The 288,358-nt window shown below is 38.8% G+C and overlaps 11 protein-coding genes across 28 annotated transcripts in view; 4 read left to right on the top strand and 7 right to left on the bottom strand.

Annotated features, from left to right (window-relative positions):
• The window catches only part of nbeab (neurobeachin b), a gene marked incomplete at its 5' end in the record, with an annotated part of 258,401 nt that extends 212,339 nt beyond the window's left edge, over positions 1-46,062 (bottom strand). For both annotated transcript variants that reach the window (XM_079608909.1, XM_079608908.1), the window contains one exon: positions 45,790-46,062. In XM_079608909.1, coding sequence (XP_079465035.1) covers positions 45,790-46,062 — 273 coding nt within the window. The remainder of the gene's footprint in view (positions 1-45,789) is intronic.
• A 2,673-nt stretch (positions 46,063-48,735) lies between these two features.
• Positions 48,736-159,180, bottom strand: stard13b (StAR related lipid transfer domain containing 13b). Of its 4 annotated transcripts, XM_079609392.1 has the most exons (22): positions 159,007-159,180; positions 148,502-148,637; positions 138,369-138,486; positions 137,863-138,013; positions 137,264-137,509; positions 131,474-132,531; positions 126,066-126,233; positions 125,183-125,320; positions 113,238-113,268; positions 64,410-64,481; positions 62,478-62,559; positions 56,756-56,819; positions 54,855-56,203; positions 53,433-53,603; positions 52,946-53,105; positions 52,562-52,760; positions 52,239-52,449; positions 51,702-51,822; positions 51,376-51,612; positions 50,914-51,131; positions 49,828-50,004; positions 48,736-49,600 (listed from the first exon to the last, which is right to left on the bottom strand). In XM_079609392.1, exons 6-22 carry the CDS (start codon positions 132,395-132,397, stop codon positions 49,483-49,485), a joined length of 4,440 nt encoding a protein of 1,479 aa, XP_079465518.1. In that variant the 5' UTR covers positions 132,398-132,531; positions 137,264-137,509; positions 137,863-138,013; positions 138,369-138,486; positions 148,502-148,637; positions 159,007-159,180; the 3' UTR covers positions 48,736-49,482. The 4 variants fall into 4 exon arrangements, with proteins under 4 accessions (XP_079465518.1, XP_079465520.1, XP_079465519.1 ...); XM_079609394.1 differs by lacking the exons at positions 113,238-113,268; positions 125,183-125,320; positions 126,066-126,233; ... (4 more) ...; positions 148,502-148,637; positions 159,007-159,180 and adding an exon at positions 93,808-94,050; XM_079609393.1 differs by lacking the exons at positions 113,238-113,268; positions 125,183-125,320; positions 126,066-126,233; ... (4 more) ...; positions 148,502-148,637; positions 159,007-159,180 and adding an exon at positions 84,037-84,299.
• A 4,461-nt stretch (positions 159,181-163,641) lies between these two features.
• On the bottom strand, positions 163,642-168,516 carry LOC306997283 (ladderlectin-like). Its single transcript, XM_079610515.1, has 6 exons — positions 168,096-168,516; positions 167,895-167,962; positions 167,564-167,649; positions 164,370-164,495; positions 164,074-164,185; positions 163,642-163,895 (listed from the first exon to the last, which is right to left on the bottom strand). The coding sequence occupies exons 2-6, from the start codon at positions 167,953-167,955 to the stop codon at positions 163,828-163,830; spliced, it is 453 nt and encodes a 150-aa protein (XP_079466641.1). The 5' UTR covers positions 167,956-167,962; positions 168,096-168,516; the 3' UTR covers positions 163,642-163,827.
• Positions 168,517-174,175: 5,659 nt separating this feature from the next.
• On the top strand, positions 174,176-178,062 carry hdac12 (histone deacetylase 12). 3 transcript variants are annotated; one of them, XM_079609421.1, is made up of 8 exons: positions 174,176-174,628; positions 174,748-174,891; positions 174,986-175,145; positions 175,647-175,843; positions 176,535-176,685; positions 176,838-176,954; positions 177,063-177,205; positions 177,599-178,062. In XM_079609421.1, exons 1-8 carry the CDS (start codon positions 174,497-174,499, stop codon positions 177,620-177,622), a joined length of 1,068 nt encoding a protein of 355 aa, XP_079465547.1. In that variant the 5' UTR covers positions 174,176-174,496; the 3' UTR covers positions 177,623-178,062. The 3 variants fall into 3 exon arrangements, with proteins under 3 accessions (XP_079465547.1, XP_079465549.1, XP_079465548.1); XM_079609423.1 differs by having other exon boundaries at positions 174,177-174,280; positions 174,822-174,891; XM_079609422.1 differs by having other exon boundaries at positions 174,180-174,280.
• Positions 178,063-178,622: 560 nt separating this feature from the next.
• Positions 178,623-191,225, bottom strand: trmt9b (tRNA methyltransferase 9B). Of its 8 annotated transcripts, none has more exons than XM_079609414.1 (5): positions 190,601-190,826; positions 189,751-189,845; positions 183,016-183,206; positions 182,422-182,595; positions 178,623-180,305 (listed from the first exon to the last, which is right to left on the bottom strand). In XM_079609414.1, the coding sequence occupies exons 3-5, from the start codon at positions 183,167-183,169 to the stop codon at positions 179,347-179,349; spliced, it is 1,287 nt and encodes a 428-aa protein (XP_079465540.1). In that variant the 5' UTR covers positions 183,170-183,206; positions 189,751-189,845; positions 190,601-190,826; the 3' UTR covers positions 178,623-179,346. The 8 variants fall into 8 exon arrangements, with proteins under 8 accessions (XP_079465540.1, XP_079465541.1, XP_079465546.1 ...); XM_079609415.1 differs by having other exon boundaries at positions 183,016-183,256; positions 190,601-190,798; XM_079609420.1 differs by having other exon boundaries at positions 183,016-183,198; positions 190,601-190,774.
• A 1,787-nt stretch (positions 191,226-193,012) lies between these two features.
• Positions 193,013-240,201, bottom strand: pds5b (PDS5 cohesin associated factor B). 2 transcript variants are annotated; one of them, XM_079609586.1, is made up of 34 exons: positions 239,900-240,201; positions 221,467-221,593; positions 220,848-221,051; positions 220,354-220,440; positions 220,172-220,269; positions 217,818-217,944; positions 217,046-217,126; positions 216,289-216,429; positions 213,947-214,062; positions 213,739-213,833; positions 213,256-213,401; positions 210,511-210,662; positions 206,878-206,991; positions 206,515-206,596; positions 206,356-206,404; positions 206,091-206,230; positions 205,888-206,003; positions 205,698-205,803; positions 204,909-205,069; positions 204,519-204,642; positions 204,162-204,320; positions 202,972-203,040; positions 202,563-202,699; positions 201,513-201,636; positions 200,475-200,679; positions 199,492-199,606; positions 199,074-199,206; positions 198,728-198,847; positions 198,230-198,292; positions 198,003-198,145; positions 196,322-196,792; positions 194,438-194,536; positions 194,239-194,347; positions 193,013-193,823 (listed from the first exon to the last, which is right to left on the bottom strand). In XM_079609586.1, exons 2-34 carry the CDS (start codon positions 221,572-221,574, stop codon positions 193,788-193,790), a joined length of 4,230 nt encoding a protein of 1,409 aa, XP_079465712.1. In that variant the 5' UTR covers positions 221,575-221,593; positions 239,900-240,201; the 3' UTR covers positions 193,013-193,787. The 2 variants fall into 2 exon arrangements, with proteins under 2 accessions (XP_079465712.1, XP_079465713.1); XM_079609587.1 differs by lacking the exon at positions 239,900-240,201 and adding an exon at positions 239,805-239,876.
• Positions 240,202-240,983: 782 nt separating this feature from the next.
• n4bp2l2 (NEDD4 binding protein 2-like 2) lies at positions 240,984-249,860 on the bottom strand. Its single transcript, XM_079608977.1, has 6 exons — positions 249,735-249,860; positions 248,383-249,413; positions 248,046-248,170; positions 242,390-242,478; positions 242,079-242,155; positions 240,984-241,756 (listed from the first exon to the last, which is right to left on the bottom strand). Exons 2-6 carry the CDS (start codon positions 249,411-249,413, stop codon positions 241,633-241,635), a joined length of 1,446 nt encoding a protein of 481 aa, XP_079465103.1. The 5' UTR covers positions 249,735-249,860; the 3' UTR covers positions 240,984-241,632.
• Positions 249,861-252,595: 2,735 nt separating this feature from the next.
• mmp13b (matrix metallopeptidase 13b) lies at positions 252,596-256,004 on the bottom strand. Its single transcript, XM_079610689.1, has 10 exons — positions 255,735-256,004; positions 255,404-255,642; positions 255,164-255,312; positions 254,920-255,045; positions 254,421-254,576; positions 254,208-254,328; positions 253,944-254,077; positions 253,367-253,526; positions 253,078-253,181; positions 252,596-252,986 (listed from the first exon to the last, which is right to left on the bottom strand). The coding sequence occupies exons 1-10, from the start codon at positions 255,831-255,833 to the stop codon at positions 252,886-252,888; spliced, it is 1,389 nt and encodes a 462-aa protein (XP_079466815.1). The 5' UTR covers positions 255,834-256,004; the 3' UTR covers positions 252,596-252,885.
• A 4,670-nt stretch (positions 256,005-260,674) lies between these two features.
• inpp5ka (inositol polyphosphate-5-phosphatase Ka) lies at positions 260,675-272,071 on the top strand. Of its 2 annotated transcripts, XM_079608973.1 has the most exons (14): positions 260,739-260,876; positions 261,138-261,221; positions 262,955-263,059; positions 263,176-263,284; positions 264,608-264,724; positions 264,807-264,982; positions 265,182-265,293; positions 265,494-265,603; positions 265,859-265,885; positions 266,834-267,062; positions 267,141-267,278; positions 267,472-267,555; positions 267,659-267,763; positions 271,856-272,071. In XM_079608973.1, exons 2-14 carry the CDS (start codon positions 261,148-261,150, stop codon positions 271,934-271,936), a joined length of 1,467 nt encoding a protein of 488 aa, XP_079465099.1. In that variant the 5' UTR covers positions 260,739-260,876; positions 261,138-261,147; the 3' UTR covers positions 271,937-272,071. The 2 variants fall into 2 exon arrangements, with proteins under 2 accessions (XP_079465100.1, XP_079465099.1); XM_079608974.1 differs by lacking the exon at positions 265,859-265,885 and having other exon boundaries at positions 260,675-260,876.
• A 1,072-nt stretch (positions 272,072-273,143) lies between these two features.
• On the top strand, positions 273,144-278,266 carry tekt1 (tektin 1). The gene is made up of 8 exons (XM_079611021.1): positions 273,144-273,206; positions 273,799-273,992; positions 274,209-274,374; positions 274,934-275,062; positions 275,255-275,389; positions 275,941-276,166; positions 277,526-277,722; positions 277,908-278,266. The coding sequence occupies exons 2-8, from the start codon at positions 273,803-273,805 to the stop codon at positions 278,065-278,067; spliced, it is 1,203 nt and encodes a 400-aa protein (XP_079467147.1). The 5' UTR covers positions 273,144-273,206; positions 273,799-273,802; the 3' UTR covers positions 278,068-278,266.
• Positions 278,267-278,438: 172 nt separating this feature from the next.
• Positions 278,439-281,065, top strand: LOC306997662 (sialic acid-binding Ig-like lectin 14). 3 transcript variants are annotated; one of them, XM_079611024.1, is made up of 7 exons: positions 278,439-278,616; positions 278,824-278,890; positions 279,263-279,601; positions 279,691-279,981; positions 280,076-280,354; positions 280,489-280,579; positions 280,689-281,065. In XM_079611024.1, exons 2-7 carry the CDS (start codon positions 278,830-278,832, stop codon positions 280,798-280,800), a joined length of 1,173 nt encoding a protein of 390 aa, XP_079467150.1. In that variant the 5' UTR covers positions 278,439-278,616; positions 278,824-278,829; the 3' UTR covers positions 280,801-281,065. The 3 variants fall into 3 exon arrangements, with proteins under 3 accessions (XP_079467150.1, XP_079467149.1, XP_079467148.1); XM_079611023.1 differs by having other exon boundaries at positions 280,492-280,579; positions 280,689-280,966; XM_079611022.1 differs by lacking the exon at positions 278,439-278,616 and having other exon boundaries at positions 278,789-278,890; positions 280,689-281,061.
• Positions 281,066-288,358: the final 7,293 nt, after the last annotated feature.

Below are 288,358 nucleotides of genomic sequence, written 5' to 3'. Positions count from 1 at the left end.
ATAGGTAGGGATGGATGATGGATGGATGGATGTAGGGATGAATAGAGGGAGGGAGGGAGGGATGGATGATGAATAGTGAGAGGGATGGATGATAGAGGGATGGACGATGGATGGATGGATGTAGGGATGGATGGAAATAGGGATGAATAGAGGGAGGGATGGATGATGAATAGTGAGAGGGATGGATGGATAGAGGGATGGACGATGGATGGATGGATGGATGGATGGATGGATGGATGGATGGATAGAGGTAGGGACAGACAGATAGACAGACATTTAAATATTTTCATCTGAAGTTGACGTAGAGATGTAGAGATTTCATTTCTTCAACTGTGGTGATTTTTCCAGTCCTGTGTCTACTATTCCTTTCAATAATGGAAAGGCCAAAGAGAATAAATTACTGAAATCCAGTGATAATTCACTGTCAAGCCAGCAACAAGACCTACATCTGGAGAACACAACCTAGAAGCACCAGTACATTATAATCAAACACATCAGGACGAACCACAATCACCTCATTTATCGTATTTCATGAAACAATATTCGTACACCCACATTCTACCTCCCCTTATGTGCTTTGGGATTTCAATCCGCTCCATGAGTTTTCTATATTCCTCCGCTATCCGTCGAACTGCAATGAAGTGGCTCTCTCAGACGATTCCGACAGCGCAATTATTTTGATCAAACAGCAAATTATCTCATATGTGCCGAGCTCTCTGTGGCACCATGGGGCTGTTTCTGTTTTATCAGCGAGGAAGAGCAGGTACATGTCATGCTGTGAATACCAATGCAGGAGGAAGTAGAGGAAGGAAGGACGATTGGGGGGGAAAAAAGTTCCTGGCAGAGGAAGAGGAGGTGCTCTTCGTCAGCCTGAGAGGGGTGGAAAATGAGGTGAAACGTCAAGGTGAATTTGTGGGTGTGTGCTCTCACTTTTAGAGACGTGTAATTATCTGAAGAGTGGAATGACAAGGAGCTGACGGACACCTTCACAAAGGTCAAAGACATTTCATACTGAGAGACAAATGTGCGACCGAGGCCACGGAGGGAAAGTGTCACTGACATAAAAATGTCTCCACAAATCCAGAGCTTCCGGAATAAAAAAATAAAAATCAAGATTGGAACGGGATGGTCTGATTATGAATGATTTATGATGCAACGTAACTCTTTTCTGTCCGTCTATTTATCATGTCGAGCTCTGAACGGAAGCCAAGAAGCAAAATACGCAACATACATACAAACAATAAATAAATCAGCAGGTTGTATTTGACAAAGCATCGGCGCTAAGGTGCTCATTTGAGGTAAAACTGGAATGTAGCCTCAAATGCACCTCGAGAGAATATAGCCATGCTTTTCCATTTGATATGACTGATAAAAGAGAAGGCAGACACCTGGTGAGCTCTTCAGCACTACGGACAGCTCCCGAAAACTGCAGTCTACTTCAGAGCCGGCGGCGGCGAATCCCAGGCAAATCAATGCATCACATGTACTCTATTTACCCCGTTTGCGGTTTGCTGCTTGAATTTGCCCCTATCTGCTGTAGGACACTCACAGACCGCACAGGGACCTTCTGTAGACTCTGTAGGGCTAGTTTTTGGAATCATAATCACACTGAGAAAGGCAGAAAAAAAAAACATGATTGGTAGAGGTCTAAAGTCCCTTTCCATTGCCATCATTTTACGGGGCAACAAAAAGCCTTTTATCTTCATACACAGCCAAGTAAAAAATGCCTACAAAATTGAACGTGCTATGTACTGTAAATTCATATGAAATATATGTATATATTATAAAATAAATTGCATTACAAAAAAAGAAAACAGAAATTCTAAATTGTAGTAATATTTAACAACAGTAAGGTTATTACTGCAACATTTTTATCAAATAAATGTAATTTTTAAAAAAAGTCTGATAACATTATATACTGTATATATATTATATATAGTCTAATTGTATTATATACTGTATATATATATCAGTGGCGTGTGGTGACTTTTTAAATCGGGTATGCTGGGTGGAGCGTTGTCAAAAATGCACCTGGTGTACATTGGATGGGTTTATAGTAAGCGCGTTAGCGTTCGCTCTTAGACTATGGGCCCTATCATACACCCGGCACCAGGCGCGACGCAAGTGTTTTTTGCTAACTTCAGCCCTACGCAGTTATCATTTTCTAGTCCTGGCCATGTTGTTTAACTTGCAAATGCATTTGCGCCCATTTGTGTGCCCATGGTCTGAAAACGAGGTGTGTTCAGGAGCATTGCTGGCGCATTGCTGTTTTGAGGCAACTGAAGTAGACCGCGCCATTGACCAACTGAAACCTGGTCTAAAGTCAATGGCGCAATATTTCTTTGTTATTTAAAGGGTGCATTAGTAATGCGCGCCTATAGGGGGGTCCACAATGCACATACACTTTGTCCCGTAGATGCTTTGCTTGTGCATTTTAAGCAGATTTGTTTCCTCTCTAGAGAAGCGTTCAGTTTTTCGCTTGCAAATTCCGCCATGTAACTAGCAAATCTATATGATGCGAGCGCAACTGGCTTTTAAAGGGAATGGGAGATGAGACTCTGATTGGTTTATTGCAGGTTACGCCCAAAACACACCCATTACTCAATAAGAGAATAGGGACAACCCTATTAGATCATGTCCCGGGCGAGCCGACCATTTTTCCCGTCGTTAAACTAGCAAAAGTGGATTCGGACACGCCCTAACTGCACTTGCGCTTTAGACCATGTGCTTAGATCGGTAAAATAGGGCCCAGACTGTCTCATGACACATACCAACACAGCTAAAAGTTTCCATATTTCACCATTTATTGAAAGCAGCCTACATTTATCTGTTGATGCCTTCACAAGCACCCGTAAAAGCTGTTGAGTTGTGTTTGAGATAAGTTGCTGTGACGAGCGAAAGGGGGCGTTTGCAAAATATGCCATATTTTTGTAATTCCGCTAGATGGCACTAATATCCCAGAAACTACATGCTTCACCTTTAAACGGTATTGCACATCGGCTGAGGACACACTAATCTACATCAGAGGTGAGATGACTAAGAAACACCATGGAAGACAGGGCGGAGTGGCAATCGGGAGACTCGGGACTTTTCCCGGTGGGCCGGTAGTGTTTTGAGGCCGCGAGGGCCAGTCTTATAATAGTTATACATTCCAAGTTGTTATCAAAACCATCCGGCGGCCTGGTGTGTGGCCGCTGCACGCTGGTCAAACAGCGCAGCGTCTCTGCTCAACCCGTACAGCGGGCCGCAGCCTCTTATTTCAACAGACACACAGGCTAATCAGAAAGCACTAACGAAGTGCAGGTCCAACCATGTCTAGGATTTTCAAAAAATATAGGGGGATCAGTGAGCGGCCCCTCCCCAAATGGCATAGCCTGTCGGCCTATGACGTAAACCCATCGAATGCCTCTTTTTCCATAGCCACTGTGTATCCGCTTACCCGAAACCCTCCGTAACTGATTTGAATTTGCATTCACAGCTTATATAGGCTACTATAGACCCATTAAAATGCATGGGAAGCAAGCATTATTCTATTGTCTTTATGGAAATATGTGGGTACTGCATATAGGAAAATCTGTCAATACATTCTAGAGGCTGGAATCGTGGGAGGATTGTTTTATGAAAATGAATACCCTCTCTTTTAAATTTTCACAAAAACTGCTGACCACAAACTTTTCTTTCTATGGCACGTCTCCAGGTCTAGAATTCTGTGGCGAGAGAACAAGAGAGAGGTGCATGCTTCTGTTAAATGGATTTCAGACCAAGCTGAGCTTTACAGAATGAGTTTTTAGAGCTTGACATCTGTTGATGTCTTCTATTAATAACACCTGGTAAAATTGGGTTGCAAAGTGAAACAATGGCAAGCTGTCAGCGGGGAAGACGGACTACTCCCATTCAGCCAAAGCTTAAAGAAATAATGAACAAAAATATATATATATATATCTATAAATATATAATTATATACTGTTTTTTTTATTTTTATTTTAATATAAGCTGAATATATTATTACTTACATATACATTTTTTAATTTTTTTTATTATAATATACAACAAAAAAAAAAAAATATATATATATACACACACACACACATATAGTTCAGTAACTAACTTTAGCGTGTGTGTGTGTGTGGGAAGTAGGAAGTATGAGTATTATGGAAACCTCATTTGGAAATAGTCATTATTTCTGCAATCTCATTTGGTGCTGCAAAAAACCTAACCTCCCAAAAAAACTTTTAGTTGTATGAATTCGCTCATATCAAAAAGGTTTTTTTTGTGGCTGTAATGGAAAGGTTAAAGAGCTCTAAAGCCATCTGTGGAGATCAGAAAGGAACAGCTCCTGCGCAGCGGAAGAGAAGGGACATCTAAGAGGCACGTGAGAGGGGAAGCTGGCTGTGCGAGGAAATGAACGAGTGCTCCAATATGACACAGCTCCAGACATTAGCATATGTTCACCAAGAGGCAGTCAGTTTGACAAGAGATTGTGCGTGTGTGTGTGTGTGTGTGTGTGTGTGTGTGTGTGTGTGTGTGTGTGTGTAGAGAGTCTGTGAGAGAGAGAGAGAGAGAGAGAGAGAGAGAGAGAGAGAGAGAGAGAGAGAGAGAGAGAGAGAGAGAGAGAGAGAGAGAGAGAGAGAGAGAGAGAGAGAGAGAGAGTGAGAGAGAGAGAGAGAGAGAGAGAGAGAGAGAGAGAGAGAGAGACTGCTTTAGGCTAGGTCGGTCACATTCACTTTATCAGTATGGCTGATGACATGAAGGTAGCAGGCATTGTGCATTGCATTCTGGGACTGAACTGCATTATGGCATGTGCATTTATAGCTAAAAATAAAAAAAATAAAAAAACTGAAACAGGCAAACTGCTTATTTCTATTTACATTGGAATGTGATATAGGGAGATCATGCAACACACATTGTGTCTGTGCCCTGAATTTTATGCAGCTCTTTTCTTTGCGCTTACAGTTAAAATTGCAGATTGATCCGGGATCAAGATTCATCTGTTTTTTTTATGACGGATGTCAAATGCCTTTCAATTTCTAATGGCTAATTAAGTCTTTTCACAGTTGTCACAGTGCATTAACCTTATTAAGTTCTGAGGCCAATTAAATGAATCACAGGAGTGAGGAGCACATGGAGGACTGGCTTGTGGCCAAACTGAGAGGTTCTGAGGACAGATATGGGACACCGGGTCAACAGCAGCCGTAGTTCATCTAATGTCAGAGAACAGAGGGTCCTGCACTGAACAGCTCCAGTAGAGAGAGAGTGTTGCTGGATATTTGGTGCAAAACATATGATAATAATAAAAATAAAAAAATTCTGTCATCATGTTGACTCACTCCAAACCCATTATTTTATTTTCAAAAGCAAAATAAGTAAATAGTTTCAGCATTTTAGTAGTGTCAGTCATAAAGTACAAAATCTCAAGACTTTCATGGAATAATGAGGAAAAATACTAATTACAAAATTATAATAATAAATAATTAACTTTGGTAATAGCACTTGTGCAATAAATATTTTGATCAAAAGCAAAAACAATTCCTCTGAAAACACACACACACACACACACACATTAAATACATGCATAGCCTACATAAAATATTTTATAAATCAAATAAATAATAATTATAATGTTGAAATACTGCCTAATCTTTGGAAGTAAAATGTATGTATATTGTGGTAAACAAGAGCCATTTGTGAAACTCTATGCAGCGGCAGAATGGAAGAAGAAAGTAAGAGTATTGTTGAAAGCATTTTGGAAATATTCATTATTTCTACAATCCCATTTGGTGTTGCTGAAATAATACACTTCAACTTTAAGCATGCCTGTAAGATTAGTCTCTTAAACCCTTTCGTTTTATGAATTTGCAAGTCACATGGACTGCTTGGTACTTTAATGATTTTTTGAAGTCATTTTTTGGAGCTCAACAGCCCTCATTCATTTCCACTGTATTGAACAAAGAGCAGACAGGGAAAAAATACATCGCACAAAATAGCTCTTTTTGTGTTTCACATAAAAAAAGTAAGTCACACGGACATGGAATAACATGAGGGTGATTAAATGATGACAATTTGCATGTTATTCAGCTCTTTTCCATATAACAATTCATGGTAATCATGCTCCAAAAGGACAAAAAAACATATTTCTTCAAAATAACATTTTGTGTTTTACACAAAAAGGAAATAAACAAAAGAATACAGGATTGAGTAAGCAAAATGAGGGTGAGTAACCAATGACAGATTTCTCATTTTTGAGTGAACTATCCATTTTTTCTACTATGTTCTCGTTTAGCTAATGTTCTTATCAAAACCATCTTACACTTCTGAGGCCAATCCCAAAGGAGCAACCTGGGGTTTAGTGCTTTGCTCAGCGGTGATAGTTCATGGATCGCACCAGCTCTTTATAGTCTCCAGCTCACATAACAAATATGGGCTGCAATAGGTGGCTAAAAACCCCATGGGATTTACCAGAAGCCCACTGCAATGCAGACAAACACATTATGTGTGCGTGTGTGTGTGTGTGCGTGCGTGCGTGTGTAGTAATGGAGAGAGTAGAGGAAAGAAGGAAGAAACAGAACAACAGTGACTGAGTGAGTGTGTACGACTGGCTGGATTCAGAGTCCCTCAGTGCCACTGCGACACACTATATAGCAGGTACGAGGCGGCGTTAGTATGCAGGTCACACACGCTGGTGAAGTGGAGAGTGGCCCTGCAGTACACACACACACACACATACAACCTAGTTGTCTTTCAGCCCAGTCAGTATGGCCTTTACACACCTGTGTTTACGCGCTGCAAAGCCTCTACACTCAGAAATGAAGTTCATTACAGTTTCTGGCTGAGTGCTAAAAAAGGGAGATGGAACAGAATTACACCATATATCATTTTACCATGTCCTGAGCCATAAATGTCATGTGATTAATCACTCTAGATTTGCACTATATAATGACATCATGACAACTCTGATTGGCGGATGGCACCAGAGGAACACAACGCCTGACTATTCTGAGCTGAGACATCAAAGGCTCTGCAAAAATGTGAAAAATATTATAACATGTTAGCAATTTAAAAGATTTGCGGAATTAGACAAATATCCAGGACCAAGCTAACAAGTTAAACATTGACTCATTGTACAAAGCTATTTATTGTTTAATATGCATTGATGCATAATTATGCATTTTTTGAGAGAGAATTTTTTTTTAATAATAATAATAATATATATATATAGTTTTTAGGTTTATGCAAATATTTGTAACCGAATTTTTTTTTTTTATAAAAATAAATACAATAATTTAATAAAAAATTAAAGAAAATATAATAAGGTACAAACATTGCAAATGCTACCGAGAAAAACATTTTGAGCAAATTTTGAAAACCATTATGACGAAGATTATATGAAGGTCTTGTAGAAGGTGGTATGCTTCTTAATTAACAAACACAGACTAATAATAATTACACATATTGAAACGTACTGCCAAAGTGGGAAGCGTCTCAAAAAGCTCCAGCTAATTGTCTACAGACTGTTCAATTAAGACTACGTCATTAAATTCTTAAGCTAATCAAAAAGTAATCTACATAAGTATCAATTAGTTACTTTCACTAGCTGTTAACTCAGTAGTTTATTGACGCGGTCGAGGTCCGTTCAGCGCCTCAATGCAAGAACCTGGAGAGGATCTACGACATGGTCTATATAAAAGGTGTTTTAGAATAATGAATGCATCTTTACTGTCTATCCGTGAGGAATTTCGAGGAATCCCCTGCATCGGTGACAAACCTGGGAGAACATGTACCTGTAACTCACCAGCAGCGACCCCCAAACAGATTCGATCGAAACAAGGGTCAGTATCCGCGACAAGAGCAGTCACATCAGCATCACAGAGAATGTGTGTCGCTAGTATCAGCAAATCCCACTCTGCCTTAACAGCTAGTTTATCGAAGTCCTCAATCTAAACAAACAGCCTGAGCCAACATGGAGGATCCGGGTTTATATCCCAGATACCACTGAAAACCAAGAAGTAAATCTAAAAATGTATATTCGTCAAGCACATTCATAAAATTATTTCTTAATCATACACTCTAAAAATGCTGGGTTGTTTTAACCTAATTTTGGGTCAAACATGGACAAACCCAAACATTGGATAAAAAATGCAATTTAAAAATGTAACCCAACGGCTGGGTTTGTCCATATTTGACCCAAAGCATTTTTTAGAGTGTATGCAAATGTATTTTAATAATATTTTGACAACAACAGATCAGCTATGGTGACACAGCTGGAAAGAGAGGGAAGAGTATCTGTGATGTTTCTGAAACCAAGCTAGGCTGTGATGATGCTTTTTAATGGTCAATCCTGCAAAGTTTATAATAACACTATACTTTGTATATTACCTTTGCATCAAATTACAAGTAACTCACGCTGCTGTGAGGGTGTTTCTAATTCAGCGGCTGTGGGAGTGACAGTAAAAATGACATATTTCTCTCTTCTGACTGCCGTTATCAATCTCATTTTTTTCCCTCTTTTTGAAAGTTGTGAAAACACTGCTGTGGAGTTTTTCCTTTTGCTATTTCAGTTGTTTTCTCTTATTTACTGCGGCTTACCCAACTATGACGACTTTCGCTTCTGAGAAACCCTGAGAATCATCACCTGAGTTGATTATCGTCAACTAAAACTATTAAAAACATTTCTGTCAACAGAAATAATGGTGAAATAAAATAACATTTAAGTATTAGTTGCAAAACTAATAAAATATCATTTGAAAAAATGCAATAAACTGAAATACTATAGGTTTATGTTGAAGCACTAACAATTATTAACTGGAAATAAATAAAAACTAAAAAGATATTTCTAAAACTGAAATAAAAACAAATGTATAACGAAATACACATAACGAAATTTTAAAAAAACATTTGTGCTGTCAAATCGATTAATCGCATCTAACATGAAAGTGTATGTGTGTGTATATATATATATATACACACACACACATCTATTTACAAATATTTATGTTAGATGCGATTAATCGTGATTAATCGCTTTGACGGCGCTAAAAAATTTAATTAAAATGAAAACTAAAAATATAAAAACAAAAGATAATAAAAATAATAAAACTATAAAATACATTTTCAGCAAAATTCAGCTACTTTCACATTTCAGTTTCTCAGCTGTTACACACATGGGTGTTAGATCTTGGAAAATAAACCTTTTAGTAGAAGACTGCAGAACTATGGATTTTTGTGATTTTAGTGTCCCAACTAATGATAAAACTAAACCTATACACGCCTTTGATGCAGTGCCTTGATCCTTGCAATTCCAAGTTTTCGGCAGCTGCCAATTAGCAGACACTCTTATCCAAGTGACATACAAGCGCAGTGCCGTGGGAGCAGGTATTAAAGACACTCAACATGCCCAGGGGCATTGACTCATTCGGATTCAAACCAAGAACCCTTCGCTACCAAGTCAAGTATCCAAAACTGCTCAGTTACTCATACTCTACCCAAATGTTGCCCGTCCCCGCTGGGAGATCTGGCTGTCTCCTCCAAGCTTCCACTTCATCCTTCGCAGATCCAAAGCCAGTGGCGCGCAGTGCCGTAAAGCCAATATAATCCCACTTATCTTTGATGTCATCTCTACTTACAGGCCTCATCAAGAGCATTGCACTGCATGTTTCACCAACAGCAGGCGAACAGCAAGAGACGGGCCGGGATTATTCCAGTTTCTCACCGTCCTTAAGAGATATTCTTCAAGTTTCAGAAATAGGTTTTGATTTTGTTCTAGTCTGGAAGGATTTTGAAAGTCTTAAGCTCATAGCAAAAATGAATCCTTTATCAATAATTTAGGGTCACAATTTGGAAAATTCAGAGACAAACATCTATTGTGACAGCATGTATTTTAAAATAATGTGGAATCAATGATCTTTCATTTCTGTTAAAAAAGTACCACTATGAAAGTGAAAAATGATTCCACAGACGATTGACTCTAGTAAGTAATAAAGCGGTTCAAAGCGCTGAACAGAATCTTTTATTGTCACAATGGATGGTCTAATCAATACAACAAAAATTGAGATGCAGTCAGCGTTGAAACCAAACAAATGTCCAATTTGGAAATAATTTAAGGGGATTCTTTTACTTTAATATTATTTTATGCTTCCCAAATGGCATTTTTGAAAATGACCTGATATACTCTTAGTTATTCAGTCATTCACCCAAAAAACATTTGTTTCTTTTTCTTTAATAAAACAAAAAAGAGATGTTTTTTTTAGGGATGCACCAATATTAAAATGATGGCCGATAATGAGAAGCCGAGCATTATTTTTATGCATTGGCTGATATTATATGACTAAAAGTAAAAATTATAATGCTCTGTTGTAAACATATACTAAAGTTTGAGGTCAGTCAGATTTTTATTTAAAGGGATGGTTCGGAGCAATTTCAACCTAGGGTCTTTTGCACTATGACCTTGAGCCAAACACGGGGGGGAAAAAGCCAAATTGTGGCTATAAGTTACTGGCTGTACAGGTGAAAAGTCCTTCATAAAGGGTTAGTTCACCAAGAAAAGCCAGAACACAAAAGTTCTAAAGACAAAAGGTCAATACAATTACAATGAATGGGAACTCGGGCTGTTAAACTTCAAAAAGGACACAAAAGCCCCATTAAAGTATCATATTAGTTGTCGAAATGGCTTAGTGTGAGTAACAGACCATAAAAGGAAAGGAAATAAGGCTGGGTTTGGAATGACATTAGGGTGAGTAACTGTTATCATTTTTGGGTGAACTATACCTTTAAGAGCAGTCGCTCACTTCAGAGCAGTCTTATACCCTAAAATGCAGGGGGGAGGGGGGCATTAACGACCTCCACTGACTGAGACCACCCTATGAGAGATGCTCAGGCTCTGAACATCCATGTACTGCTGGTTCTCAGTGGGCGAAGACAGACGCCGCTTCCTGACATTCTTCTGCGCTTTCATCTCTCCATCCTGCTCGGCTGCATCTCATTTAAATGTCTGTCATGCTCCCTGTCAGTCGACAGAAAGAAATAATTATCTCCTTAAGCTCATTATACCAGGAACAGCTTTAGCACTTATAGCCTACTGAGCAGCTGTAAGCTAACACAAGGTGAAGCAAATCTAAAGCAGGAACCCATTATATGCTTTTCTTTGAGGGATGAATTTGACGGTTCATAATGTCAAACCTGTAAATGATTTATATATGTTTGTGTGTTTTCTTTAGTAAAAGAGCTGAATGTTAATGCGAAGCACTCAATGTGTGACTAGCCTGCTAATATAAAAGAGTGGTTCACCCTGAAATTACAAATTGTTTGAAAGCTATAGTGGAGGGGAATATTAACTTTTTATATTAACTATTATACAGCATTAGAATACAGACCTTCATACAAAATTAAATAAATAAATACAAATAATTATAATTAACTGGGTTAATTATTTCTTTAAACAATTAAAATGCTGAGTATTAACAACACTACTAATATTTGTTGAAAATAATGTTATAAAACATTGAGGTATTATACCACTGCATTGTTAATTGTGATCATCAGTATTCATCAACATCTGGTTTGTTTTATTAATTACAGTTTTGTTTGTTAAAGCATATTCAAAGGTTCCTCACTGTAGTTAATGGGAAAAAATCATTTAAATCAAATTTACTGGACCCTCGACATAAAACCCTCTTTACTCCATTATTCAATTTATGGCCACCCATTATTACAACAGACATTTATTGGCAATAAATAAGAAAAAAAAAAGCATTGCAACCTTCCCGTTGAGGTCTAAGCTCCATTTAGAAATCACGCACAAAAAAATATTCTTAGAATCTTAAAGCAACTGCTACTGTACCTCTGAAGCAAAACTGCAATTGAATACTACAATAAGTAGATTGAATATGTAACATGTATATGTTATGTAAATACAAATTAAATAAATAAATACAATTAAATAATTTACAACCCACACTTAAAAAATAAAGGTTATTTATTGGCATCTATGGTTCCATGAAGAAACTTTAACATCCATGGTGTGGATACGCATAAGTATAGTGGAAAAAGCTTCTTCAGATTGTTCAAATGTTCTTCACACTAGAGGGAGAAGAAAAAAATCACTGAGACATTCTGTGGTGAACTAAAAACGGTTATTCTACACTCTAAAAAAGTGGTTCTTCAGGGGTTCTTTGCAGTGCTTATGGTGCTATATAGCACCACTGCCATTTTAAGAACCTGTTAAGCCCAGTTTGGTTCTTCAGCAGTTCTTCAGCGGTTCTTTGGGGTGGTTAAGGTGCTCTTATGGTTCTACATAGCACCATTTGACAAAGGTGAGATGCTATATGGCACTTAAAGTGGTTCCCCTATGATTACAAGCCAATGAACAACATTTGGTGCTATTTAGCACCATTTTTGTTTAGAGTGTAGGCCTATGCTGCGAAAAAACCCTTTTGTAACCTTTATTTTGAAGAGTGGTCATTGTGGTGACGTTGCTTCAAAATGATATTACGATGCTTCTTGCACATTTCGAAATAAAAGTTGTTGTCGTTTTACTGCGTCGTGTTCATTACAGCTGGAAACTGCTGTGAATTGTATAGGTACTTGTTGGGAGTTTGGAGTTTTGCACTCTAGGTTGTTGTTTTTTTAGGGTGAACATGAAGATAAGTTTGTGTTTATACCATTTTGTAAAACATCATTTGACACAGGGCAATTTCAGCTAATGCTTCCCCCAGGACACACAACGCACACCTCAGGCCTTCTGTCCATCATCCCATCGTTCTGTCCGCTGTGACCTTGTCTGAGAAATTACCTCTGCCCCCTACCTGTTCAACCTGTCACATCACTCATCACGCAGGTACGGTACAAGAAACAGCTGCCATCACACACTTGAATGTGCTAAACACTCACACACTGCACTGTTTTAAAAGCTATGAGCCACATACAGATGGAACATTTAGGGGATTAAAGGTAAGACAAATTATAAGGCAACATATCCTTCTCACAGAAGGCAAAGCATCAAACTCACATATAACTTCAAACTCTACTTAAAACAACAGGGAGTCACATCTTCTGTGTGGAAAGCTATCTGTGTGACGCACAAGTCACCGAAGAGCATTTTAAATGAATCACTTTATGATGTACTAAAACACTCTATAAAAAATAAAGGTTGCAAAAGAGGGTTTTTTTTAACAGCATGGCCATATAAGAACCATTTTGGCTTACCCAAAGGACCTTTCAGTGAACAGTTCTTAAAGGGATAGTTCACCCAAAAATGAAAATTCTGTCATCATTTACAGAATTTCTTCTTGTTTTGGACTTAAACATGTGTTTTTGTTGCTAAGAGTGGTTACTAAGGGTGTTGTGTAGTGATACATAGAACCGTTGGGTGAAGCGGTCATAGCCGTGTTTTATCGTGAATTGACCAATCAGAATCAAGGATTAAAACTAACCATTTTATAAATTGACATATAAACATTAAAAATATGACACACCAGATATGGTAAATTGAAGCTCATTAATAATGTTCGCTTGACGTGAGAGACATTGAGGTTCATTCTCGTGTTACGCAGCACGTTTGAGCTTCAGCAAGAACCAATGAGGTTCATTCTCGTGTTACGCAGCACGTTTGAGCTTCAGCAAGAACCAATGAGGTTCATTCTCGTGTTACGCAGCACGTTTGAGCTTCAGCAAGAACCAATAAGATTCATTCTCGTGTTACGCAGCACGTTTGAGCTTCAGCAAGAACCAATGAGGTTCATTCTCGTGTTACGCAGCACGTTTGAGCTTCAGCAAGAACCAATGAGGTTCATTCTCGTGTTACGCAGCACGTTTGAGCTTCAGCAAGAACCAATGAGGTTCATTCTCGTGTTACGCAGCAGGTTTGAGCTTCAGCAAGAACCAATAAGATGCATTCTCATGTTACACAGCAGGTTTGAGCTTCAGCAAGAACCAATAAGATTCATTCTCGTGTTACGCAGCACGTTTGAGCTTCAGCAAGAACCAATGAGGTTCGTTCTCGTGTTTCGCAGCAGGTTTGAGCTTCAGCAAGAACCAATAAGATTCATTCTCGTGTTACGCAGCACGTTTGAGCTTCAGCAAGAACCAATAAGATTCATTCTTGTGTTTCGCAGCACGTTTGAGCTTCAGCAAGAACCAATGAGGTTCATTCTCGTGTTACGCAGCCAATTGAGCTTCAGCAAGAACCAATAAGATTCATTCTCGTGTTACGCAGCACATTTGAGCTTCAGCAAGAACCAATAAGATTCATTCTTGTGTTACACAGCACATTTGAGCTTCAGCAAGAAACAATGAGGTTCATTCTTGTGTTACACAGCACGTTTGAGGTTCAGCAAGAACCAACAATGTTAATTCTTGCGCGTCAAGCCTTATTGATGAGCTTCAGTTTATGTTCGCTGATCAATAATTATATGTGAATAAAAGCCTAATAAAATCTGTTCATCATATAAAGCGATCGTGTCTCTTCAGAAAATTTGGACTAAACCGCTCAATTAATATGGATTCGTTTTACGATATCTATATGAACTTTTTGAAGCGTCGTCAAAGTGGTAGTTGAGTACTGCAGCTGTCAATGGAGGGACATAAGTTTTGAAGAACGTTAAAAATAGAACCTAAACCTAGAACCTTTTCCACTATAAAGAATCTTTCGTGAAATGGAAAAGTTCCATGGATGTTAAAGTTTCTTCATGGAACCATCAATGGTTCTTCCTTTATTTGTAAGAGTGTTGAATCTTTCCATTGCACGAAAGGTTCTTTATAGTGGAAATGGAAAACGATTCATTAGATCATTAAAATGCAGTTAGAATGCTGCCTTAGAAAGTTGCTGTAGTGAGGCAGATTTTGGAACATAGTTCACTTGGAATCGTAATGCAATAGTTTGCAATGTTAATACTTGATTATGTAGATTTGCATGGAAATCTACTGAAAAAAAAGTATTTATTTATTTGCTTTTTTCCCCTTCAATTTCTCTTTGATTCTGACAGCATTGTAAAGTTAAGTTTTCTGTTGAAAAATAACAATACGTCGTTTTTTAGGATTGTGATGCTAGCACGGAATTCGAATCAAATTCTGTTATCCTTTGTAATGCCATCCTCCATCAATCAAGGACAACACACTAGACTAATGGAAAAGTAATCTCATTTAGAGATACAGGTAATGGAAGCTCTCTCCACATATGGTCTCTTCTCCTTCACAGTGGGTTGTCATGTCCCCACCAGAGAGCAAGTGAAAGACTTATGAAAAATTCACAGCCAGCTAAGGTTTTCTCAGGAACAGAGACATGCACCAACTGCCCACAAGACAATCTCACACAACCTTACCAGTGACAGGCCTCTGTCAAGATACATGTCAAAATGTATTTCCAATATGCACCATTGTTACAGCTGAGCAAAGTGTTAAAAAATATATATGATGGGTTTTATAAAAGATCAAACATTTAAAAAAATTACGCCAGAGCAAATCAGCCGGAGTAGGATCTGAAAATATCTGTGAAATGATAGAGTAACAAGCACAATTCATCAAAAGTGAGCTCTTGAATTTAAGACAGCTGAACTGTCTGGAAATGACACACTTCCTGAGAACGTGATTGATGGCTCTATTACTGGTTTATTTGATCAACGGTGTAATTACTTGCATCAACAAATCTTGTCAGTCCTAATCTAGAAAACTTGTCAAGGTTCTCCTCTTTCTAGTTACCTGAACATGCCACACACAAAGAAAACTCAAATGGATGTTCAACTTCATCGCAATGCACAAGGCTTATTTTTAAAATGAATATCTTAATGCACAGAGCATTAGTACGGTGATAGTTGAGTGCTTCCTAAAGTATATGCAAAATTGCTGCAATTTACAGCTCCTAGTCTTCTATTTGAGAAGCAGGTTTCTCGCATGTGTTACAGGCCAGAGGAAAGATTGGTTCCATCTAAAACCCATTTCAATTTCAAGAAATGGAAAATGCTCTTTTGAGACTTTCCTATTTTCTATTTAAATTCAGCTTGAACCTGGACTCAAAAAAAAAAAAAAAAATTAGGCCAGTGGGTTTATTTCCCCAAAGAAATCGATCCTGCAATGTTAGAATTTCCATTTATGTTCTGCAAATGTGGATTTAAAAGGACTGAATAGTAAACAAAAAAATAAAAATCATTCAAAGAAAAAATAAAATTCTGTCCTGACCATTTAAATTTTTTGTTGCGCTGTATCGTCAAGCATATTATATTTTTTGAAGCCATTTGCATGCCACTGATTGATGCATTCAGATTTAAAAAGAAAATGCAAAGAGGCCATACAAGCACATTAAAATAGTACAGTAACCCAGACCGTCAGATGTAACAAAAGAAATGAGACATTGAATATGTGCTTTCAAAAGTGGTTATCAGCTCCACTAACAAAACAGCAAACCTTCACGTTCTTCAAAGAATATAATGAGGGTCAACTTTTTTCATTCTGAGACAAAAAAAGGGCACAGCAGCTTTCTGATAATGCTCTGAGAACCCCAATTATGGTGGAAGATAATTATATGGCTTCACACAATCAGACAGAACATGATCCCACAAACACTTTGTCTGACTGATTCAGTGTTCTGATGACAAAATCTCATTATGATGCAAAATTACAAACTAAGAAAGTTCACATGAAAGCAGTTGCTGTGAAAACACCCCCATACATGAACCAAAAAAATTGCTCACATCATCTTAAACTTTTTTGGGGGAACTTTACTTATATCATAACAAGGATTAGATAACTAGAAAAATTTTGCCGCCATATATCCCTATATACTGTTTTTATATTAGACTTCTTTTCACGTTATTTCCTCTGGAGTCTAAACATCAGCTTGTTTACCGTACAGTTTAGACATGGGATCATAAAGTTAGTAAATAGAGCTTACCCGTGCTACTGGTACAGCAAAACTCTTTAAAATTAGGTTTTTTTCTTTTTCCTCCTTGAGGATGTAATCGTCTGACGTGAGCACTGCACACACGAAAATCCTTGATTCTGGATATTTTAGCTCCCGCAGAGTAGCCGATGGCAACCAGCCAAAGCTTTCTCATAGCTACAGCTGATCGGAACGTGCGCACTGTTGACGTTGACAGCAGCGAGGATTGATAGAAATGGAAAGAAAATAGTGCCGATTAAAACTGAGCTTCTGGAGTGTTTTTTGTGATGTAAATTAATCAAGCTTTGAAACGCAAATAAAAACCCACCGTTTTGTGGCCCCGGAAACTAACCAGGACTACTTTCTTGAAAAACTTCCAGCGGCCAGAACTCTGACCAGGGAGGTGACCACAGAGTGGGTCAGTGTGTATGCACTATAGTGCTGGTAAGGATTGCATACAACTTCATGTCTTAAATGGGCGAACTAACCCTTTAACATGGGAGGATTTGAACTTGAGAAACGGAGTGTACTGACGCCTTCCCGCGGTTAAAACAACATTCCTTCTTATGTTCATTCATGTTTATTTGATGCTATAAATGAACTAGAAGAAAGAGATGATCGGTTCACGGGCAGCTTTAACTGAGGCACTACAGCAGGGGTCACCAAACTCGGTCCTGGAGGGCCGCTGTCCTGTAGAGTTTAGCTCCAACCCCAATTAAACACACCTGAACCAGCTTATCAAGGTCTCACTAGACATACTATAAACTTTCAGGCAGGTGTGTTGGACACAACATGGCTCAACATGGACTACGTGTTCCCAGGGGCGGGCTTTATGTATATTTTAGGGTTGGTGATTTATTTTCTTCATTTGTAAGGTATAAACATGTCTGCTAAAGGAATACATTTATATCTAGTAGAATTGTGCAAAATGTATGGCTTTTAAAGTTTTCTTTTTATTTCTGTCTGTCGCTTCTTTATCAGTCTGAAACCAATTATGTCTTTCAAAAGGACCTGTTAGTTGCATGCTGGGAAAATGAATAGTCATAGTAACGCTCTCTGCATCTACACATTTTCAATCTCACTTTTCTTCTGTGTCAAAGTCATGGTAACCCGCTCAAATCAGGTCAGGATAAACCTAATACAGCAGTACCTGACTGAAGGAAAACAATAGCCAGAGGCTACGACATGTCGCCTACCCCATAGACAGAGATTACACAAGAGCGCAAGAGCTCCCTACACTGACGGGATGGATGGGATGATAATGCAAGAGAGGAGGGGACTAAAAAAGCAGGAGATCAGGAGACAGACTCACTTGGCTGTAATGGAGCTGCTGAGCTCTGGTCCCAGAGGACAAATGCGGGGCTCAATGTTTCACCAAATTATCTGCTTGAACTAATTGACGCAGCGTGTGTGTGATAATTGAGGTTGTGTTGAGGCTGTTTAGATCAGCTAACCCTATAGCTTTCCATCTAAGAGATCAGAACATCTACAGTATATGGACAAGCCATGCTCCATATGTTGGAATTTGGATGCTGGCGTACTCATCAGGCTGCTTAAATACAGTAAGTTACCAAAAAGACTTACATGGTCAGCTGGCTTTATCAGAAAGACTGTGCTCTGTGTTTTGCTGGTAAACAGCATTAGTGATTCAACAAGTACACTTGCACCACACTAGCTCATTAAAGACTGGACCAACATGCTGGTCTTTTTAGCAGGGTCAAATGGCAAATACACAAGAATATCAACATGAAATAATTATGCTCGTTCTTAATTATGCTATATGAGTCTAAAACTTATTAGTGAGCATTAGCAAGCTAGTAAGATCATTGGGCAAAAAACAACAACATGTGCCTACCTCATAGACAGAGTAGTACTCAATCAGATCTAGGACTATACTAATCTTCTCTATTTTGCATTTCAGAAGCATCTGTCTATATAGTGAAAAATTTCAATAGCTAGGACAAACACACAATTCTCAGTTCCTTTGGCAGAAATTATTTTATATATATACACACATTAAATATATTTAAATAACGCATGTCTATTGTCAACAAAATCCTTTGTTTGCTTTTGGCAGGTATTATTTTAAACAAGTTCCTGAGTAGAGTTTTTTTATATATATTAAATAACTCAAACTTCATCAAATAAACATATTGATAATTTAATATCACTTTATGATCTATAAAATTAATTTGTATGCCTATCTTGTATTTTTACCCATGTCTATTTATTTGTAATGTCCACTTATTGTATACATTTGTTAATTAATTTTTTAGGCCAGTGTCAAAAACAAATTTCCATTCTAATGGATAATAAATAGAATAAAATAGAATAGAATAAAACAGAGTAGAGTAGAGTAGAGTAGAGTAGAGTAGAGTAGAGTAGAAATTTAACAATGAAAAAAAATTATCAATTGAAATACATGCTTAGTTTTCCCACAGATACAGTAAAACCTGGAAATATAAGGGAACTTTGTTGTTTATAGAAATGGAAACGTCTATTTATAAATGTTTTCTACTTATGCTCAGCTGTAAAATATTTTAACTGCACTTTGGGAGTTTTTTCAGAAAAAATCATCAAGTCAAAAATGATGGGAACCCTGCATGTTGAAGAAGTGAAGGCCTTATCCAATAGACTTTATTCACAGCAGCGCCATCTTTGATTTTTAATGGGAATGAGAGCGTGGTTGTGAGAGGGATGGACATACATCTCTTCAGTCGGTTATACTGTTATTTAATGTTTTTTTGGATTGTTCTGCAGATGAAACACTGCAAAAATGTTTCAGCGTGAAACATTTCATACTGAGGTGTGGAAAATTATAAGTGATCTACAGCTTTTTACAGTGGATGCCATTGAAAACACGGTAAGTCTATCCCTCGGAGCCTCGCTTTCATGCCCGTCATGGCGCTTGTCTAAATAAGGTCTATATGCTGCTCTTGCTCTGTCATCAAGCTCTCTCAGTCTCAACCAGATCTATGCCATCGAAGAACGCAGTGTAGAAAAACCACAGAGGGATGCTTTCATGGTGTCTGCCGGGCTCAGATAACTCTCCACACATCTGCTCACAGCGACCGCTGTTGCCTTTCTCTGACTCTTCGCAACAGTCCTCACTGAGAGAGGACCATCCGCTGGCAGCACACACAGACAGACACGAAGAGCAAGACAAAAGACGGCCTGTGAGCAACTGCCTATTCCTGACAACTGGCTACTGCGATAACCCAGCAGGGCAAACAGCACATAAGGACTTAAAAAGCCTGGAACAGCACATGGACTGCAGAGAGCACTCGGGGACGTGGCGGTAAAAGCATTACAGACAAAGGGATAAGTTCAGAGGATGGCGGTCATACACAAATTTGGTTAGAAAAAGAAACAATTAGTGTGTGAGCACGATAGCAAGTGTGTTTTGAGCACAAAGCATTGTGCGTTGTCATCTCATTCTGAAAGCTAATACGCAATATTGACAAAAGAGAAAAGACCTCAAACTTTTCTGATGCTAAAAGCATGTTACATTATCATAATGAGTTACACAAGTCCCACAAGAATATGCACATCCCTTTCCCAACCACTTGGCCAACTTCCCATTGTTCAGAGACACGTCTGAGGAGAACACGATTGCCAGGACCTGTTGGAACAGAAGTACTCCGAATGCATTACACATCGAGCTTGGCTCTAAGCTCAGGCTGTTTGAACATGCTGCTCACTTACTCGTCTGTCAGGGTAGATATATCCCCACCGGTCCCTCGGCACAAGCACACAACAGTTATCTCTTTAAGATCCTGCACTGCAATTAACCGTACCCCATTCACCCAGGTGTTTAGGAAGGAAAAGGACCTGGAAATTAAAGAAACGCCTCTATACTTTCGACCAAATTAACTTGGCTTCTCATCAGCAGTTTGTTGATAACAATTTAGCTTGCCTAAACGCTGCTTCTGGAGGCTTTTTTTTTAAATAACACAGAGTCTATCCATACTGAACGTTAAAAACCATTAAGCGTTGTGATGTGAATCACGGCCAGTCAGAAGATATTTGATGATTAATGGACATTTGGCCTGCATCCGAATTCGCATACTTATTTGAATAAATAATTACTTTACGACCGCTAAAGCATGTTCTATATAGTATGAGTGTGTGTAGTATGAATGTAATCTGGACGTACTACGTTTGCCATGTTTTCATTATCATATGACCTAGCTTCGTCAGTTACGCCACTTCACTTCCATTCATAAATCCTATCCCGTGGCGGCGTGGCCTCATTGGACAGTTAAGTGTTCATCATATGCACACTTCAGAGTCTTGCAAGAAGTAGGAGGTCATACGGGTCGCATACTGCCTACTATATAGTAAAGCAATTTCGGATGCAGCCATGGACTTTAGATCAATAAGATTTGAGATGGGTAGGGCTAGCCAATGCAATGCTGCAGAAAATAAAAACCAAGTGACCGATAAAATGTCCCATTGCCGGTTGTGATTGGTTAGGAAAATGCTCACAAAACCAAGTTATGACTGTTAGGAGAGATACACTACTGTAATAAATGGAATAAATTAATACTTTTATTGTGCTAAGACACATTGAGTTGATCAAGATACAATGAGTTGGTGCTGCTGATGTCTGTATACAGTATATTAGTGACCGGCCGCAGATCGGTATCGGCCGATAATCACGTTCTATGACTCGATCGATAGTCACTAAAATTGGCCGATCTCACAAACCGATCCCAATTGACCGTTCGCAAAGACCCGCCCCCCTTAGTTACTGTCGCTATGTCCGACAAGCTACGCCACTCTCACGCAACACCATGTTCTCACTCAGTGAAAAATACATTGCGGAGCAGAGAGGAGACTGACAACACGCCGACAGACAGGACAGACCAGGTTACTTTTCGGTTACTTTTTAAATTAAACATATTAAACAAAGTCTCACCTTTCAAATTTGGTCAATTTTAAAAATAAATGTAAACAATAAATACAGTTTTGTGGCTGTTTAATGTGTCGTGACAGATCGCTGTAGAGCATCAGTTAAAGCTGCTCGTGAACCGATCATCTCTTCCTTCTAGTTCATTTATAGCATCAAATAAACATGAATAAACAAAAGAAGGAATGTTGTTTTAACTGTGGAAAGGCGTCAGTACACCGTTTTTCAAGTTCAAATCCTCCCATGTTAAGCTACTAACTCTCCTGACTGCTTTGTCGGACAAAATGGTGGATGGCGAAGCATGATTGGTCAGATCGCATGTCAATCAAGCTCCCTGCGAAGGGTCAATTGGATGACATAAAACATTAGCGCCGCGGTCACGTTTTAATACAATAAACCTGATTCGCTGCCTCTGTCATCCTTGTCAGTGTCATCTGGGGCTCAATCAGGCAGCTGCTCCACACACACACAACGACTGGGAACTGAGTTTGTGTGATTATCTTCGTCTGTCCTTCTTCAGGTCACGTCATATATTGGTGAAAAAATCAGTTTGCCATCAGTTGTCAGAAGATGAAAGCGATACCTTCGTCATATCCTTTCAACATTTCAGGAGATTTCCCATGACTGGCATCATCACTGTTGAATGCATTGATCTCTATGAAGTGAAATATCAGCTTCAGCATTACCTAGCTCCTATGGCAAGAAAGTTCAGGTGTGCTTGACTATTCCGTCATTTTTAGGGTCACATCTTGTGACATCACGTCCTGTTTTTGGTTTGTTTAGAAGTCTTTGGTTTTTGTTACATTCATATTTCAGTCGAACAACACCAGAGTTCGTTTGGAAGACGAAAGGAACCATCTTTCCAGGGGTCTCTGTCTACTTATTTGGTGAGCAACAAGGTTCGGATGGCAGCCTTCACACTTATTAAAATGATCTGCACTAACAAAGCATTCACACCAGAGTTCGTTTTACTCGAACCAAACCTGCCAAGTGTGAACACCCCTTAGAAAGCATTTTCTCAACCACAGATTCTCCTCAGTTGACCTTCAGGTTAGTACAACCAATGAAAGACAAAAACAGAAAAAGAAAAGGATGAAGCATTGGAAACAAAGAGCAATAGGGAAACTAGCATGTAGATTCAAGAACCAGCAGAACAGCTTGTTAAAGCCACATGTTAGTGCAAACTGGCGTGTAAGTGGTGCCAAGGCAACATGTGCATCTTGCATCCTTCAAGATTTTCTCACCTCAATGTTTAAAGCAGAAGGACTGAGAAAGACTCAAGAGAAAACATGATTTATAAAAAAGGATAGAATGCTTAGTAGCGGGGCAAAAAAGAGAAAATAGATTTTTAGAAGAGAACGTTTTACATTCACTGTGCTCCTGACAGTTATTTGTCTGGTGACCGAATCTAATGGCATCTGTCGTGCTTTTTTCGTAGGTCAATAGGTGACGTGTATCAGGACTGGTTGCCTGGACACTACTTCTAGAAAAAAGCTTTTTAGAAACAGATGAGGTACAAAATGAAGGTGGAGCACCAGGAAGCTTCAATAATTCACTTCCTGCTGTTGATTGTGCCTTTAACTATACCGGAGCACAGCTTTCTCCATTCATCAAAAGCACAGAACAGCCACTCTCCCACTGAGCAAATGCTTGCAGGGGTTTGCAATGGCCATTCCTGTAAACACCATTATTTGTTTTTCAATCAAGGTTCTGTAAAATAGGCCTACATATACATACATAAAATACATACATTATATGTGAGATTCTGCTCCACAAAATGTGTGCCCATATTAAAGGGATAGTTCACCCAAAAATGTAAATTCAGTCATCATTTACTCTCCCTCACGTCGATCCCCTTTCATCATCGGAACACAAATGAAGATCTTTTCGATGAATGAGACCCTCCATTGACAGCTACGCAACTACCACTTTAACGCTTCAAAAAGTTTATAAAGAAATCGTAAAACCAATTCATATGCATTGAGTGGTTTAAAAAAAACATTTCTGAAGAGACTCGATCACTTTATATGATGAACAGATTGAATTGAGGCTATTATTCACATAAACATTCATCAACTCAACACATCAGTTGTGGTAAACGAAAGCTCAAGCAGGTTTGCTTCAGACCAATAATATTTGAGGTGGTCAAAGCTAGCCAATGCATGTTTGACGTGCGAGAACCAATGAGGTTTGCGTCAAGCAGGTTCGGTTGAGCCTTTGTTTATGTTCGCTGATCAATGTTTGTAAATAATATACTAAATAAAAACTGTTCATCATATACGATCATGTCATAAAATGTTTACTAAATCAGAAATCGCTCAATTAATATGGACAAGTTTTACGATCTCTTTATAAAGTTTTTGATACGTCAAAGTGGTAGTTGCGTAGCTGTCAATGGAGGGACAGAAATCTCTCAGAATTCATCAAAACGATCTCCATTTGTGGTCCGAAGGTAAACGAAAGTTTTACGGGTTTTTGGGTGAACTATCCCTTTAAGTCTATGGGAGTTTTTCGCCCGCCGGTCTGAACATCGTATTTGTACACCTCTCCTCATTAAGCAGCACGATTTGACAACAAACAATAAATGAAAAGAAAGGAGAGAAGATCGGCCCCGCTGCCGTGTTGTGACACCAACACTGAATGGGAAGAGGTTTCTCCTGAAGAGCTGCTCGTTGATCAGTCACTCTCTGTAGAAATAGCAAACTGTACGACAAACTGTGCACAATGTGTTATGTGCCGAAGTTTTGTCCAGAAGATTAATAAGTATGCAAGAGAACAATATAGTGATGCTGTTACGATGCGGTTGAAAACAGGAGGAAGCAGAATCCACATGCAGCAGACAGACACAAAACTTGACAGACACAGACTAGGGAACAGTACTCAGGAAAAGAACAACCAACATACAGTACTACAACAAAATCAAGAACTCACAAAGACTGACCTAGACACAGGGCTTAAATACACAGGCAAACAAGCTTAACAAGATAACAAGGGGGCGTGGCTAATTAGAAACACCTGGGGAGACTAATAAACAAGAACAACTACAAAGGACTACAAAACATGGCACAGAACAGGAAATAACAAAAGTCCGCACAAGACAGGAATCATTACAGGTGCTTTGCAAGCACCACTAATAATGATAATTAAAAAAAAACTAAATATCCAAGAGTTAAGATGTTTTGAGGACATTTCTTTACTTTTGTTCAATACAAAATACTAAATCAGAACCAAAGAATTAGGCCTCAAAGAATCACATACTGTACCTGCATGTACTGTATGACTGTAACAAAATATAAAGCTGCCATTGCTTTACATGAAAAATGTGTTTATATACACAATGGAGACACACATACCACTCATTTTAGGAAAAATTATGGTGACAAAAATGAAGACATCAATCAAAAATAAAATAAAAAAATGTATCTGAATAGAATACAATTGAGTGTGCAGACCTGATCTTCAATGGGAGAACTCAAGCAGGACGGAAGCTCTGAAGTAAAGGGCAGACCGCAGACGGAATAAAACAGAAGCCTCAGAGTAATACAACATAATCTAATAGGACTCTGATAAAAGGAAAAAATATATAGGATTTATACAAAGTTCTGTCATGCAACTCTAGATGGTGCAGGCTGATAGGTTCTTAACTCAATCTGCTTGCGATCACATCATTCTCTATAGGGGCACAGGTGATTGGTTCCTGCTGTATCAGTAGCCAATGAGCTCGCTGCTCAACCTTCAAATACTTGGTAAGCATTTGCTATAGCAGTGCAGCGCTTTCAGAAAACGGTCTCCTTCCCCAGCTCCACCTGTATAGATCTGCTACGCGTGATTCATTCATGCGCCTTTCAGGCCCCGTTTACACGTACATGGTTATTTTGAAAAACGGAGACATTTCCCTTCGGTTGTGCCCCTCGTTTACACGCAAACGGAGAATTCTCCTCTGAAAACGATTCTTTCTAAAACACTGAGTTTTAGGCAGCGACGTCACAGTATGTGACTATTTTCGGGATTCTGGTTGGCTAACATGGGCTTGAGCTTCTCGTTACACTGCCACCTACAGGTTTGGCATGCTCTTGACGGCATATACACGGGTTCGTGTGCACAGGGTTATTTTTGAAAACAAAGAGGGGTGAAATGTCCGTTTATGAAAATAGACGTCCACGTGTAAACGTAGCCTTAATGTCATGCGATATATCGCCCAGCCCTAATTCATGTGTGTTATATTGTACAGCAGCAGCATGTCTTGCTTGCTCACAGCAGCGTGTCGTCGTGACTCATGTGTGTATTGGCAGTAGCAAGTCCCGCACTTACTCTGCAGCAACAGCAATAACCAACAGCAGCGGCAGCATAGCCGATCTATTCCAAACATATCAGCCTTATCTTGTTATATCCATTACCATGCCAAAGACTCATGGCAGAACTACGTTCTTCAACCATTCTGAATAGATTGAACTGATATTTCATTAAAAACAGACCAAAGGAGAAGCGCTTCAATAATGCAAAATTGGGGGTTAATTGAATTGTGGTTTAGCAATGAGCAGTCAGAGCATTACAAATGAAATTAGTCATTGGATGTTTTATCCTGCCGTTTCTCGCATATTGGAATAATGAGCCATAAACAGTAATGGCATCTTTAGTCACCTTTCTGATCTCTGAACAGTTGCTGAAATAAACCCCCTGCAGCTGCACTTATTTCCTTTCCTTCAGCCACATTAGGTCTGAGTCACTCTTATAAAATTCCGTGCCTCTGTATCTCTACAAAATTGATACATCCTGGCTGCACGGGGCCAATAAACATCATAAAAATTCACAGAACGGATTGCATTAACCTTTAGCAAAAGCTAACTTTAACAAAAACAGGCAGCAAAGAAGCCATACCCTCCACCGTATTTAGTTTATACGAGCACTAAACTTGGGGCCTTATTAAACTTATTTTCTATGCATATGGAATTCAAATGAGAAAATATGACAGGTAAATTGAGACTACAGCTTCCTGCTGACATGCTAATCACTTTCAACATTTGAATACATTTGCATCAAAGTGCATTCTCAAAGTGAAAAATACACATTATCAAACAAATGCAACATGCCCCTCAAAACAGGGGACTGCGAGTTGAGATCTAACACAGAGCCTCAAGCAAAAACCTACAATGAATCATATTAACAGGTTTATCTTTCATAGACAAAAAATGTCATGCTGTGTGACACTGTTAACAAAGATACTACAAAGTTACGCCACTACGTCGTGTAATTTGTAATCCGGACTACAATCTGCAAGTAATCAGCCAAGCACTGTATATGTAATTAATCATGCACTACATTTTTTAGCTATTATAAGTGATCCTTTAGAACAGAATGCTTTACAGACACACACACACACACACACTCACACACACACACACACACCAGTATATATATTAAATACTAACGTCTTACATTTAATTTTTTTTTCAAGTTCAGAGTTAACTGAATGCTAGCTAACTTGCTGTGCTAACAAGTGAAGTTACTTTTTCAGTAATGGATGTAATTTCCCTCACACACACACAATATTAAGAATCCACATCATGAACCCATTTTAAATCAACATTATATCCACTGAATTAAAGGAATAGTTCACTTTAAAATTAAAATTCTGTCATCATATAATCACCCTCAAGTTGTTTCAAACCTTTATGAATTTCTTTCCTCTGCTGAACACAAAGGAAGATATTTTGAAGAATGTCAGTAAGCAAACAGTTAACTGGTCCCATTTGACTTCCATAGTAGGCTATTTTTTTTCCTACTATGGAAGTCAATGGGGCCAGTTAACTGTTTGGTTACTGACATTCTTCAAAATATCTTCCTTTGTGTTCAGCAGAAGAAAGAAATTCATACAGGTTTGAAACAACTTGAGGGTGAGTATATGATGACAGAATTTTCATTTTAAAGTGAACAATCCCTTTAAGGCCATGACAGATCTTTATTGTAGGGCATGTGATAAATGCTTTAACATAGTTTGAAGTGGGGTTTTTTGTGTGTGCAAGATTTCAAAGTTGCCCTAAGATTCAGCCATATATAAAAGATCTGACACCTCTCAAAAAGAATGCTTTGTAAGAGTATTTTGGCAGACTTTGGACTACACAAGTATCACATTTCCCAGACTCTGTTGGACCAGCAGTGCACGCCAACACTTACTGAACGTTATAGCAGAAATTGAATTCCACCCAAGTCATAATTTCAATCTGCTTACTATGTATTACATTCCTCCCATAAAAGAATGAGACAATAACCTCATTTATCAGTGGGAAGTGAGATGGGTATTGAAAGTCCCCCTCAGTGCCAAATCTTCTTAACAGTGCACAAGCAACAACTTTGAACAAACAACTGAGTGGTTTCAATATAGTCGTACCGCTGAAGAACAACCCCCGACGGGACTTCACTGAATACTTCAGCCCGTTTCCCAACAATTACACCGAATTTAAAAGAGAACAACTCATGCTAATAAAGCAGATGGCAGTCTGGAGTTATCAGAGTCCCTCAGGTAGATATATGAATGTGATTACATATTACTTCTGATAAGAAACTGTGTCCTACAAAAAATGTTCAATTTGTTTTTATGTTGTGCAAAATCATTCTCGTGTGACCTAGCTACAAAGTTTTGCTGCCTGATTTCTTTAAAATTCAACTTCTTATAGACTTAGAAAGGATAAAATGACGGATGGCAACCTTTGCTAAGGTACTGTAGGATTGGTTTCAAAGAGGAATTGAATGTTTTTGAATGAAATTTATGTTTTCAAAGAGGACGCATTATGCTATTTTACATTTTCAACTTTCTTTGAAAAGTGTGTAATGTTTCTATTTGATCTTGAACAAGGCCTGCAAATTTACAAAGCCTTTAAAACCAGTAAGCACTGTTTGTAAACTCCCTAAAACGCCTCGATAGTCTTCTCGAGTTTTCTTCCGGAAACGTTCAAGTCGCAGTGTCGATCGCTTAAATAGGTTTCCGCAGAAAAGATCCCGGTTGAGTTGTGTTGATAGTGGGTTGAAACTTGCGGAAGGGGTGTGACATTTCAGAAACAAACGGTTGACCAATCACAGCACACTAGTCCAGCCGACCAATCAGAGCACTCTGCACTTTTCAAAAGGAGAGGCTTCATAGAGACAGGAAATAAACAGAAGGTTACTAACAGACTGGGAAGAGAGGTACTGAAATAATGTGAAAAGAGAATGTGTTTTTTGAACATTCAAGCATGAAGAACTTTTCAAGTATACCCCAAAAAAACAAAATCAAGCCTTTGTGCAACGGCCATATTATGACCCGTTTAAGGTGACGGGTCAATTCACGTTGTCAATTTTACGGCAGTTCGAAGATCCAATGTTTGCAATGTATAGCACATGGTGACTGGAGAGTACTTATAATGCAGAGCTATACATCACAAACAGACTACTGATCCCTGCTGCTGCTGCTGGAGACTAAAGAACATCATGATCACTCCAGACACATGAGCCGTGAGCGGCAGGGACAAAGACTCTGCAGACCACTCTACTGCAATCACAGAAAGACATGAATGAGGGTGTTGGATAGCCACCAGCTCTGGTTGTTTCTGTCAAGCATAGACTGAAAATACAGCTGAAAGCAGATACAGTCTTTGCTAGCCATAGATGTTGCTCACTCTGAACTACGGTAGCATCATTTATTTATTATATTATACACACATATACATGTTGTAAATGAACCTCACTGTGAAACCAGCTTTGAGACCTCTGAAAACCCCTTTCATGAGCCTTACACGCTCTGAATATACCTCTTCACTTTGCAGCGGTGTATGTATTTAATTAAATCACAGCCTTTGCTGTTTAATAATCACACTCAGCCATATTGCATATCTGAACACATTCTTCAACACCTATGTGTTGCAGCACAAGTGCAAGTGTCAAACTGAAAGCATGTCATCGACAGTACGTGCCGTCAAATATAATGAGGGCCACTTGCCACGAAGCCCATTACACACACGCTGACATCAAGTGCCATACGTGGAGCCATATGCGGACGTCTAAAGAAACGCACATGAGCGTGTGCATTTCTGGTGAAAAAACATGTGGGTCTCCATGGCGATGACCATCTGCACAGCTTCCAGGGGGCTGGTGGGGTGATGGACTCAAGCCCAGGCAAGGAAACAGTCCATTCATTCCCAGCTCTATAACGTGTGATGTCCTGAGAATGAGACTACTGACACCTATTCATGTGTCGCCCATAAACAAACTTACCAAAGATCACTTCAAGGTGCCTGTGATGACATGGAATGACTTTAAGGGAACGGTAAAAGTTGTGAATGTGATAAAAGGTAATGTTTAAATAATGTCATCTCCGTCAATGGGACAATGAGCATTCCAAAGAGTCACTTTATGAGGTTCTGTTTCAGATATTATGCTACTTTAGAAAACATTTGCATACTTATGCAACTCAGTAGGTTTTGGGGCAGATCTACAGTATGGTCAGATCTACGGTGTGGTCACAGACAATGTCTAAATTTCAACCAGCTAACCTTGAATGCAAAGCTTGGACCAAATGCGGGTAGTATTCAGCAGTCACTCCTTCTAGCCATTTTGACGGGTTGAATTTTATATATAATGTATACATTTTTCAATTGTCTTTCAAAAAAAGCCATCTGAGATAATAAACTAAGTGCAATGTGTTGTCAAAAATATAGATTTTTCTATACATATCGATACTGAAATATCTGAAACAATTCCAATTAGGGCTGCACGATATGAGGAAAAGCTGCGATGTGCGATAACATTGTTTAATATTGCGATGACGATATGACTTGCGATAAATGTGATTGTTAACTACTGTTCCCATGTCTTAGTGCTTTAATAGGTTCTTTGCGTGATAGGTCAAACGTTTATTACCTGCCTGGTTCAGAATACACGATTTTAGTGCGATTTTGGCACGATCCGTTTGACGTATGGGTGTCGTGGAGATTCGTAATAATGACAACGGGCGTCGGGACGCAAGATTCGATCGTTTCATCTCGTATAGTGTTTCATAGTGGGCGACAACCTACGTCGCGTCTGCAATGCTTCACGACAGAAAGACTATAGCATGTTTAATTCTTTAACGGTCCTCGACGACGGGTTGAATATGTGAGCGAGGCGAGACGTGAGTGAGTGCAACAGTGAGTGTGTGTGTGCGCCAGTGAGCGTGTGAGCGTATGTGTGTGTGCGTGCGTGCGTGAGTGAGCGAGTGAGTGAGTGAGCGAGGGACAGTGAGTATGTGTGTTTGTGTGTCTGTGCGTGCGAGTGAATGTTTGCGAGTGAATGTGTGTGTGACGGCACGCGATGACTGGTCGGAAAGCAACGTGTTGTCTGACATGTTTCTTGTCCACGACAAGATTTTAGGAGTCAAAAACGTGTAAGTTAGTGCTAATCTGAACCAGGCATTATTCATCGTGTCAGGCTGTCTGTTGCGATGTGTTCATCGCGGGAGTTCATATCGCGATGACGATGAAAATTCGATGTATCGTTCAGCCCTAATTCCAATACTTCATTTCTGCAGAATAGATACAAGATACCAGCTGCGCGTTCTCACTCTCATCTCTCCGACAGCGAGTTGACACACAAACCCGCCTCCCCTAACTCACTCCTTTAACAAGGCTTGAATTTCGCCGTGGGATTGCACGAATTGCACATCATTTTACTCATTCCCGCAGATTTTGAGCTCACACCCAAAGTGTGCACACAAAGCTGCCTTTCAGTACTAAATCAAAATCTTTTTTACTGCTTATTGCGCTTAAACAATCAATACCGGTCTTGACCAAACAGTTGAGAAAGAAAACGCATGTGTAACAGTTATAATGGATCCGTGTGTCAGGGTTTAAAGTGACAGCGGCCTAATATTATGCTAAATTATGAGATGTTTTTCCCTATGGTATCAATGTCAAAATTGTGTCCAGTGAACATGCTGAGTGGCTAGTAACTTTGTAAAACCACCAATACCACAAAAACACTAGTCACAGTGGCTGGTGAACAAAAAAGTTAATGTCAAGCCCTGGTTGCATGTGAAATAATGTGATGGTCAGACTTCTGTTAGGATACACAGCAGGGGAAACAAAATAGTGGGGATGGCTGGGTAAAAATATTGATTTATTTTATAATCATTCTCATTTTGATGAATCGATAACGATTCTTAAATCCCAAGAATTGATATTTTGGTCTATGCTGTTTTCAGTTGATGTATGAACGAAACTTTGATATGAAACTAGGACTCAGCTTTCACATTATGTCAATTTTAATACGATATTCAAGCAATAAATGGCGTTTTGGCACTTTTTCATATCGCTGTGCAGCTCAGTTCAAGCGGCACGTGAACTGATCATCTATTCTGCTTTATTACAGTAAGAACTAAACATGACTGGACATCAGATGCTATGTTGAAAGATACAGTACAACTGACCAATATCCATATGGTCTCATGTAATCACTAAATCAGTGTTTCAACCGCGCAAAGATGTCAATAAAACAGCTTGTAAACAAACACTTAAATGTTACATTTACCTCACATAAGCCATTCAATGTCCATAAACTTGTTAGTAAGCTAAATTAACTCAAGAGAAAAGCATTTTGCTAAATATGCACTGTGTTACATATTCATTGTATTTTTACTTATACAGTACTGTATGTTTGAATATCCGTCGTTTTCACGACAGCCACCTTTTAAATTAAATTGTTCACCCTTTATATTTTAAGAAACGAGTAGAAACAATTGTGTCATTAAAAAGCTATTATTATAACGTTGTTATTATAATAAACTTCCTTATGTATCATTTAAATGTAGCCTATACAAATCAGCTCATTTTAACCAATGGTTCGGACAAAACAAAAAATACAGTTATATTGTTTAATCCAATCTTATTATTCTTATTCCAATGTTCAATCTGAATTCATCATGATAGATTTTAATATCACTAAGATTTCAGAGAACATTTTGATTTCACTCTTTCATGTCAGAGTAAAGATACCATCTGAGGTTGGTTGTTCATAAAAAAAGATATAAAGGTCTAACTTGAAATCACATCTTGTAAAGGCTCTTTACATGCAACGAGCTAAGATTGAGCTACAAGTATAAAAAAGCTTAAAAACACTTTAGAAAAAAGGCAAAGGAAGCCGGGATACTGTCTGCTTGGATCATAAATGTACACAACATCACTTCTGTGGGCCCACATAGTTCAACAAGGGTGATGACTCACCAACATAAAAAAGCTTCAAAGGCACATAAATATAGCCAAGTACACATCAAATATAGTCGGTGTGGGCATGTGTGTCTTCTGAGCAGTCTAACAGATTGTGCGTTCGTCATGCAGGTAGCATCCAAATGATGCTCCTTTTTGCATTAGCCTTTGTCCACCGAGCTTCTGAGGAATTCAGACAGCCCTTTCGCAAAGGCAGACAGGAAGATAATGCACCATCACTTCCTCCCCCGGAGTCACAGAACATAAGAGAGACGGGAGAAAGAGAGAAGGGAGAAAGAGAAGAACGGGATGGCACCATGATATATTTATTAGGACTACCCAAAGTGTCTGTATTCAAAGATTGTGTGAATCCTGTGACTCAAGAGTTTGCAAACTTCTTAAAAGTCTATCCCCGAAATAGGAGCAGAAATATGACTTTGGAACTTTAAAAATAAGGCAATATGGCAGTGAGGTTTGTATCTTGCTGTGCTTAGACATTAAAATGCGGCCTGCATTTAAAATGTGACATAATAGACTTACAATAGACTAGCAAACAAAAACAAAGGATATTTTAAGGATTTTTTTTACACACTCTTCTCAAAAAGTTACTATGTATATAATTTAGGTAAAATGTATATATAATCAAGATAAAGGTAAAAAAAATATATATATTTTTAAATTTTCTTCACGGTTCACAAGTTTTTATATTTCATTGTTTCTCCAGCTTTATTGATGAACAAGTGTGCTAACCTGAAGAGAGAAAAAAACATTATTTGGGCAAAATAGATGCCACAAATGTAGGACAGGCATAATTTTAAAACATAATATATAACAAAAACACAAACAAGAGCACAAAGAAACAGCACTTTCTATAAGTAAATCTCACTGAATTCAGACGATTTTAATAACTCCACTTTGGGGGGTTGGGTTCTGTTTCATGTAGACTGATGATAGATTTTCATAATTTACAGCAGTTATTAAAAGAAATGCTTCTGCGTGTGGGTTCATTGTGAAACAGGTCTGTCAAGGAGAATCTGGTTATGAGCCCACGGGAGGAAACACCTCAAACACACACCATGTATCTTGTGAACTGCACTGTAAATAAAACGTTCAATGATTGGAGACATTGTGCCTCATTTCTGATGTGCCGTTTTTCGGCAAGAGGCAAAACTGGGGCAACATGAATTTTAAATGCTTCCTGTGAAGTACAAAAGCCGTGCGCACAAAACACGGAGAGTGAAATCTTCCCCTCAAGCCATCTTCAGAAAAAAATAAGACCCGTTTTTTGGTAATAAACGGATTCCAGTGCCTGCAACTGATATGGCCCTTCCGGAACAGCCCTATCTGTCAACCCGGCTGAGGAGAAACAGAGGGCTGAGGCAACGCAATGATCCCCGATTGTTCCAAAAATGTCAGCTTTTCATCATCACTAAATCCTCCGTCTTGCGGAGGGCATGGACGAGAGATAGGAGCACACATGCCCAGGGTCCTCCCAGAGGTCTGAGGCTTTACACGAGCTGCTCGCGCTCCGCTGCTCAATGCCTGCTGTTCTGTGACATCAGAGACGGAGTCGGTGGGGAGGAAAGCGGAAGACACGGAGCATTAACTTCCTTTAAGCTCTGGTCCCACACCATAAACATCTTCTCAGTTTTGGACTTTAGTTTAATGACAATCGGAGATTTATGAAGGACATTTCACCGCTTAAAATAAAATACATAGGCTATATATAAAGAATGACACTGCAATGTGACACCGTCTGTGCTGCATGAGGTACAATATTTTAGATATTATTGTTATGTTATTTATTTATAGGTGAAAAAACATAGATACAATGGATGTAGTATCTGTATTAAAATTTGTTGAAATTTTTCCTTTACAATAAAACTGCATGTAAAAAACACGGTAGTACTGTAGAATTATATAACAAATCAGTTTACAGCAACTTAATTAATTGAATACAAACACAAAAAAGCAAAAACACATCTGATGCACATTCTTTTTTAATAATTGTATAGAAGCAGTTGAAAACCTTGCTGTATTTGTCATATAATAAGTAAATCACCATCTTGATCAGCCCAAAGTGATACTAACACACCTGACGTCGCAATTACGTCACAAATACAAGCTTCCCACACCACATGAACCACTAAATGTATACCTATATACATCATTCAGAGTCAGTAAGTGTCATATGAGGTTCTCGCTGAATTTGAAAACCAATAATTTGTATTATGTCCCAAAATTATCTATTGACGACGTCAAGGCGGGGAAAAAATAATTAAACGGCACACTCACACTGGGGAGTAAAATCACTGAATATAGGGAACAATTTCAGATGTCACCAATAATTACTAATGTCATTTCAATGGCTTAGGCTTAGATTAGTGCTTCCAACACCCTTACAATTTGTCCTTTAAAAGAAAGATATTTTTATCTCATCATTTGTCTTTTTATTTTAAATGCACCCCAGTTACATCATGAATCACTATTGCAGCTATTTTTTAAATGTCCTTTAAAAAGAAGACCATCCAGTCAGGATAGCACTCAGGGGTGCAACAGATGAGGTTTGTATCTCGCTAATTCGTGATAAGCTTCATGTACGTGTTGCGATCAAAACGAGAATTTTCGGATTAGCTGTGTCATTTCCCGTTTTCTAAAGGCAAATATGTATTTGCTGAAGCAACAGTCCTGCGCGTACCATTCCAGAACTCTACACACAATGCCAGAGGACTGTGACTAATGCTTTGGACACAGTTACACTTTATCCCTGACGTTAACAGGACTCACTAGATATGCATGAAAAGCACAACTCTCACATTAACCATCAAATTTCACCATGAAATCAGCAGATTTAATTTATCTGAACAGCTGTTTCACTTCCAAACCCTAGGATAGCCATTATTTCCTTGACTGCTTCTCTAGTCTTGTATATCGACTGCCCATAGGTCACATTTGCATGATCTGCTATCCGCACTCGTTCATGACTGGAATAGTTTGGGATATAGCTTTGGAGAAGAGTTTAAAAGGTGAGCTCTTTATTTTGGGTCTTCCCAAAAGTTTGGTTTTAAATTAACCTATTATTAACGTTCATGGAAGACAGCACATGACTAGTTTAAGTAAATGTTAACGTTTTACTTCCTTGGCATATAGGTAATCGTTAATGGAATGATCAGAACATTCCCAATTATCTTTGTCAGGGAAAATCAATAATTAATTATTAGTCTGTGCTCTTTTCAGTATAAGGACAAAATATTTCCTCACACTTTAAAAACATCAAATAACTTATTTAACAGGTAGAAAGAAAGACAGACAGACAGATAAATAGAGATGTTTTATATTACTATTCCATAGAATACTTGGCTCTGATTGGTCAACCACAGCATTTACCGGTGAAATGTTATTTGTTGTATGGGACCGTGGACTTAAATTATTTTATGTTTTTGAAAGAAGTCTCTTGTGCTCAAAAATACAATAAAACAGTGATATTGTGAAACGTTATTTCAAATAATGGGTTTTAAAATGCAATTTATTCATGTGATGCAAAGCTGTATTTTCAGCATCATTACTTCAGTCTTCAGTGTCACATGATCCTTCAGAAAAAAATCTAATATGATGATTTGGAGCACAAGAAACATTTCCTATTAGTAGGCTACATGTTGAAAACAGATTTGCTGCTTAATATTTTTGTTAAACCATTGATGTTTGTCCTGATTTATTTGATGATTTGGAAGTTTTAAAAAAACGCCTTCATTTGAATCAGTCACACATCCGTTGTTGAAATATTAATTTATTTAAAACAAACTTACTTGGCCCTAAAATTTTCGATGGTAGTGTAAACATTGTACATAAGGAGGAATTGCAAAAATGAGGAATATTTTCAACAAGGTTCTACAGACAGGTAGTCTCACCCCCATACTACAGTACATGCATTGGTTGAGGGCACATTTAACCTACACCATTTTTAACTAAAGTCGGTAAACTTTTTTTTTATTTTGGCCGACAACGGCGTTTTGGCAGCCTGAAAAAGCACGATTTTAAAATCAGGTTTCAAAGTGCAAGTTTTAGAAAACGATTCAGTTATCGTGTCCTTGTAAACTACAAAAACGTGAGTTTGCGAAAACTGTGACGTCATGCGCATGCTTATTACGTATATAGGCGCGTAGTGTTTCTTTACAAAGTGACATCGCCAACTATATCGCTTTTAGTCGTTTTTGTGGATTCATTATTGTATGTGCGCGAAAAACCTTTCTGTTTTTAGTACATCGTTGGTGTGTAATGTAAATGTAAGCACCCTGAGTCAGTGTTGCTGTGTCGGGATGCGCTTTTTTGTGTGTTTCAGTCAAGTCAATCTGTGAATGGCTTATTTATCGTCTTTGCATATTAAACTGCCACTAGCGAAAGTATGTAACATAAGAAGAAAAAAAACACACTTCAGAGATTTAATATCATCTAACATTATGCTAATGAAATTAGCAACTAAAAACAGAAAACAAAAATTAAATCATTAACTGTGAGTCTGTGACATTAAGTTGAATACTGAAAAGCAAATAAAGTTGCATTCATGCTATTAGCACAGTCAGATAAACAGCTCTTTAAATCTTATGAAAGTCTGGTGACTATGTTTTGATGGAGGTTTTCATGCCTACACCAGGTATTCAGTCTTTATCGGCAGCCATGGGGAGCTGATAATCCAGGCAAGCACACAGCGCAGTGGGGCGACAGAAACACACCTAGAACCTCATTACCAGCGTTCTGGCAGTAAGCATGTCTGACCTCTGAAAAATTAGCTGCTCTAGCCAATTCTACACAGCCCACTTAAGAATTCGAGTTTTAAAACCAATATTTCATCTGGGACAGCGAGGAGAAATGGAGCAAATGCAGGTCAACACTTTATCAGAATTTGGTGGCTCTCAGCACTGCGAGAGGCAATATCAAGGACCAACATAACTTTATATTAGATAGCAGAAGAGAGAACGATTTGTCCCAATTGAGGCCCAAAGTCACAATGGCAGAAATAAGCCTAAGAGGGAATAGCTAAGCGGCTGCTTAGGTGCAACCCTCTATGTACACTCTGAAGCTCGAGTCGCCATTGGCTAGTCAATTTTACTCGCAGACTTTTTAGATGGAATGCAAAATAATATAGATGATGAAAATCTACATAAATAAAATCTAAATACAAAATCAAAATTTCAAACATTAAAGACAAGTAAACAGTCTGTAATAAAATAAGAACAAATAATCAAACTACAAGCAATACCACAAATAAACCCAATAGAACAAAGATACAAATTAACTAAACCGTGCTTTTCAGGTAGATCTAACATTAGTTAAGATATAGATTAGGTAGATTATGTACAGAAATTGAATAGTGATCAAATGTAAAATAACACAGCATAGTCTATTAAATATAGATTAATCCTTGTTAAAGTTACACAAGTTATTAAGTCAAGAGCAGTGTTTTTTTGCAGTGAGTCTGTTGCTTGATTAACATTAAAAACAGACAGCAGCAGGAATAGTAGGCTGCTGTCACTTTAAGATATGCGTTGTCTTTCACGAATGTTTATATTAATTTAAGGTATAACCGACTATGTTTACTAAGATACTTGCCAAGACACAGGCATGTTGACATAACTTTGTGTGAAATTGTCCATTCAAGTGCAAGAAGACATGCAAGAGAAATCAATCTCGTCTTTGCGTGCTGTCAGATGCGGCAAAACATGTGCAAATGATAAACAGTGACCATTCCGTCAACTCTTGGCCATCATCGGGCAGTGCTTCGTACATTTAGATCTACTCATCTCTCTCTCGCTCGCTCTCTCACGTTGAGTGCGCGTTTGAGAGAGAAAGCGACAGAGGGCGCTCTTGGTTCGTACAGATCAACAGGCAATTGTATCTGCGCTAAACGTATTTTTGCCAATGTACGATTTCACTCGCCTGTGATTCAGTTAATTTACTAGCCATTGGCTAATTAAATACATATTTAGTCACCTAGCAAAACATTTGGTCACATATTTGTTACTAGGGCATTGCTTGTTGGTTGCTTACTCGCCAAGGTAAAAAAAGCACAGGTCTCAAGGAAATGTTTGTCCCTAAATAATGCCCACAATCTTCCTTCAATGAGATTTTACCCCTGTTTTGTCTACTAAGTAAAAATGGCAAGTCAGATATTTTTTTAAAGTATTAAGATGTGGTCATTTACTGTTGTTTGGCAAATTTTTGTGGCCAAAATCCAGTCATTTCAATCGAAATCCACACAATCTGGAATGTATTGCCCAGAATCCTACTTCATTTCACCTCTGTATGTCTACTGAACGATTTGTTTTGTGCAAAATCCAGTCATTTTTTCAATGGGAATCTCCACAATCTTGATTTTCTCGTGAAGACGGATGATATCCCCGTGCCGTTTTCGCAAAGGGTTCAAGTGGTCACAAGAATTTGCCACGTTGACAACAGAACCTAACTTTGGACTGAAATTTCTCTAATGAAATCCATCCGTTAGCTGCAAAGTGTAAGGTATTATTCATGTGCATATAGTACAAATGGTGTGAGATACACATTGCAGTTTAATACTTATGGTCAAGCAATACCAATGAGAGAAAAACCACAATAGGGTTTGCAAACTTTGACCCAGCGCTGAGAGTAAGTCCTCATATATGGCATATTCCAAGATGGATGTCATCTCTTTCAACCCTTTGATTAATATGGCAGACGTGCAGCAAACAACCAGAACAGAACGGCATCAACGTGCCTTCTAAGATTGGAAACATCCTATGTGGGATATTACAAATGGAGAAGAAGAAAAAAAAATCACTGTGGTTTATCAAGTCAGCATTTAATTTTATGGCATTTATTTGTATTCCACTAACATATGACTCTTGACTAAAGTAAATCGGCATGGATATAAAACAGCAGTGATTGTTTAAGACAGCACGATTATACCACAAATAGATTTCTGTTCACATTAACCTAATTTAACAATTTTCAAGCAATAAAAGCTACAGGGTAAAACATTCTCACTTTATCAGTATAACAGCTTTCATTTTAGACTTCGCGGCAGAGGGAGATTAACAACATAGTCGTTCTTAATTAGTCCAGATAAGACACATTGTCAAGACTCAGTCTGGTAGCACATGACTGGGAACACGAGATCTCTCTCTCTCTCTCTCTCTCTCTCTCTCTCTCTACCGCTAAAGGGTCCTGTGTTCGCTTCTGCGGAAATTATGGATATTTGTTGTCGATTAGGCCTCTGAAAAGCTTTGTATAGGAATCAAACTGTTGAAGGGAATTAGAAGCAACAACATTAACCTCCAAGCTCATTATTTCACATTATTATCGTGAAAAAGTCGCTGAGATTAGGCAATCATTTGAGAGAGTTCATCATAGTACAACCAAAAAACTTCTATAAAATTTGTATACTGCTATAAAATCTGTAAAAACTGTAGAAAAATCTCCACACAATGACAGTTTATAGTGACCATGGGCTATCAAACTCCACAAAGGACAAAAAGGCGAAATAAAAACACCATAAAAGTAGTATTTCAAATCATTTCTCACACTTCGGATGAGGAAAAGACTGAAATTGGATGCCATGGGTTCTTGTCACCACGTCAAACCTGAGCCATTTAGGAGCCATTTTTATTTGAGAGCTGCATACTGAGTTGAATCATTCACTCTCAAATGATTAGAGTTAAAAAGCACTTCAGTTTCAGCTCGTGGTCACGAGAAATTGTTGATGAATGGAAGAAAGCCGTGTGAAGAGTTCCTTTGCATTTCACAGTAAGTAGGTTTGGAATGACATGAGGGCGAGTAAATAATGACAGTTTATATTTTTGGATGAACCATCTCTTCAACTAATGAACACAATCTTGTTCACTTTCAAACTTTTCAATGTTCGATTCAATGTTCATTGAAAGATTTCACCTCACAGTACAAGCATGTTCTTCAAATAACCCTTTGAGGAAAGACTTTTAACAGAATTTTTCTGTATTAACAGAAAAATGCTTCCGTTGACCATGTTCAATGGTCGAGCACCTAATCCTTATGCTCAACAATACTTCAACCTTGAGTTGGTAGACAAGTATAAAAGTGTATGTGTGTGTGTGGGGGGGGTTGTATTTTTTGTACAAAAAATAACAGCATAACGTAAGATGCTTTACTTTGTGCAAAGAAACAAAAAACATCCATGTCTCAATGCCTGAGCCTTCACTGTTAAAATGTTGTAGTTAAATTTAGTAGCAGTGCAAACATTTCAGAGATATTCTATTTCTAATACGTATTCTAAGGTTTATAGTGCTGTAACTGAATACAAAGAAAGCACAGGTTCAAAATACATCACAAATATAATCTACACATCAAAGACTGAATGCAGCTTCCAACTCAAAGAGGAAAAGATGACCTTCTGGAAATAGACAATGCTCTGTATACATATTTGTCTTTCTGCTCCATTTATTGTACAACTTTTTCTTAAGGGATATTTTCAAGACAAAAAAAAACAAAGGTTACACTGGACACAACGCATGAACCCAATGTTCCGATTCTTCATTGTCCATTTGCGCTTTGTACAGTGGAAAGTTAGTACAGTACCATCTATGAATAAACAAGCCCAATTATCAATGTAAACAGAATAGAACAAAACAGAGAATGTCTTTGTCCATACAATGAAAGTCAATGGGGTCCACTGTTTGGCTTTCTTCGTACATAAACAGCTTTTGGGACGACACGAGGGTGACTAAATGATGACAACATTTTGAAAACTACACTCAAAAGAGAAGATCAGAAGTATCATTTTCTAGACATATTTTTTTATTTCATTCAAACTCTTCATGAAACATGGAATCCTTCTGACTTGGTTCACGGAATCATACAAAATACATTTTTAGATCCAGCTTTGAAAAGATTCTCTTTTGCAGTTTGTTCAAATCCTTGGAAGAGCTTATTAATTGTTAATGTTCTCTGTATCCTACTAGTCACTGTTTCACCACCCACAGGTCTGAGTTTTAACTCAAAAGTGTAACAAACAGCAGCAAATAGGAAAGAAAAAATAGGGTTGGAATTTATATTGGCTTTGAATTTTACACTGGATGCCTAGTTTCCTTCAGCTAGATTGAGTCCGGCTTTGCTGGCTCTACCTACAGTAAGTGTCTTACCTGGCTGACTAATGGCCCTATTTCCTGTTCCTGCTCGAACACCTCATCCTGTCCAACACGAGGGATGCCTGTGACACATTGCACTTCCGGAACGACAGAGTTGCTTTGTCAAAGTCTCCCGGAGAATCAGACACACAAGATTTAAAGTGTGCTGAAAGTACAATGTGACAAACAAGGTGCGACTTCCCATCGTTTCATTCCTTTGGATCAGATTTAACGATACGATAAAGTCGAGTGAGAGTGCTGCCTCGGTCAAAAGAGCCAAAGTAAATCTAGCGGGATCAATTCCATTACACATCTCTGAGTCATTGCACACTAGAGACTCCAGCGATCAATTCTTAATCGAGACATCAAAGCAACCACACCACAGTACTGTTCTTCTCATATACTGTGTTTCTGAGGCGCTGACAACAAAAAAGCGGTGATGATAACACAATGGCGGTGGGATTGTAACTATTAATCACATTACAAAAAAAATGTGCACTTCTCAAAAATGTCTCTGGAACGACTCACTTTGACAGTCACATCGTGACTTGTGAATTCGCCTCTCTGGTGAGATTTGCCTGGGCGTGCTTGTTCTTCTCACTTCGGTTACTCAAGAGATGTCCGAGTTGCACTGAGAGTATCAAAAGTCAATTAGAGTCACAGGGATATGCCTTTGCCCTGACATGCCAATGCGGCAACACATTTGCCCGGTATGGTCTCATTGCACCCGTCTGTGACAGAACGGCTGGTAATTAAACTCTGCAGCAGGAACAATGAGATTGCAAATATCAAGGTTCAGATGTGTAGGGGTTAAAGCAGTGTGGCACATCGAAAAGAGCTGGGCCTGGATCGCTCGGGTGACATTTCTAACACGATAAACTAATGAAAAAGGAAAATCGATATTGGATTAAACAGAGGATCAGCTCTTCGTTATGCTGATCTAACAGTGAAAAGTATCAAATTGACACTACAATAAAAAAAAGACTTAACGGTACCAATCTTTCAGTGTGTTGCAGAAAAAGTTAAATGTTGACGTTAAAAAATGATATGTCCACCTGCCATTCACATGAGATCCCAGCAATAGCAAACAACCAACAATCCAATCAATTCCCAATGGACAAAATCAAGTCCTTCTCTAGTTCGAGAAGCTGTTTCTCTCATGTCACAATAGAGAAGAAAAGGCTTTCACAACTTCCGTGTAATGCCGACTGTAACCTTTGTTCACATAATAGAACATCAACTGTTGCATCAAAATGCCTGTCTTGGTGATGTAAACACTGTTGGTCGGTCTTAAAGGGATAGATCACACAAAAATGAAAATGTTGTCATAATTTACTCACTCACCCTCAAGTTGTTCCAAACTTGTATGAGTTATTTCTTCTGTTCAACACAAAGGAAGATATTTTGAAGAATGGTAACCAGACTTCCATGTTTCCTGGTTATCAACATTCTTTAAAATATCTTCTTTAGTGTTCATAGGGTGAGTAAATGATGACAGAAAGTTCATTTTTGGGTGAACTATCCCTCTTTTAACTGATAAACCTTTTTTTTCACCAGATAAAACAATAAAAAAGGCAATTGCAACTTTTTATCTCGCAATTTATATCTCTCAATTTTTAGTTAAAGTCAACATGAAACGGTAGTTGTGGTAGTCTTTTCTTCCCTATAACTTATATCCAAGTGAAATGGCTTCTGGAATGAGGGGAAAAGTAGGGTGGGACTGGATTTCGCCCTCTGGAACTGATTGGATGGTAGGAAGTTGGGTGTTGCCAACTAAATGGAGGCAGATCTGAATGCCAACTTGCAGTTAGCTGTGGAGGATTTTTAGTCCCACTCTCCACCAAGACATACGTCATGAAGAGAACTGACACCGTTTCGAGGGGGAGGGGAGGTTAACGTTTTTAATTGAAGATGCATATTCATAAAAAATAATTAAAAAAAATAAACGTTATGTGCACGGATAAATCATTTATAATAACCACTGCAACATTCGGTAAAAAAATTAATAGAATTTGTCTATTTTGATTTCATGGTGACTTTAACATCACTCAATTATGACTTTTTTCCTCAGTATTCTGAGTTTATATCTCTTTCCAGTGGTGCCTAGTCTACTTTCGTGAATGAAATGACCTGTCTGTATCACCAAAGGCATATTTTGTATTCATAATGCATGAAATCCCATACACCAAAAAGGTACACAAAACTCTCTCTCTCTCTCTCTCTCTCTCTCTCTCTCTCTCTCTCTCTCTCTCTCTCTCTCTCTCTCTCTCTCTCTCACTAAAACAACTGAAAACAACTGTCTGACTGATAAACACTGTTTATGAACATACAATTTGTGCATCGTGGCTGAAGAACCCTTGGCAAATGGTGTCTAAGGGAAGGGCAGTAATTATTCCCTCCACTGTCAAATAAGAAATGTACCCTGGCTTGCCGTAAACAGCAGCACCTGTGTGAGCTCAGGAACCGACCTGTTGTCTAAAATGCTGTCAGCATCGCCTCCTTGACTCACCATGAGCTGCTATTGTGTGAGACAGACAGCAGTCACAAAAGAAACACCTGATCCTGAGTTTTTCTATGCTGGATGTGCCCCTGGTTTCTTAAGCTTCATTCCTCAGTTCAATGCATCAAATTTTGTGAAGTCTGTGATTGTCAAATCAATCAAATTCTGAAAATCACACCCAGGCGGATGAATATCTTAACATGGTTAGTCTACTCCAGCAGGTCAGTGTTGTTTACCCGACAGCTCATTACTCAGGCTATTAACTAAGAATCACAGCGAGTACAAAAGTTTGTAATACCACAGTTAAAGAATAAGTAATGTTTGACCAAACACCCTGGTCCAGGTCTTCTGTGTTCCACGAAAATATTTTAACAAATACTCAGCAAATCGACTATTAACTTAAGACTAAAGTTCATTATAGCTAAGCATGCCATAAGCCTGCCTGTTTTTACACAGTCAAAGAACAAGCAAAATCAAATCTCTCTCTCTCTCTCTCTCTCTCTCTCTCTCTCTCTCTCTCTCTCTCTCTCTCTATATATATATATATATATATATATATATATATATATATATATATATATATAGCTATAGCATTATGTTTTTTTTTTTTTTTAAAAACATGTTAAACTTTCAAATTAGTTTTTTTTTTGTCAATATCAAGCATAGGCCTATATTAATACACTGCCAAACATTTATTATTGATAATAATGTCAATAATGTATTGATAATAGATGTCCAGTAAAACATGCAACAATTTAGCCTATTTTAGAAACAAACTTGTTTAAGACAAAATTTGTTTTCAGAAAATGCATTTTTAAGTTCCAGTTTCACATTTCCCAGTGTAGGATAGAAACATGGTGTCATGCTAACTACAGCAGGACACCTGTTTGGTTACTGTTAACAAGTATGACAGACACTTTGCCATATGTCAGTGACTGTAATGAGAACATAAGGGCACAAAATAAATGCTGCATCCGAACACTCACAATCTGTGATATAATGTCACAACATCATTCATTCATGGGGTTTATGACTCCCAAAGTCAGTCTCAAAACCTGAAAAGCTGCCTATAGTGCAGCTGGATCGTTTAAGGAGCCCCAACAAAAAATGCTGTTAGCCTACGTACGTTAGTGAATATGTTTTGAAACACAGCCACAAGAAGTAACACTTACCAGATTCAACACTGTTTCCACTATGTCTCTATTGCTGACCTCGCCGACTTGAATGAGACCGGAGAGCACTGCGAATTTCGTCTTGATATTCCGGATCGGAACCGTGGGGTTTATCACCCCGGCCGGTAGCACCACCGAGCCGGAGCAGGACATCATCATCATCATGTCACCGGTACTGGAGCCCGCGGTTGCGGCGGCGGCGGCTCCGTGATGCCTGTGGCCGGGATGAGGTGCTCTGTCGCCCGGCGTGGCCACCGGCTGAACGCTCGCCATATCCTGTCAGCCGCGACGTTTAAAAACAGCGCTGTATCATCAAGAACAGGAGGTGTTTTAGTCAAATCAAGTTCGATTATTTTGAGCCACTTTAAAAGAGGGAACAAAATCTCCGATAGTAATTAAATATCCACCGGCTGTGAGCCGAAACGCATGTGGCAGGTTCACAGTAGGCTATAGATACTCAGGTCTGGATGCTCCGCACTGTACTTGAGCTCGCTGGCTTTCCTCTCTGATTTGTGTTCAGTGGTTCAGTGATGTAGTATGTGGGTTTGCATTACCCAGCTGGGTGTACCGATCAAATGTTTCTCACGCTGGGAAAACGCCCTCTATGTGCAGTAGACTACCATAGGCTGCAGTGTGCGTCCTGTCTGCACCTACATGGGTCGAAGGGAAGATTATAGACTGATCCCCACCGATCAAACAGGTAGCCTGAACATGTGGTGCAGTGTAACATACACACAATCACTGTACATTTTTACATTATGGCGCAGCAGTCAACTTGTTTCTCTGTTTTCTCTAAGATGGATGGATGGATGGATGGATGGATGGATGGATGGATGGATGGATGGATGGATGGATGGATGGATGGATGGATGGATGGATGGATTCTCTGAAAAATAGTTGGATGAATGGATGGGTCGATTCTCTAGAATAGATAGATTGATAGGATTCTCTAAAACGGATGGATGGACCCTCTAAGATAGATAGATAGATAGATAGATAGATAGATAGATAGATAGATAGATAGATAGATAGATAGATAGATAGATAGATAGATGGATAAATGGATGGACGGATGGATAGATAGATAGATAGATAGATAGATAGATAGATAGATAGATAGATAGATAGATAGATAGATAGATAGATAGATAGATAGATAGATAGATAGATCGATAGTTAGATAGTTAGATAGATAGATGCATGGATGGATGGATGGATGGATAGATAGATAGATAGATAGATGTGGTAATTCGCCTATAATATAATTTATTAAATATTGTAAACTAAAACATGTTTATTATCCATGTCTGATCTAATGATGACCTGCTGACTGTATATTATGCCTTACATATCATGGGTTACTGGTGCAATCATCAGCAAATGTAATATCTGTAACATTTCAGCAAACCATACTGAACTTTAGAATTATTTGTGATGGCAACTCAAATTTCAAAGGTGTCTTTACTATTATTTGGTATTTATAAGTATTTGGACAGTCAGCAATAACATTCACAACCTCATGAGGCAAGGTTTCAATCGTTTATTAAGATGAAGCCAGTAAATGATCAGGAGACACAAAATGTCTGACTGCATTACAGTGACATTAATGATGTTATTAAGCTTTTAGAATGATTATTCCTGATCCATTCCCTGCTGAATGTACACACACACACACACACACACACACACACACACACACACACACACACACACACACACACACACAGTGTAGGCCACTGCATAATAAACATGAGGTGTAAACGGATGGGTCTTGTGACTAAAAGGAATGAATGTGAATCTCTTTGTGTATCTGTATCATTGAAAAAAAAACAAAAACGTTTGACTCACCGTGGTGAGAAGATATTATTCTGTCAGTCTGATGCTATATAAACCACACAGTTCACTATGACAGAGGCCATCTGATGGATTGATTCTTTGGCTGTCTGCTGGAAACCACACCATGAGGTTTGATGTCTATAGTGTGTGTGTGTGTGTGTGTGTGTGTGTGTGTGTGTGTGTGTGTGTGTGTGTGTGTGTGTGTGTGTGTGTGTGTGTGTGTGTGTGTGTGTGTGTGTGTGTTGAGTCTACATCCATCTGTAATGCTCTCACATGATTAAAAACCATGGAAATTTATTTACAGCAACAAAGTGTTATTCAAAGTTCATTTAGTGTAGTCAATGCACTCCATGATTGCATAAACATGCATTAAAAATTAATCCTTTTTTGTTTGTATCATTGTTGTCTCCCATTTTAACATCCAAAGAAATTATGATGAAGCAGTTTGATATCAAAACACAGTAAACAAGCTGAGATATTTGTAACTCTGCAGCTTTTGAAGCATTTTATGTAAATATATATATTTTCCAATAAAATCTGGCAGTCATTGACATGAAGGAAAGAATTGTCATAGATAAAAACTGACATCTAGTGGATAAGAGAAGTACTTCACCTTTAAGCAATAATATTTTGGGTTGTGTTTAGAAAAAGCTTGAGAAGAATTCATTCATTTTCATGAAGGAACCAGATCGTTCAAAAGTTTGGGGTCGATACGATTTTTTTTATTTTGAAATAAAACAAAAATGTGAAACAAATTTTCTGTTTTAGAAATTATATTTTTTAAAATGTCACTTGATCCTTCTGAAATCATCCTAATATGCTGATTTTGTGCTCAAGAATTTTTTTTTATTATTATGTTAAAAATCTATTTTTGTAGAAACGGTCAGATATTGTTTTCATGAAGTGATTAATAGAAACAGGATTTTTTTTTAAAACAATATTTACTAACATTATACTGTCACAGTTTAATACATCTTTTTTAAAAATCATAATAACCCTAAACTTTTGAACGATAGTCAAAATTTATGATTATGGTGTTATTGTTATGAAAAACTGTTATTATATCAATGATCATGTAGATGATAGGACAAAGAAAAGTACCACCAAAAAGACAGTAAACAAATTAATATTAATTTATTTACATAGTTTAATTAAAAATCGTTGTCTCTTTGTCATTAATGTAATCCAGTACTACAAAAGCAGGTCTGAAAAAATCAAACCCAAGTCATTTTGTCCATCCTTTAAAACAAGCAAGTTAAAATTCCATAATTACACCCATTCATGGACAAACATTAAAATAGAAACAGAGAAAGCAAAGTAAACCCAGCTTACAACTGAGTAACATTTTGTACCATATGAATTACACTGATATCTGTGCAAAAGGAGATATCAAAGACATAAATGCAAAATGTTCGTACTACATGAGCATTTAAATATATATATATATATGTATAGTCTATACAAGATGTGTGTTGATACACACATACACACAAATACCAACAAACACATACATGGACATGCGGTGCATGCATGTGCAAATATAGCTTTCTTTTTTTAATTAAATAACATATGCTTCCCAGAAGCACTTAAGAGCTTAGGTGTCCTATACATTGTATAAGATCATTTAAAAGAATAAAATAATTAATTATAATACAAATAACAATAGTTACAATAAGATAATATTAAAAATGGACAAGCTAAAGGTACATTGGTAAGTTGACGACATTCCTGTTTGGGTTTATTACCCCGACCAGGCAACTCTGCCCACTGTGCAAAAGGGCAAAGAGCTGCAGAACGTTTCTCAGGGTATTGAGAGTCACAGAAGTGAGATTTCAGGTTCCAGAATGATAGCACGGCTCAAATTTTTGTTTCTGGACCCTCAGTCTGGATCGGCTGAAAGGAATTGCGAATACGAGCGGCTTCGGCGGCGCAAAGGTGTCCGAATGCTTTGTTATACCACTCCGGACTTCTCCCCCTGAAAAGCAGAGCAGAAAAAGTGACCACACTGACATGCTTTCATTTCTACCAACAAAGCAGTTACAGTCGAAGAGTTCAATACTAGTGTGTGTGTGTGTGTGTGTGTGTGTGTGTGTGTGTGTGTGTGTGTGTGTGTGTGTGTGTGTGTGTGTGCGCGCGCGTGTGTGTGCGTGCGTGCGTGTGTGTGTGTGTGTGTGTGACTCAATCAGCTATATCTATACTCACTTCAGGTCCACTCTGCAGATGTGGGTGAGTCTGGACTTGCCAGAGCCACAAGGCTCCAGTAAGTAATTGGATTCCATCACTATAGCTCTGATGCCCCCTACAGGTATACAATCCTCATGCTCGATAGACACTGACACCAGAGAACACGTCCCCCGCGGCAGATCCGTCCTCCATGACCTGAAGACAAACATTCAAACTTCATATGCAATCATACAATCGATGCCGTAAACAAAAGTAATCTATTTGAAGTTGATCAAAACCTTTCATCGAAGTTATACATGAATTTTGAACAAGACCTGTTCTTGTCTTAGGACAACTTTGATGAACTTTATATATATATATATATATATATATATATATATATATATATATATATATTACATATGTACAGTATTCAGCAGCCAACAAATTCAGCAGTTACTCTTTATGTATAAGACACATATGTTGAACCCAAACATTTAAACAAGAGTAATTTCTCAACAATTAAAAGTGTTATATAGCGCATTGAATCATTCTCAGACTTAAAGCTGCCAACAATGGAACCACTTTGGAGAGAATTGTCAGAAGACTTATTTATTTGCATAAAAGAGGACAATGGTACAAGAGGATTACCAAAGCAACATTATAAGTGTGAAAAACAGCAAAAGTAACAGAGACTCAAAAACAATGGACTTGAAACAATCAGGCCTCCATTTTAAGCTTTCATTTTGTGATGAGTGATTTTTTTTCTAAGAAAAGAATAGGAGAAATGCCAAGTGTCTTGGAGCTAGTGAAAAATGTGAAAAGAGTGTTTCAGCCAATATAGACTTATGGGAATCCATACTCTGATCTCATGAGACCTAGTCAGTCATTTTGGATCTAACAACATCTGAAATGTATTTCATTGCAAGGGAGAGGAGTAGAGTGACACTTCTTCATCATGACAATCACTCTATACATTCTCTTATGGTGGACAACCATTATGGTTTCAACCGACCTGAACAGTACTAGGCACCTGTGAGGGATTTGGTATAGACAATGTGAGCAACACTCCTCCACGACTTGAGTATTTTACTAATTTGTGACATTCTCAGTTCTGGAACCCACCTGAGCACTACAACGTCTCTGCTGGGATGTGGGGGCATACAGTTGAGGACATACTGGAACACCTCCGTCTGCCTGTCCAGGACCTCACACACTTTCCAGTTCATCAGATCCACGTCCCACAGGTGGCGTTCCCGAAGAACACGGTTCAGAACCACAGACGGAGGAGCCTCCACCTCCACCGAAACCCGCCAGCGTCGCAAAGGGTTCCCATCACCCACCTGGAGTCAAACGAAAGCACTTTTTGAATTCACGAGTTCACATGGACATGAAATCAGATATAGTAAAGTATGCTTATGTGGGGGAGGGCTCCGAGCTCGGAATTTGGCCCAAACCCAGAGTACCCCCCCCCTCTTTGACTGGGATAGGAACCAGCCAAGATTGAGGCGATGGGGAGGTGGAGGGGTGCTGTGATGCTGTCACGCTATATATACTGCAAAAGCAGTACAAATTCTCTATTCATACCTTCTTATAGGACAGCTCGGTGTTGCCGGTGCTCTGGCAGGACACCCAACCTTTGGCCTTTTCCCGTGATTCTTTGAGGAGACCCTGCAGTCTGGCCTCCATGAACCCAGGCCAGGAGCCTTCATCTTCCCCCTCTTCCTCTTGATGTTGCCGCTTGCAGAGCTCCTCAATCGTGGGAGCCTGAAGCTCCGCCTCCACGTAAGAGTTCCGCGATTGTGTCACCATTTCATGTGGAATCTGAGGGACAATAATACAATTTGTATTCAACAGTAGGGATAATTGAAAAGGCCAACAACAACAAAAAATTGTGTGTGTATGGTTCTCACCTCAAACAAGCGGTTGCACTCTGTGATCATGTGTGCCAGGCCCTGAGTGGCAGCCAGGTTTTCATTCAGGTCCTTTTGGTCTGGCCTCCCGGTAGCATACTTTTTCTGCATCTGCAAAGCTCTGTTGACAGATCAGAAAATGCTTTAGTTAAGAAACTTTTATCAAATGTATTTAAATATTTATTTATTTTTGCAAAAAGTTGAATTTTTTTATTTTTTATAATACAATGTAAAATAATAATAATTAAAATAACAATATGATTAAAAAATGTAAAGTCATGTTATCCATAAACTCAGTTTTAATTATTGTGAAAATGCATCTTAATTTAGTGTAGCTTTATGGATGGATGGATGAACTTAATGGTATATATAATAGTAGATAAAATGGTATATAAAATAGTTGATATAATAGTGTGTGTGAATGTAGTGTTGAATTGTAATGTATAGTTGAAATAAAGGCAAATTAGTTTCTCCTTTATGAGGGTTAATAAAGATTTCTAACCTAACCTAACTATTGCTAGTAGATATATTTGCTACCTTGGTGCAAGATTGTCTTTCTTCAGGATGTTGAGATGAAAAAGCGAAGGTGCCAAACACACTGCGATGTTCATGGGTGTCATTTGATTCTCTTGCACGGAAGTGACATCGCTCAGGAAGCAGAGCAGTGTTTGCAATACATCCCTGTTTTCATCTGACATCAGCATGATGGCCGCCTGCACGGCCTGTAAGCGCTGCTCTTTGGGCACATCTAAAGAGGAAACGAGGATCAGATGAGTAAAGGAAGTATGTATTTCTTTTCCTGAATGCATGAGATGGATGTAGGAGAAGAGTTAGAGTTTTGGGGAGCGAGTGTTTCTTACATTGGTAAATGTGGAGGAAGGTTTCACCCAGTTTACTGGTCAGAAGTGGCTCGGGCAGATCCCTGAAGAACTGTTTGACCATGTCGGCCACATCATACGCAGACTGGTCTTCATAGTTGACATCATCTGGAGAACTCTCATTCATCTGTCTGAGAGCTTGGATACGAGACTTCACTCCCGACTTACGAAAAAGACCCACCTAGGAAACAGAGCATTTTAAATGTAAAGAAATGAAGTTGACTGACGAGAAAATGGACATTTTAACTGCACATACAGTATAATGTACATTTGCATTTAGAAGAATAATAACATTAACATTTAATGACTGTGTTTTCAGATTGCCATTAGATTTTGATATTTGATATTTTGATGAGCCTGACTGACCTGGTCAAGGCACTGGCTCCTGAGGTAGCGTAAAGCCTGCTGCACACCAAGAGGCAGAGGCTGGCCGAAGCGTTGAACATGCACAATAAGTGGAACCCCGAACACATTCTTATCCTTATAGTCTGGAACCTTCATCCTCTTCATGAACTTTGGCACAGACCTGAGAGACAAAGAATAATTGAGAGGTTTTTAAACCATATAACCTATTTCACAGTGGCATTTTTTAAATATTATGTTGTACGAGTAGTACATCAATACAAGTAAATGAAACAAGTTAAACAATAAAGCTTTGTGGAGTTATCACAGTTTCATCAACAGTAGGCTTCTGTAACAATAGTGACCAGTAGAGGGTGCATGGGTTAGGATTTACTGGCACTCCCTCTTGAGCTAATCATAACACAACCACTTAGAGACTGAAGCTTTAAACTACAGTAAAACAGTAACATAAATCCCATAGGATCTGATTATTTTTCTAACAGATTCTTACCAGGTCCAGCCATGTTTGTTTGACATGGAGTACTTCTCCATAATGGCAGTGAGACGGAGCAAGGAAAATTTCTGTAGCAGACTAAGCTGGGACGCAGATTGGCTGGAGATCTGGAGAGAGGCGACCGAATGGCTGAGGCGGTTGGAAATCTGGAAGCTCGGCCATCGCAAGCTAAACAAAGAGCAGGGAACCATGTTAGGGATTCAAACCTGAGGGTGAATGAATGGCTGACTTTGAGCACAACGACCCAAACCAGCATTTGGAAAATTCTAAAACTACAAGAGGTGCACCGATTGCAATTTTCTTGGCCGATACCGATATCCGATTTAATTTTTTGTTGGTGTGATTTGTGGATACCAATTTTTGCCGATTACGATTTTCTTTCTAAGAACTATAATTGACAGCATATACAAACAAAAAATACTTTTCTTCAATGCAACATTTTATTTTCATAAAAAAAACAGGTAAAAAGTCAGTAATAAAATAAGAACAAATAAACAAACTGCATAAATGAATACAACAGAATAAAGACAGATGTGAAATAAACATGGCTTTAATGTTTTTCAGTTGGGTTTACTGTAACAGTCAGTCAAAAATGAAAGTAAACAAATGTAAAATAACACTACGTAGTCTTCGTTGTATAAATTAAATACTGTTTAATCCTTGTTAAATTTACAAAAGTTATTCAGTCGAGAGCAGTGAGTGATTTTTTGCAGTGAGTCTGTTGATTGATTAACATTAAAACACAGACAGCAGCAGGAATATTAGGCTGCTGTCACTTTAAGAGTTTATGCACGGATCTAATAAACCGTTACAAAACACTTGTTTTCTAAAACTGACTGTTTAACTGAATGCTGGCCAAGACGGTCAGTGGTCCACACGCTTTTGGTGTGAGAACGAAACCTGCAGGAAAATTATGCGCAATACAAGCACTATTTAACCGGAGCAAATGAGAGGAGTGACAGTGCGAGTCCACTGGCGTGGAGCGAGTGGAGCAGAGCGAGGGTTTCCAATTCATTCCTATGGAAGTTGTGGTTTACGCTTATGCGTGAAGCTCAACATCCATTGGAATAAACTGAAAACACTCACTCTGCTCCTCTCCCTCCACGCCAGTGGATTCGCACCGAGAGGGAAGCGGGTGTATATTACTTGGCCGTCGGAAAGAAGAGAGCGAAAATGCGCAGTTGACATTATTGTCTGTGCCACTGGCACAAAAACGGAGCGCCTAGGAATTGGAAAGACGTAAGACTGAAGCATGCGGAAAATCGGCTGATTCGATCGGATTCGAAGGTTTTGTTTTACATACACATGCATACATACTAATTTTCAGACCAGTCAACTGATCATTATTTTCAATTAACTTCTACAGTTCTGAATGCAACACATACTGTATATTATAGCACTGTTAGCTCTGAATCTTACCGTCTTGGTCTGGTAAGCGAAGCCCCGACACCAGAGTCTCTCCTTTCCCTCATTCCTGTGGATTCTGTTTCATTAAGCGACACCCCATCCCTGTCTACATCACTGAGGGTAGCCTGACCCTCCAGAACTGATTGTCCCTCAAAGTCCAATGTGATCTGGCTGGATGACTTCAGGTCCCCTTGTCTCTCTCCATTACGATCAACTCGCTCCTTCCCTGCATTTTCACTATTGGGCAGTACATTCTTGGACCAGTGGTCCACGATCTGTTGCAGCCCATTAACATGTTGCAGAATATCGTCCAAATGTGGGAAAAGATCTTCCTTTTCCAAGTCTATGAGGTCGCCGGTGCTGGCATACAGGTGTGAGCCAGGTACGTTGTCATAAATGCTGATCCGACTGCCTCGTGTGCAGCACTGCGTGATGGGCCGAGGTTCTTTGATGCTGGGTGGACGTTTGACATCCGAGTCCATGCTTGCCGAGTGCCAGTTGATGGAGGTTGCCGTTGAGGGTGAAAGACTCTCAATGGACAGGGCTTTGGGAAAGGTTCCAGGTTTGTGATCTTTAGGAATATGCACCACCAGGTCCTCGTAGGAGCGGAACTCATTACGGCGGTTCTGCTCGGCCACGCGCTTACCCTGGATGAGACTGGAAAACACATCCAAGTCCTCCAGGTACATCCCGCTACGCTTGTGATTGGCCCGGTGGACATTGCGTTCCTTCAGGTTTGGCGTACTGACGGCACTCCCGCTGGACTGACTGCTGCTCCCTTCGCTGCTGGACTGGGATGGCAACCCCATGCCGGAAGGTTGCTCTACTAGACGCACGTCGCAACTGATAATATCCACACAATTGAGAGTTTTCACAGCCTGGGGTTCTTGTTGGAGAACCGGGGCACTTATAACAAGACTCCTGTTCCCACCTCCACCCATTGCTCCCCGTGACTGCAAAGCCTCCATGCGGCGTAAGAACTCCTTAGCTCGTGTCCGTCCTAGCTTGGCATGCTTTACAGGCAGCGAAACGTAGCCTAGTGATGTGTGGTCAGGCATGGCCGCAGAGTCCGAGCAGGTGCGGTGTGAGCTGTCCGAGTCTTCCGCGCTGTGCGCCGGAATAACGCCGCTTCCACCGCTGCTCTCGCTGTGGAGCGAGGAGACCTCTGGCTCGCTCAAATCTGTTAGAACACTCTCGCTGCTGGTTGTTGGCCTCAGGGCAGAGTTCTCCCCTGAATTCTTGTTTTCCACACCCCTCAGCAGGCAGTCAATGTCTTGGAGCCTGGACCAGCGGCGACTGCTCCATTCAAAGGTCCATTTGTCACTGATGGCAAAGAGGTCATCTTCATCTGAGTCTTCGCTCTGCAAATAAACAAGGGAATGAATAAATATGTCTTTCTTTGTATTGCCATACCTTTTCCTTTACTAGGTTAGCAATTCAACACTTGAATACCATCCCAATCCGTCAAGAAAACGGTTTCTTTCACTCTCTCTTTTTTTCTTTTTCCTTCTCCACAATCCAGAACCCCCAGAGGTAACAGTTTAGATTCACTCAAATGGCTTTTTCATGTTTTCAAAGGGCACATTCCTTCCTCTGTTAAATGATTATATAACCAGTGTGATATAACACAAAGTATCAGTTTCTATTCAACATCTTTAGGTGGTACAATAAGTGATACTATACTTTAGGAAAGAAAGCAGAAATATCAATTCACTCAAGACTATGGTAGTGGTCTTCTCATATATCAATCTTATTGTGATAAAAAAGGGTTGTAGTTGTTTTTAGAGTTAAAACACGAGGCGTTTTGTGCTAGATAACCCTCTTAATTCTAGCAACAAAACCACCATAACATGAATTCGCTAGAACAATGCACATACACTGCTAGTGTTAAATAGAAATTATGCAACACTTACTTTTTTCTTGGGAAGGTTTACGTCAAGTTTCATAGAGGCACACTTGTTCAGCGTATTCAGTCGCCTAAATAGGAAGAAAAAAAGATGGAGAGAAATTCAAAAAGCCTTTCCTACCAACTGGCTTTATTTTGCATTGCGTTTACAGCAGTGATGTGGACACAATATCAGAACAGCCTTCTGTGGCTGTTTCTAATATAATCAAGCTATAAGATCTATGTCCTTGCTATCCAACACTCAGTTCTGGTGAGCAGCAAACCTAATTAGGCACAATAATTGGCCAATGTCCTACTCTCTCTCATGTACACTTGCTTTTAATTGGCGAAAGCTTGCGAGCTGCAGTTGTCATGGTTTTCAATGGCCCTTAAGAGCAACTAATGTGGTGTTGATTCCAGCTGCCACATAGTCACTCTTCTAGGTCTGAGAGGCCTGTTTTTACCCTCAAATTCAAAACATCGAACAAAAACCATGAGAGCTTGCTTTCTTTGATGCCATTCCCAAAACCTCTTGAAAATAGGTCTTTCTTTTTTAGTCATTTGCGTGGTCCATCAAATATGAAAAACTCCTTTGGGATGAAAGTAAAGCAGCTTTCTGAGCTTTTGAAAAGTTGTGGGCTCAAGCTTCTCTTTGAACTTGAGTCTTTTTGAATAGCGGGGCATTTAAATTACAACCTTTCACAATAAAGGTCTTGAAGCAACACCGCAACGTGTCAATATTTCCAATAAAACGTAACAGAAATAAAGAAGTCTCCTCCTGGATCTGAAAGTGTGCAGGGAAGATTTATTTGAAGCTGTTAATGCTGTAAAGGGAAAGAAAAGAATAATGTGGAAAAGACGACAACACTTTGCGTGCCTCAAGCATGCATGGAAACCAAGCCGGTGTTTGTGATGTAATAATCATGCCATTTTATGACTCTTTATATTGTTCAGTGGTCTGTGTGAATGCCATGAAAGCAAAAAGACTTAAGATATAAAACATGAACTGCAGAACAGTCGGTGCATAATGAAACAAACAAGACATTGGCCATAGTCAATGGAGAGCAAAGATTAAACAATTCACTCAAGACACCTGTCCCACTAAGACTGTCACGGGTCTGGTGCGGATGAAGACAGGCAGAGGCACAAAGCTCCAATTCAAACTTTTACTAATAATAAATTTACACAAAAACTGGTACAGGCAGATGGGTAACACTCAATACAACGTAACAATCAAACATTGACCGACAACTGAAGGGAGAAAGACAGGAACTTAAATACACAGATGACAACGAGTGACGACAGGTGAAGACAATGAAGGGTGATTAACTGATTAACTAGACAGGTGATGAAAATGAACTAATGAAAATGACGACAGAGAGGAAGAAAAACACTGAATGAGAAAAAACAACCTAAAAGTCCATGGACACAACAGAAAACACATTAACAATGTGACAGAACCCCCCCCTCCCCCCAGGCGCGTCATCGCGCCGTAAAACATCCAAAGGGGTGGGAGGGTGGGCGCCCTGGAGGCTGATGGACAGGTGGCCGATCTGGAGCAGGAAGCCTCCAGGGCGGAGCAGGACGTGCAGGTGGCCAGGGCGGAGCAGGATGAGGGCGTGGCCATGGCGGAGCAGACGGACCCTCAGGCGTCCATGGCGGTGAGGACCCTTCGGGCGGCCATGGCGGTGAGTACCCTTCGGGCGGCCATGGCGGTGAGGACCCTTCGGGCGGCCATGGCGGTGAGGACCCTTCGGGCGGCCATGGCGGTGAGGACCCTTCGGGCGGCCATGGCGGTGAGGACCCTTCGGGCGGCCATGGCGGTGAGGACCCTTCGGGCGGCCATGGCGGTGAGGACCCTTCGGGCGGCCATGGCGGTGAGGACCCTTCGGGCGGCCATGGCGGTGAGGACCCTTCGGGCGGCCATGGCGGTGAGGACCCTTCGGGCGGCCATGGCGGTGAGGACCCTTCGGGCGGCCATGGCGGTGAGGACCCTTCGGGCGGCCATGGCGGTGAGGACCCTTCGGGCGACCATGGCGGTGAGGACCCTTCGGGCGGCCATGGCGACCGTGTCGGAAGGGCCTCCACGATCCCCTCAGAGGACTTATTGCCCCCCCCCAAAATTTTCTTGGGGAGGTCAGCACTGGACTGGACCAGCGGCGAAGAGGGTTCTGAGCTGACCGGGGCCAGCGGCGAAGGCGGTCCTGGGCTGGACGGGACCAGCGGCGAAGGCACTGGGCTGGACGGGACCGGCGGCGAAGGCTCTGGGCTGGACGGGACCAGCGGCGAAGGCTCTGGGCTGGACGGGACCAGCGGCGAAGGCTCTGGGCTGGACGGGACCAGCGGTGCAGGAAGCTCTGGGCTGGACGGGACCAGCGGTGCAGGAAGCTCTGGGCTGGACGGGACCAGCGGTGCAGGAAGCTCTGGGCTGGACGGGACCAGCGGTACAGGAAGCTCTGGGCTGGACGGGACCAGCGGTGCAGGAAGCTCTGGGCTGGACGGGACCAGCGGTACAGGAAGCTCTGGACTGGACGGAACCAGCGGTGCAGGAAGCTCAGGGCTGGACGGGACCAGCGGTGCAGGAAGCTCTGGGCTGGACGGGACCAGCGGCGAAGGCTCTGGGCTGGACGGGACCAGCGGTGCAGGAAGCTCTGGGCTGGACGGGACCAGCGGTGCAGGAAGCTCTGGGCTGGACGGGACCAGCGGTGCAGGAAGCTCTGGGCTGGACGGGACCAGCGGTGCAGGAAGCTCTGGGCTGGACGGGACCAGCGGTACAGGAAGCTCTGGGCTGGACGGGACCAGCGGTGCAGGAAGCTCTGGGCTGGACGGGACCAGCGGTACAGGAAGCTCTGGACTGGACGGAACCAGCGGTGCAGGAAGCTCAGGGCTGGACGGGACCAGCGGTGCAGGAAGCTCTGGGCTGGACGGGACCAGCGGCGAAGGCTCTGGGCTGGACGGGACCAGCGGTGCAGGAAGCTCTGGGCTGGACGGGACCAGCGGTGCAGGAAGCTCTGGGCTGGACGGGACCAGCGGTACAGGAAGCTCTGGACTGGACGGAACCAGCGGTGCAGGAAGCTCAGGGCTGGACGGGACCAGCGGTGCAGGAAGCTCTGGGCTGGACGGGACCAGCGGCGAAGGCTCTGGGCTGGACGGGACCAGCGGTGCAGGAAGCTCTGGGCTGGACGGGACCAGCGGTGCAGGAAGCTCTGGGCTGGACGGGACCAGCGGTGCAGGAAGCTCTGGGCTGGACGGGACCAGCGGTGCAGGAAGCTCTGTGCTGGGCAGCGATGAGGGCTCTGTGCTGGGCAGCGATGAGGGCTCTGTGCTGGGCAGCGATGAGGGCTCTGTGCTGGGCAGCGATGAGGGCTCTGTGCTGGGCAGCGATGAGGGCTCTGTGCTGGGCAGCGATGAGGGCTCTGTGCTGGGCAGCGATGAGGGCTCTGTGCTGGGCAGCGATGAGGGCTCTGTGCTGGGCAGCGATGAGGGCTCTGTGCTGGGCAGCGATGAGGGCTCTGTGCTGGGCAGCGATGAGGGCTCTGTGCTGGGCAGCGATGAGGGCTCTGTGCTGGGCAGCGATGAGGGCTCTGTGCTGGGCAGCGATGAGGGCTCTGTGCTGGGCAGCGATGAGGGCTCTGTGCTGGGCAGTGATGAGGGCTCTGTGCTGGGCAGCGATGAGGGCTCTGTGCTGGGCAGCGATGAGGGCTCTGTGCTGGGCAGTGATGAGGGCTCTGGCGCAGGATCAGCGGCCTCTGGCGCAGGATCAGCGGGCTCTGGCGCAGGATCAGCGGGCTCTGGCGCAGGATCAGCGGCCTCTGGCGCAGGATCAGCGGGCTCTGGCGCAGGAAGCTCTGGGCTGGACGGGACCAGCGGTGCAGGCGGCTTGGAGCTGGACGTCAACCGTCCAGGGTCGAAGAGGGACCCAAGCGGAGAATGGAGTCGGGGTCCATCTCGACCACCGCCTCTACTGCGGCCTCCACGGGTCCCGCGAAATCTGGCCAGACGGGTTCCCTCAAACGACCCTCCATGGGCAAAGGCTGGGAGATCTTGGCTCTCCTTGGCCAGGACGAAAATTTTTACCCATTCGTCCATTTTTAGGGGGGTCGGTCAATCTGTCACGGGTCTGGTGCGGATGAAGACAGGCAGAGGCACAAAGCTCCAATTCAAACTTTTACTAATAATAAATTTACACAAAAACTGGTACAGGCAGATGGGTAACACTCAATACAACGTAACAATCAAACATTGACCGACAACTGAAGGGAGAAAGACAGGAACTTAAATACACAGATGACAACGAGTGACGACAGGTGAAGACAATGAAGGGTGATTAACTGATTAACTAGACAGGTGATGAAAATGAACTAATGAAAATGACGACAGAGAGGAAGAAAAACACTGAATGAGAAAAAACAACCTAAAAGTCCATGGACACAACAGAAAACACATTAACAATGTGACAAAGACAAAGCATCACCATAAATGTTAACTTTGTTTTCATTTAATGTATTCATATTTGATAAAATATTAACATTGTTTTTATTGTGGTATCAAAATTTGTATTAAGAATTTCACTGGTATTGGTATTATTGACCATTGAATTATTGGTATCATGGACAACCCTACATTTGGCGAAAAATATGAAGAGTTAATAGGGCTACTTTGATGACTTCCTGATAATTAATTTATTAAACAAGCTAAGTTATTAGTCCACAAATCAAGCAGTCTTCATCTGCAAATTGTAGAGAGCAAAGTGTCAGAAAGGTTAAAGATGTTAACTTTTTCACTGGTGCTTGCAAACATCCACAGCTAACAAACTCCTCCTCAGCGCTCTTACTGGGCATGTCGTGCTAGAATTGTTTACCGGGTTGTTCCCCTCCGGGTGCTGTAGAAAAGTGAGAAGTCAGGGGGAGAGGTGGGAATGTCGGACATTGTTTCCCATACAACAGTAAACAGGTTTGGAATTTCGATGAGTTGCTTAGGGGTTGTTTAGAGTCACAGTAGACCAGCTTGAGTACGCCCCCTTTTGCCCCCAATGTTCTCCTACCAGGGTAGTCTCCAAGGCAACCAAAGTTACTGGAAGGCTCTTTTCATCTTAATTTGGGAACTCAAATTCAGCGACTAAACAAGAGGAAAAGCTAACTCATTGAGAACATGCTGTACTTTATTTCTGGGGAAACACAATGAGTGTATTTTACAAACTTTATTGAGTCAGTAGTTGCTTTGATCATGTCATTATTTACTTCTCCATTTCAAGAAGATTGACATGAGAAAAACTATTTTAAAACACACAATGACAGCAAAAAAAAATTGTCACTACTGATGACTAAGACCATTTAAAAGCCATTGATTTGCCATTGCAATGTCTGTGAAGGGTTACAACCCTCAACCACGACAAAATAGTAGATCTAAATGAAATCCTGTAATTGACGATTAGTTTAGCACCATAAAATTTCCTTTAGTCATCAGTAATGACAAGGTCCTAAGAGTCAAATTTGTTTGCCCAAGTCCAGTGTATATTCTCTCATGTCAACCTTTTTGAAATGCACAAGTAAATAATGTCATAATTATGTCATAAATAATGTCATAAAAGCAACAACTGGCTCAATAAAGTTTGTAAATTACACTCATTGTGTTTCCCAAGAAATACAGAAAACACAGAACGTTCTAAATGACTGAAATTGAGGTGTTCATTAGGTTCAGTGGTTTATGGACTATGGACTTTTATGGTTTAGGAAGTACACAGTCCTTACCGGCATAGAGGTTCCACAAGGTCTTTGTCCAAGAAGTCATGGTCTTTCTTCACAGGAGAGATGTCAATTGGAAACTGAGAATCTGTAAAGAAGCACAGGCATATCCCATTTCAACAATCAAGCTCATTATAGTCAAATGCTGGAAAAAAACAGATGTCTTTTAGGGACGTAATGATTTCCCTCTGATTCGTTAACAGGCCAATCTTGCATGTTCACAGTGAACACAGAGGAATTCAAGCGCCCACACTCTTAAAAAAAAAAAAAAAACTGACAACACATTCTTTCCAGAGCGATAGCCAAGGCAAAGAGAGTAGCTAACTTGTTTTAGACTTCCAGATGCTAATAAACTGAGACAGGGTTTGCCCCCCAAAAACTGAGCTTGGCTTTGAGAAGCCATTACGTCTTCCATTGAGTATGGTGTCCAACTTATGTAACAAGGTGACTGGATCCAGGCCCTGCAGAAGCTAACATTCCTCTGGTACAATTAAATGTTTCATTATATTGTTTTGTCTTTGCAGAATGACATAAGTAAAAACACAGATTCAGGGAGAGTCACTGGGTTCTGGCATTGAAATGCTGGATATTGCAAAACGACACTTTTTAAAGAGATGCATTGTGGTAAGATTCTATTATGCACTTTGATTCTGTGTCTTCTGAGATAACAATGTAGTAATATTAATAAAAAAGAATAACAAAATGTGGCTTGCATAATAGGACACAATTTTTCTTACATAATAAGTTGCAAATTAATTCAATTAAAAAATGTTTATTTAAAATCTAATATAAGTGCCCCTATTAGGCTTTTTCGATTATTACTTTTCATGCAGTGTGTAAAATAACTGTTTGTGAATGTAAAAGGTAGTCCAATCTCACTTCATGTTACATACCTATGTAACACTGCAACAACAGAGCTGAAATTCAGATACGTTAATAGGCATTTTGTTTCCAACACGCGCTGTAAGCGGTAGACCAATCACAACAGACTGGGCCGTCTGACCAATCAGAGCAGAATAGGCTATCAGAAAGGAGGCGTTAAGAGAGACAGAATCTTCTAATTGACCGGTTTCAGACTCTTTGAAGAATGAGGTGATGTGCAATGTACATTATGAGAAAATTAAAGTGTGTTTGACCTTGGATGCATGCAAATCTATTGTAGGACACCTCCAAAACGAATAAGAACCTTTAAAATAGCTTAATAGGGGCACTTTAATTATTGTTTATCTTGCTACAAAAACTGTGAGCCAATGTCTTATTTCCAGGTTTAAATAATAATATTTAATTTCATATCTATTTTATATGAAATATAAATGCACTAAAACTTCAAATGGATTCTAGTAAATATCCATTATACAAAAATATCCCACAACACTTGGGGTGCTGAAGAAATATAAAAAGAAAAGAAAAATCGAGTGTTCACATTATTGCATCCAAAGACTAACACTCCAACATCAAAAGCGTTCGCCAAGGGCGAGTGAAAAAGGCAGTGTTTTTGTGGCAAGGTTATTCCCATGACCTCTGTTTCCCTTTGAAGATGTCATACTCTAGTGTGTTCAAGTGGTACCTCTTAACTGGAACCAGTTTGACCAATGACCTGTACCTCTCAGCATTTCAGATGTAGGAGTTAAAAGAGACACATTTGAGGTGATATGAAAAAGATACACAGTCCACCACAGGGGAAATGAATGAGCTAAAACCAGCTTAACATCATCAGGTCTGGCAGCCGTTAACACGAGCCTGTCGCAACTACATCGCAAACTAAACCCCGCATTAAAAGCTTGTGTTTGCGCTAAATGATGCTGATGTCATACGGTTGTTTCGAAATCTGAATGTGAGTACCGGTCTCCCTCGATTCAGGTTTAACTACAAATTTACAGTTGGGTGTGATAACATTTGTGAGGCTTTATTAAAGTTTCTCGTGTGGTGAAGTGTTACCTTCGAAGAGCTGAGCGTACTGGGGGAATCCTGCCGCCCGTAGCCAATCACAAGCTTCCTTTGCCTCGATTTCTGCAACACAAAATATTTGTACATGTCAGACTCATAAAGCATCTTTATCTGTTCGATATATAAAGACAAAGAAGAAAAAAAGATTAGAGGGCCCAGTTTCATGGGTTGCCTCGAACTTTGAGATCATAATGACCACATAATAACAAAGTCAGGCATATTTCATATCTCTCTATAACAAAGCAAAAGTACAGCATATTCACATGGAATATATTTTGTATGCAATCCTGTGCATTTTATCATTTAAGATACTCTCAATATAGGGAAAATAAACTTCCGGTTGATTTACAATGAATTAACTACACTGAGTGGCAAAACTTTCACTCATTATATTTATTATATTGTAACACTGTGACTGCAACAAGTTGGCTGAATAGCTCCGCCCACCGTGAAATCTCATTGGTCCAAATTCCATCTCCACAACTGTTAAACATAAAATACGTGCCGATTGGTGATTGCGTTGCGCTATGCAGCAGTTGCACGTAAAGTGTACTGTCAAAAACATTTATCAGTATTTTTCTTTATTAATATATAGTATAAACACACGTGTGTACACACACACACTCACATATATACATATATATATATATACATGTATCCACACACACACAGACAGACAGGCAGGCAGACGGATGTTCAGATACATTTACTGGCAGTGTGTTTGTCAGTGGAAACTTGTTGCATCCTAGTGTGTACACAGTGTAAGGGAGATTAGGAGGACCACTAGCATATTGTTTCATAGACAGTTATCATCCAAACTATTTTTAGAAGAGCTTGTGTGCTCTTGGACAGGAAGAGAGGGAGGGAGCGAGAGAGAGAGAGAAAGAGTGAGGAGCTATTACATAACATAATCAGTTCTGTGTGATTTAATTATGTTTCTCTTCCTGCCACTGCATGAACAAGGTTATTCTTGTAGGTCAGGGACCAGCCAGGTTACAAGATAATCACACAGCCCTGCGAGCCTGTAAAGTCTGCTCGTAATCCTACATGATAAAACGAGGATAGCTCAAGATCTTCAGGATTAAGAGATCAGTTACATATTGGCATCATGATCCTGTTCATATAACCAAAGACTTTTACGTGACACAATAGACGTCACCTGACGCAAAGCTTCTGGAGGGTTAACATAATGTAGTAGAATGTCTGAAGTCTGTTTTTGATTTTTCCTCTTAAAAAAAAAAAGAAAGAGAAAGCTTTTAGTGGTCAGCTTTGGAATAACGCTAGGAAACTTTGTGATTAATATTATCTTCCAGAAGGCATGGAACATTCATAAATATATTGATTTGTGGGTCCACTGAACGAAAAAAAAAATGTTAGGGTTGACCAAAAAGGTAAAAAAGTGTAAAAAATAAAAACGGGAAGAAAAATCACAAATAAATAGCAGCAATGAGATAAATAAAGAGTAAATGGAGATCATTTTATCTTGAGAAAAAACACCCCAATGAACTGCATGCTCAGATCAGCCAATATACAGTAGCAAAGTCTGCAATAAAGAGATTTCAATATCAACTCACTCTTTTCTCATCAAAATCTTTCAATGCCACATTATATAATCTATACCATCTACATTAGTTTTACAGATCTATACTTTTACTGCATGTGTCAATAATTGTCTCATTTGTGCAATTTTTATTTTTATGTACGATTAGGAGAAATATCTGAGACAAAGATGACAACAGTCAGTGACATAAGCGGTTCATAAGCTGATCTCACAAAATATGCGTAAAATACACAACATTTAAGTCAGTGTTTGGGCTTGAAACAGCTAAATCCGATATTTACAAAACAATATAAGCACACACTTTCTTTTGTTTAAGGTTTCATCGTTTTTCAACCAGCTATCAAGTTACTCAAGTTCACTGTCAACAAATCATAATAAGAGACATCTACTACTGTACAACATACTTTAATACCATATAAGAATGACTGAAAGTCACATTCGGTTCAATTACAATGTATTTGTTTAGCGCTATTCACAATACAAAACACTGCCTTATAATCCACAGGGATCAAGCCAAAAAATCCCTAATATTTAGATAAGATGAGGAAGAAACCATGGGTGGAACCAAGACACAGACCGGCAAGTTTAAACAAATGCAGACTATATGCACAGACACCCATTGACAATATATAATGTAGGCAGAACCTGTTTAGTTCATTTGTCAATCAATAAAACTGTGATTAAATCATACATTGGATCAATAAATCCTCCAATGTATCGTAAAACCCTAGGATCAAACAGAAACTTTTCTACTGATTCTTGAATCTTAAACAAAGTCTCTTTAACAGCCATTCTCACCTGATGCAGCAGTATAGGAGTGACTCTATAAGGTGACCGTCACGTATACAACTCTCAACAGCTCAATTAAAAAAAATATGGCCTGAATCTCATGCCAACCCACTTGACAATCCAAATCACGCCCCAAAGGGTCTCCTGTGGGGGGGTGCAGCCCATATGCCCGCCCTCCAAGCTGCGTCAGAGAGTCAACCGCCTGGATTTCCATTCATCATATCGACAGTAACATGTATAACCGTGGTGAGAACTCCTGCGCTGCCTCCACCCCACTAAGATTACATTTCTTTTGTGTCACCTCATTTACCGAACAATACGGTTTGTTCACTTCGGCAGCTCCTGTGGGAAAGACTAAATGCTGCAGACGTCAACAGATATACGATTTTTCTTCGTAAGCATGTCACGAAACTCAGAGCCTATAGCTACTCAGCACAACTATAGCAGTAACCTCTGAGGGGTTTATCTGACTGAAGTAAACTGATGCATGTAACAAGCAAAGCTACTGGCAAATATTAGCAGATAAAATGTCCTTGAGGCTCAAAAGCCCACGATGAAACTACAAAAACATTTATTGTATACATGTATTTTCACAAGGTCCTCCCTAAATATTTCACAAAAAAAACACAGTTTAGTGGTTGACTTAATCTGTGGTAAAAGTACTTAGACAAGGTTGACCAATGAGGCCGATATTTTTTAAAAAGAAATATAAAATAATATAAAATCATTCTAATATGCTGATGTGCTGCTGAATAGGGAATAGGGAAACTTCTAACTTGGTACATTACAAAAAAAAACGTTAAAAAAATTAAGAACAGACCTCAAACTCCGCCATTCGTTTGCTATTTAACATCTATAATAATCATACCAACCAAACCTGCTCTGGATATCCCAAGTTAATTTAAATGACATTTCTTGTGTAAAACATTGGAGTATAGAAAGCCAGGTAACACTTAATTTTAGGGTTCAATTTTCACTATTAACTAGGTGCTTATTAGAATTCATATTACTAGGATATTGGCTGTTTATTAGTACTTATAAAGCACATATAATGCATTATTCTGCATGACCATATTCTACATCCCTTAATCAAACCCAATACCTAAACATAACCACTACTTTACTAACTAAAAAGCAGTAATAAGGAGTTTATTGAAGCAAAAGTCATAGTTAATAGTGAATGTGTTCCCGAAAAACAGTAACAAAATAAAAAAAGTATGTAACATTTAATGAACAAATTCCCTTGAAAGATTAAACAAAGTTTGTTCACAATAGTGGATGGAGCACAACATAATCCTCTCTAATAGAACATTTTGTATCTATTAAAAAACAAATATCACTGTTATATAACCCATCAACATGCCTGTAACTGAAAACCGAGCGCCATTCAATTGGTTCAACAGAAGGTGAGGAAACCTCCTTTGTGACGAAGCATGAATTCCCAGGAGTGCTGTGGGTGAAACATAGCACCTCCTGCACTGTACAGTAAGTGTAGCGGCATCCTTATCAACGTCCCACAGCTGCAGCCAATATGGTAACAGCCAGAAACCTAAGCCGGGAATTCCACGTCGCACAGTATTCCGTAACACTATCCCGAAAGCTACGATTTCTTTTCCGTCATTGTCTTTTCTCAGAGAATCGGAAGGATAAAGAGCTCAGCTACTGGCTCGTCACCAGCGGGGGAAGCTCTCGCTTTTAAATGCGACCAAACTACGTGCAGAGTACGATGACTGCCACAACAATACTTCGTAACACAGCACGCCACCGACACAATGCTAAGAGCAGAGTGCCGCTTAATATGTGCGTAACACAGACACCTTCCTTTCCTCGTTGAATAACCTTATGTAAAAGGAGGCGGGATACGGTGTTCACTCAAGGTCAGCCATGGCACACGCTGGCACTTTGGCAAGCTGTCACAAATCCCGGTAGGAATTTAATACACTAGAACAAGAATTTGGTGTAGGATTTTTTTCGGAACCATTTTCACTTGGAAATTACAAGTACAATTCACAAAGAATTACAAAGAAATGACAAGTAAAAAAATTAAAAATGAACTGTATAAGTAGAAAGACTGAAATTGTATTTTCTTCTCGTCAATAAAATGCCGTCCTCTGTCACAATGTTTAGCTTTACAGATCTGTGGATTCTGGGAGTTATTCAAATGCCATGCAACTTACAAAAATGTGAAATAAGCAATAAATAAATTAAACGCAGTGGAAGAACAGATCAATGAAATTTAATAAAGTTGTACATTTACTTACGAGAGACTTTCATCCTGTTAAAAAACCCCAGTCCTGTTTAAACTAGAATTGCTTCTTTCCCAAAACATCTTTTCTGTGCGCTCTTACTCTCTTCTCTTCTGCTTCTCTCTTCTGAGCTTTTGTGTTTCTCTCTTTCCCTCCCCTTTATTTTTCACTCCCTCTGTCTTCGATGTACTCTCATTGGTCCTCAAGTCCAAGCCCCCTTCCAGTACATCTACCCCCTCCATTCCTCTTCTCTTTTCCACTTCAACCATCACAACTCACTCCTTCTTCTCTTGGCACTACCCTTTCGGTCGCCCTCCAAGTGGCAGGACACTGGCAATGCGGGACTTTCTTTTCTTGCTGTCTTATGACGTAATCAACCCCCACTGATCCCATCGGTCTCCCAAACCTACAATCTAGCTCATGTAGTAAAGACTGCAGGATGTCTCACATCCCTTAACTTTGAGATTTATAGCTTGGAGGGGCGACTTTGATGTTGGCAAAATCTTCCAGTACAAGCAAGCAGGGTGAAGCAGTCGCCCTCTTCCCTCTTAAAAGGTTTAGAATCTACAGATTCAAGTAAAACCTTTCCAGATTTTTTAAATGTTCTTCACTCTAAGAAATGTTTCTTTTAAGAAATGTTTTTTGGGGAACCCAAAAATGGATCTTCAATGGCATCGCTCTCTTTTGGAACCTTCCCGTTGCTGGGAAAATGGGACAAACTGGGGGAAACCAAAATGATCCAAATTCCTGTAATGTCCCTCTGAATGGCGGAAAACCGAAAGAGAATGTGCAACATCAAAAGAAGCGAACATTAAAAGAGATTCACTGGGGAAAATATGGCACATTTCAACACGTTATCTAGTGTCAGCTGAGTGTTTGCTGCCCACCCATCGTTACATACATCAGAAATGTGACCCAAAGCATTATGGGAAGGCCCTTGTGGGCCGTAGCTACTGCAGTGGGATCAAACAATAAAGAAAGAAGACAAAAGACTGTCGCCAACAGAATGCCAGAAAGCATTCCAGCAAACTCAAAAGAACATCTTTGTTGTCTGACTGAGCTTTTTTAATAATGGTTTTGGGCCATATCATAGTTGCAATGCATTACAAACAAGTGTTGAAACAGTATTTATTTTGTTAAATGCATATAAAGTATGAGGTGCATATGATTATTATTATTGGTACCATAACGGTTATGTTGATAACCAATTTGGTACATTATATATTGTGTATCGATACTTTTAAATATATTAAACATACTAAAAACATTAAATAAATGTAAAGGTATACATTGTAAATAATGTTAACATGCTAAATAATTACATTTTAAATAAATTATTTCAAACAAATTATATATTTTATATATATATTTTATATATATTTTTCTTTTTTTTAAGGGTTAGGGTTATGACAACATATAATGTATAAAATAAACAATATATAAAATTGACATAATAAACCCTGTAGGATCTTATTTGGATATATAATCTTATCTCCATAACGTCAGTCTTCTGCAGAACAGGCTTCAGGCAACTCCAACATTAAACCCAGGAACAGCAATACAAGGAACGGCTGTGAAGAGTGAAACCCTTTTTCGACCACCTTACAAAAACACAACGTGCGTTATGAATCAGCCAGACGGGGCTGTGGAGTGACAGAAAACAGCCGTGATACAAGCTCGCAATCTCTTACAGTAAAGCTCGATGCTCTCATTGGAAAACACCTGGAGATCATTCATGGCACAGCATCAAAGTTCCACCGGCTGAGTCAGACGCCCCCGAGGGGACGCGGGACTGACAGACACCTCTTGGAACTCAAACACATGCTTTTTCGACTTCTGAATCCACTGTGTCAGGACAGACTAGCTTCCTTGTAAGAGGAAACTGTCTTACTTAAATGACAGACAAACATGAGACTGTTGTCTGTGGAAACCTCTGTGCTGGATGTGTCATGGTAAAACATCCGAACATCTGGTAAGACAATGGAAAAACTATGCATCAAAATCAGTGGGCCAAACATTTGAAGATATACACTGACCAATATATATATATATATCCTAAAAGAAAACTTCTTTGGCCACTATTACAGACAGGGCTTAGATTAAGCCATCAGGTTTAAGCCTTAGTTCAATCAGGACATGTACGTAGCTTTTATAAACGTGCCTTAGAAAAACACATCGCTGATGTGTATCTTGAGATAAAACAATGGCAGTGCCATATTTTAAGATATGTCAGTGCAAGTTGCTTTCAGTTAAAACACCTCAAACATGCATTTTAGTCTGGGACTAGACTTAAGCCTGAAACCGGGGGAAATGACACTTTATGCTCAAACATGAATAGGTTTTAAGCCTGTGTTCAATTTCCGAAAGCTTTTATCATCAGCGGTACTTCACTACCCCACATCCTGATCTAAAAGTAATGTCCTTGAGCAAGAGCTAAATATTTACACGTGGTAATGCGGCTCATGTGCACGAAAAGAGACGCGATGAGTATGGGGACATGCAGACGTACCCAAAATCTGTATACGCTCTGTCTGGCTAGTGATGTGGTGTGTCACGCCAAAACAGACATAAATCCGGCTAAGATTACCATCTCCCTATTGTTCGTATGGGGATTATATTACGACCACACAATGCGTATAGCGTAAAGGGCAGCAAATGTATAAACACGTCTGCGGTTGAGCGTAACGTGATTGATTGCCATGTACGGTCAAACAGTTTGGGACACTGGGTTTTTAAAACACCATTTCGCTGTGTGTGTCTACGTCAGATGAGTCTATAGACGTCAAAGAAGCGTTCATGCATCACCAAAACACATATAAACTGGTAATGATTCATCTCACCCAGCATCACAAACACATTTGACCAGGAGCGTCATGTACCTATTTTTCTGAGGACATGCCAGTGCTGGGCGAGATAAGACATGAGCAAAGAATTAAACCATTTGAACGGATGGTTGTGGTCCACTGCCATTTTCGACCATGCTTTTATCATTTATTTTTGGCTACTTTTCAAATGACTTTTATGGATAGATTTAGTTTAACCTTTGTCACAGAATCAGTCTTTCAATATTACAATATGGAAATCCAATTGAATTATCATGGTTTTAAAAATGCAATTATCGTATATGCACATTTCAAAGTATATTCAAATAGAAAACCATCCTTTTAAATAGTAATAATATTTCACTATATTACTGTATTTTTGATCAAATAAATTTGATGAGCATAAGAGACTTCTTCCAAAACCATTAAAAATAGCAATGTTTCCAAACTAAAAAATAAATAAATAAATAGATATATATATAAAGTTACTGTACTTGGTTACAAAGGAAACAATGAAAAGCATGCTTGGAATGAGATAGAAATTGTACAGATATTTTTCATATTAAAAAATTGATTTTTTTTCACGTACACAATCAAAGCTTTTATTACAATTCAAAATTAATTTTAATTTCCGTGTAAATATTTACTTTTGTGACTATATGATAAACAAAATTATAGCTATATTATTAGCCTAAAAAAGACAATAGTTTGTTAACAATAAAATGTAAATGATTTTTTTCACCATCATTTACCTGCCAGACTGCAATTAAATTGAACATATTTGAGATGCAGCAGAAATGTTAATTATTTTCAGAATTCTCCTGTGATGTCTGATAGTGTTAATGGTCTAGTGACAGCGTGAAAAGTGTGCAAACTGAAGAAACACTTATTTCATGAGTCCTGATCATTCAAATAGCTTAAAAAACATAAAAAAACTAAGTTTTATTAAAAATGCAGAATGTTTCCTGTGATGGGTAGCTTTAGAGATAGGGGCAGTGTAAGGGGATAGAATATGCAGTTTGTACAGTATAAAAAACATTACGCCTATGGAGAGTTCTCATAATGTAGTTGCACCAGTGTGTGTGTGTGTGTGTGTGTGTGTGTGTGTGTGTGTGTGTGTGTGTGTGTGTGTGTGTGTGTGTGTGTGTGTGTGTGTGTGTGTGTGTGTGTGTGTGTGTGTGTGTGATCAAATGAAACCTTGTTTATGCTCAGCTTGATGCTTGAAGACTTACAGACAGCGCCAACCGCTATTGAGAGCCCTATTCAATTCAGAGGTCGGAACTGCTGGCGAAGCAAAACGTGGCTTTACAAGGAAAAGCCCTGGGTCATGGTGGCAACGGTGTGGGAAAACTCCTCTATTATCTCACTGCCTAGGTTTTAATTAACACTAGCACCAGAGCTTCAGGAACCCCTGTTGGGCAACATCCTACATACAATAGTCAGGAATTAAAGAGAGGTGCCACTCTGTAATCTCACAACTTCACACGTCCACTCCTCTGTGGCAGGAGTTTTGCTGATAGAGGTTCACAGCTGGGCTGTGGGCCAAAGGAAATTACAATCGCTGGGAAGCAACGCACAAAAGCAGCCCTCCAGATAAGACGTAATAAATTCTTCTTTCTGACTAAACATTTGGAAGAACTGCTGCCTTCGTGGTTGGCAAAAACAACAAGGATTAGGTCAGTTGGGGTTTTTTGGGAGAACATCACGCTCGTAATACTCATTTCCCGACCATGTCGGGGGGGTTTAAACGAGTATAATTTTATGATGAAAACAGTAGGTACGTGTTAGCACCAAATCGGGGGTTAATAAAACAACTACATGTAAAGTCTCAGACAGTTAGTGTACTCGTGCTAGTTTTATGACTTTCCTCCATGGCATGATGTTGATGCAGCAAGTCTAAGCCACAAAGAGCCATTTCTGATTCTGATTTCCTAAGTATCCGCTCGGCTAACCCCTTTCGAAGAACCCGGTTTCATCAAGTGCAACATGTACATGGATCAACATCTTTGTTGATCCTGGAACAACATTCTAATCAACCAATCAGAGGGATACGTTTTTAGTTTATGTTAAGTTTAAGCTTAGAAACAGGGTTTGGTTGTTCTACATCAGTGTTATTCATCTCACCTATCATTTCCCTTTGATTTTTGGGATAGCTTATGGGTAGGGTTAGGTTTAGGGATAGGGATATGGTTAGGATTAAATTTTCAGACAGGAATGTTGTTCCAGGATCAGAAAACCATGTTGACCCAGGATTGCGTCTAACTGGGCAAAATCAGGACGTGCAACCCCTTTAGACGAAAAAAAAAAACAGGAGTGTGGGTCTACTTTCAAAGGCACACAGTGAGAGCTTATTGATTTTGAGAGTGAAAAACACTTGTTGACTGCTGATAAAGCTCATTGGGTCACACTTCGCTCTGTGTGTTTTTGTCCTGAAATGAATTCAAACAAGACTGGCGCAGCTGTGGTAACACACTCGCCTGATCCATTCAAGGACACCCACTGACTGTCTGCTTTCATCCACAAACCTCAGTCAGGGTAAGCCTGATTTGAGGTCAGTCACCATAAAAATATACCATCTTTTACTATAGTAAATCAATTCAATGTACCTAGCATACGGTTTGGTGTTATTTTTTCTTGCTTTGGTGCTTTTTTGTCATTTTTGAGGCTACAATATGTGGTTGTGTGTCTTTAATGGAAAGAACTGGGTGAAGATACTTCAAAATAACAGATTTTTTATGGTGAGTAAATGATGACAGAATCCCATTAGGATTAACACAACATAAAATAGATGAAGGCTATCAAAGAACTATCAACGTTTAATGATTTTTTTGCATGGTGTCCATTATTCATAATGATATTGTGAACACTGACATCAATGTGAACCGAAATGCAGTCAAGATTGTCTGAATCCTAACAAAGAATGACAGCTTAAAATGATATGTCCATTTCGGGAGTCCTGCACGTGGTGGAAGAGCCTCGTCTGGTAAATATTTGGATCGCTCTGACCACGGAAAATCGCTTTGGGTTGTTTGTCACACTGCACATTTGTGTAAAATATAATACACAACAGAACGTTCCTCCACAAAAGGAAAAAAAAAAAGGAAATATATGGGAGGATTAAAGTGTAGCCGTATACCAAATAAGCCCACGACGTCTCTGCATAACGGGTCTTAAATTCACCGGCCCCATAGCTGTAAATTGATAGTACATTTCTGACATTGCGGCTGCTGTGGACCGAGCCGAGAAGCTACTGCGATGAAGAATGCCAGGTCTTTACGGCAAAAACCGACGCTCCTCCAGTTTCAAGTAAAACCGAGACATTCATACTTTATCAACTTTCCTAACCGCAGAGCAGTGACTCTAAACTCCCCCAAAATAGAGGGCTAAATAAGGATTGGCGTGTAATATTCAATGCTCTGAATGTTACCAAACATCTGGGAAATGTAAAGCGTGACACTTCGTAAACAGGTTATGTTTTTTTTTGGGGGGGATTTTAACCAAAGTGAGGTGACATGAAAAGTGCAGCGAGGATTTTTACAGCCTTTCTTTTTCATCAAAAGCTTAGTTAATGTTTCTTGACAGTCAAAACATATTGAAATGTTAAAAAGAGGTACTGACCAAAACATTTTCTAAGCTGTGGCCAAAAGTGTTAAAAAAAAGCTATAATCCAGAGCCATAGAGCAGGTGTTCGCTTTCTGACCTCAGGGGTCAATATGTCTCTCCGCCACACATGTCTTCCATTAAAACCTCTCAAGTGAGCAGCTATACAAGGAAAGGCAGCTCAACCTGAACCACAAGAATACCTCAGGACCTTCCTTCCAGACACAAGATCCCCTAAACAAGACAAAAAAAATCAATCAGATGAGCTCCCTGAAAAAATACATCTAGCAGACCATCTCTGTGTGCCGGATAAACACTTCCAGGCGCTGGACTACAGCCATTTTCCCACATGCTAAAGTGTTTTGACAGCCATTTCAGGAGCTCTGCGGTTTTATTTCGTGTATATTTTCAGAGAATTAACAACATTAATGTGCATTTCAGCAGAATTTGTTCATCAAAGCTTGCCGCCGTCATCCACTCAGCGATACTCAAAAGACTTACAGGAAGATCTGTTGGGTGAACCTTCCAAAGACAAACAAATCATTCTTGAACCATCACAAGAGAGACGAACGAGTCTGGACGAGGGAGAAGAAAAATATGTATCTACCAGACAATATCAAAACAATCCACTCACGAAAAATAATAGTTCATACGAAACGAAAATCAGGTCAACGTTTACTCACCCTCATGTCGTTCCCAGCACATCCCACTTTCTTTTTGCCATGGAACATTAAGACAATTGAAGAGTGTACTGGTCTCAAAATCATTCTTTTGAGTCTGATCGTTTCAATGAATCATTTGATTCAGTTCAGATTCATTACTACTTCTATCTTGAACTCTCATGAACAGGGATCGTTCATCCGAAATAAAAATCAGGTCAACATTTACTCATGTAGTTCCACTTTCTTTTTGCCGTAGGACATAAAGACATTTTGAAGTCTCAAAAATCTTCTCAATTAATCATTTGATTCGGCTGATTCATTACTACATTTATTGTTTATCCTGACCTCTCATGAACAAGACACAGAATTAGGGCAGATATCAATATATTCAGAGAATATCTGAATACTGAATAGTATTTTTTTCTATTATATATATCTTTTATGGTGCTGTTTTTCACAATTTTGTCTATTATAATGTATGGAAGACAGAAAGTCATACAGGTTTGGAATAAAATAAATGAGGAAAAGATGGTGCTGCTTTTTGGGGAGTTTTTGTCATAACAGTTTATCCAAAATAAGTGGACTAAATATTTATCTGCTTCTCAGACACTTCCTCATAGTTCTTCCACGCCTCAGGACATGTGAGAATGTTTTTGAGCATACTTACACAAAGCACAATGACAGCCTGTACATACTGTACGTGTGAAAAACACCTCAGACACTGTTATAATGACATGTCAAATCTTAGCACCTAAAATACTGTTTCACAACTATTTTCCATGTCACGAGTACAGAGTGCATCCTGTAATTCACGTTGCTTTGTGATACAGTATAAACATTCTCACAACACTGCAATTTGGCTTTCCGTGCCAATGTCTCCCAGCTGTAGGATGTTGCAATTATCAGCACACATGTCTTGCTCTTGCTGCATAGCAGGTTTAAAAGAAACTACAATCTCTGTAATTTCACTCAAGAGTGGCTATATATATATATATATATATATATATATATATATATATATATATATATATATATATATATATATATCAAAGAAAAATGCTTCTTACAAAAATGTATGTGACGGTACCAGAAGGTAATGAATAGCATATTGAAGTAAAATAGTGTTTATGGCACTTTTAGGTATTTAAAAAATATATTACTGTGCTATCATGTTCACGTGGTATTGCCTTTGCACATGGTATTATTATACATTACGTATTATTATTAAAAAAAACACTTAAAAGTCAAACTATCCATTTTAAGCTTTCTAGCTCTGTATATATTAATTTGAGTTAAAATGGTTATTAAATAATAAAGCATTGAGGTCTGATACACTTGACTGCAAATTCACATTTGCATCAGCAGGGGTCTCTCTTCATCTAAAAACACTGTGCGACTGGAAAAAGAGTCTTAAAATATTTAAAAGAACATTTTCTCTAACAATAAGACAGAAGACAAGCTCTGTGATTCCATGACTTCTTGCCGTCTAACTTAATTGCCATCATATATTAAAACATGCCAGCAGAATATTTGAAAAAGCCAACAAAGCACTATTCACTGAAGGAAAAAAAAAAAAAACTAAATTACATTACTACATTCTTTATTCTATCCTTGAACAGCCACTGAAATAATTCACAGTCATTTGGTGATTTATTCATTTCTCTCAGACTTTGTCAGCGCCAGGGTTATATTTAGAAATGCAGACAAAGTCACGACCCACAGGTCTGTTAATATGTCACGTCATCCATGGTCACTGCATTGAGACTCTGGCACACATTAGTGAAGGTTGTTAATGATTTACCCTCGTGTGACACAGAAAACCCTTACCAGCTGTGCAGATACACATTCACGAGCTGGGTTTAACAACAGCAACACAAAGCATCCCTCATGTATGAAATACAGTAATGTAAAGTAAGGAGTTATAATAAAGCAGTTTAGGAGAGTTACGTAGACTGCTGAGAACTTCTTAAGTAATGGATAGGACTGGACTCACTTTCAGGATAAATGGGTTTACCATCACAGCCACTGGAAATATTTATGCATCCTCAGTACACACATTTTCACCATGCCTCGTCTCTAAATCTGAGGAACTCAATTCTGAAGGGAAACCCACCAGATTCCATCAACACTGGACCAAAGCCACGTCTCAAAACAAAACCTGAGGAGCCTGTTTACTTTACGAGCTTTTTTAAGTTCTCTGGGAATCATTTGTCCCCTGCACTAATGAGCACTCAGCCTGGAAATCAACACTCATTTTCTTGTGGTTTCTAAGGCCCCTTTTGGTTTTGAACTCTCCGGATATTACAATCTGACGACGTTCCAGATCAAATGTTCGAATCAGATCCCCTTGAGCAACGGACAAGCCACTGTCACTGTTGAATAAAACAGACTTCACCTCCCTACAAAGAATCCTTCATCCGAGAGAGCGTTGGGCCTGATGGGGCAGCATTGCAATTGAGCTCTTCAGAGAAGACCATTTCAACGAATCCGATATCTACCACTTAAACATGCCAGCATTTGGCCATCCTGAGTGGCACTACGCTTTCAAAGAACGGGATGTATCCAGTGAAGGAGCGAGAGAAAAGGAGAAGTGCTTTTGCTGCTTTTGACTTGAGTGGCTCGGGCCTCTCCCCCACTTATACTTCCAAAAGCAGACAACTGGGACATGGGGGTCCAGCGTCGTGCTTCTCAAAACCTTCCCATCATGCAGCTCTGGAAGTCCTCATCCCAAATGACCTGCTCACCCTCACAGCGCAGAACGTTCTAAACACAAATAACCATTATATGATCAAATTCCCATCGGATTTGTGGTTAGAAAAATAAAATCATCACCCGTAAACAACCAATTAAAAGTTGTCACCCGCTCTAGAGCCTTGCGACCCCTGACACAAAGATGTAATCGCTGAGCGCTCCCATTGCTCTGGGAGAGGATGGGAGGTGACAGCATTACAACAGTGTGTTAATGATCTTTACTGGGAGAGTCGTTACGAGCCGTGTGGGAGAGGTCGGGTACGACACAGCCCTCTGTCCTGACTCATGACCCCTGCACTGGATACTATAAATTAAGTATGACAACTAATGAGGCTTGGTTACAGTACACCTCTTAGATGACACATTGTTGCTTAGTGCCTCTCTCATTCCTGTTTGATGGCTTGAGACCAGATATTTATATTTAAATGGGCACCAGGTGATCACTTTGTATACTGTCAAATTGATCAAAATGACTCCGCTAAGTCTATTTCAATGTCATGAGAGTGATTTTTATTACTGTCAGCAGCCCTTGGCATTCTCATTAGCTATTGGCAAATCAAACATTTTTCCAAATTTTATTTCCTGGCATCTATAGTCAATCGAATTACATTCAAATAAAACTATTTTGGAAATATCTGCTAGCTCAACCCAAGGAGAAAAATCATTAGAATCTATCATTAAACATTTCTTCCAGAGATATGAATAGCTTATTGATTTTATGCTTTGACAAAATGTGCCTCTGTGTGTTTGTCTCCATGTATGAACGGGTGTTTATGTGTCAGGATGGGATTTTTTGAATATTGTGTGAGCAGCTGTAACAGATGTGCAGAGTGTCTGGTATCCAGATGGACATCTATAAGAGCTCAAAGCACCAGTGCACCACAGGAATCAAAGCAGCTCCATTACTATAAACATCACTAAAGTATCTAGAGCTTCATTTCAGAGCTACCTCAAACACCAAAAGGAAAATGAAACTCTTTATGGAGACTACCTCCATCAGAGTAGAGTCTTAAAGATAAGAAACTAGATAAGTTAAGGGTACTAATGGTGTCTTCTAGGATGGAATGCTATATCTGAGTGGGAGAAACTAGAGCTCAACTTCCTGTCTACGGTTGCCACAACAACAGAAATGCCTCATTTAATATATATATATATATACATATATCAGCCTTAAAAAAAATGTTGGAGGAATGCACTTTTAATGAAAAATGCATTTTTAAAAAGGCATAAAAAGCTCTAGGCTCATACCTGGCAATATATTGAACATGTATGATCTATTTAAAGATGATTTTGAACACAATCAAATAAAATCAACCAACATTGTGAAAACTGTAAGACAAATTTAATTTTATGAGTCAAATATAAAAAACAAACATCCTCATGTGGCATTACACATGCTTTAAACTGTTTTAATATAAATATGTATTATGTACATTCCTGAGTGATAATGCAAAAAAAAGGCGTTAATTTACTGAATAACAAGAAAACAAATTTGTGGAAATCAATCATACTTCAGAACTCCATCAGCATGTTTTCCACTGAGGTTTATTTCACAAATGAAATTAAAATATCTAACATAGCTGCTGCTATGTCAAAGAGACACTGTGTTTTCCAATACATTTCCAAAACTCATTTGTTTGACCTTCCTAAGGCTGATGAAATTTATTTTCACCGTTCCAGATTATAACCCAACGTTAATCTGTGTGCCGCACATTTTATGGAGAATCCGTGCTTGCAGAGTCTGTGCATGAAGTCCGTTCTGGACGATCCTATTGTTTGTTACCATTGTCAGGGTCTAAATCGGGCTTGAATTGGTTCGAAATTGATGCCATCCTCAATATTTACTCTAGAGAGGAACTCGCAGTTATGGAGGGGCGGGACATTTCCTGAACATGCGCTAAGCACTGCCAATCACAACACACTGGGCCCACTGACCAATCACAGCACATTTCGTATTGCGGAAGGCAGGGCTTCAAAGAAATATGAAATAATAATAGTAAGTAATAATAAAAATAATAATTTCTTGAGCATCAAATCAGCATATTAGAATGATTCTTGAGCAACTCTGCTTGTTTGCAATGCAAGGGTAAATAAAGAACTGGCTCTTTTCTTTGCTCAAGAAACACTAGTATATATACGTACATAAAGGCTAATGTTTTATATATTTTGAGGAGCAGAGAAGAGTGTCTTAGTCTAGCATTCGTCGTCGAGTCAGCCTGTGCGTAAGTTGATGAAAACGTAATGCGATGCACTTACTGCCAAAAGGACTAAACACATATGTCCGATATTCTCAGAAATGTGTTGGTCAAAAACATTGTAACTCTATTCTATTTGGGTAACATTTTAATAATATGATGACGCATACAAGTGTCTGACCACATATAAAGCCACAATATCAACTTTGACAATTCAGTTTAATTATATAAAATAAAATAAAACAGTGTTCTCTCCATTTCCTGAAAAGTAGCATTTTTGGAGACGATACACAAATACACAAATAAAGTAAACTTTGGGTATTTTTATCTTTCTTAGTTTGGCCCCCTCAGTGTCTATGTCAACAAAACAGAGTAGGTGGAATTGGAGCCTTTTGCCTCCTTTGAGCTTAGGTTGAACTCACACACTTCAGCACTATGCCAACATACGGGAAACATCCTTTAGGAGGGAAAAACATGTACTGTGTAAACAAACAATACATCAGATGTTTTACTGGTTGTACGTGACTGACATAAACAAGAACTTTCTACAATATATATAGGTTGATTGTCTATAAAACGTGTGCATGGAATTCCTGTTTGGAATGGATTTGTCCTTTAGCTTTTCCACAAGCATGCAGCAGATCCATCAGGATTTGACACCACCATAATACCACAAATAAGGAAGGTATTACAGCAGCTGTCTGTCTTGTGTTCCTCCTAAACTAGATACCCCTGATGACAAACCAGACACCACAAATTCAAGAGGACAAGACCCAACACGCCCTGCCGTAGCACCTTATCCCAGCCCATCAAGATCTAAACGTGAGACGTATACCTGCATTTCTGAGAACATCTCCATTCAGAGAACATTCTGCGTCAGGTAACCTGAGAACCTTCTAGGAAACAACTCTGGGGTCAGTTAAATAATGTCCACGCAAGTGACGTAAAAAAATGGGAAAGACAAATCACAAACGAGATCTCTTTAATGTCTCATTTGTTTCTCCTGGAAAGAAATGACATTAAAAAGAGAGTGAAGAGTTTCATCTAGAGTTTCAAAAGAGATCTCAAACAAGTCTGAAATTGTGGTCAGATGAGCCAAAACACCAAAGGCTGCCAATCAAAAATCTGACATTTCAATATGAACTCATATGTCAAATTATCTGAGCTATGGAATCAAATTCAATAACTCTAAACTCACAAGTGAGATTGCTTTAATACATCTATAAATCTATATATGTATATAATGTTTCTCCTTGAAAGCAATGAGGCTAAAAGGAGAGCGACTTTTGCTGAAGTGCTCTGCTCCAAACAATTTGTTCTAAAATAAATAACAAACACTGATAAACGTATGTCTCCTCTAGAGTTTCAAAGAAAAAAATGTTCTCATATTAGCCCAATTATCAAAAGCCGCTTTTCCTTCGTCAGGCCGAAAGGTTCTTAGAATGGTAAGAAACGGTTCCAGTTGTGTTTCCACTTGAGCCTGGTACGGCACGGCATGATTACAAACCGTTCCCGCCCTAGAATTCGCAGCACGGTTAGCTAAACCATGCCCAACCGTGCTGGTAGAATCCGTGAACAGACGTCGCCACTCAGGATTGGTCACTTGTCTGTTGCCTGGCTACCAGTTTCTCTGTAGATGGTTAAGCACGTTATTTGAGTGAAGTAAACAAAGCAATAATAAAATTAAAAGCAATAACTGATCATTCTCCTTAACGCGGTTGCCATTTAAATATCATATCATCAGTAAACCATCGCGTTACCAAGGCAACGACAGTGGAAAAGGAAACCGTAACCGTACCACCTGGCCCGGATCGGCACGGAATGGAACGGTTACGCTATGAGAACCGTTTGGCCCGACGGTGGAAAAGCGTCTAAATTATGAGATTTCAATATGAACTCTACATTTTCAACTGAAATCTCTTTAACATCTCAATTATTTATCCTAGAAGGTGATGATATCAAAAGGAGAGGGAACTGAGGTTTTGTAGAAGTGTTCTGCTTCTCAATTTTGTTTCCTACAAAAAAAGTATCCTCAAGCGTTTCAAAAGATATCTCTCAAAATGTGCTCAGATTAGCCAAGATACCAAACACTACAATCAAATGTCTGAGATTTCAGTATGAACTCACTTATTTCTCATCAAATTATTACAAAACCAAAACCACAATTTTAAAAAGCTCTAAACTATTCCTGTATGTTAATAATTATCCCATTTGTGTCTATTTTTATCTCTCCTGAGGAACTTTAGGAAAGACATAACAGCTGATGCTAAAATAAAACATAACTGAGAAGGTCATTAAGTCTCATACCGTTTTTCCACTTTGATGAAATGTACAAGTCCTGGTATAAAAAGAAAGAAACCGGTGTTATCTTCAAGAATATGTTAAATGAGGGCAGCTCTTCAAAAGAGTGAATAGTCTGTCAAAGTCTCAATCACCCTGTAATGTCTGGAGACGCCCTCAGGTAAACTCTTGCTGATGAACACAAAGCAAAGGGGAGGAGTTAAGATGTCAAATGCCTGAACGGCTCACCATTGTCTTCAGCTGAAAACAACCGCCGGAGGTGTGATGGCGACAAATAAAAGTGTCCCCACTAAATATACTTTCTTTTCTCCCTCAATATAATGCTGCAACATGAATAAAGTGCAATGAAGAAATGAACTACTTAAGGTTTTGAGTTAAATGAAGGTTCAAAGGTCAAGCTAAGGAATGTTACGTGTAACTAAGTTCATTAGTTTCTGAATGTTTAACTAGAGATAAATCAGTCACGGAAATGTGCGTGTCCTGACACTTTCCGACCCATAGTTTGAGACCTTTCCCAATTAAAAGTTCAAGTGAAAGACAAAGTAATGGATAGAATATCTCAACAAAGACTGGATATGTCTTTAGGTTTTCAAAAGGTTATCAAGCACGATGTAAAGATACACCTCAGAAACTCGACTTTGACTCATAAAATCTCATTTAACTTAAGCCATGTTGTTCCACCTGGTCGTACCTGCCGCTATCCTCTTCAGCAGCTGCTGGCGGGCAATGATCCTGCCCAGCCTGTACCCGGAGCGCCGTCTGAGGTGGTCCATCCTCAGGTAAATATCCTGCGTCTCTGGGGTCATGTTGCCCAGGCATTCGCTGCTCTCGGTGCGCGGCAACTGCCTGTACATGATCACACAATGTAAAGCGTCCGGCACCCCCGCCCTAAAAAACAAACACCTGAAACAGTCAACCAACTGTCCGTCTGTCTACCAACAAACCAGCACGTGTGAGATGCGAGTCCGTAGAGCACTAGAACCTGGGAGGAGAGCCAGCAGTCGGGCCTGCCCCCTGTTGGAGTCACATGGCTAGAGGTGAGCCAGTGAGAAGCTAGGACTGAGGGGGAAAGCCTTGTGACTGAGCTGAATTCAAGGTCTGTGCGAGCGCTGCTCGGTTCAGGAGGGAAATATAAATACCAGAGGAATGCCTGTGAACTGAGCGAGTGGAGAAAGCTGGAGAGCAGGGGGCCGTGGGAGGGGGAAAAGAAAAACAGCGTGGCTAAAAGAAACACCCAGACCAAAAAGAACAAGCCTGCTGCTGTGAAGCACCACTCAGGAGCCAAGTTTGCACAGGAGGAGTTTGTTAGTTGGGGAAAGAGAAAGGAAAAGTGGCAGAAAGAAAGAAAAGCTTGGTCTTATAGACCATTAACTTAAACATTTTGATTGCCTTTTCTTCCCTTTTGTGACGTATATCCATAAGAAACGGCTTCTCGAATAGGAATTCAAGAATATTTAGGACTTGATCTTGTCTATGAGGAATTGATTGGATCATTGTGGGTTACTATTGCAGTGAAGAGAATAGGTGGCACTGCAAGAAAGAGGGGAAGCTATTTTGATTAAAGATTACGAGGGGACATGAACTAAACGAAAATAATGATGTGCACAGAGAGTTTATCTTTTTTAATAAATTCTGCAATATTCAATAAAAAGACACAGAAGTGACTACTGACTAATTTGGCTATAGATAAAAATAAAGGTGTCTTGTTGGTAAACTCGATCCCCAACCCCCTATTTGCTCTGAGCACAGTGGGGCTTCACCTTGTAAAACAGCCATTCATGCTAAAAAGGCCATTTCACACATTAAAATCGGTTAAAAGGGAAACGTCTTAACTGTAGGACAAACACAAAGACCTTTCTTTGTGATGTAATAATGTGCACTTATCACCTGGCCTGAATTTCCTGCCGTATTTCTTAAAAAATTGTGCCAAATAAATGTGAGTCATTATTAATAACATGTTAACACACTTAGCTCTTAGCTCCACTTGCATTATTAAAATAAAAAATAAAAATAAAATAGAAATTGATTTATACAAATGATTTATTTATTAATAACAATAAATGTACATTAATGTATCGTATGACAATTACATAACTTTTTGTAATTTTATTTTCAATACTTTTAGTAATCATTGTGTCAAAAGTAGAAATAAATAAATATTTCATGAATGCTGATGCTTCAATGAAAATGAGATCTAGGCTAAATTAATTTTGTGCAATACAAATTTCCTTTCAATGTAGTTGCTTTATAACTACCAATAAAGCAAATAACAGCTTGCCATCTGTTAAACATGTCACATGTGTACATCAATCGAATGTACTTGAATATAAATGTAGTGTACCAAAATGTAATTCCTAAAAAAAAATGTTTAAGGCACTCACAGTTTAGCTATACTAAAGCATACTAAATAAATACAAATATGTGCAAATAAAAAACGAAATGAAAAATGTAATAATTCTTTGAATTATGAAAACGAATGAACGGAAGGTTTGCAAGAGCATCTGTTCCATTGCTGAATGGAACAACCAGAGTCTTCAGACTGAAAATAGACTCCACTTCAGACTGAAAATAGTTCCACCCTCTGTTGACTAAACTCCATCACTCTTAAGGCACTGGAGAACAGCATACAGTTACTGTAAGCATGCGTTATATGCCTCTCGCTCCTTGTCTATGTGTGAGCGAGCACATAAACAACTGAACAGGGTACGAATGGGCACGACACCAAGTTAAACACATTCTGTGCCCCCTCCCAGACTGGCACACACTAACCGTACTCGAAACCACACAAAGACCGCGATTCAACCAGCGCCTGCAATCCTGCAGTTATTTATACATAAACTACCCCTATCCCTCACTCCCAACGCCCCTCGCCACAGGAAAGTTTTCATGTTTTCTACCCTGTAGCGGTTTTAAGACGTTCTGCGCAGGTTGTGTCGCTACATTAAAGATGATCTCATGTGTTGACCCAAAGCTTGAGCTTATAAACAAGGTACAGTTCGCACTCTTGCTATCTAATAATGTACAAAGGTGCTCTTTTCACTACAGGTGTAACTCCCTGAGCAGGAGCTTGAGTGATGGACCAAGTCTAATGATGTGATTCGTTTTCCACACAGAACCACACATGATTAATGTTCTCCTGAATGTAACACTGCGTATACAGCACAATAAAAAATAACATATAATAAAAAAATCACAAATCACTTCAGGACAGTGTGAATGTATTAAGTTTTTGGCCACAGTATAAATGATTAACGGTTAACTGCTTCAAATATTTCATTGCTTGTGTTTAGTAATCCTTCATTCGGTGACAGCCTTCTCCAGTTTTGGCACGGGTTTGGTTTATTTGGAGGAAATGGGTGGTAACAAGTGTACTATGCACTTCACTGACCCCATTTTACAGCACAATGAGCACAAAATCATCCATTATGTCATCATATATCATAATTTCAGTCACTTTAATTGGTCTACATGTATATAGACATACAATGTCCTCCCGCATTTAATGGTTTTGCATGGAAATGGCTCACAAGTACTCAGTGATTGCTGAAGCACTCTGAAATAAAACTTTCAAAAAAACGATTTAAAAAAGCTACAACTGGTGTAGATCAGTCAATTAAATTATCAGCAGCTTATTTTTAGAGAGCGAGAACAAGGACTGGTTTGTGTAGGCTATACGTCTACTATTGAGTGATAAAAACAATCTAGACTTTATTCCTTTATTAACTACTGACCAAGATTGCCCTTTAGATGGTCTCTCCTGCAACATATTTCAGCTTCATGTAGAAGATGTGTTATTGAAAACAGATCAAACATCATTGTCATGCAGAACTGAGTGCTTTGCTTTGCCAGATTTAGCTCAATATTCAGAGCCAAACTTGCCACTGCCAAGTCTCTCATCATCTCTATACTGGAGCCAAGGATGAATGTCTGACAGCTCTCAGAATAAATGTATGCAAAAGTGGAGGAGAGAACAGACCCTCCTCACCACTCGCCAAAGAATGCACATTCCACAGGCTCTCTCTCTCTCTCTCTCTCTCTCTCTCTCTCTCTCTCTCTCTCTCTCTCTCTCTCTCTCTCTCTCTCTCTCTCTCTCTCTCTCTCATTTGAAGGGACACCTTAGAACTGTTGTAGTAAGTAAGGCTTATTAGGCCAACTATTATTTGTTTCAAATAAACAATTCTTAAACTACATATTCAGATTGTTTTAAAAGTAATATTTCTCTAGCAATTACTATAATAATTCGAATGCAAAACCGTTTTCAGTTATTGAATTTTGAGAATTAACTCTGTTCCTGCCATTGACGGAATTTTACGGCTTTCCATGTTTCCGCCGTTATATGGTAGAGGGGGTGCTATTTAGCATCTTCTGGAAGAGTATAGCCTGGATGCCAGCCGAACTTAGACCCGCCCACAACATTTGAGGTTGGGAAGTTCGATCTGGACTTGATCCGTTGTGGAGCAACTATGCTCGAACCAGAGCTGTTCGGACCAATCAAATTGTCAGGGCGGGCTTTTTACGATGATGGAGATGTGTAGATTCCGCCATTGCGTCTGTTATAGAAGATATCGACAGCGCATTCATTTTAAAAGAGGAACATAGAACCGACATACGTCACTTATTCCGTTGCCCTGATTGGTTGTAGGTCTATCCAATTGAGTGCAGAGACATTTTCTTTCCTGGTTCGGTTGAAACACACCCCATAATCACAGCCCAATGGAGCAGTATCAGACTCATATTCTGACTAGAATCTGAGTGTGACGACGTCAGGCTAGAAAGAGCACAGAATCTCAGAAAGAATCTTCACACAGGAGCGGAAACAAGCAATAAAAGCATTGCTTATGCACATGGTAGTCTTTTTCAAAAAAAAAAAATTTCTCAGCTTTTTTTAATGAAACTTAGCCACATTCAAATATTGATATAAAAGAGTGCATAGAAGCAATAATCACACTTATTGTTTTCTGTTCTTTCTTTTGTTATACAGTATTGCCTGGGGGGGGGGGGGGGGGGGGGGGGGGGGCATTACATTTTTGTAAAAATTATAAAGAACGCTGGCGGTGGCTGACAATTTTTTTTTTTAAGTGTTAAAGGAGTTATGGAAATTTAAGGTCTTTGTACCATTAAAACATCCTGCAAGTTTCATATATTTACAGTTGGATGTGGGATCTGTAGCGTCACATGGGCAAATGCATTTTCATATGACTGCCTCTAGACTAGAGCAAGACATCAACCAATAGTTAAACATTATCGTACCATAGGTTCCGTCCACTATCGTTCAGTTGCTTAAAACCCTTTATGACCTGCCATAGAACAATTACGCCCGAGTATTTTTACATGCTGTGCTGTCATTCTTTTGAGCATTTTCATATGCCATACATCAAAATAATCCTTACACCCCCAATTTGAAGGATATGTATGTAATAAATCAATAGTAAGTAGATAAATAGCTCAAAAGTGCAATGAACAAAACAAACAAAAATCGACGCTCCCATCGGTCTTAAAGGGATAAACGTTAACGTTTGGCTGACAGCAGCTGCATTGTAAACCGCATAAATAATTTAATAATGTATATTACGTTTTTTATAGATATAATGTTTTCAAAACACCTACTCACGTGCAGTAGCTAGGGGGCGTTAATTGTGAATCCTCTGTGATGATAGTGGTCTTGACAGAAATGAATAAGACAATGTTTTTTTTTTCTGATGACAACAATTCATTCATAAAAAAATTTAATGAAACAAAACCAAGTTCCTCAAGGCCAGCAGTTCAAAGCTTCCAGGTGGCCCTCAACTCTTGTACTCATGTGCAACATTATTCCTCAGCCAACATAGAAAGATAAGCCACTGCTCTATATTCAACCTAGGTGTCTTAACACGTTTTGAACTCAATGGCGACAGCATGAAAGAAATCTTAACCTCAGATCTTTTAACAGTGCGCTGGATGTTTCTTTGGATGTTATACAGAAAGCGCTACTTCACGGTCATCTTGGTGCTTAATTTGTGTATTATTCCACTAGCAAAGGCAGAAGCCAGAAGCATCTGCCAAGAAAGCGTAACTGTATTTGTACACCTTCATGAATTAATAGCTACATTTTGATGGAAACAAAAATAAACAGTTTTGTGGCTTCCACAATCAGGTCAGATGAGGATTATCCACAAGAGAGGCCTGTCAGAATGACTGTCCTGGCTGAGAAACTCCGGTCTGGGATGCTGACTCCGCAACTTAGGCATACAGAGAGCGAAGATATCAACACAGCCAGTGGAAAGAAAAGTTATCGGCATAATATTTACTCTGTGGGTTTCTGGGAAGGGCCGCTGAATGTGGGCGGTTGCCAGATAAAACCAGCAGGTGCTTGCGATTCGCTCCAGGCAGGGAGAGACGGCAGACAACGAAATGTTTCTGCTGTCTCCTCTGAATTCTGCTTTGATTGAATCTCCCATTGAAAATGTCAAAGCTGCATCACATTTATGAGGAGTCTGGTCCTTTTTTAAGCATAACTTTATATGGTAACACAGACTGGACCGTGTGCAAAACGAGCTAAATATTGTTGTAATCCGTCTTTCCCATGGCCTATGATAGCACGTGGCTTTTTTTTGCAAATGGATTGTCAGGAGATTTGAATGATGCCTTTGTGCTAGCCTATGAAACAAAAGTGTTGAAATGGAGGCCATAATGCAACCATAATACAATAATACACAAATCCCTCATTCCAGGGGCGGACTGGCTATCTGGAGCACCGGGACTTTTCTTGCTGGGCCGCTGGCCAATGTCGGCCGGCCCACCCGGTACACAAATAGATATATTTTTTTTAAATGACGGAAATCATTACATTTCTTTTCTACGCAAATGGATGAGCGATCGCGCGGGCGCGGCCGACGAGTGTTTTGTGTGCATGTGAGTGTATTGCCCTCCCTCCCTGTTAATTAGTTTAGTCTACTCCATTGCGTATCTTGAACATAGACAGTATATAAGATGGACACAGCGACCCCATAGATTTCAACGGAGAAAAGTGAAGCCCATTTGAAGCACTCACTTCCTGATCGCCAGGCGTACTGCGCAGGCTCAAGCTGACCTTGATGACGTAGATGTGACGTGAACAACGTGTCTGACAGTTGTCAGTCTTCTAGTAGCTGTGCCGAGAGAAATCTGAATAATTCCCTTCCGAATCTCGCAGAGACGGAGAGCGTGAGCATTAGCTGTCCATGAGCTAGCAGCGGAAGCAACTTTATCACTCTCTGTGGGCTTCTCCCTTCACTTTATCGGACTTTATGCCTCCACGTCCCCCCGATTGCTTGCGAGCTTCTCTGCCGGTCTATACGGTAATTTCTCTACAATGCGACAGAGAGTTGCGTGGTTATGACGCAATCGTTAGCCTATTTTTACAAAAACTGCTTCTACGGGGCCATAACGTAAGATACAAAGTAATGGAGCCGTTTATACATTGTTGTGTTTCTTTAGAAATAAATAACGGACAAATGGAGTCTTTGGATGCCTCAGATGTAAAGTTATTCGCTGTCAAAGTGACAAGGACAGGTTTGTGTAGTCTATACGTCTACTATTGAGTGATAAAACAAATCTAGACTTTCTAGAGTCAATGGAATGCTAACAGCAGGTGATGTTCTGCTACAATGGCCGCGGAGGCTTCAGTTTCCGGCGGATGGATTACCCCCTTGATCTTGAAACATGCCCCCTTTCACATCCTGGAACACACCAAGCCAACGCCGATGAACTAGCGCTGATGAAAGCCGACTGTGTTGTCGCCTCGCGTCGCAGGAAAAAACCTGCACTGAACTACAGCCGACTGTCAGCTAGAATGCGCGTTCTGCGCCTGAGTGTAAATAAGACAACTGTCTATTTCTGCAGATACTGTATATTCATCATTCAAAAAGAGAAACCGACGCTGCCGGCTGCAGATACACAAACCGTAAATAAAGCAGTGCGCGAGAGAGATTGATCCGCTACATCGAATTTCTCTGAGCAGAAAATTACAAACAATTGTCCTGAAAAGTTATGCATTAAAAAAAGCATAAGAGGTAGATGCTGTGAAATGCTTCAAATTAGCAGATTATACATTTGGGGCGATGTAGCAGTTCAGCAGCTCTGACGGCTCTAGCTCCCCTGAGCTGTCTTGATAGTTTTATATTAATAATGTTGCGTGTCTTAGTGTTCTTCTGTTTGTTTCCCTTTGTTTTACAAATACTGTATGACCTAATATATGTTGTGTAACCTGTGTTACTTAAAATAAATGTTTAAATGGCATTTCTTTTTGTATTGTGTTATATTTGTATGCTATAGGCTAAGTGGTGTTAAAGTCAACATGAAATCAAAATTGACCTTATTTACTTTGTTAGAGCATATTACTAGTCTTGTGGTGAACAATTAATCTGTGCAAGTTAATACACAGAAAAAAATAGTTTGCCGTGGTAATCTTCAATCAAAGTCTGAAAAGTTACTTCCGGTCTGGAATGGCGTTCCTTTTTCTGATGACGTCGCTTTGACGGCTTGGGTTGAAAACGCTTAAACTCCCCTCAAACCGTTAGTCTGCTATGAGCGAGAGATGGAGAGGAGGAGCGCTAAAGTAAAACCCTGCCCTCTGTTCAATATTCCCTTTCACTTTGAAATACGTCACAACACTGGAGAAAAGTCGTTTGCAACTTCCGATTCACACGGACTTTAAAGGTGATTTTCTCAATGTTTCGATTTTTTCAAAAAGTTGTATCTCGGCCAAATATTGTCCTATCCTAACAAACCATACATCAATGGAAAGCCTATTTATTCAGCTTATGTTCAAATCTCAATTTCAAAAAATGTACCCATGTGACTGGTTTTGTGGTCCAGGGTCACATATTAAAATGATTTCTGAAGGATCATGTGACACTGAAGAACTGGAGTGGTGATGCTGAAAATTCAGCTTTACCATCACAGGAATAAATGACATTTTAAAATATATTTAAATAAAAAAGTTATTTTAAACTAATAATATTTTACAATATTGATTTTTTTACTGTACTTATAGCCAAATAAATGCTGCTTTAGTGAGCATAAAAGACATTTAAAAACCTTTTAAAACCCAAACTCATTTGTAAAAATTGTCATTTACTCAATTTCAATTAGTCTAAAGCTTATAACAAAAGACTTTGTTTTGAAGGCCAAAACTGACAGGCGGAGCTCTATCTGCCACAATATCCTTCATGGTTGAACTTTTAATAGAGGCTCAAGTCAGACTGAAATATACCCCTCTTGGGAGCCACACTGATCTTTCCACCGTCATGCCTCAAAGGGCTCCTCATTGTTTGGCATGTGAATAAACAGCCAGGCCAGATCGTGCGCATGACTGCCACCTACATAGGGCATCACATCACTGAAATACATATATGGAAATGAACGTGATGAGCATGCCAACAATGCCTCCACATTTCATCACCATCCCCATGGCAGCACGATCACATGCCCAAATAAACAAGCAGTTAAAGATTTAAATCTAATAACAGCAGAGTTTGAATTACTGTCCAATAAAACAAACAGATGGGCCACCGTACAGAAAAGTGAAACTCCAATATGAAAAGTGATTACAAGTGTTTTCCACTAAAGCACCAGGTTGCATTGACTGACATCTAGTGGTCAAATATTGTCGTTAAGTGTCTCCGTTCTGAATACATCAAGTCAAGTCAATAGTAGTTTCTAAAAATGTTTAACACGCCTGCCAGTAAATGTCTACTTTAACAAATGCACTAAGATTAAATGTTGAAAGTACTGCCAGTAGAAGATAGATTATGCTCCTATAGTAACTCCTCATCCGTTGTGTATGAAATAAAGTTGTTGTAGCCTATATAGGCTACAAGTATTAGTTTAAGTAGCAGCATATATTTATAAGGCTATTTTCAGGTCGTGGTATGTTAATATGTGCATCAAATTATATTATAAACGTAAACCATTTACTAACAGCACTATTTTTTTTTTATGTTACCTTGCTCCACGAATTGTTTGACAAATTAATGTGTGTTATAATGTGTATTAAATTTCGCTGAAAGTGAAAATACTATAATTTGCTAGGTTCTATTAGACAATGTGCACAATGCACAATTAACTTTCTTTTTATCCTATAGGCTAGGCAATAATGGTGGTGATGTTCAGGGTTTTTTTTTTTTTTTTTCGTAGCTAGGCCTATAGCAAACAATTTAAAGTAGACTATATGTAAATGCATAGACACTCACTTTCAAAATTACACCTATTATGAGAAATATTTATTTAGCTACATCAACTACAACTTGCCCGATGCATCTCCAAACCACTACGCTAACGAAAATACGAAGGTTACGCAATTTTAAACTTCAACACCAATGTTTTATAATCAAAATAAAGTAAATGAATGCAAGCTTTTTTTAAACCCATGTTGTGCACGTCATATCACTGTCATTTCACATGAACGCTAACGCACGGAGCGTGAACTTTCAGTGTCACTAACCTGCAAGTCGTCTCTCTCTGACACTTTTCCACAATAAATCCCAAGCTTTGGTCGTGGATTCTCTGAGATGCTCACTGAAAGATCGCCTGAGTGTCAATGTGAGAGACTTTCGTTTCGCTGTCATCGTCAATCCGCGCTCATAATAATAATCAATCAGTGGCTCGCGCGCGAACTCCTGTTATAGTAGATCGCGAGACTCCTTGTAGCTACTCTTCTTCACCTGCCCCGCAGCCACAACCCGCGACGGGAAACTTTTCCGAAAAATAAATGCATAGCGAAACGTAAAATGTGGCAATAATCTCCAAATAATCCAGTTTAAGGCGCGCGTTGGTAAAAGACGCGCAGCCGCTGCCTGGAGTCGCCGTGTGTTGCAGAGCAGATGTGGGTTTGTTTGAAGTTTCTCCTTCAGCTTGTAACATATGATCACTCTCTCTCTCTCGCACACACACACACTCTCTCTCTCTCTCTCTCACTCATCACTCTCACTGCTGGAGGACTTCATTTCACAGCTCACCGTCAAGCCTCACCAAAAACTCATGCATTCCATATTAAGTCCTCATTTTAGTTAATTTTTCCCAGGAAAAAAACGGCATTAAGAAAATGCTGTATTTGTAAAATCTGAATGAAATGTATATATATTGTATAAAGTATATATATTTCTGGTATAAAGTATATTTGAATTGAATAAATATCACATGCAATGCATTTGCGAACAAAAATACATTATATTTTAATAAATATTACTAAAAATACATATTACATATAAACAATAACATTATAGCCTACTGGCCTGTATTCTGACAGTGACTTTTCAAATACTCCAGGCAAAAAGCACAAAACTCTGCTCACGTAATCTGGTCTAAACTAAAATAATATTAAATGTAATGTAATGTAATGTAACGTAACGTAACAACAAGTTATTAGATTGAAAATAGTACATACTAAGTGAACAAAAATGAAGGTACATATTGAGAAAAAAGGTCATGCTGAGGAAGGGTAGACATACCATGAACACTGACGGCTCATTTAATTATGGGCCTCTATGGATTCCATTTTGGACTCAGCATGGCATTATCATCATAACAGAGAGGAGATTGCTTTGTGAGACAGGTTTTCTGTCTAATGTGAAGGGTTGATCCAACCTGAGAGGTCTGGAATGGAAAAATTAGGCGACGGCAAAAAGAGAAACGACTACCTTTCACATAAATGACTACTGCATACAGTTCAACTCGTAACAGATTACTATCAGTCGATTCTTCCTGGATCCAGGATTTGTTATGAAATGAATGAGGCTCTGACATAGAGAAGTGCAGTATTTGTTGTATTTTGAGATCAGAGAGAACAGTGTTAACCAGCCAGTCGTGTGTCTAGGTAGGGAACAGGAAGGTGTGTGGCCGTTTTTAAGGTGAGTGTTAATGCGCCCGAGCTTTATTCACTAATGGAGTCATCTGATGAGAAAGACCAACCAGGAGAACACGAGGGGGTCATCTGCTGTGCCTCAGCTTACGTGTCAAAGGTCAAAGGTTAGGGCCAAACATTTCCCCTCTTGCGGGATCTGCAGTGGAATGCCTGGCTTGGCGATACGACCGTCTGACCACTTAAAGAAAAGACCAGGAATTGGTGTGCTCAGAGGTCGACCAAATTTGAATTGTGCCAAAATGATAACTTGAGTGGGAAAAGCCTATTTTTTTTAATGCATTTATGCAATATAGTACATAGTGTAGTATATGTAAAATGTATATAGATAAATACACAAATACAGTGCTACATAACTAACTTCAATATCTAGACTTGAGTGGTTCAAAAAATAAGATAAAATGAAGACCACCTAAATGACAGCTTTCTATTCTCAGATTCATTTGTCTCACACAGATTGCTTAATACTGCAAAGTAAGCTTGTGTCTGTCCACCTCAGCAACTGTCTCCCTCCATCACTGCTCCAGCTGGCTGTTCTGAGCCCTTGATCTCCTGTCTGTCAGCAGCTGATCTCTTCGGGAGACCCATCACTTTAAACTCCAGTACAGGGCAGGCTTTCCATTATAAAAACCAGTCCAGGGAGCAAAATACCAAACTAGCAGTCAGCACAACCCTGATGACTCTCGGCCTCGCTGTCAAAGCAGAAGATGCCGAACGTGTCGTCTGCTGTCTGTGCGGTCACGTTTCATTTCAAGCAATCTACAATGAAATAACCAGAAAGCATTAAACCATAACTTATAATATATCCAACTTGATACGTTCATAACCGCTCCGAGTGTCTCATTAAATAAACCGATCTTCGAGATTAAAACCGAAATGGATATTGTGCAAGAAAAAAAGTCAGCCCAGATGTGGATCTATGAGTGCTTATATGAGGTAACTAAATAATTAGTTTCGCAGAATTACAGAGCAAACCCTCGACGTTTGCCAGGGAGAAAATGAATGTCGTACAGATGACTCTGTGGACTTCTGCCAGCCAGAGCATTTGCACAGTAGCCAAGCTGGTGTCTCTGCATTCTCGCCAGCGTCGAGGTATACGCAATTGAAACCACATGAACTTTTAGATTCCGAAAATATTTGAGCCTATTTAACGCAAGCCTTTAGTCTGGTCCTGTGCTCAGTAATGGGGTCACGCGGGTCACGTTCCTGATCAAAGCCTCCGACAGGAAGCCCTGCGCTCATGGCTCCTCGCTATCATTCCTTTTGCAGTGACGTTTTCAGCATCATAAGATTGTTGATATCAAGGATAAGATTATTATGGCTAGACTTTTGGAGGATACACACAGGAAGCAACAGTGATGTAAGGGGAGGAAGTGGTCGTCAGAATGTGAATGGCTGTCCACACAAACCAACTGGGGTTGCTTGTTTTGGCAAGACCCCATCAAGCTCTTATCTTCTTTCTAAACGGACCCTTTAGGCTGCATGTGTAAATACAATGCACTTTGTTCCTCTTCAAAGTCACCATGAAATCAAAATGGGCAATTCCTATTTGTTAATTTTTTTAATCATTGATTCATGCACATAACATTTTTTTATTTACCCTCATAACCACAACCATCCAATGATCCAATCAATTCCAGATGGCCAAAATAATGTCCCGCCCAACATTTGTTCTTGTTTGTGAAGCCATTTCACTCAGATATACTGTATGTCACAATAGGGAAGAAAAAACTATCGCAACTTCCGCTTCATGCCGACTTTAGGGTGCAAACTAGCTGAAAAGAAGTTCAACTGAAAGACTTGAGCACAATGAATCGTCACTAACCTCATGCCTTGTGTTGGTTTCCCACACATCTAAATAAAATATGTATTCACCCCAAGTGGTTTCATGTAATCTGCACTATGAATTAAACATGAAACCGCATGTGATCTTCTCTTGCACCTCTTGTTTGTTTGGCTACAAACCCAGTGACCTGAGCTCCAGACTGACCACTGAGCTACAATGAGAAAAGGCCCAGATGTTGAGAAGCTTTTTTGGGGGGGGCTCCAAATGGCCCACTCACTTGGCCGTGAGGTCTGAAGCCAGGCTCCAGGAATCCTCCAGGGGGATCACGCTTCCCAGCCTAATGCATTCAAGGCGTGGAATTCTCCCCCAACCGCCCTTTTCTCCCACTCACACTCGCCCATCTTATGCATGCACTATAAATTTCCCGAGCAAATATTCCCAAGCCAGGGCTGCAGTTTTCCAAAGAAAATCACAAATGTAATGTATATCTGATTTTAGATTAGGGGCTAAGGGGAGGAAAGGTCTTAAAGTAATAGTTCACTGAGTGAATGTGATTCATTGTGTAAAACATCATCAGGTCATCACTTTAGATGCATGAGGTTAGATGCATATTCTTAAATCGCTGTTATATTAATGTAATTGAGTGACTGTGGTTATGTTGAAATAGCATACTGTCATACTACTCTTTCTATTTCTGCAGTACACAGTATATATATGCAACGCACTCCTTTAAAGAGTGACGCATTAAGTAGTTGCCAGAAGTTAAAGTAGCCAAATATTTTTGTCAAGATAACCAGTTTGGGGAAGGTTACTTTGAAAAGTAATGCATATTGCATTACTCCCTAAAAAAAAGTAACTAGTTATGACAACATCGTATTAATCAACTGATCAAAGAAACAAACAACTCAATGAATGAACAGGTAAATTAATTAATCAATAAGTGAATCAAAAAATTATAACAGAATCAAGCTACTGTAATATTTGCTAATAACTTGTGACTGAATGAACATAATGAATAAACTGAATGTACAAACAACTGAATCAATGAATGAACAGTAACAGAACAACTACTATACTATTTGCTATAGCCACTTGTGACTGAAGGAAGAGAACAAACTAACTAACAACAACCAAATGAATGAATAGTTATAGAACCAAAAATGGCCATAATAATTTGCTAGTCACTTGTGACTGAACAAAAATAATGAATGAACTGAACAAACAAACAACTGAATCAATAAATTAAAGAAAAGTATAACAGAATAAACAGCAACAAAAATATTTGCTAGCCACCGAAATTAACAGAAATAAATAAACTAAAGGAACAAATCAACTGAATCAACGAATGGTCAATAAACAACAACAGAATTAATAATAGTCTCGATAATGTTTGCTAACAATTTGTTAATGAACAGAATTAATGAACTTAACAACTAAATCAATCAATGCATTACAATATTGCGTTACTCCGTAAAAAAAGTTCAGTTGTTCTTTTGACTGAATAATCAACTGAATCAATAAATGAATAACCGGGTTTAAATTAATGAATCAAAATGAATCAATAAATAGTAACAGAATCCATTCAATAATATTGGCTATATTAACTTGTGACTGAACAAACAGAACAAGTAAACAAAATGTACAAACTTAATCAATACAAAAGTAACAGAATCCATCAACAGTGACTATAACATTTGCTAATCACTTGTTGTTGTGACTGAACAAAATAAGCGAACAACTGAATGAACAAACAAACAAACAACTGGATCAATGAATGAATCAATGAACAGTAACAGATAGTATAATATTTGCAAGCCAATTGTAAATAAATGAACAGAAGGAACAAACTGAACAAAAACAACAACAACTGAATCATTAATAAACAAATAGTAGCAGAATCAACAGCCATTGTGTTATTTAAGTCACTTGTGATCAGAGCAGGCTATACTTAGTTAAATAATGTAGACCAGAACCCAAAGATTTACACACAGATGTCATGAAGGGGCCAGAGGGGGTCCGTGAATGCTATTGTTTCACTGTTACAAACTACCAGAATGACAAAGCATGTAATGCTGTCAAGTCAGAATCTGTTAGGCCTCAACCAACCACAGAAGTCCATGGGAAAACATTTACAGTCACACAGACACACACACGCACACACACCACCTGGCTTTTATTAGCAGAGAGCAGATTATAACACACACACAGTGCCCTCTTACCCAATTTGCATGTACGCAATCTGTGATTTGTCCACTATAACACACTGTATGTTCCTCTGTATGTTCAAATTCTCATTTTAATGGAAATGACTTCAACTGTCTACTGGCTGAATGCTATATAACCGATTACCATCTGATTTCAGTCAACATTTCATTTGATTAGGATCACGACATCTGCACAGTCCAACCCGACCCGATACAAGATAAAACAACAAACAAGCGAATAAAATGTTCTACTAATGCCATCTTACTTCTTTGCAGCAGACTACATACAGCCGAGAAGTATCTTTTGGAAAAGTAAGATTGGAAATTAATCCTAGATTAGATTCAAACTTAGATTAGACTGGATTTAAACATAGAATCTATCAAATATGTCAGAAAGAGAGAAAAAAAAGACAACTTTTTCTGACTAGCAAAGCACAACAGGCAGCCAAATCTTCTGAATATCAGGCTGTTCATTAACAACGCAATAAATGAATAGAAATAGAAAACAGAAAGTGATCCAGGCAAGATGTTTGGAACAAAACCAAGAGTAGAACATCTGTTGATTCTTTACTGTTTGTTGCCTCTTTGATTGCAGGGCTAAATTGTTTAATAAGTACTGTACTTAACCACAAGAAAGACCCACTATCCTGCAGGACACAGCGGCTTTCCTGTACAAGCACGAGGCAAACATGAAGTGTAAAAATAGCCTTAATATAAAACACTGCAATATATTACTACTACTACTACACCACAAAAGCCAACAATTTACAAAAGTACTAACACAATGACTTTTTAGTCACTTTTACATTGTCTTCACATTTTAAGAGTTTGGAATTAAACATTTGAATTTCAAAATCTATTTGCTAAATTACAGGACAAGGTGGTCATAATGTATAGTGGTCAAACATGTATTTGTACTTTTTTGTTGTTTTTAAAGACACTCATATTTTGTTCAGCAAGGACATATTAAATTGATAAAAATTTCAATTAAAGACTAACAATGTTGCAAAATATTTCTATCTTCTAACATTTTGTTCATCAGTGAATTCTGAAAAGAGATACTACAGTATATCACGGTTTCCATTCTTTATTAAGTAGAAATAATACATGTTTCTTGAGCAGCAAATCATCATCTTAGAATGATTTCTGAAGGATCAGAATCATTACTCCAGACACTGAAGACTGGAGTAATGATGCTGGAAATTCAGCTTTGCCATTACAGTAATGAAATTACATTTGAAAATATATTAAAATAATAATAAAAATTAATCATATTTCACAATATTACTGTTTTTACTGTATTCTGATCAAATAAATGCAGCCTTTGTGCGCATTATAGAGTTAAAAAAAATATTTAAAAAAATAATTTAAAAAAATCACTGATCCCAAATGTTTTAATGGTTCATATATGTATGCACACATCAACACACATTTTACTTCCATTGAAATATTGCTTCTGTTCACACACACACACACACACACACACACAAATCTAAAATGTATCTAAACTGTTGCGAATAAACTGTGAGAAATGTTGAAGGTGTCTGTGGATATACAGACAAACCAAAATGTATACACACACATACACACACACACACACACACACAGTTACATCGCTTCACTTCATTTTAAGTTACAAAACAAAGCTTAAAAAAAGAAGAAACTGTTCCAGCTGCTTAGATTGTTCTTGGACATTTATTCATCCTGGGATTTGCAGAGCACTGCATGTAATTGATGGGGACTGCAGATGTGACATGTCTTGTACAATGGGGCCTGATCCAAATTAGTGGCCGTTCAATCCCTCTACGACATCTCTATTGAGAGGAAATCACACTCTGGCAAGCATGAGTAAATCAAATTATAGGGGAATTATTTTGAAAGATTCCTTAGCGCAAGAACCTGCGATGATGCAGTAAGGAATTCAAATGTTACATTGTGTAAATTGCTTTTTAAACACAAAGGCAAACCAGATAATCCATCAATCCTTACACAAAAACAATCGCAGGACTTATAAAACTTAATTGAGTCCAAAAAGCAATTCAGCATTACATAATTCCAAACTACCAGTGCCAACAATGGAAGTCCACAAGAAGCCACAGGCCATTTTCTTTCTTTCCACATGTGGAATATTTCATGCACTCCCTATGGCAGCGGCTCTGTTCACAGTACAGCCTGCCAGGCCACATGACGACCTGCCTGTAAATATAACTCATGATGTCATTGATTTGGGCCATGCAGGAGCAGAGGGAGGCTAAAAAGATCACATAATAGCATACTCTCATATGTGAACAGAAAGTCCATACTAACTAACTTTAGCTTTTTTTGCAGATTTTGCCTTTATTGTAATAAGAAAGTATAGAGTAGATAGGAAGTGGGAGAGAGAGGGGGACAGGATCAGGAAAGGTCCATGAGCCGGGACTCGAACTCGAGCTCTGCCCACGAGGCTATTGGCTCCAACAGAGATAAAGGCTTTTAAATGTAAAAATGATTGGTGCTTCTATTACAATCGAGTGCATCAGTGCCCACCCCCTTTTTCAGCGGCGCTGGTTCCGTTTTTTAATTTTTTAATTTTGTTATAGCCTTTGTTAAAGAATCAGCTACGAGGTGAATTGCAACACTACAAACTTTGATTTGAAGCAAAAAAGCTACAAGGCTGTGTACTGAAAGTTTTTTAGTAAGGGAAAGAACTACAATTCCATGAACCATTGCGAACAGCATAATCGAATTAAAACTATGGAGAAATATAAAATATATACATTATTGCAAATGTATATATAAAACCGCGTCTCTGTAGGCAGCCTAGGCTCTGAGATCTGCACACAAAAACAATCGGTTTCACAAACACTCAAAACCAAAATAAATAGTGTTCAACCAATCACCGACAGTTGGTTTTGGGCTCGTGCACTCAGCCCTCACAACACCCAGCCCCTGTCAGTGATTGGTTGAACACTATTTATTTTGGTTTTGAGTGGTTGGTAAAGGCAATTGTTTTGTGTGCAGATCTCAGCAATCGTATCTCGATCTCAGAGCCTAGGCTGCCTACAGAGACGCGTTTTTTGGACAGCTTGCTTATGGGGCGGGCAGCTAGCGGATCGTTAGGAAAGATTAGATGAATGAGATCATTTATTTTTGCGCCTGAAATCGCTGATACAACCTTTAAGACCTTTATTCATCTTGGGAACACAAATTAAGATATTTTTGATGGAATCCGAGAGCTTTCTGACCCCCCATAGACTGCAATGTCATTACCACTTTCAACGCCCAGAAAGGTCGTAAAGACATTGTTAAAATAGTCCATGTGACTACAGTGGCTCAGCCTTAAAGGATAATTCCGGTGTTTAATGTCGTGTTTTATTCGTCATTTTCGAGCACTCAGTCCTTCAACAGAATTCAATGGGATTTTACAAAATGACGAATAAAACACGACAGAAACTGTATTTCGCAACACTTTTTGTTTCTGGAACATCAACTAACATCACTAATCACTCGGTGAGTTGCACAGTTTTGAAAACTAATGTTAAAGGTTGTTTTAATGACATTTTCGGACATGCACATTGACTCCAATTGACACACTATAATTCTATTATAGTCAAAAACTCGAGAGAGGAACCATTGTCAAAAAAATGTTGTCCACCACTCTTGTTCATCCAAAATAAACTACAATATAGACTCAAGGTGTTAAATACCGGAATTATCCTTTAATGTTATGAAGCGATTAGAGTACTTTTTTATGAAAAAAAAACAGTGAGTACCACTCAATTAAGTTTTATACTGTTCACGTGAGTACCACGACACATGCGTGTGGTGTCGACGCAGGAGCCGACCAATACTGAGCCAGCGTTCTGATACCCTGAAGCACTGTTTAATACCAGTATATATATATATATATATACAAATATTTCAGCATTTTGAGAGCGTAGGGAGACCGGCTCAATTATGTAATTCGCAGTGCTTAATGGGAGTGGGCTGAGCTAAAGAGCAATTTTTCCGCATGTTGCTTTTTTTGAATCCCTGATTGGTGTAATTTTCTGTACAGCATCATGGGTAATGTAGTTTTCACCAGGAATTCTGCTGTTAAACATTATGTTGAAATGATGCATGCTGACGGCTGCAGAAGTAGTAGTATGGTAGTCATAGTGACCAAATGGAGGTGCCACTTAAGATTTTTGGGTTACTGAACTTCAATCTATAGCAGCTAAAATTATAATAGACAAATAACTTTAAGTTTGCTGAAAAACGTTTGTGAAGGATGCTGAGCCTGTATGTTTCCTCCTACCTCTTTACTACCCTTGCTGTTTCCATTAAGAAAAGGTGGACTACTGTATACTGCCTAAGCCCAAAGGGAAAAAAATCTGTACAAAATATAAAAAAAAATGTGTCTAGTTCAAACAAATGTGTCTAGTTCAAACAACAATAATCTATAAAACTATTATTGTCAAAGGTACATCCATCGTACAGTGAAAATAATGATCTAAACGTATTTATTGGGTTTGCTTCTATGTGCAATGGTAGCCAGCTACTCATTATAGTATTTTGAAAGATGTGGTGGAAACCAAGGTCAAAATAATAATGTCTATCACTGGGTTGTTTTTACAGTTCCACCCTAATTTGAAGCACAATAGGTTCCAACAGTGGAAGCTGTGTGTGAAAATATACACCCATAGCAAATATTAAATATATTGCCTAGATATAAAAGCATTGACCAACAAGTCTCCTTCAAGGACATTCACTCCCTTTCATCTCACAGTAAATCAGGCACAGATCCCCTGGTTTCTGTCTTGAAAGGGCCTCAAGTATGGAGGGCTCCTTAGAGACAGACTGAGACAGGCCAGCCAGACTGCAGAGTGAGTGACCGCAGCTGTTAGGGGCCACCCTCACTGGCTACTAAGAGTCAAGCCACCCTGGATGAGAAAAAGAGAGCCAGTCTGGGAGAGCAGCTGGCTAGAGCCAGGACTCATAAGATTCACCCTGAACACGTATATGCAGTTTATGAGGTTTACATAACCACTGCTGGCAGTTTTAGAACACAGCAGAAGGGAGGAAAGGGGGGGTCCGAAACAGAAAGGGGGGAAAAGGAAGAGGAAAAAGGAAAAAAGAAAGGGGAAAAGAGAGGAAAAATTAAAAGGAAAGGAAAGAAAAGAAAATGAAACAGAAAATTAGAAGAAATGGGAGAAAGAACATGAGGAAAATGAGGAAAATGGAAGAAAGGGGGAAAAGAACATGAGGAAAATGAGGAAAATGGAAGAAAGAGGGAAAAGAACATGGGGAAAAGGAGGAAAATGGAAGAAAGGGGAAAAAGAACATGAGGAAAAGGAGGAAAATGGAAAAAATGTTAAAAAGGAACAGAAAACCAAAGTAAGACACGAAAAAAGAAAGGTAAATGAACAGAATAGAAATGAAAAGACAGAAAGGGAAAGGTAGAAAGGGAAAGGACAATAAGACAAAGGAAAGTGTTCTGGGATTATGGGACAGAGGGAGTGCTACAGGTGATTAATGTGCACGTAGTCTTCTGGGCATATCCGTCAATACAAATTGCATTAGCTACATTAACTCAGCGGGGTCGATATTACCAATGAAGTTGGAAATGAATTTGATCATTACGATTTGATTGATGTGCGATAAAACTAAAACAGAAGTGCAAAATCAATAAGGTATATAACCATAGCATACATCATATCCAAAGAGGCCGATTGATAATTTCCTTACAGTGACGGTTGCATTGATCATTTTTGTGCAGGGTCTTTCTATTTACTCTATTGCAATGGCCCCGGATTTGCACTGAGTTTAATATAACAGAATTGCAGTGCTTTTTGTTTTGTCTGAAGAGATTAAATTGCTTTACAGTTTTATCTAATCAACTGAAGACAAATTCAGTCTACATCTAGAACGATAGATTGGATGGAAAGATATATGGAAAGATATATAGAAAGATGGATGGATGGATGGATGGATGGATGGATGGATGGATGGATGGACAGACAGGTAGATTGAATGGCAGAGTGATAAATGGAATGAAAGATAGACAGAATCATGAATGGGTGGGTGGGTGGATGGATGGATGGATGGGCGGATGGATGGATGGATGGGTGGATGGATGGATGGGTGGATGGATGGGCGGATGGATGGATGGATGGGTGGATGGATGGGCGGATGGATGGATAGACAGATGGACAGACAGACCAAATGGCAGAGTGATAAATGGAATGATAAAGACAGAATGATGGAAAGACATATAGAATGGGTGGATGGATGGATGGATGGATGGATGGATGGATGGATGGATGGATGGATGGATGGATGGATGGATGGATGGATGGATGGATGGATGGATGGATGGATGGATGGATGGATGGATGGACGGACGGACAGGCAGACGGACAGGCAGACGGATGGACAGAATAGATACAAACTGAATTATAGAACAATAGCACGATAGATGGGAGGAAGCTTCCTCCTGAAGCTGATGTGAGAACAGAGTGTCCAAAGTAGAAAAAGAAGGTTTCAAAATCCTTAAGTCTCACTTTGTTTTCATTCAGTGGCTGAATGGCTTTGGATTTTCGCTAAGAGAAGGAACTCCGTGTTCAGAGCTGTCTGTCCAGGTTCTGGCTTCAGCACCAGTGGCCTCTAGCTGACAGTTCTGGGTCACCTTTTACTCTGCCTCTCAGTCATGTCTCTCTTTGTGAGATGGGAGGTCTGACAAGGTGATGTTTATCATAACAAAAAGACCATGCATTCTCTTAAAACAGCGCTGAACAGGGAACAAAATTAGGGACGTTTAATTCCAAAGTGTTAGAGCTGTTTCATCACACACACAAACATGAACACCATCCTGCCTCCTTACAAAAAAACTAAACAAAAACAGAGTTTTTTTTTTAAGTGCATATGGGAATTTTTCCACGATTTATCCCCTACACAGTAAACGTAGTATCCTTTCTTCTACAACATCATTTCAAGCAATGTGGTGATTTCTGGAGAAGAGGTCAAACTTTCTGTTTATATCTGAGGAAATACAAACATCTGAAAAAAATGAAGCGGGTCAGGAGGGTTGAGTAATTTTCCATAAGTCTGGCTGTTGCATTTCTTAAACATGAGAACTGAGGAATCTGCTGTATAAGTCATGTCATCTCTGGTGATCCTGCATGGAGTCATAAAGCATAAGATATGGATTATAAATTCACATCTGGTCATAAGACAGGCCTCTCAATCAATAACTGACATGTCTAGACGTGGATAAAAACAGTTTCTTTGAGTACAGCTATCGAACCCTTCAGAGGGCGAGGGGCTGGTGCACGAGAGGATGTGCGTTTTATGTATCGTTATCCGAATAGTGACCAGGGTTCTTGAGTTCTTCACAGGGGTCTGGCGCTAGTCTGCATCAGAGCTAATGGCCTTTTACGAGGAGTAGGGCTACTTCTGTTTATAGGACCCTGCGGGACCGGTGGTGGGTGTGTCAAAGTGACCATTATAGACAGGAACTTGGTTAGGTGGCCTCAAAGTTAAAATGATTGGATCCAAACTCTTTCGGAAATTGTTTTTGTTTAAACTGTTGCACTGCACCTTTAGATGCAACATAAATGTTGGCTTGATAAAAAACAGTTTTAAGGTCAAATTTATGTTATTACACGGCTCAGTGAAATATTTGATTTTGATTGGTTAATCGCACCATCCGGTTATCCCCCAATAGCAACTGGTAAAAACTGATAACAGGCTCATCTGCTATACTCTTGCTAGGAACGTTCCTCACGGACGACTGCTGGCCACACAAAACAGGAACAAAACACAACATAAAAGCAGGCCTGTTCCTCTCTCCATCTCCACTGTCGTCGCTCCTCCTTTTATGCTTCCGCTCCTCCGTGAGAGATACGAGACCGGTGCATCGCACAGGTGTCGCTCATCAGTAATCACGCCACCGGCCTCGTGCCGTCCTCCCACGGCCCTCGACCTCGTCCTGCTCGCCACACTCTTATCCATAATTATTTATGTGGTGAAATGCTGTGTACTATGTGGTACGACTGTACTGTATCTCTCGGCAGCTGCTAATTGTAACTAATAAAGTAACTTGTAATCTAACTTAGTTACTTTTAAAATCAAGAAATCTGTAAAGTAACTAAGTTACTTTTTAAAGGAGTAATCAGTAATCAGACTGTGGCAGCAACACTGCTTTTAAATGCGTCTAGTTTGAACTTGCGGCGCTAGCAACTCTCTCCACGGAAGCTTTGTGTTTAAAGAGCTAATAAAATATTTTGACTCAGATCAATTTTTCATGTCTAATTATTTACTTATGTGGCAAGAAGCTCTGTAATAAGCGGGACAATGTACATCCCGCCGTTTGTTATCGCAAAATAAAGTCCTGATCACCCTGTCAGGGTTATTCTATGATAACAACTGTCTGGATACATGATCTTTACTTAGAACTGAGTGTGAATCAGTTTTTGCCAAGAACATATCTAAAAAAAATATCTCTAATGATTTGATTATCCGATGTGTGCAAGTCAGAGTTATTATCGTAATTTACATTTTTTTTTAAATACCGTACTTAAATGTATTTTATTTCAGTTGCAAAGGCCAAATTTGCATTACCAAAGTTGAAGTACTAAAAAAAAACAAATAAATAAGCTAAACAAATAATTAATAGAAGTTAATAAATGCTATATAGACAAATTAACAAAATTTCTAAAACTTTAACCAAAATAAAGTGAAAACAGGCCATGTTAAAATTCAAAAGATTAACAAAAACTATATCAGGATATATTAGCATATCATCAATGATACTAAAATAGCACTAATGTAAGTCCACTCATTTAGAAATGATACAGAAACAGTCAGAAGAGAATGAGATGAATCAGAATCAGATCAGAGATGAAAACTCTAGGAATAAATTAAATTAATAAAATAGCAAAGTAAATAACAAATAACAATAAGTAAATGACTAGGGAATGACTAAGGCCTTTAAAAAAAATGCTATATTGAGAACATTCTGGCTTCAGTTAATAAACAGAAAATAGAGGAACAGGTGCAGTTCACATGTGAGCAGGACACCCAAACAGTGATCTAGCAACCACTGATTATTATTTTTTGTCTTTCTCCCAAAGTCTCTCATTATCTATCCGGCTAATCTAAAACATGAACTATCCTGCTTTGATGCGATTATGGTTTGTGTGGTAACTATCAACCGAATCAAACGGCAAAAACGACAGGTTAGGTTTCCTCTTAAAGGTCTCAGACATTTACTGAACGGAATTGTATAGCCACTAAAACCAATTTTTTCCTTATTGCTCCTCAGCATAATCTTCAACCCTAATCAATTACACAACACAGAGCTTTAAATAACAGCCCTTACGGTGATCTGAATGAAATAACATGTTTTGATTTTAGAAGTCATCATTAAACGCTCCAGTGCTTCTGGAGACTGTCACTGTAACGAAGTGTGCAGTCCATTACATCATCACCCTGCAGTAAAACACCAGAGGGGAAATACTACACCACATGTGCCCGTAACTCTACGCTCCTCTTTTATAGCATCATCATTGTTATTACTGTTAGCATGGCTATCCAATCGAGGACACATGGCTAGTTGTTAGACTAAATAAAAGTGACGCTGGAATCCAGAGTGGACAGACCAAAAAGTTGGAAAAGTAATGAATGAAAATGAAAATGCCACATTAAGCCAAGTCAGCCAGTTCTTCTCAGCGTAACGGTAACACTGCTCTGCTGCTTTAACTGGGTCTCCGTCTCCCACATTCTCCACACGGTCAGAGAAGAGCACCTGTCTGTGTCTGTCACACTACAGCTGCAGCACAGCAGAAGATAGAGCTCTTCTTCTTATTTACTTTCCTTCTTTCTGTATTTCTTTCCTTATTTACCCTGCTTTCTTTTCTTCCTTCCTTCTGTTTTTCATTTTTCCTTCTGTATTTCTGTCGTTTTATCTTTTTTTTATTTCCTTACTTCTTTACACATTTCTTTCCATTATTCTTTTTTTTCTTTCTTTTCTTTCTTCTGTCACTAGATTTATATTTTTGTTTCCTTGTCATTCTTTTTATTTCTTTTGTATTCCTTCCTTCCTTCCTTCCTTCCTTCCTTCCTTCCTTCCTTCCTTCCTTCCTTCTGTATTCATTTCTGTCCTTCCTTCCTTTTGTATTATTTTCCTTTCTTCCTTCCGTATTCCTTCTTTCTGTATGGCTTTCCTTCCATATTCCTTCTTTCTGTATTCCTTCCTTCCTTCTTTTCTCCCTTTCTACTTTCCTTGCTTCACTTCCTTCTGTATTCCTTTCCTTCCGTATTCCTTTTTTCCTTCCTTCTGTATTCCTTCATTCCTTCTGTATTCCTTCCTTCTTTTCTCCCTTTCTTCTTTCCTTCATTCTGTTTTCCTTCCTTCCTCTTCCTCCCTTCCTTTCATTTTTATTTTCTCCCTTCCTTTCCTTCCTTCTGTATTCCTTTCCTTCCGTATTCCTTTTTTCCTTCCTCCTGTATTCCTTTCCATCCTTCTATATTCCTTCCTTCCTTCTGTATTCCCTTCTTTCCTTCTGTATTCCCTTCCTTCCTTCTTTCTGTATTCCTTCTTTCCTTCTATATTCTCTTCCTTCCTTCTGTATTCCTTCATTCCTTCTGTATTTCTTCCTTCTGTATTCCCTTCTTTCCTTCTGTATTCCCTTCCTTCCTTCATTCCTTCCTTCTGTATTCATTTCCTTCCTTCTGTATTCCTTCCTTCCTTCCTTCCTTCTGTATTCCCTTCTTTCCTTCCTTCCTTCTATATTCCTTCATTCCTTCTGTATTCCTTCCTTCCTTCTGTATTCCCTTCCTTCCTTCCTTCCTTCCTTCTATATTCCTTCATTCCTTCTGTATTCCTTCCTTCCTTCTGTATTCCCTTTCTTCCTTCCTTCCTTCCTTCCTTCCTTCCTTCCTTCCTTCCTTCCTTCCTTCCTTCCTTCCTTCTGTATTCCCTTCTTTCCTTCTGTATTCCCTTCCTTCCTTCCTTCTGTATTCCTTCTTTCCTTCTGTATTCTCTTCCTTCCTTCTGTATTCCTTCCTTCCTTCTGTATTCCTTCCTTCTGTATTCCCTTCTTTCCTTCTGTATTCCCTTCCTTCCTTCCTTCCTTCCTTCCTTCCTTCCTTCCTTCCTTCCTTCCTTCCTTCTGTATTCATTTCCTTCCTTCTGTATTCCCTTCCTTCCTTCTATATTCCTTCATTCCTTCTGTATTCCTTCCTTCCTTCTATATTCCTTCATTCCTTCTGTATTCCTTCCTTCCTTCTGTATTCCCTTCTTTCCTTCTGTATTCCCTTCTTTCCTTCTGTATTCCCTTCCTTCCTTCTGTATTCCTTCCTTCCTTCTGTATTCCTTCCTTCCTTCTGTATTCATTTCCTTCCTTCTGTATTCCTTCCTTCCTTCTGTATTCCCTTCTTTCCTTCTGTATTCCCTTTCTTCCTTCCTTCCTTCCTTCCTTCCTCCCTTCCTTCCTTCTGTATTCCCTTCTTTCCTTCTGTATTCCCTTCCTTACTTCCTTCTGTATTCCCTTCTTTCCTTCTGTATTCCCTTCCTTACTTCCTTCTGTATTCCTTCTTTCCTTCTGTATTCTCTTCCTTCCTTCTGTATTCCTTCATTCCTTCTGTATTCCTTCCTTCTGTATTCCCTTCTTTCCTTCTGTATTCCCTTCCTTCCTTCCTTCCTTCCTTCCTTCCTTCCTTCCTTCCTTCCTTCCTTCCTTCCTTCCTTCCTTCCTTCTGTATTCATTTCCTTCCTTCTGTATTCCTTCCTTCCTTCTGTATTCCCTTCCTTCCTTCCTTCTATATTCCTTCATTCCTTCTGTATTCCTTCCTTCCTTCTGTATTCCTTCCTTCCTTCTGTATTCCCTTCTTTCCTTCTGTATTAATTTCCTTCCTTCTGTATTCCTTCCTTCCTTCTGTATTCCCTTCTTTCCTTCTGTATTCCCTTCCTTCCTTCCTTCTGTATTCATTTCCTTCCTTCTGTATTCCTTCCTTCCTTCTGTATTCCCTTCTTTCCTTCTGTATTCCCTTCCTTCCTTCCTTCCTTCCTTCTGTATTCATTTCCTTCCTTCTGTATTCCTTCCTTCTTTTCTCCATTCATTCTTTCATCATACCTTCCTTTCATTTTTCCTTCCTTCCTTCCTTCCTTCCTTCCTTCCTTCCTTCCTTCCTTCCTTCCTTCCTTCCTTCCTTCCTTCCTTCCTTCCTTCCTTCCTTCCTTCCTTCTGTATTCATTTCCTTCCTTCTGTATTCCTTCCTTCCTTCTGTATTCCCTTCCTTCCTTCCTTCTATATTCCTTCATTCCTTCTGTATTCCTTCCTTCCTTCTGTATTCCTTCCTTCCTTCTGTATTCCCTTCTTTCCTTCTGTATTAATTTCCTTCCTTCTGTATTCCTTCCTTCCTTCTGTATTCCCTTCTTTCCTTCTGTATTCCCTTCCTTCCTTCCTTCTGTATTCATTTCCTTCCTTCTGTATTCCTTCCTTCCTTCTGTATTCCCTTCTTTCCTTCTGTATTCCCTTCCTTCCTTCCTTCCTTCCTTCCTTCCTTCTGTATTCATTTCCTTCCTTCTGTATTCCTTCCTTCTTTTCTCCATTCATTCTTTCATCATACCTTCCTTTCATTTTTCCTTCCTTCCTTCCTTCCTTCCTTCCTTCCTTCCTTCCTTCCTTCCTTCCTTCCTTCCTTCCTTCCTTCCTTCCTTCCTTCCTTCCTTCCTTCCTTCCTTCCTTCACGTATTTATTTCCTTCCTTCTGTTTTATCAGAGCCGTTGCACAGTAGGCCACATGCTCACAGCGATACAAGTTCAAGTCCGGCTTGCGTCATGTCCTTGATCAAATTTTCCATATTTCTCCTCAACATTCCAAGCTCTTCTTCCTATCCCGTAAATTCAAAGTCCATAACAACTTTAATATACTATATAATATAGCTTAATTAACTTGTAAATAAAGTTTGCAAGTTCACACAGCATAATAACACGTCCCGAGACTATATTAGAAATGTGAGATTCAGTTTCAGAGATTTCAAACTGTGACATCAGTCAAGATTAAAGGAAAGCCCATCCCAGTCCAGGATAACACAACGAGAATCTTGTTTCATCCTTGAATTAGTCACACTCTGGGCAAATCTGGGGACAAGCTCAGGGCGCAATTCGAGAACAGAGGACTAGAATGATTGAGCGGTCTCACGATTGCATGCTTTAGTCATTTAATTACATTAAGGAGCAATTCAGACAATCTCTCACTAAAAGCCAGATACACCCTGTTTAAGTATTACAAAGCCTCACAATGAGCCGGTCTAATTAGTGAACGTCTCTTTACTGATTAGAGCAAAGATGTAGGACATAGGCCGTGTTTACACAGCTGCAGAATACCGTTGCCCGTCCTGTATTTGAGTCCTTAATACGGTTACATTCACACACAGTTCAGTTCATTCTATAACCAAACTCACACCTGTACATTTTCAGGACTCACAACCGCATTCTCGTAAAACCCACATTGTGTAAACGGAACCGGACAAATAGTTTTCTGTCACGTCATCATACAGTGCAAGAGAGCCACTCTGCGCTGCACAAACATGTGTCTACTGTGTGGTGCGGGTTTTCATGTGTTCAGTAACTATTCAGTAACTTCATATAAAGATGTGAGCTGTGTATCATCTGAAGGTTTTAGATCCAGTGACTGTTTTCCACTGGAGCTGCTCATGTTAGTTTTGTGTTCTACACACGAGCGGCACGACTCAAATGCTAGATATAAAAGCTGCCGGTTAATGAAGATTTGATGGATGAACTTGCAGCTCGATCGAGACTCACATCTGTAAGTGTCAATCCCAAAAACTGACAGTGTGCAAATAGCCACAATATCTTAGTCTAAGAACATTGGAAACAAGTTAAAACTTTCAGAACTTTCAGACCCTTTCACATCGCCAAGGAGCAAACAATATCAAATGCATTAACCCAGTCTGATAAATTCATTACTCTGCCCATTTCATCCAAACACTTCTTATTGCCAGCGCAGTTTGATAAATAAAGGAAAATGTGCTCTCACCCGCACCTCCATGCCTCTTCTTGATGGACATCTGAAAACAAAACATGAAATCTGTTAAAACAAGAATCAAGGTTGAGTTAATATTTTCATAACAGTTTAACAGTAACCATATCACATAAAACTGTCTCATGGAATATCAAAACAAAGGCCCTGAAGTATTGCTCCTCTCCCACTGTGGATAAAATCAACACCTGACCATTGAATTTCCTCCCACGGATCTGCTGAAGGCTACGCTGACCTGGGTCACTATGATTTACAGTGCTCTTGCCCAGCCAAGAGAGAAAGTTCTACCTGTTTAGAAAGATGTCGTGTCCAACATTCCAGCTGTAATCCACGAGGAACCTGTTTTTTAGTTTCACCTTTCTGCTACTACGCTCAGGTAACATGTTCCATGTGAAAGGGACTTCACGGTATTCAAAATGCAACTTTTCCGCCTGAGATCCAGCAACTCACTATTTAATTTAGCAAATATATTATGAGACAATACATGCTAATCAAATGTTTGGGGGTGTGGCCGATAAAATTATCTAAATATATGATATGATAATAAAATTACAATTAATATTAATTAAATATAAATTAGTGCTGTCAAATCGATTAATCGCACAACTTAAAAGTTTGTAAATATATATGTATGTATGTATGTATATATATATATATATATATATATATATATATATATATATATTTTTTTTTTTACAAACTTTTAAGTTGTGTGATTAATCGATTTGACAGCACTAAAATAAATATGAATAATATATTTTATAATTAAGTGTCATGCTGAATGTTTTTGTTAATATCTCTTAATATAAATTAAATATTTATTATTATTTTACATAAATAATATAACTAACATTTAACTTACATTGAGCGAAATTAAAGACATTAACAAAAGCAATTTAGCATTACACTAACAATATCACACTGAAGTTATAATTTCAACAACATGTATTAAAACTATTCAATAATTATTTTTCAATTATTTATACAGCACATATTGTAACAAAGCAGCTCTGTGATAGCAGGAAAATTGCAATGCGGCTGTTGTTCAGCTGAAGTCACTATATTGCATATAGTTGTATTTAAATGTATATATCTATATATATATCTAGAGGTGTCCACAAAATGAAAACCCTGTGACTCGATAGGTACTGTCAAATTTTTCAAGACTGACTCAAAATCTCTCACCAACTTTTTTCCCTCCTTGTCTTAGTAAAAAGACTCGGATGAATAGATACAATCTAGTAGCAGAGGCATTTCTACTAAATACAACAATGATGTAAAAAAAAAAGAAGATGTTTTGCAGGGTCTCCAAAGGTTGGGGACGTTTTGTGAAAGAAAGCAGATATGTTGTCTGGCATCACAGCAACCAACAAAAAAACTGTAATTTTAATGTAATTCAATTATTCAATACATTAAGAAGCTGTTTGAAGTGTCTGTTGATCATTGCTCAAGTATTCCCCTCAGCTGTAAATGTACACTGGGGCCCTCTGCCTCTGTTTAATGAGATCTGGGTCTGAAAAACACAGCGGAAAGAGGGAAAATGATGGATGATGTCATGGTTGCTTATAGGCTGTGAGATTTTGCAATGAGGGGTTGAATTTTCACCACACATCTCAAAGAGTTATGGCATTCAAACTCAAGCACAACCGAGGGTGTTACCCTCATAAAACAGCTTAAACAGTGCGTGAAAAACTGTAAAGCAAGACCATTTCAAGGTATGTATATTACATGTTATTTCTGACAAGACTGCTGGGCTGCTTACTGGAATGTCGCCTTTCATAACAAGTTTGCTGAGGATTACTATGAATTCTTGGAAGAAAGAGTGTGTACTGGAGTAAAGTCTTGCTGTGTTTCAAAGTAGTAATTGTCACTGGCACAAATGATGGTTACATGACATGTAATTAAGATGAATGAATGATGACTAGCTTTAGGAAGAGCCTGCCTTACAAAAAAAAAGATCTGGATGTAAAAGGTACAACGCTGAAATATCCACACATCCATCAATCAACCTGACAGCAAAATGCACAAGAAATTCAAGGCCAAGACCTTTACATAACAAGAAAACAAACAATGTTAACACAATCTAATACAAGAAAACAGATCACAACGCGAACAAAAAGAACAATGAAGGAAGAAGAAGGAAGTTGTTTTGACACGTGGTCTATATATTAATGAGTGCCTTCCTGGGATATACTATGTCATTTTCTTGGAACTGTAGAGTGTGAATGATGAAGGCTGTCAGGATTACAAGTATAATCATTTCTCAGTCAGAAATAATGGATAGATAGACAGAATGTAAAATAATAATGCCTGAGGGGAAACTCAGGAAAAGTAACTGTGCAAGTTACACTGCATTGGCTCGGAATGATACACAGGATCCTAAACGCAGCAAAAAGAAAATAGACGCCATCATTTCCAGAGGCTAGGGTACCGATACATAAAGTTTGCACAAACATCATTTGGGCTGAATCTGAATTATGAGCTGTTGGGAGATTTTGGATCACACTGAATAACAACCCCTGAAGTTCAGTTCGGGTGATATGTCTGGGATTCCCCTACAGTTCATTTTTAGTGGTTTTATTTGGCATGCATGACTAACGTCTATCATAATATTCATCGCACTGGAGATTCAAAAATACATGTTTGATATTACACACATGTTCCACGTGGAGCCGAGGCTGACCGGCCAAAACCGACTCATTTAAAGTCAACATGCAATGGCGCAACCCTTTTCACTACCGAAGTATTTCTGAGGGAAACTGCATATTAAATAAGAAATGAGACTTTGTCTGAGAGATTGTCTCCATCTAAAATGGACAAATTCAAGAAAAGCGGTCAGTATATGATAGTTAATATAGTGACGTCAACCAAAAGATGAAACCATGGAATGGCATTTTGGAAAAGATGAAAACTTGCACAGATGAATCATTTACAATAAGACCAAGAATCTGTATTAAGAAAGTAAATAGGATCAATTTTACCATTCTAAAATGCTTTGCAACGTGCACACAACATCCCTATTTATAAGTCATAAAACAAGTGGCACGTGGGGAAAAAAAAGAGGCTAAGAACAATATAGGGGTTTATGACAGAGAATATAAGACAAAGAGAAAGTAAAAAAATAGAAGGATAAGACAAAAAGTACGTGCTGTAAAGTACAAAAAAAGCCCTGACGGCATCCGCTTCAAAGTGACCCCAGAGGGCTCGGGCGGGCCAGATGTGGTCCCGCGAGTGAAGCCTCATCCATCTTACATTCCATGAAACCCCCTGCAGCAGGACAACGTTTCTATATTTAGTTCTTCTCTTAAGCCTCGCTCAACCCGCTGGAATATGTTCTATCTAGTTCCTGCGTTATCCACCACAGTTCAGCTTTTTTTTTCTAATCGGGCCTGTTGTTTTATACGTTTGTTGCTGTTCTGATGGACGGTCTGTTTGGGCTATCAGGCTGTGGACCATCCATCTTGCAGGCTGAGGTGGGCGGCTGAGTTGGTGGTATTTTTTTGAAGTTGACATCTAGAGAATGTCAAAGAAATGCAGCTAGCATGACGCGGGGTCTTGGTTCTGTTATGACAGAAAACTGCCTTGGTGAAATGCACAGTTAAGCATCGAGAGAAAAGAAGGAATATGTCACGGGTGATGTTGCGGACAAGACTTATCTAATGTTGCGTATGTGTTTAATTTGGAGTCTGCGCATGCGGTAAATGTGTACGCGCACAGTATATCTTTTGCACAAGCATGTGCCTGTTTTCTGCAAAGGAAACAAAAGAAGCAGGGTTGAGTTCTCGAGGAAATGAAAGATGACTTAAAAAGGAAGGATAATGTAGGATCAAACCTATTCCTGAATTAGTCCTGCTTTTAAAGGAAACACGGGAGTTGAATATGCACCTCATGTTGCTGCTTCTAAAGTGCTGTATATGTTAAAACCCGCTTTGAGAGCTGTTCTGCTTTTAGGCTCTTTGCCAGAATGCCTCTCAAGGCTAGCGGTGGTGAAAGGTCTATGCATCATTGCAAAGATGTGTACGTGGGTAAATGTATGTGCATTTCATGCACAGGTTCCACACGTATAAGTCCAGCCAACAGGAAGTGCAACTAAAATCACAACTACAATATCTGGTCCCAAAAGAATCTTATCTTTCTCTATTTCTCTCTCTCTCTCCATACATATATATTGTATTACATATCACAACTAAACAATTGGAGTTGTATAACCTCAATCTAGCCAGATGAACCTTCAGAGGATTCACAGGTCATTGGATGGTGTTTACATAAAGCATTCTCTTTTCTGTCACAGGAAATGTGAACTAGCACACTGACGGCATACATGCTGCTATATTCACAAACCCTGATGAGCAAATGTTTTGGGAATCTTTGAGAAGGATGTTATGATTGTTTTCAATGAGAGTTGTGAGGTCACATGCCTAAAGATATGTTGATAGAGTCGGTTTAAAATGGATCCCACAATGCTCTAAGAAATGGCTCACCCTCATGTAGTTCCAAGCTAGGATATTCTGCTAAACTTCAACAGAACACAATTTTAATTTTGAGGTGAAATATACCTTGAAGTCAGACATGGAAAAGTTCTCACAGTGAAAAAAATGTTGACTCCCAGCTCATGCAGATTCACAAGGAATTAAAAGAGTCCAACAAAAGTCTGAGGAAAAGAAAAAGAGCAAAAGCTCACAGCATTGACCTCACAACCTAGCCGTATTTTGACACTTTGCAGGGTCGCTCCTCAGCCAACGTCCCAAACTGAGACTTAACCTCTGCTGGAGCAGAACAAATCCTGGCCTCCTGAGTTGCACTTGGCCCCGTAATCTATCTTCATCCTATTGAGCCGCTTAGCTCCCCTCTCCTGCCCCAACCAAGGACCCCGCAGGGAGTTAGAGAGCCGACGTGGACCCTCCACACAGTTGGATGGAGAAGACTCAGCTTCCCATCGCTCACCACCACCTCCAAGCTTTTACAACAATAGATTGAGGGTGAGGAATAGGTTAGAGGCATGCAGAGAAGCATTTTGCCAAAGCATTTGTGAGTTCACACAAATGTTTATCAATTCTGAGCAAGCCACCAACACATAATTAAGCAAATTAAAGGGATGAAAACAATTTGGGACCCCACTGACTTTCATTGTATGGACAAACAAACTAAAATATCTCAGAAGCAATAAAGTCACTAGAGTTTGGAACGACATGAAGGTGAGTAATGATGACAGTTTTCATTTTGGGGTGAACTCTCATTTTAAAAATTATGAAAAAAGTCTGTCAGCAAACTTCTTTTGTTCCATTTTTTTGGATAAAAGCGTCTGCTAAATGCATAACTGTGAATGTAATGTAAAATATGGCTGAGCCTCCACAGTGTGTTCTTTACAGTATGGAAGTTACATTAAAACAGGGGCTTACAACATCTTAAATAAACGCTGGTTCCAAGTTAACAAGCATTCTGAGACGTATGTTTTCTTTAAAAGATTTTATGATGGCGTCGACTGTATGGTGTGGTGTAGTAGTGACGTGTTTGACTGAAACAACCTCTTTCACAGTGGTTGATGTTATTGCACTAATAAATAGATGGGCTACATTGGCCCGGATCCTTGTGAGTCATATTCATGACGTACAGCTTCCTCGTAACACTGACTATATCAACATAAACATTCTCTCAGTGTTGATTCATGAACAGTTTCAAAGTGGCTGATATGTCTTTCACCGGACAGGCTAGCTTTTCCCCTTCCAATAACTGGTGTAAAAAAAAAATGCAAAAGCTGCCAACCAAACTTTAGCCAGAAATAATACAAGTCTGTGTTGATGTACGTCACAGTGATCATGAGAGTAGAGACAAGATGGATGGAGAAATGGGCTGTTTGCGTTTCAGAACTGAATTTGAATTGAATTTAAATTTAAATTTAATGAAGTAGAATTAAAACTGAAGATTGTTTGACAGGTACAGAAAAAAAGCTTTCATAAAATCTTGAATAATATTGTCACATTGTTAATGTGTTTTCTGTTGTTTCCATGGACTTTTAGGTTGTTTTTCTCATTCAGTGTTTTTCTTCATCTATGTCGTCATTTTCATTAGTTCATTTTCATCACCTGTCTAGTTAATCAGTTAATCACCCTTCATTGTCATCACCTGTTGTACCCTCGTCATCCTCTGTGTATTTAAGTTCCTGTCTTTCTCCTTTCAGTTGTCGGTCAATGTTTGTGTTTGTATATGTTATTGTGTATGGAGAGTGTTACCCTTGCCTGTACCAGTTTTGTTTAAGTTTTATTATAGTAAAAGTTTGAATTGGAACTTTGGGCCTCTGCCTGTCTTCATCCGCACCATACCCGTGACAGATTGACCGACCCAAAAACGCTATGGAGGCATTTCTGTTCAATCAGAATGGGAGTTCATTGGAGGAGTTTGTGGAAGTTTACCTGCATCTTCATCAGGATGTTTACTGGGAGGAGGAGTTTCTGAAGCAACGGTTCTGGAGAGGACTTGATGATCCACTAGCCCAGATATTGCTGCTCAGGGACTTAGATCGTCCTTTTATTGAGTTTATGGACAGAGCTCTTTGGGTTTGTGGTTCCTCCCTCACGGTAACACCAACCGATCCAGAGGCACCGCTGGTCCCGTCCAGCCCAGAGCTTCCTGCACCGCTGGTCCCGTCCAGCCCAGAGCTTCCTGCACCACTGGTCCCGTCCAGCCCAGAGCTTCCTGCACCGCTGGTCCCGTCCAGCCCAGAGCTTCCTGCACCGCTGGTCCCGTCCAGCCCAGAGCTTCCTGCACCGCTGGTCCCGTCCAGCCCAGAGCTTCCTGCACCGCTGGTCCCGTCCAGCCCAGAGCTTCCTGCACCGCTGGTCCCGTCCAGCCCAGAGCTTCCTGCACCGCTGGTCCCGTCCAGCCCAGAGCTTCCTGCACCGCTGGTCCCGTCCAGCCCAGAGCTTCCTGCACCGCTGGTCCCGTCCAGCCCAGAGCCTTCGCCGCTGGTCCCGTCCAGCCCAGAGCCTTCGCCGCTGGTCCCGTCCAGCCCAGAGCCTTCGCCGCTGGTCCCGTCCAGCCCAGAGCCTTCGCCGCTGGTCCCGTCCAGCCCAGAGCCTTCGCCGCTGGTCCCGGTCAGCTCAGAGCCCTCTTCGCCGCTGGTCCAGTCCAGTGCTGACCTCCCCAAGAAAATTTTGGGGGGGGGCAATAAGTCCTCTGAGGGGATCGTGGAGGCCCTTCCGACACGGTTCCCATGGCCACCCGAAGGGTCCTCACCGCCATGGCCGCCCGAAGGGTCCTCACCGCCATGGCCGCCCGAAGGGTCCTCACCGCCATGGCCGCCCGAAGGGTCCTCATCGCCATGGCCGCCCGAAGGGTCCTCACCGCCATGGCCGCCCGAAGGGTCCTCACCGCCATGGCCGCCCGAAGGGTCCTCACCGCCATGGCCGCCCGAAGGGTCCTCACCGCCATGGCCGCCCGAAGGGTCCTCACCGCCATGGCCGCCCGAAGGGTCCTCACCGCCATGGCCGCCCGAAGGGTCCTCACCGCCATGGCCGCCCGAAGGGTCCTCACCGCCATGGCCGCCCGAAGGGTCCTCACCGCCATGGCCGCCCGAAGGGTCCTCACCGCCATGGCCGCCCGAAGGGTCCTCACCGCCATGGCCGCCCGAAGGGTCCTCACCGCCATGGCCGCCCGAAGGGTCCTCGCCACCGTGGCCGCCCGAGGGGTCGTCTCCGCCGTGGCCACTCGAAGGGTCCTCACCACCATGGACGCCTGAGGGTCCGTCTGCTCCGCCATGGCCACGCCCTCATCCTGCTCCGCCCTGGCCACCTGCACGTCCTGCTCCGCCCTGGAGGCTTCCTGCTCCAGATCGGCCACCTGTTCATCAGCCTCCAGGGCGCCCACCCTCCCACCCCTTTGGATGTTTTACGGCGCGAGGACGCGCCTGGGGGGAGGGGGGGGGTTCTGTCACATTGTTAACCTGTTAACCTTCACCAGAGCGAGGACGCTCTGAAGCGTTTTTTTTTTTAAATAGTTCAAAGTTACTATCAGATTTAATGTTATTACCTTGACAAACTATACATCATTAAAAATATATAAGTCTCACGTTTCAGTATTTGACCACTATTGTATTCTGATAAACTTATAGTGACAGTTATGTCTTAATTTGTGTCAGGATTTATGTAATGAAAAAATGAGTCGATACCTTTAATATGAATTATGAGCGTCAGCTGCTCCATTCAGAAAAAAACTCCGGTGCTGTTGTCTTGAGAACGCGTGACAAAACAACGTTCCTCAGGGCTTTTGGCTCAAAAATGTGCAGATTTTGAGAAATATTGATATATTATCATAGGTTTACATCATATTTCTATAGACAGGAATAATATTTATTGAATTTATATCCAAATGCGTCGATGTATACATAAAGAGCGCTGGATACTCTGATGTACTGTGTTTTCAATCCATACAGCAGGCTGAGGGCGCCATTTGCACAGTTTTTTCCAAATATGAAAGCTCACGAAGAAGAAATAACCTGTGACCTTCCAGGACATAAACACAGCTAACGTTAGCTTTCAGAGATCGCTATAACATGCAGATAAAGATGTTTTGAAGACAATAAACATGATTGCAATGATATTTGATTTACCTGTGTTCTTCGAGCCATGTCAGGTATTTTTATAATAATAGATTATATGTATAATGTAATGCCAATCGGTATAGACTTTACAATAGTGCAGAATAATATCAAATCATATATTTTCTGTCTGATTTTCTTTTCTGAAGCCAAATAAGCTCATAGAAGATTATTTAAAACACTCGACTTGCACTATAAAGTAAGTTTGGAGCACAAACAGGTTTTTAATCTCATAAATTGTCGTGTATTGATGGTGTGCTAAGCTAACATGCTAGCTAGCTCTCTAGTTGCACCTGCCATCTAGCTGTTATTTTTTATGATTTTTTTTCTAAATCGGAATGCTTACTGAAATATTTCTTTATTTAAGAAAGGCATTTGATACAGTTTCAAATGTGAAGTGAAGATTATGAAAGAAATTAGGGGGTGAAACACCGTGATTAGCCAGTCGTTAGCGATTATAATGGAGACAAAGGAAAATAATATTTATGGCCATAAGCCGGCTGGAAAGGTGTAAATGTGTGCAGGAGAGAGTGACACTGAATGGGGCTCGTTTGCACCACAAAACAATAGAGACAATAGACTGAATAGATGCTAATAGATGACAATAAACACAAGTTTGCATTTTAGAGTCAATTCAAAATAAAGTCATTTGAGATGATCTTGAAAAACATTTAACAAAATACAGAGTTTTAGACTTATCACCTTCAAATTTTAAATATAACATGGTCAGACATGTGTCTTTAGCTGGAGTGCATTTCTAGAGTGCTGACGGGCCAACTTCAATTTAATTTTCATGAAGATGTTTCATAAAAATAAATTTCTAATAACTTACACAACTTTGAAGCTATTCATAATTTTTTTTTCATTATGACAATAATTCATTCTACATTTCCAATAAAGTGGCAGGTGTCAGCTTTCAAATGAGACCATACTTGAGCTTTTAGGACAAAGGGTAAATTAATTGAATCTTTTTTAGGTTGGGTATGCTATTTCTGGGGATTTTTCAAAAGTGGCGCTGAAGGCTAACAGGTTAATGTGTTTTCTGTTGTTTCCATGGACTTTTAGGTTGTTTTTCTCATTCAGTGTTTTTCTTCATCTATGTCGTCATTTTCATTAGTTCATTTTCATCACCTGTCTAGTTAATCAGTTAATCACCCTTCATTGTCATCACCTGTTGTACCCTCGTCATCCTCTGTGTATTTAAGTTCCTGTCTTTCTCCTTTCAGTTGTCGGTCAATGTTTGTGTTTGTATATGTTATTGTGTATGGAGAGTGTTACCCTTGCCTGTACCAGTTTTGTTTAAGTTTTATTATAGTAAAAGTTTGAATTGGAACTTTGGGCCTCTGCCTGTCTTCATCCGCACCATACCCGTGACAAATATGATTAGTACATAATCAACTATTATTATTTATAATTGTATTATATATTTTATATAATACCTTTTACCATAATTCATAAGATGGATTTTTTTTGATATATACAAATATATATATATGATATATATTAGAGAATTTAAGAGTTTGAGAATATATATAAAATTCCAACTTATGGTAAAAGGTAGCCAACCCTGATAGTATTGGATATTAAAACTGTAATGTAAAAGGAATGTAGGAATGTAAAACTGTTTCTCTCTTTTTAAACCAGATCAGATGAGACCTTCAACACCGGTCAGCTGTGTGACTGCAGGACACCTTCTTCATTACTTGGTAAAGACAACAAGAGTGGAACGAGAATAACAGGCTTGGTGAGAATCACAAATTGTGTTAATGTTAGAAGACATTTGGTAAAATGCCAAGGGAGCTTTCAAAATGTGGATTTGTTATCTACATGAGGGTGGCCTACATTCATTCCACTGGACTGAAGGCCTCCACATGCCTCTGGAGCTTTTGACCTGCTAATCTTCTCCAAGAACCTCAAGACTTCATTTTGTCAGAGTGCACAAAGCCAAATCATTCTATTACCCCCTCCAATCCAATTACCCTCTTCAACTCTCTCTCTCCAGCGCTCTCACACACTCTAATAAACACGCTCACCTCCCAGATCCCCATGCCAGAGGCCTTTAGCGGGGTTCCCATGCGCGGACCACAGAAAGTACCAGTGCTGTTTCAGCTATGCGGAGATTAAACAAACACATCTGGCCCAGTTCTCCAGCCGGACGGAAAAGGACCGAATTCCCACAGATATTGTGCTCATTTAAACCCACTGTTGCTCATCGGATATTGTTTTGGGAACAATGCAAGGGAGTGCGTGCCTTTGAAATGAAAAATATTCATGATGAGCTTAAAGGAAGAGCTGGCGATTGCTTGTTTTCTCTGTCTTCGCTATAGGCAAGGGTGGCTTGAGACAAAAGTCCACTAAGTCCATCATAAATTGCGGTCGATCTGAAGCTGGACTTAGACAGCTGTAAATCAGCTGCGGTGATCGTCCGTGAAGAGTCTTATTTTCCATCCTTTGCATGTCGGATTTGTTTCCAGAATGATAGAACATTCCTTTCAGTATCTTTCACACGAGCCCCAAACTCGTAAATCGCTCAGTTGTCAGATCTCTCTGTGCTTGCTCTAAACAGCAGGACACGTACAGACCTCTGAAATCTCTGTTTGAGAAATGCCCTGGCCAGTTACAAATGTACAACTGGAAACAAAGCCCTTACCTTAACAACAGATGAGCTGGGTACTTTAAATATCTTATATGTAGCAAACATATTGGTCTTGACCAATCAAAACCGAAAAACACAAGGCACATTGCACTAACTATCAGAAATATCATCATTAAACACGTCTAGGGGTTTACAAATCACCGGTTAAGCTAAGCTACACTGGTTTGGAAACCAAACAAGATGTGATGGCCTTAAATGGCCCACTAAAAGACTTCCTTTGGTGTCGCTCTGAATTCATTAATTAAATTCTCCAGACTAAGGGGGAATCCTGTTTGGATTAGCGAGGGGAAAACCTATTTAATTCAGTTCCACTAATGCTGAAAATCCATTAGAAATGCAATCCAAGGCCATCAAACCTCAACCCCAGAAACTTCTTGGAATGAACATGTGCCCTGGTCACTGACACAGTGTCTTTATTTAAAAGACTGCACAGACCAAAGCTAAGCAACTGATCACATAAAGCCAAAGCTAATAGAAATATAAGAATCCAGAGTTCTAAATCAGTACCATCAATATGACAACCACTAACCACAAACTTTTTAATGGTTTCTTTTAATGGTTTGCTCTGTTCTGCTAAATTAGATGCCAATTAGCTTCAATATTTTGCTACATATAGACATTCAGATATTTTTAGGTGTAACTTTTTTTTGATTGCCTAAAAACTTTTTGAGTTGAGTAAGTTCAAATGCTCACCTCTGTCTTTTTACCATGTGATCTCCCCAGAGAGGAAGTGGCTCCCACAAGTCTCTCTTGGCAGTGCCGTTCCCTCATGTCGGATCTTCTGGCCATGTTGTTCCACTTGAGGGACTGGCTCACCCCCACAGCTCCGCTCTGCAACGACAGCACAACAACTTTTAGCATGGGACGGGACACACTTTGTCTGGAACGGATGATCTCTGGAGATGGATAGAGAATCAGTCAGTATCTGAGACTTACACAGGCAGACACAAACTCAACAGAACATTTTAAAGAGCTCAAAAACTATTGAAAATGGAATAACTTGAGAGAACGTGTCGTTCCAGAACAGCATGCAAAGGGAAATCTTGTATCCTGTTAAAAACCAGGAACGGTTGTTGTGAGAGCTCTGAAACCCACCATGTCATTCTGCTAACCACTCCTAATGGACATAGTGATATAAACAGAACAACAGACCCCAAGCACAAGACATCGTTGTCTTGAGGAACCAAAAGGCACTTTTGTCTTTCTGTGAACCCTTGCTACAGGGTAGTTATGTCGCGAGCTTTTTTTTTTTAACTTCCATTGAAAGTTCCCCATGGCAAGCTCCCAAGACAATGGACCTCTGTGTCAGTGTCACCAGTCTGGTCTACTCTCTGCCAGCATGCAGAACATTCTATGTAACCCATGTCATAGGCAGACACCATGCACTGGCACATCAAGCAATACCAGACAACATACTCTTCTGACTGAATTCTTATCAGTTATCTACACACACAAGTGTGAACCAATCAAATCATCTCAAATAGATATAGAATAGAATAGAATAGAATAGAATAGAATAGAATAGAATAGAATAGAATAGAATAGAAAAGAATAGAATAGAATAAATAAGAGTGACCTGCAGGAATGCTCTGTCATTAGCGGTGTGTCTCCGAGCGGTGTTGGGTGTGTCGGAGGGGGAGGAGCCAGCACTGAGCGCTTCCTCTATATCCAGATTGAGCTGATCTAATCTCTGTATTAGCTGGGTCATAGATTCAGACCATGGAGACAGGACCTGGGGAGACTCCTGCATGCACACAGAAGAGACATAGTGTAGGACATCACAGAAAAATAAGCACTGGAGATTAAATTGATTAGGCAGAGTCATTACATTAGACTCGGTCATTCAGTCAAGGGTCTGTTTTTCCTTGATGTGCAGAGCCAAAAATAACCAACTTCATGAGCCAGCACTGATTTCAGAGGTTTCAAAGTCACACTGAACTATACTGTGGATGAAAACACTGAGCCGTGCCAACAAGTGTTTTCCCAGAGAAAAATGTTAATGCTTAGACTTGATGGAGTTTTCAGTTGTTTTGTTTCAATATCTACTGTCTCATGTGTTTCTCCTAAAATTTATTGGGAGAAATATAACGGAAACAAACAAGACAACTGTTGAAATACGATAAGAGGACAGAACTATAACATTTATTTTAATTCTGACTTGAATTTTGATGAGAAATGTCAATACTGAGATGTATTGAGATTTCAGTTTATTGGTTGGTTGGTTGGTTGGTTGGTTGGTTGGTTGGTTGGTTGGTTGGTTGGTTGGATGGATGGATGGATGGATGGATGGATGGATGGATGGATGGATGGATGGATGGATGGATGGATGGATGGATGGATGGACGGACGGACGGACGGACGGACGGACGGACGGACGGACGGACGGACGGACGGACGGACGGACGGACGGACGGACGGACGAATAGAACAAATGAAATGGACAGATAGACAGACAGACAGAGATAGATAGATACTGATAGATAGATAGATAGATAGATAGATAGATAGATAGATAGATAGATAGATAGATAGATAGATAGATAGATAGATAGATAGATAGATAGATAGATAGATAGATATAGAGGTTGTGTCTGAGACATCAGTCTCCCTTGTGCTGTAAATAGCACTGAGGGCCAAATGTTCCACATTTGAACCAATACTAGCGAGCAACCCAGCTGCCATTGTTGTCCAAACATAGCTGTATGGTATTCCTCTCCTTTCTCTCCAGAGCTACTTTCACTACTCCCCAGTCACCCCTGCCAAAGAGTATAAATAGACTGTCCCATCCAGCTCAGACACAGCAGAGGGTTCCTGGGCTATAAATTACCCTCACCTCACTCACCAAGCCGTAACTCAACAGGGTTGCCCCTTTACCAACAGGAAGTGGAGGGGCCAGAGGAGCAGGAAGAAGGCAAGGATGAACTGTGAGGAACATTTAACAGTAACGTCCCAGCACGGGAGACACAGCAGGCGGAAACGCTCAAGTCTTTCTTGGGATCTGAAGCCCCAAGGCAGAGATTACAGTTCCCTCTCATCCACACACAATGATGCTATTGACGACTGTCATGGCTTGTCTCAGGGAGCAGAAATACATGGTTTGGTTGAAAAGGGGGGCAGCATACAAGGCACATAAAATCGCAAGGAATGTGGCCATGGTAAGACCCTTAACAAATTAGACTCAAGATGATGACATTCCTTCAGAGGCCGGACAAAGAGACACAACAGAATCAGCCTTAGGACAGTTTTAAATAATACACTACAGTTCAAAAATGTGGGGTCAGTACGATTTTTTAATGTTTTTGAAAGAAGTCTCTTGTGCTTTCCAAAAGCTGCATTTATTAGTTACTTTTTTAGGGAGTAACGTGATATTGTAACTTTTAAAAGCAACACTGCTAGTGAGAAGGCTGTCTTGTTTCCCTCTTAAGACATTAGCGCCGCTCTGTCTTGCCCTTCTGCAGTGGACAGTGAAATATTAAATTGTATTAAATTTTATTAAAATTCATATTAGTATAATAAATGCTTCAAGGTATTGTACATTGTTAGTTTGTGATAAGTAATACATTAATGTCAACTAATAACAAATACTGTAAAGTGTCACCAATGTCCCCTTTTTTACTATAAAAAAATAATATTGATTGCCACAAAAAACTGTGTATGTCTAGTGGCAGACCCTGGAATGTGTTCCTTGCACAGAATTCGTGGTATTCAACAACCCGGCATCAGTTACAACACCCCTTTCCGTCCTGTCAGTCGTGAGAAAATACACTTGTCATGGCAACTAGGCCGGTATGAGTCAGTCCCACCAGATCAGCTCATCATTGTTATCTTCCACGGTGGACAGAATGGCCGAGGACCATAACTGCACCGCCGCAAATTGGCCACATTGTAAATCTCAGCACTGGCCCATTGACATGGAAATGAGGAGTCAAGTGCCCGGCTTTGGCATTGCTCTGGGCTTCCTGCCATGGCCATGCCACCCACTGAGCGTGCCAGCCAGCTCCACCGAGAGAATGTAGCAATATGTCATCCTTAAAGGCCACCAGCCATAATCCGTTTGCTGAACTGCTTCAAATCCAGGTCAGATAAGTCTCTACAGAGGAAGAAAATCCTCCTGCTTTTTTGTTACAGGAGCTGTTCACTGTAACTCATTGTCATTTAACTCGGTGTAATTTAACTCGGTGTCTTTCCTCACAAGGATATATGCACAGACGGCTAGAGATGCTGCAGTTTTCCACGATTACCGGTACATTCCATAACCACATGTAAAATCTACATAAACAGGTATAAATAACTCTTCCAGTGCTATTGGCCACATAATATGTGTAAAGGTTTGTGTAGAGCGCCTCCAAATGGTGAAGAGGCAAAATGCATCTTAACCTCAAGAGTTGTGCTCTTGAGGTTAAGATAATGTTAATATATAGCAATATTAAAATAAAAATTTGTTACATTTCCTTGACTGTTTCTGTCCATATCCACTGACAACTCATTCTGGTATTTCTTGAGAAGGTGCAAATGAAGCAAGGTCGGCGCACAGGTGAGGGGTACCGCATTCTTTCACACGTTCATCTTGAATCGTGCATGAACAAAGAATGAGTAACAGGAGGGGAGAGTTGAGCATGTGCAGCACAGAGGGACACACCTGCTTTAGAAAAATCATTTAACCTCTGACAATTCTGCTAACTACTGTAATTACGCCATGGACACTGAGCAGTTACTGTAAGCCATCACAACCCTAGATGTAATTAGCCTTGACATTTGGCCTCTTGGTTTGACTTTTTTTTTTTCCTGTACTAAAAATAAATATTTTAAAATAAGTATAATACTTTATATATATATATATATATATATATATATATATATATATATATATATATATATATATATATATATATATATATATATATATATATATATAGTTGTTTTAAATTAGAATATTTTTTAAAAAAAATTTGTTATTTAAAAATTTATTCAATTAAAAATGTAATTAATTAAATAATTTGAAATTGAAAGTTTTACTGGCTCTTTGTTGTGTTTGCTAATATGTTATGTGAATACAAAAATGTATATGTAAATGTAATTTAATAATCTAATATTTAATTATTTATATAAGATATAATCATTTAAATTACATTTATTCATAAAACTAGTTTTCACGTTTACTTCTAAAGTAATACTTTTTAGTATATAAAGAAGATAACCGTTTCTTCTTTCCCTGTATAGCAATTCTTTTCAGAATAACACTAAACAGATTTATAAACAGCCTTTCAAGAACTGCTGCACAAAATGCACTACCACAATTTAAACTGAAAGTCATCTTGAATGTAACAATATCTATACGTAGCTGCAAAACTTAAAATTCACGCAGATTACAAAAATTGAAAACACTGAATCATAAAAAAGGCAGATGTCACAATAAAATGATTATCTATATTAATATATATATATATAAATGTAAATAAATTTATGTAAAGAAATGACTTAACAACGAACAATAGCAAAAGATGTCAAACTGAATCTATACTGAACAACATTGACTAAGTTTATGTAGCGATAAGAACAGAATGAGGGTGTGATCGGCTCAACTTTACACTTTGTCCTGGTTATCTCTGGTATGAATGGAATGGGACATTTTTACAGAAGCTCTTAACCAAGCATGGTAGGGAATATGCTATTGTGTTTTCATGTATGTCCATGTGACACCTCTTTAAAGAACAATAAACTTGGGATGGGGAGGTCAGGCAGGAGTTTAGGAGAAAGATGCAAATCATCCATGACTGGCTCCAACTAAATGGATCTGTAAGTAATGGAAGGCTAAGTTCACTGCTAAATAGACATTTGCTCTGACAGGCGACAGGAAGGACATCAGACTTGGCATTCCATGAAAAAGAGGCTATGACAAATGCTCAGGAAAGCTTGGCCTTTATGGCATGAACGGTCTATCAGCATGACAATATGTGGTAGTTGAGCTGGTGGTTCATTCACAGTTCTAGTACACTGCAGGCCTCACACAGGGAATGTTTTAGCTAATACAAACAACCAGCCATTCCATATATATTCAAGCATTATATGTATATAATGTATATATATATATATACTTTGTATAGAAAAAAGTGGTAAAAGATTCAAGATTTTCCTAAAGAATATAGCAGTGCTTTCTCAATTTATTACGAGATTTATCATCGCAATTTGGTATGCAAATACTGTGATGATGTCATCTCTTTCAGTTAAAATTTTAAAAAGAAAAGTTACAAATAATTGAATTCTGCACAAACTAGCAACGTCTATGAGAGATTTTAAAACTGTATCTTAAAATTCTTAACTTAAAAATAAATAAAATAAAAAAGTTCACAAGACCCAAAAATAGCTAACCAAAGTTTACACACTTTTTGACCAATGAATTTCCAGTACTTTTCCATGATTTATCCTGGAAAATTAGTTTTCAAATCATTTTGATTCCGAACAATTCCAAGTCTTTCTGTGAACCTGTTTAACTGACTTAATGGAAACAATTGACTTTGAAAGAACAATTTGCTCACGTCAAGTGAGACATCATCTATGGCTTGTGAACAAGCAAGACCAAAATCTAGCCACTAAAATATTTTAGATCAAATCCAAATGAGAAAAATCTATGTGTACTACAGAAATATCTATTACTTTTTCATGACTTTTTTTATTAACTGCCATGACTTTTACAGACCATGACCAATAGAAACCTGGATAGCACCTAAAGCTGAAATGATTTTGAATGTACTCATAAAACATTTAGCTTAAATTAATCCCAGAACCTTATAATTGAATGAAATAGTTTGAGAACAAACCTGAACGAAAACATTTGAGGAATATTAATACAGTGCTCAACTGAAAGCAATGTAAAATCTTTCCAGACATTGAAAACCAAACTAGATATCCTGTTTAAAGACATTGCTAAGTTTGAACAAATCTCAAAAAGGCCTATAAAACATGGAACTATCACTGCATCCTCACCTTAGTGCTGCTGCTCTCCTCCTCAGCCTCATAACTGCTGGTGCTGGTCGGTGGGAGGTTGGTGCTGGAGCTTTCTTCTCCACTCGCTTGTCCACAGGTTCCTTTCACCTTTTGCTTCTCCAATCCACCCCTATTTCGTCTGGAGCCGGGGAGAAACTCTTTGCACTCTGGGAACACCTCATCGTCACGGCCTTCATCTTCAGAAGAGGTCTCACAAGCATCTGAACTCTCAATGGCTTGGGCGTTCTGGATCAAACCCAAAAAGCTGTCATAATCTGCAAAGGTAATGGAGCTGGGCTTGTGTTTGATGATTCGGGGTAGATCGGTCCCCTTAGAGACTGGCAAAGGAGCAGAGTGTGGGTGTTCAAGGTGGGGCGGTCCCAATGGAGAGGATGCAAAATAGTGAGCGGGATCTGAAATGGATCTTACAGTCAAACAAGAGAAAGGACTTGTAGACGAGATGTTTGAGGGATCTACATCAAGGTCGTTGGTCACTGAACTATCTGAGGAAGTCAAAAAACAGCTGACCCCTGCTTCACTGTATAGTTGTAGGTCAGATTCATGAAAAAAGCCATTCATATCATGTTTTGGGCTTGATATTGGAGCAGAATTGGTTTTATGTTTGATGCATTTCTTTGTCTTTTCTTTTGTGAGAAGATTCGAGATTCGAAGACAAGGTCCATCCTTGCTCATTAGCACTGGTACAATTTGATTGATCTTCTCTAATGAACTTTTGTTCTTCAGCTCAAGTGGTGTTTGGTCATCTATAACAGATAATAGTGAATCTGTGGTATCTTTTAATGTCAGGTTTCCATCCACGGTCAAGTCTGCCATTGAAAGCTCTACTGAGAAAGTCATTTTGGGGGCCTCTTGCAACGCTGATGACCGCTGTCCTTCTAAAGTCATCATAGGGCGACTGTCCATGTTTCAAGCTACAGTTTACAGCTAGCCATAAGGAATATCCAAAGGTGCCTTTGTATAATGCCAGAAACTGCCATGCTCCACCATTTGGACTGAACTGGTTCCTCTTAACAAATTAGCACTTTATGCAAATCATCCTGAAAAGAAAGAACATAAGTTGTAATGAGTTTGCTTTGAATGTCTGCATTTTTTTTTCAAACTACTGTAGGTACATTTACTTAACTCTGATTATTTAATTTAGCAGACTTAAAAAGTTTCCTTTCCAAAAGCAATCATGTTTCAATAACTTTTCTGATGGAGTAGTTCTCAGTCCTGTTGGTATATTTAAAAACAAAACAAAGGTTGCATCTCCTTGCCTGGTCAAGCTGGTTTGACAGTCTGTTTTGCAGGTTTTAAGAGGGGGTTTAGGCATTTTTTAGCTGGTCAGTCTGGCTGAGACCAGTTAGACCATCATAAAATAGAAATGCATCTTAGTCAAGTCGCGTTTTCTTCTCAGCATGGGAAATTTAGGAAAATACATTGCAGCATTGCACCTTATAATAGGACATTATAGAAAAGCAGAAGTATTAGTCTAACAAAGACAAAAAATTGCATTTTGTCTGAATTACTTTTTTCATATTCTCTGTGGTAATCGTCAGTACGCCATATGTACAGTTTAACCCTGAATATTGCTTTAAATGAGAAAAGGATACATTGGAGCATTGCTTATGGGATTTTATGGAAACGCACATGTATTTCACAGATAATTATTCTAACCTTTATAGAAGAAGCTGGAAATATGCAGTACAATGAGGAGAAATGGGAATAAAACGGGTAGAAATATTAACAAGGAAACCCAGAGAGGCAGAAAAAAAAAGAAAAACGAATCCCAAAGAGTCTCTCTGGGAATAGCAGAGAATCTCACAGACGCAGAAAAGGGATAACGGAATCCCAGAGAGGCAAAGAGGGAATAACAGGGAATCTTGCACAAGTAGAGGAGGGAATAACAGGGGATCTGAGGGGTTGAACATCTGGCTCAGGCTGTGAGCGTTCAAGTCTGGATCTGTTAAAGGCACGACGATGGTGACATCAGTGCTATGAGGAATCTGGCTCTTCGCTCTCCAGAGGCTGATTTATAATGTACCCGTCCATTCATCAGACGACCTAAATGTCCCAGACCAGGCTGTGGTTAGCAACCCTGCTAACCCCCTCATTACCCTCCAACCACACTGCACAAAAACACACATTAAACCGCAGGAAATGTGTCTGATTGGTGGAGAAAGAAAGAACATTCCTTTCAGACACCTTAGCTTAAATGAACTGTGAAAGACCAAGATTATTCTTGGCAGGAGGTTCCTATCAATTGACTGATAGCATGAAATAATGCCACTCAGTTGTGCTATATTAAGATGTGATTGGTTTGTTTTTGTCAGATTTATCAATTTATTATGAGAATTGAATCTGACAGGCCAGGGCTACATTGCCCAAAAGCATGATAAGCCTAAGTAGATTGGTAAGTCCTTTGGTGCAATTGGTTTACGATCAACTTAAGGTGATGATACACAGGGCAACTTTTTGAGCAATGTTGCTGGGCAATGTTGCCGTCAACGGGCAACCAGATGAGACACAGGGACCATGACCGATCTAAATTATCCAGATAGAAATGTATTGCCCATTTTCAATGGGAAAGTGCCCAAGTAACATTGTTCAAAAAGTTGCCCTGTGTATAATCACCTTTAGGCTCACAATGCTTTTGGGAAACGCAGCCGTGATCATTCCAGAAGTGAACACTAGGGTGTGGAAAGAAATGGAAATAACATGGACATTAATTAATTAATTAATTTTGTATATAAAAATTAAATGTTAGGTTTAAATTCATACGAATTTATAAAGGAAAGTGTATATTTTAGATGCTGTTACTAATCACCACCACTTTTAAGTTTAAAAATTTTTAGTCATCTTTTTAGCCCTCAAGTAGTACAATAGTAAAATGTACAAATATCCCCTGTAGTCTCGCATCCACCCATGTATAAAATAAAGTGTATAATTTTGAAAAGAGACATACTTTTTAAACTTTTAACCAAAAACCAGCAACATTTTACTAGATAGAAAAAGCACCTACCGGTAACTACTCAAATATTTAAATAAGAGCCATTCATTCCTAACTGAGGGTTGCCCAAAAACAAAGATCGTATGTTCGTGCCTATTTAAATCTCAAAACAACTTTGCATAAATAAATGCATTTAAACCAACAATTAATTTAACTGTTAACCAACAAATAAATGTATCTAGTTATTGCTGTCAAAAAAAATATATATATATAACAAATGTAAAAAACAAAATGAAACTAAAATCTAATAAAATGGTCACAAAAATGATTTTCATCTTTCAAATATGAAAGATATTATATATGTGGTTGATATCCATGCCCAAAACATAGATTAAAATGATTTTTGTGTTAATTTAGTTGACAAGTATTTATTATATATATTATATATATACTGTAATGTAATACTTGAGTATAATATATAGTATTATGTATTATATAGTAATATATTATTTATATTATCCATATAAGCCATAAAAGGTCATAAAAAGACAATATTGGTCTATCTCCAAGTCTTGAAGTGTTTTTTAGCTGTCAACTCAGAGGACATACTTTATAAAAACAAAGCATATTTCACAGACTGATACACTTCTCTGCACCTTCCTGCATGAAACTTTTTCCAGCGGTCATCAACAGATGGAAAGACTGAATATTCCTGTGTACTTCCAAGCATGCATAGAAAATCAGAGCTCTATGTGCTGTGGTGTTAAATGTGAGAATGGGGCCAGCTGGCAGCCCTGCCTGTGGCCTTCACTCATTTAACACTTTGCCTTGCGCTTTGCTCTCATTCTGTCTCTATCGTGTCACACACTCACAAAAACATGGTCCAATTTCATCAAGAGAAAGGAAAACACACACCTGCCCTTGACAAAACATTTAAACTTTAAAAGCTGATAAGAACTATGACCAAACACCGGACAAGGTCAGTGACTCACAGCCATCTACAGCTCTGACTTCCCATGTGCCTGAGGCTGTGACACACATGCAAACAAGTTCATATGAAATCACACATGGTATATAACAGAGGTTATGAAATATGTCAAATATCACAATGCACAAGAACTTGCGTAAGCATATGACAATAAATACTTTGGAAGATATCCTGCAACACGCTGTACTCCATTTAAAACTACTTTAATGGAAGATAACTAAAAAATAATTCGCCAAATCAGACCATTTAAAATAAACAAAAAGGTGACTAAATGGTGACAAGTCATAGAACCTAAAGTTTACACTTTTCCTTGTACGTGCATATCATTTTAGCCTAAAATCTTAAAATAAATCTGCCTAAAACCGACTAAAACATAATGGCGTCCATATCATTTTAAATAATCAGTCACTCAATATGACAGGATTCATATTTAGATGTTGCAATTGACCATTCTAACTAAAGTTGCAACATTTATTTGTAACTTGCCCAAATACTGTCTCTCATGAGAAACAGTGTTGCAAGAGTAACCCTGATTAGATCTAGTCCTCTCACCTCCTTTCCTTTAGCCCGTTTTTCTCTAAAGCCACAGTAAAAGGAGGCCTCCCCATTCCCAGCTGTATAAAAGACTTGATCCAAACAGCCAAAGAGGATTCTGCACTGTGAATGTCACTCAAGCGTTCTACAAGTTTCTCGTTGAGCGCAAAGTGTTGCAAGACATGAAAAGGGGCGAACAGTGTTTTCTTTTCACTTTACACACTGTGAGTGACTGTAAACGCTGCCATTCCCATTCACTTTACAGGGATCGTTATTAATTCATTACACAGTGTACATTTCACCAGAACTGTAATGGTCCAGTAAAAAGCGTACACAGAGTTATTGACACGTGCAAGTTGAAGTAATCCTGCAGCTTCTTACATAGGCTATGTTCCTGATGTTTGGAACATTTGCATCATTCAGAGTTATGTTTTAATTCAGTATTTTAGTTTAGATTTCTAAGTGAGATTAAGATTTTAAATGTTCAAATTTGAACACATAAGGGAAAGTTTATATAACGTCCTGTAACTCATCACCATTTTCTTTAAGTACTTTTAATCACTTTTTTTTTACTTTAACTAGTTTATTTTAAAAAGTCATGCAGTGTAAGAACGTCCCCCGTTTCCTCCTCGGAGTAAAACAATAAATATAGAATTGTGAGGTAAATTATATGAAAAAAAAATTTGCAATTGGAGAGAGTCACAACGGAGAAATATAAATCAGTTTGCAAGACGTAAGGTCACATTGTGAGATATAAAGATGCAATTGTGAGATATAAAGTTTGAATTATTTATGAGAAATAAAGTTGAAATTTAAGAGGAAAAACCACAATTGCGCAATATAACTGTCATATTGCAAGATATAAATCCACATTGGGAGATATAAAAATGGCATGAGAAACAGCCTTCTGTTATGTAGTCTTTCCATCATTGTTCAAGCGGCACGCATAAATAATTATACAATAACTAACTTAAAACTTTAAAAAATAATAGTTTTAGATGCGGTAAATGCAGAATGTCATTTCACGTCGCAGAATATGTGAACTACAATTAACTATAATTAAATCTGTGATCTAAAACTGTGGAAATCATCCTAATATTTCACGTTGACATCTAGAAGCAAATGAGACTTAAAATGTGTTCATTTGCCAGACACTTTCATCAAAGTGACTTCAAAGTATGCATTTCATCAGTATTCTCTGTCATGAACTTTAACCATCATCCACCTGCACTGAAGAGTCTGGTCAGCATTAAAGCTAAAGCCTCTGCCCTATACAGACTGACTTCTGCATATTAAAACAGATTGAGGATCATCTTACCTTAGACTTCTTCAGAATGTGCTGGGAAGTCCAACAGGCATCATGTTCATGATGAGGAGCTTGAAAAGCGGCTAAGGTCCCATTAAAACCAAGAAACGTGCGTGCGGACGCGCTCAGCATTCGAAAGCGTCTCTTTTTGCGCTTCTCCTTGGATATTCAAGGCAACTCCTCCGCAGAGGGAGAGGTGCTGTCATCACAAATTCCCCAAAATCCCCACAGGCAACGGGAAGCCTCAGCATGCAGTGACTAAGACATTCAGAGTAAGAGTGGAAGGGGAGAAAGAATGTATAGTTGTTAGAATGATGGTTTGGAGGAGGAGTTACGGATAAGGGGAAAGGGTGAAAGAGAGAGAGGAAGAGAGGAGATACTGTTGTGTAAACAAGGCTCTGCACAAAGTATATTTGGATGTAAATAGCCAGCACTGGCTTTAATTGTGAAGGAGAACAGATCCATGTCTCACTGTATGGCTCTGACCCCCAGTTCAACAGGGCTGGATGCATTCCAGGTTACACCACCATTATCAACAGAAAGCCATACGGATACTTTCTAAAACAAAAGAAATGGACGGGACCAAGAAAGAAAGGGATATTTTACTTCACCGTGGCTTTTTTCCATCAGGAGAGCTGTCTGGATCACCGAGGAAGTTCTGTGGCTGAGTCCAAATCCTAAGGCATATGTCAGTGGCTTATCAGAAAGCGTTTTTTTGTATGAAGGTACTTCAGTTCAGTTTCCAGGGAACCATAGCATCACCTGAAACAAAATTTAAGAGATAACCAAGCAATTTTTTAATGGATACAATGCTTGTTTATTGGTTGAAAATGAATCCCAAGTTTAAAAATAAAAAAAAACTTCTAAAAGACACTTCTAAAAATATAAACATTAAACATTTTTGAAATTTTAAATAAAAAAAACTTTGGAATCAGTCTTCATATTTAGTTTAAAACACATTTATAAAAATTGCATTTCTTAAAACGATATGTATATATATATATATATATATATACAAAATATACAAACATTTATTTATAAAAATTTGGATTCAGACATGAATCTGATTCTCCATAGCATTATGCAGGTTTCTGATGCAGATTTCCCTGATGTTTACTTTTATCTGATAAGGTTCAATGCTGATGTTCTCTTGTCCAAAATTACACCTGCACTTCCCTCTGTGGTTGAGAAACATCCATCCACTTGTCCGTTCATCACTGTCCACGACGTTCACCCTAGAGGAAGCAATAGTCACAAATCAACATGGACTCCTGCTGACCCCATCTAGAGAAGCAGCCCTAGATCCCCTTCATTCATTCACAAAACACTCTTCCATTCTGCCTGCAGCCACTTCAGACTATCAGCAGATGCTTTCATGTTACTCGAAGTAGGTACTTATTTCACATTAGTCCAAAAATAAAAGCCTCAGTAGCAATTCATCTTAATGTTTCTGTTGTAAGTTTAAAACAATATGAAATAGCCTAACTTTGAAACTTGCAACTCTCGGACTATAATCAATTATAATAATTGTCACTTGTATGACCTCCAAGTATCAAATTGTTAATGTTACTGGATACACCTGAAGAAAAGTGTTTACATAATACTCTAAAAAAGGACTTAAAAGAAAAATTGTGAATGGTGTTTTCTAATGCAAAACTCACTGCCACAATGTCTTTTCTTATGGTAGGCCTACTTTGTGGTTGCTAGGGTACTCTGGTGCGTTTCCCTCACAACGATGTAACTCGCTGTTTAACTACTAGTAGCCTAAAATATATTGAAACTAACACTTCCTTTGAACCAATTGCGCACATTTTAATCCCGTATAGGCCTACATGCGGTTAATTTATTCAGCAGCTTTCTCCGAATATGCTGCATTAACGAACATGGCACCTGATGCCTGCTTTACTATTTTTTTGTACTCTTTTGCCGTAGGTCGACTTGTATCATATTTGTTATTGAAGTTTTTTATCGAAAAATATCGTAGATGGTGAAAAAAACGTTATCTCTAATCATTTCAGATAGCTGAATGAATGCTATCTAAGCTAACTAAAAAAAAAAACTTAGAACGAGAAATGTTTAATTTCACAATCTACAGCTTTGGTTACTAGTATATGAAACATATAAGTTAAAAGACATTAATGGTCGTTATAACGTAGTTCAAACGACTTAGATAGTAAAGTGATATCTGATTTGTAACCAGGCACTAAAGCGATTACCCATAAAACGTGCTTTGAACCAATCGGATTGCTTTGGTCCTTAGCTGGGACTCATCACTTCGCTGGGACTCATCTCTTCACCACACCATCTGCCGGAAGCTAATTATTTTAGTCGATAAAGTTTTAAATATGGACATTTTTCTTAGACAAACGCATCGCTTCGCTTCAGAAGGCCCTTATTACACCCTAAAATTTACATAAACCCCGCCCCTGGGAACATGCAGTCCATGTTGAGAAGAGGAAGAGTTGTTGTAGTAGAACACATTTGGGAGTTTGCTCAAGCTGTTGCATCCGTCTTTTCATATGCAATACAGTACATAACACAAATGCAACAGCATGTCACTCTGTAGGCATCTTACAACAGTTCCCACACGAGCGATTTTATAGATCATCATGACAGAATGCTAATTGAAGATAGTTAACTCCACATCAGCAACATAAATTCATCAACTAACCATTCAGAAATGTCCTGTTGCATTCTAAGTTGTCACTTCTTCTTGAGTCTCTCATTGTCCGACTCCAGTTTAAACATAAAAGGCAAAGCAGTTTCTAACATTTTAGTGCTTGTCTGCGTGAGGGAATCGGAGCTGCTAACACACACACACACACACACACAAGCTCCGCCCTCTGTGCCGGGAGCAGCAGCTCATTTGCATTTAAGGGACACACACAAAACAATGCGTTTTTACTGACCCCTAACATGCTGTAAAAAATTATCTATGGGGTATTTTGAGCAAAAACTTCACATACACACTCTGGGGACAACAGAGACTTGTTGTAACAGAGACTTTACATATTGTAAAAAGGGGCATTACCACCCCTTTAAGAGGTAAACCCTGCACACCCAGTATGTTTTATCAGGTTAAATCAGCGCCTCTCGTCTTCTATGTGCCATACACGTAGGAGTCTAAAATGTAATTAGACGTCACTGCTTTGGCTCCCAGGGCCCAATATTGATGACTTTTTGGAGTGTCTGGGATCTTTTGATTTTACAAAGTACTACAGCTACAATCTAAAAAATGCTGGGTTGTTTCAACGCAATCTTGGGTAAAATATGGACAAACCCAAACGTTGGGTTAAAAATGTAATGTAAAAATTTAACCCAACAGCTGGGTTTGTCCATATTTTACCCAATATTGGGTTGAAACAACCCAGCATTTTTTAGAGTGTACCTGATGGAAATGTGTACCTGTTCCAAAAAAGTATTGTCCAGACCTCCGCTGGAAAGGAAATATAGCGATCGGAGCTCTTGGAACTTTAATTGAATACCCCTGGTCTAGGGGTTATTTTTGCTCATTTTATCCATCATGAAAAAAGTCTTCTTCTTCTTCAAAAAAAGCATCTTACATGTAAGATGTTACATCTACACAAAAAGAAAAATGTGAGTTACCAGGCCAGCCAAAGTTTAATACATAGGGGATTGTTCACAAAAACGCTCTTTAAGCCAAAGCATAATTTGACTCAAAATATCCACTATTGTAGCGCATTTACATCAAATTGAAGTTTTTAAAACGTTTTTTGATATTAGGTCTTGTAATTACCTTTATAATTGAATTATCAACAAAATAAATGAAAAAAAGAAACACTGAACGGCAGCCAAAGCTGGCTCAGCATTGCTGTGGAAGTTGCCAAAATTTACTCTGAGACTCCATAATCTTCAAAGGCACTCAAGCAGGAAAAAAGCAAGACCTTAAAAAAGAAAGGGCTCATGTCACCACCAGTCTGTCCTACATGGAGATCACCACAAGGGCAGCAGATGAAAAGCAGCAGCAGGCTGAGCGATTGGCAGGACTGTGTGAATGGATGTCTTTATTTTCAGTGGTGAAGCCCTGGAGGTGAGGTGACCCTTCTTTGTGCTGTGGAGGTCCAGCTTAAACACAGCTGGATCTTCATGTAGCTCAGCCAAAGAGGCCCTCTTCTGATCTCTTTCCTCCAGTGCTGAAAAGCAGTCCTGTTTGTTGGACACTCTCTGTTAGATTTGTAGGGCTCCCTTACTGAGACAAGCAGGAAGACAAGAAACCATCTCTCACTCCTGTAGAAGTGCAATAACTCACGTTCAACTGAATGCCACAAAGACTTATGCTTCTGTTGTGCTTGTCTCTTAATCATCGCAGAAGCGGGGTCTGTTCAACATTCTGAACAACTCTAAAACCCTGGTAAAAATACCAAATAGCACCAGATACCACACGTGGCCCATTGTGGTGTACTAATGTCAAGTATGTATGTATTCTTTGGGAATACCGAGTTTGAATAAAGGCCATATGGATTAGATCGTTTTTTAAGGAAATTTTTATGTATGATAATCTGTTACGTATGTGTTAAAAAAAAAAAGTGGAGCATCAGTACCCTCCCCTGGCTGAGGGTGGTTGTGCTTGTGAACTTTTTGATTGTTGGGAGCATGTCCATGAATTCAGTTAATAAACTTTAGTTTTCTCTTTAACCATGGCTTCAATGAGTCTTTAAAAAAATGACCTTTCTGCTTCTTCAAAATCCCAAAGGGGCCACTCGGCCACAACACCCATTGTAGGCACTTTATACAGTGGAAAGGGGTCATTATTGGCACTCTGATTGGTCCGTGGCTACGCAGCCCCATTCGCAGCAGAGTGTGTCGTGACACATTCCTCCTTTAGCCATTATTAAAGGGGTGGTAAAATGCCCTTTTCACAAGATGTAAAATAAATCTCTGATGTCCCCAGAGAGAGTGTGTGTGTGTGTGTGTGTGTGTGTGTGAGTGTGTGTGTGTGTGTGTGTGTGTGTGTGTGTGTGTGTGTGTGTGTGTGTGTGTAGTTTTAGCTCAAAATACCTCACAGATATATTTATATAGCATGTTAAAGTTGTCACTTTTGGAGGTTTAGCAAAAACTTACCGTTTTGTGTCTGTCCCTTTAAATGCTAATTAGCTGCTGCTCCCGATAGAGAGGGCGGGGTTTCAAGAGCTCGTGTGTGTTAGCTGCTCCGATTACCTCACGCAGACATACACTAAAATAACAGAAACTGTTCTGCCTTTTATGTTTAAATGGAGTCAGAGAATGATGGAGAGACTCAAGAAGAAGTGAAAACGCGTAGAATGCAACAGGACGTCTCTGAATGGTTAGTTGATGAATTTATGTTGCTGATGTGGCATTAAAGGGATAATTCTGGATTTAGCATTAAGCTTTGTATAAGTAGAAAACTTGTAGTATTTTCAAATTACCATATTTCCCTCCCTCATATCCCCCCGAGACGAGAGATTTATGTATTTTTTGTCATTTTGCATCATCAGAGGCTTAAAGACTACAGCCAGTAGAAGGAGCTAGATCCGCATGTTTTCAACCCGCCCATAGAGGGAGGGATCTCACTCACAGAATGTACAAATAGTGTCAGACATCTTTTTTTGGAAGCTAAGCTAACAGGCTCTTGTTCTGTGGAGAAAGCGGAGTAGTAGTGGTTACCATCCTCTTTTTCCCGGGCATGTCCGGCCGTCGAGATCGTCCAAAATGTCCGGGATTCGGCTTTTGCTTTCTGCAGTCGCCATTCATTGTTTACATGCACACCTTTTGTGTAATCTAACTGAATTAATTCCGATTGGTGAATCTGAATGTAGTGTTTACATGAACGCTAAACAAGTGATGGGTTAATGTGCGTTTTAACATTACATCCTTAAACTACCCTGGAAATCCAGAGTTCTCGCGAGAGCACAAGTTGAATTTCCTCAGCGAGTTACTCTGGTGTCGAGTAATGATGCTCATTAAACATGCCCTTGTATCTGAACTGCACCAATCACGGGTTATCTGATATAGGCGGGCCAGAGGCGAGATTACGACAGCACTGTGACGTCTAAGTCATTAGTTAACATTACAAGATGGCTATGGATGAACACCAGTTGTTTGAAACGGCTTTGGGCACTACAATGAAAGATTTAGACTTGCCTCTAAAAGAGGAACAGAAGACGGCGCTCGAATCATTCCTTTGCAAGAAGGACGTTTTAATCTACCAGATTAAAGGACAAGAGTCTAATCTACCAGTTAGCTCCGCTGTTAGCTAAGCGTATGCGGCTTAGACTGTGTATTGTTGTGATTGATTGGTCGTATTGTTATCCAATTGCGTCCAGTGAGATTTTCAAATGCATGCTTGCTGCCGCCCCTCGAGCTGGCCGATTTTCATTAGTCGAAGCCAGACCATTAATCTTTCAGATTTAGGTCTGGATTTCCAGGCTAACATTACACACTAACTTAAGTTAGAAAAGTTAAATCATACTCAAACACACCTTTAAAATGTTGTGTGGCTTGTGCCATAGTAGACCTTCTGCTGGTTAGGACCAGATGGGATAGTCTTTGTTGCCCTTGTGCATTGATGAGCCATGGGCTCCCAACACCCTGTTTTCGGTGTGTGGTTTGTCCCGCCTCGGACAACAGTTTGTAAATTCTCAGACAAACCAGGAACAAACCACAAACCTTTCTGTTTCAGAGCTACTCTATACCAGTCGCCTTGCCATAATTTAATTTTAAAAATCCCTTGTCAAAGTCACTCAGATGGGGACATCAGAGATTTATTTTACATTTTGTGAAAAGGGCATTCTAAATAGGCAAATGCTTAAAAGTGACATATCGTGAAAATCTGATTTTTTCCATGTTTAAGTGCTATAATCGGGTCCCCGGTGCATCTACCAACCCAGAAAACGTGAAAAGTGACAACCCAGAAACTTTGTTTTGATAAGCCTTTCTCTGCAAGCATGTAAAAAAAAAAGAATAATAAGAAGGGGATCTTATTTAGCGCCCCTCTGCACGTTTCCACCCACGGCGCCGCCATTTGATTTTCGCAAGTGACAACAGTGTAACCAGTTTTAACGCAATGGCAAAAGTTCAAGCAAAGCATGCAAACTGTTCTGTTGTTGGCTGCACAGACGCGGACAGAACACTATTTAGAGAGCACTAGATTAATTTGATTTTCTACAGAAATCCCCCAGAAACAGATGAATCAATGTACTCCACAGCTACTACATAAATGTATCCACTAACCATTCAGAAACGTCCAGACATTCTAAAAGTTGCGACCTCTTCCTGAGTCTCTCTGTAAGGCTGCACTCCGCTACTGGTTGTTTCTGAGATTTTGGATTTTGGATGAGTGAAACTATTTGCGTGTTTTGTTATTGTTTGTATCCGAAGCTCGTTTAAATGATCGTCCGTCTTCTGGAGGCGGGGGGCAGCAGATAATTTGCATTTAAAGGAACAAAATTGACAAGCTTTAATAAATGATCTCGGGGGTATTTTGAGCAGAAATGTCAGATTTTGCTGAAATAAATCTGATGAATATATCAGCAAATAAATTTGTGTCAACAAATGGTGTCCCCAGAATGTGTCTGTTCTCGGGACACCATAGATTTATATTGCATCTTGTGAAAAGGGGCATCATATCACATAATATCATAAATAGTCACCTTTAAGCTCTGATTGTTTTATGTTTGGCAACAGTTCTTCTAACCCTAAATTGATGGAGTGTGTAACTTTTCATTTCTTAAACAACCATGTAGGAATATTTGGCCATCATGGCCATATTTCAGGATGACAATGTCAAGATTCATCAGGCTCAAATTATAAAAGAATGGTTGGGAGGGAGCATGAAGAATAATTTTCACACATGAATTGGCACCTCTTAATCCAGACCCTAAAATTATTGTAAATCTTTGGGATCTGCTGGAGTAGACTTTACAGAGTGCTCGACTCTTGCATTGTCAATACAAGATCTTGACCAAAAATGTATGCACCTCTTGATGAAAATAAATGTTGTGCTGTTATTTAGTTAAACCCATTGTTAGTTATTAGTTATTTAGTAAAGTGCATAAATTTTTTGTCAAGATCTTACATACATAAAGAATATAAGCTATATAGAAGAGAAGATGCTATGAACGCAATCTCAAGGCTGGTCCAGGGATAAAGCAGATAGCCTCGCACAGACAGAAGGATACAAATAGTGCCTGAAGCCATCAAGCATTCTGGGTAACTTATAATTTTCTCTATTGTTTCACTGCAACGTGATTTATTACATTAACCTATTGAAATGCATAATTATGAATTTGTAAGTTGTTGTGCCCAATTCATTAAAAAGAACTGGTTAAAAAAGAGCCACAAAATGTCAGAAAATGACCACTGTGGTTACATTTTCATGTGTTTTGCATAAAAATGGCTGATGTAATCACCAAGATTTAAAAAAAATCTCCTAAATCTGCATAAAAATGTGCAGTCGAGGTGGAACCATATTTAAATCATTAAAAAAAGATGGAAACACATTTAATTAATAAATGCCAACATGTAGCCCGTATCCACCGTCAGCCATCGAAAATCCATTGAAATCCCTGTGGAACAGTAATTGTTGGACATCCTAGCCTGCTACGCCCCCTTCAGTGACGTATTCTGCCCCAAAAAAGTGTCCACACCGGTCATGGGACTGTGCCATCGACCTTCTTCAGAGTGAGCCAGTGGCAAAATCTATCCCTGAACAGAAGGCCATAGAGGAGTACATTGAGGAAGCTCTTCAACAAGGATACATCTATCCTTCCACGTACCCTGCTGCTTTGAGGCTCTTTGTGGTTAAAAAGGACGAAGGCTTGCAGCCTTCTATTGACTACAGAGCTTTGAACAACATCACTGTCAAGTTCTGATACCCACTTCCCCTCATCCCTGCGGCCCTGGAACAACTACAGTATGTGGAGCAGCCGTGTTCACCAAGTTGGACCTCCGCAGTGCCTACAATCTCATCTGGATAAGTGAGGGGGACGAGTGGAAGACTACCTTTGTGACTCCTACAGGGCACTACGAGTATCTCGTCATGCCGTCAATGCCCCCTCCATATTCCAATACTTCATGCACTCCGGGACTTCCTCCACCAATTTGTACTAGTCTACATTGGTGACATTGTGTACTCCCGGATTATGGTCGAACACCGTCAGCACGTAGCGGAGGTCCTCCAACCATTTCATCCAGAACTTCAGCTCCATCACTAGTCCACTGACTTATCTCCTCAATAATAGGCCCATGTCTCACTCCTGGACACCAGCAGCTACCCAGGCTTTCCAGAGCCTCAAGGAAGCCTTTACCAGTGCACCGCTTCAAAGCCCTTCATAGTTGAAGTTGACGCCACCAGGGTAGGAGTGGTGCTGTCTAAGCAGCAGGGCAATCCAGCAACTCCATCCATGTGCTTTCTTTTCCAAAAAAATTATCTCCGGCGGAGAGAAACTACAACATCGGCAACAGAGAACTGCTCCCCATCAAGCTCGCCCTGGAGGAATGTAGGTATTGGTTGGAGGGGGCTCAAGAACCACTCATTGTTCTCACCAATCACAAGAATCTAGAATATCTCAGAGATGCTAAGAGACTCAACCCCAGACAGTCAAGAAGTGCATTGTTCTTCACACGCTTTAACTTTTCCATTCTCCTACCGACCAGGCTCAAAGAATGCCAAAGTAAATGCTCTGTCATGTCTTTATGCTCCTAAGGAAAGTAGCAACCTGAATCCATCCTACCTCGTCATCTCATCATGAGTCACATCCAATGAACACTCGACCAGCAACACACCTCCTCCAATGCAATGAGTAAAGCCGTAAAGTCGTACCTATGTTCCCAGAGCACAATGCACCACTCTCATCCGCCCGGTACACTCTTCATTGAGCACTGGCCACCCAGGGGCTAATGTTCCCTCTCATTGCTAGAAGAACGCTTCTGGTGGTCCGGCATGGCCAGGGATGTGGGAAGGTTCGTTCAAGGATGTTCGGAATGTGCCATCTCCAAGAGCCCACGCCATCTTCTATCTGGCAAACTCAATCCATTGCCCGTTCCACAACACCCTGGTCACACCTAGGAGTTGACTTCATCACGGACCTGCCCCCTTCTGACGGTAACAAAAATCATGTCATCTGATTCCTCTCAAGGGCCTGCCAACTGCCATGGTCACCGCTGAACTCCTGTTCATGTATTTCGTTACTACAGGATTCCAGAGAACATCGTATCTGACAGAGGACCTCAGTTTATTTCCCAGGTATGGAAGTTTTTTTTACCCTCCTAGGTGTGACCGTGAGTCTCTTGTCTAGTTACCATCCCGAGTCAAACTGACAAATGGAAAGAAAGGTCCAGGAGATTTGGCATTTCTTAAGAACCATCTGCTATGGCCACCAGAACTTTTGTAAATAATTCCTGGGATGGGCCGAGTACGCGCAGAACTCCCTCTGCCAACCTACCACTGTACTTACTCCTGCCAAGTGCATACTCTGTAATCAGCCTCCACTGTTTCCATGGTCTGGGGAACCATCGGATGTCTCAATGGTAGATCATTGGTTCTGAGAGAGTGAAAGGATCTGGAACACTGCACACCACCATCTGCAGAGAGCAGTGAGCAGGCAAAGACTTCAAGCGGATGCCTGGAAGGCCAACACTCCCGTATTCCAACCAGGACAAAAAGTTTGGCTCTCCACCCGTGACATCAAGAAAATTGAGTCCCAGTAACATTGGCCCCTTCACCATCATTCGTCAGATCAACCCAGTCATGTACCAACACAGTTACCTTCACACTACAGAATCCATCCTTCATTTTATATTTCCCTGTTAAAACCATATTAGTGACCCATTTCTGTTTCTCCCACAGAACCTGGTCCAATGGAGGAACCCCGCCTTCCATTAATCCTGGAGGATTGAGCAGTCTACATTGTCCGTGAGATCTAGAACTCTCAGCGCTGTGGTGGCCATCTAGAGAATCTGGTGGACTGGGAGGTCTTTGGCCCTGAAGAACGTTCCTAGGTTCCCAAGGATGACATCCTTGATCCACCCCTCCTTACCACATTCCATGAAACTCACCCAGATCGTCCTGCACCCAGTGGAAGGGGGTGGCCATCACAATGTTGGAGAGGTGGGGGTAGCTCCACGGTCAGACAATCACAGAGATCCCAATTACCAAAGTACTGATTACCCACACCTGCAGCTCATTCCCTCCCCAATCACCCTCTGTATAAAAGCACACAGCTCATATATACACATTGTCTGGTCTTTTTAGAGCAATGGACTTCTTACCTGTTCTCTCCAAGTGATTTTGTGGATGTTACGCTTCTATACCGTCTGCCTGTTCCCCAGTGTTCCTGCAAAGCCATTACTTATCTTTTTAAGCAAATGAGGTGTGTGCTCCATTTCATCCATCCATCCAATCCATCTGTGAAAACAAAGACTGTCGGTATCATTCATCATTCATCCTCGGACATTGATTAATGTCTGCAAATACTCACTTGCATTACTAAATACTAATTTCTGTAAATACACCAACATCTCTTGATTTTATCCCTGTCTTGAGTCTATATTCCATAACAGTAGGCCTATAAAAAAATCATTTATACTTTCCTAAAGATTACATATCACTTCAGTGATGCACAGTTCCAGTAAAGCATGCAAGATCTTCACAACCTATCGCTCAAAACAGACCTGCAAAATGGGAAATAGCACATGCAAATGTCATTCAGCACAATTCTTTTGGTTGTTTACATCATTAACAGTGAGTCGGGTGTTAAAACACCAGTTTTAACAAGCAACACAATTCATTCTTACTGAATTCCACCGAGTGATCTGTCTTCAGGAAAATGCAAAAAGAGCCAAACATAATGCAAACCATTGGTTATAGTTTTTTTTTTTTTTTAAACGAAGCCCTAATGGAGAATTATTCCTCACATGCTGTCTTATCTACGGTTGTCAGCCATACAGACACATCCACCATGATCAATATGCCAACCCCCACAATCTGCCATAAAATATGACAGCACCTCAAGCAGGGTGCATCTCGTTAAATCTAAAAATATTTACATACCTCCATAAAGCACGGATCAGGCCTGTTCCTTTTTTTACAAAGTACTGAGTTGCCTTATTAGTCATTGGTGAAATCTATGCATCAGAATAAACTAGACAGGAAGTTAATATGGACCACAAATGTCCATGAAATTTTACATTGAACTATTTAAAATCCAGATTAACATGTTAGACTGTTGAATATAATAATAATGTTCTGATCACAACAAGCAAGAGAAAGAGACTTTAACCTCGAAAAAAGTCAAAACATTTGCTAAGCGGCATTCCACAGATTAATGTGGAAATGGTGCTATTGTGCCATTGTTTGCTCTTTTCTAAGTGAAGATTATGAAACTTCACCCAACTAGTGTTAACAGAGAGACTAAAGAAAAGAGTGGAAACATGAAAAGGTATGTCTGAATATAGTGGGCAACATTGGAGCGTTGGAGCGTTTACATTAAGTCATGGACAGTCTGGCAAAACTCCAACAATGGGCTTTAACAATACTCTAACATCAGTCATGCTGAAAACAGGTGAGGGCTTGGAATGTTTTGCCCAATAGTTTCATGCTCAAATGGCATTTAACATCCAGCACTTCTAACCAGCCTCATCCCACACTAAACCTTGAGATTCAGACACTTATGTAGCATTAAACTGCCTCTAAAAAAGCACAAAAGACAAAGATGAATAGAAAAAACAACAACCCAGTACCGCAACTTGTAAGAACATTCCAGTGATGCCTTTATATTTGACTCAATATTCCCATTCCGTTTCAATTTTCTGAAAGATTCCCGACATTCCATAAAGCCAAGGCAGGTGTTCCGTATTATCTCCTCACAACACACTTCAGTTCCATCTTCACCCTAAGACACTTGACCCATCCTTATAAATCTAACTTAATGCCCTCAATGGCAACTAACTCATCGGCCCTGGGATTTGCATTATGTGCCTCTGTCAGGCTCAAGAAGAAGCAATGGATCAATGTTCACTTTGTTCTCCAAGCAGTTGTTTCTAAAACATGTGGTTAAGGGTTGTTGTACATGACTTTGGTACCCAAAAAGGGGATGGTCTATTTGCTGATGAATAAATAAGAGCATGCAAAAAAGGATTTCAAAATTGGTTGTGGTTCAAAACTGAAGATCTGTCATTTCAACAAGAGGAAATTACTGCACCCTTACAGCACTCTTTAGAGAACCACTGGCCTACTTGGAATACCCTCATAGCAAGCAATCATTGAAACAATGTTGAGTCAATGTTAATTGCATTGAATTAATGTTACAAAGTGATATCTTTTCAACCTCACTTTTACACCCTCAGTCACTTTTGAAACAATGTTGAGATTTTAGCAAAAAAAAAACAAAAAAAAAAATTTAAAATAAATTTTAAAATTATAGGCAGAAACTCTAATTCTACAGTAATTCAGTCTGCCATTTATTATAACCTTGTAAATATTGTTAATTGGAACGATTCTCTACTAAATTTATGGGGGGGGGGGAAATAATCCATTGTAATGTCAGGGTTACTCTTTTGCTGTAAGTCGACTTGCATAGGCCGTCTGCCAGAAGCTAGTTATTTTAGTTTTAAATATGTTTTTTGTTTTTTTCGCTTCGCTTCAGAAGGCCTTTATTAACCAGCCGGAGACATATGGATTACTTTTATGATGGATAGATCCAATTTTTGGGGCTTTAAAATTCCATCCTCCATTAACTGCCATTATCAAGCTTGGTAGAGCCAGGACATTTTTTATATATATCTCCATAGGATTCATCTGAAATAAGAAAGCCATATTCACCAAGGATGGCTTGAGGGTGAGTAAATCATGGGGTAATTAAATTTTTTGGGTGAACTATCCCTTTAAATAAGTCAAAACACTAATCATTCGGTAACACTTTACAATAAGTTCCAATAAATAAACATTAACAATGATATGCATTAAAGGGTTAGTTCACCCAAAAATGAAAATAATGTCATTAATGACTCACCCTCATGTCGTTCTAAGCCCGTAAGACCTCCGTTCATCTTCGGAACACAGTTTAAGATATTTTAGATTTAGTCCGAGAGATTTCTGTCCCTCCATTGAAGCTGTATATACAGTATACTGTCCATGTCCATAAAGGTAATATAAACATCATCAAAGTAGTCCATGTGACATCAGTGGGTTAGTTAGAAGTTTTTGAAGCATCGAAAATACTTTTTGGTCCAAAAATAACACAAAATAAGACTTTATTCAGCATTGTATTCTCTCCCGGGTCTGTTGTCAATCTCCGTTCAGGACTCCGCAGTGACGCTGCTGACGTAAGACGCTGATGACGTGTTATCTGGTGCGCCCGAGCTTCGTTTACAGTCTGAGGAAGACGCACGCTATATTCAAGCTATTCTACATTGTTTGCGTGGATATCATTTTTTTAATGGTGCGTAAATGTGCATGTCGCGGATGAGACACTTTTACAGCGTGCGTTTCCCTCAGTCTATAAATGAAGCTCGGAACAAATTGACGCAACAAATACAATTGTGAGAAACCAGTTAAAAAGAGACACATATCAGTGAAACAACAGCTGATGCATATGACACTAGCTGACCCATCAGGAGAATATGCTGACTGATCAACACCCATGCCTTTAACTGGCATCTCTCAGTTTGAGTCCATCTGCTCAGTGGACACAAAGTGTTCCCTGATGGGCAATGTTGGTGAATTATTAGTATTACAAGCATTTGTTGCTGACTTGTAAAAAGATTAGTTCACTTGAAGAAGCAAGCATTAACACTAATGCTACAAAACGTCCAGTAAGCATACCAGTTTGCTGATCTTACAAAGCTCCATTGTGTCTATCAGTAGTTTTTCCTATTAGCAGTATTTCTGCATGACACGTTTATTGCAGAAACATTTTTGAAATATCTCAGGTCTTAAATACTGGTTTTGGTTTACATTTACATTCCATCAAATCTCCAGCGTCCCATATTTTAAGCATTTCGCCCATATTTTAGGCCATGTGGCAATAGATGACAACATTCCACAGATTTATGAATAACCAGAGTGTCATTGCTCCGGCTGTGCGGCGGACTCGCTCCTATTTTCATGACAACATGATTGGTTGGTGACTTCCCAAGAGGATTATAAGAAACCTCAGTGTTGATATTTTCCCTCATTTGTGCTTTTGGGGTTTATAGATTTCCAGATTCATTGCAAAACCAATAGCAGGGAACCGCCGGGGCCTCTAGACACCCCTCTGGCACCAGCTGAAATCACCAGTATTAAACTAAGCAACAGGAAAATGGCTCGGAACAAAAGGACTAAAAGAGCAAACGCTGCAGGAATAGATCAGACCACTAGTACTTTTATGACTTTGTGTCAGAGGCGTTTTCTATGAGGAGGCAAGGAAGCAGTGCCGCCCAAAAAAATCAAGTGCAAAAATAAAATGAATATTACAACAACAAAAAAAGACTGACATTCACATCACTGTGACTGCCTGTCAACACAGTAAGACCCATCTACGTTCAAACTGAAATCAACTTGAAATGACTTGAAATAATAATGTGAGCACGCTGTTTTTACTGTGACCCTTATACAATATTTCCCAATTTTTTTTATTTTTCATGCACTGGTCAATTTTGACATACAGTATTAGGATATTTGGCCTTTCATAACCTGTTGTTTCAGACTAGTGGAAAGAAAACATTGAAATAAACTTATAAGTGTTTCTTGTATTGTACTACATCTATTTGCATCTGTAGATTTCAATTACAATACATATCTTTAAGGCCGTTTTCTCAAATTGTGTTTCTCACTAACCCAAAAAAAGCAAGAGTTTGAACCTGGCTTCATCTAATGTTCAGATTTCTAAATGAATGCAAATTAGTAAACATTTAATTAGATAATGCATCATTTGCATATTTAAACATTTCATAAAACTTGTAATACAAATTTGTTTAGCAATTCTTAACGTAATCAACTGAAGTATGGTGATATCTATTATTTAATGTTTTTAAGCTATCATATTTAGCTAATAAAAACTATAGGTCCCTTTAACTGGGAAACCATGTAAACATTAAATTGAACATGAATTTGGATTGTACTGAAAAACCCCAAAGAAACGGAGCAAACTTTCCCTCCTCATTTCAGACTTCCACCACACGGCACTGCTTTGAGCGTGTTTGTTTGTTGAACACAGCAGATGTCTTTTATGAGCAGATGACGGTGTGTGATGACGGACGTTCTCTGATTATCAACACGAGTCGTGATAGCAGAAACCTGTCAGAAACCTGTTATTTCAGCAGTGTAAATTAGAGTCTCCCTATGATTATATGGCGTGAGGAGTGGTTACGTGTGTTTATGTGACCTCTGCGGTGTTCATCTGAGAAAAACGCAACATGTCAGGAATATTCAATGGAATGAGGAGCAAATTAATTCACCTTAAAAACACACTCCAGCCTCACCTGCCTTAACTTGCTCAGGCGGTGGGCAAAATCAGGGAGCAAATTCCTTCTACTGAAAGGCAGCAGCAGATGGGGGGAACATGGGCTGTGATGGCCAACAGAATCATCCAGATAGTTCCCTAAAAAAGTCGAGTTTAATGTTACATTTCATTATCACATGCACATGTACTTGTTTATAAGCAACAAAATATTTTTTAATTACAGTCCTCAATGACCGCATCATCATAATAAATCGAATTCCAACAGTGATTTTCATTTCCCAGTGCAAAATATCAAATAAAGCTAAAATTATCACAAAAGGAGCATTAACCGTAATCGCTTATTCACAAGCGCTCCCTCTTAATGTTTTGGAAATGTATTCTGGTAATGAGTATGAAACCTATATGTTTCTATACTCAAAAAGCATTTTGTTTGTATAAGCTACAGACAAACAGCAAAGGCAATAGAGATTATCGAAATCCATTATCTTTCTTTATTTCACACAGAATGACTTTAATGTTGGGTGAAAAATGTTTACACGTAAAAATATTGATTAAATGTTAAAGGGGTGGTAAAGTATGATTTTACTTTTCTAACTTTAGTTAGTGTGTAATGTTGCTGTTTGACTATAAACAACATCTGCAAAGTTACAACCTTAAAGTTCAAAGCAAAGGAAGACATTTGCTTTTTTTTTTTAAAGGACTACAACAAATGACTGGTAGGGACTACATGACATTACTCCCGGGTTAGTGACATCACCAACCCTAAAATGTACATAAACCCCGCCCCCGGGAAAAGTTGTTGTATAAGAGTACATTTGTTGTGAGTCAGCTCAAACTTTAGCATCCATCTTTTCACATGCAATAGAAAGTCACTCTGTGTGCATCTCACAACAGTTCCTATACAAGCGATTTATAGATTACCATGACAGAATATCCCAATTGAAGATAGTTAACTCCACATCAGCAACATACATTCATCAACTAACCATTCAGAGACGTTCTGTTGCATTCTACATGTTGTCACTTCTTCTTGAGTCTCTCCATCTTTGTCTGACTCCGTTTTAACATTAAAGACAGAACAGTTTCTGTCATTTTAGTGTGTCTGCTTGAGGTAATCGCGCAGCTCAGCTGCTAACACACACTAGCTCTTGAAACCCCGCCCTCTGCAGCAGTGCATTTGCATTTAAAGGGCCAGGCACAAAAGGTGCGTTTTTGCACACCCTCAAAAAATGACAACTTTAACATGCTATATAAATATATCTGTGTGGTATTTTGTGCTAAAACATCACACACACACTCTGGGCACATCAGAGATTTATTTTACATCTTGTGAAAATGGCATTTTACCACCCCTTTAACGCAATGAAGTCAATTACATTATATACCATATGAACTGAGTACATGTAAGTAAAAAAAAAATAAGTATCTAAGTAACTGCATTTGGTACATTAACAAATAAAATTGAGTAGAAATAATTGAGAAAAACATTTATAAAAAAACAATAATTATGAGTAATATTAACGTTTCATTTCCTGTAAACCTTTGTAAAATACGCCACACAACCACAGGTAACGTTATACATGACATTTATTGTCGATGAGTACAACAAAACAGCATATTTTATACTGTTTTAACATACAAGTTGGACAACTCGTAAATATGTACAATTTGGCAAAAATCGTACGAATTCGTACGAGTGAGGTCGTATGAATTTGTTTGATTTAACCACCTCGTAAAATTTGTATTTTGCCGAGAGATCAGGTTGGCAATCCAGTACAGCTGAAAGGTTTGAGATGCGTCCTCTATTGAACAGGTGTGAATTTGCATTTTCTTCAGCTTGAGGCTTATTCATTTCACTTATGGTGTGAAAGGTGAACTTTGTAGGAAGGTAGATCATTCTCAAGGAACAGGATTGGGCACCCCTGTTGTAAACAATGGCTGCATCCGTAATCGCATACTTCCCTACTATATAGCGAAAAACAGTATATGACAAAAGAGGTATGTCCGAATTCACAGAGTAGACAAAAAGTACCCGGATGACCTACTAATTCTGGTGAGATTCTGAAGTGTGAATATGATGGACACTTTAGTATCCCATGAGGCCACGGGAAAAGATTTATGAATGGTAGTGAAGCGAAGGAACTGACACTGATAGGTCACATGATAAGGACAACATGTACGTCCAGATTACATTCATACACACACTCATACTATATAGAACGTACTCAAGAGAGTATGCAATTTCGGATGTAGCCTTTCCCCAACACCTATGACACCCAAAGGCAGATAGCAGTGAAACATTGCGTTCCATCCATACCATAAACACAGACATCAGCCTGCAGGAAATTCAAGACATTCACGTTAGCCACTGAGATATGTTTGCATAACACATGCCCATCTAGAGCCGGATCTCTCATTCCTAATGACTCAATAACAGTAGCGCAGAAGGTCATAGGAGGTGTCTGATTAGACAAGCAGCCGATAACTTCAGCTTCTGCTTCTACTGGGTTCACAAAGGCCAAGCTTGTTTCAACAGAGACCCAGGCACACGCAGCTCACAGCTGTGCACACTTGTAACACGCTTTTCAGCCCACAATGAATCTTTATTAAAGCATGAAGTGGTTGGCTGCTGATCAGCTGAGTCACATTTAACAGTCCAGTGATGCCCAGGTAAAGACATCTGAATGAGGAGTCGGCATGACTCAAGAGAATTTCTCTGCTAATTTTATCCAGATTGCAGATTTCTTTTTCAAGGCTAATTACTTACAAATGTATTTGTATCTGTGCCATAAGTGCAGCAACTGTGACTCTACAATAAATTAATCAATACATTAATTTCAGGTGTATCAGACAACGCCAATAAAAATCCTAATAATGGTAATGCTATATAAACATGAAACCAAAGGTCATTGTTTCCACTTAGAGACATTTAGAGAGAGAAAAAAAAGTTTTTTTTAAAGGTTCAAGGTGACAAGGTGACTTTCAAGGCTTTATAAATATGTTTAGAAAAAGAGGGCACATAAATAGGGTATTCATACCAGCTATTTATAATCTAAACATATATTCAAACATTATTGCATCAGTTTGTCACACTCTTTAAAGGAATAGGTCACTGAAAAATGAAAATTGTCACCGAAAATGTTTTTTTTCTGCTTCAAACCTGTATGGTCTTTATTCTTTAGAACACAAAAGGAAAATATATGTGTGGCCATAATGTCCGTTTCATGAACAAATAAAAACTTTTTTGAATCAGATTCAATCAATTCATTGTTCAGAGCACTACAGATTTCGCAACTGACTCCATCACTAAACTGCAAATGACTTTTAATGAAATATTTATACAAGAGAGTTTTGTTCTAATAAATGGTTTAAAATATTATTATTTTTTCTAAATAATGTTTTGGGAGTAAACCTAGGTAATATGTTGATCAACTAAATATTTGCCCTTTTTGTTCTTGCTAAATATTTTAAGAAGTATGGAAAAGAAAAGCATGTAGCCTACATTCTTTAAAAATTCTTGGAACAACATGAGGATGATTAAACAAGATTTTTTTTTATTTTCAGGCGAAGTTTTTCTTTAATCCATCATGTAATTGTGAATGTTTCCCAGAAACATCTTTTTTTTTCTTCTTCTTCTTTTTTATGTCATCTTCCAGGCCACCAAAACAGCAGTACACAGTGCATGAACGGCACAGCTAGACTTGCTGATTCTGCCACAGAATGGACTGGCGGGGGAGGCATTGAGACGCAACGTGTGTGAGACTGAGGTGGAGCTGCCAGGCAATGAGTGCCAGGAGCGCAGTTGTACCAGCACCTGTCTGTTCTATTGTTCAATCCACACCAACTGAACAAGACAGCTGCCTCTCTCTCATGTGTATCAAAGCAACGGAGTGACTCACCACTCCTAATGAGCGAGCAGTTTGAAACCAAACCCACATAAAACAAGATGTTAGCTGAGAATAAAAATAAACAAAAACGTATAGGCTAGGCTACTCTTGTTCATGTGATTTGCAATAACAAGGTGGCAAATCGATTGTATCACGCAGGGTTTCATTATGAGGCAAGTCCTCTGTGATTAACTGGAGCAAGGGAAGGTGAATGTGAACGTGGTCCTTGAATTTGCCGTTTTATAATGAGAGAAGCAACTTCTCCACCTGAGACCATCTCAGTGCATTTCACACTTCAGAGGATTCACTTTCAGCACAAACAGTTTTTATCTTGTAGAGCACACATACAGTACTTGCAGGCACGATCAATTTCTTGGCACTTCCTTTTGCACTTATTGTCAGAAAGCCTGTCTCTCTGAATTCACAGAAGCAAGTTAAATATTAGCCTATGTAGCATCTGTTTTTAGGTAATAAGAAATGGTTTTTTTTTTAGCATTAGAATGGTTTTGGAAGAATCTTGTAACACTGAAGACTGGAGAGTAGGCCTAATGATGCTCATTTTAAAACAGAAAGCAATTATTTTCAAACATAATAATATAGTAGCCTAGTATATTTTATTGATTTTTAGAATTTTAACACGTGAAAATTGCTGACTAACTTTAAAAAAAAGTGAGGAAACCCGTAGCCTAAAAATTATTAAGTTAATAAACTTCATGCATAATTGAAAAAATAAAAAGTTATGTGAACTTGACAATTCCACAAGTTTATTTCCTTAATTTTAAGGTAACGGGTTTCCTCGCTTATTTAAAGTTAAGTCAACCGATCAAGTTTTACAGTGTTGAAACTAAGTTGTTATTAAATAAGAGTCTTCCCGGTTTGCTGTTTTAACCTCCAACTGGATTAATGAGTCACTAAGTCAAATTTAAGAACCGAATCAATTATATTTGGGAAGGTATATCATTAATTTTTGTGAAAATGATTCTCAAAAATCAAACTCAAAAGAGTAATTTAATCCCAATTGAGGGTCCTGTGGCAGAAACTATTTACAAAATTAACATTAACCAAGATTTACAATACAGTGGTGTAAAAAAAATGTTTTCATTGTTAATTCACGATTATGTGTTAACTAATGTTAGCACATAGAACCATATTAATGATATTATAAAGTGTCAAGCACACTAATTAACCCTAAGTATAAGGATCAAAAATGGTCAATACTGAACATCACCGGATTTAACCAGATAAAAGTGTTAAATTCCAAATAAAATATTCACTATACTCAGATTTGCCACAACCACATTTTGTTCAGTAACCTATCAGTTTCTCCAGTCTAACAAAGAAAAAACTACTGTGCCAAATGATACGGCTGTTTAAACATCAACACCTCCTTCCTCAAACCCTTATCACTTGCTGTATAACAATAATAATAATGCATGTTACTTACCACCATTTACTAAAGTGACAGCTTGATTTTGTCATCAATGTCTTCTCTTGGAAGAAATCTCTCCTCTTTTTGTCACAATGAAGTGTTTAGACTGTTGTTATTGTGCCAGAAACAAGGCGCCCGCCCCCTTCAATCAAACCAGTCCCTGATTAATGTGAGCACACAGAGGAGGGGAAAGCCATATGGAAGATAAGAAGTCAAAGGGAATTCACTCGGGACCGCTGTCACATGGTCAAAGCACTCAAGGGGACAGATTCATCTGATTGTCTGTGGATACAGAAATGATGGTCAAATGTGAGCCTTTCACGGTTCTGAACATATCCCATATAACATATCCCAATGTTTTTGGGAGTGAGACTGAAATGTTGAACTCTTTTAGATTCAAGCAGAATACTAACAAAAGGAGGTCATGGTCTCATTAGCCCATCACAGATTGAACAATACCAGCATGTGTATTGAAAGCTGACGGGTGCAGAAAGAGCCCTGTGGTGCATAGTAATGGATATATTATGCGAAGATGAAAACCTCAAGATCTGAACGCTTCTACATTATACATAAGCGCATTATGGGAATGCAGCACAAAATAAGTTGTGAAAAGCTTTATGTGACGAACACCATAATTGTAAGTAATAAAACATTTTTATGTTATAAAACTTTCTGCAATGTCGATTTAACATGGAGAGACATCCATAAATAAGCCGTTCCCGTTTGGAAGTTGACTTGAGTGTATACCAGTTTCAACAGCTCTGACTGATGGCTCAACCAATGCCGTGAGTTTGGGGAGGAACTACCTGTTTGTACAAACAAAGAGGGACAGGAAGTCCACTTTGCAATTTCATTTGGTGCCTCTAGTGGTACAGAAATAAGTATCACAATAAAATGTTATAATATAATATATATATAGTCTTTTTATCTTGCATGTGTGACTTTCATATTTTAAACTTTATCTGACAATAACTAAAATATTAAAAAATAAGTTAGATTATTTGCTCATGTAACTTTATGGACTTTAATATTTGAGTAAATAAATACATTGATCATTCATAGATCCTGAATAAAGTCATGGAAACCAACTTCCTCTCAATTGGCAGAAACAACTTCCTCACCTCTAACATGCTGATGAAAATTAACATAACATTCATGATCTGTTCAATGGACAACAATTCCAGAGCACGCTTTGAGCAAACAGGGCAACGTTTCAACATGTACAGTAGCTGATACATACCATGGTGGATGTGCTGGAGGGACTGAACTGTGACAGCTCATCCTCAACACATCTGAGGAGATTTCCAGCCAGCTTGACTTAGGGAACTAATGTACTTAAAATGCAATTTGTCATTGAGAAGACACCTTCTTATCTAAAGGAACAACCAGAACACTTAGAACAGGAACAGGCCCCGGGAAAAAAAAAACTTAACAAACAACGTAAGCATTTTGCTCAAGGACAGTGGTGTAACTCTTGGTTTGTGCATCGCACCTTGCAGGCTATGAACCTACAACCTTTGGGTTAGCAGGTCAAATCTTTGAACATCAAGCTTGCACAAAACTTTTGTACTTTTGCTGAACTGAAAGGTCAAATGACTTTGACAAAAACTACATCATCTACTCACGTCACCCCAAACCCGTTCAACTTTTTTTCTTCAGTGCCACTTCAGTGCTATTCCACTGAATCAGTGGAACAGCATTTTCCTCACATGAAGGCTTCTGAATACTGCTTATGAGTCATATCAAATTATTTACTTTTATGTTGCTTTTACATTGCGTTTTTGTCGGTTTCGGAGCTTGGTCGCCATTCACTTTCATTGCATGTAAATGAGCAGATTGAACATTATCCTAAACATCTCCTTAGGTGCTCCACGTATGAAAGACTAAACTATTTTTATTATTAAAGCTGACTGTAGAACAGTTCAGATAGCCTACCAAGCTAATCCTTTGCAACTCAATAATTTCACTGAGTGATGCTGCAGTAAGTTTACATTTACAGTAGTTAAGTGAATGAACCTGGTGTTCTCTCTCATCACACAGCTGCGCTCATGTGTCGTTGTTGACTGGTTGTGCATGTGAAGAATCCTTTATGTAAGCGCAGCGTGGTGGTATACACTATTCCGCCAGCCTGCTTGAACAGATGCACGACACAGACTGGCTGTATGATATAATGGCAGAAGTATCTGAAGAATGGTATTTTGGATTTAAATCAACAGCCTTAGGCAAGGCAGAAAATCTTGAGCTTCTTCTGTAAACACAAGGCCCCTACTCCAGACAGAAAGCACTGCAGAGATAATGCCACAAGAAAAGCTGTAAAAAGAGGATGCACATTCATTTCATTTGTAGACTAGACTGAGAATGTCAATATTTTAGGTATGGTGAGACCAGCGCATTATGGATCACATGCTTCTCAAACATAACATTTCAGGGGAAATTAAATACAAGAATTTGAGACGAATACCTCCTTGAGAGTGGGTGGATGATTGACATTTAGGCCTGATGATACAGGAGATATCTGTACAAATATGGACTGCACACTTTATTGAATAATTGACATTATGTAAATGAGACTACAATTACAGGTGCCACTAATTAACTATAAAGTATACTACCTTACTTAGGCAACTCCGCTCCCAAACAAACAACACAAATATCGTGTGTTCACCCGTGATAAAGTAGGGGCAGGGATGAACACACAATGTAAATTGTTGTTTGCTCTGCCATACTTTTGATATAGATACGTATATAGACAGACAACACCAAATAAGACACACAATTTTACAAATTGCACTTACTGAAAGCTAGTGTTGCACTGTTTGGGCATGTTTTATAGTTTCCTGTTTGTGACATTACCCATAATTGTGCATGTGTAAAACTAACTGATGACCATGTAGGCTACAAATAAAATGAAGTACGTCCTTAAAACTAGTTAAATAAAATAAAAATAACTCAGCCAATTTGCCGACTTAAAAACGGCATTTTGATGCAGATTTCTGAATTAAAATTATTTTCATTGTTTTCAAAATTTAGCGATGCCATATCTGACCAGAGGCATAGATCCTTTTGAAATACACACTGTGCCCCAGTAATATATTACTGATAAATCCTTCTCTGATGTTGGAAATTACTTTATTCCAACCCATTATTTTTTCTGATCATGTCCACCTTTGTGTTTTCTATTTCTAATAGTGCATGAATCACTATTGATCTAATTAAACAGGTTTAGAAAATGGTCTGAAATTGTTCGTGATTCAGTTTGATTAGTTCAAACAGTTCACTCCATCACTGATTCGTTTCCAGAGGTTTCTAACACAAAATAATGGGATATATAAGACAGAAAACAAAAAGAGCCCTGGATGAGGTCTATATTTGCAATCCATTGAAGGAAACAAACATGCAAATGTTTTCTTTGTCAATGATGAAGCAACTGCAGAATGCCCAAATTCATAATTTAATGCCATTCTTGTAAACCCAGATTTTGTTTCTAATTAAACTTACGAGTGATCATTACTTATTCTTTTATGTTTAGTACAAACCTGCTATCATTACTAAACAACATTAGTTGGTTGTACTATTTAGCTGAAAGATTCATTGCACTAATCAGGTTTAGCAGAGATAACTTAGTATGTTTAGTTTCATAAGGAAGGGGAGGGGGTTAAAACCTGCCTGGTCACGTGAAAAGACCCGCGTCTAACATGCGTCCAAGGCGGTACGAGCACAGGCCTTGGCAGCAGACGGTATTGAGAATTAACAGAGGTTTAGATGTTGATGAATTATTGTTTAATTTGTAGTCACACCATGGTGACAAGTGTTGGCTTTAGTTGGGCCCTTGACATTTAAACATCAGTTTTTCTCTGGCTGCTTTACCTGTGTGTTTCAAAGGCACAATTGGTATAGCGAAAAAGCCAAGAGTAAGTGATCCAGTGACTATGACTGCGTATTGATGTTATCATCAATACAGGTCATCAACAAAAATTATAAGTCAGTAGCACCTCATTTAATCTAGAATTGAATCTATTATTGTCTGGATCTTTCCATATGATTGATATGAAAGACCTGTGATTTTTTTCACTAGGAAATCCAACAGAATTGTTATCATTTGAACAGTTGTAAAAAAACATTATGTAGATTTTTTTTTTAAATGCCATGTTATTTTGTCACACATAGACATCAACAATCAGCATATGAATCTCAACAATGGTGACACTCAAATGAAAAGTTTAGTTTCAGCTTGTGTAAAAAGTTACGGTATGTTAATACAACTCAACATGTTTAGTTTCAGCTTGTGTAAAAACTAAAGTGGTATAGGGCAATGGGTTTCCACGCGATTTGCGAGTAAAGTCAACTAATTCGGGTTAAGAGTGGAAATTAACACTAAGTTAAGTGAACTTTATTGTCTAAGTACATTAAATAATCGTCAAGTTTAGTGAACTAAACAATTTAAGTCAAGTCTACGTAAGCACCAAGTTAAGTAAACTTAAATATGCACGTTTTGGGAGAACCCATTACTCAATTAAATTGAGGGAACGAGTTTACTCAAATCAATTGAATTCAATCAACTTATTAGGGTTTTCAGTGTAACCATGTCCTCAAAACTTGCTACACAGTACTATTTGTATATGAATTTGATTGTCCACACTGCACATTATTGGATTTATCAATGCTTTTATTAAGTAGAAGAGTGTTTTAGAGAAGATATTGAGAAGAGATTAAAGTTTAGAAGAGATTTGAGAAAAAAACAGAATTTCAGAATAACATTGTTGTAAAGATAAGATCAAAAGAAAGTAAATGTAGTTCAATCAAAGTAACTATGGAGCAGCATGACTGCATACGGTCTCACAGGTCCTTCACACAAACATAGGACTTTGAGTTTGAACAGGGCGCATTGTTCCAGCAATGGTTATCTGTAGGGTGAAAAAATTAAATAAGTTATTCTGATCATTTTAGAGGTGTTAGAATCAAAATAAATAGAATGTTCAAGTTAGGCACTTTGTGAAATCCAAATGAGTCATTTCATTTTACTGTATGATATGAAATTGCAGTAATTGCAGAAAGTATTCAAAAAGCAGATTGCATTCTTACAGGTCCAGTTGATCTCCAAACAGTTCTCAGAACCATGTGAATTGCTAGGTTCCCCAGGGCACCAGTTGGTATAGAAAAACTTAGTTCCATCACTCCACAACCACTCTCCTTCCTAATGAGTGAAAAAAGTGAATACAGAGATTGCACTACTGCTGTCAGACTTCAGGAAGAAGTCCAACCATCTTGTTTAGAAACTTCTTCATTCATTACAAACCATCTTCATTGCCTTTACTAAAGCAGACATTTCTTTATTAGACAAACAAATAGGTCTCATTAGGACACACAATTTAACTTACCTGTACACCATCATGAGCACCAACCCAAGAACGTGTGGAAGAAGAAGGCAACCGACTCAGCAGGAAATCATTTTCCAGTTTATTGTGCACAGATGCGAGATTCGCACCATGACTTTGACAGTTTCTCTAAAGAGAGAGATTTTTTTATTGTCAATACAAAATCTAATCTTTTTAACATAAAGCATAACATAAGTGACATAAGCTATAATGTGACTTTTTAAACAATATAGTAATTTGCAAACAAAGTCTGCTCTTATTGATTATTTGCTTATTATCAGTTCTGTATCATTTATTTGCAGAAAAGAAAGTTTTACTATAAAAAAATACAGTCACGCTCAAAAATGTTAACCCTCCTTGCAGAATCTGCAAAATGCTAATTATTTTCACAAAATTAGAGCAATCATACCAAATGCATGTTATTTTTTTATTAAGCCCTGCAAGGCATTTTTAGAGTTGTTTTATTCTGAGTGACACACACAAAAGTAAAGACTCATAACTCCAAAACACTTTTCAGATTTTTCCAAAATATAAATGACATTAAATTTGGACATTCTCATGTTGAGAAACTGCTGATAAAAGACAATATATATATATATATTGAATGAAGAAGACGTTGTAAAGAATGTCCCGTCTGCTTTGATCTCGTTGATCTACTAGCCTCTGGTATCTGAGTCGCCAACAAGTTTTTTGACAGTGTTGTCAAATATCTATTCCGGAGCTGTATAGGGGGAGCTCTGTAGAAAAATCCTGAGAGCAAAAAGCGAGAATACAGCGAAGAAATTCCCGAAACGGCATATAGCCCTGCTTTAATAAAAAAAAAAATTCCTTTTTCTTTTTTTTTTTTTGAGGGGGAAATGCAAGTATTTGCAAGTTTTTTTGAATGCAAGTATCTTCTGTTGCTTCCGAAGGGCAGTCCTACATGAAATTGTTTTTCATTTAAACAAAATGAGAACAATTTGGACATATTCGTCCTGTTCAAAAGTTTTCACCCCTTTATCTGCAGAATTGTTCATATGAAAGCATAGTCATATCTGATCATGCACCAGCTGTTCTGGAACTTAGCTTTCCAAAATCAAGTCATTTTTCTCATGTCTGGAAAAGACTATCTCGTCATTTATTTGGAACAACAAGCCAAGGCGAATAAGTCTAAAGCATCTTGTTAAGCCAAAAGAGGTGGGAGGTTTGGCTTTGCCTAACTTTCAAACGTATTACTGGGCAGCCAACTTTAGAAACTTATTGTACTGGTGCCGGCATGATTTGCAACTGTGTAAACCTCATGGGTGCAAATAGAGGTTGTTTGTTGTTCCCCAGTCACGTTGACAACTTTTCTCTGTTCTTCTATCCCTCCTCATAATATCTCAATTAAGAATCCAATTGTTAAACACTCTCTGAGCATTTGGACTCAAGGGGTGCCATCAAAGATTTACAGTATAATTAATGACAAACAAACCCCATATAGCGGGTCATTAAAATCTCTCTGGGAGCAGGACTTAAGTATTTTGTTAGAAGATGAAACCTGGGACACTATCTTAAAAAGGATACCTTCTTCTTCAGTTAGCTAGGCTTATTCAATTTAAGTCCATCGTATTCATTGGTCTATGGTGCAACTCGGCAAGATAATTCCTGATTTAAACCCCACCTGCCCACGTTGTGTTGTGGAGCCAGCCTCTCTGTTTCATTCTTTTTGGTCCTGTCCTAACTTATTAAGGTTTTGGGGGGAATTTTTAGTTGTGTCTCAGAAATTCTTACCACAGTAATAGACCCCAACCCATTGACAGCTTTATTTAGAGTTCTTCCGGAAAATGTTAAACTTTAGAGATGGATAATTTTGCACTTTGCACACTGTTGGCTAGACGACTTAATTGGAAGCTGCCTCCAACCCTACCGTCAGTGTGTTTTTGACCTACTTTCTGTCCTCAACCTTGAAAAGATTATATTTGGAGTTAGAATGAAACCCGATTTTTCTTTAAATCTTGGAGCCCTTTTTTAGATTATTTTAAGGAAAAAAGCTTTTTTTCTGGTTTATTTAGTTGTTTATATGTATATGCATATGTTACTGTGATTATATGATTATTCGTATGTGAGCATGATGTGCTTTTCTTAAATAAAATAAATAAAAAAGGTTTTCGCCCCCGGCTCTTATTGCATTGTGTTTCCTTCTGGCACATCATTAAATGTTTTAATCTTTTTTAATAGTTGTGTTTGAGTCCCTCAATTGTCCTGTGAAAAGATGAATCTCAAAATCACACAGTCGCTGCTGGAAAGGGTTCAAATATGCAAAAGATGCTGTAAAACTGAAGATTTGGCAGGACCTGGAGGATTTTTCTGAAGAACATAGGACCGTTTAACTGCTCAGGACAAACAAGGGACTCAAGAACAACCTTCACAAAACAAATCGTGGATCATCCGGGTAACGACACATAGTATTAGGAATCAAGGGTATACCCTACATACATTTTTAAACAGGTTATTTTTATAAATGCAGCATTTTTTTGTCTTGTGGACTATATCATTTATGTAAAATATCTTATTCAGGACAGTACTTAATAAGAAATAACATGCATTTTGTATGATTGCTCTTATTTTGTGAAAAAAATTAACATTTTGCAGATTCTGCAAGGGTATATAAAGTTTTCACCATTCACTTTAAATGATCTATCTATCTATCTATCTATCTATCTATCTATCTATCTATCTATCTATCTATCTATCTATCTATCTATCTATCTATCTATCTATCTATCTATCTATCTATCTATCTATCTATCTGAGGCCAACCAGTTGGAGTAGAAAAGGGAAATGACGTGCACAAAAAGTTGAAGCATAATCCAAAAATGTTGGATTATGTTGGTGTTTTATTGGAAGGTGCTAAAATATTTGCAGGACAAACCAAAATAAATGTTTTGGCTAAACCAATTGGCCCAAGTTCGCAACACTGCTCAGTATTACAGTCCACAATCAGAACTGAAATCCTTTCAGCCAGCAAGCCTATAGGCTGAAGCCCCACCTATAGGACATACCAACCACAGGTACAAACTAAAACGTTAAACGTTAAACTTAAAACGTAACACAACACTTAAACCTTCCAAACAGCTAAAACAACAACCATTAACAGAGAAAGAGTTTACTGTAACAACAAATTAAATGGCAAAAACCACTGTTTCTAAATCACCTTGTTGTAACTAACACTTTACCTCTGCTGTGATCCAGTTAGTCAACTGAGAGAAGTACTTGTAGCAGTGGTGTCCAAATTCAATCCATTCAGCGGGGCATTTTGTCGCTAAATCAATTGCATCCAGTACATAAACGTTAGGGTTCTTGTAATTATTACAGCCAATGATGTTTTTATTTTTATTTATGTAGCTTATTTTATGGTTGTGTGATTATGTGCTGGAAATATGTGTATTTTAGACACTGTAAACCCCTCATTAATCATGCAAATATTAATCAATGGAATACTGTAGGCCTACATTTCCAAAATGTTTTTAAATAGCAAGGGTTTTTACAAATAAATGTCTTGGTTACCTCTTGCATTCCCCATAGAGAAGATCATGAAAAGAAGCAGAAAACTTTTCAGCATTGCCATGATGAACCTGAAATGAATAAACAGGGAAAATTAAATGACTGCATGCACTCATATTCTGCACACTGCGATTCTCAATGCATTAAATGACAAAGCACAAAAATACTTTAGGTATAAAATATGTATATAGGTATTAAACTCACCTTGGTTTTCAAATGGTTGCCTTCAGAATCAAAAGATTGTGTGAAGTTCCAGAAACAGCCGTGCTTTGCTTTTATAATTTACTTAATGTCAAGTGTGTATAGGCTGTGTTAGATACATTTTCAAGTAGACTATCTGAATCCACAATGCTATCAGTCATCAGTTGAAAACAGGCACCTCTACCCCTGTGATGTGTGGCAGCAGCAGCGCGAGATATAGGGAGATTGATCAAGCAGACACAGAGCTTGTGTAATTCCATAACATTCTCGCATTTATTGAAGGAAGATGGGTTATACACATAAGAGATCAGGCAATACCATCCAGGATGTCCTGGCAACCAATCATACTCAAAGATCAAACCTTACCATATATGGCATATTAAGAATTATAGTAACAATTAAGAGAGGTCAAATGTTCAAATGTCTTGAGTTGCCTTTTGCGTGCCTTTTTATAACTTTGATACTTCCTTCCTTAAATAATCATTAAACATAAACAGTTCCAAGTAAAATATACTTATAAATTCAAGTTTTAATTTCTACAAGCATGAATTGAGTAATAATATAGAATTTATTTGTATTATTCCTGCCTGAACTAACTTTTGTAATGTAGAAATTAGATTTGTTTGTTTTATTCACTTCACCGCAGAATAATTATTATCAGTTTATGTGTTTCCTTCCACAATGTGCACATAACGTGAAAAAGTTACACAAGGGCAGTCTTACACAAGAACAGTCAAAAGTGAAGCTTAAGAAATAAGAAAATATGAACACTAAGTCACTGTCACGATTCCTGTCTTGTGTTCCCCTTTCTTGTGTTTAAGGATTTTTATGTTGAAGTGTGTTTCTGATAAGGATATTAAGATATCTTTAATACTTCTTGAGTTACATCCAAACTTGAGGCAAAAAAACAAAACAGAAGTACTTTTTTCCATTTTTGAAAGGTCAGCATTTAATGAAACAAAGATTGCTAAAGTAAACAGATTTTACTAATAGACCTACCAATCTATGTGTAAACATAAAATAATGATGCTGACATCTTTATAAAGTAATTTTTACACCCCTCTAATTTGGCTCCAAATCTCAGGTGAAAATTGCTATTCTGACCGCCCTTTATAACAGTGCTTACGCAGTAAATATACATCTGTGACATTTCATATTTTGACTTTCAGCATTTATGTTTGTATTCCTACAGAAAAAAATAAAAATCTAAAATTTGAGTTGACACGGAATGACCCAGCAGACTAAACTGCAGTGGAAACGCAAACCGAGCAAAAGTAAAGTGAGCCGAGCCGAGTCGTACCACGCAGGGGGAAAACACAGAAAGCAAGACACCTTAAATTTAAACATAACAGTAAAGTATTTGCTTCTGATCTACATTTACTATTGTAATCACTTTTTTGTGATTAGATATTTTTTATTAGATATTTTGTATCTAATTTTTTTTTTTACTTACAATATACTTAAAATATTTAAGTTTATCTGCATTATTTATAAAATATAAGTAGATGCTACTAATTTGTAGACATATTTAATGTGTGAAATGTGAATACATTAAAGTTAAATGAACTCAAATTATGATGTTCATCTCCTGACCACACCTCCCCCACACTTTTCTTAGTTTAACAAATTAAAACAAAATAAAGTAAATTAAAACAAAATAAACACTTTTTTTTTATAAACTTGAACTTTAATATAATAATAACCCTAACTGCAATTGCTATTACAAAACATTGCAAGTTAAATTAACTGAATTTTTTATGTTCACAATACTTTTTTTTTTTTAAGGCAACCAGTTTCCAAAGGAAAATTAAGTAATTTGAAGATGGGTCATGTAAGGCGGGTGCCAGCAAGTCTGAGTGACCCCTCGAGAAAACAAAAGGCTCTGATGAGAATCAACATTTGAACTTTCTCTTGCATAATGTAACAGCAACATCCGAGACGCACCATAGAGTGCAGCTCACACCGGTTCTGAACCAGTTTGGACCGGTTCTGAGACTCAGTTAAAACAGTTCCATGAGTTTATCAACGCTAACAGTTGCCATTTGAAATTCACAATGGAATATGACAAACACAAGATGAACTTTTTAGACATCCTTGTTTACAGAGACTTGAATAGACTGAGATCCAACTTGTACCGATAAAGCACTGACAGAAATTCTACTCTTCATGGACAATCTGTTCACCCTATTCCACTCAAGAGGAGTCTGCCTTTGTTTCAGTTCAGTCGCATTCGCCGGATCTGTAGTTCTGATAGTGATTTCCAAACTCAAGCAGCTGACTTAGAAAAACGTTTTCAACAGAGACAATACAAACATGAATGGATTACCCAAGCACGTAATCGCTTTGAAAATATATCGCAAACTGATTGTCTCAGCAACTTAAGATCCAGAACTTCTGAGTGAACTGTATTGTCCAATACTCACCTCTTGGCAGAGATTTCAAATCCATCATTAAAAAACATTGGCACATTATTGACTCTGATCCAGCACTTAAATGCTTCACTTCATCACCTCGCATTGTGTACAAGAGAGCTGAGAGAACCTAATCTCAAAAACATGTTGGTGAGAGCTCATCTTCCACCATTGACTCCACCACATTTTTTGCAGTCTATTCCCTTTGGGAATTACAGATGTGGCAACTGCCCTCAATGCAACTTCACACATAAAACTACCACCTTCAATCACCCACGCACTCGAACTCTGACATCAAAGGTGTGATCACCTGTAACACAAAGAATGTTATCTATTTACTTAAATGCCCGTGCGGCTTGGCTTATGTTGGTAAAACGACCAGGCCACTAAAAACAAGAATCTCAGAACACAGATCAAATATTCGTAACCATGACATCAAAAGCCCAGAAGCGGTGCATTTTTCACAAGCCTCTCATAACGTTTCCTCTCTCAGATATTGTGGTATTGAACTTGGGAAACAGCCCTCCCATGGAGGAGATGTAAATTGTCTGGTACTCAAAAGAGAAGCATTCTGGATCTATACCCTGGACACTTTAGCTCCAAAAGGGTTGAATGAAGATTTTGACCTGAGGCCATTTCTGTAAATAATTTCTGTAAATAACTCCTGTAATTGTGTAAAGATTGTAATTGTTGTGTTACTGTTTTGCTGACTTGATATATGATATATGTAACTCACCTTTGTGGTTTCCCTTATGTATTTATATTCTTGCTCATCTATCACTAGGCCTTCTCTTAGCCATTTAATGTATTTCTAGGGAATTTATAATGTATTTCTAATATGTTTCTAATATATTTTCGGTATCTTTCTAATATATTTCTAATATATTTTTTTCCCTAACATATTTTTGTATTACAAATGTTGATATATAATAATTTTTTTTAATTGCATTTTCACTTGATTGGTCATGTGATTAATCATGGATGTATGTGATCATGTGATCATGCATGGCTGTATATATGGAGGTGTGTCTCCCCACTTGTTTCATGTCTGATGAAGGGCTTGGGCCCGAAACGTTACACGCGGTGAGCAATCATTAAATTTGCTAAGGAGCATTTTCTGGTGTGCGGACTCATTGTATACCTTAGCTCACACCTCACCATCTCCCCCTGCTCCCCTCCTCTTCTCCTCCTCACCTAAAACTTATGCAATGTTATGTGTGTACAAAAATTAACTATACATGTTTGGTATCATTTAAAATGTCTCAGTGCATCTGGTAAAATGGTCTCATTCTCCTGTACTGTGCGCCTTTATTGCTCCAGACTCAGAGTTAAAAACCTGTTGAATCCTCCAACTCCCTCAGAGCCGGACATAGCGGAGTGTCCGGAGCCAAGCCTTTAACCGTTGAATCCTTGAGAACCGGGTCTAGGCTGGGTTCCATCTGTGCAAACCCTGCAGGGATCCCATATGTGTTTCTTCCACGGCTGCTTCTAAACGGAAGCTCTTGTCTTTCCCTTGGGCTAAGTCACCCAGTATATCATATGCAGTACAACAACAATCTTCAGGTTAGCCCATATGATTTTCTCCACATAACTCCTTCGGGGAAGAATGTGGGTTCTGCAGCGTTCTCCTTAGAAAGGGCACGCTTTCCCGTGTTATCCAATAGTCTCACTGTATGGGTTTTCACAGAACAGCAGTGAGGGGTGCTCTCTTTTTAAGCCCTCTCCTATCGTCTTACACAGGGCACTGGATGGGGTCAGTAGCTGTGGCCCTTTGGTAGGGATTCCTATTCGTCGGTCACTGATGACGCGTCGGAGACTCCGACTGAAGAGGAACATCTCGGTTACGTATGATAAACATCGTTCCCTGAAGGAGTGAACGGAGACGCCACGTCCCGTCACCACATCTGCTGCTGCCCGCTGGGGCAGCCAGGTCACCGGCTCAGCTCCTCAGCAAAAAACTGAAGTGCAATCGCACCTGCTGCTCATTATATACCCGGGCTGCGTGGCAGAGCAGCTGCTGCAAATGATTGCATGCCAATGTGCATTGGCTCGTTTGGTTTGACTCAAAGTAGATTGGTCTCTCTAGCGAGATTCCTTGTCGGTCACCGACGCGACGTCTCCGTTCCCTCCTTCAAGGAACGGGGGTTACAATATGTAACTGAGACATTACCCTTGTTTGTTGCTATATATATTTATAGCTACCCTTGTCAGTCGCCATGACAACAAATCTCCTTCACCTGTCCCTTGTCAGCCCCTTGTTATCCTGTGTTTAAAAAACACAAGAATGTTATCTCGTATTTAAAAGCCAGTTTTTTCTCTCACTTTGCTACTTTTAAACCCATCTGATGTGCTGACAGAATTAAATAAATAGTAGGCCTACATAATGTCAGGATCTGCGAACTCAGACGTGTAAGTACCGATCTTTTATACTACAAGTATTAGAACATGATCGGATAGATGAGAAGGTAATAAGTGACTCTTAACAATTCCTTCCCAGCAGAACTTATGCTAAAGCTTTCATGGAGCTTCGATGCTCAATGTTACCGTAATGGAAATTCTGAAGCGTGAAACACAATCACGTTAGTCGTTAGACAACTCATAGCAGACAGGTAATGAACATAATGTAGTACAATATATAAACATTTATCATTAATTTACGGCTGAAATGTTGCAGGGATATTTAACAATTAAAGTAGTTATCCTAATGTACTTTTAAATAAAACAAATAATGGCAGAAAGATATCTGCAGTGTTGTTCATAAATGCCAGTAGTGATGTTGTACAATGAGGAAATTGCCATGTTGCCGGAAATAGAGCCATCAGTGTATGAGAAACACCCATGTTGCACCATCCTGCGCATCAGTGATCATTCACAAAGCAAGATATACCTTAAATTTAAACCTTACTGTAAAGCATTTGCTTCTGATCTACGTTTACTATTTTCATTCCTAAAAAAATCTCCTCCAATGAAAAAGATGTGAAAACATCCCATCTTAAAGAAAATTGTTTAACATAGATGGTAACTTTTATTTATACTGTAAGCCTGTATTTTGTATATAATTTAAAAAATATAATTACAATATACTTAAAATATATAAGTTTAACTGCATGCATTATTTATGAAATATAAGTAGATCCTAGCATCCTACTAATTTGTAGACATGTTTGAATGTGTGAATAAATTTAAGTTATATTAACTCAAATTATGAAGTTTATTCTCTGACCACGCTTCCCCCACAGTTTTCTAGTTAAAATTTTAACTTTGAAATTGAACTTAAATACACTAGTTGAAATAACTGCAAATTATTTAACATGACAAAACATTGCAAGTCAAATTAATTTTAAATTTTAAATTTTAATTAATTTAAAAATTTTGAAAACAATTTCCTATTTCCATTTAAGTAAATTCAATTTATCCGGGTTTACAGACTTCTCGCCTAAGCCGGTACAAGACCCCTCTGCTTTATAATCACTCTGTCTGTCCGTACAATTATAGGACACAATACGTTTTGTTCATTGTGCCCATTCTCTCCTTCAAGTGGAATGTAGAATAAAAACAAAAATGCACTATGACATAATGACTCCACATTTTGTGTCCTGTTTGCACCTCTCAACTCCATAGACAGTATGCTCAACTCTCACTCCTTAACAGAGGGTGGCAGTAGCACACTTCCATTACAAGAAGAAAAATACCAGTCTAAAAATGCACAGTGCACACCTATTTTTTTACATTATTTTTTACAGTCTGGAGCACACACGTACGGGCTGATACACTTAAGTACGTATCTTCAATAACATTCAGTCTGATTCAGAAAGTGTTTTAAACATGTCATGTATCTCTCGATCGTTATTTAATAGTTGCTGACTGTAACTGAATGCTTTTGTAAACAAGCAGCGGTTAACGTTACGTGTAGTAGATTGTAAGGCAATGGTTACGTATAGTAGATTGTAAAGCAAAACAACCCGTTGTTACGTATAGTATCGTAAGGCAGCAATGTTTCATTTATTATGTAAAACATGTACGTATAGAGCAACTATTAAATTCAAACATGTGGTCCAAAATGAAACGCTTCTGAAACGAAACCCAATGCACGGGGCATGGAGGAGGTCTTTCAACGCTGAACATGTAATGTTTCCTCGTTATTATCCCTTTCAAACCCACAGAGTGTAAAACTAGTCCAGACATGACATTTACTAACAGTCCATTGTAGTGAATTGCAACTCATTTGCATCTGTTTTTATCAGGCTTGCCTTGAATCAAGAGCACTTCCTTTAGTTCATCATGTCAACTACATATGTGACCTCCCTGAAAACCACAGGTTTCCCATGGGAAAGTTCCCCAAAGTCCTGGAGAGTCTGTTCAGAGATCAAGTCATAACAGATAAACAGGTTGGAAATGTTTAGTGAATCTGTAACTTGCATTAATACACACATTTTGAATATACTTGTGGAATATTAATAGGCTACTTGACACATCGTGTAGGTGTGGGCTCCTAAGATTGCCTCCAAAGGGCTTCTGGGATGTGTGCATACTGAGGAGTACCTGTCCAACTTTATCGGTGGAAAAATCAGTGAGAAAGATCAGAGGCGGACTGGGTTTCCTTGGAGTTCTGGTTTAGTTCAACGCTGCAGATATGAAACCGGTATGTCATTTAGTATGTGCTGAAACACTGGTTCATGGACCCTCATTAATGTCAGGGTCATTTTACCTCAAAATGCAAATGTGTACATAGTTTTGTATTATTTATATGTTATTATAGCATTTATTAATAGTTTGAATTAGGTTTTAGTTTAATATTTATATTTAATTTTTGCAGCTTTGTTTATATATATAATTCCCTAAATACACATTACTATAAAAACTTATTTTTAAACGAGCCTATATTCAATTTATTACAAGAAATACAACTGTGAAATACATTTAAAATTATACTTTACAAATTAACTTTAAAATGTAGTCATCTTTTAATATTTAAATTTTCGCATTACAGGACCCTTTTTGTTATGAAAATAATGTCACAATGGAAGAAATCTTAATTTTCTTATGCAAAACACTGAAGTTGGTACTAGATTTGCAAAGCTACTGTATATAGTCCAGCTGCCATCTCATGTAATGTATTTCTCTCGTCTGAGATGTGGTCCAGGTGGCACTGTGCTGGCAGGAGAGATCGCCCTGCAGAGGGGACTGGCGTGCAGTACAGCCGGAGGGACCCATCATGCCTTCCCAGGCTACGGCGCAGGCTTCTGTCTGCTCAATGACTTGGCTGTGACCGCCACACACTTGATGGGTGTGTCCGGATCCAAGAGGAAGATTCTCATCGTTGATCTGGATGTACATCAGGTACAAAAATTGTGTTTTTTTGAGGGAGAATTTTTTTTTAGTCACCATTAAATGAAATCAAAATTGACAATTCATATTTTTATGGAATATTGCAGTATTTATTATAAATTATTTATCCGTGTTTTATTCATTCAAGAGATTTGTTCAAAAACTTTGATTAATCTATGAATGACTCATTTATGAGTGAGTCATTAATTCAAACCAATTTTCTTTAAAACAATTCATTTAAATTAATTAAACATTTTTAAATAGATTGCAGCAATTAACATTTTGCCTGAACCTCTCAGTTTAGAATCATTGTATGTATTTGAAACCCAAATAATCGTGATTCTCAGTTTATCCACAAGCTCTATTCTCTGATGATGTGTTTACTGGCGGGAGAACCTGTCACTCATCAGATCGACCAATAGCAAACCACAATGATGAAACCCACTAATCAATTCCTGATGGTCAAAATCTTGTCCCACCCTACATTCTTTCTATTTCGAGAAGCCGTTTTACTTAGATATATGTCAAAATAGGGAAGAAAAGTCTATTACAACTTCAGTTTCATGCTGACTTTAATAATAGTGGATGAATCATTTACATCTGAAAATCAATAAAAAGAAGCCAACAGAATAATTTTTTTGTGCTGACCAAAATGCTGTTTTCCTGAATTATGGCAGATGTTTTCCTTTCCTGCGTTCACTAGGGTGATGGCACAGCATTCATCTTTAAGGACGAACCCAATGTTTTTACCTTCTCGGTGCATTGTGGGAAAAACTTTCCTTTGCGAAAGCAGCAGAGTGACCTAGATGTCAGTTTAGAAGATGGCACTGAAGACAAAGAGTATCTTTCCAAAGGTACCGTTTATTTCACTCTGACTCGCTTTGCACCTACACAAAAACATAAGCAGGTCGGTTTTGACTGTTGAATACATTTCAATACATTAACATATATTTCTATGAAATAAGCCTATCTGTGGTACTATGGTCAAAAGTCATTTCCTGTACAGTCCAGGAACACCTCCCCTGGTTACTGGAGACATTCCAACCGGATCTGGTGCTGTATGATTCTGGAGTGGATCCGCACTGGGAGGATGAACTTGGAAGACTTCGCCTCACAGATGAAGGTCAATCATTCCACTCTATTACGCACATACATCAGATATCATAATAATAATCAAAGCAGTATTTTATGTAATTGACCCTTCAATGTCTGTCCATTTTACCCGACTTAGGCCTTTACCAGAGGGATCTTTATGTACTTCAGACAGTCATAAAAAAGGGCATCCCTGTGGCCACTGTCATTGGAGGAGGCTATTCAAGAGATATTGATCAACTGGCACGCAGGCACTCAATAATTCACAGAGCTGCTTCAAAGGTGAGCTCGCAGAATCCATAATGAAAGTAACATGGTATTTAATGGACCTGAGTGAAATGAACATGGATATTATCGGTGCCTTGTACCAATCTATATACAGTATTTGTTCATATTATTGAACTTTGTTTGATTTATTGGGTATAATAATTTATTTAATTATTATTTAATTGAATTAGTTTTCTCTTTGTGAGAAAACAGTATGTTTTGCTATGACTTTTTATGACTGTAATTGTTGTTGTTTTTGTTCTTTAAAAAAAAAACAGGGAAAAATGGCACATGCTATGTTGCCATTTTTTGTGTTGATGTTATTATGAAACGCATGCTTTCTATAAACAGCAGTTTTGCACTGTCAGAGGTTTATATGCTTTTAATGGTTCACATTTCTGCTTCTAGGTTTGGAGAGAATATGGACTTTAACTCCAGGATGGGAATGTACTGCGGATGCTAAACAAACTGAGATCATTGGGTGCTGAGAGGGACCATATGAACATTTTGCTGTGCCAATGCATGACATAGATTTCATGAATGAAAAAATGTCAAGCGCTAAATAATGTTGGTCCTCATTTAATACTGTATATTTTTTTTTGCTCTATTATTATTATAAAATTAATATTAAAATTAAAGCTCAGTATACGCAACAACTGAGGATATTAGAAGACATGTTTGTCATAAGTTTTATTGTAAAAATATAGGATATCAACATAATAATGTAGTTTATATTGTTAGCTTCATTGCAAGTGTATGACATTTGGTATAGAAATAAACAACGGTAATTAAGTTCTTTTCATAACAATTATAAAGAAATTACAGGGTATTAAAACAGTATGAACTACAAATAAAGTCAGTATGTGAGGCTAAATAGATGTTTTAGTCTGAATTAGGTAAGATGTGTGCTTCCACATCTACACACAAAGAATGGTCTTCTCAGCTGCCATAGTTGCAACTCTTGCGTCATCAGAACAGTGTGTTCAACGCATCACCGTTTCTGTTTAAAAACGTTGTGCAATGTTTTTGTCAGGGCTAAACGCAGCCCAGGTGTCCCTGACCTCAGTAACAATAATCAGACACACCTGGATTAATCAGTTTGTCCAATAATGGCAGACAGGAAACAAAGGAGCTGGCTGAAGTTCAGGAAGTAGTGCAGCTGGGCATAAAGCCCATTTGAGCCAGTGGGTCAGATAAAAACAGTGCGTTTAAGATTTAATTTTTTTATAATAAAAATATTGATATATATTTTTTAATCACTTTTAATAAATGTATTTTCAAAATATAGTATTCTACAAAGTAGATAATTAGTTACTTTTGTGAGTAATTACTTTTTTTGGCTCATTATTATTAAGAAGAAGAATTAAAATATTTCAAGCAACTGTAAAAAAATTACCTCTATTTTACCAAAAAGACAAAAGAAGCCAATAGGTCAGATAAAAACAAAATATACTGCATTTATTATATTTAACGGTAAGTCAAAAATACACATAAAAATGGTTCAAGTTTAAAGGAAAATTAAAGACCTTTGTTGTGACAATAACATGGTCAAGTTACACAAATACAAACACAATTCACAACAACACGGCACAAACATGTTTCAATTGTTCAAGTTTTCAAGATGGAAATTCATGTGCAATCGATTAACAAGCAGCCAACTAGTTAAAATCTTGTTTAAAAGCTTCAGAACACAACAACTGCTTTATGGTAATACTAACCACACAACACAACACCTACACATACACACGAAGAGCGTTCATTAGAAAACTCTAGTTATGTGCTCACATTGTTTGGTTCAGAAAAATTATGTGCTATGCTTTCTGTTCCAGGCAGGCATTGCTTAAGACAGTTAACAGTGATACACCATTAAAATCAGTGCAAGTTAAGTAAATTATTTGTAACTTTAAACTGAATGCAACAAAACTAGACTAATGCCAAATTTAGTATAGCCGTTTTCATCGTACATCTAGCTTTAGTGTTACAATTTGGACCAACACTGGTCACATAAGTGCATCAATACCTCGCTTGTTATTGCCATTGATACTGAACAGCTAATATTTAATATTAGCTCTCTGGTCCCAATACTTAAAATCTCAAACTAAAATATTAAAAGACATCAAAAAAGATATTATAAATTAAACCTTTAAAATTAGAATTTAAACCTTCCAGATTTGGACCTTCTCAGCTACCACGCACCAATTGGCGTGGTCCAAGTATGTGTGCAGAACATGGAGCTCATCAACGTGGTTTTGGATCAACTGCGTCAGTTCTCCTTCCCTGAATACATGGTAGTACCGCAGACAAGAATCCTTCATCTGTTCGCTGCCCCGTCCGTTCATCCCCTCAGTTTCCAGAAGAGACGCTGTGCTTTCCTGCCTTCGCAAGGGCTCTTGTAGGCTTGATTGTCCATCTACCTCCTCGCCTCCTTCAAGATTCGACTGATCCCTCTGGTAGGACACCAAGTCGGGCAGTGGAACTGAGGAACAGTCATGGACAAGCTCCACAGGAACAGTCTCATTTCCATTCCCAGCACTTCTGTTGTCGATTTTATGGACCCGTTCGTGAGCGTCTGAGATGAAGACGTCTTCTTCTAGACTGGTTCTGGAAGAGGAAGAGAAGAGGCTGGACATCTGCCTGAAGAGGCCTCTACTACTAGCTCGCCGGCTCCTGCTTTCCGTCGCTTCATCGGCAGGAGTTTGTAAACTGCTGGAAGAGGAGCGGGACATGGCCAGGCTGCCGAAGTCCAACACAGAATCCAAAGATCTGGAGAAGAACCAAAGCCTCGGTTGTTTCTGCTGACTGGGGCTGATCAAATCGCCCTCGTCCACCATGGAGGATGTGCTTTTCACTTTCCTGTGCTTGTCGCTTGAAGCGCTGTCGTCGCCGATGCTTTGGGTTCCGTTGACTCGCTGTCTGTTTCGGCCGAGTACTCTGAGAGCAGGAGATAAAGGTGGATTGGGGTTCCAGGGAACGAAGATGTCCTGCTTTTCAAACTTGCGCCTCTTCTGCTCCATGGCCCAAACGTAAATCATGATCCGCCCTCCCACACGCAGGGTGCGAGCCATCTCTTTTATTGCTCGGATACGCCGTTCTTTGGTGGACATGTGGTGGATGACTAAGCAATTGAAAGAAATTATGGTTATACTTTATTTTTGATGGACCACTTTAGACATTTTACTAACCATAGGTAACTTTGCAACTACATGTCAACTAACTCTCATTCGAGTATTAGTAGACTGCTAGGTTAGGTTAGGTGTTAGTGTTTGGGTTAGTAAAATAAGTTGTATATAGTAGTCAACAATTGAAGTGTATCAAAACCTTTCATCAAAGTTATACATGAATTTTGAACAATACACATTCTTGTCTTGATTCTTGATCCACTTCAAATGTTGACTACTGTAGTTGCAAAGTTACTTCCAGTTAGTAGAATATCTGTTGGGGGAGCATCATAATAAAGAGTTAGCAGATATTAAGCAGACAGTCTATTAATCTCGAAATCACTAGACTGTATATCAATGACTTATGAATACCATTTCGGTAACACTATTTCGATGGTCCACTTTAGACATTCTACTATAAGTAAATTTGCAACTACATGTCGTCAACTAACTATCATTAGAGTACCAGTAGACTTAATATCTGCTAACTCTTTATTATGGTCCCCCAACAGATATGGCTGGCAGGAAGTAACTTTGCAAATGTCAACTTATTCTATTGACCCAAACACTAACACGTAACCTAACCTAACCTAACCTAACCGTCTACTAATAATCTAATGATAGTTAGTTGACATGTAGTTGCATGTAGTCAATCAAGACCTTTAAGACCAAATTGACATGAAATTTTGGGTGAACAAACAATTTAAAAAAAAGATAGTGTCTCTATGAATAACATATCTCTGAAAAGTGTAAAACCCCAATCAATGCAGAGAGCCCAGTTCATAGCAGTGGGCTAGTTTGTGTGTTTAGAATGGGCTTTCAGAGTGTTTAAACCATTATGAGACTCTGATATCACCAATGGCCACATGAATCTTCTCTCTGGGGATTGAGAGGGGTTGCCAGGTGACCCAGCAGTAAAGCCTGACAACAAATACTCCCAGGCCTCTTCCAAGAACCACTGATCTCCAGTAGCCTAGTAACACCTCTTGTTTCCTCCACCTCATAAAGCTTAAATAAACCTATATAACTGCTCCATTTTGAGTTAATAGCAGCTTTACCAGCAGATTGAAATTAAATGGCTTGATCATGGAAATACTGGCATGTTAATTTGGTCATATAACATGAAATGTGCTCCTATGAACATACATCCTCATTGATCATTATGCTAATGATCCAATCTCCGATCTCATCAAGCTGTAATGTGCAGAAAATGTCTGCACTAGATGTTCCTTTTAAAGAAACATGACATTTTACAGTTACAGTACATTCTGCACTAAAATAAAACAGATGTGCATACATTTTTTTTTTTTAAATAAAATGTAACCAGTAAGACCTACTCTCAGAGTGGGATTCGAACTGGGGTCTGTAGCATGGGAGGCGTTGTGCTAACAAGGAGTGTGTGATTCTTATAAGAATCACACACAAAAAAGACTCAAATCATTCTAATGATTTACTGAATCAATCCAAACAGTTCTTTGCTTACTTGCTAAAACTGAAAGTCAATTGTCCAACTAATAAAGTTGTTTCCTCAACAGTACTTAAAGAATCATTAGGAACTGAATTGTTAAGTGGAATCTGAATCAGAACCAGATGGAATCCAAATTAATGTATTAAAGGGTTAGTTCACCCAAAAATGTATTCATTACTCATTTACTCACCTTCATGTCACTCCAAACCCATAAGACTTTATTTATTTTAAGTTATTTTAATGAAATCTGGGAGATTTCTGTCCCTCCATTGACAGCTATGCAACTACTACTTTGACGCTTCAAAAAGTTCATAAAGAGATAGTAAAACTAATTAATATGAATTGTGTGGTTTAGTTCAAACTTTCTGAAGAGACACGATCGCTTTATATGTTGAAACTAATTGAATTTAGGTTTTATTTACGTATAAACATTTATCAACTCAAACATCAGTTGTGGTAAACGGAAGCTCAAGCATGTTCACTTGAGGCACAAGAACCAATGCGGTTTATTCTCGTGTTATGCAGTTTCAGCAAGAACCTGTGAACTAAATCATTAAGTGGGATCAAAATAAGAACCTTTTAGGACATTTCTGTTGATGCATTACCTGCAATGGAGAGGACGGAGTCAAAACAGCCGTCTCTGTAGGGTAACCGCAGGCCATCGCTGAGCTGCACCTCGTGACCTTGACTCCATGCAGAGTCCACCAACGGACGACACACGTCACAGCCCAACTTGAAGATTTCCTCATTGATGTGCAGATATTTGCCATTTCCACATCCTGTAATAATTTAAAAAATAATCAGTGCATGTCTTAAAATGAATAAAAAAAATCATAAAATAGTTCCTCATGGATGGTTAACTGGGCTGTTTTTCCAGTGTCGTACTGTAATAACTTTGGTGCCCATTCATCCTTATTAAACTTTAATATGAATAATTGCATTTCCTTTCAGGCAACGGTGAAGTAAAAGCTGTTGACAAAGTCTCCATGATATAACGGGCCATTACTCACACAGAGGGGTTTTTTTCCCAAGCAAAAGAATAAAGACAAGATTAAATGGGTTTCTTTTAGCAGTAGGAGTGCAAATCTTCAGATAAAAACGTGACAACGGTCGTTTACAAAGCAAGCGTGACTGTAAAATGCTTCTGAGAGTTTTAGGTCTCATTTGAAAGAAAATCAAGATCAAACATGAAGCCTTACCGATGTCAGCCACGATGCTGCCGGGCTCCTGCTCTAACAGGAACTGTTTGACCTTGGGCCAAGCTTTGTAGCGGCTGTCGTTGAAGTACGGTGCGATCTTCTCGTACACGCTGTGAACATGGTCTCTCTCCAGCTGGCTGGCAGCCTCGTCCATGCTGCTCTCTATTAAACCCCACCGAGCATCTTCACCACTTAGCCAGACAGAGACAGGAACAGAGAGGGAGGAGACACGAAATCAGACCTAAAGATTGAGCCGCCCTGGGTTTAATGGTTTAGTTCTGCAGCGATTAAAAAAAAAAATGAATCCAATATGCCACTTTGATTGCTTGCTTTACAGCAGCACAATCTTATATTTATACCTGAGTGAACAACATGAAAACTGTCAATAATTGTTATATTTCATAACATTAAATATATGAAATATATTATATATATTAAAAAAGAGAGAAAAGGGTAAAAAAACAACCCTATTTTTATGGACATTAAGCCATTTATCTCAATGCAAAAAGAAAAAAATCTTTATCTCATTATACAAATTAAATTCTAAATGTACAAAACATTATGATGTATTTGATACCATTTCAATTAAAAATGCAATTATTCAGTTACTACCGTACGACACTGGAAAAACAGCACAGTGAATCATCCGGGAGGGAGGGAGGAAGGGAGGGAGGAAGGGAGGGAGGGAGGAAGGAAGGATGAAGCAAGGAAGGAAGGATGAAGCAAGGAAGGAAGGATGAAGCAAGGAAGGAAGGATGAAGGAAGGAAGGAAGGATGAAGGAAGGAAGGAAGGAAGGAAGGATGAAGGAAGGAAGGATGAAAACTGGATGGATGGAGGGAGGAAGGGAGGGAGGAAGGGAGGGAGGGAGGAAGGATGAAGCAAGGAAGGAAGGATGAAGCAAGGAAGGAACGAAGGATGAAGGAAGGAAGGAAAGAAGGAAGGATGAAGGAAGGAAGGAAGGAAGGATGAAGGAAGGAAGGAAGGAAGGATGAAGGAAGGAAGGATGAAGGAAGGAAGGAAGGATGAAAACTGGATGGATGGATGGATGGATGGATGGATGGATGGATGGATGGATGGATGGATGGATGGATGGATGGATGGATGGATGGATGGATGGATGGATGAAAACTGGATGAAAACTGGATGGATGGATGGATGGATGAAAACTGGATGGATGAAAACTGGATGGATGGATGGATGGATGAAAACTGGATGGATGGATGGATGGGTGAAAACTGGATGGATGGATGAAAACTGGATGGATGGATGAAAACTGGATGGATGGATGAAAACTGGATGGATGGATGAAAACTGATTTTGATACCAAGCAAGAGTCTGAAATCTGGCTGAAACGGAAATGTTTCTGATTAATTCTTTATTTTCCTCCTTTTCAGGTAAAATGGATTTGTAAACGGTTGCTCTTCTGCCACTTGACTGCACCGGCACAGACAGATGCGGTTGTCGCCTCTTCACAGCAGCACATCTGTTAGCAGACATCCAGTACAACAGCATCATGCTTCACAATCAACACACGGCTGTTCATCATTTCCCCACCTCCAAACACTCAACAAGGACCTCACAAACAAAGCTTTGAAGAAGAAACAGTCAGAGATTTCTGTGCTTCTATCATATCCCGTAATTGAAATGCAGAGTGGACGCCTCTCTTTAAACCGCGTTGCCACCTCTGATCTGTTTACAAAGCCTTGACTGTCATATAACCGATACTCCTGAAACTAAACGCATCAGCTTTTCAGGTTTTGTTTATTCATTCATTGTCAAGTATGTGACACATGACATCAGATGAATTTGAAAAAGGGATGTGCTCAGCTGTAAAAGTAGACTAATTGCCTTTGAGAAGTGAAGTCATGGATCAATAAAAGAACATTTCGAAGCAAATCCACATTCAATGCTGATCTACTCTCCTGCATTTCAATTGGCAAGGTTCAGTCAATAATCACATGGTCAGGCCAGCAAATTGATGAGACCTTCATGTGGGCCGCCAGAAGGGTTAGGACATGTCTGCAAAGAACGAATGAAGTTTTTTTTTTTTATTATCCCATTTTCACAATTACAAAAATGACCAGAATCTATTAAGGGTGTTTTTTGGTTGTGTAACAAAGCCATTGTGAATAAGTAATTCACCTTTTGGGATACTTTAACGGAAAAATGATTATCTTGTTATTTCATAATGCCTCAGTGGTTTGGTGTAGTCTAATGAGTGTTATGTAAAAACAGAAAGGCTCTTCGGTTGAATCACAAGCTGCCCTGAAGGGGAAACTCCACTGAAATCACAGATGAGCCATAAGAGACAACACGGCAGCATGTGGGCTGATCGTATATGTGTGCGATTTGACAGAGGGTGTGTGATTGGCTGACTGAAATAAGGAAATTAAAACAGAATGGAAGAAAAATTGCCAAGCAAGAAGATGGTTATTTTTGGAAGTGTCTTGGCTTGCATAATGTATCTTTTAAAGCCAATATAAATTCACAATGCAATTTCGTAATGCATGTTGTGAACTTATTTCCTCCGGAGCGCAGCCAGGGAGGCCTTAAGTCAGGCTGACATCACAAGTTCCTCATAATTTCATCATTCAAAGCAAGAAAAAAAATTGAGTGCAACTCCAACACTATAGAGACTCACAGAACCATCAAGACCTTCTCCTAAAACTGCATCCGGACACTCGGCCAAAGGCATTGCAAGTATTGTGCATTTCACTAACTAAACAGAGGTTTAGTAGAAGCTGTAGACCCCTTTGTTAAAAAAGGTGTTTAAAAAAAACCAAAAAAAAACTGATGGTTCTTTCAGATGGTTAAATTACTCTTTTTATAGCTTCATTCACCTGTTCGGTTTCATTCACTTTTACATTTAGCCTAAGCGTGATTTGTGTGTATGTGTTTGTTTAGATTAGTTATGTGTTCGGGATTTAGTTAATAAAACTTGTGTAAATTCACACAAGTGTTGATTCTGGTCCCTGTAAATGTTGCGTTTAATGTTGTGATCACAGCTACATGCTAAGAAAGAGTTCATTTTCTGTGGTCACGAAAAATATCATTTCTGAAAGTTAATAGACGATCAACACTGAGTGTTCGCTGGACAAACAGATTAATTAAGCTAATTTTAATTAATTTAGCCTTTTAAGCTAATTTGCTACACAAAATGTTCCCTATTATGCTTTTTCGGATATTACCTGTCATGTAATGTGTAATATAGCTGTTCGTTAAAGTCAAAATCAGCCAAGTTTAAAAAAATACAGTATAAATGCTGAGGAAGCTCCTGAGCCGAAATCTATGGAAGCTTGTTTCCGCCACAGAATAAGATAATTGCGACTTTTTATCTCACAATTTACATCTCGCAATTCTGACTTTATTTCTCAGAATTGCGAGATATTAAGTCAGAATTGCGAGATATAAAGACAGAATTGCGCGATATAAAGTCAGAATTGCGAGATATAAAGTCAGAATTGCGAGATATAAAGTCAGAATTGCATGAAATAAGTTGCAATTGCGTGTTATAAAGTCAGAATTTTAAGATATAGTTAGAATTGCGTGAAATAAGTCGCAATTGCGTGTTATAAAGTCAGAATTGCGAGATATAAAGTCAGAATTGCGTGAAATAAAGTCGCAATTGCGTGTTATAAAGTCAGAATTTTAAGATAGTCAGAATTGCGTGTTATAAAGTCAGAATTAAGATATAAAGTCAGAATTGCGTGAAATAAAGTCGCAATTGCGTGTTATAAAGTCAGAATTGCGAGATATAAAGTTAGAATTGCGTGAAATAGTCGCAATTGCGTGTTATAAAGTCAGAATTCAGACTTTATAACACATAATTGCGAGTTTATATCTCGCAATTCTGACATATTTTCTCAGAATTATGAGATATAAACTCGCAGTTGCAAGTGACTTTTTTTACCTCAGAATAGTTTCTCATAATTCTGACTTTATAACACGCAATAGCGACTTTATTTAATACAATTCTGACTTTATATCTCCCAATTGCGTATTATAAAGTCATAATTGCGAGATATAAACATGCATTTCTGAGAAGTCAGAATTTCAAGTACATTTCTCGCAATTGCGAGTTTATTTCTCATAATTCTGACCTTGTAACACGCAATTGCGACCTTATATAACGCAATTCTGACTTTATAACCTGCAATTGCGACTTTATATCACGTAATTGTGAGAGAAAAAGTCAGAATTGTGAGATAAAAAGTCGCTATTACCTTTTTTATTTTTCATTCTGTGGCGGAAACAAGCTTACATAGAAATCAGATCTGGTAATGAGAGTTTAATTTCCGAGACGTGCAGTAAGCGGTAGACAATCACAACAGACTGGCCAATCAGAGCAGAGGAGAGCAGGCTCCCAGAAAGGAGGAGTTTGAAGACACTGTGAGAAAAGAGGTGATGCTGCAGTGTATATAATGAATACATTAAAGTTGTTGTTTTTTTACCATGGATGCATCTAAACTTATTGTATGAGATGTCCAAAAACAAAATTAAGAGCCTTTAAAATAGCATGATAGGGGCACTTTAATAGAGTCATTTTAGAAATTAAACAATAATAACTGAAAAACACAGCATTTACATAGATTCTCTTCTCCATGGCAAAATATCCACACGACAGTTGTTTTCTGAGCAGTCATTTTACCACTCTCTGGCCTTGAGTCTCTTGTCAACAAGCAAGCAATATTAAAGGTCGTCCAGCACACGCCGCATCAAATAAAGAGATAGCGGGCGCCGACCTTAAATGTCACCTATACTGAAAGATGTCAACTAGTGTCGCTCCAACACCTTTGGAAAATATCAAACCTCCGTCAAAGCAAAACCGTTTCCGTGACATTCTCAAGCCCTTCCGTTTTGAGCATTATGATTTCACCTCTCTTAGGACCCTGCACAGTTGAGACTATTTTAAGATCACACCCGCTGACAGAAGGATGGGAGAGGAGCGTTACGGCGTCATCACCTCGCACAGACGAGACTTAGATTGCATCTGATTGTCCCTTCAATTCATTAAAATGCTCAACTCGACAGGCCTTATTTAAGCAGCTGCAAGGGGGATGTTTTCAGCATACTGAACAGCAGCATCTAAATTTAGAAACAGGCAATACCCGCCTGACCAATATTCTCTTACAGAGAAACAGCGGGTCTGGCTCATGGAATGAACGATAAAGAGTTTTATTGTTCAGTAATATATCCGCTGATAGATTTACTACTCATCGCAAGTTTCCCATAACTAATGATTTAGAACTTAAAAAGCTCTGTCAAGATAATAAGCATTGCTTATTCTTATAAGATAAAAACGTAATGCTAGATTTTTAATATACAGCGGTGTAGTACCCCTATAGATACTAGCCTGAGTATGCATGTCAAGCCTGAGTAAGATGTCAGGAGCTGAACATGACGAGGCTGAATACAGCAATATTCCCCAACTGTTCAAAATAAAAATGCTAAATAGGGTGGCCATCTGTCCGCTTTTAGGTCGCACGGTCTGGTTTTAAAATACCATGTCCTTCTAACGGCACACCTTGAGCCAGACACTCATGTGTACTCATTATCAGATCATCACTATTTAATACTTTATTCAATGGTGTATATTCAATACAAATGTAATAATGTAAAACATGTTTAAGCTAATATATATATATATAATATATATATGTGATGTACATTTTAGACACAATATCATCAAAATTGAGTGTTGCTCCAAAATAGTTTCAAACAGAGTCAGAGCAAAATGTTTGCATCTCTGATCAACACAGTTGTGTTTCAGGCCTAAAATGATTCAGTCAATGATTCAATGACACAATCATTAAGATATTCACTTGCCTCGTTCCTGAATGAATCAGCTGTTTTGAAACAATCAGTTGAATTAATCAATCTCTTGCGTCTCAATGTCCATACTATCCATCCTAAACAGAATGTGAGATTAAAATAAGTGTGTCCCAAAGCATAGTATGTTGAAAAGAGTATGCCAGAAGTACCCGGATGGCTATTCCCGGTGGATTTTCAAAGTGTGGATCCGTCCGTGCTCACTATAACAGCTAATATTGCCCATAGCCCAAAAATATTTATTTAATGTTATCCGTGTTATATTCCAACTGCAGCAACAACATGAACTTTTATAAAGATCCGTTTGGCCAATGACTTTTAAATGCATCGTTATGCATGAATATGAGGAGAGCCTCCGCATTAAAGACCCGCGACAGCAGATCGTTACTTCTGCATTTCTCTCTAATACAGTAGGAGATTTAATTAAATGGAGGATTTTATCTTTGACAAGATGATTGACAGGTCAGTTTACGTGACAGAATGCCTGTAACTAAGCGACAGAGAGCAACCGTTAAAGACGCTATTTTATGACGCGAGCTTGTGTACTCTTCTGCTACACACTCAAAAGTATGTACTTTTTCCTTCACAAAAAGAGTACATACTTTTAGGGTGTAGTATAAGTAGGTGAATTGAGACGCAGCAAATTAATTAATGAGTGACTTGTTGCCACCTACAGGTGGTTTTAGTTTAATAAAAATATATAAATGTGGCAGCTTTCGTGCCACATCTGCAGTGCAAAGAGTGATTTCATTTAATTGGTAACAGCCCTATAATGTTTTATTCTAATTGCATTGATTTATTTATAATTCATTTTAATAAGCACAAATATATTTTTTTATTTCATTAAAAAAAATTAAATATCATGTCATATTTTTAAGTAAGTGGTGTAAAAATTACAAACGAACCATTGTTATGTTTGGTGTGTTGCGGACCGGGTACCGTGGGCCGCTCTGTGCCAGAAAGTCCGGGGCCACTTTTTAGTCCCAGTCCACCTCTACATCTATAACATGTGCAGCAATCAGCAAATGTACATGATGTCATCAGTATTCTCAAAAGTGCTTGATTAACATAATATATAATTGTGTGTGGCCTGGTAAACCCAACATTTTGGGGACAAAATGTCCCCACAAAGCGAAATCCTTCTCCTTGTGGGGACATGTTTTGATCCACATGAGGAAATCAGCTTATAATTCATAGTTGTGTTCTTTGAAAATGTAAAAATGCAGCAAGTTTTCTGTGATTGGTAGGATTAGTGTAAGGGGATATAATATACAGTTTCTACAGTATAAAAATAATTATGTCTATGGAAAGTCCCCATAAAACATGAAAACAAAACATGAGTGCGTGTTATGCGAGTGATGCACATATATGTTTATATAAACATGCGCACATATAAATGTACATGATCTCAGTTAAATAACAGGAAATCAGGAACTTGATCATTTATTCATTCATTCATGTTTGGGAATCATTATGAAATGGACACATCATCATGTTGATCCCTGACGAACCTGTATGACTAAAGTTTAAACGCCAACACAAGAGCTTCTTCAGAAAGGTAATTTTCATTAAATAAACATGCATTTTACACACAGGCGTTTGCGTTTCTGTTTATCTTCATGCGCAAACTACACAAGACCGTCATTCAGCGTGAAGGGATAACAATCAATGCATTTGTTCCAGTCGAAAGTTTTATCCAATGCATATTTGCAACGCAAGAATCAGAGACATATACATCATATGAATCAAACCTACCTTTCCCCTCTCAAGGCTGCAGTCGCAGAGACATCAAAACCGACGGGAGGTTGTTCCTCTAATTCGCCACATAATTCACGTGAAAATAAAACACATGGATAAAACAACGACACCTCACACAGACTGTGTGCAACCGACCGGCTCAGGGTGCACACTGGGGATGTGTTAATAAATACATGCTCACTACACTCGACCCCTAATCTGGAGTGATGTCCGATTCGCGAACAAATAGTTCATATGAACCGGTTCTTTTTAATGATTCGGTTGAACCGATTCTCGTATGCATATATCACATGCAAAGTTCCTTATTTTTCTTTAGAGTATCTGGGAGGTTACTGAATAAAGTGTGAATAAAATGGTTGACTGACTAAGTGGTTGATGCAAATTTTGGCATAATATTCAAAAAGGTTGGAAAAACACTTTTCAATACACAAAACTGGAGCGCACAGATAGCTAAGCCTAAACTACAAGCCAAAACCCAGTCAAAAACTTAGTCGTATACACAGAATAATTTAACTATAAATGTGACTTGTGAGAATTCCGGGAACATAGTGATGAATCAAACGAATTGAATAATTTCAGCAAACCGAACGAATCGACTCGTTTGAATCGGATTTCTCTATGTAACTACTAGACGGATGAGGACATTTTTAATGAGAGCGCAGGGAACACAGGACTAGTGCGCGGCGTAACATCCCCCACTGCGATTGGTCAGCACAGTCACGTGACCCCAACACAACAATACACACTGTGACACATGGCAATTTGCAAACGATTGAAGCTAAGAAGGATTTTCATTTACTTAAGGATGATTCAAACTTACTACAGTGTGTTATGCGAGATAAAGGACAAGTGGTTTAAATAAATAATAGTTAAACAACTAAAAAGCTAAAGCTGTAAAAGCTGATGGATGGATGGATGGATGGATGGATGGATGGATGGATAGATAGATAGATAGATAGATAGATAGATAGATAGATAGATAGATAGATAGATAGATCACTCAAAGACCACTGACAGTGTAAATGGCCGTTAAGAGCCTTTGCTTAAACCAACACTGAATTGTTTGTCTTATTTACTTAATTCTCAGATGCAGTTGGCAGCAAGTAGAGTTCTTCTTATAGTGTGGGTGTATAAATGCATGCAAATGACAGTCCTGCACAAAGCTGTTATAATTGTACGAAACAGCTTCATGTTGCTAAGTTAAATGCAGTCTTAATAGATTTCCAGTTTTAAAGTACCGGTAAATGCCACACAGCAGCTGGTAAGCAGACGGTGGACTCAGGGTGCATGAAAAACAATATTTGTTACATCTTACAAAAACATGTTTTGTTAACTGTTTGCTTTTAACCAAACGCTCACAAAACTTGAAATGATATGTACCCCTTCAGTAAGCAGACTTAGTTACAGAGCAACGAAAAGGCAGTTAAGGTTTATCATTTGACAAGATGGATTTAAATTGGATTGACAGGTTCTGCCTAATACGAATTTACTCCATAAGAGACAGTGCCAGTGGCCAAACAACTCAGTACAGATTTCTGCTTGACCTTATGATGCATGTTTTCGTTTATTTTAATTGCCTCAATCAACTTAAAACATTTTTCTGGATCTTCTGGACAGATGTTCGCGCGTCACAACCACTTCACAGACAGCACGCCAGTTCTCTTTTGCATCTTTTGGCGCTTGAATGGTTTAAAAGCAATGATGCCAAATAAATGATGGTTTACATGTGGACCATCCTTGGTCGCTCGCTCTCGCTCACTTCGCAGTTCCCAGATAGCGTGACCTTATACTGTAAGGCCGGTAACTATAATGATGAAGATAGTTCTTAAAATCTTTATAAGTTTAAAAGAATAGCAGAGTCCACACCACAACTATAACGATAACCGGCACAGGTGATATATATATTTGGAATCACTTTCAGAACGACTTTATCCAGCTTATGAAAGATAAATACATTGACAGCCAATCAGAATTAATCCTGCTTTAAAGAGCATTTAAAGAGACAGACCACAAAACTGCAGCAAGTGCTTAAAAAATTAATGTTATCTTGTGTTGGTGTAGACGCTATAATAATCGTTCTTTTATCTTTAAAAAAATTAATCACAATTAATTTATTCCATTGCCAACCATATTTTTGCTTCCGAGTTGAAATCTAAAAGTACTCTAAAGGAAAAATATATATAACTATACATTTACCAGATCATATTTTACTAAATATGATATACTTATAAAAAAAAAAAATCACAGTATAAAAAAATACATTTACATGAAAATATATAGCCGTCATATTTTAGAAAGACGATTCCTCAAATGGGACTCAAAATATTTTGAGGTCAGAGGCATAAATGTTTTTAAAAGCCCTGCCTAAATGAACACTACATTACCAATAAACAAATACGCAAGTTATTTATACAGAATATTTTATTGGTTCAGCAGACTGAAAAACTGATTTTGGTGGTGGGGGAAGAATCTTCAATTGTTTCCCAACACGGCCAATATTAAAACCAATGCTCTGTACCATCTCCTCCCTGTTTCAAACACTGATAAAATCAATACTGGGCTGTAAAATGTAACAAAGACATGAATTTATCATCAGACCAGTGTTTCTTTTATCTGCAGAGGCACATTTGCACATGCACAACCATATGCACACAAGAATTACACAAATGAGTAGGGTTAAAAAAAGGAAAGGATAAAATGACGAACAAATAATAAAAAAAAGGGACCTACAAAATGGTTATTCATGTAGCACAGTACAGAATGATATACAGAAGACACACAGGACACATACAGTACTGCTAAAAGTTGTTCAGATTTTTTTTTTCCTTTACTTGGACAGATCAGCTGGTGCAATATATTTAAAGCTGGAGGTAAAAGCTATACAAGTTGCCTCCCTAACCTTGGGTGGGGGGTGGGTGGGGGAGAAGTAAGAGCCCAAAAACTATTTACACTTTCTCATAAGATTAAGATCACATGGTCGGCACATATAACAATGGAAAACGAACCACAAGTCATGGTGGATAGGTGGGGCAGAAGCATACGGCAGAAAAAGACGGCAAAATACAGCTGAAGCAGATGCATGGCTCCAAAGTCCAAACTTTCCACAAGTTCACTCCTCTTTTTGGGACTTTTTCCTTAAGTATAGCAATCTCCAATCAATCTTGTGTTTTGTGTCTGTAAGCACTCATCTTCTGTCCCTTCTTCCAACCTTCCGTCGCACCTAAAAAACATTTCATTAGTACATATTCTCAACAGTTTCAATGTTTCTGAACAATTAATTCCCATGACATTTATGGTCATTCATGATTACTAGATACACATTTCTGGAGCATATTTCTACACAGAAATAATAGAGTTAAATAGTTATACATTTCAAGATTTCTGACCAATTAATTTAAATGACCGAGTTATTCATGATGAATATCAGATTTATTTTATTTTTATTTTCATACAGATTTCTGGAGTGGATTTATATATTTAAACAATAATTATATTTCTGGTATGAATCTCCACTTCAAATGTTTTAAGGATAGACTTTTAAAAAGTTTATCTTCCTTGCCTAGACACCAAAATGTTTTTAAATCAGCTAATTGGGCTTTCCGTGACTATGGGAATTCAAGCGAAAGGAAACTCACTTTAGGTGAGTCCATTGACTCATCCTCTTCCTCTTCACTCTGTTGGGCTGTGTCCATCTCCTCCTCAGACTCCTCTTCCTGGTTGGCGGCAGCTTTTGATCTCCCACCACTGAAACAGATTATACGAGTCGAATGAAACCCATGAAACAGACCTAGACACACATGTAGACTGAGCTTTTAGCAACATGGGTCTGTGTACCTGGCTTTCTTTGCTGCTGTCTGTGACTTTGGAGGTCGTCCTCTTCTTTTCTGAGGTGTGGATTCCACAGAATCGGTGGCGGCCTCTGATACCTCCACTCTGCAAAAAAAAAAATGTAAACACACATGTTAAAAAAGGGTTTGTGGGTATTCAGGAAGTTCCAGTAGCAATTTTTCTGCATTATCCATAGTACAGACTCAGTTTGGTATGCAGTTCATGAATATTATTTAGGACTTTGACAGTTAATGCAAATATCTAATCAGAAAAACACATGGCAGCAAATCAATGCATTTAGGCATGTAGATGGTCAAGACGATCTGCTGTAGTTCAAACTGAGCCTCAGAATGGGGAGGAAACGTGATTTAAGTGACTTTAAAAGTGGCATGGTTGTTGGTGCCAGACGGGCTGGTCGAAGTATTTCAGAAACTGCTGATCCACTAGGATTTTCACACACAACCATCTCTAGGGTTTGCAGAGAATGGTCAGAAAAAGAGAAGATATCCAGTGAGCGGCAGTTCTGTGTGTGAAAAATGCCTTGTTGGTGCCAGAGGAGAATGGCTAGACTGGTTCGAGCTGATAGAAAGGCAACAGTAACTCAAATACGCACTTGTTACAACCGAGCCGAGGTCTGCAGAAGACTCATGTCAGCTGAGAACAGGAAACTGAGGCTACAATTCACACGCAGCCCACCAAAATTGGACAATAGAAGATTGAAAAAAACACACACAAAAAAAAACACGTTGCCTAGTCTAATTAGTCTCAAAGCCTAAAAAGTGGCCACATATAAACACACACACATATATATATATATATATATATATATATACACACACACACACATACATATATATGTGTGTATATATATTATAGATACCATCTTGTCTAATATCTTCATGTCTTTTCCCAAAGTTCCAAAGCAAATGACACTTGTTGTAAAAGGTACGAAAAGTAAATTTGCAGGTGAGAGACATTTAGGCTATAGCCGATTTGATGTGCTGCCAGAGAAAGCAAAACTAAATTACAGGGGTGTGTGATATGCGCTACACAAATAAACTCGATGTGCCTTACCAAGTCTAACAAGCAAACACTGATAAATAGAATGTGATGTGCAAGTAAAGGCCCGTTCAGACCAAGAGCAATAACTATAAAGATAACTATGTTAGCGTCCACACCAGCGGACGATATTGTTCTGTTTATTGTAACCGTGTGCTGGTCTGTCACTTCCTCGAGCTTGTTACAGCAGGATGGATTCTGAATGGCTGTCAATGTTTTTATCATTCATCAGCTGGATAAAATCGTTCTGAAAGTGATTTCAACGTTATCGTTTCTCTGTGCCATTATCGTTATAGAGGTGGTGTGAACTCTGCTATTCTTTAATACTGAGAATGGTTTTTAAAACTATATCTTAATCGTTATCTTTATATTTATCGGTCTTGGTGTGAACGGGCCTTAAAAATGTATCTGTCCTACAGCGTTTTTCTACTTTAAATTCGTGGAAAATTGCCAGATCGCAAAACAGAATACAAAGCCGACAAATGGCTTAAATGTATGTGCCTCTCTCATTCAGCACGAATCCAAATGTTTCCATGGTTGGAACCTCTACTTTCTTTTGTAAACAAAGCTTTGTGCGTCCATCGTGTTGTAATATTCACGTAAAAAAGGTGTTTTGTCGTACCATCGCTAGTTGCTTTGCAACATTCATGGAGCAACCAATAAAAACGTCCAATATTAGGTTTAAGGCTATATAAAGCTTCAATTCTCGTCAAAATCCTTCATGTCTTCTCCCGATGTTCCGAAGCCACATACACTTGATTGTCAAATACAGTACATGATAAATAATAATAAGATGAAGAAGAACAGAAGTGCATACAGACAGCCACTCACCTTGGTTTCCGTCCTCGTCTGCCTTTGGGCTTCACCTCCATATTCTCCCTGCCTGCGTCCTCCTCTTCCTCATTCTCCTCTTCCTCTTGCTGCTCTTCCTCATTCTCCTCATCTACAGGTGGAGCAGCCTTCCTGCGACCCCTCCTGCCCTTGCTGGGTGTCTCGTCCTTTGCGGCTGCTGATTTGGGGGGCCGTCCTCGCCGCCCCTTCTTGGGTGGGCTGTTCTGTTCGTCTTCGGTCTCCATGGTCGGCTCTGCCATGCTGCTGTCCTCGCCCCACTGGTCCTCAGCATCATCAGTGCTCGTGTTGGCTGCTTTCTTCCGGCCCCGCTTGGGTTTGGACTCCTGGCCCTTGTCGTCTTGGCCGGCTGCAGCGCCTCGCTTGCGCCCCCTGGTGGGCTTCTCTGTCTCAGACGGGCTCTTCATTGAAATGTCTTCATTCTCACTGTGGTCCACTTCAGCCGAGTCCAGTCTGGGGTGAGAAAAGAAATGCACATGCAGTGCGAGACAAGTTACTCTTTGAACTTTTTTTTTTAGAAATCTTGTTAAAGGCCATGAGCTACTAATTGAAGAATGTGAAGAAACCAATAATAAAAGACTCCAAGAAAGACAAACTTCAAGGCATTTCTCATCTGTTTGTCTTCGTCACACTATAAAGACAGCTACGAGTTTGCCCATTGTGCATCTAGAGGGACGGCATGAGTCATCTCAATGCCATTGAGCAGTACATCCCCAGAGTGCTCTTTCAGTGTAGCACAGGTAAATGGAAACAGCAATTATTGTGCCTTCGTGACGCAGATACATAAAACACTCCATTCAAAAGAATCTCAATGACACCTATTCAATAGCCCAGTGACTTGGGAGACAGCCACCGCACGCCTACCTTTCCTGCTTTCACTCGTGTGGATGCTGAAAGGCGGTATGATTACAAAGCACAGTGAACCTCAATAGAGCTCGTTTAGTCCACAGCAGGATGTTAATACCACAGCCAGACTTTGCCGTATGAAAATTTGTGTTAATAACATAAAATGGATTCAGATGAGGCTCGAGATCAAACTGCAGACAGCTCAGTGTTTAACAATATTACAGTTTTAAGAGAGGGAGTGTGTCAAATGTTATTTATAACGCTTCTGTATTTATTTATGCACACCACCATTGGTTTTAAATCTGGATCAAATTTATTCTACTGAACAGATCATGCAACAAATATGTCGTTTTTAGGAATATGCTAAACTACATATTTTCAAAATCGCCGGTTAGATGGGTTGATTCTTACATTCAGAGCATGAAGAGCAAAAGCTATATCTAGCCATGATATGCTGTTTTCCCCTACAACCTATAGTGAGGTCAGATTACAAACAAACTGCTTTTACGTTGGTTGTTAATTAATTGGTTTACCAAACTGCAAAGCGTTTGTACCCTTCTCAAATATAAGGTAGAATTTTGTACAACTACCCAAAAACATGGCGATGAACAGTATTTTTGAACCAAAAATAGTTTACTGCAAAAAAAGAACATGTGAATTGTAAATAATAAAAAATAAAAATAAAATTAACTTAAAATGAATTAGACTTCCCATCTCAAGTAGAAAGGACGATCTTTCGCAGTCCCGAGTGCTGCCTTACCTTCCTCCTCAACACAAACACAATTAGCTCACATGTATGTGTGCTTGTGACACTAACCGTCCTTTACTGCGGCCGGGGGAGCTGGGGTTGGAGTTGCTGCTGGCGTTGCTGATGGTCTCCATTCGTGAGAGTTTGGTCTGCAGTTTTCCTGTGGCGGACAGAGGCTTGTTCACGGCGCCCAGCACGTTTGCTGCCTTAGGCTGCGGAGAGAATCAGGCAGTCAATCTCACAGTCCTATTGGACTGAAGAAGGTTAAAAGCACGGAATCGAAGGCAAATATGTACCTTTCCTGGGGTGAAGAACGACTTCATCTCAGGAGGCAGATAGTTTTTTGTGTTACTGAAATTCTGAAAGGCAGCAAGGACATTGAAAGATATAGTGATCGAGTGGGAGAAAAATCATTTTGAACAGTCTTTTTTTTTTTTTACTGATTTAAAGTTTGTACCAGCAGCAAGTCTTCCACAGCTGCTAACCAATCAACATTTCTATGACTTTTGACTAGATAAAGATGTTAAGCTTTTTTTTCTTGACATTGCAATTTCAATTACTCTAAGATTTAATTTTCCACTCCAGGGCAGAAACGTGCATGGTTCATGATACATAAATAAAGAGCTGCTGCTTATGGGAGATAGGGGTTCAAATCCAGTCACAATCCTATACTGACTCTCTCTCCATCCACTTTCCTGTCCCTTTTCCAGCAAAAAAAATTCCCATAATCCAAATCCTAGTATTTCTACAACGAAGTCCTGCAGCAGTTCAACAGAAAGGCAGCAGTTAAGCACCTTGTCCGGTTGTGTGAAGTAGCGTGCAGGCAGTACAGGATCTTTAGGCGACTCTAGACTGTATGTGGTGCTCTTGGAGATGACGATGTTCATGGCTACATCACACACTGTGTACAGTTTCTGGAGAGGAGAAAGAGAGAGAAGAGAGAGAATTGAGGACAGTGTAAATAAAAGCATTTACATAGGCATGGGCGATATAACGGTATAAAATATTTATAATGACTATAAACATTTACAAGTTTTGTTAGTACTTCATAAATGTCCAGTTCTGAAAATCCTTTACATTTCTAAGGTTTTCCCTGTTAGAACAACATTTGAATAGCCACATGAAAAAAGCAAAACGAACCTCATTAATCTTGGGATCATCCGGACACTGTCCATCTTTTGTCTGTTTTATGTTTTCCACCATTTTCCTGATAAACGCATGGCTGTTGTTTTCATTTTTGGCCATTAGGATTTCCAAAACAAACCATAAAGCCCTGAAGGGAAAGAGAAGATATGAGAGAGAGAGAGGAAGGGAGAGAGAAACATCATTTTCAAGATTAAAGGCAGATGGCAAGTCTGGAACACCATTTATCAGTGTTTTCGGCAGCCAGCCAAACATCTAACAAGCTGCACATTTTCTCCACTGTTTATGAAAATTTGAAGGGCAACATATTGGTAACAAATATCTCATCCAAAGCTTGAAATGACAACCTAATGAAGAGATAAACATTCTCAGATTAAAGATGGAAGAGAAGCCGGTGGAGCTCGTGTGGACTCACTCTTTGATGTCTTTGAGCTGCTCAATGTCCTGGACTTTCACGTAGTCTGGGTCATGGACCAAAAGGTGAACTGCATATGGCACCACATATTCCGGCAGGAGTGATATCAGCTTCTCTGCAGTACACACACATTATGTGAGTATTATAAAATCCTGGGCATTTCCCAGGTCCCACAATATATTACAATAGCATGGGTTTGTACTGTGGTTCATGAATAACAATTGGAAAAGGTTCACATTCTCAAAGGCTCTGAAACAAAATGCTGACATGCAATGAATTAATTCCAAAAGCAACAGCTGAAGAAACCAACACGACGGACTGGCAAATCTACCTGACAGGATAGACATAACAACAGAGTCTTCTGCATAATGACCCTGATGAACAGTTCAGCAGAGCATCTCAAGATTTCACTGTGCTGGACGTGTGAATATTAACTAATAAAAATCACTAGCACACAAACACACCACGTGTGTGTGCCTCTTTAATAAGGAATTTGATTCTGCTTCTGATTCCGGAATGATTCTTTTAGCTTTTAAAAGCGCCCTCACCTCAAATAACCGTTCATGACTAAAAACCGATTCATTGCAATTCTCTTTGGAAGGACTGTGGATCAACCCCAAAAAAGGCCATTTTCACATTCATTATTCATAACTGATGTTGCCGAAATGATTAAGATGCACTGAGAATCAATTTGGAATGGCATTGTGACCTTAATCAAATCTAAATGAATCGTGAGGTGCCTAAAGATTTCCAACCTTATAATACAGTAGTGGCTTAAGTAATCTTTTTGTACGGATTCATTGAAAGTCTATACAACTCGACTTAAAACACTGTAATAAACAGCACACTTAAACAGTGTTGTACGTTTCTTTTTATAAAAAACAAAAACAATTAATAAATAATTGTAAATGAACCAAATAAGTGAAGCTGAATAAGAACGGTTTCTTGATTCTAGCCCTTGTGTTTAGACGGACTGTCCTTACCGCTGACTGCTGCGTGCTGTTTCAGGTACTCCCTCCGCAAGTTGATGTTTTTGACCAGGCACTGACGGGCGTGCGCCCTGCGCTCCTTCACCGGGTCTTTGGCACACAACGTGAACACGGCCAGGTACTCCAGCGGCAGACGCAATCTGCACAGCCCTTTGTGCAGCTTCTGGGCGAAGGCCTGTCGCACCTGATAGCACTCGTCCTGAGAAAGACAAGAGCACTCATTAATTCCTAATGAGTCATTTAGCTGATGCTTTTCATCAACGGTTTACAAAACACTCCAGGAACAATAACCTTGCAGCGACCTAGGGTTAAGTGCCACCACCAGGTTTGTTGCAACGCTGTCCATTCCTGCAGGGTTTAACCTACAACGTTTATGTTTCCTGTACAGATAAACGTGAAATCAAAATGGACCCCCAATTAATTTCTTAATACACATATATAGATGTGCTGTGAAAGACTGATTGTTTTTTTCCCTCTGAAAATGCTTTATTTTCACTCTTATGTCACTTTTTGGCTGTCAGTTAGCAATATTTTCTAACAGCCTGCACATCCTGCTCATGGTTTTGGTCAAACATACTTTTGGTCTGGCTCCATTTTAATATGAAACGCTCACTTTCAACAATCCAATTAATTCCCACCCTGTTTTGTTCTGCTTGAACATCCAGTTGTACTCTGAAATAGTCATCCATCTTATAAAAGTAAAATGGATTGTGAATGACCATTCATACTGAGGCTACATCTGCAATAAAAGAGGCATTATTTGGAAGCTGACTTCTGATTTTAACGGTCGGTTTGCAGCCAACAGTTAAAGTGACCCTTAGTGAGGCTTCCTCAAAGATATGTTGGTCATAACCTGCACATCAGATAAGACTTCAAAGTGTGGCGGGTGACCAGGAATACAGTGAATCACTACAAAACCAACCAGCCTGTTAGTCAGAGCAGAGTAACCCATTAAAACAATGTCATGATCTTTTTTTTTTGTTGACATTAGACCAATATGCAGTCAGATGAGGAGCCGCTGATGGGTCTTACGTTGATGACGAGGGCGCAGAGCTGGTACTGCTCCAGGGTGATGATCTCATGGTAGCACGGCTCCTGAGCGAGACGAAGAATCGCACAGCCGGCTGCTAGCCGCAGACGAGACATGTCCGGCTTCCTGTACACCCACACACAGAAAGCCAGCACATAAAATCACTCCCACATCACAACATACAAATAAAAGCATCAGTAATGTTTTTGTATGCCATCGTTTTCCAGCCAAAGTGTTCATGAATTTATTGTGATGTTGGAGTTTCCTATTAGAATGAAAGTATAATTGCCAGCCTTTTTGGTAAAGCACATGTAACAGAGTGGGCCCCCAGTTTTTTTTTTGTGAAAAATTATATAATTCATAAATTTGTCAAAACTATACATACATTTTAACTTTTGATGATTTTATCATACGCTACTGTTCAAAAGTCTTGGGTCAGTCAGATTAAAAAAATAAATAAAAATAAATAAAAATAAAAAGGGGAAAAATTAAAAAAACTGAAAGAAATTAATACTTGTATTCAGCAAGGATGCATTCAATTCATCAAAAGTGACCGCAAAGAAATGTATAATGTACAAACTGTTTCTATTTCAAACAAATGCTGTTTTTCTATTCACCAAAGAATGCTGAAAAATGTATACTGGTTTCCATAAAAATATTATGCAGCACAATTGATCAATTGCACAATTGCTTTCAACATTGATGATAAGAAAAGTTTCTTGAGCCCAAAATCAGCACATTCGAATGATTTCTGAAGGATCAAGTGACACTGAAGATTACATGAATCTATTGTATATTAAAATATTTTTAAAATCGAGAACAGTTTTTGATCAAACAAATGGAGGCTTTCAAAAACAGCAAAAAATCTTACAGATCTTGAAAAAAAAATTAACGGTAGTGTTTATTTGTCGGATGCAAATGCTCTGTTTTTGAGTGCACTTAAAACAATTAAATCGACCGATATTTTTTTATTTTACATCACAGCTCATGATAGTCACTAGTGAAGGGTTTGTAACTATGCAAACTATTCAAACAATCAAAATGCCACTCACCCCATCTTGCCCTGCTCCGTCAGATCGCCGTCGCTGCTCAGGATAGCCGTCAGCATTCTCAGAGTGGAGTTGCCAGATTTACTCTGGTTGTTCTTCACGCCGAGCAGCCACCTGACCATCAGTTTCAGACCCTGAATCTGAAATGCACAAAGACAAGAGGAACATTAAACTCATAATTTACTCGCTAGTAGTTCATCTCCTGTGGCTGCAAGTTTAGGTGTTATTTATTTAAAATATAAAGGTGAAAAAAATAAACTAAAAGAAGAAAAGTTGAACCTGTCTAACCATATATGTTGGGAATCAATGCAATACAGGCTGAGATGTGATTCATTCACTCTGGGAAAATGAATAATAAATGGCAAAAGACAAATCTTAGCTGAAGTTGTGATTTATTTACTGAGCGTCTCACCTTAGCCAATGTTTCAGGAGAGACTTCATCATCTGGGACCCACAGCTTGGTAGTTTTCTTGCCAGCAATCTTTGCAGCAAACAGAAAATCTAGATCAGTATCAGATGCCTCAAAACCCAGAGTGTGCGGAGAACCCTTTATTGCTTAGTCTGAAAGTTTGCTAACAAGGTTACAACTAAAAATAAGCACACTGCTTGTAATAGAGGCGAGGAGACAAATGATGTGTCACACGTCTGTGTGTATTAAAGCACACGACTTGATTTAAAACTACTGCAAAATTAAATAAATCTGTACCCACAAGATCAATCAAATGAGATCAGTAAATGGGATCTCATCGGTTTGATACGTTCTGAACTTTCTCAGGCATTTACTCTCATAATTATACTGGGTTGATTTGAGCCTTAAGCAAGCACACACCCATAAAATCACATTAATTAAATGAGTCTAAATTAGTTCATGCTACAGGCAAATAAACAACACATGCATATTTAATGCTGCTCTCTTGACCAGCTATGGTATTCATTATTAGCAGTGCTTTTCACGACTTTGGCTGATGATTCATTGTTATACAAATAATTGTGATTAACAAGTTAAATGTCTAATGTTTTTGTTATTTTTTTCATGTTAGTTCACATTCATACTGACCTTAAGAACAGTCATTATTTATATTGAAGTTAGAAAACAAACAAACACACAAAAAGATTTCCCTTGAGGCTTTATAAAAAACTATGAAAAATGTGCGTGCGTGTGTGTATATATATATATATATATAATTAAAATAGAATATTTATTATTGGCATTATGATATTGGAATATTTAGTTTTTAACATTGGAATAGTAAAGATTGGAACAGTAATAAATCCAAGTAAAAAATATATTTACTATAATTTATATCATATGTATTCTATTTTTAGAATTTATGCCCATCCTGTAATGGCCAGAAAATACACAAATGCTTATTTACAAAAAATAACTTTGGGTTCACAATGTATGTTACAGTGAAGCAAATCCAGAGGCGTTGATACATCAAGTATCTGAGTTCATTTTGAGCGCTCACATACTGCACTACTTCACCAGAAGGGGAGATATAAAAATGTGCATTTCTATGCAGTGCATCACACTGATTGCTGTGTCCTCATCAAAATTCAGGCTTTATTGCGGAAACAGTAATGAGCAGTGCTGTAATTTACCCGGTCGTTCATTAGCAGGTCTTTAACGATGAAATTGGCCACTAAAGATTTGAGCGGAGCTGCAAACTGTTCCGGGGCCAGCATGGCCAGGTGTCCCAGTGTCGTTAAAGGGGTGATGAGCTGTTCCATGTTGTCTGTGTCTAGACTCTTATACAGAGGCTGTGGCAGATAGAAAGCAATTGGTTAGAATGGCAGGCATCCAGGTAAAAAAAAATTTTGTGAACAAAAAAAAAGTGAATATGTGAAGGTCTCGGTCATGTTAGCCAAAAAGGAAAGTCCTTTCAGAGGAACAGCAAAATGACAAAACCATTATTCCAAATATAGTTTAGACACCAATACTATTCTTCATTAACTTACCTCAAATATCTGTGCAAAGTGTGTATCTCTGTTGGAGAACATGGCATGGATACAGTGGATGGCATATTTGGCCTGGCGAGGAGGACCCTTCTTTGCTTTCTGCTGCAGTACTGGTAGCAGGACTCTAGGGGGCAAAAAGAAGTAAAACAGGCAGAAGTGAATGGCAACATCCACTTTATGGATGACTGTACAGCACAATAGAAAATGGTTTTCCAATTTCAAGTGGCATAGCATCTCAGAAATCACAAAATGAGAAAGTCTTCAATAAATATAAGCATGTTTAAAACGTTTGAAGTGGTGGAACAATTCAAGCAGCATCACTCCTCAAGAACGAAATCCCAGATGTGCTCTTCTGAACAGCCCAGGTCCATGAGACAGACTCAAACTTACGATTTGATGTGTGGGAAGCTCTCCTCCAGTTTGATGCCAGTGTTTTTGAAGATCTGCAGTGCGGCCTCTGCAACCTTTTCATCGTCCATCTTCAGACAGCCCAGCAAAGACTCGAAGGTTTCGGCAGAGTGAAACGACACAGGGTGGGTGAAGGACAGGACCTGAGGGGCGTAGACACTTCAGTACAGCGCTGAACACATACCAACAAACTAATAATAAAAAAATGTTACATTCTATTAAATGTGTATAGTAGGCTGAGTGATATTGTTTGCTGGCATTTTAAAGATGGTCTGTTTTCTAATTTAAAACACAGTAGTAAAAATGCTATAGTGTTGGCAAGTTTGACTCAGTACATGAATAGGTTAATCAATTAATTTAAACAGTTTGCACAGATTCATGGTAATGATTTAATTCTTATATGTAACATTTTGAATCAAACAATAACTGTTTGGTTGAATTAATGGTTCATCAGAGGAAACAATAAAATAATAAAATAGAATACAATAAAATAAAAATAGTAGTCCATGGCGCTAGCACATAAACTGATAAAATGTACCCTTAAATTCAATGTAAATCGCTTTGGATTAAATCGCTTTGGACACCAAACAAAAATAAAAATAAATAAAAATAAATAAACCCAGTAGCTATACTGGAGCAACAAACTAACTAAAGAATTCTTTCTGACTTAATCCAAATATTGACATGCATGTATCTTTCTGTGCTAATGGGATTTAACACCAGGATGGACACAGTCCAATGCGGTAATGGGTCTAGCAGAGGTTTATTTACTTTCAGAAGCTCCAGGCCGGCTCTGATCGCTTGCTCAGTCGGGACTCCCTCATCTTCGTCATCAGCAGTTCCTTCTATAGATTTGTTCACTTGTTTGATAAGTGCACTGCAGAAAGAGAGGAAGCAGTGAGACAGCGCGCAAATGACGGTACATTTATTCCCGGACCGGTATTTAAAAGCCTTAATGTACCTGATAGACTCTGTGTCGATATGAACGGGTGCTATCCTCTCCAATAAAAACTTCACCATCTCTAGGAAAGGGTTGCTGGGCTGTTTGGGGCTGCCCAGTTTTTTGGTGATTTCTTTCTGTGGAGTGCAAACACAGCCACAAACTGAGACAACTTAAAACTACAAAATGTAAAAACCGGCAAGGTGAAGAAATACGGTTCTTACCACGCAGATCTCGGCCTGCTTACACGAGCAGGATGGGCTCACGAGAGTCTCCAGCTGCTTTCTGATCTTCTCGTCCTCCTCAAGAACCTGAGCGAGCTTCTTCACAAAGTCCTGCGTCTTCCCCGGGTCTGGCAGGTTTTCTTTAACACAGAGATGGAGATGGAGAGATGTATCCCCCTCAGTGAACATTTTTCTTACACAAAAAGCTGATTGCATTTGACAGGAGATTAATCTAACAGCACTGGAGAGAACAAACACGACTTACTTGTGATAACCATGACCTTTGAGAACACGGCCTTGTTGTAAGAGTCAGACTGGGGGGGATAAAGGAGTTCAAGAATGTTCAACCAGAAGTACAACATGTAATATAGAGAAATCAGAAAAAGCTTTAACCAAAACCAAACAACTGAGAGGAAAAACCAACTTTTGGCTGTTTTACAAGATCCAGAAGATCTTTGACATGGTGTCTCAGCATGTTCTGACACTTCCACATTTCATTCAGAGCTCTATGGGAGAGATAGACCACAACAACCACAATCAACATTCCACATCTGCAAATACATCTTCATAGGTCCCATAAACTCTTTTCAGACCCACAAGCACCTTATAAAATCCTATTTTCCAATAAAAACATCATGAAACAATTTTACTTCCATAACATGATGCATTTCTTAATTAAACAATATTTAACAGAATGGGGTTTTTGTTTGTATGGTTTAAAATCATCTACTCAATTTCTGCACAAGCAGATGTTTTAGATGAATAAAACAAGAATTACTGCACCTACTTGACAGCATTTCCATCCAATGTGGCGTACAAGTAATACAGGCACTTCATTCGCTCTGTAGTCTCTAGATTGTGAGGAACGAGATATTGGGCGAAGATCCTCTCCACAAGCAACCTAGCGAAAAAATCAAATCAGATTGAATCTCATATATATATATTTTTTCATTCCTTTGAGATTGCACATTGTTTTCTTTGACATGTCATTACCCAAATTTAACTGAGCTTAGACAGCATTCAAGTGAGCTCAAATTGATGACCCAATCAACAACATGAAATTGCATTTGCACACAGTTGTCATCACATGCTTTAATAATGCAATAACATTATAAACCAACTCAGTGAGTTCAAATGGGTAATCTGAACAAGCTGCACGTAACACGCAATGAAAGCTTGAAAATGAAAAGTACTTTGGTTGCAGAGCACAAAAACATCAACAAGGTCAGAAATGATTACAAGACGGGATAAGGAGTCATGTTTCAAACAATGACCGCAAATTAACTCAGCATGTGCATTTAAATGTGAAAAAGAAAAAGAAAAAAAAAGTGAGCCCAAACTGCGACAATCTCTGCATTTCATCCTGTGGCTCCATTCTTGGATTTAGTGTAAAGATAATCTGTGGTCATCTTTGGTGGATTTTTGCAGCCGATTACAGATTACCGATTTCTTGTCATCATGATCAGCCAATACTGATAAATCAAGCTTCACATAAGTAACTTTTAAGCTCTCTGTTGACTAGCACAATGAAGGCATTTTTTATTATTTCATGTCTTATTCAGCAAAGACATGTTAAATTGATCAAAATAGTTAAAAAAAATAAATAATCTAATTTCAAATAAATGCTGTTCTTTTGCTGTTCTAAATGCTGTTGTTTTCCATTCATCAAAGAATCCTGAATGTATTATGGTTCCCACAAAAAGGTAATACTTAAGTTTAGGGTCCAATTCTCACCATTAATTAGGTGCTTATTAATATGCATATTACTAGGATATTTACTGTTTATTAGTGCTTATAAAACACATATTAATGCCTTTTTCTACATGACCATATTCTACATCCCTTAATCCTACCCAATACCTAAACTGAACAACTACCTTACTAACTAATAATAAGCAGTAATTAGGAGTTTGAGAATTGGATCCTAAACTAACGTGTGAACAATGAAAATATTAAGCAAGCAGCACAACTGTTTTTAACACTCATAATAATAATGTTTCTTGAGCACTGTGGGACTACAAATATAAGAATCCGTTAAACATCTGCTGATTTTATATCCTTACATAACATAACATGGAAAAACTAAGGTAGAGTACATTGAATTTAACATTTAAGGTCGTCAGCCCAGTGCTTTGTCTCCATTTCTAAGCACTGCCTCCTACAATCTATATAAACTACAATGTACACTGCCTTAGTTATAGACTAAATGATTGCAGCTACCGACAGCTCGCCTTCTCAATAAAGAATCCTGCTGAAGATACAACCACGTCTCATGGTCTTCGCTTTGAGTTTCCTACAGCACCAAATCAGCATATTAGAACAATTTCTGAAGGCTCGTGTGATACTGACAACATTACTGTACTGTGCTTCTATTAAATAAAATGCAGCTTTGGTAAGCACAAGAGACTTCTCAAAAACATTGCAAAAATCTTACCAACGCCATATCTTCAAGATATAGTTAAGTAGCTGGTTAACCTAGATCAAGTTTACAAGTATGATTTTTAATTCTCTTTGAACAATTATTTTGAATGGTATGGAAATAAAAATCAATATGCCCTTATTTTTCAGCAAAAGAGATTATGAATATAGCTACCATAGTAATATCATCTGTATAATTTTGAGCCATCACTGAAAATTAAAAATCGAATAATTTAACTGCTGTAACAATTTTACCAACTATAATTTAACCCCTTTATAAAAAGACAATGCATTAAAATGTGTAAAATATTCACATAACCCACAATGTGCAATATAACAGCTTTATAATGCATTATATAAACAGGCACCAAGCAATGCGTTGCTGAATCTGTGTTAGCAAGCGTCTGTCTGGTGGCATCACTATTCTTTCTTTATGACTGGCCTTGTCTTCTTCAGATCCGCAGAATCACTCAACACAGGTTCAGCTGAGGATTTTCACAGTCCTCTTGTTTTTAGCCGAAGCACACAGGCTCTCAGAGGTCAGTTTTCTATGTTCTCATTTGAGAAACATACCCACTGGCTGTCCATGAATCTAAAAGTCACCTCAAGCCTTAAAAACATGACTGAATTTTTAATGTCGAGGATGTGTCATGGCATCAGTAGTACCGTCGAAGAGGTTTCTCTGTAAACTGCACCATCTCAAATCCTCTGTCCACCAGTGGTCCTTAAATTCCAACAGCTTGCGAAATACCTTATAAAGTTCAATTACCCAGCAGAGCTCCTTCATACAGGAGATTCAGCTTTATAACAAGCTCTTACTGTAGACTTGCTGCGGTAGTTGGTATTACCAGAGTAACAAGGTGTTCGGCTATACACGATTGCATTACTTGGCCACAGCCCCTGCTGTCTTTTTGCTTTTTTATCGAAATAAAAAAAACATTTACCGGTAGTTCAGTTGTACAACAGACACTACAATTTTAAACTGAAAGCACCTGCTCTGCTCCATACAGCAGGAAATGCAGAGTCAGATTTCACTTATGTGACGAGAGCAAGGAGAGATGACAGGACAATAGCGGAGGATTTTGTGCACAACAAATCCTGAACGTGTACCTGAGCGTCATTGACTAATATCTTGTAAAATGTGTGGTCCGTAGTACCCCGCTCCCTATACACAGAGTACGCGTGATCGCGAAATCAATAGCGAAAGTGAAAAGCAAGTGCAAATCCCCCATGGCAAAAGACCCCCTCCCCCGATGTTATCGGTAATAATTCCGGTGTTGAGTTGTCGCAAGTTTAAATTTCCTCACTGTGACATCCATATCTTATATATCTAACACGCTTCATGGCTCATTCTAAGCCTGTCAGAAACCAGCACTCTTTTTCAATAGCATCTTAAACCAATACCGCAAAAGTAGCATTTTTTTAATTGCAACTTCAGAAAAATGTGTCAATGTTTTGGTCGTACACAAACTTTCACAGAAAAAAAAGTGCAAGCGTAATTTCAGGTTCCGAAGCACATTTAAATATTTGATGCTAAAACTCACAGTTTAAAGAGCCTGGGGCCGTCACAAAGACAGGTATGACATCTCAGGTCACCCATTCAGAGATATCCGTCAAGTGTGCATGAGTGCGAGCAGGAGCATCAAGTTAACTGGCTGCAGTTCACTTCTCGGTAACCAGTGTCTTTAATAACAAGGGTTTCTGAATTCTACATACCGGTATAGCCCCTTTAAGATTTGGGCTATTTAAATAAGCATTGATAACATTTCAAAATCAGGGTCAATTACTTAGAGCAACAAACTATGATTTAAGGCTTAATTAATTACAATTACATTACAATAGATAACCATATAATCCATCAAAGACCATTTCTGACCAAAGAAAATCGAGACATAATTGCCAAGTACTGAATGGAAGCAGCATTCACCATTGACCAATTGAATTTAAAATAGCCATGGACATCATACAATTATTAAGAGACCTCCTGCTTATCTTTACTCACCGGTCGTCGATGCTGTTCTGGTAGTAAATATGGAGCAGTTTGTCTTTGATCCAGGAGATCTGCTTGGCTGCCTCTTTGCCGGCCTCCGCCTGTAAGGCGTACTTCTTATAGATCTGAGCCAGGCCCATCATAGCCTCCTTACGGACCCGCCACTGCAAGATAACACACAACGAGAAGCTACTCGGTGAGATTATTCTGCTCCAGTGTAAAAATCATACCCTAAGAGCCAGCAGCAATAAAAACACCTTGGTCAGCAGCCCATTTTAGTCAGAAAATATATATCACAAAGTTTCATTATCAGTTGACTGTGTACTTAACTTTTATAAGAGAATGAACTACGCATCACGTAATCCACATCAAATGAGCCATAATACAATATAAATACACTTTTCAGTAGTGAATAACAAACAACACTACCACTCAAAAGTTTAAGGTTTGTAAAAAAAAAAAATATATAGGTTTTTTAAACAAATCTCTTATGTTCACCAAGGCTGCATTTAGTTGATCAAAAATACAGTAAAAACAGTATTATTGTGAACTATTAGTATTAAAATTAAGTGTTTCCTATTTTAAAGTTCTTTAAAATGTTATTTATTCCTGTGAAGTAGGGATGCACCGATGTGAATATTGTGGCCGATACCGATAACCGATATTAATATTGCTGTTATGGCCGATACCGATATTTACCGATGTCGATATCTCTGTATAGAAAACACATTTTTATGATAATCAAATAAAGAGCTATTTTCCAAAACACTTTTTTTTTCTTTTTCTTTTTTTTTTGTAATTTATTTTCAGAAATTTCTGATATTGGGCACCTTTACCTGTGTGTACCAATATCAGTCATTAATAATTTGTATGTCCACTCTAGCCGCGACGCGACTGCGAGTTGCATACAAATCAATCAAAACCCAGAGCCAATCAGAACGGCGTGTGGGCAGGCTCTCGCGTCAAGTGCACAGCACCAGAGAGTAATCTTGACGGCAATCGCAAGAAAATGGATAAGTAGCTACATAATCAAATTCACAAATATTACACCATTTAAACAGTATTCAAATACATAGGCTACTGAGTTACTTAAACAATCTTTGTCAAATAATACATTTGTTTCTTCAGTTTGAACGTTCTTGTTTCCATTTGTTTAATTTCAAGATCTGAGGTGAATTATCCATTGTTGCTTTTACAGCTACAAAGCTGGAGCACTAAATGATATTCAAAGTCACATTACACGCTTTTAACATTAAATAAAGCACATAAACAGTGCCTGAGATTATCATTGCCACACGTTGTGTTTGTTGTTCCAGCGCGACGTCGCAGAAAAATAGAAACAGTTTCTAAATAGAATCGTCGCGTGTCGCCGTCGCGGCTGATTAGGAAGGACATAAAGCTCTGATTAACATTGAAAATATACCTTTTATCGCGTGTCGCGGCATCGCGTGTAGTTAGGACACGGTGTAATGACTAGTTCGCGCGCCCACAATGAAGTGCGCGTGCCTACACACAAACCCGGGTTCAAACCTCGCCCCGTCCAGCACGGGAGATATAACAAATGTTGATCGTGTGCCCACCATAAAGTACGCACGACTACACATAAAAACTGTTCCCACAGTATCAGTTATTCCCCTCGCTCTGACGAGACGTGATAAAGGGTGCACCCTCTGTAAAGCGCGCGCCCCTACACACCAGCGCTGTTCACAGCTGAAATGCGCTCGTGCAAAAACAAACATCCCCGCCCCCACACGCACGTCAAATACACAGGAATGATAATCGGCCTGTTCACATCGGCCATATTTTGACATCGGAACGATACCGATGTGTAAAACAATGACCATATCGGCCGATATTATATCGGCGGCCGATATATCGTGCATCCCTACTGTGAAGGCAAAGCTGAATTTTCAGAATCATTACTCAATATTCAGTGTCACATGACCCTTCAGAAATCATTCTGATATGGGGCTCAAGAAACATTGTTATCATCATCATCAACATTTATTGACCCCAAACTGTAGAACCATCGGGAATTCATAAAAGAATCTACAGCCAATTATGATTAAAGAAAAAAAAATTGTCTTGGTGGGCAGCTTACTACATTTTGGAACAAGTCTACGGTAAAACAGTAAAAATGAATACATTAAGAAAGAGAAATCATATTTAATCTAGCCTGTAGACACATTTTGCCTCAGCATGAACATGTCAGAGAAATTACTGCTTTTAAGGTTTTACCAAGTCATAAAAACATCAATTTAGCTACAGCTGAAGCTAAACAGCCCGATATAACCATTCCTGCATATAAAGCCACAGCTTATGTATGACAAGCTACAGAAGCAAACAAGGTGTAATAGGATGAGATGGAAATACGCCTTGACTACTGCGGTGTCATTTGTCCAGGAACACAGGGGGCTCTTCGATTAAATTTCTCCCTGAAAGCATTTTGAAAAGGCTGAGAAATGGTTATAGTCCAATTTATATCATTCCGTCCCCTCCAGCTCGGGTGGCTAAAGGAGACTGCTGATTAAATTATAGGGAGAAGAAATGGAGTGTGTCTGAAAAGAAACAAGAAGCTAATGTATTCCAGCTCGACTCTGCCCTGAATGCGAAGATGTCAAAGTCTCTGGTTCATTTGGGGTACTAATGGGAGAAAAGGCCCTCAGATATTATGCATGAAATAAAATGACTGCAGCACTAATAAAGATTGTTTAGGAGACAGCAAACAAACATGCACAAAGGGAGCCTGGCGCTTACCCGTTTATCTAGAGTCCTCTCCTTCACAAAGTTCAGCAGGTGATCGTTGACGAGAGCGAGGTCCTTTTTGGAGGCAGTCACAATGGACACAATGACGTCGTGTCGAATTGCCTCCTCTGGGTCATGTGACCTTACTTTCAAATACTCTGCAGAAGAAATGATTACATGCACAATTTGGTTAAATGTGCATTCACATCATTTTCCTTGCAAATTTAACTGGCATTTCTTAATAATGAATGAACAAATATACACAAACACATATTTTTAAATATATAAAACATTAAAAAACATTACAAAACAAAACATTGTGTAATGCATTCAATATATAAAAAAACTTAGATAGATTTTTTGCAGTGGATGGATGTTGTCATTATATTTTAATATAAATATGAATAAAGGAGATCCATTTTGGTTTTGCGTTTACTTTTATGCTCATTTGTGAAATAAAAGGGTAGTGAAAGTTAGTACAGAAACAGTTTGTACCAGTGAGATCTTTTGCCAGGTCTGGATGGTTCATCAAGCAATGGCTGGCAAACTTCACACATTCCAGTCGAACAGGGACGTGGATGTCATTAAACCTAAGGAAACATAGATGGGTCGAAATCGTTCAGCTTCGTCTTGATGTTGAAATGTTTATCAGTTTGTGTAGAGAAAGAAGAAGGTAATTGGATGTGTGGTGCGTGAGCTGTACCTCCCAAGGTAGCACTGCCAGAGAGGTTTGTTCTGTGAAGCGAGCTCTGAATCTTTCGCACCAAACATCTTAGCCAGGAGCTTCACAACTTGCAGGCGTTCATCGTTATCATTGCTCTACAAAACAGACATGAGGATTTCCTGGTGATATAACTGCAGAAACAAGGCCTGTGGCCATTCATTATAACACAAAAAAACCCAGAATGAACCCATTTAGCCTCGTCATCATTGTGCTTTGCATAAAAACAAAAGAATAAAGCCATGACGTCAAATACGGTACGTGGAACAACAAGCCCTTAACACTCATAACATTCATTCATATGCTGATCACAAACTCAACCTGCTTTTGTCAGTGTATACAAGTTTAATAACATGACCAACACAATAGAAAGTAATCGCCTTTGCTAGTTTTTGAAAAATGCTGTGCTTTCAGGCCACGCTGGATTAAATCTCATGTGAAAGAAAATGAAAGAAAGGATCGTTGACTTGGCTGAAGTGTAATCATGTTCACACAGCATGTCAGCATCTTTTCGCTCAGGAATGTCAAGTCCGTATTAGATGTGGATTTTATTGCTTAAAAGTTTCTATTAACTTCCAGTTAACGCACAAACAACGGAACTGAATTTTCCATTTGTGAGAATAACACATTTATTCTCAGGTAAGCCACAGAAGGCAGAATTTATTTGGTCAATTAAACACTTCTCCATATGTGATCAGGTTCTGACCACAGTTAATATACACAAGGTTTTTGACCCCCACAGGCCACAAGAAAAGTAGTAAACAAGCTTCCGTGGTGTTGTGAGATGTTAATCATGAGCTATCAAAGATGTCCTAAAGGCTCAATAAAGGCTCAATTACAGGGCTGCCATGCATTCTTAGAAGTAGCCAAATAACCATCCAAAACTAGACCAATAAGCAGTCTGACATTAGAAGGGGAAAGAAAGATTTAGTAGTTCAACTTTGTCCAAATCTAACAAGACTGTCAATAAATAATACCCAATAATAAACCAATAATATGGTTTCAAATATTTGTTTAAAAGGGCCAATGGCTGATATAATGCATGCATGTAAGAAATGTAATATGAATAAAATTACTTACTACTACTAATAATAATAATTATAATTATAAAATAATAAAAAGTAAAAGTAAATAAAACTAAAAAAACGTTAAATATCGTCATCGGTCGTCAAGTTTTTCTGTTTGGCTGATGTGTTGTAAGCGGGACTTCTATTTTAACGTTCCATGTGAACTGATCCGAGTTCAGCTTCACTGGACACGCACGATCGACAAACTTTAAACCCTTTATTTCCAACTATATTATTCAGTTGCCCACTATGTCATATGCCTGTTATTTTCACGGTGTGCTGTATGTAAAATTAGTTAAACCTTGTTTTTATTTGAAAAAACATGATTCAGTGCGCACAAACTTGCCATATTAGGGTGTCCCCTGCTGGTTACAGAGATTACTTTCTTTTTATTCATATTAAAAATAAAAAAAGCAATTTGTGAAAAACACTGTAATACGATTACAGAATCAAGAAATTATCATCTAAAGTAAGTCTGTTTCATTTTTAGATTCAAATTATATGTTATTAAATATTAATTCAAATAAATATATATCGGCTTATTAGTACTTATAGATAAATGCTTTATTCTGCATGTCCATATTCTACATCCCTTAAACCTACCCAATACCTAAACTTAACAACCGTACTAACTAATAAGCAGTAATAGTTTGAGGCAAAAGTCATAGCTAATAATTAGTTAAAAGTGAGAATTGAACCCTAAACTAAAGTGTGACCATTTCCCCTGCTGTACCGAACTCATTTCGAACATGACCCCAAAACCAAGGTACGTTCCGAAACGTGATTTATTTTCTTTTTACTGTTGGACCCCTATTATCTAAATAAAACAACACACTGAGCCCCCCCCCAAGAAACATATTTTCAAATAGCTAATGCCAGTATCAAGAAATCATAGGGGCCACTGGCTGATATAATGTATAATAATTTTATCAATAAGTAAATTCATAATAATAATAATTATAATGAATGAAAACCAAAAATGTGGAGAAAAAAAAGGAAAAAAAAAAACTTTTCTCTACACACTATTTCGCTAAAATATTTTGAAAATAGGAATTATACATTTACAATGGCTGTTGTTAGATTTTGGATCAGAGAAATTGTTCTTTTGAAAACCTCAAAATGGCCAAATATCAGTCTGTCACCCCATACAAAACAATTATACATTTTATACACAAGCAAAAAGACCTCAAGGCACACACAGACAGTTTTATGGGAGAAAACAGCATAATGCCATGTATCGTTAACAAGCCATCTTACCTTAAGCTTGAACTCCAGCTGTGGCAGGACGGACAGCAGTAGATGGCTGTCGATGTTGTAGAGCTCCAGGATCAGGTCAAAGACGTGTTCCGACAGATCACTGACTGAAGTCTTCCCCAGCATCAGCACCTGGTTAAAGAACTGAGACACCAAACTGCACATCACACACTCGCATCCATCAAAGTCTACCATGCTGCATTGGAGAACCCTTTAAAACTCACTGCATATCCGTCTGGCAGCAGATCTTCACATGCTGTTGATTAGAGATTAGTTTGAGGAAGCTGGTATTAGATCAAAACAAAAAAGTAAGTGGCTTCATCTTTGGGCTGGAGGGGAGCGCAGATGTACGAAATAGAAAGAATAGCCGGCCTTTCTGATCTATTAGGGTTATTGAGAAGGATTCTCCTCTGCACTATCTCTGGCACTTTTAATGAGCACTGCAGGGAATAAGGTTCGCAGCATAACAGCGCTGCATGCTCCTGCGGGTGTTACTGATAAATGTGTTTAAGCTCAACACGCCGTTTGAGCGTGGAGAGGCGCTCTTGATCTCCGGTTAATGTTGCAAGCCTCAACGAGTTTTTTGAAAGCAAAAGGGCTGGAGTCAAATCATTGACGTTCATTAGGGATTATTCACGATTTAAATAAACGAGAAGAACTTACTCGCGCCCTTGTAAGTCAGCATGATTTTGGCACAGCCGTCCAGAAATAGGGTGTATGTTCTATGCAAAGTTAACTATTATAAATCACGTTTACTCACGTTGGTAATGTATGGCTCTATGGCCTGAGCGGTTCTCTTCAGCAAGGCTTTGGCCAGATCGTACGCTTGCTTGTTGAGATTCTGCAAGACAAGGTGGAGGAAATGAATAATTAAGGTATGTGTGAAAATCTCATGAAACCTGTCAAGAACATGTCCTGGTCTTATTTTAAATAACATTAAATTAAAAAATAATATTAATAAATTAAAAATAAATTTCAAAATTACTGTAAAATAACTTGAAGATAATCAACATTGAAAATAATAATTTAGGGGTAAAGTATGCAAATTGACATGGAAAATAATTTAATAAGCCTTATTTTCTTTACATTAACATTGACTTTTTTTTTTCTTTACTTTAAATTATAAAATTAAAGGAAGTTAAAAGAAATACCAACATGATATAAAAACATTTAATTTAAATAATGCATTAAAATGCGTTACATTTAAGTATGCAAAAAAATAAAACTATATTATTAAGTTAACTTCAAACAAAGCTAAACCCAAGAAGCTAAAGTTCTGCTAAAAGCTTCATTGTATTATCCACATTAAAATTCATTATGTAAAAATTTTAATGTAATGTAAAATACATGACTAACATAAGTAATGACTTTTTAAATGGCTTTGCAATGCACGCAACAAATTATGTAGACACATTAATACAGTATTATAGACATGCAATTATAGGCCACAAACACACACACCCGTGTGTGTGTGTGTGTGTGTGTGTGTATTTCTTTTTTTTATGAGAATCAAGTTTATTTGTTCTCTGTACCTTGTGTGCTGGGACCAGGTTAACCAGAACAGTATCCAGGAGTTCCTGCGAGACAGAGTCGCCCTCGCAGACAATTGAGCTCATGAGATCCACCATATGCATGTGGACTTTCTGGTTGTGTCCATTGCTAAAAATAAATAAATAAATCATGGTAAAATCAAGAACTGACCTAAAAATCAGGTGCACCAGGCAATCAAAGTGAAGCAGCGCATGATGGGAAGCAAGCGCAATGGGGCAGAGAAAACAGAAACACATCTAGGTTTTTCCATTTACACATGAGAGCCGAGCGCTGCAGTGTTCTACTCATAGAGGACATTTCCGACTGAGTGAACATCAGTGGCTGAGATGAATCGCCCCATATGCAGCCTTTATAGCACACATGCAATGAAGGGTTTCCACCTGGGATTCGCACGCATCATTGTCACCTGACCGAATGCAGGGAAATAATATCGCCGAGCAGGAGGCTGACAGTTCATTAGGACATAACAAATAGGCTGCAGCTTCACATTTGCATCTCAAACCGAAAACAGCAAAATAAGGAGGTGCTTTACTGAATTATGACAGTTGTTATTGCAAGATTCAACGTTGCTCTCTCTAACCAAATGGCAGCACTATTACAGGATTACAAAAACTACTGGGTCATGTAATTAATACTCACAATAATATTTTTGGTGATATAAAATTAGCAAATATCACTCAAAACATCAAAGGGTTTCCCAGACTATGACTATGCATTTTCATATGACTATGCATTTTCATTATCATTAATTTTCATTTTATGTAATATTAACCCTTAATGTTACCCCCAAATGATAATTTAAAGTCATCGTTGTGTTAAATGTAAAAAAAAAAGCATCAAACAGACCATAATATTTAGATAAATATATCCTTCGCTTTCGCTGCCGTTGATATCCCACAATCTTGTGCTTCTCATTCTGTGACAGTTGAGCTAAAGATGGTGTCTGAAAGATGCGGTTGGAGGTCAGTTGTGTAAATGCACATTTATGACCAACGTTTTCCACTCTTGATGTCATTCCACTCTAGCGATAAATTACTACTGTAGAAATTAAATATTTGCTTCGTTTTCCCCAAAACTCGCTCCATTTTGCTGTGGATCATTACGCCGTTACGCTGCCTCCGAAGTCTGTCCGAAGTCCCTTTCAGGCAAGTCATTTCACTCGGTGGCCATCTTTGTAAAGCCTAAATTCTGATTTCCACTGAACTTTTTTGGGATTCTGTTTTATGATTTAATACAAATGTATATAAACTTTAACAATTTAATCAAGCTTTTAAAATGTAATCAAATTTTTTGTCAAATGAGATGCTGAGCAAAAGAACTGTATACATTTAAAACATGGATGTAAAAATATCTGGGTTGTTAAATATTCCTTAGAAATAATAATATTATTACTTCGAGAAGTTCATTTAAGTATACAGTAGTGATATATTTCTGTTATAATTTATAAGTTAAACTGAACTTTTATTTTGACGGTTTGTCATGAAGTTCTTTCAGTCTGTATTTGACGGTAGTTTTTCTCAAATGAAACGGTGAAAAGCTTATGAAGGGACTCTCAAAGCAGCTCTGGAGATGAAGTTCATATGTTCATGTCCTCATACAGTATATTGAGACGGCAGATGCTGAAACCACTGTGAGCGTCACGTGTGCGTCAGTTTGTGTATCAAGCGCCATTCATTCACACAGAAATCACTTATTAGTGACATGACCTGAATGGCTGTTGTTGCGTTTATTTCTGCTGTGTGATAGGCTGTTAGATTAAAAAATTAAAATGAAAAAAATAAAAAATAAATGTCCAGAGCTTATTTTATCACATTCTCGAAATGAAATGGTTTATCGCCCAGCCCTATTTTCCCAATTGGTGACTGGCTCTTTTATTTAGAAGGCGGGACTTACTCCGCATTGGGCGGTGCACTTTCTCCCATTCAATACGAGTGCACCGTCTTTGTACATCTAAAGTCTTTGGTTTCGTGAGGAACCGTTGTGCGCAAAGGCTGCCTACAACGTTATTGCCTGATAAGGCAGTGAGGCAACAAGTCAGCTGCCTACGTTTTCGGACGCACCCACGGAGTCATTCATTTGTTTAGTTCGTAACAGTTGTAACCGTAACAGCTGATTCAGTCAGGAACAAAGTAAATGGCTCTCGTTATTCCAATTCTTCAAAACGTGGATTCATTCAGAATTTAAACAACATTGTGTTGACGCTCAGAGATGCACAATTGTTCTGCATGTATGTGTGTATATACACACACACTACAAAGAAAATGACAAAATACTTCTATATAATTTTCTTACTATATTGAATGCTTCAATGGTTAGACGTGCACAACAGACTCACTTGATCACTTGAAACAGTGTTCTGTAGAGCTGAGTAAAGATCTCATTACTGTCCTCCAATTCAAAGCAGATGTTATAGGATTTCACCCAAGCGATGTTCTAGGGAGCCAGAGGGGGAAAGACAAGGTCAGAAAAAAACCATTGTAAGACCTTGCTTCAGAGTATATTAATTGGGTGCCATACCTCCAGAAGATAAAAATATCGATTAAACTGGGCGCTCTTGGTGTCCTCCAACCCTTTCAGCTGTCGAGTTATGAACATGAAAATATCCTGAGTGGAAAAGAAGAGCACACAGTTTTAATATTTTAAGCACCTGCAAAGGCAAGGCTTCACAATGCATGAGAGACCGCAGTGTTATTTTAGTATTTTCTGCAGAACAACTCGATCCCTTGTTGATCCCTTGCTGTCTTTTGTTTAAGGTGAAGAAAAAGACACATGCACACATAAATATCACCCTTAAAATGATACAATCTAATAGTTCTTTCCCAAAATAAACCAGAAATCACAAATTTTTTCTTAATGGGGCCATAAAAGACTTAAAAGTATTAGACTGGTCATGTGACCTCACCATGGCAGCCATGGAGGGAAATTAAAATGTAATCATGGATATAAACATTTATAGTTCTTCACTGATATGCAAAAACTAACATGCCATTCAATAGACTGAGTTTTCCAACCTTAAGTTTATCAGGTGATGTGTACGGTGCCTCGGGGGCGTAGATGCGAAATATATCTGCAAGACAGCAGGCCACGAGGAGTCTGACATCTTTGTCTGGGTGTTTGAGGAAAAAATCTGAGGCGAGATGCAAGGCCAAGTTCAGATAGAGTTCCTTCTCCTCCTCTGAGTCCTGGTCCATGTCCATGAAGGTTTTCACCACCATCTGAGGTTGAAAAACACCATAGAGCCGTGTGTCAACCACACATCCAACTAACAGTGTGATGTAAGACACTCTAATGGGAAACACACTTTCACTTGGTAGTCTTACTTAAAAATAGACATAAGTGACGAAGCCACAGAGGGAGGAAACTGTATCTACAAGCTGTAAAAACTCCTTGAAATATGAGCATAAAAATTATAATTTCATTCTGTCTGATAAAACTTCCGCTGAGGTTTCCGTTTGTGTATCTGTGTAAGTGCTCTGTAGAGAGCGTTACAGGTTTCGATTTACAACTGGTTTTTGCACTGTTGAGCTTTATAGCCAAATCACAGGCATGTCTGTTGAGCATTGAGCAGATTGTTCCTCATTGTTCCTCAATGGATAATTCCACTTTGATGAATGACAGATTGTTCCTCACCTTCAGTCTCCGAACCATCTCCTCCTTGGAGATCTTATCGGAGATCTCCTTCACCCCCGGCGGGTAGGTGATTTTGCCGTCCGTGGCTCGATTCTTGGAGTGAGCCATGCTCTCCAATCAGTGATTGCTGAGAAAGAGAGAGAATAAAAAGACATGAATATGAACGCTTATAAATGAACAGGGAATTTACATCAATTACTCTTTTGGAAAATGTGCCATTAAAGAAATGATCTAATGGATTCTGTGTGTAAATCCTGGAAAAAGTTAAGGCAAATTCTATTTTTTCTTTTTTTAATTGCAGGATGCTGGCCAAAACCTCACCTCCTGTGGATGGTTAAATATTGACACCTCTAAAAAAATCAATTTTAGAAAGAGCAGTCTCATGCATTTCATTGCCACATAAGACATTTAAATTCAAAGAAATGCTACACTTTCAAATCAAGGTGATGTGCTCAAGCTGATGGTTTTGCCGATTATCCAACTAAAACACTACACCCACATATCAACTTTAACACCAAGCGTTCTAAATCTAAATAGACAAGTCAAAAATGCATAAGTGAAGTGTTGTGCATGTTCTTCAGCTGTAATTCATGTTATAAACAAGTTATAACAAGTTATAAACAGCACATTTAAGCCTACTGGCATAATGCAGAGTAAAGATTAAATAAGGAAAGACACTATCAAATGTTTCATGAAGCTAAGTTTTTGTCCAAGTAACAAGAAGATGGAGAAAGATGCATTGCTTGTAATTTTTTAAAAGGCAAATACTCTTTAATTTACATCACATATACCGGCAGACATGATTAACCGGTATGGATTTTGGACTATCAAATCGCAATTATGCTCATGTGACGTTGCTGTGCTACTCAGTCACAAAAGCTTATCGTTTGCATGCGTTTTTAAGTATCGCCGTTTAAAAACAAGTGATCTTTAACCATTGAAGCACCATAAGGAGTGAAAAACTTTGAAATCGCGATTTCCCAAAAATCGTCTAAACCTCCGCTCTGAGTTTGCATGTTTTGATGTCTACATATTCTTTTTTCAAGAAATTACTGGATGTAGCATTTCTATCATTGAGAAGCAGCCAAATATTAAAGATTGTTTACATTTTAATTAAATGTAATTAGGCCAATATTAAACAAGGATTTGATCTGCTGTAAAATGTAACAACAACAATCACTGGCGCGTTGGCAACTTGGCACCCTCTACAGGCATTTGTTATAATACATAATGTTCATAAGTTGATTGTCTATATATTATATTATGCATTTTAACAGTGTTTTTCTATAAAACTATATGATTACTTGATTTTGATACTTAATTTGAAACAAATATTATTGCCTCAAGTGTAATATATGGTTTTGAAGTCATTTTAAAGGCTATTGTTTGCTTGGGTCTATTTTTATTACCATAAAAAGAATTACTTGATTAGTTGATTACTTGATTAGTTGTCAAAATAATTGACCCATTACTCAATTAACAAAATAATAGTTAGAGACAGCCCTACTTATTAGGGGTGTAACGATACACATTTTTGTATTGAACCAAATTTTAAAAAAATTGTTAGTAGTCACACTGGCGAGACCACAACGTTGCCCAACATCAAATGGCAAATGTAATGAACGAAACAGCGCTACTCATTACTTTGTGCTTCACGGACCGTTTATGAGTTTGGACCAATGTCAGTGCAGTGCGAGCCGATCTTGATCAAGCAACAGCGGACCGGCCCATGAAACGTAGATCAGCGGCCTATTGGTTATTTTCTTGATTGACACTGGGCTGGCCCAATAACATCACCTTTAAACACCTCCCCTTTTGGGCTTTGAGCGAGTGTGCCGTGTCAGTGTGTATCTGTCAAAATAGTCTGAGAGATGGAGAAGAAACGCAAGGAATGTGCAGAGAAATAGCGTGGAAAAATAGATACAGCCCCTTCAAGCAGACGCTGTAAAATGTGTCAAAATATCTGTTTTCTGCAGCAGCAGGACCTTCATCAGCTCCAGTGGCTGAAGATCATAGTGAGGAGGATCAGGATCAGGAGAGAGAGATGAGAAGCAGAACTACATTCAAAACACTTAGGCTATGTCATGAGCGTAGGAAAAATTACCCAGTTACGCTTTATTTCCACATTTGCATAGTTGACGATTGCCGGAATATACTAAATTTAAATGAGACGCGTTTGTAACATTTCTTGGTTTAATTTACACTGAATATGGGCTGGAGCTTTTAATTGACCGTTCGCAAAACCCCGCCCTCGAACGGTTCTCGTCCAATCCTAGCTCAGCAACTGTAACTAAGGAGAAGGACCTCCGTCAAACATTCCGATTTCAGCCAGATAGTGCAACGATGCGCCTATGGCCGTGAGGTCTGCACGGGCTTAAAACTTGCTGTATTTTATGATTGCTTGCAACTATTATAAAAAAAATAGGCTACATGTACAAACACCGTTTCACTACGGCACTGCGGCCCCTCATCAGTCAGCAAACAAGAGGAAAAAAAAGAGAAAGAGCACGGACTTACTAATTACGAAACTTTGATGTGGTTGAACAGGTACACTCAGTCACAAATTCCTCTGGAACTCAAGCATTAAACTTTAAAACAAAGTTTGCGCAGTTGCACAACTATTTACACAAATATATCCTTCTCAGTAGGCCGAGTTATGAATGAAGAGAACAGCATCGAGAGTTGATGTTTCAGCGCGTCCTCTGATTGCAGTGTTGTGACTGAAATAGCGCGCGCGGGAGCACATGCGCAAAACAGTTTTGTAAAATGATATATGATCAAATAAAAATGATTGATAAATAATTTTACAAAACTGTTTAGTGCATGTGCTCCCGTGCGCTATTCTGTCTATATTTCTGTCGTGCACTGGAGGATATGTCTGCTGCATTACTCCAAAACCAGTCACTTAATGTATGGAGCTCAACCCAGCCATGGCTATGGTTCTCAATTGTTTGACGGGCGTAGTAACAATAACTAAGGGGCGTGGCTTTTGCGAACGGTCAATTTTGAACTCTCAAAGTGCACCTGATTGATGAATTTAACATTAAAATGCACAGAATTTTCATTATTTGTATCATCCTTAAAAGATTACCCCCATTTATAAAACTAAAAGTTTCAAGATGTAGGAAAACTCACTTATTTAAAAATAAATTTTCTTTTAATAATTTTTATTTATTTTTTTAAATCAAGGAAATTTCTCTGGCATTTCTTTCTTTTTGCTGTATTGAAAACGTATTGTGTCGTTTCGAACCGAACCGTGAATTTTGTGAACCGTTACACCCCTATTTATGTGTCAAAGTGACCATGTATATTTAAAGTAAACACATAGTAATTTATGTCTTGAGTGAACAAACAGTTGAGAAAGAAAACGCATGAATGAATAGATCAATGCAGTCGGTCTTAAAGTGACAGCATCCAAGTTTACCTGCTGTCAGGGCTGCACAATCGGAACACCGTGGAACTTTTGACCTAAAGAGTTGAAGCATATGAGATATTTTAAATGAGTCCTCAGGCCAATATACAGTGTTTGACACTATCAATGCTCCGAGCGGGGCTGCCCTCTTGAAATACCGCCTATGTAAGTTTGGAGGAGACGGACCGTCTTTGGACAGGTCATGTGACCTGGAGAACGAATCAATTTACGACCGTCACGTGACCACAAGCTCTGATATGCTCAAGGAGCTAACGCTTTTGCTACTATTTTTCCGCCTGCTCGACTCTTGGTCATGGCTGAGGCAAGGAAAGTTTAAAACTGCTCCTGAGGAGGCAAGAAAGAGAAAATGCGAGAGGGATCGTGCTCACGGAAAAACAAGAGGCTCTCTTGTTTCTCCCCGGCTCTCCCTCGTCGTCCTCCGCGTCCTCCTCCTGTTTCAGGAGGGGACTCTGAAGATTATTCAAGGGGCGAAGAAAATGATGACTGAAAATAAAACATAAACATCGGCATAAAAGTGGATATATAATGTAATATTTACTGCGAAGTCGGGAATTCGTTTAACAAAACTGATATGTCAAAACCTACTGCCGTTATTTGTTGGCTTCAGTTTGTTTGTCCTTTTACACATTCATATAACTTATGTTCATATAACTTATATTTGTGGCTTATATGATTTTAAATTTAGATACAAATGTCTATGTATTATTAGAGGCTTATATGATTTTAGATTCAAATTCATAGTTTACTACAGGAAAAACACAAATAAGACGACGCAAGTCCGATCTAAAGATAAGATGACTCCAAAACAAGCACAATAACAACTTAGTTTTAGGTACAAAACGTCTATAACCTGCTCCTGCCGATCGACTGTCCTGCACAGTTTATCTCCAATCAAACACACCTGAAGCAAACAATTAACGTCTTCAGGATCGCTTGAAAATTAAAGTGTGTTTGATTAGAGTTGGAGATGAACTCTGCAGGACAGACAGGAGCAGGGTTGGGCACCCCTGGTCTATGCGACTTACCTGACCAGTTATTTTCGGTTCACTTTTGTGCTATTCATTTATTAAGTGGATGTGCTCTTTACTTTTGCGACAGTGCTGCGGCGCTTGTGGCCTCTAGGGGCACTCGATGTGAAAGTTACAGGTCTAGCGCCCCCAGTGGCCAAAAGTTCCACGGTGTGCCTTTAACAAAAAAACATGAAATTGCGCTTAAACCGATTTGGCTGTTTTTGAATTTGACCTAATGCATTTTTTAGACAATCTTTTTTTTACATTTATCTCACCTAAATGTTTGTTCACTCATTGTATTTGTGTTTTTACAATGGGGTAATTTTGTTGTTAAGAGTTTACAGAACACAAGGAAGCTTGATTTCAATCTTAGAATTAAAGTGAAACAAATAAATACAATAGAATAAAGATACAAATGCGTTTTCACACCTATAGATCGCTTGTTTTGTTCCAAAACAGGGACTAATTTGTTACAATGTTGCAGATTTTTCTTGATACAGTTCGCTTTCACAAGGCAACCTTTCAAAGCATACCAAAATGTGTTCACAAGTCACATGCGAGTACAACTGTCCACTTATTGGTCAGAGTTTCCTCTGCATCTTCCATCAAGATGATTGACAAGTTTGCTTCCTGAGCTTATTGTGGCTTTATTTGTAATGGACTACTTGCACAACTACTTCCGCATTCTAGTTGGTACATATCGGGAGTTTCCGGTTAGAGCGTTCAGCGCACCTACATACATGAGGAATGCAGATTATCACTGTTTTATGGCAGGAAATTGATTAAAACAATGAATAATGATCTCTGTATTAATTATCTTGAGCCTGCCTATAAATATATTTTCTTTCCAACTGTGCATTCTGAATAATAAATAGGCTAAAGCTGCAGCAGTATATGCTCCTAGGCTAGTCCTATATGCTCGTCTTCTCATTAACAGTTATTTTCTCTTTCTGACATTTCATACCTGTTGGGTTTACATTTCTAAATGAAATTGACAATTAAAAGGATTGCTTGTGTGCGCTGGTGTTTATTCCAGTCTTTTAAAATAGTTAAATGAATGAATGCTCACGAGGTGCCTGTAACGATGTTAAATAGGCTAGGCTATTATTTAGTCAATAATGCACACAGCGTAGAGGAGAATGACAGTCAACTACTTTGAATATTATAGCATTTTGGGCATAAACATCTAAATAGTGGAAAAAGATTGACATTGAAAAATGACACTAAATGATTAAAATATTAATCCAAATAAATCAATGTTCGTGGTTCGTAGGGTACTGATGTTATTCATCTGTTCTCACACACTTGAGCATCGCGGTCACTAGTTTAGACGAACACTGACACCCTGTGGTGAAATAATGGCGTATTTTATTTTTAACACCCGCTGCTTTCTCAGATCGGCATGGGTTGGATTAAAACTTCATGTTCCGATAAGTTTGGAAAATTCTGCACACAGTAAACATTTGAATATATCTTCTCCTGTCAATAAAAATTGCCACATTTTAAAATCTTATTGCGGACACTCATTTTAGGTGGCGTTTGTTGAACTCATTGACCACAGTAGCCTACATTTGAAAGTAAACATAACCGGAAATAAGTGAGACGTACTATTTCCAAACGGTGCGTCACGAAGCTCAGTGAGTGGTCCATAGTCGAGAGACACACGCAAACACTATACGAATGTAGCCGTCATTGCCGCTGTTAAATTATATACTACATTCGTATTAATACTACAGCAAATTGAAACACGCTCTCTCTGGAGCTCTGAGCGTTGTCTAGAAGTTATCAGTGTCAAGACACATACAAACAAAATATGAATGTTATAATGCAGCTAGAGCAGGAATCAAGGCTTCATCAAGACAGCATTCTCGCACGAAGCTCAATTACACAACAGAAAGATGAAGAGGTGCTCTTTTGGTTTTCAGCTTTGACAACTAATGTGCTCATTCACAGAATCAGACACTAGCCTACTGCTATTTATATAGCACATTTCCCATTATGAATTATAATACCATTTGTTTTGTTGGTCCCTTAGGTCGGATTGCTTTCACACCTCAAGCGAACCGCCCCAGAGTTCGTTTGTAATCGTCCCAAGACCACCTCGTTCAGGCGGTCTTGGAGCGATTGTTTTGGTGCGGATCCGAGTGCGATTGCCGTGTTCACATATGCCTAAACGAACCGAACAAAGGGAGAAAATGCACCAGGTTCCGAAACAAACTCTCAGGTGTGAAAGCACCCCCTAAGAGAAGCGTTTTTTGGGGGTAGGTCTAACAGTATTCAGAAATACTACAGACACTGAGTAAAGTAATCAAATTTAGGATTGTTGGATAGTTTAGTCCTGTAAATTAAATACATAATCCTGCTATCTTTTGCTGTTTTATCAACATTAATGACAGACACAGGCTGCTGTCACTTTAAGAGCTTGTGCACACCACGGATCCATTATAAAAAGCATGCGAGTACTGAATAGTTTAAAATCGATTGAATGTTTAAATTGATAAGACTAGGCGTAGCTCGTCTGTATGGGATTGATTTTGATTTAATCATCTAAATAGACCTCTATACACTGAATTAATAATAAATTGAACATGTGTTTAGCATTCTGCAACAAATTATTTGTAGGATTTTTTAGACTATTTTAAGTCGTAAAGTGAGCAGGATATATATTAAAATTCAGCAGACATGTATCATGCATTTGGTCTCTGAGCCCTCCCCAGCTCCCCACAAATTTCCAAAGTAAATAAATATGTGGTGAAAAATTATAAATGATAATAAAAAAACTTGAGTGACGATGCAACACCCGAATGTGCAAGTGACAATTGACCCTTCGCAGGGAGCTTGATTGACAGGCGATCTGCCCAATCATACCATCTGCCATTTTGTCCGACAAAGCAGTCAGGAGAGTTAGTAGATTAACATGGGAGGATTTGAACTTGAAAAACAGGAGTGTACTGGTGCCTTTCCGCGGTTAAAACAACACTCCTTATGTTCATTCATGTTTATTTGATGCTATATGAACTAGAAGGAAGAGATGATCGGTTCATGAGGAGCTTTAACTGAGGCTCTACAGCGATCTGTCAGACACATGAAAGAGCCACAAAACGATATTTATTGTTTAAATTTCTTTTTTTTAACAATTACCAAATTTGAAAGGCGAGACCTTGTTTAATATCAATGTCTGTCCTCTCTGTCAGCGCGTTGTCAGTGCGCTTGACACTTGCCATGTGCAACCCATTTTGAGAGACAGAGAGAGAGAGAAGATGCAGCACTACTGAATCACTTACTTACGCTGTTTGTGAAATTGCATCTCGCAGAGGTTTAAAATGACTAGAGATGCACCGATTAAAATTTTATAGGCCGATTCCGATTTTTCATTGAGTTTGACCTGCCGATGCCGATTTTAACCGATTCTGATAAAATTTTTTCTAACCACTTCACAGCACACACAAATATTTATTTTTATAAAACACTATATACTTTTAACCAAACTGAATAATAAAAACAAGTTTAAATGGGTACATTTTCTATAAATATTTTTGAGTCTTTGTTTTCTTTTCTGACATAGCCTACTCCAGTTCTTGTTAAAACACATCACTAGACAAGCAAAGTCTGTGCATTTTGGGCACTTTTTGTGTGAAATCATATTTATTTTGTCAATCAAAAGTGTGCTTCACTTTAATTGAGGATGATCAGCACAACAAAAATAGACTCTGCGCCGAAAGTCCCGCTTCACTGCTGCTCACGCGACGCTCCTGCTTGCGGTGTGAACGCACTCATTGATAACATGCATGCCGGAAAAAATACGCGCCGCTCACGCTTGCGGTGTGAAACCGACGTTAGTGTTGGGCGATATGCTCCATTTTCATATCGTCCTATCGTCAGCCTGTGAGATCGGCGATACACGATATTATCGTGAAGGGGCGGGGCTTACTTATTTGATTATTAACTTGCTTTTTTACTTATTAATTTGCTTGTTTTATTACTTCGTTTTATATATGAGAATCTTTTTCTATTTTGCTGGTAAAGGTGGAGTGTTTATTAATAGGCTAAATCAGGTTATTTCCCGGTATAGTGAGATAAAAAAAAAGATCAAATCATTTTTGTATCTGACTCAAAGTATTTCAAAATGTCAGCGGGAAATTTACGGACACACATCCTGTCATGCCGTTACAGATGCAGCATTCTGACTGTAGGCTATTTCTGCATGAGATTAGAACACGTTTTAATAATTTATTGGATCAGGAAAGATCGGAGTTTGGGATTATGTCCTCCTACCAGTGCTCTCTCTGTCTGGATGCACTTCACATATGCGCTCTTCAATAAGCGCAACGAACCGGTTAATGTGTTTTAAATGCCGGGAGAAATCAGAGTCGATCGTTTTATACTAAAACTTCTGACTTGACTCCGATAAAGGAAAACAGTTAATGCGTTTATATGACCACATGGATTGTCAGTTTATTCAGCATAATCAGGTTAAGTAGCCCATGTGCTTGTAAACGCGCTCATTCGCTGGCTTCTGTCAACGCCACATTCTCCTCTCAGAGACGACGATGGATAGGCTATATAACGGTATAGCAACTATCTTAATTTACTGCCTTAATATTTCTCTTGTGGACCTACATTAATGACAGTGAAAAAATTAGAAGAATATTTATTGTTAAACAAGTGTTTAAAGAGTTGTGCTGTGTTCGTGATCTAAAGACATGTTATTAGGCCGCCGGCTATTTTAGTGATATTATTATTAATATTTTGTAATTGTATTGTTTTTAGTGTTATTAATGTCATTAAATGTTTTGTTAACTAACAAATGTGTAACCATAATGTGCTATGAAAACAATAGGCCTACTGACGAACAACAATGCCGTTTTCATCTTGGATCTATAAGAATGATGCGTCCGTTAAAACAAGCACTTGTGACAATTTGTGAATGGATCACCTTGCAATTCAATTTTAATGTGGATGTAGTTTTTTGTGTGTCGGTTTAAAAAAAAAAATCTTGGAATCATCATACGCGCGTGATGTCGCAAGTGTTAGGCTATGAGGTGATGTCGTTAAATTTAGGCAAGGCAAATTAATTGTAGTTCCTAATACACGGTTTCCTACATGTGCGTTCCGCGTGCACGCGTGATGCTTATGTTGATGTTAATCATGAGGTGCCCGAGTGCATTTGACCGGCATACAATTGTCATATGTCAGCGTGAAAATCGTCCAATTCCAGTCGCCAGCCATCAATCGGTGCATCTCTAAAAATAACTGATTTAATTGTATAATCTGTGTGGTTTAATTCAATCATAAAACCATTGCGGGAATTTCCCGCATTATAAGTGCGAGACCTGCGGGAATAATTTAAATTATGTGCAATATACACAATGAAATTCGAGCCCTGGGCTGTGATTATTTTTTATGCACAGCTTGTCAGTGAAGCACGGCTCTGTGATCAGTAGTAAACGCTGCTGCATCTGAAAGCACTGCGAGTTTTAGTTGTTTAGGCTATAACATGCATTTGAAAAAGCAACACGCATCAAACATCTTTCCAAACATTTTATAAACCTCTTGTCCAACAAAAGTCAACATTTAATAACATGTTTTTACTCCAAACTCACTTCATAACGATCCTTCTGTGATATGATGTGGCTTCTAACACAGAATAAGGCACACAACATATTTCATAGTATTCTATACAGTGATGAAGGCTTGAAGATCTCTCAGACAAACCATACATTTTTATAGTCGTGTGTTTATTAGTCACGTTTAATCAATCAAAGCGTAATCTTCTGTTTAATCAGCTACAGGCAGCAAATCAGGGGGAAGCAAATCTGGGCGACACAACCCCACCGCTATTTCAGCTCCCCCTCCCCCTTCAAAACAATGAAAGCATGGCGAAGCGGCTCTCCGCAGCTCTGCTTTCGTCGGCGAAAAAGTTAAGAAAATCGACGCCAAGCCCTCAGTACTGTGTTTTTGATGCACTTTAATATACTGTATGGAAAAGATGATTCTTATAAGTACTTTATGTATAACTCTGAAATTGAGAGGGTTTTTTTGGTCCTATTTTTTTTTTTTTACTTGAAAGAAAACGCTAATGGAGCACTTTTATTTAAACTTAAATAAACTAATAAGCTATCATTTATTTTTCTGGACAGTTAAAGCAGGACTATGCAGTTTCGGGAATTTCTTGCTGTATTCTCGTTTTTTGCTCACAGGTTTCTCTATAGAGCTCCCCCTACAGCTTCAGAATAGATATTTGACAACACTGTCAAAAAACTTGTTGGCGACTCTCAGATACCAGAGGCTAGTAGATCAACGACTAGAGGTCGACCGATTCATCGGTTTTGCCGATTAATCGGCACCGATTGTTGACTGGTGGAACTATCGTTATCGGCAAAAATATATACAGATAGTTTTTCCTGGTTGCGTCCATTGCTGGAGCGGCTGAGAAGCGCGCGCTGTCATTCATTACACAGTGTCAGAGCTGAGAAGGGTCTGCTGGCATGATGCAGTACAAGAGCGGCCTCTAGAGGTGTAATAAAAACTCGTGCCTCGTGTTGTTTATTTCGACACGTGATTCTGCGTGCTGCACTGAGAGCACATGCTGCGGGAGAGCGCTGACATCAGACGCGTGTTTAAAGCACCGACAGCTCAAATGTATGTATACAGTACATTGTCATATCATTATAAAGTGATTAATTTGTTGACTAAATGCTGCATTAGTAGAGAAAGAACAGCACAACAGTTTGTTTGTTTGCCTTCGAGGCTGAGAGGACGCTAACATTAGTAACGTTACCTCAAGCGGTTAAAACACTGACAAACATAAACGTAAGTCCGACCCGAATGTTTAATGTCACAATTATTACCTCTATATTTGCATTAGTTCATATCCAGCTGGTCACTTTTATGCATTAAATATGCAGAGAAGTTGCATATTTAAAGCTAGAGACGTAAGCAAAATGATATGTTCATACAGCCGACAGAAACATAAACGAATCAGAAAAGCATTCGATTTCGGTTATTTTTATTTTTTTTCATCTTCACTTTAATACAAATTTTGTTACTTTTTTATTAATTAAGTTGGCTTGAAAAGAACAGTTAAATAGTTACATTTTGAATGTAACTGGTTTTATTTGTTATTTAGAGTATTACTTTTTGTTTCAGTTTGAATGAATGTCTTTTATTGACTTAAATATTTATTCACATTTATATATTTATTTAATTTAGCATGTTTTCATGGTTCAATACAGTTTTTTTTATTTTTATAATAAAGTTCAGCACTGTTTTACTTGGAGTGTTATGTTTGTTTTTATCCAGTATCAATTTTAAAAACTATCGGTTCATTAATCGGTTATCGGCAAGTATGGCCCAACCTAGCTATCGTTATCGGTAAAATCCACTATCGGTCGACCTCTATCAACGACATCAAAGCAGACGGGACATTCTTTACAACGTCTTCTTCATTCGGGTTCGAACAGCGTGAGGGAGAGCAATAATGACAGAATTTTAGCAGATTTTTTGCCGTAAAGCAATTCGTTACATCACGAGACCTGATATCACGCGATACTTCCTGACGCGGCGGCCCGCCGGCCCAAAGTTGCTAGGGTGGTTTTGCCGCTCACAGGCGATAGGGGGGTGCGAGACGACCACCATTCAACTCGAAAAAAGTAACATAACCATTCCAATGACTTCAAAGCTGTTCAGTTAAGGTAAAAAAACCTGCATAGCTCACCTTTAAAGCTAACCATTAATATTTTGTTGTTACTTAAAGTAGCACTTTTCAGGACAAATACTGCATGATGCAACATAACACTGTCTCTGAGTAAATGTAATGTTTGTTACCTCAATAAATTTAAGGTAATTCTTAGTTATTTTATTTGCATTTTAATCATTAGCATTAAAAGCACACTTTTTTTACGACTAAAAAAACTGAATTCCCAAAAATTAAAACGGGAAAAAAGGAATTTGCACAAATTAAAACGGAATTTGGGGGGAAATTAACTTATTTTTATAGGGCCCTAACTATGCTTTGCTTGTCATTAGCCAAGTTTACATCCAGTTGTTGCGCTGTTTTGTTATTGATAGGGCTGCACGATTAATCCCAATTTCCATGTAATCGCACTTAAATCAAGATGTACGATTTTGAAATCGCAAAGGCTGCTATTATTTTCTATGCGCAGCTTGTCATTGATGTACGGCTCTGTAAACGCTGCTCCATCTTTAAGATTATTTAAGAAATATTTAAGAAAATGACAGCTCCGAACCGAAGAGACGCGCACTTTAGTTTGAGGTAGTGCTAACAATAATAAAGAAAGATGATGATCATCATCACCTTATCTGTTACCACTGAAATTCAGATGTAGCCTAATGTATTTTCATATTTAAGCACTGTATCACACAAGTTGCAACTTACATCTGTGTCATTCTTTTTGGTGATATGGTCCCACACACTACTTTTCTTTGCACGCTTCCTCCTGTCGTCTGCGCTGGCGCTAACCTTGAGTCTGTTAGCCTGTAGCCTTTACTTTTCGCAAACCTTGTGAGCGCGCAAACCCAAACGCTGTGACCTCGCGCCAAATGTTTTTATTGGTTTATTAAGTACAAACAGGCGAGTTATGAAAATTTGAGCGTGAGGAATTTGCTCACTTCACACAAAAATATATTGGAATGAAAACAGGGCTTAGCCTATGCAAAACTATCCATACGATGTTGCTTTTCCACTGCATGGTACGGCACGGCTTGGTTAGCTTTTCCACTGCAGCTTAGTAGCCTACCGCTTCAAAGTGGGTGTGATTATAGATGATCGTTTTAGTTGAGCCGCCTATACTGCCGTGACATCATCGTAAACGCAAAACACAAGAGCAATGGAGCATTTTGATGGAATGGTGTTCTTGATTCTCGGCAAACGGATGTTTTTCCAAGACGAAGTTTGCAAGACGAAGTTTGTTTGTTCGGGTTTGGTGTCTCGTGTAGCAAATCCAATGACGCTGGTAGTGACGATTCTCTGACCAATCAGTGATCTGTAGTGTTTACAAGTCACATTTTACTATCTGTACAGCTCGCTTGGAACCTCAAACGAGGTGGTACTATTTAAGTGAACCGTACTACCTAGCCATACCATGCAGTGAAAAAAAGCCATACAGTGGAAAAAAAAACATATCACATGCTTTTCTGCATTTTGGGAAGGTTTACATTTACTAAAGACATAGCCTAAACAACTGTGTTTACGAAGATACTCACAAAGACAGGCATTTTGACACACAAGTGTGTGTATTTGACTGTTCGAGCCCATAAGATAAGTACTCGCACACTGTATGAGCAGCAGCTTTATGTGCGCTGACTGCACTAGAGGTCGACCGATTCATCGGTTTTGCCGATTAATCGGCACCGATTGTTGACTGGTGGAACTATCGTTATCGGCAAAAATATATACCGATAGTTTTTCCTGGTTGCGGCCATTGCTGGAGCGGCTGAGAAGCGCGCGCTGTCATTCATTACACAGTGTAAGAGCTGAGAAGGCTCTGCTGGCATGATGCAGTACAAGAGCGGCCTCTAGAGGTGTAATAAAAACTATCGCTTGTGTTGTTTATTTCGACACGTGATTCTGCGTGCTGCACTGAGAGCACATGCTGCGGGAGAGCGCTGACATCAGATGCGCGTTTTAAAGCACCGACAGCTAAAAGGTATATATACAGTACATTTTGTCATATCATTATAAAGTGATTAATTTGTTGACTAAATGCTGCATTAGTAGAGAAAGAACAGCACAACAGTATGTTTGTTTGCCTTCGAGGCTGAGAGGACGCTAACATTAGTAGTACCTCAAGCGGTTAAAACACTGACAAACATAAACGTAAGTCCGACCCGAATGTTTAATGTCACAATTGTTACCTCTATTTGCATTAGTTCATATCCAGCTGGTCACTTTTATGCATTAAATATGCAGAGAAGTTGCATATTTAAAGCTAGAGACGTAAGCAAAATGATATGTTCATACAGCCGACAGAAACAAACGAATCAGAAAAGCATTCGATTTCGGTTATTTTTTTTCATCTTGACTTTATTACATATTTTGTTATTTTGATTAGATAATCATCAAGTGTTTATAAAATAGAAGCAAAAGTGTGAGACTGACTATACATGTAATATTTATGTAATTTCAATGCTCTGGCATTGTAGATATTTAAATTTGGCCATCTTTAAGTATGACTGTTTGGCTTGAAAAGAACAGTTAAATAGTTACATTTTGAATGTAACTGGTTTTATTTGTTATTTAGAGTATTACTTTTTGTTTCAGTTTGAATGAATGTCTTTTATTGACTTAAATATTTATTCACATTTATATATTTATTTCATTTAGCATGTTTTCATGGTTCAATACAGTTTTTTTATTTTTATAATAAAGTTCAGCACTGTTTTACTTGGAGTGTTATGTTTGTTTTTATCCAGTATCAATTTTAAAAACTATCGGTTCATTAATCGGTTATCGGCAAGTATGGCCCAACCTAGCTATCGTTATCGGTAAAATCCACTATCGGTCGACCTCTAGACTGCACTGTTTTTCTTGAGACCGTGCAATAACTCCACTCTGGTGATGTGACATGACTGTGGCGCTGAAGTCTGACGTCATCAGTTTGCAATCGGTTGGTGAGATCTGGCTATTTTAGTGACTCCCGATCGAGTCATAGATCAATGTGATTATCGATACCGATCTGCGGCCGATTGATCAGAACATCGCTAATATGCGTTAAAAAAAGTTTGCTGTCTCTAGCCCGTTTCAATTCAATTGGCCTCTTACCATTAAAATGGTGTGCATAATGACATCATCCCTAAAAAACAGCAGTCGCATAAGTTTTGTTGTATCGCTAAAAAAAATCTTCCCTTGAGCCATTTCCATACATAATTTCACAAATTGTATCTTTCACAATCACATCTCAAATATTTGTCAAATTTAGAGTAATGACACAAATTACTCACGAAATTACAAATTACTACTGAAATTCACTAGTTTACAGCTTACTATTTTCACAAATAATATCATTGAATTAGGAAATATCAGAAGATGATTTTCCGCATGTAACTGCCTTTATGTGACGAAGCCCATGGGTTTTTGGACACAGAAATTTGAAACATTGGTAAGTAATGGTTCAGTGAAATATTCAGTCTATACAATAACAATTTTTAAAGTAAGCTACCCTTGAACATGCAAGCCAGTCGTGGTTTGATGTGGCTGATACATAGGCCTGTAGCCTAATTCAATAGCAAAAAAAGTTGTTTATTCTGGTTTCAGAGTTCAATAACATTAACCTTTTTTTAAATGCGTAGCCTAACTGAAGCAGTCTTATTCTCACATAACAATTCTAAAATTCGGTTAGAACTTTTTAGATTAAGCCCACTTTATTTTCCTCATTTGTTTAAGATAACATTACATTACATATTAACAAATTGTATAAAATTATTTTATTTACAAGTGTCATGTTTGTGATTATCATTTGTCATGTAGCCATATATATGAGCATGGCATGAAATCAAAACAGAATTGCGATTTTTACATAATTTGATTCAATTCAGATACAGAAGTAACATGTTATTTGGCCTTACCTCATTTTTTTATATATTTTTGACGAGCTGCAGAGATTTTCAAGATGCTAGCTATATTTTCCTCATCCATGCATTTGAACCAAAACTTTTTTTATATTATTATTGAATTGTAGACTACACATAATACAATTATTTCACTTCGTTAGACTATTTATTTTGGATCATTACTTAATCATCAATCAATATGCAGGTGGAGTTGTATTTTTTTATAGACTGTAAATTGAAAAGAATGTTTGGTAATGGGAATATTATTTTTAAAATGTGAGAAACAGCCCTATTCCAAATTTATACGCTGTATAAATCTTGTTGCAATTAGACGTCACTCTCACAACTTAAAACATTGCATTAGAATAACTTTGACCGATTTAACTAGTAGAGTTACTCAAATATCAAAGCTGTCACTTAATACAACCCCACATTTTTTGTAGACTAAACATAACATTTTAAGGCAGCATGAACACTTTAAGAAGAAACAATCATTGTGTTACATTGTAAATAATGCAATTTGACTTTTTCATCTTCAGATCAAAATTAGTAGACTTTAACTTGCAGCGTTACAAAATAAAAGGAACATAAAATTAAGATGTGTAATCATCACAAACCAAAAATAAGGATGATGTTTGAGACGTAACGCATCTTTTTCTTACCAAATGCCAACAGTAATAAAAAAAATTATACACAATTTAATATAATATGATTAATTAAATGTACCATTGAACATTACAGAGAAACGGTGCTTTAGCGGGAGCAACACCATGAACACTGATGCTTTACATAAGCTAATTCTGTCAGATAACCACATTTATTTAAACCCTTTTTTTTGCCCTACAAAAAGCGCTTCCAAACTAATTTGTGCAACTTTTGAAGCATCGATATAGAATTTATGCGCTAAAGTTAAATGAAAAAAATTGTGTAGAGACTTGAGAAATTCTGTTGATAAATCAGCTATATCGATAAACATTTTGAAGTGCTAAACGTTTTTTCTGCAACAAAAAAAAACCTTGAATGGAAACTTGGCTATTGACAGTCAGAACCAGCTGGTATTAGGGGGAGGGGCAGTCTCATTCTAGAAAGCATTTGATTGGACAAAAATAGACAGTGCAAGTTACCAATATTTTGGTTAAATTTTTTCCAGAAGAAAAATAATTTACATTTAAAACGTGTCATAGGCCTATTAAATCTGCTAAGACCATTTCCAATGTTTATATAAAAAAAATCTGTTAAATTTTCATTAAATGTTATTAACTTAGTGATAGATTTGCATTCATGCTAATTACAGCAACAACAAAAAAAAATCACAATACATTCATTTTTATTCTGCAATAATTGCAAGAATTTTGTATCAAAAAATATGTATAATAATATACACTGACAACAGACTATTTAAATAAACAGTACGAATAAATTAGTCAAAATGCATCATAAGTGTTTTGCATTCCCAGAGCGAAATTATAACAGCACAAATATGCAATAAATTAATAATGTAAGCTGAAGTGAAAATAGCAGTCATTACTAAAGGAGGATCAAGACAGTGCAAGTGTTTCAAAAACTCCCTGCAAACACCAAACGCATTTCACAACACCTCTATGCATCCAATTAGTAAACAATGCAACACATTTAAAGACACCCTCACAGCCTTACAATGATTTTGCATGGAAAAAAGAGAGGCTTACACTCTGACAGCAGGTTGGCTTTCTCAGCTGATGTCTTTGTGCTGCTCCACTGCTTTTTCTACAGCCACAACCAGGACAAAATACAGTTTTGATCACACACCAGCTGTCATTTCATTCCTTTGACAGTGGTTTATCCCATTGCAAACCCAGATAACAGCCCTAAGGGGGTGTTTACAGGCTAAAATGCATTGCACACCACTACAGATCCTCCGTTACTATCTAGATCCAATGCATAACAGCGCGTCCGATCTCAACACGCAAAGGACTATATTAACCCACAACAAAAAATGAATGCGAACTGCAGTAGTAGAATCTGAAATAGGTTCTGAATCAGATTGAAATAAAGGCTGAAGCGGTTTACGAGCAGCTAAGCTAAGCTAACAGAGCTAAAACACAAACACACTCATATGCATGTACACATACACGAGGCATCAGAAAAGTGCACGGCCCTCTTTTGCAATGAAAACGACCACGAAAACACACGTTACACGTAAACCAACAACACCTGTCATTGCCATTGGGATTTTGAGTTAAGAACGAACAGATTTGGGGGGAAAGACAGTGAGAGTCAGATGTCCTCGCATGGGTTAACAGAAGAATAGACAACCAACCGCCGAAAAGGGAAAAAGCACCTACTAAAACAGCCACGAAATGACAATTCCCGTTAACGGACTCCAATCGGCGGAGGTCGATTCCACTCGCGTGCGAATTAAATTTAAATAGTCGTTTACCTTTTTGGGAAAAGTGCGCGCTCCACTCGCTTCTCCCACAACTGTGATCCTCCTGTCGGCTTCAAAATGGCGCCAATTTGTCCCTATCTGCACCAGTCAGTGCAGCTCCGCTCAATACAGACCCTTCACTTCCCTCCTCCACTCGAGTTTACTTATTTAAGTGCATGACTGTGTCTTTTTGTGGCAATATTGCGGTATTGGTTTGGAAAAACAAATAAACTGCTATAACAATAATGTAAATGGTCAGTGCATAAACGAGCGTTTATGTTGAGTCGCTTGGCAGGCTGGAGAGTGTGTGGTGTAACAGCGACATCTATAGGTCACGAGCAGGAGGACAGTCAGTCTCCGCCTTCATTCACACACATTTATGACAGCTATCGCAATCATTATGCAGTGTGCACCAGTGCTATTTTTGACTAAACCCAAAAAATTGTTCTCCGTAATTGAAATAATGCTGAAATAAAAATTACATAAATATTAAATGAAAAGCTTAAACTTAGAAAATGAGTATAAGTTGACGACGAAGTAGCTAAGCTAAAACTAAAATTAATTAAAGGTATTTATTTATTTATTTATATACATGTGTGAGTGATGAATATATATCTATAACTGATCATGTATAACTAAAGGAAAAAAGCACATAACAAAATGTCTAAAAACTAAGATTAAAACTGAAAATCTAAAATTAACAAATGCTGTAAAAAAGTCTTAGAAGTTGGTGCACTTTGAGCTTTAATCTAAAAAAAAAATGAAGCCTAGCTTTTTAGGAGTCAATGTTTCATCACAAAAAAAGTTATGATGCAAAAATGTATACAAGTGATGTATACATTTCATGCTGTTACCTATCTTATTTCAGTCACTGGACTCACTGCCAAGGCCACATTTATAATATTTCAAGGTTTTACCATTTATTTTAATGAGTTATAAATAGATCAAATAAGTTTTAGGCTCAAAGCTGTGAGTAATATACTTTTTTATATATTCATAATTTCTGACATTATAAATGCCATATTGAGTGGAAAAGCATGCAACAGCAATGTCCCTTGTGCTTTCTTTTTCTTTTCGTTAAATGAATTATTGGCATCATATAAGAAAACAGCATTTATTTACAAAAATAACAAGCATTTAAGAAAGATATTTAGCTCTTTACATAAGCCATCAACAATGTACAGCACCATAAATTGCAAACCCTGAGATTAGATCAGTGTCTAGTAAGTAGATTGAGCTGCTGGTCTTTAGAAAAATAACAGAGAATGCTTAAAAATACATAGACTGTATGTGCTGCTCCTAATTCAGCACGTCATTACAGATATTTTTTTTATTTTTTTATTCTGCCTTGGAATGTATCTGGAAGCTCAGCACGAATTGTATGTGCCAGACTGCGTAAAAGGCAAAGGCTTTATCAGACTCTAATGGTCTTATCTTACCAACGGTCGACACTCATCAATGTGGTGATTTAGACGATTTACATTTCTATATTACAATGGGAAAAACTAGGGCGGCAAAGAACATTTTCATATGCACACTAAGCTAAGCTGATAGAAAAGTGATACTATTTAAACAGACATTCGGCATTGTTCTCAAAGTTCATTAAACCATTAAAACCACCACAGTCATTAAAACACCTTTAGGTGCATCAATATTAAAACTGAAGAAAATAAACCTATTCTATTCTAAAAGATCATATGAAAAGGTTTGTCTTTCACTAACAGCTAAATGGCATCGGTTCTCTGTTAATGGCCTTTGTTTTTATGGGGCGGCACCACAGAATTCATCACAATGTTAACGTTCATCGGCCAGTCGAAACCATCCAGCATCTTTGCTATTGATTCTCGAGGGACTCCGTGCTTGTTCCTCCTGTTGATTAAATTAATAGACAGGAAATTACCAGGATATCCAAGCTCTATTAGACTGCTATACAAAGCCTGTCGTAAATTAAACGAATAAAAGAAAGTAACAATGTCTCTTAATCCAATTAAAGTCAGCTGGTCTTATTCACGAGGATTTGACTGTAGAGAGACTGTAAAACATTTTATCCACTTAAACACAACTGAATTCCGAACCTGTGTACCGTAAGCCAAAACCTGATCCGAAGTCAATAGTCTTTCTCATTCAGTGATTAATAAAAGTCACTGTGTTCCTGGCTTGACATGAGAATCAAAGCTATTATCAGACTTACTTTTCTAACTGGGCAGGATCATATTTCCAGCAGGTATCTGGCTCAAAAAAGTCCACTCTGTATCCGTTCTTTAAAGCCTGTGTGAAATAAAGGAAAAATAATGTTACTAAAGAGAATCCTCTTTAAGAATTACTAGCCCGAAAATCGTAATGTAATGTAATGTAATGTAATAAAGATATCTGGATTCAAACATATGGAAATGTTTTTAAAGTGGTTGGTTGCATTTCAGACCGTTTCCAGAGCCAGTTTAAAGCCTTGTTTTACTAAAGTATGTTTCACTCCAATCACAGGCATTTCTGACACCAACTCACCAATTCAACGTAAGGCTTCATCTCCCAGGCTTTAACATTAGTGTTGTCGATGATAACAGGAGAGCGGCCCTCCAACATCACCTGTTCAGCTTAGAAATGACAAAGACAATAAAATAAAAAAACTATTTAAACTTCATGCTCTCTCAAAACATTAAATGCTCAAATTTGCGAAAGTTTATATTCTTACAAAAATGTAAACAAAAATTGTTGCATTGTAACATTATCATCATGACAATTAAAGCTACACTGTGTAACTTTTTTAGTTTATTCTTAGCTAAAAACACTTAGTTCTTTCAAAAATATATGTGCTCAATAATGTATATTTACTTCGTTCAAGTAATAAAGTATTCTCGTGAGTGTATAATATGCCATTGAAAATACATACGGGTGGGGGGTTCGAATGCCGGTCGCCATGTTGCCCCTCCATCTTGAAAGTACATTAGCCAAAGAGGGACATACCCGTTAATTCAAGCTTCGCCTTTCGCGTTTTAACACGCGATGGGTGCCACGGTGCGTGTCGAATGTGAAGAGGGGGATTGTTTGAGACTGCTATATAAAAAGCTGAAAGCCTTTTTGAAAGTCTGTTGCTGATGGAGGATCACTCTTATTCTTGAGGATATGTATCAGAGTCGCCAAGGAAGCGAAAAAGAGAATTAAGACGGCAACGCAACAGGCAATTAAATCAACAAGACAATTGAGACGCGAGCACACACACACACACACACACACACACACAAACTCTCCGAGCACATATTCATATGAGACGCGAGCACACACACATAATACCTTAAAGATGTGGAAAAGTCGATCAAAAGTGTGGGTACATTTCTCCAGGCTCGATGCTAACAGCGATGCAGTATTTGAGGTAAAATAATTGCTGCAAAGACCGGTACCACGACAAACATGATGAAGACCTTGGTAGTGCACGGAGTAAACATAAGAGCAGAAAGTTGCTCCGTCTTCGACTGGTAAATGAAGAGATACCTTGTTGATCACCCTGACAGTGTTTATATTGCAATAGGCTACACAGGGATGTAGTGGAGGCTAAACGCACGTAAACGCCGTTTATGCACCTGCCAAAATTCTGAAATAGCGTTTATCCACCTCCAAATTGCGTTTATCCACCTCTAAATAGCATATAGTTCCTAAGCCATTTTAAATTAAGCAGGCTATGTCGTTTTAGTTTCATATTGTTCATAGGTTGTTAAACCTAAGACGAATTCTTTCATATTGCGCTGCATTACTGTCAGTAGCCGCGCGGGTTAGACCATAATAATACAGGGCTAGCCTAAGATTATCACAAATAAACACAAGATTTTGACGCATATCCAAGCGTTTGTGGAGCGGAATGTGAGCGCGCACTGCATGGCACGGACGCGTGGGCGCGAACATTTCCCTATCAACAGTGAAACAATTTAAAATACTCTATCATTTCTGGTCATACAGAAAATAATAATACATTATTCGCAACTACTTTTATTTGTGTAAACTCGCAATAACAAGAAAACGTTGTGCTTTTATTAAATTAAATAAAACAATCAGGCGCGCTTTCATGATCTCCGTGAACTGGAGCGCGAGAACTGAAATAACCTATATAGGCTAAAGCTTGAAATGTCCACTTTAAAACGAACAAATTCGAATCGAAAGCTAATACCTTCTGATTTTGTAATGCGTATGAAAGGTGCATTTCTCTCTAAAGGCGCATCCGCTTAACAGCGGAGATGGAGATATGTTTTTAGCCGACACTGATTTAGAAAACAATAGTTTATTAATAAACAATTAAAATGCCTCGTTATTTTTTCAGACACATTATTATCATTAGCCTATAAATCACCTTTCTGTAGGCTGTGGTTCAGAGATATATGGCTCTTCTCATTCAGCACTGCGGGAATAATATCATTTCCAGGTTCTAATTTTGTCTTAGAAAAATAAATCAACAACAACAAAATCCATATTAATTTGTGAATATTTTAAATGTTTAATTAAGGGGCAAAAGGGTACATTAGTAGGCTAATAAACAAAAATTCGTCAATATTTTTTTTTTTTGCGCAGCATTTGGTGTAGCCTAGGCTACAGTTCAAATTAAAATTTTGGTGTTCAATTTTGCCTTTTAATAATACAACAAACGTTTTCGTTTTGTAATTACGGGTTAAAAATATTTTTGTTCTCTCTGTTTGGTCATTTAGTAAACTTTATAGATTTCAACCATATTATTCCTTCTTGAGTCTTTTTAACAAAAACTTAGATTAATGTATGACTTGAATAGTGATTGTGTGACCTATGATGAGGGAACAACCAGTGATACCCCTTGGTACACCGGTAGGCAGTGGCCCACCTTACCAGGTGACAACGTCGTGGTCCACCAGAATTTATAGTTTACCCACCTCTTTTTTTTTACCACTAGCCTACACCAATAACCTACTGAATGTACACTGCCGTTCAAAAATGTGTTGGTTAGTCAGAATTTTTTTTCAGTAAGGATGCATTAAAGTTATCAAAGGTGACATTAAAATGTGTGTAATGTTACAAAATATTTCGTTTTTAAATAAATGCTTTTCTTTTAAATGTTTTATTCATCAAACAATCATGAAAAATTGTATCATAGTTACATGCTGATGTTAGCAATGAAATGGTAAAAAAATAACGAAAACATAAAACTATTATTCATTTTACATAGATGTCATAACCTATATGTTAACTGACAAATAAATTACTGCAAATTATAATAGTTTTCTAAAGTAACCTCATCACTTGAAGGAATAGGCCTACTCATGGACGAGGTCGAACTGGAAGCCATGTTAATCTTGGACTACATTGGCCACCGTAGGAGTTAAAACGAAATCGGAATTGAGAGGAACAGAAACTAATATTCACTGGATGGTCATACACCTTTTCACCGCTAGATGGGGGTAAAAATCACACAGTGTAGCTTTAAGCTATTTAAATATAGAAATATCAATTCCTGCATTTTTTCTATAATTCAAAGGCATTATATATATTTGTATATCATTGATGTTTGATTTAAAAAAAAAAAACATTTTCAATCTTTATTTAATCTTTGTTTTAATGTGTAATACAGTCAAAATGACTGTATTGCAGCAATGACAATCAAAAATGAATCACAACTGAAATGAATTACAAAAATAATAGTCCTAAAACTGATTTAATTTAATTTACTTTATCTAGTTTATTCAAATTGTATTTATTTATTTTGGGCTGAAATATGACCTGGACATATTTTCATAAAAGTTAATCAATTAATGTTAAAGGGGTGGTGGTTGGTTATGATTTCAACATTTTCATAATTTTCTTTAGTTAGTGTGTAATGTAGCTGTTTGAGCATTAACAAGATCTGCAAAGCTACAACACTCAAAGTTCAAAGCAAATGGAGATATTTGCTTTTAAAGTGCCCTTTTCACAAGATGTAAAATAAATCTCTGATGTCCCCAGGGTGTGTGTGTGTAGCTCAAAATACCCCACAGATATTTTTATATAGCATGTTAAAATTGTCACTTTTTGAGGGTGAGCAAAAACGCACCGTTTTGTGTCTGTCCCTTTAAATGCAAATGAGCTGCTGCTCCCGGCACAGAGGGCAGAGCTTCAAGAGCTTGTGTGTGTTAGCAGCAGCTCCGATTACACACTAAAATGACAGAAACTATTCTGTCTTTTATGTTTAAACGGAGTCACAGACAATGATGGAGAGACTCAAGAAGAAGTGACAACATGTAGAATGCCTCAGGACGTCTCCGAATGGTTACGGTAGTTGATGAATTTATGTTGCTGACGTGGAGTTAACTATCTTCAATTAGGATATTTTTTTATGGTAATCTATAAATCGCTCCAATAGGAACTGTTGTGAGATGCACACAGAGTGACTTTCTATTGCATGTGAAAAGATGGATGCTAAAGTTTAAGCTGACTCACAAATGTACTCTTTTAGTACAACTTTTTCTCTTCTCAACATGGACTGCGTGTTCCTCGGGGCGGGGTTTATGTAAATTTTAGAGTTGGTTATGTCACTATCCCGGAAGGAATGTCCTGTTGTCCCTACCAGTTTGTTGTAGTCCTTAAACGATTTCTTTAAAAGCAAATATCTCCCTTTGCTTTGAACTTTGAGCGTCGTAACTTTGCAGATGTTGTTTATGTTCAAACAGCAACATTACACACTAACTAAAGTTAGAAAAGTGAAATCATACTTAAAGGTACAATATGCAATATTTTCTGCCGCTAGAGGGCGCTACATTCCAAACAACAACAACAATAGCGTAGCTTGATGACGATGTGAAGGAGCGTGGAATGATGGGAACTGACGATGTAAATCAGTCAGACGGGAATCGAAAAATCATGTTCATGGATGAGGTAAAGTTCTATTTTTATAAATGTTGCGTTTAATGACATGCTTTTACTTCATTAAAATGAATTAACCGCAAGAAAAGTAAGGTTTAATACTAAATTGGTTATCATGTTACTGTATTTGTCAAATTCATTGTTGTGATAACGCTGCGCAGTTTTACGTGTTCTAAACAATTGTTGTAAAAGTACATTCGAACATGCCCACATCATTTGCCAAAAGAAAATTAATCTTTATGTATAACACATGCTATATTTATTTACATGGCCATAAACACCAGACGTGATAAACAATGTCAATAAACTAAACACAAGCCTAAAGCAATACCTTCCTTACATAAACATAACTATTACCGAATGCTACATTTGGAATATATAAAATTGACCCGTACGTTTATGGGACTTGTCTTTGTCGACAGAACAAGCTGCAATCGGTAAAGAATAATTGTGTTCCATAACAACTGCGCGAAACAAGCTAACGTTTGTTGCTTGATAGACGCTACAACTACAACTTCCGCATTTGTCCAGGACTCCACGCAGTACGAGCGGAAACCGAGGGTAACGCGGATATGACGCCATTGACTGGCGACTCCCAGCTCACCCCTGCTCACACACCCCGTTTCCTTGGTTAAAATCGCAATTTTCTCACGATTTAAAAATAGTTGGAAACATTTGGGATATTGTAAGTAATCAACTTAACTAAATATATAACACTGACCTTGTGATTTTGGGATATTTTAATGCACAAATATTACATATTGTACTTTTAACCACCCCTTTAAAGAAATTGCTTTTTAAGGACTACAACAAACGGCTGGTAGGGACTACACTCCTCCTGGGTTAATGACATCACTAACCCTATTATTTACATAAACATGCCCCCAGGAACGTGATGTATGGATTATCATGACAGAATATGCTAATCAATGACTAGAAGAAGATAACTACTCATAAGCTACATAAATGCATCAACTAACCATTCAGAAATGTCCAGTTGCTTCTACATGTCACTTCTTGAGTCTCTTCATCTTATTTGAACATAAAAGTTCTTGAATATTTCAGTGCATGTCTGTGTGAAGTAATTGAAGCTCTGCCCTCTGTGCCGGAAAAACTATTTATTCAGCTTTCATGTGATGTATAAATCTCAATTTCAAAAAATGTACCCATGTGACTGGTTTTGTGGTCCAGAGTCACATATATATACCGGTATATATATGATTAAAAGTATTAAGTTGTAGGATGAAAATGCTTGAATAGATTTATGTCATGAATAAAAAGACAATGTAACAAAATAGGCTTTCCTCACCTCTCTTCTGATTCCAGTCGTGTGCGTCCCCAAGCAGAGCAGAATCAAAAACATATCTGTTGTCTTGGATAAAGAAGTCATCTGTGCTCAATATTACTCCATTGGGACCAGTGGACAGGAGCTCTCTAAAAGACATGCAGTGTAACATTTAAAAAATCAGTTATCTGCTTACCTAAACTAATCAAAAAATGTGTTACAATGTTAGCAGAACTTAAATCAATACAAGTATTATTTGTAATACGTCTTTAGTATTTAATCAAACATTTGGCCACTGATTTGGTGTAGAAAAAAAACAAAAACAATGAGGTCTTTTCTCTAAATATTTAGTTTAACTCACCTGGCCAAAGAGGATTTTCCAGATCCTGGGACTCCCCTCAACAAAATGAGCTCCAAATGTTGATAATGGTCTTTTTCATGATCGTGCTGCTGCCAGTGTGATAACGGGGTTTCATATTCCTCAGAGAATCTATGATCCTCCTGTGACTGGAAACTGCTACGTTCATGCCATCTGTTTGAAGGTAATGGTGGCCCTTCCCATGAGCCCCAGCTGTTATTTTTGTTGTTCTTATGAAGACTGTGGAAGTTCTCCTGAGGTCTCATGTCTGGAGGATGCATGATTGGACCTCCAGAGGTTGGGGGAGGGAAGAACTGAATCCTTGGGTCTGGAGGACGGGCCCATGGTGGAGGTGGATACCTTGGGTCTGGATGTCCTCTTTCACCAAAGTCATCCGTATTCCACTGTAAGCGAGGTCTCCATCTCTTTGGATCTTTTTGGTTGCGTTCATGTGGATCCGGATAGGGTCTGTAGGCTCTGCCGTGATCAGTTACGACAACAGGACTGTCCTTCCTGTTTGGTAGGTTGCTTTCGGTTTTCCAGGATGAATGGAGGCCATGCTCTTCAATCGATTTGGTGTCAGCGTTGCCATCGACCTTATCTACTTCCTCAAGCTCTTTGTAAAATTCACAAAGCTCCTGCTCGATACAAGGTTCAGGGCGACACGCAGGCCCAGGGCGACACGCAGGCCCAATAAATGCAGTACTAGTGACACCTAACCTTCTAATGACACGGTTTCTGTCTGTTTGGCTTGTACTCTCAATGGAACATGTGTTAACTTTCACAAATGTTTGCATTTGTGTTGAAGGATCCAGTTTTCCCCCATCTGGATGGACATCCTGTTGCGTCTTGAAATGACTTTCAGCAGGTAAATAAGCAAATTCAGTCTGGTTAATCGTCTGATTGCTGGATGATTTAGACACCGGAGTCACTCTGACAACTTCCGAGTGAATTTGTGGTGTGGTTTTATATGGTTCCTCTACATTTCCACCATTAGGTGGAGAAGTAGATTTACTGGTGTTCACATCTGGCATCTGTTAAGAATAATACAATGTGAATGAAAATCACATAGTAAAGCAATAGTGTACATAGATTCATTGATTATAAAAAAGATTAATAAATCGAAGCAGGCCAACCTTTTAAGCATCAGATCACAGATTAGTTATAACATAAGAATGTATAGATGTTTAACGTTATATCTGTCAGCTTGACAACTATCTTTTACTATTTACCAACACAGAAGCAATTTCGATAGTCAGGTTCATGTTTCAATGACTATCATAGTCATGACTAAGTATTCTACGAATTATCTTTTCTGAAATCGATCAAATTGCGCTGAAAAGCTTTAACGTTACCTGAAGTGTGGAAAAACTTGTACGTTAAGCACAAAGGTTAATTAAACGTTTTGTTGATCGACGTATGTCTGATTACGTTAGTAACGTTACAGTAGAGGGAAGCCAGACGCCTAGGGGAAGCCAGACACCACAAAGGGGAAATAAAAAGGTTTCAAAATAAAAGTCGTTAAAAAATAAAATAATATTTTAAAAAAGGTCTGTTGTTATATTGTTTTTTAATATTATCCCAAACTTTTCAACGGTAGTGTATATGTGATATAAAATAAAACAATAATAATATATAATATATAAAACACTGAAAGAGCAGCACTCCAGAGGGTCATAAAAACATCACAAAAGATCATTGGACTTTCACTGCCCCCCCTTGAGGAGATCTACAGGCTTCGCTGCCGCAGAAGAGCATCTACCATCATCCAGGACAGTACTCATCCTTCTCGTGATCTGTTTGTACTAATGCCTTCTGGAAGACGCTACAGAGCTTTAAAAACTCGCACCTCCAGATTTAGGAACAGTTTTTAGAACAGAACTGAATTCTGCTTTTATTCTCCCACAGCTGCCTTAATTTAGGCTAATTAATTTATATGGACATGTATGACATTGCTTAAACAACATGCACAAGTAATTTTAAGCTATTTTTATTGTTTTTAAATTATTTTTATTATTGGATAACATGAATACGGTTTTCTATGAGAGATGTCAAATTTCGTTGTATACAATGCAATGACAATAAAGGTAAAACTAAAACTAAACTAATATGTTGTCATTTATATTACTGTGCATGTTTCATTGAGGTAGGATTGGTTGGATATTGTCAACAAGAAGTAATAACAAATTTCCCTCAAAGCTGAAGTGTGCTCCTCCAGTTTAACCACAAAATGTGTCAGTCACCACTTCCTCTTCGAAGTAGAATCTTCAGATCCTCCTGTAAACTGCTGGTAAACCGCTGGAACTAAACCAAAACTGAATTTTGAATAAGTTGAGTTATTTCTTAAAGTCCCCCTGCAGTCAATCTTTTTATCCCCTAAAACTCATCTTTGATCACCAAAATTACACATAAGCGTTTTTCCTTGAAAATAAATATCTTCATGGCATGCACACCGCCTCATTTAGTATACGCGGTTCTATGAAAATGCAAACTAGCCCCGTCTACTCACTCACACCAGCTCAGAGATCCACTCCCTGATCACACGTTGACGTGATTGGTTACAAGTTAATTTGTGACGTCTGAAACACCAGCAATAAACTTAAAGGATTAGTTCACTTTCAAAAAAAATGTTGCTGATAATTTACTCACCCCGATGTCATCCAAGATGTCCATGTCTTTCTTAATTCAGTCGAAAAGAAATGTAGGTTTTTGAGGAAAACATTCTAGAATTTTTATACACAGACTTCAATGGCAACCATCTATCCCAATGCTCAAAAGAAGGTTCAAATGTCTGTCTCAATGCAGCTTCAAAGTCTCTACACGATCTCAGTCGAGAAATAAGGGTCTTTACCTAGCGAAACGATCGGCCAATTAAAAAAAAAATTTTTTATATATTTTTTAACCACAATTGTTCGTCTTATGCTGGTCTGCGACGCGTCACGTATTACGTCATCACGTTGGAAAGGTCACAAAAAAAGAGTACACAGACAAATAACTTAGATAGATGACGTGAACGTGACCTTTCCAACATGATTACGTAATACGTGGCGCGTCGCAGACCAGCACAAGTTGAACAATTGTGGTTAAAAAGTATATAAATTTTTTTTTTTTTTTAGAAAATGACAGATCATTTCGCTAGATAAGACCCTTATTTCTCGACTGGGATCGTGTAGAGACTTTGAAGCTGCATTGAGACGGACATTTTAACATTCTTTTGAACATTGGGATAGATGGTTGCCATTGAAGTCCATTCTGTGTAGAAAAAGCCTGGAATATTTTCCTCAAAAACCTTAATTTCTTTTCGACTGAAGAGAGAAAGACATGGATATCTTGGATGACATGGGGGTGAGTAAATTATCAGCAAACATTTTTTGAAAGTGAAGTAATCCTTTAAGCTGTTTGGATTTAATAAATAGGCTATACTGTATAATTCCAAACGCATTATAAAATATGCTATTTTATCTTTTTATTCCTTTTTAAATAACAAAGGCAGAAATACCCATATTTTGCTAAACACTGAATACATGCAGAGATTTTGCTTAACTTAAACTTCTCAAATTCAGCTACATTTTTTATAACCACCAAAGCGACCATCAAGGAACTGAGTTTTCCTATAAAATCCCCAACTAAGCTCACAACAGGGTAGGTTTGGCACACATCAGGCACATAAGTAAACACGTGTGGTTTTAACTGAAATCCCCTGTAAATAGGCCTACTTGAGGCAGCTTGGTAGGAGTTCAGAGCAGCTTTTGAGAATGTTTTCACTACATAAATGTCATCTCACACTTCCAAAAGCATTTAGGTAATAGACAGGGTCAGATCGCAAAAGAGAATAAAAACAAAACATGTGTTCATGAAGGGACTGCTTTTCATGTTTATTAGTCGAGACAAATTATCCTCTTTGGATTGCAATTCGTGATTACATTGTTCTTCTTCTTTTTATTTTATATTAATTAAATAATATTAGGTAGGCCTATAATTGACATGTTTTTTTTGTTTGTTTTTTTGCTGATTTTACAGTCAGATCACTTCAATTCACGTTCTACTTCTAATCATTCCCTTTAATTCATTTAAATATCCATTATTAATTGTTTATTCACTGTATTCATTTACTTATGCATTCTCTAGACATGGCCTAAAAAGAAATCTGTCCAATAACACTTATGTGACAAATTCAATAACTCACCATGGTATAAATTTTTCTGTTTATTTTTTTGAACAGTGGTACTGTAGAGGGCATAACACATTTACAGTTTTTAGTTCAATCAATATATATTTCACTTTCTTTGCTCCCCATTGGATGCATATAAAGAATCACACAGAAGTTAATTTTACCAAAATATCCCAGACACGATTCCAGAATCATCTATAAATAAATGAGAAAATAATGGAGACTTTCTACTGATTTACCAGCTCAGTAGTTGAAAACACAGAAAAAGGAAAGCTATAACTTTCACAGCAGTTGATAACAATTGACAGTTTATGGCACATCCACATTGTAAGAGCTCAACAGTTGAGTATAGAGTTGGCCCTCATGATGCGCATGACTTTCCGTGAGTTGTAACTGTATTCAAACTGAATATGCTCACGGTAGAAGTACAAATATCCTGTAAAAAAGAGAAACAACAATGATTTTCGAATCGGTTCAAATAAATCAGCTGAAACAATAAGAAAGTTATGCAACTAATTTACACATACCAAAATGATAAGCAGCGGCATCCACTTCATCTCCAATTCCGGGAAAGTCTTCCTCAATGGATCGTGGGTATCCACTATCCATGGTGCTTGTCTGCTCATCATAACTGGACAAGAGATGCAGCTTACATTAGCTTTTTAGCATTCTATTCACTGTGTGTGTGTGTGTGTGTGTGTGTGTGTGTGTGTGTGTGTGTGTGTGTGTGTGTGTGTGTGTGTGTGTGTGTGTGTGTGTGTGTGTGTGTGTGTGGTGGCGGGGGGTGGGGGGTGGATATTGTAACAATATGATTACCTCCAGTATTCCTCTTCTACAAAAAGTAGAGTCTTGCCCGTATCTCGGATGTTTACAGCTGCATCTATTTTGCGTACGGTCTTCGGGAGACCCAGTTTGTGGATGTATTTTGGATAGCCGTCAACAAGATTGTAACCATTGAGAGCCCACATTTTGATACCTGTAATATTTTTCAATCATAAAAACATTAATAAGAGTTAAATCTAACTCAAAAATGCATCTGCAAGTGTGGCAGTATTGTTATTGTTCATTTAAAAAAGGCTAAAACTATTACAAATGGTTTCTGTTCATTGAAATAAAGCTGAAATAAAATAAAATATAGATATTAGATGTAAAACCTATAAAAACATGTTGCCTTGAAGTACTGAAGTCACTGAAACTGAACAAAAAATGACTAAAAACAAACAAAAATTTAAATAAAAACTGATACTGACTATAAAAATAAAAGCTCATTTTAATATTAGTAATACATACTATAATAGTATCTGATAAATAAGTGTTGGAAAGAAAATGTTCACAATAAGTTGAGGAAAATAAAGATAAAATAATCATTTGACATTTGAATCTCAAAACTAACCACTGAATATGATGACAATATCTTTCTCCGGGTTCTCATAGGCAGCATCTACTTTGTTTGGTATTTCCGGCCAGGTACTTTTAATGAGGGTTTGTTCAGGCTCAGGCATTTGTGTATGTAGCCGCCAGTAAAACCTGCCAACAAAAATATTATCAGGACAGGAACCCTATTACATTATATAACACAAGAGTTTATAAAAAAATTTGCTATAGTGCCGCCAGGGACAGTTTTATCACAACAATGAACTGTGGACTATTTTTGCACCTGTCTTTGAAAATGATTGTCTCTCCACGGAGTTCAGTGACGGCATCAAAACTCAGTTCAGGGTCACACTTGCTTGGAGCGTCGGGTTTGGGCTTGACTCTTCCGTGGTTTGGGTTTTCACCTTTGGTTAAACCAAAAGCATAGGTTGAATCAGGACTATGAAGACTTCTAGAAAAATCTATTGGTCGAACTGATATATTGCTCAATGCTCACCATAGAGAGACTGAATCCCCTTAATGTCATCCTCAGAGAGCGGGTAACCCTTGCCGTAGGAGTACACCGGGTACATCAGTGACCCAGGGTCAGAGGAATGGGCCATACCGAGAGCATGACCAAACTCATGGGCCGCGACCAAGAAGAGATTGAATGCTGCAAAGAACATTGAAGATTAAATACATGGAATAAAATAGATTTTTAAATATATTAAAATAGAAAAACGTTATTTAAAAATTTAACAATATTTAAATATTTTTTATCAAATGTGACCCTGGATCACAAAAACAGTCATAAGTCGCACTGGTATTTTGTGTGGCAATAGCCAACAATAGGCTACATTGTATGGGTCAAAATTATAGATTTTCTTTTATGCCAAAAATCATTAGGATATTAAGTAAAGATCTTTTGTTAAGTAAAGATCTTGAAGATATTTTGTAATGACCCCAAACTTTTGAACATTGGTGTAGCTACCGCATAAATGTGGTATTTTTTGTACCATGAGAGTCTTTGGTCCAGGTTTCGTCCTCATCAAAGTGTGTATCACCACCAATGCCATTTCCAGGGGGGTAAGCATGAGCAAGAAGCCCCTCTGGTCCATCAAACGGGTTGAAGTCTCCATGTTCTGTCATTTGCATTCAAAAAAAGAATGGAAATTGATAGAAATAATAAAAATAAAAACAAAAAAAGGAAGAAATAGCCTTTTAATTCCCACTTCAATGAATAATAACAAATGGTGGTACCTTTTGCTCCAAAGCTGATCATGATGTCAGCATTTCCCTCGTGCAGTTTCCTAAACCTCAGTGGAGTCACCCTGCTCCAGACATTTAAAGCATTTCGGACGGCTCTGTCCACATCCGGCTTCTTCATGTCAGGAGTGTAATTCAGAATCCTGAAAGTGAATGAAACACATATTTTGAAAATAAAACTGCATGAGTCTTTTTTTTATCGTATATTCAATTATTTAATGTACAAACACAAACCTGAAGGTCACATCTGTGGTTTTCCATTTGAGGTCATTTGGAAAGTGATTATATTCGGCCACATCTGGAACTCCGCAGCGAGCCATTTCCATCAGCTCCAAAGTGTCGTCGTCCAGCTTTCCCGTAACGTCCAACCTAAAAAACTCTTGCATCTCTTGAATTTTCTTGTGCATGACATCGGATGTTTTTCCTTCTCCTTGTAGACCGGCTGGCATGCCATAGTACCTTCGAAGATATTTCTACAAAAAAATAATAATAGATGAATACAATTTAAAGAACAGAAAATGAAGAAGCAAAGATTTATCCCACAGAAAAAAAATGCTCTCCCTACCTCAGCTAACAACACCTCGTCTTTCTCCTCACTTGAGATAGGTTTTGCTAAAGCGTGTGCAGCGATCACCAGCAGCAATACCACAGCTGTGAGCTCCATGTTGACCGGACGATGTTCTGCTCGGTCTGGCGGGGTTCTTTATAGTGCTCTCTGCCGTCAAAAAATTGTTTGTGAATCATGTAAAAAGTACCTTGGCCAATCCGCCACTTCCTCTAGCCGCACAGCCAGCAGAATGTGGTTAAAAACTGCTTTTAGGACACCTGAGTGAGCAATGATATCACTGCTCCGGTGCTACTTTTAGCTTCAAGTGATTTGTTGACTCATTTTGGTAAAGGACATGAGTAATGAAAGGTTATGAAGGCATGTTATGCTTCTTGTTTTGATAGTTTTTTTTTTTTTTGTGATTTTAGGGTTTTAGAAGCCCCAATAGTACATACCTCTCAGACTTTATTTACAAAATACACAAGAAATCTATTTTAAGGCCTAAAGGATGGCACATCATTATGCCAACTTCATTTCAAGAGTACTATTAATATTTCCAGACTGCTGGAAAGGATTGTGAATCATAGCCATTCAGTTTTGACTAAGACCTGGCATGACTTCAAAACCTATATGCAGATAAGACAGCTAATAAAGACACCAAAGGATGTGGTCAACATCTTTCACAACACAATTCCCAATAAATTAAAATAATTAAAAGCGACATTAAAGACATAATAAATACTGATCTTACATCCATCAAAGAACAAAATACATCAGTTTCCACAAAAGTACACTGTAAAAAAATATATATATTCAAAGTTGCTGCCTTAAATTTTTAAGTACAATAAACTTGGATGTTTAAGTCATTTCAACTTGAATTACATTAAACTGACTAATAAAAAAATAGTTGAATCTTGCATAACTTGTAAAAAAAAAAAAAAGTTGAAAATTGCTTAACTTATTTTGATGAGTTAACGCAATGTAAAAACATGTCATAACTTATTGATCATAAGTTATTTTTTACAGTGTATTAAGCAGCATAACATCGATAATAATAAAAATTTGCTGCGATTATTTATCACAACTTAAAATCCAACATTGTTTTAACTTTAAAAGTATGTGTTCATGCTTGACTTAAAATATTAAGTTTAGTTAACTTTAGTTTAGTTTAGTTAAGTTGGATATTTAAGTTATCTCAACCAATTTTAAGTTGTTATAACTAATCGCAGCCACATTTTTTACAGTGTTCTTGAGCATCATATCAGAATGATTTCTGAAGGATCCTGTGACACTGAAGGCTGGAGTAATGATGCTAAAAATTCAGCTTTGCCATCATAACAATAGATGACATTTTAAAATATATTCAAATGGAAAACAGCTATTTTAAATTGTTATAATACTTCACTGTTTTTATTGTATTTTATAAAATAAATGTTGACTTGGTGAGCATAAGAAAAGACTTCTTTCAAAAACATTTAAAAATCATACTGACCCCAAACTGAAAAACAAAATGCTCTGCATGTTTTGCACAGCTGTTATAGAGGCTTTTTCCAGCTTTGCAGCATCATCACGTGAAAAACACTCAATATGTTGGTTGAACCCATTAAGCAAAGAAAGGACACTGTTGTGAATGACTGGTAATAATAGATTGGCTATTTTTTTCATATTTCCATTTGTTTGTCTCTAATTTTGTTTTGAGAAAAAAAAATAGTATTAAGATAGGCTATATTATTAAGTCCTAAGTTTCAAAGAGCAAAATATTTCCAGGGCTGCAAGTGTAGGCATGTCCCGTTAATGGCAGCTGTCTCCCATATTACGCCGTATAAATGGAGTGACAGAATTCTTGAAATGTGACTTTGCAACTCCACACCTCTGTAAAGTACACACATTATTAAGCAGACAAGTGTTTGTGTTTCTAATAACACTGATTTTACTCGAGGTTTGTTAAGAAAATCGCTGCTCAAAAGCACTTGCTTGAGACATAATGGTGCGCAAAAAAACAGTTTAACAGCACAATATAGGCCTACTTCATGTAGTTTTCCCGATTATAGGTAATTAGACCGGTAGGCTATGTAAAAATGAGCACTGTGGGCATTTTATCATCTGATGTTTTGTCTGCTATAGTTACGAGAGAGAACAATATTGGGCAACAGTGGAAACATAATATTCAATTTTAGTGAAACCTTTTGTCCAGATATATTGTTTGTGATTTTCTTCAAAATTATCAATTAAATCTTTTAGAAGACTATGCGTCTCAAATACTGTGCAAGGGAATTGAAAGGGAAAATATAACAAATAGTAAAATATATATATATATATAACGCAAGTACAAACTGACCAATTAAATCCTTAATGATGTTCTGATGATAAATATACCTGATTTGGCCATTAAATATTTATTTCTAAATTTTAAAAAGTTTTTTTATAGCCAACTCAGGTTGATTTAGCCCTAAAATCATATTTCTGACTTGATTACAAATCACAAAATAATATATTGATTTTAAGGTTATTTCAGTGCCATACTTGATTCCAAAACTCATCTGTTTTAGAAAGAAGCAAGCAGAGACATGTACAATAAAAACACTGACTAAGGAAAAAGCACGAAATGTGATGGATGAAATTCATAACCCGGGGCCGAAACACTACAGGCTTTCCCAACATTTCAGCAAAGGAGATGCAATGAACTCCTACACTTTTCTCAGAAACTGTAGATGATGGGCACCAATCAAATCCAGAAGCTGAGATCAGATCCTTTAGTCCGTGGAAATACCCTCATGTCACAAGTTGAAAAAGGTCTAAATGAACCTGTCCTCTCAATACTTATTGTTAAAGAATGCATCATGATGTTCTCCATTCTTAAAAAAACGTGGTTGTAAATGACATGATGTTTATGAATAAATACGCTTTTCAAAATTAGCCATGAAAATTATGACATCCTTGGAACTGTTGAAAAGGGAGTAGGAGCTAAAATATAAATTCAAAAATATGCTGTATGAGTGTGAATCATGTCAGAATGAGACCATGGGGAAATTCCCAGGTTTATAATGTGGATCATATCCCACATCCGCCGGGAAGACCGTATATGAAGAAGACGATGTCAGGACTCAGGAGAGCAGCTGCCAGTACTGAATAACTTGTGTGCCATTTACTGGATTAAACTGTTTGCTTTACATTTACATTTATTCATTTACTGATGGGTGCTTCTATCCAAAGCGACTTCAGGAATGCAACAAGCGATTCATCATCAAAAACGCAATAAACACATGAAGTCAAGTCAAGTCATCTTCATTTATATAGCGCTTTTAACAATGTAGATTGTTTCAAAGCTGCTTTACAGAGATAAACGTATAATTTAAGGTAACAGATTGTTTTGGCTTTAATTGTGTGCCAGTAATACAAAGTGAATACAAAGTATAATACACTGAAGTGCCAGTAATACAAAGTTTCAGTCATTGTTCAAAATAAGATGGACAAGGAAGGGATTAAAGAATGATGAGGGTCGCTGTGATTTTGCCAAGCAAGACATGTTCCTGGATCGTCAACATTCCTGTCCAAAAATTAAGTCCAAACCCTATCCCTACCTCTAAACCAACTTCTCCTTAAAATCAGATGGAAATGACAGGTGAATAAAACTAATGTAGAAACTTCCAACCCTGCTTGTAAGCCTAAACTTGACATAAACTGTAAATGTGTCCCTTAAATCTGATTGGTTGATTGGAATGTTGTTCCAGGATCAACAAAGATGTTGATCCAACATGTTGCACTTGGTGAAATTGTGTTCACTCTATCCGGGTGGGGTTGGGTATTCCACCAGCAAGGAACAGTGAATGAAACCGTCCTTGAGAGTGATTTTTTGCCTGGACTGGAAGCAGATCGCAGGCTTCTGGAGGGATGTAGACTCGTGAGAGAGAGGTAGGAGGGTGCAGAGCCCATGGCTGTTCTGGGCAAGCACCAATGTCTTGAACTTGATGCGAGCCGCAACCTGAAGCCAGTGTAGAGAGATAAAGAAAGTGACATGGGCTCATTGAGACGAGACGTGCTACTGTGTTTTGAATCATTTGCAGGGGTTTGATTGCACATGTTGGAAGTCCAGCCAGAAGAGCATTGCAATAGTCCAGTTTAGAAATGACAAGAGCCTGGAAGTGTTGCATGCTCTGTAGGAAGGGCCTGATCTTCCTAATGTTGTGCAAAGCAAACCTGCATTATCATGCTGTTTTTGCAATGTGATCCTTAAAGGTCAGCTGATCATCAAAGATTACCCCAAGATTCCTGATTGAACTCCTGGATTAGTTGAAGAACTTTAAACTGTGCTGTACTGACTGCATGGCTGGGAAGATGAGAAGCTTTGTCTTAGCTAGGTTAAGTTGTAGGGGATGTTCTTTCATCCAAGATGTCGAAAAAAATGAACATTTCCATGGACCCCCTAATAATATGCATTGCATTATAATAATTGCATTCCCCTGGGGGTCCCTAGGAGGACCCACTTTAAAGTTGAACATTTACTTAGTTTAAAAATTGGTTTAAAATATTTAGTTTATTTTTATAAAAATATATTTCACACAAAAAAACAAACACACAAAATAATTACCAACAATTAGGCCTATTATTAAGTACAAAAAGTTAAACAAAATTTAAATTATATTATTATATTATTTTATCATATTATTCAATTATAATAAATATTAAATTATTTATATCAGTTGTATCTTAAAATTGTACTTGAAGGGACATTTTGCTCAACAAATGCAATCTCGTTTTTAATAAATGTAACAGACATTTTACAGTTGGCTCCTTACATGAAAATATTTTTTCATTAGAATTTTGTTTTTTTGAAATGCATGCATGAAGTACGTTTATTTCATGAAAGTTAAACGGTTACATGCACAGTATAAAATATTAAAATGTTATGTATGAAAAGACTAGGCCTGTTTTATTACCTTTAGTAGGCTACCTCACGTGTGTGGCGCCTCGGGACTTTTATTTTAACTTTCCAGCAGCCATGGATGGCTGAGTTATGTTGTGTGTAGTTTCACTCACCCTCTCTCATGTAAATACTGTGCACAGTTCGTGATGTGACAGGATATTTTTGTCTCCAGTAATTGTTGAACACCACAGAGGCTTTGAGACTGCGGAAGCGTAGACGAACGAAGTTTGTACGAGGTAGTTTAAATACTGTTTTAAACGTATTCACTTTTGATTTTTGTCATTATGTTGCATTATTTCAAATATTTCAGTATGTCAAGTGATATAAGAAGTGAATATGTACTTTTATTTCAGATTATTGCATGCAATATTGGACATTGTATATAATCCTGACTCTTGACTGTACTATATTATAACGAATATTATCTTAAGATGCATTTTGATGCACATGAGATGCAGATTGCAGAACAGGTTCATGAGTGTTCTTACGACTGACAGGTTGGCGAAGATGGAGGAAGATTTGTCACGTGCTTTGAATTCTGTCACCCTGGAGCCTAAAGACAGTAAAATTGACACTTTTGGGTAAATATTCTTACTTTTCATTTAGCTCATCCTTTCTTATCAAAAGTTATTGATATTGTATTTTGCCATTACAAGTGGCTTGTTCAAGAATCACCCCATCTGGAGTTTATATCTATAACCTTTGGATTTCCATTAAAACATTTTAGCACTAAGCCACAAAATTATACTTTTATCATATATTCTCATTATGTGAATGCAGATATTGGTAAACCGTGATCCATTTAGAGTTTCTTCTCATGAAGCAGCACAAACATGTATTGTAATCGTTTTATATGTTGCAATTTTGTCACAAGGTTGTCGATTAAAGACCTCAAGCGCTTTTTATGTTTCAACATCCAGAATCCTCGGACAAGGTGAACAGTTTAGTCTCTTGTTTACTGAAATGGTGAAAGAATAAAGCAGGGATAAGCACTTTAGGATTAGCTTTCTCAATACACTTACATGTGGGGGTTTCAGTTGTTAATGGAAAACCAAATCGTTTTACGGTTCTATAATTTGGCCACAAGTTTCGTATTTAAATATGCAAATGCTTAAGAGTCTACATGACTGGATCATTATTGCAGTGATTATTATGTTTCTAGCATGTTTGGCAACAGTTCTTCTAACCCTAATTGATGGAGTGTGTAGCTTTTCATTTCTTGAACAACCATGTAGGAAGACACATCATGGCCATATTTCCGGATGACAATGTCACGATTCATCTTGCTCAAATTGTGAAAGAATGGTCAAGAGTCAAGCACTCTGTAAGCTTGTATACTGTATATAATTAAGAGCAGGTATTCCATCTTTCATAGCAGCGCCATCTTTGAGGCTGTGAGGAATAGACACGCATCCCTTCAATGGGTTGTACTGTTATTTAATGTGTTTTTGGATTGTTCTGCTGACGAAACACTGCAAAGAGTCAAATTTTCTGTTCATGTGGGAGGTTTCAGATGCAGTTCAGTTGCAACAATACCTCCATTGCATTGGGTAAATGCAGCATTGAGGTTTCCTCTTGTTTAAATTGAATGTGCTTGGGTGGGCCATGTAAGCCCTTGATAAACCAGATTAGGATTTTAATCTAAAAGTCCGCCTACGCTTCCACCTCCTTCTACTCCCCCTTACAGGCTATATCTCACACTTAACTGTATTAATAATTTCTGGAATAACTGCCTTTGCTTCCCTGGTGCTCAAGACAAAATACCTGTCAAGACAATTGAGTGACCAGCATGGAGGAAATAGCTGATCATTTGAATGAAAAACTGCGAGTGCGCTCCGACAGCGTGGCCATGCTCATGACCTGCGTGGATGATAAACCGCACGCGCAGGTGGTTAAAGCGTTAGATGGGGCTTTTCTCGTCTGCAGGCAGGCAGACTGCGGGCCGACCTAAGAAAGACCAGTTCAGGTTTTGTCTTTCACTTCTCTTGTTGTCGTGTCTGGCAGATCTAAACCGACTGCTGGTTTCTAGTTTGGTTTTGTGGCAACTGAACACCTTGTCTCTGTTTTTCCAGAGAGTATCTTGTTTCGTCAGTGATCTTCAGGGATGAGATATTTTGAACTTTAGATTTCAGTCTGTAGTTCTTAAAATTGGTTTTGAGCTGTTTAAGATTTTAATCTGCAATTTCATATGCTTAAAATTGCTCAGACCAATTAGTTGAAATGGTGTTATTGTTAATCTGAGTAGTTATGTGAGGAAAACATGGAGATTTACTTTATTGAACTGAATACATCTTTCTTTCTTATGTACTCACAGGCTGTATGTCGTCACGTGGAATGTGGGCACAGCTGAGCCTCCTGAAGATGTGAACTCTCTGCTTCAGCTCAGCTCCCCGAAGAAACCCGACCTCTATGTGATCGGGTGAGTTTTGATATCTTGAGCTCTGCGGACCCACATAAAGTAAACAATTATAGTTATCTGACCTCAGAAGTATGTGGTCTGAATGTCCTAATGTCTGTGATGCTGCTCTTGTTCAGTCTTCAGGAAGTGAAGGCTGCACCTCTCAAGTTTGTCACAGATCTGGCCTTTGAAGACTCCTGGAGTCAGCTCTTCATGAGCACTCTGGCGCCTTTGGGTTATATCAAGGTGCTGATTCTGTCCGCCATGCTTTTGTTCATATGCTAATCATGTGATTCACCATGAACCAGTGGATGATTGGTTTCTTAGTCATTGAGCACATATATAGAGCTCCTCAGACAGGTAGACATGCATGGGAAATTTTAGGTGATTTAATGATGAAGTATGTATACACACACACACACATTATATTGTATGATATTTGCAATATTTAAATGTAAAACGATATATTTATTTATATATTTAATATAAATCATATTTTAATTCATATAACTCACTCACTAACTATAATTCACTCACACTTTAATTATATATTGAATTACATAATTACAATTATCATGAATTCATACATGAAATTATAATAAATTAATAAATATAATTTTTAACTACAAATAAAAGTTTATTTATACATTTAATATAAATTATATTATAAGTTATTTATAATATAAATGAAAATAGCCCCACATCATCACATACCCTTCACCATACCTAGAGATTGGCATGGTTGTATTTCAGTTAGCCTAATAGCTGGTTTGATTTGCATTGAGAGATGATCTTATGGAAAGTACCCCATGCCAATCTCTAGGTATGGTGAAGGGTGTGTGATGATGTGGGGCTATTTTAATTCCAGAGGCCAAGGGAACTTTATCAGGACGCATAGTATCCTGGATCCATGAAATAACTGGCTTTAAAAATAAAAATCTGCATGCCTCTATGGGAATTTTACATAGGGGTGTCCTGACTTATGCACCCTGTATTTTAAGGAAGAACATTTATTTATTTTTATACCATGGTCTGGGTGAATACTCGATTCTGATTGGCTGCAGGGTGTCCGTTAAAAAGTGATAGAGGACACCTAAATAAACTGTCAGGTGTAACCAAGGAAACCAAGTTATTGTTTGTAACTTGTAACTTTAGATTTCAATTGTAAACTAATTAAAATATAAACTAATGTTTTAAAAATGTGTTATTTGGCAAGTGACCATGGTATAAGCGGGTTAATGCCCGACGGTTCACACCTCGCCGTCGTCCATTAAAACCTGACAATGGACACCTCGTCGGGCATTAACCCTTACACGATACACTATTCATTCACAAAGAAAATTGGTGTCCTTAAAGGTTGGACTTTTCCTAATTATTTGAATTAAGGCATTGAGATAAATTTCCAAAAGATTATTTTTTTATTCCTCTTTTTAGTCAACTTTAGCATGGGTGCATTCACTTATGCTTAGCACTGTATATAATAGGCTATAAGTATATATTTTGCACAGAAAATAGTGCACACTTTATAATAATGTTGTCTAATTTCCTGTTTTACTGTGGCCCATTCAGGTGTCCTCCATACGGATGCAGGGTCTACTCTTGCTTTTCTTTTCCAAGCTGGATCACGTCCCCTTTATCAGAGACATTCAGGTCACTTACACCCGCACAGGACTCTACGGCTACTGGGTAAGACCATGGAAATGCAAATACTTGATATACCTACTGAAAATCGCATCTTAATTTCATCTTAATTTCCTTCAAATGAAAGGGTAATAAAGGAGGCGTGTCTATCCGCCTGTCCCTCTACGGTCACATGCTCTGCTTCCTGAACTGTCACCTCACCGCTCACATGAACTACGCCTCTCAGAGGGTGGACGAGTTCGAGTATATCCTGGATGCTCAGACCTTTGACACCAAAAACACGCCACACATTTTGGACCACAAGTCAGTCCATCATGATATTTTTGTAATATAAATAATAGCGCATAAAAAGCATACTGTATTTTTCTTATGCTTCACCTTCTTATTTTGCATATTCTTTTATGTATTATGTTCTTATTATCGATTTTATTGATTGTCATGATTCCTTATCATTTATGTATTGCTATTTATTGCATATGAATTCTCTCACCTCATTCTCTAGGGTTGTGTTCTGGTTTGGGGATTTGAATTTTCGTATCGAGGATCATGGTATGCTCTTTGTAAGGAACTGCCTCACCAGCCAGCGTTTCAGTTTACTTTGGCCTAAAGATCAGGTACTGATCACTCTTGAATCTGTATTACTGACATAAATTATATGACACTCTCTTTTGAGATGTCTATACATGTAAATTAAAAGTGTATTAATGTATGAATAATTTATTTGCAGTTCCAGAATTAGTAACTCGCTTCTTTTGCATAATGTTTTTTTTTATTATTATTATTTTTTTATCTGTGAATGTCAATATCTCACCAGCTCACCATGATGAAACAGAAGGAAGCTATTTTGCAGAAGTTTGAAGAGGGACCTCTGGACTTTCAGCCCACCTATAAATTTGATTTGCACTCGGATAACTACGACACAAGGTAAATGACACAACTTCTTACAATATATCTTCCAGTATAGGGCTGTCACGATTATTGATTAATTGTACGATTGCGAATATTCTGTCTAATCATATCATAATTTTGATTATTAAAATGGATTTCATGTTGACTTTACATTTTCTGGATAGCTGTGAAGGATAGCTGTGAATAGTATCCTGAATCTCCCTCAGCTCCTCTGCGAGGGCTGTTTTTAACTGCCAGATGTTCACTCATACTCTCTTTTCACCCTTGCAGAGTACAGAAGACATGGTTTGGTTTTAAGTAAGCTTTATATTTCCCATGTGCTTCTTAACTTGAACCTTCCTCCCCTGCTTGTCTAGCCTTCTGTCAGCATTCCTTGAATTTTTTCGTAATTGTAGCATTTCCGTCAGAGAGCGGAAATACTTATTTTGTTAGTTTTTTGCACTAGAGTTGGCAGATCTCATCCACACTTTAATGCAGACCAAGTGCATTGTGTGCCGCCCACCCTGTCCTGTAACACCCATTCATCTACTGCTAAAATGAAGCACCAGAAATAATCCATTATTAACATCCATATACATCCAGTCTGTGTTTGGACTTAGTTGGTGTTGTGTGTTGCAAAGAGTTTTCAAGTATTAGTCATGTTATCTATGTTTCTATGCTGTCATTTTTAGTAGCTGTTCAGATCTTTGCATGTGGACGACTCGACTCACTTTAATGAAAATGCTTTTTTTTAAGCATTTAAATTCTGATATATAAATATATATATATAGTGTCTTACTCTATATATAGCCTGTATTTATAGACACAATTATATACATTAAAAAAAATCATATATATATATAGCCTATTTTAATATAAATTGTTATTAGAATTATTTTCTATTAAATGTTTTTGTTATACCTTATGTAGTATATTAGAATATTACATTATTCAAAAAAAATAATAATTTTGTAGCACATGTAGGAATAAATCTTGTTTCAAACGACCATGACATTGCAAGTTTTTTTTCATAAACCTATATGCTATTTTTGTTTTTCATTTGTTGCTGTTAAAATCATCTTATGACTTTCATAGTTATAAAAGCCTGCCACATAAATTCATTTTCACAAGATGAATGATGGCTGTACAGAAAGATACGCCAATGTTCTTCCAGTTGAACAAATCTGGAAAAGGGATTCAAATCCACACGTTTATTCTATTATATATTTGATTTAATCTTGTTTTCCTCTCTTTGTGATTGGCTAGTGGTAAGAAACGCAAGCCTGCGTGGTGTGACCGGATCCTCTGGCGAGTGAAGCCCGAGTCCTCGCCTACGGAGGACACTCAAGAAGACAATGAAGATGAGCCAAAGAAACAACTGGAGGGGGAAGACGACGATGAGTTCCCTCTGAAAATGACCCAGGAGTATTACACGAGTAAAATGGAGTATGGCGTTAGCGACCATAAGCCTGTCTTTGGCATCTTCCGCTTGGAGGTGGGGAATCACTGAGTAAAACAATAGTCATTAACCCATTGTGCTACAAAATATGACCATTTGTTAATCTGTGATCAGTTGAGAAAGATGTGCGAGACGCCTCTGGTGCAGGTCTGTGCTGAAGGAGAGTGGAGTGCCGACTTCGACGCCCTCATAACCTACAGACTTCTTCAGGCCTTTCCCTCCAGTGCCTGGGACTGGATCGGTTTATTTAAGGTGAGAGAGGTTCCCAAAATGTGCTCCGTTCTGATGGGGTCACAGACTGCCGGTCAAACAAATAATGCTAATGGCAAATGCATATTATAAAAGTATATTATTGTGTATTGTTACAATAGTAATTGTAAAATATTGTGAACTAGATATTATCCCGGGTTTCTTTAATATAGGATTTGTGTTTGTCACTTCACAGGTTGGTTTTAAAAGCGTTTCGGACTATATCACGTACACTTGGGTGAAGGATGACCAGGTGTCTCTCGATGATGAGCTCTTTCAGGTTTGCAGCATTTGCTGTCTGCGTTTCTTGCTAAATAAAGAATTTTTTTTCTTCATATAATCAACTGAGTAGATTAGGAAATGATATCGTCTTTTTTTCACAGGTTTATGTGAACAAAGATGAAATTCCAGTTCGTGGGGGAGAATGTGTGCTGTGCTATTATAGCAGCAACCTGCAGTGCATTGTGGGTATTAGTCAACCTTTCAGGGTGAGTCAAATTTGACTTCTGTATTAATCAGTGTTGGGTAAGTTACTCTAAAAAAGTAATTCATTACTAGCTATTAATTACATTTTCAACAGTGTTATTATTACTGTACTAATTACTCTCTCTAAAAAGCACAGCATTACTTATTACTAATTACTTTCTTAATCCCGTAAAAAAACTCGACCATTTGAACAATACTGTCACGGGTATGGTGCGGATGAAGACAAAGGCAAAGGCACAAAGCTCCAATTCAAACTTTTACTATGATAAAGCTTACACAAAACGGAAACACTCACGATACACTGTAACATAATCAAACATTGACCGACAACTGAAGGGAGAAAGACAGGAACTTAAATACAGAGGATGACGAGGGTACAACAGGTGAAGACAATGAAGGGTGATTAACTGATTAACTAGACAGGTGATGAAAATGAACTAATGAAAATGACGACAGAGATGACGAAAAACACTGAATGAGAAAAAACAACCTAAAAGTCCATGGACACAACAGAAAACACATTAACAATGTGACAGAACCCCCCCCTCCCCCCAGGCGCGTCCTCGCGCCGTAAAACATCCAAAGGGGTGGGAGGGTGGGCGCCCTGGAGGCTGATGGACAGGTGGCCGATCTGGAGCAGGAAGCCTCCAGGGCGGAGCAGGACGTGCAGGTGGCCAGGGCGGAGCAGGATGAGGGCGTGGCCATGGCGGAGCAGACGGACCCTCAGGCGTCCATGGCGGTGAGGACCCTTCGGGCGGCCATGGCGGTGAGGACCCTTCGGGCGGCCATGGCGGTGAGGACCCTTCGGGCGGCCATGGCGGTGAGGACCCTTCGGGCGGCCATGGCGGTGAGGACCCTTCGGGCGGCCATGGCGGTGAGGACCCTTCGGGCGGCCATGGCGGTGAGGACCCTTCGGGCGACCATGGCGGTGAGGACCCTTCGGGCGGCCATGGCGACCGTGTCGGAAGGGCCTCCACGATCCCCTCAGAGGACTTATTGCCCCCCCCCAAAATTTTCTTGGGGAGGTCAGCACTGGACTGGACCAGCGGCGAAGAGGGCTCTGAGCTGACCGGGGCCAGCGGCGAAGGCGGTCCTGGGCTGGACGGGACCAGCGGCGAAGGCACTGGGCTGGACGGGACCGGCGGCGAAGGCTCTGGGCTGGACGGGACCAGCGGCGAAGGCTCTGGGCTGGACGGGACCAGCGGCGAAGGCTCTGGGCTGGACGGGACCAGCGGTGCAGGAAGCTCTGGGCTGGACGGGACCAGCGGTGCAGGAAGCTCTGGGCTGGACGGGACCAGCGGTGCAGGAAGCTCTGGGCTGGACGGTACCAGCGGTACAGGAAGCTCTGGACTGGACGGAACCAGCGGTGCAGGAAGCTCTGGGCTGGACGGTACCAGCGGTACAGGAAGCTCTGGACTGGACGGAACCAGCGGTGCAGGAAGCTCAGGGCTGGACGGGACCAGCGGTGCAGGAAGCTCTGGGCTGGACGGGACCAGCGGCGAAGGCTCTGGGCTGGACGGGACCAGCGGTGCAGGAAGCTCTGGGCTGGACGGGACCAGCGGTGCAGGAAGCTCGGGGCTGGACGGGACCAGCGGTGCAGGAAGCTCGGTGCTGGGCAGCGATAAGGGCTCTGTGCTGGGCAGCGATGAGGGCTCTGTGCTGGGCAGCGATGAGGGCTCTGTGCTGGGCAGCGATGAGGGCTCTGTGCTGGGCAGCGATGAGGGCTCTGTGCTGGGCAGCGATGAGGGCTCTGTGCTGGGCAGCGATGAGGGCTCTGTGCTGGGCAGCGATGAGGGCTCTGTGCTGGGCAGCGATGAGGGCTCTGTGCTGGGCAGCGATGAGGGCTCTGTGCTGGGCAGCGATGAGGGCTCTGTGCTGGGCAGCGATGAGGGCTCTGTGCTGGGCAGCGATGAGGGCTCTGTGCTGGGCAGCGATGAGGGCTCTGTGCTGGGCAGCGATGAGGGCTCTGTGCTGGGCAGCGATGAGGGCTCTGTGCTGGGCAGCGATGAGGGCTCTGTGCTGGGCAGCGATGAGGGCTCTGTGCTGGGCAGCGATGAGGGCTCTGTGCTGGGCAGCGATGAGGGCTCTGTGCTGGGCAGCGATGAGGGCTCTGTGCTGGGCAGCGATGAGGGCTCTGTGCTGGGCAGCGATGAGGGCTCTGTGCTGGGCAGCGATGAGGGCTCTGTGCTGGGCAGCGATGAGGGCTCTGTGCTGGGCGGCGATGAGGGCTCTGTGCTGGGCGGCGATGAGGGCTCTGTGCTGGGCGGCGATGAGGGCTCTGTGCTGGGCGGCGATGAGGGCTCTGTGCTGGGCGGCGATGAGGGCTCTGTGCTGGGCAGCGATGAAGGCTCTGTGCTGGGCAGCGATGAGGGCTCTGTGCTGGGCAGCGATGAGGGCTCTGTGCTGGGCAGCGATGAGGGCTCTGGCGCAGGAAGCTCTGGGCTGGACGGGACCAGCGGTGCAGGCGGCTTGGAGCTGGACGTCAACCGTCCAGGGTCGAAGAGGGACCAAAGCGGAGAATGGTGTCGGGGTCCATCTCGACCACCGCCTCTACTGCGGCCTCCACGGGTCCCGCGAAATCTGGCCAGACGGGTTCCCTCAAACGATCCTCCATGGGCAAAGGCTGGGAGATCTTGGCTCTCCTTGGCCAGGACGAAAATTTTTACCCACTCGTCCATTTTAGGGGGGTCGGTCAATCTGTCACGGGTATGGTGCGGATGAAGACAAAGGCAAAGGCACAAAGCTCCAATTCAAACTTTTACTATGATAAAGCTTACACAAAACGGAAACACTCACGATACACTGTAACATAATCAAACATTGACCGACAACTGAAGGGAGAAAGACAGGAACTTAAATACAGAGGATGACGAGGGTACAACAGGTGAAGACAATGAAGGGTGATTAACTGATTAACTAGACAGGTGATGAAAATGAACTAATGAAAATGACGACAGAGATGACGAAAAACACTGAATGAGAAAAAACAACCTAAAAGTCCATGGACACAACAGAAAACACATTAACAATGTGACAAATACAAGGATAGACATGAATCTGCTCTTTAAATTCTTTCAAATAAGTTATATAAAATTGCATAAATTTTTCCTGAACTGACCAAAGTTTTTTAAGGGAGAAGGTTAAATTATAAGCATACATTTTATTATTAGATGATAAATCCTATTTTGTTTCATATAGAATCGTTCTATAGTCTATACCAGAGTCCTGCACGGGTTCGGGTACCTGACGGGTGACCCGCAAATTTTGCTCAAACGGGTGAAAAATATCCAACTGTGTCGAATACGGGTGCGGGTCGGGTCGGACACGGGGGAAACGCGGGTTCAAAACAGTCACGTGCAAATGTAAAAATAAATGCATATTTTTAGGAACAAATCTACAAAACTATGCCTGTATTTCAAGTTCGAAATTCATCATTTACACAGACTTGCAATGTTCCTGCATCCTAAACTGAAAAGTATACTTGCTGCTGACAGTGAAGTGGCAAGCGTGCACGCACAGTGAGATGCGGCGCCTTGTGAAAAGTCAGTATTAATGCAAACACAACCACAGGGGAAAAAAATTATATTTTTATTAAATAACATTTGAAAACCTGTATAAACTGAACACCAAATAACAATATTAACTACTGAGAGGTGATGACTCGTTCATGAAAAATGTCACAAAGAAACGGCAAAAGTAGCCTAATGATTTTTGAATAGGCTATGTCAAATATAGCAAGGAGACAGAGCAGTTTTTTCTTTGGTTTTAAATTGTTTTGTTTAATTGTATTTATGGTAACATATAAAAAATGTATTAATTTATTTACGGTAACATATACATATGGCTTGTCCAGCTTTTATGCAAGTAATTCTTTTTATTAACTGACTTCAGCTGAACAACAGCCAAATTGCATAATTTTCCGGTTTATCACTGTAAAGCTGATTTGAAACCATCTGTATTGTATAACGTGCTATATACGGTAAATAAATTTGACTTGACACTGTTATGGCTGTATGTTTTGAAAGGCATATTTTCAGTTGGCTTCAGTGTTTAACCCTAGTATGGTATAAAAATCATATGAATGTTCACTTCAGGTGCAGGAATCCAGAGTGGCGATTGAAGAGGGTTTAGTGTCTGAAAATATCAATGGACTTGATGAAACGGTTGCCAGTTAAGACCAAGAGCAAGATGTCAAACCAAACATTACCTGTGGATTTAAGCAAGTGCAATTTTAATCCAAAATTTTAGCTTTTATTGGTATCTGATACAGTAAATACAATATTTTTTTTTTTTCTCTTTTTTTTTTTCTTTTAACCAAGAAATATTTTAAATCGCAGCCAGTATATTTTAAATTCCAGCCAGTTGGTGGGACCCTTCCCAAATAGATTGTGGTATTCTAAGTAAGCACATTTAATTTGGTACTGAATTAATTGAAATGGATTCAGAAACAGTTGTTACAAATTATTTAATTAATGAAATCACACCACAGCCTTACTATTACCACATTCTTTTAAAAAACATTTAGTCTGCATTTAACTTGTAATAGATTTTCAAACAAATGTTTTATTAGTCCACTGTACATCAAAATGTTTACTGTTACTGCTTATGCTGTCCTTGTTTTCTCATTCCTGCATTCCTCATGTTACACTGTCAAGAACAGGCTGCTTTTGCACAATATATTTGAGAACTTTTATGACACATGTTCACTTTGTTGATCTATTTATGACTGTAACTCATACTGAAGTGGTATTATTATATTATTTGTGTCTCACTGAAATTGAGTACGAATAACTGAAGGATGTGATGGAAATATTTTGACCAATTCTATTATTGTGATCAGTACAATTTGATATTATTTTCACAGAGTGCTTGTACGTATTAGGCTAACCAAATATGCAATTTTTTGGCTTAAGAATGTGTTTTTGTTTTAATGTTAGACTAATGCTAATGTATAAATAGAATACATTTGTATACAATTTTACTGTATAAAAGGTAAAAGAAGCTAAATTTCTCTTCTCTGTAAACAAAGAGTTTATTTTCTAAACAACTGCATTCTGATTACATGAAATAAATGTTATTTAAATAAAACAAATGTATAACAGTCTTGTTAATTTTGATAATGAAAATATTCATAATAAAAACAAGGTTGTGAGGGATAAAACGTCTATTTCTTTTTAAAATCTTATTTGCTTGTTTATTTTTTTACTTTGAGTTTGTCAGATGGGACATTTTTGTTAATATGTAAATTGTTTTGTCATTGATCAACATTTAGATACACAGTAGTACATTCCACTCAAAACGTAAATAAATAAATATATATACAGTATGTGGCATATACCACCCTCTAGCGTTGAAACGTTATGTTGCCATAGTAACCGTGTGTTTACCTGCCGGCAGATTTTCAGCACAGCAGTCGTGTTTTAGTGAGTTGCATATATCTGACAGGTAAGACACATTATTTTCGCTTAATGCTTTAATTCTAACTCTATATAAATTATGTCTCTTATTTAAAACACTGAATAGATTGTTTAAGACTAGAATTGATGGAGAAAAATGTTTGTTTTTTTACAGGTAACTGATATCCTGACATGGTTATCTGAATTTGGTCACTCTTTAGATTAGGGTACAATTTTAACTAGTATACGACTTTTGCCTCCTAATTGCTGCTTATTAATAGTAAGGTAGTTGTTAAGTTTTGGTAACTTATTGGGTATAGGATTAAGGGATGTAGAATAAGGTTATGTTGAATAAGACATTAATATGTGCTTTATACGTAACGTTACTAATAAACAACCAATAGCTATACTAGTAATATGTTAGTAAGCACCTAGTTAAGAATTGGAGCCTAAGCTAAAGTGTTACCCTGAATTTTTACGTTTTGTAGTATAATGTCATGCTAGTTGTTTTTTGGCAACAGTATTTAATGCAAGTGTTTAAGACGATCAAATAACTACATATTTGATATTAGTTATCATTGTAGTCTAGTAATTATAAAACAATGATTTAAAAACCAAAGAATGACTTTCTTTCTCATTAGAAAAATGTCTAGGCTGATGGGACCCCCTGATAAATTTCTGCCATCCGAGTGGAAGCATGCAAACCAGGTGCATTTCAGGAGTTCGGAGGCAGAACGAGCGCACTCAGAGAAACTGACAGCGGAGTGTCAGAGACTCATAGAGGAGAGCAACAAATCTACCAAACACACGCAACAGGATGCACAAAAGAAGCTGGGTATGCAACGCTCAAAATGCATGTAACTGGAGGCCTTGCATGAAAGACAAGGAAAGCAGTAAGACAGGAAGTGTAATGATGACACCTGACCTTTTAAAGATAAGTGATTGAAATGATGAAGAGAGGAAGTTATTTCAGATTGGGTTATATTGATTTCCTTGATAAAGACATATGTAACGTTAGTTGTTAAACTGTTCTAGCCTGCTTCTTCTTCAGAGCAGAGAATCCAGGACATCAAATTCTGGAGGCAGGAACTGGAGAAGAAGTTTGAGGAGATGGTGCAGGAGATCGAGACCCTCATCATCTTCAAGAGCCGCGTGGAAAAAGCCTTGGAGAGCTGCTCTCAGCCTTTTCAAGTGACTTTGCAATGTCTGACTGAGAGGTACTTCTAACTGTAGAGCACAACCAGAGGACAATTACTAAAATCAAGTGTTGAACTACATGACCAAATTGATCAAAAATGACAGTAAAGACTTTTACATATTTCAAATAAAAGAACCCTGAAAAAAAGTATCACGTTTTCCACTAAAGATATTAAGCAGCACAACTGTTTTCAACATTTATAATAATAAGAAATGTTTCTTGAGAAGTAAATAATCATATTATAATGATTTCTGAAGGAGCATGTGACACTTAAGACAGAGTTATGATCCTGAAAATTCAGCTTTACCATCACAGGAATAAATTATATTTAAAAGTATTAAAATGGAAATCAGTTATTTTAAATTGTGATAATATTTAACTGTGTTTTTGATAAATGCATAGCCTTGAGCATACGAATTTCAAAAACCTTAAAAAGTCTAGTGACCTTTTGAACGATAGTGTAAGTTACAAGCCAAATTAACCACCCCTAATTTAGGATTAGGCCGGCATCATTCGTTACAGTTCAAACCTTTCAGAAAATGTCTCATAATCATGTGATATGTACGGGACATCCTCAGAGAGAAGCGTGTGGCGATTGACCTGGTGCATGATGGGGTGGAAGAGGAGCTGTTGAAGGAGAAGGAGGTGATTGAGGGTGTGATGGTTCTTCTACAGCGAACACTGGAGCAGATCAACGAGCAGATCAGGTTAGTGGGACAGTGACAAAACTCCAAGGACTAACTTACAAGGAATTCAATTGCCCGACTGTAGCAATTGATGAGTAATTCAGAAGTGTTTAAAATATGGCACTGAATCCTTGAATTATATTGTGTTGTTATATAAATGTCAATTTGCTCAAAACTAAATTGTAGTTTATAAATTATTCCTGTGCTTTTCAGGCTTATTCGTTCAGTGAAGTACTATCTGGAAAAGGACTTGCAGGACAAATTTCAGGCCGAACGCATCGATGATTTCTGCTCCCTTCTCACCAACACGTCGCCTGATTTAGGGAATTCAAACTTAACAAGTGTTGGGTAAGATAACATGTTTATGATACAGTATTTAAAAATCTAAATCTGTTTTAGAAATATGTGACCCTGGATCACAATACCAGTCACAAGTCGCACTGGTATATTTGTGGCATTAGCCAACAATACATTGTATGTGTCAAAATTATCGATTTTTTTGTAAAGATATTTTGTAAATTTCTTACCATAAATATATCAAACATTTATTTTTGTGAGTGAATGCAGCACAATCACGAACATAAATGAACATCTTTAAAGGAGATTTTCTCAATGTTTAGGTTTTTTTGCACCCTCAGATTTCAGATTTTCAAATAGTTGTATCTCAGCCAAATATTGTCCTATCCTAACACACCATACATCAATGGTTTCAAAATGGTCATCAAAATAAATCAGTTTATTTATTCAGCTTTCAGATGGTGTATAAATCTCAATTTCAAAAAATTGACCCATGTGACTGGTTTTGTGGTCCAGGGTCACATATACATTCTCAGACTATTCAAATGTTAACAGATTTAGGTTTTCACCGTTTGCAAACCTATTTCCTTAACCGTTTCCAGAAATGCAGTGACTCCTGAGGAATGGGAGAGCCTCTGCAACTTAAACGTTAGCAAAGCTGAGAATGAGAAGAATAACTCTCTTTCTCTGAGAGCTCTTGTGGAAAGCTTGCTAGAGCAGACGTCCGCAGACATGCGCAGACAGTATGCGGCTACGGGAAGGGCATTTGAGCTGCGCATACAGGAGACCAAAACTGCCAAAACTCAGCTTGAGAACCAGCTCAATGAGGTTGGTTGCACTTGTGAATTAAAGGGATAGTTCACCCAAAATTAAAATTCTCTCATCAATTACTTACCCTCATGCAATCTCTGATGTAGCTTATATGACTTTCTTTCTTCAGATAAGCACAAAACAAAGATTTTTATGGAAAAAATAAATCTCTGTGAGTCCATATAATGCCATTGAATGTGTGTCGCTTAGTTGACGCTTGAAAAAGCACACACAGCGATCGTGCTGGTAATCCATACAACTCCAGTGGATGAATCTCGCATCCAGTTCGTTTTCGTCTACTGTTTTTCAAATACTATGTATTCGGACTCTTTCGGCGTAGTGTTTTTTCGCATACTATATAGTAGTAGTATTCGATTTCAGATGCAGCGAATGGCTAAGTACAGCGAAGTTAGTACTTATTTTAAATATTACGTCACGACCACTAAAAAAGTATGTTCTATATTATATGAATGTGTGTAGTATGAATGTAATCTGGACGTACTACTTTCGTCATGTTGTCAGTATCATATAGTAGGGAAGTATGCGATTTTGGATGCAGCCAATGACTTCTGAAGTTAAACGATAGGTGTGTGTACGTTTACAAGAGGGTCGTTGTGACGCGTGATGTGAGTGCGTTGTGAAGCTCGCGTGAGAAGTGGCGATCCTATGTGCTTCCGTATAGGAATATCCCCCAGTATTAAAAAAAGTGTTATATTTTAGTATTTTTCTTACACACACATTTCGTTTCACTTCAGAAGACATTGATTCATCTACTGGGGTTGTATGAATTACCAGCACGATCTTTGTGTGTGACCACCCATTCAGTGGCATTATATGGACACACAGACATTTATTATATTTCTTAAAATCTGAAGAAAGTAAGTCATGAGGGTGAGGAAATGATGAGAGAATTAAAAAATTTGGGTGAACTGTCCCTTTAAGGCATGATAACATTATATTGAACAGTAATGGAAATTGACATTTATATTGAAATATGTTCAAGAGAGAAAGATTATATCTAACGGTGTCATTAAATATGTGTTTTTCCAAACATCAACTTTATGCAAGTGTTAGATGATGGCAAAGGAACACTAAATGTAAAAATAGGGGCACAAGTATTGGCACAAATGATTAATTAAAATAATTGACAATTATATAATTAATAATATGTGCTGTTAATATATTTTGGATTCCTAGCTATATACTGTAAAAAGCTGGATAATTCAAAATCAAAAATGTATATTTTAAGAATAAAATTATTTATTAATTTACTTACTATTAAGTAGGTCATTTGCAATATTTTGTTATCTATAGGGCTTCATTCTTGGTTTTGTTGTTATAATTTGATTATTTGTATATGTCTGTGCTCTCTCAAAGCTGCTAGCAGAAATAGCAAATCAAGAAAAGAATCTGGAGGCTCTAAAAGTGGCTATCGCAGAGAAAGAAGCTCCAGTGAAAGTGGCTCAGACTCGACTGTCCGCTCGCAGCCAAAGGCCCAACGTTGAGCTCTGCCACGACCCGGCTCAAATCCGACTGCTGGCAGAGGTCAAGGAGCTCGCTAACAACATCGAGAGGTAAAGGAAAGGGTTTGGATGTTATCAAACATATAACATTCATTGCATGTCCTATATGCTAGTATGTACAGTATGTCGCCATTAACAAACATGGCAAACGTGGCAAACATATAACATTCATTGCATGTCCTATATGCTAGTATGTCCCCAATAAAAGCATTCCCCCTCTATGGTTTCTGCATTAGACTAGCCGAGGCGTTCCAGCTTTCAGAGATGAAACTGAAAGCTCTAGCAAGCAGCCAGTTGGGCCTGGAGGAGGAGATCCAGGTGAAGACCAACTCTCTGTACATAGATGAGGTGATCTGCCTTCAGCAACGCCAGCCTGTCGTTATTCACAACTTCTGAACAGAGCTCATGCACGACGGAAATGCTTAGTATAGTTAATGGTGTTTTGGAAGAAGAGTTTCCTTTAAATCATTTAAAGATATTTTGATGGTTTCAATACAACATCTAATGTTTTTAAAACTTCCCAACTGCGGTGTTTCCTCTTAGATTCTGTTTGTTGCTCACACAGCCCATTGAAGGAGATGTTTTGATGAAATGTCTTTTAAAAAATGCAAAATTAAAAATATAAAAAAGATGATCCCAAGTTACTTTGTTCTAGCCTTAAAACATGAATTGATGGTTTATAATAAAAAATAAAAATGGAATCCTCATAATAACTCATCATTATACAGAAGTGAACAAAATAATTGGGTATAAAGAAAATATCAGTTTTTTAGAAAATAACTTCTGTGCTAACAATACCAGTTTCTGTATTAGTTTAGTTTTACATCAGCATGGGAGGGGTATCAAGTACACACATCTCTGTGGTAATGATAAATCAGTCAGACCAAGTAAAAAGCACGAAACGGATCTGAAGAAAAACTGCTGTCACAACAGCTCTTCAAATAGGTAAGGACCATTTTAACAGTTTTGAAAATAAAGGTGCTGTTGTTGTCTTTTTTTTTCGTAAATAATAATGTCAAATAAAGACCCTTGCACACTGAGTCTGAAATTTGTGTCCGAAATTTTCGGACTCCGTGTGCAAGGGCCTTTAGACTGTATTTTTATTGTCATAGTTGTGCTTTAAACAGATTTACGTATTTCTCATTATTTTAGTCTGAGATGCTGCAAACATTGTTGTTCATCTTAACGGTCGTTCAAATGACAGACTGTTATGGTTTTGGTGAGTGTTAACTTGTATATTGTAATTTCAACAAGTCTTATTACTCGATTTATAGAGAACAAGTACTTTTCAGTCATGAAAACATTTCAAATGTTCATGAATCACCATATGAATGGTCAGATTAAATGTTCTGACTATGTTATGACTTGTTCTGTTTTTCCAGGTTAAGAAATATAACTGGGTGTAATAAGGGTGTAACAACTAAATAATCTATTAATAATGTCAATAATTTAAAATGATGTTTGTCCCTTTGATATGAGCCATTGATTATAATACCATGTTGTAAAAAAAAAAAGAAAATACGCTTGAAAATATTAAACATAATAAAACTATAGTATTGCGAAAGTTTTTTATTTTTATTTTTCATTTCAGACCCTGATGAACCGACTAACTTCTCCATTAGCGTAGAAGACAACTACACTGGAGAGGCTGGTTTGTGCATCCGTGTATTTTGTTTGTTCACGGTCCCTCAAAGTGTCTCAGAGTCAGAACCCATTAGAAGAACCTGGTTCAAAGGAGATCCACAAAACCCAACTGTTGAAGTTCCTGTTTTTAATACTAATAGACCATTGTTTGATAATGGGAGAGAGTGCAACTTTGTGCCGAAAGACTTGGTTCAGGGTGAATCTGATGGTGAATACAGATTGAAACTGGAATGGGGACAAGGGAAAGTGTATATCTTTCCTCAGACAGTAACAATTACTGTAAAAGGTTGGTTGTGTGTTTGTATGTATGCATTTTTAACCCAGAAAGTTGCACACACATCCAGATTAATGCTGACACCAAACCATTGTTTTTAGAGCTCAACCAGAAACCAACTATAAACGTCCCACAACTCACAGCGGGAGAGAAGGCTGAGATATCCTGCAAAGTTCCAGGAGATTGCATGAATCCCTTAGCAGATATTGTTTGGACAGGGATTGAGCCTGATGAAATTAGACCTGGCATTTCTGCAGTTCCTGGCAGTGAACACCACTATTCAATATTGACTTTTCATCCTGAGCCTGAGCATCACAATACTAAGCTCACCTGCACAGTTATTTTTCAAAAAAGCATACAGACCGAAAATACTGTGATCCTCAAAGTAAGACGTATGTATTATTTCACTTATAACACATCATAATTTTAAGTAAGGTGATGAATACCATTTTTTTAAAATAAACTTGACATAATTTTTTTCTCCAGATGCCCCTAAAATCCTGAATAGCTCCTGTTGTTTGGTGCGGGGTGATGAATTGATCTGCATGTGTGTAAGCAGTGGTATGCCGTTACCCCAGATACACTGGACAGTTCTGGACGGTGAATATTACAGTATTGCTTCAGCAAAGAACACCAGCAGCGCCATCACCGTCTCCATTGCTAGTTTCAGGGACCTCAAAGCTAACATTGGATGTGTCAGTAAGAATCTCATTGGTATGGCAGGAATGGTAATCCAAGTGCACAATCATGCTGAGAAACCCAAAGGTAGGTCATGCCTTTTACAAGCATTTGACATTTTCTGCCATAGTGACAAACATCTGTATGAATTAACTATCATTCTGGAGATGGCTTCTTGTGTGAAATTTCCTTTATTCTTCTCTCATTTTCTCATATTTTAGTAGGTTGGAGTTTGTACACCCCTTGGATATTCTTTACCCTTTCAGTTATTGTAAATGTCATCTTCATTTCCTGTTTGACTGTCATCCTACGGTAAGAACTTCATAAACTCAAGAAAATGATGTTGGCTGGCCATTTCTATAGTGTTAAATGTTTGTATTAGTCACTAATGCCACACATTCTACCATTACTATTTTGACAGAAGGAGAGAAAAACATAAGAAACCAAATGATGACAACCATGTCTACATGACTCCAATGAAGAGAGAGGAATCTGTGTATGAGACTGTTAAATTGTCTTCAGAGAGATCTTAGTGGTTTGGTCAACACATTAAAGCTGAAATAAAGCTTTTTGTTGTAGTTTACACATCAAGTGGCTTTTCTTACACATTAGCATAACGTGAAACAGCATGTATATTAGCATGTGCTAATGTCCTAAAACCTTCAATTTAACATTTTGTTTTATGTCCTTTTTACTTCATGCCAGCAAAATGCTTTTAAAAATAGTTTCTTCACTATGTTAGAAAAGATTTGTAATCTTTATGTTAAGACATTTTAATTAAAAGTTGTGATTGTATTCAAAGGTTTTGTGTTTCAATACATTTCATGCCTTTAAAAATGATGTGTTCGTTTAGTGTTTTACTGTTAAGGATAGGCGGTGTAACGCAAGTATTGTGCAACAATATAGACAGATCAAGATCAAGAAAAACAGCACCAATCTGATCGCAATTAAAACTGCTGTCACATCAGATTATGAGCTCTTCAAATATTGGGTAAGTCATCAGTTCTAGAAATAAAAATGTTAGTCTATTTTTTTGCTATGAATTATTTTTCACTTTGAATTCCTCAAAAGTCTTATTACCTAAATACTCATTTTCCTCAGCTATGTCATGTAAAAAAGTTCTCAACATACTTGCTTTTCTTATGGTCATGTTATGCAAAATATAAACAGACCTGGTTTCCAGTGACAGTACTTGTTTTATCACATTAGTCTGAGATGCTGCAAACGCTGCTGTTCGTCTTGCATGAATTTAGAATGATAAACTCTACACGCGAGAGCTAACTTTTGTTATTTTTTGTTATAAATTTGGTTACTCCAATTCAGCCAGTTGTTTTTGTTGAAGTTCTCAACATTTTGTGTACAATTCTCACCCATGTCTTTGATAAAATTTACACAAGTTACTAAAAATAAAACTTTGTAGTTCCCTATCAAGGGAACTCCCGCTGCGTTTACGCAATGGGAACACTTCCAAGTGTCTCGTCATGAAGCACATGTATAATCAGTCCAATGAATGAGCGGGACGTCAGGTGACTTCATAGACCAGGAAACTATAAATCACCCCTGAACACAGAGCGTGCCAGCTTCTGTTTCTTCAGCGAAGCGCTCTCTGTATTTGTCCTTTGTCTGATTTATTGTTGTCTGTTACAAACACACTCAATATATATATATTATGGCGAGCAAGCAAGATTTCAAGCGCTGTGTTGTTCCCTGCCCTCGTTACATCACGGGTGGGGACACACATCAGCTTTGTGTTGCTTGTTTGGGAGTGGAGCATGCCCAGTCAGTTCTCGAGGGAGCTGACTGTGAGCATTGCGAGCTGCTGTCCGTGAGGACGCTCCACTCTCGCCGGGCGTTCTTTGAGGAGAACGGTTCGGTCCGCGCTCCCTGAGGTACGGGTCCCGCTGCTGCCGAGGCACAGCGGCGAAACGTATCTTGGGGTTCGCAGATGGATCTAGCAGCGGGGTTTGAGACGGGCACCGCCCTATCTCAGCCTTTACCTGCTGGATCCAGTGTCTCTGCCCAGGGGGAAGCCCGCCCTGTGGTTTCTTCTCCCCGGGTTGAGGCACCAATGCCGCAGCTATCCAGTTCCGAGGAATTGGACGCTGTCAGTGTTGATACAGGGGATTATGAGTTTTCGCCAGCTCATACCTCTGGTGATGAGGAGCTTATGGAGGTTTTATCTCGCGCTGTAGCTAAATTAAATATTGACTGGCCAGCCGATGATTTTGAATGTGATTCTAAAAAGAGTTTACTAGATGATCGCTATTTTCCATCTAGATCACAGCCTCCCCGTCGGGAACTCCCGTTTTTTCCCGATCTCCACACTGAGGTGTCGAAATCGTGGAATAAACCGGTATCTTTCAGAGTTTTTAATCCCCAAACATCTATTTATAGTAATGTTAAACGTATTAAAGATTTTGGTTACGTGACAATGCCTCAGGCGGAAGAGACGCTTGCGAGCTATCTCTCTCCCGAGTCAGCGTCATCACTGAAAGCCCCGACATTACCCACTAAACCATTAAAAGCTACATCATCGTTTGTGGGTAAAGCGTTTTCGGCAGCAGGTCAGGCAGCAGCGTGCTTGCATACAATGTCTATTTTGCAAGCTTATCAAGCCGACCTGCTGAGGGATATCGATCAAAGTGAGGAAGTTAGTGCTGACGCAATTCGAGAATTGCATCGCGCGACAGATTTATCTCTCCGTGCCACCAAAGAGACGGCCAAATCAGTGGGCCGGTCTATGGCAGCCCTGGTGGCCACGGAGCGCCATTTATGGTTAAATCTTTCTGAAATCAAAGATAAAGATAGATCTGTTCTTCTGGACGCCCCGCTTTCTCCTACAAGTCTGTTCGGCGATGCTATAAATTGTGTCGTTGATAGGTTTCAAGAAACAAAAAAGCAATCTGCAGCGTTCCAGAAGTTTCTTCCTCGCCGATCTGATGCCCCCGAGACTGCTTTTCGTAAAATCATTAAATCAGAGCAGCCTTGGCCGTCTACGAGCTCCTCACAGCACAGAGTGCAACAGAAACGTAGCGTCGCCGCTCGGGCTCCTCCACAACCTGGGGGGTCTGGGTGGCGGTCGCAGGCCAGGCCATCTGGTGATAAGCAAGATCTGAGGACTGTCATATCTAAGAAGGCTTGGTCTGAGAAGAAGAAGTCCTGACGCCTATGGTGTCAAACTTCTGAGGGTGGTCCCCTCCGGGGAGGGACGGTTTCGAGAAATCGTTCCTCCTCGGCGCCCTCTGGGGGGCGACTTTCTGAGGAAAGTCGCAGCGCTGCCACAACGGTTGTTCCCTGCCGGTTCGCCGTTACAGGGCACCGTGGTGTCAGCGTCCCCGGATCGTGGAGCGGTCAGTTCGGTTGTTCCCTGCCGGTTCGCCGTTTCAGGGCGCCGAAGTGACTGTTCAACCAAATCCAGAGGCCAGTCTCAAGAGACTGGTTCCCTTAGTGGAATTTCTGGCAGCGTGGAAACTTCTGCCAAATATTTCTCAGTGGGTCCTGCGTATAGTAGAAAAGGGTTACAGAATTCAGTTCGGTTTTCGTCCACCCAGATTTCTAGGGGTCCTCTCCACAGTAGTGGACCCAGAGCAGGCTCTGGTCATGGAGCAGGAAGTACTGACGCTTCTTCAAAAGGGAGCTATAGAGAAGGTTTCTCCTACCAGCAGAGAGTCAGGGTTTTACAGCCGTTACTTCATTGTTCCGAAGAAGGATGGAGGCTTGCGTCCGATTCTAGACCTGCGTCATTTAAACAGCAGAGTTCAGAAACTCAAGTTCAAAATGCTTACGCTAAAACAGATTGTGTCACAGATTCAGTCCGAGGACTGGTTTGTCACAATAGACTTGAAGGACGCGTACTTCCATGTGTCTATCCATCCTCATCACAGGAAGTTCCTGAGGTTTGCTTTCGGGGGCGAAGCATACCAATATCGGGTTCTTCCGTTCGGCCTAGGATTATCACCCCGCACATTTACAAAATGCGTGGATGCAGCTCTGGCTCCTCTGAGACTCCAGGGCATTCTCGTATTAAATTACATAGACGACTGGTTGATTCTAGCTCAATCCGAGCAGTTGGCAGTTCGGCATCGAGATGTCGTTCTGTCTCATATAAAGTTGTTGGGGTTATGGTTAAACGCCAAGAAAAGTGTGCTCCTCCCAGCTCAGAGGACCACTTATCTAGGGGTGGTGTGGGATTCGACAACCATGCAAGCACGATTGTCTCCAGCAAGTATCTCTGCGATTCTCACAGCCGTAAAAAGAGTAAAACTAGGCCAGTCACACACTGTGAAACAGTTTCAGAGATTGTTGGGTCTCATGGCAGCTGCGTCCAACGTGATAACTTTTGGCCTTCTGTACATGAGACCCCTGCAGTGGTGGCTCAGGACCAAGGGGTTTTCTCCGAGGGGAAATCCTTTCCGCATGATCAAGGTCACGCGGCGCTGCCTACGTGCCTTGGTCATGTGGAAGAAGCCTTGGTTCCTCGCCCAGGGCCCAGTGTTGGGGGCTTCTTGTCGACGCTTAACGCTATCGACGGATGCATCCCTCACAGGATGGGGGGCGGTCATGAGTGGCCGCTCGGCGACCGGTCTTTGGCAGGACCATCAGCTCTCTTGGCACATAAATCGGCTAGAAATGATGGCGGTATTTCATGCTCTCAAATACTTCCTGCCGGACCTGAGAGGCCACCATGTGCTTGTCCGGTCAGACAACATGTCGGTGGTTTCTTACATCAACCATCAGGGGGGTCTGAGGTCTCGTATACTGTGCAAACTGGCTCATCAGATCCTCCTATGGGCCCAGGGGAAATTGCTGTCTCTCAGGGCAGTTTATATTCCAGGGCATCTGAATGTGGGTGCAGATATCCTGTCGAGGCAGGGGCTGAGGCCCGGGGAGTGGAGACTTCACCCCGAAGTGGTGGAGCTCCTATGGGAGAACTTTGGTCGAGCAGAGATCGATCTTTTTGCATCGTACGATACAACCCATTGTCCGCTGTGGTTCTCCCTCACTCATCCAGCTCCTCTCGGACTGGATGCCATGGTACAGGTGTGGCCGAGGTCACACCTGTACGCCTTCCCCCCAGTATCAATGCTCCCGGGAGTTCTGGAGAGGGTTCGCCGGGAAGGGGCTCATCTATTGTTAGTAGCCCCGTATTGGCCGGCCCGAGTTTGGTTCTCGGACCTAGTGTCTCTTCTGGACGGCTCTCCGTTGGAGATTCCTGTCAGGAGGGACCTGCTGTCCCAAGCAAGGGGCACAATATTTCACCCTCACCCAGAGTTGTGGAGACTGTGGGCTTGGGCTCTGAGGGGGCCCAGCTCATAGAATCCGGTCTCTCGACTGAGGTCGTGGAGACCATCCTGCAATCCAGAGCTCCCTCCACGAGAAAACTTTATGCTTTGAAATGGAAATTATTCTCTACCTGGTGTGGAGAACGTAATTTGGATCCTGTTAACTGCCCGGTTGGCACAGTTCTCGATTTCCTTCAAGACCGTTTCTCTGCTGGATTATCTCCTTCCACCTTAAAGGTGTACGTAGCAGCTATATCGGCATATCTCACCCCTCTGGGGGCTACTTCTCTGGGGAGAGATCCTTTGGTTAATCGTTTTCTCCGTGGCACATTGAGGCTGAGGCCTGCACTGCACTCTAGAGTGCCGGCTTGGGATTTGGCCATCGTACTTGAGGGTCTGGCCCTGGCTCCCTTCGAGCCTATTGAAGAGGTTTCAGAAAAGTTCCTTACACTAAAAACTTTATTCCTACTTGCCATTTCTTCAATTAAGAGAATTGGAGATTTGCAGGCCCTGTCGGTTGCTCCAACATGCCTAGAATTTGCACCTGGTATGGTTAAGGCATTTCTTCACCCTAGGCCGGGTTACATTCCTAAAATACTGACTAATGTTGCAGGCCCAATTGTGCTGCAGGCCTTCTGTCCTCCACCTTTTAATACCCCAGATCAGGAAAGACTAAATCTGTTGTGTCCAGTTCGGGCTTTGGATGCCTACGTTCACAGAGCTGCCCTGTGGCGTAGATCAGAGCAGTTATTTGTCTGCTTCGGTTCAACCAAGAAGGGTTGCCCTGCATCGAAACAGGTTATGAGCAAGTGGTTAGTCGAGGCTATCTCACTTGCTTATCAAGCGGTCGGACAGCCTTCACCTTTGGCTGTCCGTGCTCATTCTACAAGGAGTATGGCTGCCTCTACGGCTTTGATTTCGGGAGTTTCCCTTCATGACGTTTGTAATGCGGCAGGCTGGTCCTCACCGCATACATTTGTCAAATTTTATGATTTAGACCTCTCCACTCCGGGGGCGAGGTTGCTCGCTTCTTAGTGTGCGCAGGACTCACACAGAACGGGCACTTGTAATTATGGCGTAGTGGGTATGAGGTTCCCATTGCGTAAATGCAGCGGGAGTTCCCTTGATAGGGAACGTCTCTGGTTACGTATGTAACCTTAGTTCCCTGAGAGGGAACGAAACGCTGCGTTCGCCTGCCATACTTCCTGCATGCCCTGATCGACTTGCTTCAGGTTTTTCAGAAGCTGTCACGCTCTGCGTTCAGGGGTGATTTATAGTTTCCTGGTCTATAACGTCCCGCTCATTCATTGGACTGATTATACATGTGCTTCATGACGAGACACTTGGAAGTGTTCCCATTGCGTAAACGCAGCGTTTCGTTCCCTCTCAGGGAACTAAGGTTACATACGTAACCAGAGACGATTTCTTTATAGATAAAGTCACCAGTATAGCCAAAACGAGGAAAGTCAAGTGAACAGAAGCTGCCTGTTTTCCGTTAGTGTAGTGTATTTTAAAGGGGTGGTCAAATACCATTTTCACAAGATGTAAAATAAATCTCTGATGTCCCCAGAGTGTGTGTGTGAAGTTTTAGCACAAAATACCCCACAGATATTTTTATATAGCAAGTTAAAGTTGTAATTTTTTGAGGGTTTGCAAAAAAGCACAGTTGTGTGCCTGCCCCTTTAAATGCAAATGAGCTGCTGCAGAGGGACTCACACTACAGGAGTTTTGAAATCCTAACCGATTTTTAAATCTGGTTGCAGCACACACTTTAGGAGAATCTTTGCATCACACAGTACAAAATGTTACTAAGATTATCGTGCCAGAGGAAGCGCCCCTCACGTGATCTACGCAGCAGTTTGGAAGCGGGAAAGCGGATGTAAACAAAATGGATACTGTAACACGAAAACTTGCAGTATCAATGATCGTTTGTTGTAAGAAAAAAACAAAAGCGGAAGAATAAACAAGTGTGGATGAGAAAATGTTTGGGGAGACAGACGGACTGAACATGGATTGTCAGTTCTTCAGCGAGAAATGCAGGTAAGAAATGTCTGTCAATTCCGTCTCGTCGTAGACTTGTTTCCTATTGGCTATTGTGACAGTACTGACGTAATCACAATGTTGCTCATCCCGATAAATCTCAAACATGTTTGATATGATCGGGGCGAGCCCGATTTGTGTGAGAGCAGATCTGCTGGGGCAAGATTCGATCTGTGAACGCCTCACATTTACCAGATTAATCTGTGCCGAACATCGCAACCGATCGAGGTCTCGGGAGGGGGAAATCGGGCATAAATCGGCCTAAAACTCCTGTAGTGTGAGCCAGGCATTAGCACAGTATGATTACCTCACGCAGACACACTAAAATGACTGAAACTGTTTTGCCTTTAAAGGGCATATTGCAGGTTAGAGTACCCAGTGAGCCAATGTATAGAACAATAATGTAGGAACTAGATTTAAATATAAACATATACTTATAAAACGCTATTTAGGCTTCTGGAGTCGTTTTTGTGAGAAAATTTTACTTCCGCATTTGAAAACCGCCAAACCGGAAGTGACGTATCATGAGGGAGCGCGGTCAAAGTAAACAATAGGAAAGCAATGGATCGCAATGACAGTTCGGACGCTGAGGAAATTGTAGCCTAAATGTTTACTCGTATGACAGACCTCAGCCATATAATTATGAGCCTTATATGAAGCCAAGAGAGTAGACAGGTCAGGATTAGACAAAACAACGGTCAGAGGAGACGCATTGAGCTGTGGTGTGAGGAGAACAGGGCAGGAGTCGGGTCTCGTTGAGAGAACAGTG

This window comes from Phoxinus phoxinus (assembly GCF_949152265.1).
Source record: "Phoxinus phoxinus genome assembly, chromosome: 4".
Taxonomy (NCBI): domain Eukaryota; kingdom Metazoa; phylum Chordata; class Actinopteri; order Cypriniformes; family Leuciscidae; genus Phoxinus; species Phoxinus phoxinus.
This window is presented reverse-complemented; position numbering and strand designations above follow the sequence as displayed.

Coding starts and splice junctions, on each gene's coding strand:
- LOC306997283 (XM_079610515.1), bottom strand. CDS start 167,955: ATGGCAATGCTGAAAAGTTTTCTGCTTCTTTTCATGATCTTCTCTATG. Junction 167,650..167,894: donor CTCTATGGGGAATGCAAGAG/GTAACCAAGACA, acceptor CAATTGATTTAG/CGACAAAATGCCCCGCTGAA. Junction 164,496..167,563: donor CTAACTGGATCACAGCAGAG/GTAAAGTGTTAG, acceptor CTCTCTCTTTAG/AGAAACTGTCAAAGTCATGG.
- n4bp2l2 (XM_079608977.1), bottom strand. CDS start 249,413: ATGCCAGATGTGAACACCAGTAAATCTACTTCTCCACCTAATGGTGGA. Junction 248,171..248,382: donor GGAAAATCCTCTTTGGCCAG/GTGAGTTAAACT, acceptor CATGTCTTTTAG/AGAGCTCCTGTCCACTGGTC. Junction 242,479..248,045: donor CGACTGGAATCAGAAGAGAG/GTGAGGAAAGCC, acceptor GTCATTTCTAAG/CTGAACAGGTGATGTTGGAG.
- trmt9b (XM_079609413.1), bottom strand. CDS start 183,169: ATGGACGAGGCTGCCAGCCAGCTGGAGAGAGACCATGTTCACAGCGTG. Junction 182,596..183,015: donor CAGCATCGTGGCTGACATCG/GTAAGGCTTCAT, acceptor AAATTATTACAG/GATGTGGAAATGGCAAATAT. Junction 180,306..182,421: donor CTCCGTCCTCTCCATTGCAG/GTAATGCATCAA, acceptor TCAATTGCTTAG/TCATCCACCACATGTCCACC.
- inpp5ka (XM_079608973.1), top strand. CDS start 261,148: ATGGAGGAAGATTTGTCACGTGCTTTGAATTCTGTCACCCTGGAGCCT. Junction 264,983..265,181: donor CCACACATTTTGGACCACAA/GTCAGTCCATCA, acceptor CTCATTCTCTAG/GGTTGTGTTCTGGTTTGGGG. Junction 265,604..265,858: donor TCGGATAACTACGACACAAG/GTAAATGACACA, acceptor TCACCCTTGCAG/AGTACAGAAGACATGGTTTG.
- pds5b (XM_079609586.1), bottom strand. CDS start 221,574: ATGGCTCACTCCAAGAATCGAGCCACGGACGGCAAAATCACCTACCCG. Junction 217,127..217,817: donor ACCTGGTCCCAGCACACAAG/GTACAGAGAACA, acceptor CTTGTCTTGCAG/AATCTCAACAAGCAAGCGTA. Junction 196,793..198,002: donor CCCGGCCGCAGTAAAGGACG/GTTAGTGTCACA, acceptor TTCTCACCCCAG/ACTGGACTCGGCTGAAGTGG.
- LOC306997662 (XM_079611024.1), top strand. CDS start 278,830: ATGCTGCAAACATTGTTGTTCATCTTAACGGTCGTTCAAATGACAGAC. Junction 279,982..280,075: donor TGTGATCCTCAAAGTAAGAC/GTATGTATTATT, acceptor TTTTTTCTCCAG/ATGCCCCTAAAATCCTGAAT. Junction 280,355..280,488: donor TCATGCTGAGAAACCCAAAG/GTAGGTCATGCC, acceptor CTCATATTTTAG/TAGGTTGGAGTTTGTACACC.
- mmp13b (XM_079610689.1), bottom strand. CDS start 255,833: ATGGAGCTCACAGCTGTGGTATTGCTGCTGGTGATCGCTGCACACGCT. Junction 255,313..255,403: donor ACCACAGATGTGACCTTCAG/GTTTGTGTTTGT, acceptor ATTCACTTTCAG/GATTCTGAATTACACTCCTG. Junction 252,987..253,077: donor TGCCGCTGCTTATCATTTTG/GTATGTGTAAAT, acceptor TCTTTTTTACAG/GATATTTGTACTTCTACCGT.
- hdac12 (XM_079609421.1), top strand. CDS start 174,497: ATGTTTCATTTATTATGTAAAACATGTACGTATAGAGCAACTATTAAA. Junction 174,629..174,747: donor GGTCTTTCAACGCTGAACAT/GTAATGTTTCCT, acceptor TGTTTTTATCAG/GCTTGCCTTGAATCAAGAGC. Junction 176,955..177,062: donor ACTTCGCCTCACAGATGAAG/GTCAATCATTCC, acceptor TACCCGACTTAG/GCCTTTACCAGAGGGATCTT.
- tekt1 (XM_079611021.1), top strand. CDS start 273,803: ATGTCTAGGCTGATGGGACCCCCTGATAAATTTCTGCCATCCGAGTGG. Junction 273,993..274,208: donor GGATGCACAAAAGAAGCTGG/GTATGCAACGCT, acceptor CTTCTTCTTCAG/AGCAGAGAATCCAGGACATC. Junction 276,167..277,525: donor TTGAGAACCAGCTCAATGAG/GTTGGTTGCACT, acceptor GCTCTCTCAAAG/CTGCTAGCAGAAATAGCAAA.
- stard13b (XM_079609392.1), bottom strand. CDS start 132,397: ATGGACAGTCGCCCTATGATGACTTTAGAAGGACAGCGGTCATCAGCG. Junction 62,560..64,409: donor GTACGCTCAGCTCTTCGAAG/GTAACACTTCAC, acceptor GCTTCTTTACAG/ATTCTCAGTTTCCAATTGAC. Junction 53,106..53,432: donor AACAAACATGGCTGGACCTG/GTAAGAATCTGT, acceptor TTTGTCTCTCAG/GTCTGTGCCAAAGTTCATGA.